Below are 236914 nucleotides of genomic sequence, written 5' to 3' on the forward strand. Positions count from 1 at the left end.
TAGTCTTGCATGTGTTGTTTTTTTCCCCTGTCAGGTACATTTATTTTCTTAGTTCATGGTTCATTTTCTGTGTTTTTATAACAAATCGAATCAATATCAGCTAATCAGTTTGAATGACATTATAGTGCTTTACTATGAAATCATTTCACTTGCACTTATAGTTTATATTAATATCACGTACATTTGCACAAAAGACTTACCTCGTTTCTTTGATTGCAATAAATTATAAGGGTGGTTCTCCAGTCGATATCTTTAATTGCTCCTGGGTTGTATCAATACCAGGCGGTCTTGCTGCTCCATCAGCAGCCACTGGGAACGGGGTTGCCCGGGAAACGGCCGCATGGCAACAGGATCAGAGCCTGGGGGTTGTCTGCTTCTAGCTCTGCTCCCATTTTAAACCTCCTTTCCTCGCTAGATGGTGTGCAAGCCACTGGAGAGTGCACTTCTCCGCACAGTCGGCTGAGAGCATCCAACGAAGCCGGGACAACTCAACGTTCGTGCATATAGCCGGCTGCGTGGAGTGTGGAAATACATTTTTACTCCTCATTTTCGATTCTTTTTTTTAGGTAGACTTGGGAGAAGAGCGACGGCCACGTCCTGTTGTGACGGACATAATGATTGCGCTGTCGGATGCTTGCGTTTCTGGTCAGTGGCTAAATGCGATCCTCCTCAGCCTGAGCTTCTTCCTACCACCGTGCTTGCCTGCGGGACAAACTGTGGACTATTCCTCCGTGGAAAGTGTGGTCAGCAGGCAAGGCGACACGGCTCTACTCAGGTAAAAACAAAACAAAACACAGAAAAAAAACTTCACTTTTGCTCCTCACTCGAGTTTCTCAAATCTTCGATGCAGACTTGAACTTCAAAACGGGGCCTGTAAACATCCCTATGGGGGATCTTGTCACCCCCAAATCGGGATATAATGGTGTGTTGTTTTATTTTTCCCTCCATGTGGATTTTGAAGGGAGGGTGCCGAATGTGCTGCCCGCTAACAAGACGCTTGATCCCGCACCAAGTGCTTGCTAGCTCGCCTCGTTAGCGTTACTGAAGTTTGGACTAAGGTTGACTTTCCCTACAAAGATGCTTACTTAATCTATTAGTTCATATCGCTTCTCACTGCATGGCTTGACCTGTTCGATAACTCGATCGCAGTGTTTTAACACGTTTAATGTAGGTGTCTCCTAAGACTGATCTGTTATTGGGTAGATGGATGACAGTAGAATGCAATGCAATCGTATATTATTGTGCCAATTTAGGTTATGGTAAGATGTGATGTCGCAGTTTTAAATTGGAAGATCATGAATGGTTGGGTGGTCATGACTCGCTCTCTCCCCTCCTTCATCCTGAGTTCACCTCTATCATTCCGAGTTCGCCCCCTCCATCACTTTGGCGAGATTCCATCTGAACACCCTACATTGCTGTCTTATGCTTTTACATTATGCTATGGAGGGCGGCCAGGTGGAGGGAGTGGTTAGCGTGTCGGCCTCGCAGCTTTGGGGTCCTGGGTTCAAATCCAGGTTGGTCCACCTTTGTGGAGTTTAGATGGTCCCCCCCCCCCCCCCCCCTCCCCTGCGTGGGTTTTTGTCTGGGTACTCCGGTTTTCTCCCACATTCCAAAAACATGCATTGTAGGCTGATTGGACACTGTAATTGCCCCTTGGTATGGGTGTGAGTGTGCATAGTTTTCCGTTTCCTTGTGCCACTCTCCCAGAGTAGGCGGGAATTGGCTCCAGCACCCCATGCGACCCCAATGAGGATAAAGCGTTTCAGAAAATGAGATGAGATTATGCTATGGGTGCGGTGGTTCTTAAAGACTATGTATATACCCTTACGAAGATATTTTTATACTCTTAAAGATGTATGTTTTCTCCTCGTAAAATTTTACTTGGGTCTGTTCTAAGACATACTTTCTACATTTGGACATTAACAGGATTCCAGCAGCTGCAAAATTTAATTGATGGGATGAATTGGTTTTGAGAGTCCACTTTACCAAAAATGCATAATATCCAAATTAAGTGGGAATTTTGATCAAGGGATTGCACCACAGTGGGAGGATTAATCTATTTTTTTTATATTTGTTTGGGTGCCTTTCCGTCTTGTGTATGTTCTTCTAGCCTTAGCTTCACTTCTGTATAAGTGGGTCATAACGTTATGTCAGTTTATGAAAATGTGGGTCCCTAGATGACTAGCAGAGACACAATTATTTGCTTATGTATACGTGACAGTAGTTTATTGTTTGTTTCTTTACGTGGCCAACCTGTAACTCACACATGATAAGTCATTGGTTTACTCCACTTCACGCACTGAAAGTGGATACATGGAAATTATTTACACTTGCAGGTGTAGGTTCCTACAAGCTCGTTTAGACGGTACTTGTCATAGTACATTCTAAATTGTTTTATCCACACATTGCACACACACAAATATGCACAATCTCAAGAGAAGCTCAATGATATCTTGTTGTATCAATATCAAACATCTCCTGTGATGGTTCTGAGGATGTGAAGGATGTGGAGGGTAAGCCTGCCCTATTTCAATGAATTCACTCAATGTTGACATGAGATGCTATGTGTGGACCTGAATACATAGCAGGTGAACTATTGAAAGTTTTACCCTTTCACTGAGTATAGAAGAATTTAATTGTTATTGTTGTGAAGTTATCATTAGTGTGTGGCAATGCATGGAATGGAATCAGTAGTCTGTGTAGATGCTTTCTAATTTCATGATTTATTTGGTTTCCTTTCTTCATTTTTGCTTTCTTACTTCAGCAGCCAAACATCATCCCTTCAAAGAGATCTATTCCCTGAGCTGTGTCTTTGGAGAAGCATTCCAACTCCCCAGTGTCAATCTGGGGAGGCAAAAGCCTTGCTTGAATCCTGATAGTGTTTTGCGAATCAGTTCAGGTTGTATGCTACCTACCTTCTGAGTAATTCGCAAATTTAAACCCCTCTACCAAATACTACCTAAGTAATAGAACCCATAAATAATAGGGAATGCGGAAATTATCTTAAATTGGATAGTTAGTTAATTTGCTTCTCTGGTGTTGGTATTTATTGACAGGCGGTTTTAAACATATTCATTAGGGGTGTAATGGTTCATGTGGATGTATTTAAGTATTTGGATTTTGCATGTGGTGGCCTGTTGGTTGAGTGGCTAGTCGGTTGGCCTCACAATACTGAGGTTGAGGGTTTGATTCCAGGTTGGTCCTCACTGTGTGGAGTTTACCTGTTCTTTCTGGGCTTCTGTGGGCTTTGTGTGGGTATTCCACTTCCCAATTTCCCAAAAACATGCATGGAAGGCTGGTTGAACACTCTGAATTTCCCCTAGGTATGAGTGTGAGCTTGAGTGGTTGATTATCTCCTTGTGCCCCCACCTGGTGCCTGTAGTTAGCTGGGATAGCCTCCAGCACCCATGCAACCCTCATTTTTTCTTTCATTGTGTATTTTTGGGCTAGTGCAACTCATACTCAGGTACAATTTATAGTCGAAAAACTATGATAATTGTGTGGGTTTTTTTCTAATCACAGTGTGATTTCCGATTAATAACCTTTGTCACCGTTTGCACAGTTTCTTACTGTTCATATGAATGGAGTCTTTGCTTGCACCTGTTGGAGCAATACAATGCACCATCTAAATTACTTTCCTCCCTGGCCTGCTTCTTGTTCTTTTTTTCACCAATGTAACAATAAAAAGCTGATGTTTCCTTTTACCACTTGTGCTTCTAGCTTTTTATCCCTCACATCTTTTCACTGCTCCAAAGCATTCACTGTAAAAGTGTTTTATTTTTTCTCTTTACTTACGGGAGTTTAGTGTACTTGTCATTATCGCCCAGATAACTCTTTGACTATTATGAAGGTGCATGGAAGCTGATTGCTGGCCGAAGAAAATGTGAGATCTCTTACAAACTGTCAACGCCTGGAGCATGCAATTAGTCACTGCCACTGGATTATGAAGTCAATCCCATGAGGTGCAAGCTCTGTCACATATTCATTTTCCCCAACTTATTCAATTCCAACCAGAAAATTACTGATGCCTTAAATCATGTTGTACCACACCCAATTAAATTGTTTTGGGCTTCTTGAAGATAAGGAATAGTCCACACGAGTATCATCACCTGCTTTTAATCATGTTTAATTATCCAAAAGCTCAGCCTCCAACAAAAGCCCTTGTTGCTCTTAATGGATTGCCACGATTACACAATATTTTAACATGCACAAGTGGAAGCACTCCCGATGAGTCATTACCTTATCATGGAGGGGGTTGTGTGCTCCGATGATTCTAGGAGCTATTTTGTCTAGGCCCTATGGCCCTGGTAGGGTCACTCATGGCAAACTGGTCCGAGGTTAGGGACGAGACAATGGATGACTGAGAAGACATCTTATGACGAGTTACATAAACCAAGTTTTTCCTCGCCCGAATGCGGGTCACTGGGGCCCCACTCTGGAGCCAGGCCTGAAGGTGAGGCACAATGTTGAGTGCCTGCACCCATGGCACAGCCCGAAGAGGCTATGTGGGTTCCCCTTCCCATGGGCTCCTCACCTGTTGGAGGAGCCAAAGATGCCAGATGGCATCCAAATGAGGGGTCCTTGGTGCCCCAATCCCCAGCTGCAGAAACTGGCTCTTGTGACGTGGAATGTCACCTCTCCGGTTGGGAAATACCCTTAGCCAGTGTGTGCGTTGTAGAAGTTCCAGGTTGATGAAGTGAGGCTCACCTTTATGTACAGCTCGGGCCCTGGTGCCACTCCTCTGAAGGGCAGTTGGACACTATTCCACTCTGGTGTCACCTAGCAAGCCATATGTTTCTGGTCCTTCATGTAGTTCATACATTTTCCACATATAGTTCATCACATGTAACACATAAATCACTTTTCATGCCATCAGGCAGTTAATAAAAAATCTAATTTCCTGCATGACTGTAGTGTATTGATTGACAGCTTAAGATTCAAAATTCTATATATCTTCCAATAAAAACCTTGCCATTTATCATTTTGTGTGCATTGTCAGTATTTACCCTGAAGGAGTACATGCAAGCAAATTCTATTTTGAGAGGTATTTATTTAGATGTTTTTTCCCCATTGCAATCAAATTTATAGACAGTCCCTCTATCTTCTTAACATAGAATAATTACCATGTGTGAGTGTGTGAATATGTCTTTGGGTTGAACTGCACTTAGCACTTTTCAGAAAAATACCATAGTTCATGAGCTCATTTTTTTAAATTAGGCTACATCATCATTGTGTGATTAAAGGGTATACTTAAGAAGTGGGGGATTTTTTAAATTAATTAGTGTGTTTGTATCACATACTAATTGAAGCTTTTGGTTTATTTCGTTTAACACAATCTTAATGTGATATTTTTTTCTGCTTTGTATTTAGTATATTGTTACCAGTGTTGCTGAGTGAACAATGTCCCTTTGTTCTGCTGTCCAAATGCGTGTTGCCTTCTTCCAAACCTACATTTATTGGGTGAATATAATTGACCTTAATTCCTAGATTTGTGCAAAAGCTTTTTTAAAAATCAAGCTCTATTCTTAATCTTCTAATGTTGGTGAAACGGCTTCCTGGAGTGTTTTCCTTCGATGGTAGAACAACATTCCTGTGACACATTATATGCCCTATGAGCAGTAACCAAATTACTATATTGCAATATTATTATTTTTTTGTTTTTGTTTTTTTTTTCTTCTGGGAAATCTCTGGGCATCAAAACGTGTTTGAACTGGTTGCCCAAGAAGAACAGCCTGTTTGTATTTGTATCCATTTACTTTCACTAGTTTGTGAATTGGATATGATATAAACATTTAATGCTAACACTTTTTTCTTATGAAATAGCTGCACAATAAATATTGGCAATTTACTGAAATTATTTTAGTAGATAGACCAACACTTGAGTCAAACAAGGTGGGCCAGAATTAATTTTACCCTCTGCTGGTTTTTGCTAAGTGGTCAAACCAATTGAATCTCGTAACTGTTCCACATAGTAATCTTGTTGATTTGACCGCTAAACAAATTTATTGTGGGTATGGATGTGGGGGCTTCTGCCAAAGGTCTTTTATGTATTTTGCCTGTGCTGTACCACTGTCACCTCTTGTCATGTTGCTACGACAGATCTTGGGGGGGTATAATATAGGGGCATTTATCTGGACGGCAGGGTGCTCGGACGTTTGGTCGCCAGTCTTTTGGGAAGAGGCCTAGCCTACATGTTCTTGCCTTTTAACTCCCACACGCTTCACATCTATCTGTAAATATTTATTCTCAGGTCACTTAAATGTTAGGGAGGGTGGCATATATCAAAACACTTTGTTTCCCAATAGGTTATAGACATGTTGCCGTCTAGTTTTTCTACTACTGTCATGTTTATTATAACTCTTTGGCTGCTGCTGACAGCGCTGGATGTGCAATACATTTTGACTGGGATCAACAGAATCATTCATGTCAGGTCTAATTTGTGCATATATAAGCCATACCCTTGATTCAGGCATTATTTTTTTATGTTACAAATATGGCTTCTATCTCATCGTTTGTAGAGTTAATCGGCAACGATTTTGTTTGACGACTATTCCACCATTGAGATACATTACTTACTCCAGAATTTCCCCAATCCACTGCTTTAAATCCCTAAACATAATATACGCTCAGTTTGTTGTTGTTTTCAATGAAAACTGACTCATTATTTTTGAATGAATCTAAATAAAAAAATTGCAGACATCTAGTTTTATTTTCAGATGTCATGATACAGTATATTATAACAATACATAACATTTTTGTCATCTGACGATTTGTCGTCTTATGGCATAAATAATTTGTGGCTGGTCCATTGTCAAAACAATCCTTTGTGTTCATTTGCGCGCAATTTAGAAATGGTGTATTGCTCATGAAATAGTTTGAAAGGATGCAGGCCTTGTTAGGTCTGCAGCAAGATGCATAGTCCTAAATGGATTAAAGTTCCCAAGGTTGTCAGTTCAAATACAGGAACAGCAGCGATCATTTATGTGTCCTTGAGCGAAACATTAAATCAAAATTGTGCCTGATACTATCACTCGTTATAAGGATCGTACACATATCACAGGTTATATACTGTACATTGCTTGAAGTCACCTTCAATTAAGGCGGGAGAATCTAGCAAAGTAATCCACTGTTAGCGCTGAAATCAATCTAGAGTCCTATGGAATATTAAAAGGTTTTTGTCAGAAATGTGTTGTTGTTTATAATCTCAGTAATAAAATGCAATAGTCCTGGTATTACAAAGATATTTGTAGCCGGCACTGCCCACCTTTTTTCTCACCTACTGTGCACTACATGGTGAATAGAAACCCCCTGTGTTGCTGAGATGTTAGCAGGCTTGTGAGTAGTGCTTAATCAGAAGAGTGGAGCTCACACACATCTGCGTGGGTGGTTTGCTTGGAGCTGGACCTCACATGCTATACACAGGCAAGGGAATTTGTGGGGTTGCCCAATTAGTGCTGAAAAAGAAGCGGTGTAAAGTACATCAGAGCAGTGACAAGTGCACCAGAGGAGACATGTCATCAATCATAACGCCAGCTGCCAACTATTACCAACCTATTCCTTCCAAAAGGAGGTAAAAGAGGATATGGATGATGTTTAACTGATCACCTATCACTGCTCCCATTTAATATCTCTGATTGATTTTGTTTTTCAGTGAGTAGGTATTCTACAAAAAAGGATTTTACCAAGTGCAATGTACCTTTTGTTTAATAGAGAAATCATCATTTATTTTAATGAACTTGAAATAATAACACCAGTTGAACAAATATGGTTTAATTAAAGAAGTCAAATGTGTTTTAATGAATTTGATAGATTTTACTTTGGTAGAAGAAAAAAACCAACTAAAACTATTCCCGGAAGATGCCATTTGACAGTAACATCGCGAACACTCCTATTGCAGCTCTATTTAGTGGATGTATAACACAAACCCACACTACTACTATTACCACTACCCACCTTCACCACCACCACCAATATTACTGCTGCGTTTTGTGATCGTCATTCGTTGAAAGTGAGGAAAATCTCATTATACTTGTATAATGACAATAAAAGCATTCAATTGAATTCAATTCAATTCAAAATATCGTGGTTATCTGTACATGGTGGTTATATTCATTCTGATGTAATTTCTAATATACATATTTCATGGAGCATGATAAAAAGGCAACTGTCTCGTCAATGTTTTGCATGGCTCTTCAGAGATACATAATTTTCTGAATCTGGGTCCTTTTCCTGCATGAGTAAGTAGTCCATCTACATATCAAATGCAGGATCTTCTTTTGTCTTTTTTTTAAAATCCAAGAGCCATGATTTAATCTTTTAGTGTGAGTTCTTTGTTTCAATATTGGAGGCATGCTTAACAGCTTGATATGTTCATGTGTAACATAGTTTAAGGTAATATCTCCCTCTGGAGTCATACATTAGTATAATAAGGACCGGTCACAGAAGCTGCTCCCACAATGGGACACAAGCTCTTCCAGCAAGAATTTAGTCCGGTGATTATGTTTTTTCACTGCAGTTATTTCTTAATATGACCTTAATGACACATGCCTGAGCAGTAATGTCAAAACCAGGTATGCATATACTATGAATCTTGATTCACTGTCCAACTACTCAACATCCACCCAATATTAAAAAAGTCATCAGCATTAGCTGAATAGTGTCGTTCGGTTTTTATTCCCCCCTCAATTACAATATATTGTATCACTCACAAATCTTTTTCAACATCATTATCTGCATGGTAATGGCCGTATGGCATTTTTGCTGAATTGGTCACCAGTGAAGGTATAACGTGTTATTGGTTCTGTCCTAATAGGGACATTTTCCATGTCTGAAATGATTGAACACCGATTTCACCATGAGCTGAGCTGGAGTCTAACCATACCAACCCCATCCTATAATCCCTGTTTATGGTAAAAGTAATAGGTGTCAAGAATGTATATAATCCCTTAAAAGTCACTTCCCATTTAATCATTTACTTATAGCTTTTGAGGTATCATCGGGAAAGGCATGAGGCCATCAGCATTTGAAAGATCAGGCTTTCAAGGTTTTTGAAGATCATAATTTTCTTCGATTAGTCGGTTTCGATGGGATAAGGGCCCATCACCACTGTGACCTTCGTAAGGATAGGCGGTATGTTATATGAAGGCACAATTCACTTTTGTTCCTTTCTTTTTCAGTGCTTATATCAGCCGCTAAATATCTGTCTGCTTGCAGTACGTCTTAACTCAACCAATCTGAAATGTGGGCAGACCAATGGCAGTTGATCCAAAGCTATTTAGATATTTCAATTTGAGGAACCCTAATGAGGATAAAGCGGTTCCGAAAATTTGATGAGATTAATTAAATGTTCATCAAGGCCAACCAAAAAAACTGGTAGGGTCCTTACAGGCAACTGAGATCAAAACACTTCCCTTGTGACCTCTTATAACAGTAGACATGGAAGGGAAGGCTGACCTACATGCTGTAAGAGGGACTCGCTCTCTCTATTGTAAATGTGTACTGGTGGGGAATTGAGGCCTTTTCTGTTTGGAGGTGATCCGTTGAAGCCGCAGACTATTTCAGCAAAGCTAAGAAAAAAAGAAAGCTACTGAAAGAGCAAGCTGTTAGAGTGTGGGGCAAGCATTATTCGGCTCACGTCTGTCAACCCACACTGCTTGTGTAATGTGCTTGTGGGTTGGTGACATGGATGTGAGGCTACGGCCAGGTGGAAGGAAGGTGCTTGACTGACAGCCTTAATTCCCACAACACTATGGAGCATCAAAGACCATTAATCGCAGACAAAAATGAACATCCACTATATCCTTTAAAGGCTAAAGGATTCAGCTACTAGCTCGTATGTGTGTGTCCAGTCTACACATTTGTCGGTAAGGCTCCTTTTGCAGCTTGAGGTCTTAGATGGGGCTTTGCTTCAGTGCTGCTATGATGTATGATGTGGTTATAGAGCTCAGCTTCTTGGATCTAGGGTGTCCTATCATCTTGTCAAGGTCAGTGGTTATGAGGCTTTAAAAGAGTGGCTACCTTTTGAATTTGCTAAAACATACCTTAAGGTACATTTTAGCTATCACCTCTCATATTAAATCTCCTTCTAAGTTATGTATTTAACAACATTAATAGTTGACCTGGTCATTGCCATCGAAGAAAAATAATCATAATTGGTGAAGGGGCAGCCCAACGAATGAATGGTTAGCACGTTGGCATCACAGTTTTGAGGTCTTGAGGTTGATCCTAGGTCAGTGCTCCTGTATGAAGTTTGCATGTTCTCCCGAACTTGTGTGGGTTTTCTCTAAGAACATGCATGGTAGGCTGTTTCAACACTCTAAATTGTGTGTAACGTGAATGGTTGTCCAAATATTTGTGACTTGCGATTGGCTTGCCACCAATTCTGGGTGTCCCCCGCCTGATGCCCAAAATCAGCTAGGATAGGCTCCAGCACCCCCCATGACCCTTGTAAGAATAAGCGGTTCAGAAAATGAATGAATTAATAATTTTGGAAGAAAATGCAACATCTCTGTTTCTACCTTTAAGTATTACTGTCTAATCTGTGGCAAGAAGGTAAAACTCACAATTGAATAGCTTCTATTGCTTCTTTTCTAGGACCTATTCTATCTGCCTACATTTGTTTTATGCCCCCCATGGTTAAGCAGACAGAGTGTGCCTTTGTGAGTGCAGTACATCTGATATTGCCTATCACTGGGACAAGAGGAAGCTGATGACATTAGTGAAATGGAATTGGCTACTTGGCTCTGTAAAAGAAAACCAAGTTGATAGAGAAAAAAAACTTCAGATCCGTACTGTAGCATGGTTAAAAATAGATTCCATCAAGCTCCAATCTTGTCTGAGCGTCTCCAGTGTGGCGGCCCGGCGGCTTAGTGGTAAGCGCGTCGGGCGAGTGGTTAGCACGTCAGCCTCACAGCTTTGAGGCTATGGGTTCAAATCCAGCTCAGTCCACCTCTGTGGAGTTTGCATATTCTCCTCAGGCCTGTGTGGGTTTTTTCCGTGTTTACTCCCACATTTGAAAAAACATGCATGGTAGGCTGATTGGACACTCTAAAATTCCTCTAGGAATTGGTGTGTGTGAATGGTCGTCTATATTCTTGTGCTCTGCGATTGGCTGGCCACCAATTCAGGGTGCACCCCAGAATAGGCTCCAGCACCTCCTTCGACTGAGGATGAGGTAAAGCGGTTCAAAAAAATGAACGAATGAAGGAATGTCTCTAATGTTTGAGATAATCTTAGTGGTAAATAAATTTTAAAACTATTCTGTGTAATATTTTCTTTAACGAAACAGCATTTTAATCGTTAAATCTATAGTTTCATGTTTTTGTTTCCCTCAAAATTGTGATTGTACTAATCCCGTGTGGTCTTAATGCACATGATCCATCTCAAAGAGCTCCAGGTATGAAATAGGGCCAAGAAACCCATTCTTTGATATCACATAGAGAGCATGTCAATAGAAAAAAACCCATTATGTTTGCCTTTAGGGCACTTTCCAATTTAACACTGTTCTCTTCTAATGGGGTTATTCAGCAAACCTTACAGCCATCTTCATCTAATTGCATTTTCTTTTTTATTTATAAATTCATAAAGACAAAATAATAGATGTTACCGCCTATATATTCTTGCAAACGAAATCGTCAAAAAAACTGAGAAGCTGAGTTTGCTTCACTTATCAAACATCAATTGGATTTATTCTCTTGAATGTCTATAAGCTTATAAAATTTGCATTTAAGCAGTTAGGAAAAACATGCCTTGGATTTCCCAGTCTCTATTTCTTCATCATAACAGAATAAAAATATTTTATACAAGAATACACGGCGGCACAGTGGAGGAGTGGTGAGCGCATCGGCCTTTCATGTGGGAGGAAACTGAAGTACCTGAACGAAACCCATGCAAGCCCAGGAAAAACATGCAAACTCCACACAGTAAGCAGAAGTCACACCTTTTCAGTCCACAAACTGGCAGTCAATTAATATTTCACAAGGAAATCGGCACTTCTAACCTCGAGATGTACCGCATCAAACGTTTCTTCCCGACATGTTTTTTGAGGGAAATAAGCGTCGCCCCAAACCTTTTTGTGCAGGTTACTATCATCATGAATGTATGATTTGCTGACTACTATTTGATCTCAGTTCAGCTCATCTTGAATTTACAGAATCACAGATTTATTACATGTTTGAATAGAATGAGGTGGGATCCTGAAAATATCCCCTATTCCTTACCCACCTCATCCCAAGTCACTGTTATGAATCAGAAAAAAATGTGTGTAAAACCAATCCCAAACTGAAGATAATCCCTGTCAAATGAACTGGCAATTACCTCATCTAAAGACTTTTTGGTCCCTGCTAGTACACAGGCTCTGCATTTTAAACAGAGCAGTATAAAATGAATGTCTGTATTCATCCAGCCTTCTATCACTTCATTCCATACAAGCAATTATGGGTCATAACATCAAAAAATATCGGGAATGCATCTAAATAATAATAATAGCACTGAATAAGGTTGACATAAAATAGCATTTTGCATTCATTTTAATGGGGCCCATTCTACGTCATAATTATCTCAAAGAGTCACTCTTGCAAACATCTCTTGTTTTCTATTACAGTCGAACTGTACAAATACCAAATGTTCCATCAGAAATGTTTTTATTTAATCCAGACTCGAACTGTCAATATCACAATCTTTTATTTATCATATGATTTGTTGTTTTTTAGTCTAATTTAAGTACATAATGGTAGTTTAACCATGGATAAATAAATATATTATGGAATGTCTTGTTTTTCACTGAACTTTATTGAAGGATTGATAAACAGGATTGTCCCTGAAGCAAATACATGAACATAAATAGGACATGTAAAATATGACGCCACCCGAAGGAGCCTCATTCTCCTCTGTGGGATCTATTTATTCCAATATTTGTAGATGACTAAAGCTAGTTAATTATTTTGGCAATTGCTTACTTCCTGTGTCAGAATGATGAATGTAGTCATACCTATCAGAACAGGCCGGGGTTCCAATGTCCTTTGACAATGAATGATTGTCCATTTGTTCTATGAACAGGTCACATCAACTGGGTGGATAAGCCCTATGGGAAAGCAATACAAATAACGTTTTTGTTTCTGGCATTGCATTGCATAAAAACTATTGCCACACAACCTATCATTTCACCTCAATTTTGTTCACTAACCGTGCACTATAATATCTTGCAACAATAGGTGTAGCCCCCTGCAAAAAAATAAAAAAATATACAACATCTGACACAATTTGCAAGAGTCCTCTGTAACCAATATATAACAATCCTTACTTCAGATTGAAACTCTTATGACAGACAACAAAAAAATCTGGAACACCAACCTAGCCTTGACCTTACACTTCAGTTACCCCACACAACAAAGAATAAAAAAGACTTACTGGTTAGACACTCTAAATGAGGTATGAGTGTTGTTAACCGTGAATGGTTGAATATCTTTCTTTATATTGTGCTTTAGTTGGGAGACATTTTTAAAAACTTCAACATCAATCCCAGTAATTTGCTCAGTTTTACTAACCACTTTTTTATTCGATTGATTGGCTCTAATATAAAACTATGTACTGAGCCAGCATACAGCGGCTCTTATATAACCATCATTACCTTCTAGCCTGAGGTGTTTGAGAAACATGTACTCTATAAAGGTAATTAAGATCATATTGCATTCAACTTGTATTGAACTTTTTGGCCTATCGGACTTGTTTATTAATTTTGCTACAGAGTACGTTTAATTGAAAGCTATACTCTGGGGTTTACATTTTACCTGTAAATTGGCATTCAAAAAGAAAATAATGTGCATTATATTAAGGTGCATGTTATGGATGAAAATAAACCAAGCGTTATCATGTACTGCACTTTATTGTCCCAAAAATATTGTATTGTAAGTAATAGCCCTAGGGAAATGTCAGTAACGAGCCACATATCTTACATTGCCAACCGACTTAATATAGTGTATGTGTAAAATACACACTAGAAAGAGAATACCAAAAAAGGAAAGTGCGAAAGGTTGAAAGCAAGAAGGGTATTTTTTGGACCGTTGCCAATATGGCTGCGGGAAGCAGATGTCTTAGTTGAGCTTTAAAATGTGGTCCCTGCCAAATCCCAAACTGTAAGTATAATATGCAGAGAAAAAAAGCTATCTCAGAAGGGTGGCACGATTTGGGCAAGCAGATTCTTTAAAACACGTTTAGAATTGTCACTGGCAACATTACAATATGTATTGCAATGTTCTTAAGAGTGCACATTTAGTTCAGTTTTGGTTCCAATTTGAAACTTGAACAGCTTTTGTGGGAAATGTACAACCCCAAAAGCATTCTATGCTTCAGATTCCAAACATAGACAGTGTCACCGAGTGTTGCACCAAAATTAAAGTGTCCATTGTCTTTATTTATGTATATTTTTTAAATAAATCAAAACTGGCAGCTCGGCGGGTGAGTGGTTAGCATGCCGGCCTCACAGTTCAAGGGTTGCGAGGTCATTCCTCACTATGTGGACTTTGTATGTTCTCCCTGGGCTTGTGTGGGTCATATTCAGGCACTCCAGTTACTTCCCACATGCCAAAAAACATGCAAGGTAGGCTGGTTGAAATGAATTGAGTAACGTTTAGTATCTGTACAATTAATTTTGTCATAACTACACACAACTGCTGTATATAGTTTCGTATGATTAAATCCAATGGAGTATTCCCTCCGTCCTGAGAATGTTTACTTCCGTACGCAAATGTAAAATTTGTACAGGATGCACTTTTGTACGGTCATTAAATTGTTCTTTTATTTTACTCCAGATGTAATGGCTATTCACCCTCAAGCTTTTCATATGAAATAAGTGGTATATTTTCATATTTGTTTGGTACATTGAGATTCATTCACCTTTTCTCGAATGGTTAAATATATTCATAAATACATTTCTGAATTAAATAAGCATACAATTCATACGTAACACATATTTAATATGCTTAAGTAGTTCTAAGGCACATGTCCAGATATCTGACGAAATGATCTTTTGATCCTTTAGGTGCTACCTGCTGGATGGAATCTCAAAAGGAGCCTGGCTGAACCGCTCAAGCATAATTTTTGCAGGGAATGATCAGTGGTCTGCAGACCCACGTGTGTCCATTGTCTCCAGTGTTGGAGACAAGCATGAATACAGCCTTCAGATACAGAAAGTGGATGTAACAGATGATGGTCAATACACTTGCTCAATTCAAAGTGAACATAACCCACGAACTAAACTTCTCAACCTCATTGTAAAAGGTACGTACACATTTTTTGTCCTTTCTTACAGTTTATATTTTGGTAGTTTGAGGTTCTTCTCTCTGGCCTGATGCCTCAAGTTTATGCATGGGCATATGCCACTGATCTTGTGACAGAGACCACAAAGAAAGCCATTCATTCTTGCAGTAAACAACATTAATTTAAGCATACATTTCAGAAGTGGTTGATAACACCTGTTTAGACCAACAGCTTTCAGGCTCTGAAAGACTAATTCCTCTCCATTGGACTATCAATATCATTAAGACGTTTTGATGTGTTTAAACCGAGGGCCTTTTGAAGTCACCAATTTATTTCAGTCAAGCACAACTCTGTTGGATCTGCCACCATATGTTTTGTTATTTACTTTGACCTAAGTAAGCAGTAGTAAGTAGGAGGTATATTTTCCTCTGATGGTCATGTAGAACAAAGTGAAATTATGTCCTGGTTAAATTGGCTTAAAAAAAATACACTATTATACTGTATCGGAAATCATTTTTGAGACAAGATATCGCCCACTGAAATTTGTTTTTGCAACAGGCTTATGTCCTCCTTATTGGGACACTTTGGTTTAGTAACTCCCCTTGTGTCCCTTGTTGTTTCTGTCCCAGTTCTCAGGCGTTAGTTGGACTGTGTTTAATGTGGCCAACAACCTTTTTTCTATTTTGCTTGTGCAAGGCCAGATTGGCCATTCTTGAGAGACACTGTGATAGAATGTTGGCGGTTGTGAGCAGTAAAATTTCTTTTTAGTACCATATTTTGCTTGTTTGCTTCCTGTATAACATGGATGATCTTATTGGTTGCCTGCTGGTTAAAAGACACACGTGTAACAAATTCTAAACCAGTTTATTATTTCAACTCACCTCCAGAACAATCAAGCACACTGTAAGAAATGCAAAATATATTTTTTTGCTCTTTGTGTCTAAATTGTTCGCCCCCCTGAACTAGAAAGTTTTAAATTTTTTGGTTTCTTTTGGTTTTGTTTTGTGTCACCCCACGTTAGAGCTCCTGTATCACTGACAGAATTAAATTGAGCCCAGTTATGCATTCTCAGAAATGGTCTGCATAGCTTGATTTTATATAACTGGCGTCATGTTCTTCTTTAAAGCACTCGGTCAGAATAAATACTATATCTGCTAATTGCAACCAAGTACAAATTCTACACAATCAACCAAATTCATAACAATTCATTAGCCATTCAAATTCATAATGATGCACATTCTACACAAATTCAGAGCTAATGCAATCATGAGTTATTATTACACTTTCTAAAATACAAATCCCATGCTGTGCATTACATGCAAGAAAGGAGGTTTGAATATGGCTGCTGCCGCATGTCTTCTAATCGTTTAATCTCCGTGTGACATTTATCCTCCTCATACTGTAGGTCTTGTGTCACCTCACTAAATCAAATGACGCGTTCTCTACCCAAAGCTCCATTCTTATTAAACAGAACCCATGAGTATGTTGCAAAATTTCCAAAAAAGATTTTTCTGATTTTGTATTTTACTCTTGGGGTACTGTATTTTTGCTCAAAAAAGGTACTTATCTATTTTTGAACTGTACATTTTATGGACACAAGTGACTCTGAAATACCAAGAATTTTCCTAATCCCTATGAAATTTTATATTTTTAGCAAGAATGTACCCGTTCTGACCTAGTTATCAAGTACTTGGGACCATTTTCTCATATTGTACAGAGCAATGAGAAATTGTTATCATTCCCATCTATATCAGACAACCATCATCCCTCTCTGTTAATTATGATTGTAGATGTGTTAATGCATTAAATATGCGGCCTGTCTAAGAATATCTTGTCACAGTGATTGGGAGAGTTTGAGCTGTTTCAATCTAATAGCCTTTGGCTGTGTTATAATCACAGCCCATGCCTTTGGGCGTAGCTGTTTAAATGTAATCACACATTTCCCAAGCTTATTATGTTTATGTTTAGCCTAATTCAAAATATACAATTTACACAAAACATGCGGACCAAGACAAAGTTGAAATTAATGCATTATTTAATGTAGTTTTCCCAAAATCGTGATGAGACAAGATGATCCTAAATATTGTGGTGCTGTATCGGGTTAATAATTTTACAAATGTCCAAACCTAATCCAGCATGTGATGAAAAGGCTGTGAATATTACTAATATAGATCAGAACAGCTCTACAAAGAACTCATTGCCCACCCGGTAGGATCACTTCTTCTGAACAGTCAGTCAAAAGAGCGTGTACAGAGTTGAAAGGGTGAATATTGTCAATCCATTCACTATGTCAAATAGAAGAAGCATATAATTAAATAACACTACATGAAAAGCTTTGCTAATCATAGCTGGTTCATAACATATAAAAGGTCTTTCAGGCCTATTATTAATTAGCAGATATATTTTAATGAGTTATTTGCTATACATATTAAATACAGCTCTGTCCCTCTTCAGAGTTTAGAGATCAGTGACCAAACACAACTCTTATGTAATGGAATAAAAATTGTCTTGATTATAAGAGAGCCTCACATCTTGTTGTCACTCACTCAGTCACACGTGGGTGCAAGTTCCATTGGGGTCACCAGAAATGTGTCAAGGATTATACTGTACCACCACCTGGTCCAATCTGGCGGGTAGAGTTGTTCTGCTTCACAGTCACAATATTAGTTTAAACAGAATAAACCATCCCTGCTAACTACAGTGAGGACCGATCTTTAATTGAACCCATGACCCCAGAATTGTGAGGTTGATGTGCTAACCACTCGGCCGCCAGGCCGCCCACGCTTCAATTACTATGAATAAAAGATTTTTCTTTTATCCCTTATTTTTATTGTGTGTGCGTGTGTGTGTGTGTGGGTGTGCATGTGTGTGTGTGTGTGAACATTTATCTTAAAGTTGAGAGAACTCTCACTGAGCCTTACCTTAAAATATATCTAATCCCTGGGTGTACCAGATCCTGTCCTTGTGAATGTTTACTTTAAGGATGTGACACCTAATTAACAAATTAGAAATTGGCCTTTTGTGTTGTAGGGTTTGAAAACCTTTAGGAATAGCTGTCTCATTACCGATGTGTATTTTACAACCTACACACAGTGGTAGTTTATTGTTATGTTATAATACGCATACATCACTGCCTTATTAAACAAAGCCTTGCAGCAATATCTAATGAGCTAGGTGGAAACATAAAACTCCAATTCCTCCCCAAATGAGAATTTCAGAGCAGTATATTATTGATTTATAAATTAACTCCACGCAGATTGGAATTTCTGATATTTTTTTAGCAAATCATCACACTCCATCATGCATAGCTTGGATACATACCTAGGACACTTATAGCAGCCCTTTTCATTGTTCGAGGTTAGATTCTTAATATCAACTCATGTCCTTCTCGTGGTTAAACCAAGGTAAATTCGACAGTTCTCTCCTCTGCACTTTAATTGGAGAACTGAATGGAAGTGCGTTTAGTCAGTAATGGGGTGTTGCATTTCGCAGCAATAGGCTGGGCAGATGTCTAGCTCCCACTCCCGAAAAAGTATCCTTGCATAGCAGCTCATTATTTTTGGCCTGCTGTTTCCGACAGGGGATATACAATGCTGCTTGGGTGAGCTTATCCAGCCCACTTTATGCACCTCCCACAGAGCAGGAAGAGGGAAAATTAGAGGAGAATGGGAAAACATGAACAACAAATCATTGTTAATGAATTACCGAGTAAATAGAAAGTAGTGTAATATAAGTCAATCAAAGGGACTTCAATCTAATTGAACTGTGCAAGGCTTTGAAATATCAGCAAATAGCTTATCATCAATATCGTAGGAAAGGATAACATCAGTAGATAACTACACAATTTCCAATTTTATTCTCTGAGACACAGAGGAGATGTGTCAACAGTGGGGTCCTACATCAAGTAAACACTAGATTCTGGCAGGTAATAACCTAGATTAAACACAGCTCCACTACCACCATATATTCACCAGCAATTTCACCTTAGTTTGATGTGGATTTGTTTCTGTACAATGGTGCTTACGCTCTACAGAACTAATGCCAACAAAAGACTATTCCACTGCTGATAATCCTGTGAGGAAAAGACAGAATAATTGCTGTTGTTGTTGCCCACAATCCATGAACCGTGATGGCACCACATATTGATTATTTTAATGATGATTCATTGATATAACTTGTACAAAAGGACATCTCGGGGCTCTGAATGTGTTGTGTTTATTAAAGGAGAACTCTGTGATATATGCTGAGCACCTGCACTGCACATTGGGCAATCTTTTTAGGCTTCAAGGTGTTTATTTTCAATGAATGATCCTTTAACAATAATAATAATACTCGAATCTGTACAACGATTGCATGGGTGCTGGCAGCAAGCAGCGTACACCCTGACCTGGTTGCCAGACAGGGCATTAGGAGACAAACAACTATTAATGCACATTTAGATGGGGAAATTTTGAGAAGCTCAATAAGCATCTTGATCTCAAAATTGTCAAATAGACATGATAACCACATGTTTTACACTTTGATGTGATTCAAGTCATACTGATTAAAAAATGTCTTAAATAATTATGTATAATATTTTAATAAATAGAGATTCTCATTGGTGACTGTTCATCCACACACAGGTAATTGATCTTAACCTTAACCCAATTTATTTTAGGGGGCCTTAATTTCTTTTTATTTCATCTTGTCTCATTAGCAGTTACCTCAGCATGCAATTCCTTTTCATCTCAGTCTTTCTGCATCGTCTTTTTTAAAACCCACTGCTATTATGACTTCCATCACCACATCCATTCACCTTCAAACTCTTAAAGCACCAAGAGTTGAGAATCTTGAAAATTACAATTTGATGCCTACCAAGAACTCACAATAGTGTCGCCTCAAAAGAAAATATTTAACTTGGGTTATTTTGTCTTTTTTATCATTTAAGTGTTTTGTTAAGACTTTTGAGTCTCTGCCTGCATTTAGTTTTTTACAACGCACCAAATTATTTGATGAATTCTATTTTGTTCTTGTAAATGTCTCTTTGACAAACCACTGAGCCCACCAAACACAATGAGTGAGAACTCACAGTTCACACACACTGGAGGCCTGAAAATAATATTAAACATGGTTGCTGGGCTCTTTATTCTCTAACAAAAAGAAGAAGAAAAATAATCAGATGTCTGTTACGTGATGTTTAGAAGAACTCCTTTATACCTTATATTATACAAACATAAATGTCTTTAGAACACAAGCCCCATCTCAAAATTAGTATGCTCTAATGAGATGCCTTTGGGAATGACTTGCAAGTACTGGAAATATCTCAAAGAGAATCTTTCTAAAGCACCAAGAGTTCTTCCTCTCACCCAAAAGTCTGAGATAATGGAATCAGTGGTTTTCCTTTGTTTTGTTTTTTTGTTTTTTTACTTCTTTGTTGACTACCTATTGCATAATGCATTTTTAACACCTCACACAGAAAGGTGTTTTAGAATGACTAATGATAAAATCAATTTTCAAATGTTCCCATTGTGAAAAAGTGTTGACACATTTTGCTATGACAAACCACAGTTAGCATTGTCAAATTTACTCCTGTAAATTGTTGGCTAAATGCTCACAGGAATTTAACACTAATTAAATAGCTAATGTTATCTATTCACCTCCTTCAATTAACCCAGAACAATTAGCACTTTAAACTTTTATCTACACAAATATATTATTGTATAATAATATTCAAGTACTATATATGAATTTCAACATGTATGTTCCCTTTTTTCAGTTCCTCCCAAGATATATGACATTTCATCTGACATCACGGTAAACGAAGGCAGCAATGTGTCACTCATCTGCACAGCCAGTGGGAAACCTGAACCAGCCATTTCCTGGAGACACATAACCCCATTAGGTGAGTTCACATCACCTTACACATCCTCATGCTAATGAATGGGTGGATGTTTGCCTATTTGGATGGATGCACCGACACAAGAAATGAGGAAGCTTGGTTAGGATTAATAGGTGAAAGTCTAAGGTGAGATGGCTGTATTTTGGGTTCAGTGTTGAGACATAGACCAGGGAGGGTGGCTTAGATAGATAATGGGGCTTATATGGTTGCTGGATCCACGTGCAAAGGAAGGATGGGAGTGATAATGAAAATAATTGTCTTGAATGCATAATTGGAAAAGGTATATTCTACAATGACATTTATGTCCTTTTAAATAAGAGGAAGTGTATAATAGAAATATGAGCCCTTTATTAGCCCCATGACATTACAATAATTAGTTATTTCATTTGGTAATTTCCAACAAATTTACAACTATCTTGAAATCTATAACTTCATTTATCTTATTATAAGAGCTGTACTGTTACTCACACTTTGATCTTATTCTTAACACTCAATAACATTTTAAAATGTTTACTTGTGAATAGACACCACCAACTAGCAGCATAATATACATTTTACATTGCATTACATCGATAGTAAGAGTGTTATTGAGTATTTTGTGTGACAAAAGCTGTAGTTATTTTGACATAATGTTATTTGTGATTTTATGTTACAACAAACAGGTGGAAAGAAATAATACATTTGTTTAAATATGATTGATTAGTTTGACAAATTTGTTAAAAAATACAAAAAAAACAACAACACATTGTGTAACTGAAAAGGGAAAAACTTGGATGAAAAAAAAATCCTAAAGAAGCATGAGAGTTTCATGTTCATTTTGAAAGACTCAGCAGCTTAATTGTGGGCTGCCTGTAGTCAAGTTAACGAGAAAAAAAAAAAACAAGAGAAGGGAGGAGAAGTCATTAGAAGTTTTAATGCCCCTCTTCCTCTGAAAAAGGACATATATCGCCAAGGGCTTTGTTTGAAATTGCGACATGACGAGAAATGGCTAGAGACGTGTTGAAATGTGTGTTACACTTTTAAAGTTTGATTGCATCAAATATGGTGAACATTTGTGTGTTTATAAAGAGGCCAAAAAGAGGAAACGCCAATTTTGTTTTAAATAGATGTGGTTTTACATTTTGAGAAGTGCAAAAAGTTTAAGAATCTGAAAACACAACGCTCCGTCTGTGCCATTGTATATTTTTACCATTAAGATAATTTAGTATCACATCCTGTCCTTTAATTTGGTAATAACATTGTGGACTTGTAATTTATAATTTCCCCAGTAGACCTCCGACTCACCTAATCTTCTTAAATATTCATATTAATGGACTGTAGCTGGCGTGCGTATCTGATAGCTGTGAGGATTGCTGCATTTATCTTTTGGCTGTCAAATCCTCTGCGGTGCACTTGGCTGATTGTGTTAGCAGATATTTCGGAATATGATCAAAAGAGCCATCCTTGGAGTCCGAGTGGCAGTCACTCATCCTGCTTTGAAGTATCCACACTTTGAAGTCTGCTTGAGAAGAAAATGATATGCTGGTCGAATGAAAGGGTTCAAGCCTTAATGTAATCACAGGCTGTCTCCAAGTATATCACAAACGAAGCCATTAGCCATTGGATCTTTGAGTTGACTATTGTAGCTGGGTCGATTTGTCCAGAGAATGTGGGACCGCTGAAAGGTTGTAATCGGCTAATGTCGTTTTACTGGAATGCCATAAAATCCTTTGGATCTGCATAGCAGTTTTATTTGGCCAGTTCCTGTAAGAGGCGTAAATGTAAAGGAAATATTCGTCTCAGATACAGCAGTCAACCAAAAAAGTATCAGAATTCTACCACAAATGGAACATGAATGTGGTTTAGCAGAGAAATAATTTGTCATCCCAACAGAAATATAGGTGCATTGGCAAACAAAAAATATAAATAAATAACTTAATTACATTTTTTTGGGAGTGGTGGTGGTGGAATTGATTTATGGTTTCAACATATATATGGTTGGCTGGTTGTACCCTCCGAGTTGTCCTTGGGTATGTATGTGAGCAAGAATATTTATTTGGTTATGCCCTAGGATTGGCTGGTAACCAAGCCTACTTGCAATAGTGGGTTGGGATAGGCTTCAGAATCCCTGTGACCGTTGTATGAAGCAACACGGGAATTGAATGAATAAATGAAATATCTGTCGTTAATTCCTGTAAAGGGAAAAAAGAATGCTGCTATGTGCCTGGAAGAATCCGGGCTCCATCAACTACCCTTGACAATTTGATTGCTTAATTATTGAGCTTCTATGTATTTTTATGCTTTTTTTTTTGCTCAGCTGGCCCTTCCTCTTAAAAAAAGGAGTTTGCAAATATGGAAATCATTTTTTTAAACGTTTCTGATTTTAAAATTGATCCACATTGTTGAAATAAACTGGAATATCATTGGGAAACGCCATTAGCAGAAGTACCTTGGTAAGATTCCCAGAAGCCACTCTTGCATGATAAATCTAGCACTTGACATACCTGCTTACAATTTGCTGAAAGCTAAAAAGAGCTGAATAAACTAGTTGTTGGCTCCACTCAGCATACCTAGCTGACACGTATTTTGGTGTGGTGGTATTACCAAACGAAAGTGCATTGAGATTGTGAATTCAATAAATAATAAATAAATAAAACACTGAGACCTCAAGGTAAAATTGAAACATCTGGCCAACCTCTACCCTAAACCTGGGCAGAAATTACAATTATAGAGCATTGTGGATGTGTGGTGACGTTTTTGTTTCTTCTATTTTTGTGATTATTATACCAGATTTGTCAAATTCAGGAAAACATCACATTCTATCCCCACTTAAAAATACTAGGAAAATAATGTTTGTTTAATGTTTGGGTAGAGCATTGTTGTCTCTAGGTGCTCAGCAACCAATTATTGAATATGACATGGCATTCATCAAACTTTGACCCAAATTCAGCAAAGCTTGGATCCAGCATTTCGTCAACACTGCAAACAGTGCCTCCCTGCTAAGCGCACTGTCCATTCTTGTTGAGCTGATAGACTGTGTTTTTTACAGGTTGTCAGACTAACAGAACATGTAATCAGACATTTTTCATTTCTGTTTTGACACACTCCCACCCGAGATTCTTGGGTAACCAGGTAACTCTACAGCAAAGTTGTATATATCCTTACAGTTAAAATAAATTGTCTTCTGGCCCACACCATGTGTGCTGGGCAGAAGGCACCTCAAGCCAGTGTAGCTGTGTGGGCAGCGCAACTATTTTAAGAGTTAAAATGATTAATGGGTGTTTTTTTGGGGGGAAGGGAAGCTCATCAGTGGTGAAAAGGATTCTTCACCAATGTCTGTACTATCTGTGAGGTGCAGCCCTGCAAGAAGTGCACAGCTCCACTTCACATTGTGAGAAATTGTTTACTGCTTAGGTTAACCACTGAATCCAAGCTTTTCTTTGATATGATTTCTTTAATTTAATTTTCTTTAATAAGGTGAGCGTCTCTTGAAAATCTGCAAGTCAACTCAAAGAGGGTTTGATCCTAGGTCCGTCCTCACTGTGCAGAGTTTGCATCTTCTCCATGGGCTTCTTTGGCTTTTCTTGGGGTACTCTGGTCCCCCCCCCCCCCCCCCCCCACATCCCGTAAACATGTAGGGTAGACTGGTTGAAGACCAGAGCTCCATAATTGTTTACTTCTGTATTTTACCGTGTTGCCCCACCCAGGCCCTTTTTGAAAAGGAACTGCACCATGCAAAGGGACCAAACTATGGACTTTTCTGATTTGACTACGCCCTTAATGTTGCAGCAGGAAAACACAATAAATAGTGCCATTGACTTCCCTACAAGAAACAAAGCACAGATGCATACCCTCTTTTCTAACCCTCCCACTTCTGACACCTATTACAATAAAAGTCATTAGCACACGCAACAAATCAGTAAACAATAGATGAAAAATGGCCTTTGTCAAATCCTAATATAATATGTATAACCTTCTATGGCCCTTAATGCACAGAAGTGACCTCACTCTAGTTTTCCGTTCTTCCAGTCCCTCATGCTAAAAATGACGTATTTCATCTTTCGTCATCTCAAATATATATAAAACAATAACTGCAGCTAAAACTGTGTTTTACAGGAAACCAAACACAACTTGTAATAAACAAAATGTAGTAGTAGTTCATCTCAGTTGGAGGTAAAGCATCATAAACTAGAGAGAAAGTCGTAAATCTATGCTCAATGCAAGATGCTTTAACTGTCTACTGAATATCAGTGCTTGGAATTGACTAATTTTAGGGCTAACCATCCCATTTCTATGGACACATTACAGTATATATAACTACATGCTCATGATTACTAACTTTTACCAGAATGTGAACTGTTTTTTAATGAAAAATTCTCTCAGCCTAATATTGTGCAACTGCTATCTTCTTCACGAATGCTATCTACTGCTACAGTATGTATGGTGATGATAATGTAAAATAAGGGAGAAATACGTATATGAAAAAATATTTTAAGGATTTGGAATGGCTTATGATGTTAACCAAATAAATGATATGCTAATATTATACCTCAAATACTCACTCCAAGCCCATTTGCATTGTCTGTGAATAGTATTTATGTATATTGTTCAGGGCAGATTGTTCCATTTTTGCTGTGCAGATCTCTGTTATTATTCACTGCAACATTGTTGTCCCAAGTAATTGTAGATCAATTTTCTGTTGATTAACTGCAGCATCAAAATTGTTTGCCAACTATAATTGTTTATTTTGTATGGGTATTTTTTCAGTTTTAAATTCTCTCTAGTCTAGTCTCTATTCAGCAATGTTTTAGGGTACTTCAACAAAAACACAAGTATAGTAATATATCTACATATTATCTACCCTATATATATATTATATATAAATGTGTATATATCAATTTATAGGTTCTACAGATCAACAATAACAAACAAAAAAGTGCTTGTATGCAGCGGTGGGCAAACCGGTCGGTCCTCAAGGGCCGCTGTGAGTGTAGGGTTTTGTTCCAACCGATCTAGCACAGCCAGTTTAACCATTGTGGTTTCTGTGGAAACAAGAAGCAGCTGAATGCAATCCACTGATTGCACTTGTAGGGCATCAGATTGGTGAAAATGTATCTTCTTGATGGGTTGGAACGAAAACCCATTCCCATTTGTGGTTTTTGTAGTTTGCCCACCCCTGGCTTATAGTGTTTATTTTAAAAAATGTCACAGGTAAATAAGTCACTGTTAATATTTTAAAACATGTTACCATGACAAGAAAATACTGTATTTGATATAAAAAGGCCAAATAAAATAGAATGTTTGTCAATCTGTTGTAACAAGTTGTCCAATCACAGGCGCCTCTTTTACCTAGACAGTGCAATTGGCCCTATCAGTGAAAACTAATGATGTTAATGACCTTAGAACTAAGTGAGTGGTAACCTGTCAAGGGTGCAGTCTACTTTCACTTCAGCTTTCATCCAGCCTCTGAAGGATCACATATTAAAAGAGGGGTCTTTTTTTTTGCTATACCTGCAATTTAGCTGCACAAACATGTTATGGTTAGGCTGCAGCCCCAGATTTTTGTTACCCCATGATTCTGCTAACATTTTTGTCATGATGTTTTGTGGATCTAACATTATTGACTAATAGCATTACGGGCTCACCCTTTCCCTTGGTGCAAGAGGAAGCAGTAAATGCATTTTCTGACATTGAGTTAATCATGAGTAAATTAGAGGAGATGTCAACATTTAATTTCCAAGCACAACATCAATGCAAGTGCATGAGTGCACTGCTCATCTGTTACTATTTTATGACGAAAGGAAGGTCACCAAGAGTTTATTACAACATTTTATTGAATAGCTTCTGAAGACTTATTCACATAAACCGTGGATAACTGTAAGATGATGGCTATACTTTATATTGAGTTTGCAGTGCATTTGTACTGTCTTTGAAGACATCCAGTAAGCACCTTCACTTTTCTTTCTGCAGCAAGGAAGTATGACAGCGGAGAATATCTTAACATCACTGGGATCACAAGGGACCAGGCTGGAGACTACGAATGCAGTGCTCTAAATGACATCGCCTCTCCTGACACCAAAACAGTGAAAGTCACAGTCAACTGTGAGTATACATCTTTATTTGCTGCATTCTTCACACCAGCCTCCCTGCCTCATAAGACACGCATGGAGGTTTCAATGATCACAGTGTCATGTCCCTGATGATACACTTCCAGAAACTGCAACTTCCAAAAGTTGCCGAAGAAGTGGAATGCTTAACATTTCTTAATATTTAATGTGAGGAGTCCCTTTTTGTCTGTGCATATAGGTGATTAATTCACACTAAGGGACGGTCTGACTGTTCCAAGCGCTATTCCATTATGCAGTTAATGAGTCTTCCAAAAGTGTGAGGAGACAGTAATGAGGAGCCTTGACATTAATGAATGATACTGGGCTTTAGCTGCTGTGGTCACAGAAAAAGCACAACTCAGAATCGTGAGGAGAAATGATACCATTGTCTTTCTTTTTAAAAGTGCTCCTAGTTTTATTCTTTGGGGTTTTCGCATACATAGCCGGTGCACAGTCTTACTTTTGCCCAAATTAATGGAAAAGTTTGCAATTTTAAAACTCCTAGCAAGATCTGAAGATAGCTTCACTTGTCACGATGTACATAACATGCAATTAAAAGATAATGTTAGCCATCTATAATGTTGTGAATGAAATATGAATGGTTGCCTGTCTCTTTTTGTGCTCTTTGACTGACTCGTCATCAGTTTAGCATGTAGTCCCCCTTTCCCAAAGTCAGCTATTTGTTTGTTAATGGCATGAGATGGTGTTGCCCATAAGCCCATATATTTACTGAATAAAACATCACAAATATTCCCAACACTGGCCAGTGGGTGCTCTGTGACAATATACAGTTTTGATTAGCTGATTTGAAAAAAGTTTGCCCATATATGTAGTATTTTTCAGGCTCAGACTCTTTTGACATTAATATTTATGATTCTGACATCATGTTTGAGCAATGGTTAACATGAATCTACCTTTCCTTTTTTCAAAAGTACATGAAAGGTTGGTTGATTTGTTACAAGCAAAGACCTTCCCACTCATATTTCACATTTTTCCAAACCCATTAGATTTTTTTTCATATGATTGTTGCCCTGATTTCTTTGTTTGTTTGTTTGTTTTTTTGGTTACATAATTGCATGAAACCGGAACAGGGGAGAATGAGTTGGACAGTTGATGTGTCAGTCCAGATGGTAAACAATCATCACTGCCTCCTGCTCTTTATTCTCTTCCAACTGTTATTCTGTGAGAAAGCATTTGGACTACTTCCAATCCTTGTAACTCATGGAAGGAAAATGCAAGAGCATGGATATATTTTCAAGCAAATGAATCCCTCGCTGCTTCTTCTAAAACCCAAAATGACATATACAGAGCAAGTAAGATATCATTGACTACAAATGAACTGTTGCAAAATGTTTTTGTTCCTTTTCAAACAATATACATTTATTTATTTATGCATTGAAGGAGGAGATCACAATGTAGTTAATCTCATGGCTAATTAGAGATTAAGCCCAATAATTAAAATACCCAAGTTATGGAAAGTAAATTAAAGCCCCTTTATGAAGCCTTTTTGAAACCTAATAACACTAAGCCTGTCATTTGGTTTTCTATGACATGAAACATTATAATACAAATTGAGATATTTTAAGTGAGTCCATTGTCTAACATCTGTCTAAATTTCTTAAATGTTCACACGGCTTGCCACGTTAATTAAATTTCCAGCTGCCTTTGGTCTTGTCATTATGCACTTGTCTGGTGAATGATTTGAGGCTAAATGATTTTATCTGCTAAGCGTGAAAGGTGGCAGTCATCCAGAGACTCACACTAATCTTCAGATTGCTGAAAAGCCATGGTTAGCTAAAATATTTTTCACCGTGGTTTCTCAACCAACTAAAATGTGATATATGACCCGCTTTTGATATTTACTTCATTTTATCCCAACGCCAACTTATTATTGGCTCATGTTCTTCTTGGCACAAAATGCCTCAATCTAAGCGAAGTCAATGATCATCATGTAAACTTTCTGTGAGATCAAAATGAATTGAATTGATATGAATTGAATGCTTTTATTGTCATGATACATGTTTAATGAGCTTTTTTCGTACTCCTTATCCTCACAAAGGTCACAGGGGTGATAGACCCTGCCTCAGCCAACTGTGGGCATTCGACCGAGTAGACCCTAAAATGGTTGCCAGCCCATTACAGTAAAAGTCCCACAGTCAGTGCAAAAAAATATTAGTAAAGAACAATGGAACATAAAAACAACATAAAATGTAATATATAAACAAAAAGCAAACAATCAAAAATACAAAGTAACAGCTTGTTTAAACAAGCGGGACTCAGACCTATGAGGTAGAATACACAGATCAACGAAGTAATATAATCAACCCTTATAAAGTACCCTAATACCTGTTGGATAAAAACTGTCCTTGAAACAGTTTGTCGTGGATGCAACTGACCCATACCGGCTACCTGATGGCAACAGGCTGAACACTGAATGACAGAGGTGAGAGGAGTCCTATGTCATTATTTCCGCCTTTCGGAGGCTTACTCCTTATTGAATACATCTCTGAAGTTGGAAGTGCAACATGTTGCAAAATAGAATTTGACAATTTGCCCAAGCTTTCACCACATCCACAGTGAAGTAACCAAGTGCATTCTCCTCTTATTTATTTGTTGTGCTTACTTTTGGATTCCTTCCGATGCAGCCACTTAAGGTTACTCCAGCTGTTAAAGTCTCATACCACGCCAAGCCTGTTTGCAGGTGTACACACACAGCCAGAATATGTAATTTTAGCAGCACATTTTTAAAACAATCAGGATTTGGGGGAAATCTAATTGGACACCATTTGGAAGTACCAGTATCTATTAATAGAGGTTTGTAACTCATATATATGAATGGATTTTATTGAATAAAATGAAATGGATTCTGATCTAATTGTAAGTAGAGTCACTCCCCCCAAGATGTTGGGATGTAAATCTTTCTCCCCACATCTCTCCAGAGCTCTCATCATCACTGCTATTTGGATTTCTTGCTGCATTCGGGGCATGATTAAATGAGCGAAATCTTGATCTCTTGCAGACTAAATTGTCTTGTTAGTTCCGCTTCAGAGTATTGACACAGTCACTTTCAGCTCCATCTACATATCCTGTTGCCAGTTGCTGTAAAATAACATTTTGATTTTATTTTATTAAGTTTTTAAGGCTGTCTTTTCATTTTTAATCACACTCAGACTCTGTATTCTGCGTAATCGTTACAAGTAACATCTTACTTATAATGTTAATTTGTCTTCATGTAACATACCCTCCATTAAATAAAAAATAAGAAATACAGTATTTATTATTTTTTACGACGAGAAATATTATTGAATGTATGAATATTGGCGGTGGAGCATTTCACAAACGACAGTGAAAAAGGAGAGGACAGTGAACACGACAAATGGAAGTTAGGAACAGTGTCTCAAAGTGTAAGCTGAAAAGTCATGTACTGATTAGTCAATTTCTTAATTACGGTGAGAACTCATTTTACAATCTGACTATGGAGATAGGGATGTTAATTGATCTTTTAATTAAAAAGGCCTGTCTTCTCTGGGTACTTTTAGCAGTCAATAGTTAGAAAATTAATAAATTATATGAATGGGGGTTTTGCTCAAACCTCAGCAGTTTTCTGGGCATATGTTTTTGGCCAACTCTATTTCAAGACAAGAAAATTATCTAACTATGTGCCCTTGAAAATGTATGGGTTGTTCCATTTACTGGGGAGGGTGGGGTATGGGGGTGGGGGGTTCAAGTACATTGTTATGACCATTCATTTATTTTTTTCATTCATTCATCAACCATACCGAGTAGCCTCGCAAAGGTTGTGGGGGTTGCTGGAGCCAATCCCAGCTGACTTTGGGCGAAAAGCAGTCAATGGAGAAATTGCAGCCACTTTCTACCTGATATTATTTTTGAAAGGATGTAGTACAACTTAGATAAAAATTTAGGTTTTACAGTCCCAAATTAGCAAATTTAGTGACAGTTGTCTGTGATTGTTAATTCAGTTTTGGAGGCTACATTCATCTTAACACATTGGACATCTGCATACAGACTTCTGTCCCTCATTATTGAAACACACCAATTAATCATTAATCGTCCCATGCGGCTTCTTAAGGTGAGTGATTCTATATTAAGGTTTGATGCATTCTGAACACGACCTGGCCATGAATATTACATTGAGGGTCAAAGATTTTACTAATCATTAACATGCAGGAGTTTGTTCACTTTGCAGGGATGCACAGTTGGAGGGAGACCTTGTATTTGTTTTCCTGACAACCTCAGCATAATATTCATGCAAGGGAATTTAGTTTGTAATCGACACGCAACTGGCCATTAGTCATCAGGAATTACCACTGGGCCCATATTTTTCTGCTGCATGTGTGTATCTGGTGTGCTTGCTATTCTTGGGTTAAACAAAACACCCCGATCCCCTCTAGCTTTGCCATGAATTAATGTGATTTACAGCACCACCATAGCATTTGGGCCATTAAATTATCTGACTTATTGGAATTTTAGGGACTACCTTGTATTTTTCCTCAATCACTGCAGGCATTTTCCCATTATGTAATGATGTATGACATCAAGTTGAAGTTGAAATTGTCAGAAATTAAAGATTTTAATAGATGTTATTGTCCTAGTTTGGAAAAAGTAATTGAATTGATGTGTACAGTCAAATTGCACTCTGGACAACCTATAAGACCATAGTGTGCCTTCTTCTTTTCTTTTTTTTATTCACTTTGAATAGTCCAAAATTGGTGAACATTGGTGAACATTTTCTCACATAAACTGTTTTAAAATCGTCTAATAGATAGATTAGATATATTTTGCAGTAAATTGTTATTTAAGGTGCCCTTGATAGAGAAAGGATAATAGGTAATATATATGCTTAGCCCCTCACTGGATCAGTAAATGCTAAATCTGAACAGGGTACCCCACTGGCACATCTATTTTTTAAGATCTTTGATGCAGCCCACCTTGAAATCTCAGACAGGTGTGAAAAAGAAAACGATGATAAGGACACTAATCCAGATAACAAAAGCAAATAGCATGAGAAACACGCAAATAGTTACTTTTTTTGATTAAATAACAAGCCTAAAGTCTGCTCAAATAGACGTGTAATCATAACGAGTAGTATGAAAAAAATAATGAGTTAAGTGTGGGCGGTATAAATTATATATTGTATATTTTTTGTCAAAAGTAGAGATTTTCATTATCCGAGCATATTGCAACATATGTTGTTATGATTCAAAAGTCAATTTGTTTGGAGTGATCAGTTAAGGCTTCTATTTTTGCTGGATGCTTCAACACAACACAAAAGTTCAATGCAGTTTAGCACATTATATGCGGGCAGCTAAAGAAAAAAGTATTCAGTTGATTTTCAGAATAAAATTAAGTCAATATGGAATGTCAATATGGTTCTGTGGCCAGATAATCAATGGTTCTGTACAAAGCTGTCAATGGAGGATTATGAGAACCTACTAAGACATCAATTTTGTCCTACATGTGATGTCTGTACTATGTCTCTCCAGTCGATCAATACTAATTGTATCTTTCATTTGCGATATTTATTCCTTACATCAGTAAAATTGGTGGAGGATGCTTACCATTCTGAATACTGTACAGCAGTGGATTTAATCCTTCAGCCGGCACGCTAGACCAAGCTCATCAAACTGGCCGCTAGATTTCATTTATGCTGAGAGAATCTTTTCTTGCAATTAATTACATTGGGCAATTAGAACTGGATATGCTGGTACTTGTACAATTCATAGCCATACTGCAACTTGAGGGAGTGGAATTAAGTAGGATGAGAATTTGGATCAGGTCTTTACTTTTTAAATAAGTATATGCATACTTAAAGTCTGTCCGCCAATATACATGCATAGCCAGCCTAGAAGGGCAGTCATCCACTACCCTTCAGCATGGCATATAAAACCTCCTAAAGTGATAAATGAAAGGATATGCCATGTGAACCCATCACTTGAGTCACTATCTCAGGTCTTTCAGATTAGACAACCCAGCCTTGGATAAGAGGAGGTAGTAATATAATTGGCACACATGCAAGGACAGGAAATCAGCAGACTCCAGTCATATGAGTGTTCATTAGGTTGCAGGAGAATGTTGGTGGAAGGAAATTCATCATCCCAGAGCACACTGTCACCTCCCTCGGCCTCTCCTACGCAATCAAAGTCCATGTTCACAAAAGCTCACTTGGATCTTTTTCTCATACACATTTCTTGCATCCTACCTCATTGGTCAGCTGTCTCATAGGTTAGCAGTGAGCAAACTCTCTGGCTATAGTCAAAGCTCACTTTCTATAAATCTTTGAATCTACGACTGAGCGGTGACCGGTATATGGTGGAGCAGTCTGACAGAAGTAAGGGAGCTAATTTGGTCCATCGGTCCCTCTGACTACTATCAATCAGTCATTTTGCACTAGTTTCACATAGACAAGTCAGGTGAAGCATCTTGCCCAAGGACACAATGACAATGTGCACGAATGGGAGCTGGATTTAAACCCCATGATGATCTTTTGGGCTGTGTTTATCATCCTCTACAGTCTTTTCCCGTCTGCTTCTGTGCAGCTTGAGTGCCACACTGACAAAGCTTAGGTCAGCATGCTCTCAACGACTGACCGGTAGAAGGTCACCAGGAGGTTGGTGTTTAGTACTCTCAGAAAATGTACCCTCTGCTGGGCCTTCTTGATGAGTGCTGGGGTGTTTGCTCCCCAAGTATTTGCTATGTAATTTTCCAAAAATTGGCAAAGAATGCCTTCTCTTCCTCAGCTCTGTTTCTTTTGGAAATGTTGGAAAATGTGTAGATTGACGTCTGTATTAAAGGCTGTAATATTTCCTTGTTCAAACTACTCAGTTTAGGAACTCAATTTGGCTGCCACTAATATTTTCTTTTTTAGGACAGTAGACGTAATTTTGCTAACATGTGTTTGTTTATTTGTTTTTTCCAGTTTCTCCATCCATCCATGAGATGAAAAGCCATGGAGTTGGTTTGGGACGGACTGCTTTGCTGAGGTGTGAGGCTGCTGCTGTGCCTTCACCAACTTTTGAGTGGTACAAAGGGGAGAAAAGGTGAGCAAAGATTGCTTTAACATTGATGGTCACTTAGTTTTGTTCCATTTGTGATGTATCAAAGTCTGTCTGTCCTCGTGGCTTTAATTTAAAACAATTCAGGGCGTACCCCACATACTTCCCATTGTTAGCTGGGAAAGGCTTCAGCAGCACTGTGACACTAGTGAGGATGGGTGGAACAGAAGATTTTTGAATTTAGGTTATGCTTTTTTTGAATGTTTTTTATGGCAGTATCACAGAACTTTAATGAACATGATATTTCAAATAATATTTTAATGACATTTTTGGGTCCAATATTGTAACAAAATTGCTGCATAATATGTATGTGATTTTCTAGTTTGGATTGGCATCATTTTTTGTCTAATCTGCAATATTTTCATTTTTAATCTTTTTTTTTACACTAAACGGCACAAGTATTCAGTGTTTAATACAATAAGACCATGCATTTAGATTCAGTACAAAATCAAAAAGAATGACTTATTGAAGACCACTTTTGTTTTCTATGTTCTTTTGGTCTGTGTCTTTTACATCCTTAACACCAGTCGAGTGTTATTGCCAGTTTGCCACTACTAGAGAAGTGGTAACAGTCTTTGACAAACTCCTTTTCATTATCTGTCAGTGCTTTGAATGAAGGCCAGGTAGTCTTGTGTGCTTATGTCAAGGTGGCATTTCTTTCAGTTTGAATGAGGAGTGTGGACTTATTTAATGTTGACTCAAAAAAGAGACAAGCACACTTGGCGACTGCATGAGCCTTTTTTAAAACGGCCTTCCTTTCATCAGGATGATACATGTAGTTTCTTAGAGCGTTAAATTGATCACAGCTAGTAGTTTTGAAGATGTAAGTGAGAAGGAAAGACACGAGGCTGTGATGTCCAAACTAACTTATTGGATAAACTAAAGAAGCCTCCTTGAATTAGAGGCAAAATGTCTTCTTCGACAGCCAGAATGCTCCAGTTGCAATCAATGGTATGTCGTGATGAGCTGAATAAACAAAAATGTCTATAGATTTTTCAATACATACGATAAGACAATTCTAATCACTATTATAAGCAATAAATGGATGTTAATTTTACAACACAGCACCACAAAAGCAATTTATTCTTATGTAAATTAACACCCTTGTTGACCTCGGAGTCATTCCACCTTCCACTTCAAGGCTTCTGATGTGACACACCAAGGAATAACCGCGTCTGTTGAAGAGAGTATTGAAGTGCTACTTAGTGTCAAGATGACAAACATTTGTGCTGTCCTTGACACCTTAGTCCTCCCCCTTGATGTCTTGTGTGCGAGTGGGTGAGAAATAAAGGCTTAATGTGTTGGCATTGTGCTCAATGTTCAGGATTATCAAGGGCCAGGGCATCGACATCAAGAACCTCAGTTCCAGATCAGTCCTCACGGTGACCAACATGACAGAGGATCGTTATGGAAACTACACTTGTGTTGCTACTAATAAGCTTGGGACCGCTAATGCCAGTGTGCCTCTCATCCGTAAGTACCGTGATACTAGATTTTTGTTATTTCTTGTGCTGGATCTCGAAGCGTCTGGTGGCTACCCAAGGCGGTTTGTGACCTTGTAAGCATTTCATCTGAAAACAGATTACTTAAAAACACAGTTGTGCCACTATTTTAGTGTGTTACCCAGACACTGTGTTATCATCAGCATTTTCTTATATAATTTCTAGTTCCTTTCAGCACCAAGCTTTCAGTGTATGTTCACCCCACCAGCTTTTATTCTTTTCAAGTCATTACTTTTACTGCTTGTATATCTGCCATCTGTGTTGCTGTGTCTGCTTTGAAAAGCTAAATGTGCATGAGAATTGACAAGTATTTATAGTCATGTTTAAGTTTAGCACAGCTAACATACACAGGGGGGCGGCCCATTGACGTGAGTGTTTAGAGTGTCGGCCTCGCAGCTCTTGGGTCCTGGGTTCAAATCCAGGTCGGTTCTCTTGTATGGAATTTTTCATGTTCACATTGGGCCTGGGTGGGTTTCCTCCGGGAACTCCTGTTTCATCCCACATTCCAAAAACATGCATGGCAGGCTGATTGGACTCTAAATTGCACCTAGGTATGGGTGTTAGTGTCTATGGGTCATCGTCTCTTTGTTCCCTGCAACTGGCCAGCCACCGATTCAGGGTGTTTCTTTTTTCCATTGTCTATTTTTGTGACAAGAGCATACATGAACATATGTTTCAAGGGAATGGCTCACCCAAAAATTAATTAGGTTTGGGTTTAATAGAGTGTGGTTTTTGAGTGTATAATAATGGTAATTTACAAGAAACGTGTTATTGAGCCTCTGTTGAATATGACCTAAAAGGCAGATCCAGTTTTTTTGTCAATCTAATACACCCGCCAAACTGAGAGAAGCAATGCAGTTAAGAATAGAAGAACAATGGTGTGAAGAAAAGATCAGGCAAAAAATATATATATTTAATGTATGAACAGGTGAATTAAATTATTCACCAGATTGCACAACACTCTTAGATAATAAACTAGTCTCTCGCAGGACAGGGACTGGGAATACAAAAATACATTTTTGTAGCATTTGCTGTTGGCAAAGGAGCGCTCCACATCCTTTTTGTGTATGCACATAGAACATCAAAAGATCTCAGATCTTCCAATAGATGATCTAAATGTGACGCCAGCAAACCTTAAGGGGGAAAGAAAAAGTATGCCTCAGCATAGTTTGAGGAAATTGAACCGTTTAGAACTGCCCACAACTTTATTTGAACCACCCTAGTTCCCTTTTACCTTCATGACTTTTTTTACGGTGTCTGTTAGCCTCTCTTGTGCCTTATTGTGTCACTTTGGTCTTATTTCGTATCTCGTATCATCATCTCACTCTTCCACCTTCTTTCAAAAACACAAAAGCGTCTCATTTTGCCCCTTTTTCTCCCATGATCTCTACTAATGAAAGAGAGGACACTTCTGTAAGGATGAATGGCAAGCAATCACTGTACTGCATTCTTACAGGTACACACCACAAATAACAGAAATCAGAGGTGAAAGCGCAGGTGACTTTGGATCGCTAATTTAGAACAAGTCGATAACCATTGATGTGCAAGATGGGAAGGGGAACAAGACTTGCATATTTGACCAAGCATCATAAAGTGCATTGAATATAAAGTGGAACAAGTACATAGCTGTTGTTTTGAGAAGATTGCTAATTCATACTGTCAATATGTAAAAAGAGGGGTCTATTACACTTAACACTTTACCCAATTTTATATATATATATATACATATATAATGTGTATTGTATTTTGTGTGTGTCTTTTTTAAATGACTTCACTTTACTGAAAGTGTTCACAAAAATTTGGGTGGGGTCAAAAGAACAGCATTGTAGTGATTGAGGTATTGAGTTTTTTTCTATTCATTTCTTCACCGCTTCTGTTATTTCATCCTTCCATTGGGTAACCACATTTACTACAGTTCGATTTCCCATTTCAGCTGCTGGATAGAAGTAAAATTTGATGAGAAGAAGCTGGGGGAAGCTGTTCTCTCCAATTTTCTGAGAAGTCCTCCAGCTTAATTGGTCAAGCTCTTATCCCCTCAGCTCACCTCAGCTTAGCCCCCGAGGAGATTTCTCCTCTTCTATACCTTTGACTTCAATTCCTCCTTCTTTTTCTCCTCCCTCACAACTTCACATACCCAAGCCCCCAAGCAGTAATCAGAAGCGACTGATGAGGAAAAAAGTAGTAACTCACTTTCTCTCCATCACGCCCTGTCTCACTCAAACGGTAGAGACACTGCTCTCTACTTGGTTAATGAGCATTGTCTTTGTTTGTCCGACCTATAAATCACTACATGTCATTGAGAGATATCTATTCATCTGACAAGATGTTGTTTACTCAGGCCATGTGATTGTGTCTGAGTCAAGAAGCATAGATATGATAGCTAAAGGTGAAAACTGTTGTAATAGCAAATCATGATGAACCTAAGTGGGAATTGAAAAATACATTTGCTAAGTTGCACTCATCATTGGGTAAAACTAGTGATTGTATTTTTTCACTTAGCGGAAAATGTCCATAACATAAGAATTATTACGTAAATAAGATTAATTATTTGTTTTGCTTAAGTCTTTGACAAAATACATTATTTTAAAACACCCAAATAGTTTGCAAGGCTATTCTCCGGGTACTCTGGTTTCCTCTCACATTCCAAAAGCGTGCATGGTAGGCTGGTTGAACACTCTTAAGTTGCCCCTAGGTATGGTGTGAGCGTAAATGTTTGTCCATCTGCTCGTGCCATGCGATTGGCTTGCCACCAATTCAGAGGGTCCTCCACCTCGTGCCCAAAGTCAGCTAGCATAGGCTCTAGTAACCACCATGACCCTTGTGAGGATAAACGGTTCAGAAAATGGATGAATGAATACATATGTAGGACATGTAAATGTATATTCTAAAAGCAGAGTAAAATGATGTTCCATTTAGTTATTTAAAATGCCTGCATTTAGGTTTTTTTCCAGTGGAAATGTTTGGTACTGTGACAATGTGTTCTTGCTGCAGCCCAGCAGGCTTTATATTTAACACCTACACTACAGCATCTCCTGAAGCAAGGAACGTTTATCCCAGGATGATTGAGCATGGTATATGCCTTGCACGATGATACACACATTGGACAGAATTAAGAATGGTATCGGATAATTTTACAATTCACAGAGAAACGAATATACACTTAAGCACCACATACATATTCAATCATCACAATGGAATTTGTGTATGTGCTTAGAATAAATTAATTATATGAATAAAAAAATGTGTAGTCGCAGTTTAATTGCAAAATTCAGTTTTTTGGATTGGATTTTGGTCCACAAACTATTATACAACATTCCTTTTGTATATCACTGTCTAACAAATATGAAATAGCAAACAATTAAAATGTGGTTTCATACAATTAACAGACCATCAATTATTTAATTGTTATAACACTTTCTAAGTTGAGAGCTGTAATTTCCAGACTATTGAGCGGGACTCAATAGTCTGGAAATAATTGAAATAATTTTGAATACGCCACCCAGTGCTGCAGTCATCCCATCGCCTGACTTCGGTGCCGGCCATGTGGGATCAACAAATAGCATTTACTCAAATAAACCCATAATTAGGTGCATCATTGTTAAGACAGGATTAACTGTGTGTTTGACGTGCGTTTTATATCTTATACAATACTCCACAAACACAAAAATTAAATAAAAACAATATCTGACTGTTTTTTTTTCTGTTTCTTTTCAATAAGAACAATTTTGTTCCTATTTATTGGTCAGATTTCTAACATCTCATATTTTTTAGCCATTTCTTGGCCAACCACTGAAAATAGGCAGGCAGAGAGACAGACAGACCGAAACATTGATAGACGGGCAGGTGGACAAACAGATTTCAGTGAAAAATACATTTTCCACTTGTATCTTAGTTCGATCCCTGAAAAATGTAATTAACCGGGTATTTAAAAGGACAAAATATATTCCTTCATACATTTTGACATATAGTTGGCAAATAATGGAAGAATATTAACAATTATATTTTTGACCATTTCATTTTGTGTCGTTTTTTCTATCAGTTTATAGCTTCTTCAACTGAAGTTATAGTAAAACTATTTTTTGGAGTATTTTTTATATTATTTTATAAATAAACCAATTTTAGAACAGTATTTGATGACATTGTTGATGCAGAAGCAGCAGTGTACATGATGTAAGTTCATCATTATGTGCAAATCCTAGAGTGAGATTTCGCTTGTCGGAAGACATGTACCATAAAGTAATGGAACAATTGAGCGTCTGAGAGGGGGATGGATTCACTGGTGACTTGTGCTCAAATATTAATCAGATAGCCTGTGTCTGTGTGTTTGAAGAAGGAACTAAAAAGAAATTGTCTTCACATATCTGCTCCCAGAGGACTGGTTGGCGTGGAAGCATTCGTTGATGTAAAGATGCTTTTGACCTCCACCTGTTTGCATTGTCAAAAATGCACGTGAATCGGTTTCAGTTTCAAATAGAGATAATAGAAGAGAAAAAAAGAGCACAGTTGACCTGATTGTTGGTGGCTTGTCACAGTATAAGGCAACAAAGTCGGTACATAGCTGTTTAACATGCCAACGGAATACTACAGTTGTGTTGACATGACAAGTTTAATACACTCCGCTGTAATCTGATTCGTTGAAGTCTGAACAGGCAACTTGTTTAAATAGGCCTGCGTATTTGTGAAGTATAGAATTCTAAAGTTTAAAGTGCTGACACGTGCTAACTGCAAAATTGGAAGAAAAAACACAAAATTGTGTTGACCCTGTAGTTATTTATTTGGTATTTTTGTGTGTGTGTTAATTTGTTTGTTCAATAGTCAAACAGCTGCCATTTTTTAGGTAATAACATGTGGCAAAACATATGGAAGATGCTGCTGGAGTGTTACTAACTGCTTTTAATGAGAAGGCCTTTATGTGACTTATTCTATAAACAAATTTCCGTTTATGCTACATACCTTAAGACAAGACAGAAGGATGCTTATTTGAAGTACTTGGAATGTGCTTTATAGTGTTTGAAAAGATAATTTGATAGTTGATTTCAAACAAATTCTGAATTTTCCTATACTTTTGGCTACAGCTTGCAGTCTACAAGCATGTTTCCGAGGGTGCAGTCTGAGGGATAAATAACAAAATGTTTGTTAGGGAAAAGATGGAAATGGGGCTACTTTGAGTAGTGCTGATCTCAGTCCAATAAGATCAGATACCTTGTTGTTTTCACTTATGTTCTTGACACTTAGATAAGCTTCAGCACATACCAACATTGGAAAATGCATTTTACACATTGGATATATATAGTGCATATGTAAATTGTCATTCTTCAAATTCTAAATTGGTGCTCTGAAATGACACTAGGTCATCAAATATATAATAGAATTGTGAATATCAGCAGATATTTCTTGTCATGAGATTACATTAAATGCACATTTATGACAGAGGAGTGAGATTCTGCTTTTGCCTGCCAACCATCATCTTGCCTTAAGGCTAATGAATACCAATGCTGTTTTAGCTGACGTAAGGCAAGCTGTCAACAATTCCAGCTCATTTAGTGAAACAGTCTTTGTTTTATTTCTGCCTATCCTCACAAACAGTTACCAATATAAATGGTTGAATGTTGTAGTTATTGCAGTTGTAAATGACAGCCACTGCATCCAAAGATTCACTATACTCGTAAACATGTTAGCCTTCATCTTGTCAAGGTTTAGGGTTAGGCAGCCGAAATTAGTTTCTTACTCAGGGTGTCTGGGCTATTCATTAGAAAAGGGGTATGAAGCTTGGTCTCCCAGTAGAGGCTCAGAGTAGAACTTCTGTTCCTCTGCATCATGAGGAGCCAGGTGGCTCTTGGATCCCTCCCTGGTGAGGTGTAATGGGCATGCCCTACTGGAACAGTGCTTTGGGGGTAACACTGGGTAGACTGTCTCGAATGCATAAAGTGGCTGCGTAGAGCAAAGTCTGGACTTCCGGCTAAAGCTGCTGCACCTAGAACCAGACCTCAGTAAAGTCAGTTAAGAATATTGATTCCACGATTGAGAACTACTATATCTAGTATCTATAGTGAATTTTCTTCATCTAACACTCTTTGTTGTGGCCTGTCCATCCTTAAGAAATAGTGACAAAAATATGGAAAACACGTAATTGACTGTTTCCTGTGCATCATTAACATTTCCGCTGACTTTCTGGTGTCTCTACATGTGGTACTTAAAAATCTACACATCGAAATAAAATGTTATTTCCCTCAGAGTTCTAAACATACCTAAGATATAGATTATTATTGCTCTCAACTCAATTCATATACTGTTCTTACCAGTCAGACGGAAGAACCACAGGGTGGTATCGTACATCTAATGGTGTTCTTATTTGGCAATGTAGTTGCAGCACGATCAGAATGCACAAACTTGCCCAGTTATTCAATTCAGTGTAAATTGGCAACATGGTAAATGATGATGAAGTGCTGTTTTCACAAGTGAAAATACAATAACTGTTTGCACTGTCTTCATGGGAGTTCATGTTCTGCTTTGGACGAGCAAAAGCACTCAATAACAAACCAATACTCTGTAGTGAATCATCATGGTAATGCAAAGACACACAATATTAGAAGGCAGTTAGGTCAGCATAAGCTATTTTACATGAGACATGAACAGGCTGATTTTAATAGGTCATTAAATAAAAGCTGTTAGGTGTCATCTAATTCTTGATCCTTGGGATATATTAACAAAAGCATGTCACAGTATGTTTAATTTGTAGGGAAGACAGCTATGTATCTTCTTTATGAATGCTCAAAAAGACACATAGCAATTATGAGGCGTGCAATATGATTGACATTTTCACTCATTGTGGAGTTCCCAAGCTCTTTCTGTGATTATACAAGGCACGTGTGTTACTGGAGGTCTTGAGCATGTGGAGGTTACATCTCACCACATAATGCTTTGAAAGATGCTCCTTTTGTCCTTGCATGCTCTTCTTTTTTCCCTTTTTTATTTTACGTCTCCATTCTGTTAATAATTCATGAATGTCCTCTTTCCCTCCCCTTTCCCTCCCCCCTTTCCCCTCCTGTAGCAATTATTGAACCCACCACCACTAGTGCTGTCTCAAGGCCAGGTCAGTATATGTCACTGTGCTGTACACCAAACCAGAAAAGAGGTCCGCTGACTCATACTAACCAAAATCGGCTCCACCATATATTAACTGGCTGGCTGCAATGCCTGCTGGGTGTACAGCTTGGTTGTACGTCCTGAATTTAATTTGCTTTTTATTTTTTCTTCATGTTTTTGCCTTTTTATTTTGGGTTGGCTACGAAAGGCTGGCTCCATAGCCTGGAACCATCTCCACACGGTGTCCCTTCCATCACAACTCTCTCTCTCCGCCTCCTCCTCACTTCCCCACATGAAGTAAATGGTAGCATCATCAAAGTGGCTGTTACATATGCCTCTGGGCCAGATGCTTTTCATAATGCTGATGGCACCCTCTTCTCTCTGGCTTTCCCACGACCAGCAGCACCACTCCCCTCACTTCTTAGCGCTAGTTCAGCGTAGCACACATCAAAGGCAGGATGCTGATGATGGCAAAGGCTCTGGGTTTGTTGTTTGGAAGATGGAATCTCTTCCCTTTGTATTTCTCTTTCATTCATCCCTCTCTTTCTGAGGCTTAATCCTTTAACATCCCTCTGCATCCTTGTTTCTTTCCATTCCACTTCTTTATATAATGACCAACCATGTGGTGTTGTGGCCACCCCTATCTGCTTTTTGGTGTTTTTAGTGGTGGTGTACTGTCTGTCCCTTGTTTTCACTGCCCAAGACACTACTCTCCCATATTGTTGTCCACTATAATCCTTTTTTTCCGCTTCTCTTTCCTCTGTCTCGAATCGATGTAAGGTTCTATAATGTAATCTGTTTGCTGCTTATTTTACTTCATTACCGTCCTAAAGACAATCATTCAGGAAAGATTGAATGACACGGATGATATTAGGCCTGAATTTTTATTGACAACCTGCATCCGCAAACTGGACTGCTTAGAATATCAGACCAACATATCACGAAAGAAGCCCTGTGGAGAAGAAACATTTGACAGGTGCTCCACATGGTCTTCCAAAAATGAGAGAATTAATTCAAAGTGGGCAATGTTTATTTACAGACCACTAAGGCCTTTACATCCATGGGGGGCAATTCTCAATGTCCAAACTGCAATTCATGCAGATGCAAAACTGAAACTACCACAATTTGAAAAGCATACTGACTATAGAGAAAACTCAGATGTTCAAAACAATTTTCAATGAATTTTACCAATGATACTTTTTTTAAACGGTTCCAAGGCTTACCTTAAAAATATCTAGTAATTGTTGTAGTAACGTTGCAATTAAAATGATTCATAGTTTGCATTCAAGAAACATCACAAAAGTCAGAAAACTCAATTTAATTAGATTAGATACAAAACACGTCCAAGGTTATACATCATACTTAATTTTTAGATAATCAGGTGGAAATTCTTTATTTGAAAAAACGGTTCTTATACGTTATCATATAAATAAAATTAATTAACACATAAGGGAATGTTCACTTTTAACTCACTGTACTATGGAACGATTTTCCCATTGTGAACACCTAAAACAACAGTAGATGTAGCTTGGAATCCCTCGACCCGGTGAACATTCAATTTTATGACCAGCTAAACCCAACATAAAGCATACTGCTCAAAGAGAAACAACAAAGGCATAAACTTTTTTTGTTTCCTTGTGGAAAAGGAGAACTTCCCCCTGTGCAACAAGATTTAGAAAATCTCTACAAAAGCCTGTGGTGGGCAGAGAATTGACTTGGCATTGTTATGGTAGCTTTTGGAGCCAAACGTTCTCATTGGCAAGCTTTGCGTTTGGGCTGGGAGTGGGCAGTGTGGAGGCAGTAGCGGAGAACAGGGTGACAGATAAGATGTACACCTTCCTCAGTGATCCCCTCCCACCCGTACTGTGACCAACTATGCCAGATGGTGTTCACGTTCACCCACCAGCGCACTCCACCAAACAGCAAGCCGGGAGCGATTCAGGCATCCACTCATGTCACCGGCCATCACAACTGCACCACAGCAAGCGTGACCGGAGCCTAAGGCAGCTGTGACCCATCCACCCCCGCCAAGCCGCCCGCTCTTCCTACAATGTCAAACTAATTGTGCTATTCCCTGCTACTGCAACATCAAAATCCAGTGCTGGTTATTACTTGATCCATGCTTGTCCACTACTACTTACTGCACTTGTGGCTGTGCTATATGTTTTGGACCAAACCAGTGAAAATGATATCATAGATTCAAACAGTAACTGATGAGTAATGATTTTTTCATTATTTGGCTACATTAAAATTCCTGGTGAGTCATGTAGCCCATTTGCCCAAAATGTAGCATCGTGGGGGTATGGAACATCACTTCTCTATCCCCATGTTCAATATCATTATTCATTCAAGATCAGCACTGTCCATTCTGGCCTGTGCTTTACAGGTGCCAGACCATTCTGTCCCAAGTTGCAATTTTATGATGGAGTCCAGCTCAGTTTTCCATCCGTCTTCCATACCGCCCTTCCTCGAAAGGGTTGCGGGGAGCCTAACCCAGCTGTCTTTAGGCGAAAGGCAGGGTACACCCTAGACTGGTCACCAGTCAGTTTTAGGGCACACAGAGAGACAAACAACCATTCGCACAATCATACCCCCGCCAGCGGGAATGGCGCCCACGCCTGCCCGCACAGAAGTCAGGCGAGTGAATTTCTACACACCGAGGCAGTTTCATCCCAGTTTTAAGTTAAAAATAATGAATTTGAAATGGTTATTCAAAAAACAGTGAGCATTTGTTTAAATTGGTTAGTTTATGTCAATCTTTTTATATTTGTAATGCTTTTTTAATTGTTTTATGATTACATTACGTGGTGAAAGCTCTATGTGGACCACCAAAAGCAGTACAAGTAGTGGGAATGTGATCTGTTTACCCTGAGGAAGCGACAAATCCCTTTTTATGATGGTGTGGTTAGCTGTGTGACCCCATTTTTTACTACACGTTTTATTCCCTTCTCTTAAATATTTCAAATATCATTTTAGTATTAGAACATAAAAGAGAAAATAATGACAGGGATTTTATTTTTCTTCAATCTTGGTCTCATTCAGTTATATCACAAAAGTGTGGCATTTAAAATGGGTTGTGTAGACATCTATATCCACAGCACCTTTGTTGGCAATAATGTTCTTAAGCTTGTTTCATCTTCAGCACATGTTTTCGCCTGCATTCAGCTCAACATAATACACAGTGGCCCAAAGCAGCTGGCTTGCTGCTACCCTGTCATCCCAATAAAATGTAGATGTGTGGTAATAGCATCTAGTCCCAGAGGCTGTAACTTGTCTTTATTTCTGCAAATCACTTGACAGTAGAAAAACTATATTATTAGCACTGTACTAAGACACATTTAAGTCAACTATACATACGGTTCAGGGAACAGTAAATGCACATGTGCGTGAGTCCAATTCTTGAATGTTTCCTACTCAAAAAAATATATAAATACACACATGCTTTATCTAGTCTAGAGGAAAGATGTGATTCAAACCTTTGCCCCTAGAGATAAATGAAGTGATAAGGAAAGCTCCATCGAATGAATGTTGTTACCTGCCAGTCATAGAAATAACAATACTCTGTAGCATCACCTTTGTGTACTCTACTCTGAATGTAGAGGCTCATCTGAACTAGTGTCGTTGGGCTTCAAGGTTGTCAAATGAGCAAAGGTAACATCAGCAAGACACCTGAAAGTAGTCCTATGAGAATTGTTGTTGTCATCTCTTATGTTGTTGAACTATTAATAATTATTATCGTTAGTTGCGAAATGAATACAGCAGGGGTGTCAATATTTCTCTCAATATTTCCCTTGTATTCATCATTTATTAATTTCTATTCCCGATTAATTGGATGTGCCTCATTATTAGCTGGTTGTAGTGTGAGTGGTTCTTTCACTTGACCTCAGGGGGTCCAGCATTATTGTATTGATTACCGCTCAGTGACATTATGATTGTTGCAATTGGCTGGCCACCAATTCAGTCCCTGATGCCCTTAGATGGTTGGGATATGCTTCAGCACCCCTTGGAGCCCTTGTGAAGATAAGTAATATGGAAAATGAACGTATGAGAACAGCCCAAAATTCATGGGAACACTGCAGATACTGTGGGACGACATATCTAATACATAACACCACCCAATTATGCCATTACCATTTACCAGGCGTCTCAGATTTATTTTTAGCCGTAGTGGTTTATAGCCAGTGTTTTTTCTGCTTTCCCTTTTGGTCACTTTCACTTACCTATTTGGAGGTCAGAGTTTGGCAGTGGTTGAAATACACAACATGTCTTTGAGTGGTTACATTTATGTCTTAATTCAAGATCCATATACAAAGTTCAGTGATAAACAAGCATGTTTAATATTCTTTTATGTCCTGCTGCATTCCAGGATCACTCGCTTCATGGAATCCCTCAGGCTTGTCGGGTCTTGTATAAGACAAATGATCTGAGCCAGTATTTAAACCCTCTTTAATCAAAAGTATTGTGTAAATGATGGATGGACTATAAGGTTGAGATTAGTCAAGCCCACCCAAAAAGGAATTTACATATATTCCTACTACTGGATCATTCTAAAGCCCTTTCTACTCACTACAATGTTTTGATAGTACAGGATTGGACAATGATTGCTTTATTTTAGTACATCCCTCCTTCTTAATGTTGTTACATGAATATAGACACTGCCCGATGGTTTATAATTAAAAAAAAACAAAAAAAGAAATACCTGCTGATTGAACAAAAGAAAAATGCGGATTTTCGCCTGTCATATAGATTGAGGTGATAAAGTAGGGCTCTTTAGGAAACTGTGACGGTTGTACTATAGAAGTAAGAAGAACAAAAGTCTGGAAGTATGTCAAGTGGCAATTACAACATGGTCGGCTTGGACAACTGTGTCCTTGGTTTTGTAAGTCACCCCATGGCAGTATGAATTCACTGCACTTATGAAACATTCATCAGGAAGGGCCGTATCCCACTGATAAGGTTCTATTTTCTGAGCAGAATTATCGTATGAGTCCTAGGAGGCTAAAAAATTCAGCATTAAAGAGCTCGCCTGCCTCACTTAACACTGTGTGCCGGCTGTCAAACCCACTGAGCTACCCACACAGATAATCCTTTTTGGAAGTGCATTTTCCAGCAGCCTTATCAGTCTATGGTAGTGAGATCAAGAGCAGTGCAAGCCCTTCTGCAACCTCCCTCCAGTCCTATGGTTTGTTTCGACGTGATGTGCTGACCTTCATTTTTGCGAAGCACTACCGCTTGGTGAAAATCAAGTGCCTGATAACCAGATGCGTGCATGACTTATGGCCTACTTGACATCAGGTTGAATGAATGCTGTAAATACGAAGTTGAAGACTTGTTGTTTGCAAAGATGACTTCAAAGACTTTTGTTATGTCCCTCAGGAATACATCTTTTATTTTAAATGTATCCTCTCCTTTCTAGTTATTCTAGTGCTCATGAGTGTTGCATGATGATCGTCTAAAACATCAAGGCAGGCTAGCGATTCAAGTCGACATCATTGAACATCACTCGCCTTGTCTCAAAACTGCATTGCATTAGCATACAGGAAGATCATGCCAGCATGCATTGCCTTTAAAGTAGCAGTAAGGAACTTTTTTTTTTGCATTACCCTACAGTTGTGAAGTGTGATTCAATTTAAAGGCACTGGGGTGAATACAGAGCTACAAAGGCAACTAAAGCCATGAAGCCGAACTGATGAAATAGTAAAAACTCAGGTCATATCCTGAGTTAAGCTGGTAGATTTCTCTAAAGGGAATGTTATAGTTTTATTATTCATCCAAAAGTTAACATTAGTTTAGGCAAGTGAATTAAATGTTTTCAAAATTATGATTAGTGTGGAAACCATTTAAAATACTCTCATTTTAGGTATATACCAGGGGTGGCCAAGTCCAGTCCTCGAGAGCCCCTATCCAGTCTGTTTCCCATGTCTCCCTCCACCAATATACCTGAATGAAATAATTGGGATCGGTTTGAAGCTTCTAGACAGCTTGTTGACGAGTTGATCATTTGATTCAGGTGTGATTGAGGAGGGAGATATGGAAAACAGACTGGATAGGGGCTCCCGACGACTGGACTTGGCCACCCCTGGTATGTACAAATTTACAATTCTTTATGTCTTCCATATGATATTTACAAATGCTTTTAAACCTGTTGTGTAACTCATGATTACAGCCTGTAGTTTTTATAGACTATAATACTTCACAGTCTACAAATGTGTTTCTTGATTGACAGTTTCACTAATTGGCAAACTTGTTTGCTTAACCTGAGGGGAGAAAATATACTGTAGATTTTAAAAATACACCAGTGGGCGACTAAAACAAATGTTAATGGACCTAATTTAAATAAAGTAGAACCTTTTAATTGGCTCTTGGTCACACATTTATATCCCTGACTAGAAGTTTAAGGCACATCCACCAACTCTTTGTTGTGAACAATTTTCTTGATTTTGATTGCACTTTTTGTTTTTGCATTCTTACATAGAAATGCTGGAAGTTTTGCAAATCAGTAAGGACCATAGAGTAACACAGGACAAAGAAATACATCTTTTTTAAGTCAAATCTTTTTCCAACTTTAATTGGCACTCTGGCTGCAGTACTTGTGGTTATTAATGAAACAATTCAGTCGGAAAAAGGAATTTGGTGCTCCCAACACGCAGACAGAACTCAGTTGTGTGAGAGATGAAGCAGAAAATGGATAGCCATTTCCTTTTATGGCCACAGAAGGCTGCTGTAGAGATTTGGTCTTTGTCTATAATTGAGACACCAGGGTATATTCTTTTTCTGGACAGAGTCTAATGGTTTGTGCATTAAGGAGCATGATTGAAGAAACTGCCACACTTACAGTAAGGGCTGCAGTAAATCACAAAAGATGAGTTTTTTGTCCAATTCTGTTGATAGTTATGGTCTCACGCTGTGCAGTTTACATCACCATTGTTCTTTCTTTCTCCCTCCCCTCTCTCGCTCTTGCATGGTGGGAGCACTCTTGGGCAAAGTTAAATGGGAGTAATTTTACGAAAAGAGAGTCAACACTCAGTGGTAATGAAAGTGAGGTTTTTGCTATCCTCTTCAGCCCCTCTTGACAAGGCAGGTATCACATTTTAACTGTGATCACTAAAATGCCGTGGCAGTCACCTCTGCACTTGCTTAATAACCCAAATTCATGTGCACTTCACTTTTTAATCATGCTCCAAACTATTTTTCGTCACCATCACTCTATTTCCATGCAAAGATTTTAGTCTTTGTTGTCAGTATAAACATAATCAATAAATAATGGTCTTCATTAAAGTGCAGCAGTTTTTTTCAAAATAACATTTTATGACTGCAAACTTAAACTCTGTCTGATGTCTTTTGAAAACATAGAGAGGACACCGTTACTCATCTGATGTAGGAATGCAATATTCATAAACGTATGCAACACGTAGAAACACCACAATGTACGAACCAATTAGTATTATTACTTTGAAATACGTGATTATTTCAAACGCCGGTTTAAGTTGAATATACTGTGCTTTGCATCGGATCCTATTCCAAGAGTGAAGACTTGGCATGTTGGTGTGAATTTTCAAATTTATTCATATTTGACAGCTGCTCTCCAGTAGATTGTTGTTTTTTATGCAAGTGTGCCACTGGTAGAATATTTTTTTCTGTAGCCTACCGGCCATATAATGCTTAAAGCTCTGGAATCCTTCCTACCCATGACATGCCATTTCCCCATGCTGTTGAATCTTGACGGAAACGGATGCATATATATGTCGCCCGTGATAAGTGGTGGGAATCATGCTGTAATTAGCATCTCTCTTCTAATTAAATCTTGAATGACAGGCTAAGGAAGATGCCTTCAATGCACTTTAAGCTCATTTGTTTTCTAAAGTTTACCGTATGAAAAAAACAGTCCTGCCCATTTGGCATATTACCTGTTGGTTTTAGGCAAGTGAGAGAGAGAGAGAGATCACAAAAACTCATTTACTTTGTTCTGGTTTGTCCTTGTTTTGGGAAATGACACTGACTAAAATTACTTTTTTTCCATTATTCGTGTATGAATCACACTGAAATTTGGTAGCTAGTGTATATATACGTATTTTTGCACATCAACCCTTTAACCCTATTTTATTTATTTATATATCTTTATTCATAATAACCAAAGATGAGTGTTCAGCCCTAAGTGCTACCCTTCAACGGTCCTCCTTTTTTTTCGTCCTTTCCTTACGTACCTCTTTTGTCAAACTAGATGTCTTTGGTGTTGCGTTTTGCAGCCTCTCCTACTTTGAACTCTACTCTGAGTAACATTGCTGCCTCACAATATATATATTTTTTTATAAAAGATACACACAAGCACAGAGAGCCTTTTCCATTTCTTAAATGCTCAAATGTACTAGCTTCATTCACTGTCAAGCCTAAGGAAAAAGCTCTCACTCAGACCAACAAGACACGACAGTTTCGAATAATAATCTGCTTCAGAAGTGGGGTATATACACCGACTTTCCCGCAGTGTTCCAAATCTTCTTTTATTGACAAACTGCACCAGAAAAGCTTGATTTTTTTCTCCCCATTTTTTATGGAATTAGAAAAGGGCATGACATTAAGAAATGTCATTCACTTTGGAGAAACCGCTTGGACATTTTGCAGTTAAATAAGGTTAGTTCTTTCAGCTCAATGTCAGTGAGCTCTGGGATAGCTAAGAGATATTTGACCTTATGCTAATACTGAAGGTTCTCCATAGGGATGAGCCTATACACCAATATCTGTAGCTGTATCTATTCAACCATCTAAATTAGTTGTTTGCTTGTCTTTACTCTAAAACAGAATTGCGTGTGGTATGGAAGAATATTGCTTATTTGCAATATTTCAAATAATTCTTTTTTGATAAAACTAAGAACTATTTACAAAGGGTTGTGGTTACGTATTAGGCATAGCCTTCATTTTTTCATGGTCTGTGTTTGATTTTGATTCATTTAATAAAGGGACAATACATAATAATGAACATCTACTTGTTTCTGTTAATGAAGATAAATGTAAATATGACTAATTCCCATCTTTAAACCCTCGTGCAGGTTGAAGATAAAAATCAATAACCCTAACAATGGGATGATTTATACATCCACTAATGACAAAAAGAAATAATCAAGTGGAGGTAGCAGTGAGTTGCTCTCTGTTGAACAAATACAAAAAAATTGACCTGCAATCATGATGCCAGATTGTTCACTTTAACAATCACCAATGATTACAGTATTCATTCTTTTTCATTCCCTGTAATCACTCCATCAGGTTGTCTTCATCCCTCTTCTTCCAGATTTAGTGCTATTATTTTCAAGTTGTGAATTTGGTGAAATTGCATAAGCAGATCTTATATATCGGTGTTTCTTAACCTTGTTGGAGCTACTGAACCCCATCAGATTCATATGCACATTCACCAAACCCTACTTAACTGTAAAATAATATATGATTTTTTTTCCAAATTCAAGGTATATAAATTCCTTGCAGCACTGATTGGCCAAGCAATGACACGCAATAATTCGCAGCCAGGGATAGTCAAGTGGGGCATGTTATCCTGAATAAACATGATGAGTCGATGTGTCTTGACCTCCGCGGCAGAGGCTCCACCGAAGCCCTGAGACCAACTCACCGAACCCATAGGGTTCGATCGAACCCAGGTTAAGAACCACTGTTATATATTCATATTTAGGCAAAGGAGGACAGAAATTGAATGAATCATGCAATGGGCCATTTCCATTTTTTTAATATTGCTCACAAGCAGTGTTGGCATGAACACTATATTAGAATAGGAGATGCCGGAAGCTCTGTGAGAATTTTATATACAGTACGGGTGGGTGTATGTGTGTTTTTGTTAAGTACTGAGAAAACAATTTCGCAAGGTTGGCAGGTCTGGAAACTTGCTAAGCTAATTGTGACGCATTTGATGGCCGGATTTTATGTATGGATGTGCAAATTAGTTGTGGTTGACTTCTCTGACAGTCATTGATACCCTTCTTGCACACACTCTTGCACAAACACTTTTCTGCATCCTGCACAGCTTAGCTTCTCCTCGTCTGAACTGGGTGCTTCTCTTACAACGAAGGAATTAAAATGGAAGTGCTTAAGGGCAAAGCCCCCAAGGCCTAAAATAGAAACTATTAACTCTTTACTATTCCCCTGGCCTTCCCGATGATGAGTTATTCAAGGCTCTTGACAAGCATCCGCCCTCTTTGCATTCACTAATGATGAGGAAACATCAATGAGCATGCTGAGAGGTGCCTTTGGCAAAAGAACGTGGTGCACAGCGGATGGCCTCAGAAGTGATCACGCTGCCTTTTTTGGTCTTATTATTTTCCCATGTCTGCTGTAACGTGTTTCAGATGACTGGCCAAGCCTCTCACAATCTTCTGATAGGACTGCCACCTCTGACGTTAAATTAATTGCAACTGAGGAATCCTAGACCCTATCACTTGAAAGTAGACTGCTGGATTAAGCCATTTTGTTATTGCAAATGCTATCTAGCATGGCAGGATCTTGGTGATGGTGAGTGGCTCCCAGTGGGCACCTCCCCACAGATGTGCATACTAATATGAAGCAACAGAATATGAGGGAAAGTGCCTTTCATCGCTAAAAGACTTTGACAACACAGAGAAATATCAAAGAAATGCTATTTCTTTTCTCTTGGCTTGCTTTTGAATGACATTTTGGCAGATCTCAGTTGCGTGTTTGCTTTGATATGTGACATTTTTTAGTGGATTGATCTAATTTCCTTTTTTTGTTTCTGATATGGGCGGCCTGTCAGCTGAGTGGTTAGTGCGTTGGACTCAGTAAAGGGGTCCTGGATTAGATCCCAGGTTCGTCCTCATGTGTTAGGTTTCCATGTTCTCTCGGGCTTGTGTGGGTTTTCCCCAGGTACTCTGGTTTCCTCCCACATTCCAAATACATGCTGGTTGAACACTCTAAATTTCCCCTAGGTACGAGTGTGAGCGTGAATGATTGTCCGTCCCGTCGTGCCCTGCAATTGCCTGGCCTATGATTCAGGGTGGGATGTACTCCAGCACCACATGCAACTCTTTTGAGGATAAGTGGTTCAGAAATTAAATTAATGAATGTTTCTGATGTAGTCTTTAAAATAAAGGGGGTTAACCCCCTCTTTGTTCAAAATTTTTACATACATAGATATATACTTGTGTCTTAGAATTCTCATTATCCATCATAATGTAGTTTTCAATGTTTTGCTTGCATCTCAATTTTCCATCCTGCTGTGCTTTGAGCATGACTGAGTCGTTCAATGTTACGATGAAAAATGATCCAATTGTTGTTGACGTGTAACAAAAGCTTAAGCAAAATGCAGGCATGAATCATAAAAAATAGTGCTGGTAAAGGTCATTAGCTCTGGGTAATAAAAGTAAATACAATTGTATTTATTTTATAATGGGTAGTGTAGAAAGAAATTCCTTTTATTTATCATCATTAATTATTCATGTGTTAATGGGATCTACATTGAGTTGCTCTTCTCTTCAAGAAGGGCACTTTATTAATAATTTTCTGCGGTATCAAAACTCAATAATTACATTCTGAAATGTTATCGACTCATACAACATTTAAAATATTAAATTATCCCCAGTGGTCAGTTCATTGTTATATTTTTAACGACAGGTTTTACACTGGCATTGTTACCCTTGACATTCTGCTATAATGATTTGTACTGGAATGAAGGCAATAAATTAAATTGACATTTGCCAAATGTGGGTTCTCTCGGAATAACACCTACAATGACAATGGCAATCGACCAGTTTGATTTACTTGTAAAGACAGAATGTATCGCCTCTGTGATCAAATTCGAAATTGGCTTACCCCAGGTATTGGTTAAAGCTTTTTTTTTCACTAAACGTGCACATAGTTTGCCAAAAGGATTAGTTTTCTAAGTGTCATTCAACTAAAGGGTGCTTGTGCATGTGTATATCAGGTAATGTCTGGAATATTTCATTGTGTGATTATCATAAGCCCTTTCTGTTGCGCTAAACATTTATTGTCATTGCACAAAGAGTAAAGCTCAGCACTTTCAGCCATTATACGAAATGCTCTCTGAGCAAATTGAATGAGCTTGTATATCATACTTAACTTTCAAATGTACCTGCATTTTTTTTACTTGCATGGATGAGTCTAATCACCTTGAAACAAGCCAATCTACAAAACACTAACACTTTACTCGAAAGCTGGATAAGCCTGAGGCCAATATCTAATAACATAAATAAATAAATAGATTTACACGATTAAGCCTGGAAATTGGTTAATTGTTTTATATCCTGTATTTCCTATGCATCATTATTTTTATCTATTTTTAAAGCATATATACTTGCCCTGTGATTGGCTGGCCAATTCAGGGTTTCACAGGGTGTTTTGGCACTAGTATTATGTTATTCCTTTTTCTCCTTTTTAAAAATAACTCAGAGTATTAAAAATATAGTACTAAAACCTAATTAACCAATCATTATTAGTACTGAAACCTAATTCATTATTATTAGTATTACCACTGAGTATTAAATCTGCTTTCTGTGTATATAAATGTGCGGATATTATAACTACTGTTTTACAGAACATGGGGCTTGGTGTTGTATTTAAGAATGCTTTGGTTTTACCACAAGGCCTTTTTTTAACAACAAATTTCATAACATGTTTGTAATTTTTCCAGATAGATGATTAAACAGGCTATCACAAAACTCACAGAAGTTATGTAAATGAAGATGAGAATAGTTGTTGTTTCTTTTTAAACTAATTCATTATATTTACGTTCATGTCGGGGTTGTCCAGGTGTGCTCACTAAAAAATCCTCAAACAGGAGCGTTTCCAAAAATTATTTGAAAGCAATGAAATACATTATCTTGTTCCAATTAATGTAATCCCAGCACTTACAAAAAGTAAAAAAAAATGTCTCTAGAGCTTTAATTTGTCAATATTTTTTTCCATATATTCTTTATTCTTAGCTTCTTATGCTTTTATTGACATTTCTGCAGGAGATGCTGGCTCATTCAGCCAGATTTTATACAGTTCTCGGGGTGAATTTGACAGGAATCTATTTTCACACTCCTACCAAATATAGCAGGCATTGTGTATAGTATGCGAGGCTGGTTTGCAACCACTCCTGAATCAATGTTGCTCTCTTTAGGGACTTAAGCTTTTATCTGAACCTCAGGCAAGCAGGCGGGAGGAAACCAATTGGGGAGTACTGACAGTAGTGTGTCCTCTTCCCCTGGTTCTGTGTTTGTTTAATACTTCATGTGTGACATCGTAAAAGCCTGTGGGTCTGGCCTATCTAAAGCAGATAGAAAAATGTACTTCCACATATGTCATGTACCATCATTAAGTTTTTATTCTAACCATTGTCGCCTCATACTGTGAGACCGTAAAACATAATCCACTGCTCATCACTTGGCAATTGATTCTTTTCCGTTTTTGCTCCCACAATTTCTGTTAAACATCAATGATCTGCTTGAGATCGATGAATGGCTCATGGTAGTCAAAGACGAACAAGGACTGCGGATTATTTGGCATGCAGTTGGATCATCTGATCATGTTTAGATGCAACTCAGAGTGAGTACTACACCACATATCAATATGAAGCAAATTCAAGTCCCATTCAAGTAGCCTCAAGTCAGAAAATGATAACCAGGTGGTTGGCAGCGATAAACTTATCCAATATCTAGGAGGACTAAAACACACTTAGTTCTCCAGTTCATGTGTAGCATGTTATCAGCTCCATCACTGGAAATGTTAACAGGGAGCTGCATTATCATAATGCGACAAACATTACAGGAGGATTTTTATTTTTGGAACCTGACCGTAGGTAATGACGAAAAGCTGGAAGACAAGGTTACCTCTTGGCAGGAAATCAGCCTGTATTGATGGAGCAACTCATGGGGAGTGCAATGAGCATAGGTTGTTCATAAGAGGCCAGACTGTCATTGTCATCACAGTGGGTGTACCAGTAACTGACTCAGCAAAATCCTTGTCTGTGCTACAGAAATAAGCCCCTGATAAGAATTAACAACGAGAGCAGGCTGGGAAATTATTAGCGAGAGTGGGCATGGGAGACCCAAATATGAGAGGGGGATTATTTAAGGGGATGGGGGAGAAGGCTGAGGAATTTTGCTGAGAGTTGACACCATTTGTTTGTCCCCCAGTGCATTTTATTAAGCCTCAAACATTAAACCGATTTACAGGGAGCAGTCAAAGTCATTGAGTAATTATACTTTTTGAAACACTGTGATTAAAAACACATCCCCTTTCTGTTTATTCCTTGAATGTTTACCCTCTTGGTGTTGAGGGGGAAATACTTACTTTTTAAAAACAAAGATTTACCCAAGAGACAAGCTTGTAAAATGCATCATTTGCAGGCTCCCAAATTCAAGACAAGAGTTGAGCAAACGGGGTGCAATAAACACAAGAACAGGCCACTTGGGCATTCCGCTCCACTGATAACTGGCTTGCCACAGAAAGATATAGCAAACATCTTGTCTCATCTTAAGACAAAAGAGTGTTAGGAGGACTCGATCAATCCTGACTAGGAGGACTATCTGTAAGGAGAACGCCAGAAGTGTCTTCCCTAACGAGATCTTTTTCTCTGCTCACCATGTCATGCGTGACATATACCATGCTGAGAGTCACTGATTGAGTCAAGCTGAAAGCCAAGGTCTCCCTACAATCAGAGGCTCCCCGCACACTAAGCGAGCTAGCAGGTGACCCTTTTCTGGGCTGGTCCCTCCCTCATTCGTTGCCACTAATGAGTGGGGCCAGTAAAGCTTCAGAACGAAAAAGTAGTCTGCTGGGTGTTCGTAAATGCTCTCAGGAAGATACCCCAATGTGCAAAACGGGTCTGGCTATGAGGTCGTTAAATGTCTCTAAAGGCTATTTTGAAACTGGATGCATTTCATTACTTGCTATTATGCAAATGATTGGTAAGGCTAATGAGCTTGAAGGTGCATGTGAGTTTTCCGAGGAATTGATGTGTATGGCAATCATAGCCAAGGTGATGAGTTCTAAACTTAAAAACTAGTCGTCTTGAACATGAATAGGATTTGAAATGATCAGGCTCGGGGGTTAGCAAGTCCAGTTAACATGGACTTAGACAAGTTTACAACATGACTGATTAACCCACATGCTTTTTGTGGTTGATATTATTGTGTTGACAGGTTTCTTTTCTACACCCATTTGGGAAAAATTTGATTCTGTTACTCCTTTATCAGGATGCATCTCAAAATCTTTGAGTGCACAGCAACTTGCTGGATTTTCCCCACCAACAAAGTGTCTTTTCTGCTGCAACGAGCATTCGATGTGACACTTAAGCGTGGCGGTTTTCACATTTTCCTGGCTTGTTGTGTTTTCCACCGTTGTGGCACAAAAAATCATGAATAAATTCCCGAATCTCGTAAACACGTGAAATCGTACATATTTGTGGATCTTGAAAACTCATGTGTGAGTCACGGTCGAATTTCTCCCCAAGCGTAGGTGTGGGGTCCGAGCTATACCAAATTGTACGCAGCAGCTAGCAGCATTCGGCTTGAACTTTGGAGTAGAGCAGTTTTTCAATCTTCTCTGCTTGTTTTGTGCTCCACTGTTGTGTAAATTTAATAAAAACACTGGTTGGGGGAAAAGTACTTTTATATATCCGTATGTCATCCAGCATAGGGTACTTTATGGCCAGCTCTCGGTTGTACTGATGTATTGACATATTCCAGTGACGGATGGCATGGCTCATTTTCTGATAGAAGGCCAACTGGTATTTGGGGAAACATGCAAAGTGAAACAACAATGCTCGAGCAGGCCATGGACTTGATGGTCAAGGACACAAAGACCCCCCTCCCTACATACACAAGAGGAGGCCAGGAAGTAGGGTCCTTAGGGAGACATGGTTGCTGCTGGGATGGCTGGCTGCTTGTCTGTCCACGTATTGCTCCTAACGACCTGCTTGGAGGATTGGACTGAGTCGAGGGGTGAATCATCACTCAACAATAAAAGGACTGAAATTCAACACACAAATCAGTGCAAGCACACCGGAGAGTCGCCTTGATTGTTATTGTGATTATTGGTGTGAGACATAAAAAGGGCTTAAGGATTTCCATGTGAGCAAACGTGAGATTTTGGAAGATTTAAAGAAGAGTAAGATCCATTTATTGGGATATTTGGGAATGAATTAAAGCTTTAACATGGGCGTCTCTACATGTGAATCCAAATTACAAAATGACTTCTGGAACAAATTAATTTCATTTTTTAGAGGTATAACTTTAGTTCACTCAATTGAGAGATGGCAATGATGATATATGGCATCAATTTGGGAGGTGGATTGTTAAAAATGTTTTTTCAAAATGAAAGATCTTCACTCAAGTGTTTTTTTTTCTCTATATTGGAATACATTTTGCAACACACAGATGGTACTGCACACAAACTCCAGATAGAATGTCACTGTTGCATATTGCAGTATGATTCATTGTTGGTGCCAATAGTGAGTGAGGTTGAGGGCCCTAACATTTGTTGTACATTTGAAATGTGTGTGACAAAACTGCTGTCGGTGGAGATTTGGGAAGTGTAAAGGAAAAGGGATAAGGAAAGGATGCTTTGTATTCCCGGGTGACTGTTTACAGTCAATGGCTCAGGTCCAGAGTGACAACAAGGAAGTCGGTTTTGTTCTTTTCATGACTTTGTCTCATGCTATGTGGGGGCTTTTTATTCCCATTGTGTTTCAAAACATTAATTGAAGAATATCACTTCATGCCCGCTCATTTTTGAGCTCTCTCGTTTGGAGCGCCCTTTGTCTTCCTGCCGCTTGTGCACCTTGTTGGTTTCTTTATGATATATTGTCTTGAAGTCTGACGCTTTGTTGTAGCCCAGCACCGATGCACATGGCAATTAAATTGAAGCTGCAAAGAAACACCGCTTCAATCACTGTCTTCTTTTGCCGCTCTCGTTGATTTTGATTTCCCCCTTTTCCTTCCATCTGCCTTTTTTTTCAACCCACTTTCTCTTGCCTTCATGTTAATAAGCACAGTAATGGTGTTGCAAGGCAGTTTCAGGTTTGGAAGTTAATTAGAATGGCAAGTTAAAGCCCACACAGTGGAAACAATGGAGGATTTGCTTTTTCACAGTGACATAAAGAGATAATAAGCCATAGTCAAGCAATGAGAGCAGGCAGGAACCAAGTTACTCTGACAAGCCTTCTGTCAGTATTAACACTTCCTCAAGCAAGTGGCCTTATTTTTGTTATCCAAATGACAAGGTTAGCAAAGAGTTGATAATAATTGCATGAAAAATGATTGCATAAAACCGATCTAAATAATGTCCCTGTGGCGTAGCTTGAGCACAATGCACAGTTCTCAGACACAAACACCGGGCTGGCAGAGCAGGACAGGAGCTGTTGCCATGGCAACCTTTTTTCCGGGCTCTCTCTCTCTAACCAAAAACTGTGTCATTATCCTGTACTGTCAATTGGAGAAGAGAAAGGAGGAAAGAGGAGAGCTTGGAAGAAAGATGAGACAAAGATAGAACGGGAGGGACAAAAGCAAAAACAAGAGCCAAAGAACTGCACGTCATCAAAATGTGCTCTCATTTGGACACTGCAAACTGATGTCTTCTCTCTTTCTTTCTCTCTCCATCTGTCAGAGGTATCAGGCTTTTCTCCGTAATAGCTAAACAACTTCAGTTTTAGCAAATAATGTGTGGAAATATCAGGTAAAAGCAGGGCTGTCAGGTGATAATAGGACAGGTGACACTTTGTTCTCTCCCTGCCATTTTCCAAAATAAGCTCTTACATCGGCTACTATTCACATTCACCGTTGCTATGTTTATACCACCACAACACAAGCAAAGTGAGAAAGGCAGCATTCTTTCTAAAATGTGACATGTTAACTTGTGCATAGGCTACAAATAGCACGTGTAGTTTTATGCTTGTCACTTGACTTGTGAATATTTTTACAGCATGGGGTCCACATCAGAGGAGTTCTGTATACTGTGAACTAATTACATTGGCGTGTAAATAGAAGCACCACACTGATATGGGTATTGCACCGCATGATTTCTCCTGGTGCAAAACAGCTTGTTTGCACTGCCTTTTGCTGCTTTGTGCATTCATTTCTGTGCTTATGGAGCTGCAAGGTAAAAGAGGATGTAATTGAGAAGTGGCCCATTCTAGTGAAACCCTGCTTTACCTGACACAGCTCTCAAGAGAGGCCTGTCCGTATTACTGTGGCTTTCTGCTGGTCACACAAAAAAATAAAACAAAGCCCTATCAACTCTTATCCAAGAAACTGTATGTTAAGCCCATCATTTTAAGCATTACTATATCAAATCTTCCAGGGGAAAAATCATGTTCATAGATGACATAAGAGTAATCTGTATTTTGCCATTTTTACCCCAGGCCTGTTCTTATCTCAGATAATCTGTTCTCTTTTATGTGAACTAAGGAATGTCAAAAAGAAAAAAAAAACATTACTGCTCCAACTGATCAGGTCAGTGATGCAAGTGTGTAAGAGTAAAAAAGAATAATAATTGGTGTGCATACATATTTTATAAGTTATACTGACTTTTCACCTATGGTGGACAATTCTGCAATATCTGTGATCAGGGCAAGATATCCCCTAATTACTTACAAGAGGATTTTTTTCTTGCAGCACAACCTTGACACTGGTCAAACATTAAATGGGGCAGGTTTCCTAAAACATATTTCCTATTAAATATTTTCTTTGGATTTTTTTTTATCTGGAGACCAAGTTATCCCCATAATACAAATCATTACTGCAATGTTATAAGTAAAGTTTAAATGTGTACAAAACTGTAATGGCATAAGTAAAAAATATAAATTAACTTATTAACAAAGAAGTCTGGGCGGTCATTGTTCTTACCCCTCTTCTCTGCAGCTATATTCACAAAATGTTAGATTCTTGCAAAGCCAAATTTATATCTGAAAACAGTAATCTGTGCTTAAAAGTAAACTATGTTGTGAAACCATGCCTGAACTCAATTGAAATTTAAAAACGCTAGTGGCAGTTACTAATCAGTCATTGTCAGTTATTTTTCTTCTATCATATAAGGCTTAACTTAGAGGCTCTGTGCACATCAGAAAGGGGTTCAAGTACGCTGAGTAAATGTGAATCCATCGTTCTCACCCACCAAAACAGCAGCAAAACCAAAGCTATTCCATTTCCTTTGGTTATATTCTAAGCATGCTCCTAATATGCAAGCAACTTTGTTTGGAACAACTTTGTCACAGTAGTCTGCTGCGGTGGGGGTTTGTTGACTCCACTTACATTAATTTCGGGGTGGTGCAATTTGATATGCATTTGCATATTTGTCGTGTTGCTCTTCACTTGAGAAAGCTCTGATTTAAAAGTGCATGAAGGCTTTTCAATTTCAGGCTCACCTAAATCAACCTCATTACTGCCTCAACGTAATGTTAGTTTATGCCATGTACTCACGGGATATTGCTGTCAACAATTGGGCGTACGGGTAAAAGTGGGCAGTGTGCATGTTCATTACATGAGACAATAATAATGTGGGTTTGATGCAGGCAGAAAATGAGACCATCCCTCCTTGGTGAATCCACATGGCTGTCATTTTATTTACCGTCGAGTATCACCCCTGCATAAAGGACCAGATAGTATTATTTCCCGAATGGCTGTCAGTCTCTGCCTTTGAGAGTTTTACATACAGTATGTCCATGCTATACAAGATATGCTCTCTCCATTCCCTAACCATGTGCAAGCATCACAGTCGTTCATAATAGACGTAATTGATTGCTCAGTCTGTTTCATTGCAGGCATTTGCACGTTTCCAAGTACTAAACATTTGGTTTGTACTGAGCTTTAAGCTGTGTCCCGTCGTCTCACAAAATGAGACGGATTTGTGACTCCGAATCGCACAGGAATGATTATAGACTTACTAACTTCGCCACCACGTTGCCCAAGGACATCGACTATGCCCCGTTGGCCAATAACGCGACAGTCTATCCTTTTTTTTGATGATTTTAGCTTAATTCATGTAGATGTATTTATGGCGTCATTTCATTGCATCCAGTTAAAAAAAATCTCTGTAAATACATTTTTTTTGTAATAACAGAAATCAACTTTGCATGTGTATGGATTTATACAAACTTGTACATAGTGAAATCTTTGCTCTTTGACTGTGTAAGTTGCGTAAAAAAAAGGCGCTCAGTACATTTGTTTCATGCGTCTGTTCCGCTTGAGAACACTGTCAACAGTTGAGAGGCTTATATTGTTAATACCTTAGAAATCTACTTGATCCACAATGATCTGCTGAATTTCAGGCAGCGTAACGATATCGCTTCCACGGACCATGTCAACAATTAAGCTCCCTCATGGTCAAATCATGGACAAGAACATGGTCAATCAAAGTACCTCTGATGTCATCAAATATGACTTATCTTTCTCAACTGACCTCTTTGAACATTTTCCACACAAGCTCACCCTCTCTATTCATTGTGGTGCCTCACAAGCCAGTACTCTCTGAAATGGCTTATGTAGTATGTTCCATCTCAGTCTTCGCCTTAAGTGTGACAAATTTTGAGTTGTGTTCAACCAGTAACACCAATTTTGTAGTAGTTTTCACATTTTGAAGTTGAATATTGCATGAAGAAAAACCTGAATTGACCTTGACAGTTAATGTAGATGAATTGAACACACTAGAACTGATCCTATCTTCTTTTCTGCCCACAGCTCCCAACACTGCGCCCTATGGGAGCACAGGAAGCGCACATGTCCCGCTGGCCTGCCGGTACCTGGTCCTGGCTCTGACCACTTTGATGGCGGCGTACTAGCAACAGAACGGGGAGTAAAGTGACTGTCGAGAGCATTTACAAGTCTTTGGTAACCTCGCCTCTGACTGGATTCCAATCGGGTGCAATGTGTTGCAAGGCAAACAGGGGGAAATAATCTTTATTTTTATGTTTCGTTTGTTTTTTCATTGTGAAGTTCATGTAAATACAGTTGGTTGGGGTTTTTTGTAAGCATTTTTTTATTTCTGATGTTTAAATTAGCCCCGTCCCTTCCCTGGCGTCCTGTCGTATCAAACGCCTAGCTTCTCTCACTTGACATTTGCATTTTTACCTCACTCGTGACTATAAAGAAACAACTGTGCCAATGCTATCAGTAAACCTGATTACCATAACAATGTTCTTCGGAATCTATTGCGGAAAACTGAATGAAGAAGAAAAAAAATACTTTTAATATAATGAAAACAGTAGTCACCTCATTCTAGTTCATTTTTGAATACCAGTTTAACATCTTGAGTCAGGTAGTCAAAGTAGAAAAGTCATCTGTAACATATCTTTTACTTAACAGGCTAGTTTTTGGGAGGGTTGGTAGGGGACTTCAATCAAATGACTGTACAGATGCCTGAAGGAACGATCACCTTGCTTCCCCTCGCATTAACGTATAAATTCTTGTCACCAGTCTCTATTGTTTCAGTCCTGAGCAAAAGCCAAGTTTTTGCTTGCATCGTAAAAAGTTGGCGGTTTGTTGTATGTATTTGAATTCGTTGCCGATTCTGCTTGATCAGAGACTGCCAGGAAGTCGGGAAAATGCCATTTAAAATATAAGAACTAAGACCTCAAAACCCTTTGTGCTGACTCTAATGAAAAAAAAAATCAAGAAGGTTTGCGTGTATGATAGAGAGATCATTCGGTAAAAGAAGACCTTTGAAACACGTAATGATACATAGTGTATATAGAGAGAGGGAGTATATGCCGCCACAGAGTACACATTGCCTTGCAGAGCCAGTCTTTTGAAATGGCAATTTCTACAATGTGTAAAAAAGAAATTGAGGCTAACACATATATTACAAACGTGTTAGAGGACACTGGTGTAGTCGTGAGACACAAATCTCCTCATTATGTGCAGTAATTTAAAAAAAAAAGTCTTTTTCCTCTATTAACTAGTCGAAACTTTGATTACAAATTTGCCAGGTCTCTGTAATGCAGCCTTAATACTAACCATGTCATTACCACGTTTTTCAGATATGAACAGAAACATGTCAGATAATGCTCAATGTACAAGTGATTCTTCAAAAAGGTATGCATCCTCTCACTTTTCAACCCAAATATTCACCATGCTCGCAGCTTGAAACGGCATAGCAACCTAAGCTTGCTTGAATCATCTGTTGAGTAAGTGAACATCTATTTGAAGTCATGCATTCTATTTTTTTGTTCCAGTGATCCTGGTGACATCCAACATGCAGTATATGGTATATATACCAATCATTATCCAGTATTGATTAGGCTACAGTGTAAAAAGATACTTTAATGCCTTAATAGTAACCTACTCACTGAAGGACATTTAGCCGAGCCACTAAATGTTTTTCCACACACTTTGTCATTGATAGATCCATCCAAATAGACAAAGTTATACAATTGGGCACAAATTGTTCATGTTAAAATGGCAGTATTTTCACATGAACATGCAAAAAAGTTCTAGCGAAATAGCCATGGCAGTTAAAAGACTTTAAAGCACAAACACTGTTACTGCTTCGACGTTTGGTTTTGTGGTGATTTCATTATATTGTTAGCTTGTTTACTAAATAAAAAAAATAGAATAAAAATGTAAAATAACAAAAAGAAAAAATCTGCACCATATGATCTCGTTTAAATGTTAAGCTACAATGAGTGAGGAGTATATTTATTCACTTCCTTTATAAACACAGTGTATAAAAGTACATTTAAAACAACTGGTTATGTGATGCTTATTTGATTTTAATAGGCACAATGTGGCATTGATTGAGTTTTCATGACTGACTTATTGAGTAAACGAACAAATGTTTGCAATCGATTGACCTCCTTTTTGAAACAGCGAGGAGAAGCACCAATATCACTGTATTGTAGACCAGACTCAGTGTGTGTATATGTGGAGAAACAAAAAAAAAAACTTTACACTTGTATCTTTAGCGCCAGTGCGCGTAGGCTTAGTTTTCAAACAACTGAGTGTTAGATGTGCCAACAGTGTGCTTGTGATGCATGTCGACATGAAACGTCACATTTTTATGTTTTAGTTATCATCATTTTGGGATCAGATTCGCCGATTGCTCATCCTACAGGTTTTGGTAGCGGGATGGGTGGCAGACAGTCATTTTCTTTGCAGTAACCATCTAAAAGTGTAGTGGTGCCCTGAAATACAAGATGTTGCTGAGGGTTTATTTGTTTTGTTTTAATATGATCTAAAATTTTAGCATCAATTGTGGAGGGTCAGTAGTTTGAGAAAGTGATTGCCTTACGTAGTTGAAAAAATAACTACCAAAAAGCCAAAAGATTACTTGACAACATGTAGGGAGAGCCAATTCTTTCAAAGAAATGATACTACTAAGAATTCTATTCAAGCCATTCCCAATAGAAATATATTTATATAAAACGTGAATTTCATCTTACAGTGATTTAAGAGTGGTAATAACAATCACTTTGATAATGGATTATTTTTATGTCAAGTCCACTGAGCACACAAATTTAAAAAACACGTTAGTGAAGATGTTATTTTATTGGATTATGTTGTTATGTTATGGTTTTATTGAAGGCTATTTTATTAGAAAAATGTGTTACAAACACTTGTTTGATTTCCTGTAGGATTTCCTTTTATTTAATTGGAGAATGATGATTCGAAGATATCAGTGTTTTGTGTTATGGACCATTTACACTCGTATCTCAAGGCGCCACTAATTACATCAAATGTGCTGGATTTCTGAAACAGAAATGGTCTTTAAAAACACCTCCTTTTTATGAATTTAATCTTATTGTTTTTGCACTCAAAACCATGTGTTCATAAATACTCAGTCATAGGGTTTCGTTAATTTGAAGATGCTGAGTCAAGTTTTTACAGTCATATGGTTTAGTTTGTTTGAAGCTGCTGAGTCAAGTTTTCTTTTTTTCATGTTATATCATGCATATTTGTTGCCCCTCCTCTGTGCCCTCGAATACATCGTGCAGATACTCGCTGAGCCCAGATGGCCAGCTGCCACAGCGTGCACGGCATTTCGGATTATCCCGCTTTTGCGCCTGCCGTCATTATTGACTGTGCCGTTGCTCGCTAAATCTGCTGGCATATTTACAAACATAAAACACGGTTCATTTCATCCCAGAATGCATTGACGGGTGGCTCAGATTGTATTTTGTTTGCCCAAACTAGAATCACATGACGCTCAAGTCCCCTTGTGCCCCAGTCGGCTGTTTCGTGATGATCTCCATTCCAAATTAAAATGTTGATTTACAAGCTGAAAGCTCACTGCCTCGCCCTCCTACCGACATCAAAAATCACCTCATTTAAATAAAGTCCTGCATGTCGAGCAACCCGATGCTTGAAGTCTCAAATGACCCATTTCCATGTATCGGGATACAACTGATGCATTCAAATACATACCAATTCTTCAGTCCTGGTAGCCCTCAAGTACTGTACTGAATGTGCCTTCCAAGTATTTTGTCAAACAAAACAATGACAAAAGTAGACACATCATTTAAATCTTGTTTACGTAACCAATATGTTTTAGTATAGTACATTTTAACCAGGCTTTCACTGAGGTGTGCGTTAGAAAGACACCAGAGAATTTTGTCATAAATGATTTATTGTTCTTCAGAATGTGGTTAATCAAATGAAATGGATGGCAGAATGAAATGTGCTTCTTGGATGCAATTAGCAGAAGCGCTCTTGATTAAGGCTCAGGAAGTTTTGTCAAAAGAAGTCGGAAATTCATTAAAGTGCACTGTGCTGATGTATACCTTAAAAATGGTCTACAAGAATCAGAAGATGCATCATTCGACATGGTATTAGGGCCAAAGAAAGAGTAAAATAATGCCATATTATGAGATTAAAGTAGTAATATAATGGGAAAAAAAGATATTAGAGAAGAATAATCAAAACATTACAAAAAAAGTTGTAATATTATGATATTAAAGTCGTTATATTACATATGTAGTGTAGCTAATGTACTAAATTAGCTGCTAGGCACTTTTCTGAACCACCGCCGAAATGAACAAATAAATTGCAAGCCACAGCAAAGTATTAGTAGTTTAAATCAAGTTACATAATATTTCGTCTTTTAATTCGTAATAGTACAGAATGTTACAACTTAAAACATGTGATATGACATGTTTTAATACATTCTACTTTAATCTTGTAATGTTATAATGTACGACTTTTTTGTAATATTACGATTTCAACCTTGCGATAATATGACGTTATTCTTATTGTCCCATTTTTTTCTTTTATTGTATAATCCGAATGAATCATCATGGTATCATCAGTCAACCGTCTATTTTTCCCATCCAGATTTTAATTTCCCATTCCATTGTAACAATTGCTGAGACCTTTCTGCGTACCAATCAATGTTTAGCATTGTGCCTAGCCCCGCCCTCTGCTATACTGTCACGTTATGCTGTGCAGTAAAGTGGGTGGTTGTGATTTATTGATTCTTTAAATGAAAAAAATGAGCAAATTCGAGTATATCATACGAATGCTACTAGTTAAAGGACACTTGTAGTCACTTGCACTGATAAGGGCCAGACTTATTTGCGCACGTAATAAGTAATAAAATTGCACTTTTACTCAATTGGATTTCATTTCAATCATGTTGATGTGACTCCAAATCCCAAGCACTGCATTGCATGATTTCACTGTAAAATATGCAGGCGTCAACTTCTTCATTTTACACTCCTTTTCATGTGCAACCGTCAAAGAGATTTTAAAGGCACCTTTTTTCCATGTTGAAGTTGATTTTCACACTGTACCTGGCACTTCCCTTTAGTGCAGCTGCAAAAATAAACAAAAATAAAATAAAAAAATGGCCGGGGGGGGCAGTCTAGTTCAACAATTAGCAACAGTATGAAAAGTGTAAAAACCGGAAGGTAGCAAGTATCACGTCAAGAAGCGACGAAAGATCACACGCAATTAGACATATCACGACTTACTAAATGAGTGTTAAGGTCACACAAGAAATCTTCAAAAAAGTGTTTTTTAACCTGTAACATTCAAATAAGAAATTCATGCCATTTTTTTCAGAAGTATACCAAGTTATAGAAAAAATATATGTAATTGTTTGTGCAACCTATTTGTGGAACTTGACCTCATCATAATGCAAGTCTAAAATCGTAATATTATAACCTCATTCTTATATAATGAACACATTTTACCTGTTTTCTCAATTTATTTTTCAGTGTGGCCCTAACGCTTCTTTTTTTGCTTTAAAATGAAATCCATATTCAATATATCTAATACAGTGATTTGACGCACCTCTGCACTTCATTTCAATATCTGTTGTCCGGTAGGCAAATTATGGCAGTGTTGGTGTTTGTTTTTATAATTATTATAATTTTATTTTATTGGATGGGGGGCAGATGTGATGTTAACGAAAGCCCCCTCTACACCATTGAAACTTTAATTTGAAGAAGATGATGTTGCATTCTGCCACTTTCCTCTCTGCAGCAGTCACATTGCACCTTCATGAGTGGAATACTGAGTTGTGAGCAGCAAAAGAACACAAACACACTCGCATTCACTTGGTGCACTTGTTTGTCACATAGCACTGGAGTAAGTCCTTCAGTCAAATGAATGGGGAACACAAAATGTACCACAGCCCAGAAAAAAAATTGCAAAGTAGAAGAATATTTTCTATGCCTCTGCAACAACTACCATTCCTGACGTTTATTTTCAAGTGGGGCCTCTTTACTTTGCCAGACGAGGAGAATACGTTGCCATCTGTGAATGCAAGAATAAAGGGAAATGAGTGACAGTCAATGTAATGCTGTTGTGTGCACTATTGGGTTTGTTTTCAATACTCGCAATGGCAACACACGTCACTTCTTTGTAGCAACAACTCACTTTGTTCAAAGCGGGGGTGGAGAACCTGATTCTGAACACGGCCCATGAGAGATTTTCATCCAGCCTGCAGTGCAATCCAAAACACAAATACAACTTCAGATAAACTAGTTATGAAAGACCGTACCAATGTAACACAAAAATACTCTTAAAACTGGCTATTAAAATCGTTGTTACATTGAGGATGGCTTTGAAAAGGCATTGTTGAGAAAAAGGTCCTTCACACCCTCCTGTTTTGATTATTTTTCTCTTTTAAAAAAGTACATTTTGGAGAGTTTAGTTTTAAAAAAAATGTGAACTTTGTTTTCAGAGAGCACCATATGATCACCTCTCCTTTTTGTTGAAAATATTATGGTATAACTAAAGGTATGGTGTAAGGAGAATGCAAATGTTTACTCAAATGTGTTTGATGGTCCTCTAGGTTCCGGTTGTACATTTATAGGTTCTAAATTACTGGAATGATATCCATAAGTGGCAGTGATATAACTATACCTATATAAATATAAATATATATACATATACATATATTTAAATATAAATTTATATTGATATCTGTCCCAATATGAGAAAATCTATGTACTTTAATTGATTTAAAGCTTACATTGTGTACAGTATAGCACGTATGCAAGTCCATTTTCATCATGTTTGATGTAATTTTGTAGCAGTGGTTTGATACTAATAAATGGCAGTCGATGATGGAATTGTAAATGATGGGAGTTTTGCTTTATGCCTGTGCATGTGCACATTTGTGCTCCATTTTAAGTGGATCATTTGTTGTTGTTGTTCTATTATAGCCACAAAAGAGTACATTATGTTTTATTTAATCTCAATGTATGTCTCTTTTGGTAATTGAGTTATCCTAAGCAGATACAAAATAGAAGAATTACTTAGTTGTTAATTTCACATGCGATGGAATTCAGGAAATCTAGACTTTTTGCATAAAAATATTAAAGACAACTTGTATATTGTACCTATTAAAATGGCAGGGAATAGACCAGACTGACATTTTCAATGTGCAACATCCCCGGCAAATCAATTTGGTATTCTATTCTGCGGTTTGATTTTAAAAACTATGCTGTAGAGGTGAGACTAACAAGCACAGAATGAATGTGAAAGAACCGAAGTAAGGGTGTGACATAAATTAAATGCGACTCACGCTGTCCGTTGTTGTTGTCCACCTGTAGCTCTCAAACAATCATGGCATGTAAGTTACGATAGCTGCTGTTTTTAAGGTAGAAAACTAAGAATGCATGGCGTGCTGGGTACAGCACTTGTTTTGGAAAAAAGAAACATTAAAAGTCCATTGACTCTTTGTTTGAACAAGACTTTAAGGTTATAGGGGCAATTAAGGGACCAAAAGAAAGTACCATCAAGTCCTTTACAGGAATTATTACATTGTATATATAGGAAACAAGATGAGAACACCCAAGATTTCACATTGTCACTTTCATATACAACAGTTGGACCTTAAACAACTATTTAATGCAATTTTTTTTAATTCATAATTTTAAATTGTTTAAATGTATGTTCATGTGCATGTGTTTGTTCGCTCTGTCTTTTGCCGAACGTTAGCTTTCTCCTTACATTTATGCACCTGCACGAATATAACATTTTGTTCATGCTTTTCATTCATTTTAATACTTCAATATATCATTTTCTTTCATTTAATGTGTTTTTCCCATCTTTTATACACAATGTTGAACACGTTGAGGATTTTTGCAGGGTTTCTTTAGTAGTTTTATTGAGGTCCATAGAACAAATTAGAGAATTTACATATTGATACTGAAATCCAAGTTACTAAACAAATTCTGGAACCAATTAATTTCGTAAGTAGAGGTACCACAGTGTACTCTATCACAATATCCAATGTGTTTGTAAAGTTCCATTACCAAGAGTGGTTTTATTATCATTTCCTAGTTTTAACAGTAGATTGGTTTTAAGGCGTTGTCATTTGGATGTGCAGGAAAATTGTTCAATCAGCTTCAATACAATCCCCGGGGTAGCGCATGAGGAGATCCAAGTCCACCGGGAGAATAGTTGAATCGAAGCTGCTAATTGCCCACTTACATCTGGCCCCACCCACTGACTCTTTACTTCTTGGCATCCCACTATATTGAGTGTTATGAAGTCAGGGTGAAGACCGTAGCACACGTTAAGTGCTTCAATAATTAAAGCACATGGATTGTCAAGATAACACAGCTGGCTCCTTCCATCCCAACGATTCCAACAGCAGGTTCCACCACTTCACTTAAATGAGTCTTGGTGTCTTTTTTTTCCCCTTTCTTTTAATGGCTATGTCACCGGCAGTTGTGGCAGAGGTACAGAGAAAATGTGGGTGCTTTGGAAGAGATGCAAATGAGGTGAGGAAGACTTTTAATCTTTAACGTCTGACTCGCTCCAAAAAGTGACAGCGCAGGGAAGCAGATAGCAAGGGGTCTTTTTTACTCTCACTAATGAGTCTCTGCTCTTAAGCAGCAATTAAGATCGGCCAATGTTGGACATTCATTTGGCAGATTTAGTATTGTCACTGTTGAATGAAAACAGTCTTTGTCACATTAGGGGGATTTATTTTGAGAAACAATGAATAACAGTTTTAATGAAATCTGTTTCATTTTGGGAAAATCACTTACAAATGTAGCTGCAGAATTTAAAAGCTGTATTTTCAAAGCCAAAGTGTGACTTTGTCTGTTAACCATATATCTGTACCTGGCCAGATTATAAATCTTTCAAATACATTCATAACAGTAAAAATGAATGGGGTTCCTCAAACATCAACTACGTATGTAAAATGGATTGTGTTTGTAAGCATTGGTTTAATGTCAGCATGCTGAAAGAACATTCATCATTTGCTGCTTGTCTACCATATTGTACTATAAGATTCATGTGGCTGTCATCCAAAAAGTCAAGAACCTCTTGACATTTTTAAATGGTGAACTTCAAATGATTATTTTTTTTGTACTTTAGATGTTATAGTCTAGTTCAAGGTGGCCAAGTCCGGTCCTTGAGAGCTCTTATCCAGTCTGTTTTCCATATTTCACTCTTCTAGTACACCTGAATCAAATGATCAACTCATCAGCAAGCTGTCCAGAATCTTGATACTAATCCAGATTATTTGATTCAGGTGTGTTAGAGGAGGGAGACATGGAAAATAGACTGGATCGGGGCTTTTGAGGACCGGATTTGGCCACCCCTGGTCTAGTTTACTATCAGTTATTTGACATGACAATTTTTCAAAATGATTCCTCACCAATGACAATTGAATTGAAAGTTACAATTGCTCCAATATTCTCATCAAATTCAATTATACACATTTTTCTTTCATGAAGCATTTTTTTATTATTATTATTGCAAATATTATGAGTTTTAGATATAGATCAAACCCTAATATTTGTAGAATGAAAACATACTACCATCCCTCATAGTGATTACAGCATGTTATATTTTAAATGAATGAATATACCAAGAATTATGGGCTTTCATTTATCATTCACATGCAGAAAGGTGCCTTGACAAAACACTCAGTTTGCATGCACATCATAAGCGTGCCTGTATTTGGCGCTGATTGCTATGCGACTATACAGGAAGTGTTTTTCCAGTCTAGTGCATTTCCTATCTTTCTAGACACAAAGTAGGCTGTAGCTCGGCAATCCGTATGTATTTGTCAACATTTCAATGGAAACAGAGAAATGAGCAGCAGCTTTAAAATCAGGGTACAGGTTTATGCATTTCTTGTGTTGCACTGTTCATCACTGAGCTACAGCTTCATGTAGTATGTTTTATTTTTTTAAACTTTCTCATTGTTGGAAATGATGAGTTCACATTTCTGCAATATTCAACCATCTTGACACATTCAAGCAATTGGTGAGCATCCTCAAAACATCCATACTAACATTCACAGACTGTAGCAGAAGCAATAATAATCCTCACTTACAAACTTGTCAAAGAGTAAGATGGGCTTTTAAAATACACAAACATATTTTACACACCCTCACAAGCATGACTCATATGTAAACAAAAAACATCTCAATATTTGCCTATCTTTGATTTCTGCCATTATATCCTTTTTGTGTTCAACTAAAGAAACCTCAAATTAATAATAGACAAAATGAGTCACATTGTCAGTATGTCAGAGTATTTTTGACAATTTTGTCTGGAATGTTTCTAACGGCTGTCTCATCTTAATTAACAAGCACCACCAGAAAGATGATGCAATTGTAGCACATCAAAACTCCTGCATGGATTCGAATGCCTTACATAAGGGCAGTGTAACAAATGAGCATGGATTGGCCTCCCCTCTGTAACCCCATCTGTCACTTACTGCCACTTTTGTGGGGAGCAGAAGCTTTTTGTGAACTCCACACAGCCCGAGAACAAACGAGGCCGCTCAACTTGGTGTCAAAGCAGATTATCAAGAGCTACAAACTCAAAGTAATGAAGCAATGTGCAGCCATTTTGCTATCATCAATACCGCTCTCCATGACAAAAAAACAAGACACACATTAAATGCATTTCATTGGCTGAACAGATGAACTCCCACTAGAAAACAAAACTTAGGTTACCAGTGTGTTGAAGTGAAAATGTGTATTTTTTAGCGGAACCTTGACTTTTTTATTGAATTATGAGATGTTGCTGGGTCAATCTTTCCTGTTTTTAATTGAATTTCAGCTTGGAAGGACCTTCAAATTAGGCACCACATCAGTGAAAAACGGAAAAAACGACGGTCAGTTATTGTTAAATCAACATACAAATTAGGATATGAAACTAATCACAAGGGAAAGTCAGCAAGTAGTAAAAAGCCAATGCAAAAATAATTGCGGAACGTGGTATCCCATCACTAAGCCACGCCCATCACAAAATAATTTAGCGTCGGTGACAATACAAATAACAGCTGAGCTTGACTAGTTTGTAAAGCTACTTGTTGTAAAGATACTTTTCGTAAAGCTACTTGTCGTAAAGCAACGATAACATTCCAAGAAATAAGTTGTAAGGAAAGCGAAGTTTTTGAATGATACATTACAAAAAAACTAAATCTAAATGATGCACATGAAAGCACCATTTAAGATGAACATCTGCTCTACTTTTACCGTTAAGCAATATATTGTATTTTAATTCAAACATGGCGCATCCAAAAAAAATGTTCACCTTTTAATTGCTGAACTTGAAGGATAAGTGGTATGATGGCTTTAATCAGATTGGTATTTATTTTTTGCCTTATATTTTGTTTCCCGCCAGCTAGAAAGACACGAATAAACTGTGATAGTCAGTTAGAATATATCTTTGAAAAAATATCGTTTCAAAAAAGGCAATAAAACGGTGGCAGGCTGTTATTTCCCTCACATGTTTGCAGCACTCTTACGTTCAAAGTGTATTTTTTAGTTGGAAAGTAGAACTAATGGAAATGCAATCAGCAGGAGCGAGGTCAGCAGACACATAATAAATAGACGAAAGATACAAATGATGTTTATTCTCGACAGGCCCGTAGCCTCTTAATGCTTTCTTGCACTCTTCTCCACCGTTACTCGTCTTGATAGAAACTAGCATCCGTATTTCACAGTGCATCATTAGCGTGGAGCACGCCGATTTGGCCTCGCAACCCCGTACCTGTCGACGCACTGTCACGCATCTTCATGGACTGTCGGTGGTCTACCACGGCGTCATTAAAATAGTCTTGGCCCGGCATGCATTGTTAAGTCACAGTTCACGCGGGGCTCAAAATGTCTACCGAATATGTGAAATTTCAGGTTAACTCTAGAAGTTACAATTGTATGCAGAAAGATGCCAATGTTTGGTTGAAAATCAATCAGAAATGATAGTATGACTTTAAATCTTTCATTGAAATAGCTGTTTTAATGATTTTTTTTGTTTCAAAAGTATTTATTTGAGAAGAATTGATTCTCAAAGTGTCTGCTTGAATCTTCTGTTTCTGTGAAGAGGGGTTGGCCGGTAATCAGGCATGGATTTAGGCCACCTCATGCCCAAAATGATCTGGAATCTCCCCCAGCTCTTTGCAACCCTAAACAGAATAAGCTGCATAGAAAATGGATAGATATTTGAAAGTCGGCCAGCTACTTTTTGGAGAGGAAAATCCTATCCCAATGCCCGGGCACACTACTTAGAACTCTGTGTGTTGAGGCTTCTCCTAGTTTTTGGGAATAACCCATTCATATATTCATTGTCTTTCCGGTGTATTTTCATGTGAAAGTTATCCAATCACAGCAGACTAGAAGCACAATACAGGTTGGAATCATACAAAACGATAAGTGAAACTAAATAAATATTTTTTGATTCTATAGGAAATCTGGAGGACCTCGAGAAAATGCAAAAAAAACAGCCAAATTATGTACAATGAAGAGGAAAAAAAGTATAGATAAGTGGCAACTAAGTATAAGTTGTATTTTAGGGAGTGCAATTTTTCATCTGATCAGAAACCAAGAACAAACATACTTTAAAGTAAACAGGCTAAATATGCGGATGATGCAACATTTACAGGATTTTGGATAACTGTAGTCTAACTATAGGCAGTTCTATGTGGATTTATATGAATTTAAACAGTTTAGCTGCGGCAATACATTTTCTAATCTAAGTCAAAAGGAATTTTTAGGGGAAACCCACTATATTTTTGTCCAATTGCTTTTGCAACTTCTTCATTCAAAAAAGTGACTCCTACAATGTACACAAAAATAGTTGGTATTTGCATAAAACAAATTCAATGTGATAAGATATGTTTTTTCTGCAAAAAAAAATGAAGTAATGTGCAAGAATTATAAAGAAAAAGAAAAACTCAAATCACTATAAACTAGACAAAGACCAGAATAGAAAAATAGATTGAAAAAATGTATATACATATAATCAATATCCTCTTAACCGGAGACTGGCTAACATTGAGCAATAATAATCCCCTACAATAGCTTTTTGAAACAGTTATCATAAAATCAAGTTGTCATATCAAGTATTCAGTAAAGTGAGACACAAAGTAACTGTTGACACTGATTAAAACAAAACTGCTATAGATTTCTCACATTGGACATTGATGAATAATCTCTCATAAACACTGACATGTCTTTGTTTTGTTTTTCAGCAAGCTTGCACATTTCAATGTGCCGCAGACACGCTGAGTGCAAAGCTGATCGTTCTGCGGCAGAAGCGTACAGCGTGATATCCTGCTGAGAGAACACAAGTTGTCTCGTCATGAATCCTTCCTCACTGTCATAACAGTAACGCCGCACAAACAAACAACGCATTCGTTTGCATACAATCAAATCTGACGGCACGGGTGAGGCTTGTGAAAACTACAAAAGTACACGGTAAGAATTCACCTGCCACTACGTTCCCGTGAGATATGCGTTGAAATGTCTCCTGGAAAATGTTGAATGTCAGGCACCCTGAAGAAGGCAGGGCTCACTGGGAAATGAAACAATGAAGATTATGACAAAGGTGATCATTCCTTTGGCTGCATGAGCAAAAAAAAAGGCTTTGAAGAAAACGGGTCTCTGTCTACAAAGACATACTTTTCCGTCCATTATGAAAGAGAAATCCATTAGGAGAGATTCTGTTCATTTGTAGCCCCAGCTTTCCTTTATACACGACAGGTGGTATAGCTGCGTTAATGGCAGCGCATGATAAAAGCTCAAATCAATCATTGAACAAAGCTTCTGGTTTCTACCGTGTTCTGAAAGCACACCATAACCCACATTGAAGCAAGAGCGTGGTTGGTTATCTTCAGTTAGAATTGAAGCCTTGATCAAGGTAGAGCGGGTAAAGAACAGTTTGAAATCCTAGTCAGTACCAATTAATGTTGTGTTCAGGTTCACGCCATTCTCCATCAATAGTTGGTCAAGACTACAATGCTCTGCTTTTTAGAGACCAAGTCCAAGTCAAGTCTAGTATATATTGGGGACTAAAGTACAGACCAAGACCTTAAATTCAATATTCAAACCGTTAAGTTAACAGTTTAATTGCAATTTTCTCTGTAAAATTGACTCATTTGAATATTTACTGTCAAATACTGACAAACAATGCACACCTTGTAAAAATAGGCAAATCTAAATTGTTTAAAATGAACTGAAAAATTATTATTGCTGCCAGTGCAACTTTTTCACTTCACCATAGTTTGTCACTATCCTTGGAAATCTTGAAATATAAGGATTCAAGTATTTTGCGACCTAAACTGTCCAATCAAAACACCAGTTTTGGTATTGTGGACTTTGATACGCATAAATCTAATCTTTGGATTATTTTGGCAAGTACTTTGAATTGATATCACATTATTTGATATCAGTACTGAAAACTAGTCATCAGTGTTGATAGTGTTGATCTGAAATTGATTCTAAGCCAATCAGAGACAGCACATTAAACAATGTGTAACACAGATGGTGGAAAAATTTAAACTGTTATATTTTGATCTGCTTTCTCTATTTTTATATCCTATGAATCTTTGAGAGTTTATATCCACTGATGTTTAATAGGTTTTGTTGAAAGGTTTCCCAAGATTATTGTCTTCTTATACCTTAAAACACTTTGAATTTAAGATTGCGTTTTCAAATGAAGCTCCCTGAAGTTCCACGCACCTTCACAGCTCTCTCCATTATTTTACAGACTGCCGGAGGTATTTCACAGCTCTAACATTACAGTCTACTTGATGTCGTCGAAAACGTGTTACCCTGACGACCCTCTTGGGCTTGGATAATAATGAGGACGAAGAACTCCAGGCAATTCAGGTGAGTAGGTTTGCTTTCATGCAGAATGCTCACATACTTGGTGGCATTGTGAGCAAGTAAGAATCCCTGTCACAACCCAGAAATCTAGAAAAATGCACGATGACTCTGCCTAATTTGACCAATTGCAGCAACCCATAGCACTCTCTATATAACTATGACCTCATCTTATCCACTCTGATTGTTTATTAATCAGTGGTACATTTCCTCTATCACTTCTACTCTGGACATCATAGCCATTTTCCATTATGAGCCTCATTTAACACCACCACCACAGCCTGAATATGTTTATTATAGAATTAACTTTTATTATATTTCGTTGTAATAAACTATTTTTATATTCCAATTTGAAAATGCGAAACAATGAATTTATAGTGTCTGCTTAGCAGTGTAATTTAACCTGCTATTCAAAATAGGGGGCGGTAGTTTTGTGTCAGACAAACAAACACAAGCTTTCTTAGTGTTAACACTTGCTTTGCCCTGTTAGGATTGTTGTTTATTAACCTTGTTTTGTTACCCTTCTTGTCCTTCTGAATTAATTGTTGCTTTCCCATTCAAACATTCTTTTTGTCGGCTTCCATGTTCCACAGCGAGCGCCACATGTTGCTCAAGCACCCCCCCCCCACCCCCTGCACTTTATAAAATAAGTTATTTCGTCGTTTCTTCGAGATTTTATGTCACACTAACCTGGGGATAATGTCTTCTACCCATCTGTCATTTCCATATACCCAACTTGGCCATTCGCCCTTTAGAGAAACTAGAAGGAGAAGAAAACAAACAAGACAATTAGAGAAGATGAGAGAAATCCAAAATGTCTTTTTCTTGCAGAAGTGAGTGTGTTTATTAGCTTGTTGTGTCCTTATGCTCTACATTTTGAAGATGACATTTTCTGGCAATTGGAAGCAGGTGTTTGTCATTAGTGGATGTGCTAGTACAGGCGTTTCCCATTTTATACTAGCTGATATATATATGAGCAGTTGGTCCTATGGAGAACAGCTTTTATAATTGTGTTGGTGGTACACAAGGTGGTATTGAAAACAAGTCTTTTTTGTGGTTTCCGGTGGCAGAAAGTAATGAAGTACAATTACTATGCAGATTATTTGAAGATGATCTATATTTATTTGGACAGAGAGCCATAAACAAGTTGTATTTTTAAATGTCATTCCTTAAGGGCCATACTGAGAATTTAACTGTAAAAATACATGAAAATGTGTACATGTTTAAGTCATCTCACCACAGTTAAAGTTAAAAAAAAGGGTTGATTTATTTTGACGAAATGTTATGCTGTTTCTAATCAATGAGTGTATGCATGCAGAAGAGTCTAATGAGCCAAGCATGTTCCAGCAAAATAATGAGTCCAAAAACAGGGTTATGATGATGACAAAACAGAGGCAGGGAGATTTTGTGAGCAAGGGAGTGGCATTTCATTAGTAAAGCAGGAGCCCAGAAGTGAACCCCTTCTCCAAAATCACTTGCAGCCCATATTGGAAAATATTACTTGACTTCACGTAAGATATTTTGAGCTAAGGTCTCAGCGTTGAGCTGCTACATTTTATCTTTAAGGAAGTAACCCTCTGTGCCGCATCCATAACAAGTGTTCACCCTTTTTCTTCTTTTCAGGTTTTTGTGTATCCTACCATAGTATCATTTACGTTTAATAAAAAAAAAAAAGAATATTTTCGTGTATCAGGCAGGAGTAATACTCACCACATGCATAGTGGCATGTCCACACCCTTGTTTACACTTTCTCGCAACCATTGAGAGAGAAAGCACACTTTTCAACTTGTCTGGGTATCAAATCCTGGTTTGCAGCCAAAATTGCCTGAAGTAGAGACCTGTTTATTGACTGACGCTAATCCACTCAAACTTGCATTTACTAGCTTTTTTGGAAACCTTTAAAATCCACGTCTTCCACCTACTACATTTCACTGTCGGAGCTGTCCATGGTGCTGAAATTTCAATATGGCTTGAGCCTGTCTGTTTACTGATATGCATTGACAGGGCTCCTTACTGATGGAAACTAAACCCGTTCATGAGGAGCAATGATTACAACCAACAACAAATGGTACTAGACCCATTCTACCCCCTTCTGCTTTTAATGGTAAAGGGTTATGGATAACTCCTGCAAGAAAAAATCAGCCTTATCTCCAAAAGTTGTTTTCATCAATCCTCTTGTCTTCTACAAATTAGACACAGAGAGTTACAGATGAGCCAATCGGAGCCTGATATCTATTCCGGCAACACCCTCCAGCTGTTTTCATGTTGTAATCTATCGTTTTAAGATTGACAGATAATCGTACGTAATTCCTCTAATGGGAAAAGGCTGCCATGCCAGTGGTGTTTTTCATTTGGGAGTTATCCCTTCTAGCCCCAAAATTTTCTATCACCAGCATCAACACATAGAGCGCCTTTGCAAAAAAAAATAACAGCATAGACATGAAAGGTCTATCATTCAGACATAAATCTGCAGGGTGTAAGAAAATATGCAATCAAATCTCTGCATGCATTCTCCCAATGGACCAAATAGGGAGACATTTCGAATGAGCAAGATGGCAGTTGATGACGTATATGTCATCGCTATGTGACGAGCTCTTATGAGTTCTCAGCAAACATGTCACTGGTGAGTGTCTTAAGCCATCTTGTCTCCTTGAACCGCAGATAAATGACTGTCCTCTTAAAAGAGAATATGAAAGATTTATACCAGCCAAATGCCCTCTCAGGGATTCACGCCTTGTTGAAAGCAAAGCTGTGGTGGCATTTAATAAGGAAGCAGATGTCTGTTCTCCCCATGCTTGCCTGAATTTTTACTGGGTACTCCACATTCCTCCGACATTCAAGATAGATAAATAAAAAGCATCCAGACTCTAAACACTATTTCCACATTCTGTCTCGGGACTTTTTAAATCACAAAACTTACAGCTTTGAGCTGGACTTGCTTACCAAATGCAATATATCAATGTGTATCTTGGATAGGTGTTTTAATTACTTGATAATTGATGGCTAATGTGTCATAAGAGTCAGGAGACTTGTTAGTTGTGCAGTAGATTGAGTGGAATAAAATGACTATGCTTGAGCAACTGGGGGTATTATTCAATACGTGTGTATGGCACCCTCGTCACCTTGGCAAATCACACAGAGATTGGGTTTACATGCTAATCTGCGCTGAAAGTGCACGGATCATGCTCAAGTTAATTAATCTAATTACAAAAATCACTATTTTATCTTGAAATACATTGGATATGTGGTTACAAGAGCTCCCCAAAGATGTTGATGTTTGAAATATCAGAGTACAGGATGACAAAATCTGAGTGAAAATGTTACGCCTCTGTGATCAAATTAAAATGGAGTTGTCCTTCATTCTAATACACAAAGGGTTATGAGGGTTTTAAAAAAAGAAAAGAAAAAAAGTAAGTCATTGAGATAGTCTCCAGCACCCCCCGCGAACCTAGTGAGGATAAAGTGGCTCAGAAAATGAAATGAAAAAATGAAGCATTATTTGTTTCAATTGTTAAACTTTTATTGGATTAAGAGAGCCTGGAATAAAGGTGAGTTGAGGTAAAATACTAAGTATAAATGTCAATCAATATTTGATAAAATTTAGTGTACTGACACTGTTTTATAGCATCAGGACCACACAAAACTATTCTGCGTCGTCTTTAAAACATAGACATGAATTGGGAAGACAAACTAGTAGAACGCGGTAGCAAGCCACCATCTTTAACCCATTCAATATGGCGGTGCAATATGGGCATGGTTACGCCCATTCCAGGTGCGTAAATTACGCACACGCGCAATACCTCGTCTTCGCCAACAGCCATTTCCATGCTGGCAGTCAATTGACTAGCACGCCAACGAGGTAAGGCGTTTTTATCACGCGATCGAGAGACTTTTTAAACAATCAATTCAGCCAAAAACGCCAACAATTGTGTTAGTTTAATGCCAGGTTGAACGCACCGTCGACAATTTAAGTTTGGGCTCCTATTCCTCGCCGGCTTTGTGTAGCATGTGACTAGCTATCTTACATAGCATTAGCGTCACGGGGGAGGCACTTCCCATTTTATTTAAAAAGTCCGTTTTCTCCCCGTAATTGAGTCGCGTAGAAATACTAATAATTTAATCAATTTAATCAGAGACATCAACGGACAGTTTGCTGGGTAAAGGTTCACTCAAAAATGACATCCAGATACACGACTTCGTTCCTGATGGTTTGTATGTAATGATAAGCTTTCACTGCAATTGCTAACTAAACACTACTACGTTTCCAATTTGTAATCGTTCTGGTTTCTCAAAATTATCATTTAAATAAAAATTGTTAAACCAACTTTCTCCCAGTTAATGTCAGTCTTTATATATAATCACCTAGTCTCAAAAAGGGAAAATAGCACAGAGCACTCACTAACTTATTTTCATTAATTCATTATCTTCACTGTTGATTACATTTCTTGTAAGATCTCTCTTTCCTCTAATAATTGTTTGGCTAAATCATTTTTTCTTCTCTTTAGCAGATCCAGCTCTTCCTGAAACCTCTTCCTTTTCCAGAACACACACCCGTGAGGTTATAGTTGAGCCGACTTGGCCAGATCAAGGTAAATCCACCTAAACCTTTTTTTTCTGTTGGATCTCCAGTTTCTCTATATATGATAACTTTTGCTTTTTTATTTTTGCATGCATCAGATCCGTGACCTGACTCTGGAGGACCAGATGATTCTCCCAAATGGCCCATTTGATGATGCCCCTCTGAAAACTGGCAGTCTTCTGAGAGGTACATTTATTTCTTTATTGTAGAATATCCAAATATTGTGATGAGGTTGTAATTTATTTCTCCCCCTATTCTATAGGTAAGGTCCAGAGTTCTCTGGCTCATGGTGAAAGTGAGAAGTTGGTCCCCAGCGGATTTTTTTTTTTTTTAATTTAAGCCAACAATAAAGGAGATTTGAGTGTCAATTGATTTTTTTAAAACACTTGGAGAAAAAAAGACCCCAAGACCTAATGGTCTTTTTTTTTCCTTTAGTTTTTATTCTAAGTGTAAAATTTATTTTTTAAGTAATTTTTTTCAATAAAAAAATGACTAAGTGTTTAAATTTTTTTAAAATCTTGCTTAATTTATTTTATAAGTATGGTTTTTATTTTAAAAAAAAATGACTAAGTGTTTTACAGTCATTTTTCCTTGATTGTATATAAGTGGTTATTTTATTTAAAAAATACAATGTCATTTGTCTGTACTAATCAAATGTGATTGTATTTCCTAATTGTGTCTGTTAATAAAATATTTTAAATTAAAATTTTACTTGCATGTTTTTGCTAGGTAAATGAAGAATAAACGCTGTATACATTTCAACAAGTTTTATTTTTCCACAAGAATTGGTGCTTTGAATAGTTCATGTAGATCTTCCAGCAATTAAAAACTGCTTAGTTCAGTCATCTCTTCCCCATGATGGAATTCTGGAAGAAAAAGAATAAGTAAAAAATACATCAACTTCAAGTTAGGCATTTCATTTCAGCAGAAAGAAAATAAAATTGAGATATTAGATATACCTTTACTGGTGCATTGGTCTTTTGTCCACTGCAGAGGTTAACACTCAAAAATGAGCCAGGTCTTTATAACAGGGATCTCCAACTACTGTCCTCAAGGGCCACTATCTAGTCTGTTTTCCATGTTGGCCACCAACACCTAAATCAAATGATCATTTGATTCAGATATGGTGGGAAATATGGAAAACATACTGGACTGGGGCCCTCAAGGACCAGAGTTCGAGACCCTGAGGGGATGTTGCTGTCAAAGATCATGCCGTCCAACGTCCCCAGATACAAGAAGCTCGCCGCTGGTAAACTTGGATGGACCTTAAAGGGAAGCAAGATACAAAATGAGTAGTTTTAGTATAAGACATGAAAATAAAATAGATCATCTGAAACATTTGGGTCTTACCTCATCCACAACTTCTGCCTTCACCGCTGATCTCATCAATTTTGACAGCTTTCACATGCTTAGACACCTCTTCCACCATCTCCGTAGCTTTAAACCTTTACAAAACACCACAGCATGATGATGTAATTTCTTATTCAACCATTTTGATGCACAAATGATCCACATTCATTTCCTGTTATTTCATCCTGGATGAGTTTTTCCAGTAAATCATTTCATATCCATTCATTTCAAAATACATCTATTCCAAAAAGTCACCTTTGCTTCCCCTTTTCTCTTGTACACTGAGGGAAAAGAATGGTTATTTTATCATGTTTAAACTCGAGTCAAAAATGATCCCTGCGCTATTGTTGAATGAATGTCTCACTTGGGTTTTGTCTAAAGCACATTCAAAACTAAAAATGAAAAGGCACAAGTCCTGAGATCTTCCTTTAAGAACCTGAAGGGAAAATAAGCCTAGGGAAAGGTATAAATATATTCTACAAGTGTAGGTTTTATTCCTTACACTTGATGGCACTTGTGTGGGGTTATCCACACAAGTTGTTGCTATTAAAAATCAACACTAACCAAGTTAGTGTTTTCATTCTGAAATTTAAGGCATCATAATTAAAAAACAAGCTAATTTTGCAAAGCCTAGTATACTGAACGCTGACTTTTAATTATTGCACGGATAGAGACAATAGAAAGTATTTAGAAAATGACTCACCTTACTAACAAACTGCTTGTTATGGCGTCGACAAGTTGCTCCTTTTTGGCCGTTTTGTCCACATTCTTGATGTTTCAAGAAAGCTGGTGCACGTTGAGGAACTGAAACACACAATGGAATGATTTCATGTTAAACATAAGAGTTATATAGGCAACGCATTGTAGCCAATTTGTTTGCAAACATTTTTCGGTTCCATCAAAAAGCACTCTCAAAAATGAGAACTAGGGCTTCGAAATCAACCCAATGATAACGTACCGAATACGTTGCATTGTCCTGTAGGAGCTTTATCGGGTCTTTCTTCGGTAAATCGTCACTTCTGGGCAGCTCTGCAGGACACTAAAGAACTAGCTCCTTGCCTATCCGCCATCTTTGAAGGTTGGCGGAGGCGAACTCTGACCTCAGCCACGCCCATTAAAAAAGAGACACAAAATAATAATTTTCACGATAACGTGTATTTAAATCTGCAACCATATCCATTTCTTCTCTTCTGCCATTAAATCAAGAAAACAATATATTTGCCTGTGCAGCTCACTACATATACATGACGGGTGTCAAAGTGGCGGCCCGGGGGCCAAATCTGGCCCGCAGAATCATTTTGTGTGGTCCGGGAAAATAAATCATGAGTGCTGACTTTCTGTTTTAGGATCTAATTGAAATAGAGTATAGAGTATAAATTAGTGTAGATATATATTGAATTTCCTGATTTTACCCCCTGTAAATCAATAATTGTAGTATTTTAATCTTTTTTTTTTCAGTTTATAGTTCAAAAATCATTTTGTAAAATTTCAAAATATATTTTAAAAAAAAGCTAAAATAAACATTGTTTTAGATCTATAAAAACTGAATATTCAGGGCTTTTAATCCAGTTCTTTTAATCAAAATATATAAAAATAAATCTAAATGTTATATCTAAAATTGTCTGGCCCATGTGAAATCAAGTTGCCTACAACTGTTAAAGTGGCCTGCAAACCAACCCTGCAGAACTGATTGTGAAGAACTCCAGGTAGATTTCTGACCCTGGAAAGAAAATAATGGCTGAAATGTGATTGGTTATATGCTTAAATATGAAAACACACACCTGAAAGCAGCACAACCAGTGGAAAAACAATGAAAGGAATCCAACCGACAATTTGAAATTATTGAATAGGTTTTCATGGCCAAAATATAAATAACATCAGTCTGTGATTCATTTATTTTTACACCAGCAGAGATGGCCTTGCAGGTCTTGATGGTCCACCACTGGTGCAAAGTGTACTTCAGTGGAATATGAACAGAGAATATAAAGCTTGAAAAAGGTAGCCTGAGTGTAAATGGCTAAATTTGAGCAAAATAACAGTGTCAAAAGAACAAATAAATGAGGGGTGAAAAGACACCAATCTTTTTATCCCGATTTATATGCCTCTCGGTGATGATGAATCAATGTTAACTTAAAAGCAAAAAAGCCAACCACAAAAAAAAGTAAACAATACATCATACTATATGTATGTGTTCTGTCTGAGTGAAAGGAGTCGCAGTTTTTCTTCAAAATGTCAACAGGACATTTCTCCTGACGTGTACAATAAGTACTCCATGTCTGGACAAAAGGCATTGTCTGCCGGTCATCACAAGGTTGAGATTTAAGGGGTAATAAAATGACCAAAAAATGACTGACTCACAACAAAAAATAATATTATAATTAGAATCAAAATAGAGGTCATATGACTTCCAGAAGCTTTTGGAAACTTCCTTACTCGGGATGATAATAGTGTACTTATGTAGTGTATATACTTACTATGCTTCACTTTGTCACTGTAAAGTCCTTTTCAAGGATCTTTGGTGGATGTTTTGGCCTTCCTGGCGACAAGCAATGCATTACATGCTCCTTAAAAACACCCACACACAAATTTGCACATCATCTATCCTATATTAGTGTGTTCTCGTAGTGAGAAAAACATGTAATGAATTCACCATGGAGGAAAAGAACATTTATATATCACATCACCATTTTATGAAGGAAAAAATAAGCAGAGGGCTGGAGGCTATCAAGTTGAAGCATGGGTCTTTCAAAACAAAGTTTGGCGATAAAGTAATCCTTTGAATAGGGAGAACTTATCTTCCATACCAGGGGTCGGGAATATTTTTAACGAAAAGAGCCATAAACAATTCATATTTTCAAACATTAGAGTGAGAGTCATAACTAAGAATTAAAAAAGTAAAAATACATGAAAATGTGTGCATTTATTATTAATTTCACCACTTTGAAAATAAAAAAAATATGGTCTGAATTCTTTTGAGAACATTTTGAGCTGTTGTTAATCAATGAGAATTGTTAAGTTCATCAATAACTATACTTTAATATAATTATAAAACTATACAGGGGGACATTAGATTCAATTATACATATTTAATTAAATTGACATCTCTTATTATCTACTTGCAAGGGAAAATACATCCTCTTTGTCACAAATAATTCTGGAAAGCGACAATTTCTCCTGCCCATTTAACGCCACAAATCAAAACAGTTACAATTTTTTTGATTAATCCAATGAGAGTATGCATGCAGAAGAGTCTAATGAAGAAAATGCATGATTAAAAAGGCGCTAGAGATCATGTCGGCAGCACAGTTCCAGCGTGACCCTCCCATTGGTGAGTTTGGGACTTAGGTCTCTCACCAGTGACACCCATATTTTACCACACAGGTTAGCGGAGAGCCATATACACCCATCAAAAGAGCCACATATGGCTCCCGAGCCATAGGTTCCCTACCCCTGTTCCATACTATGCTTGTAAGGATGGTGGGGGTTGCTGGAGCCAATCCCACTCACTTCAGACAAAAGGTACTTGTAAGGTGGTCGAAACTTGTACTTGTAAAGTAACCTACGCATTTCAAGATCATCAACAAATCCAAGGAAACATCTTATGAATATGTAATGGGGGGACCATGTGCCATCAACAGTTTTTATGAAGTCATAATTGAAGCTAGATGAAAACTTCCCCCGGTTTGTTGTTGTTGCTTGGCTACTTTTATTGGTTTTATTGGCTTGGCATCATGGCCTGTGTAGTGTGTGGTATTTATGAATTTATGAGCTAATGTGTAAACGAATAGAAAACTCTTTGGTCTCACCTTTGCCTTCTCAAAGTGCTTGAACATAATTAGCACACCTCAGCACTCCCATTTGCTCCCATTTGACTGTGTTTTAACCCTGCCACTGGTTGACCTGAATATGTGCTGGAAAGCTGCTGACTGGAACAATAATTCACAGTTGCCCTTTATGATTGATTGTAGCTCTGTTAAACAAAGGGCAGTCAGCAATGTTTACAGGGCCCATTGAAAACACAAATCACTATGTATTGCTTTGCACTGTTGCAATGATAACATTGTTAAATCTCATTGAAAAGAAAGGTAATAATTATTATTATTATTATTTTTTTGGCTTGAATGCAAATTATCTGCTTTGGTAAATGAAACATTCTAAATCAGATCCCAAGGACATACACGCACACGGGGGTGTTTGCACATGGGCTTGGCCCATGGACATTGGAAGCTGTTTCAAATAGACAGGGGCATACCTCCACTGAGCAGTCAAGTACTTAAACAGAAGATAATGCTAATATGTGCATTCTGCAAAAGTGGCTGCAGCTCTTTTGACCTTGCTTGCTTATCACCGACTAATTTAATATAAATATTGAATGTTATACCCTTTTTTTTTAATTGTCGCAGATTGTTACGATGCATGTGAGCGTTCATCGTTAGTCTTATCCAAAAGAGAATGAATTGAATTGACTCAAGACCAGGAGACTCACTGTTGATTACTTGTCAACTCATTTTCTCTCTACAGAAAATAAATACTGTATGACATCATCTAACTTACTAGATTTTGATTGATTTTTTACATCCACACAATAGCTTCTATGGACCATTACCTCCTTCCCCCAAGATTGTCAATTAAGATTTTGGAAATATGTGCACACTATGTGGTGATAGCTTTAAATCTCATTACACTTGCATAATGACAATAAGAGCATTTGATTCAAATCAATAAGTGGTTCATTGTTATTGACTGTTATTTGGATGATATAGTCCAGGGGTAGGGAACATATGGCTGGGGAGCCATATGTGGCTCTTTTGACGGGTGCATACGGCTCTCTGCTAACCTGTGAGCTAAAATACGGAAACCGCTGGTGACAAGGCTAAGATACTATGTCTAGAGCTGCTTTAATTTTCCTTTTTTTGCATTAGACTTCTGCAATGCATACTCATTGATGAGCAACAGCATAAGAATGTTGTCAAAAGTATTATAAAGTTTTTTCTCACTTTAAAAGTGGTGAAATGACCAAAAAAAGGCACCCATATACATGTATTTTGACTTTTAAATTCAGAGTATGGCTCCCAAGGAACAACATTAGAAAATATGAATTGTTTGATTTCCTGCAATTTATGTTGTATTTGTTGAGTCCAAAAGTTTTTAAAAAAGTATCGCATCATTATATTATAATCCGATACTTTGATTGATAGTATTGTTCACCCTTGAGAAATAAGAGACAATGAATACATCACTTTGGTATGTCGTTAAATCAGGTCCCCCAAAATAATTTACCGCAATCACAACACATTATAAAATGCTTCCCTTTTTTAATCTAAATATTGTGTATGCATATATGGCAGTATAATTATGCATTTGTCATGTTCATGCAAATGCAATTGCATTTTCTACGTAGTCAGTCTGTAAACGAAGATGGCTAGAAACAATGTGAAATAATGAAGGGGGGGCTGTTTAATCTGAAACCTTGCCTGAGATGCACTGGATATGTAACTCATGCTTCTCATTGCTTTTTTAATTAGAGAGGAAACTGCACTGCACACCATCTGATTGCCAGCAATACTTTTTAAGCCTTCCCCTCTCTGTCTATTGTGAGGGCGCACACGGTAAATATGCACTGTTTTGCTTTGTGCTCGCTGATAAAAGTAAACGGGCAAAAGAGAGTGATTGGATAGAGCAAGCAGAACAAAAAGCATTAGACAGAACTGGAAATGTAGCAATGAACAAGGTGCTGTCTATCATTCATTCCTCTCAGGCAGGGAGCCTGGTAATAATGACTTAAGTGACATGCTGTGTACTTAGGGCTCCTACAGTGGACCAGTGCAAACTGGTTTAAACCTAATTCCCAACCTAATTATATCATTATGGTCATGTTTCAAACAGCAACGTGGCATTACAGTCATTGCAGGTGAATAAAAAAAATGAATGCAATTATCATAATAGGGTGTATTTGCATAGATGGAAGGAGTGCTCAGGTGTATAATACCACAAATCCACAGTCTGGACAGGGATAAGTCTATACACACTGCAAGAGTGTGTCCCTGCGGACATGCTGTGGCAATTCCGTGGGTACACAAAAAGAGGTCTAGATTTTGGTTGAACACCATATCTTGCATAAATGATTTTATGTGTGCCTAATTGTGATTATTATCTTAATTTGGAGTTCTAAAATCATCTAGCCGACCATAAAAGAGTTGGAGATTTGTGGTTGTATTTTTTGGGGGGTTATGGACATCAGTATTTCAGATGGAATGCGAGCCAAAATCTACCTTAGAGCTATTTCTGGCTAAAATCCTTCTAATAGCTCTTCTTGCAGTTTTTCAAATCAGTGAGACTTTTTGTCAGAAACAGCATGAGTGGCATGGGCAAACGTGTTGAAATTGTGCCTACTGGTAAATAGCATGGAAAGAAGCTTGCTAAGTGCTGAAAATAAGACAAATGCGCTTACACCGATAAATGGCGCAACATGCCATCCTTCCAAAGTGCAGGCTTTGACCTGTCTGTGAAATTAAGAAAAAAGAAAACTGCCGGAATTCAGGCCATTGCTTTGCATAGACTAAAACTTGTCTATGTTTAGACTGTATATGGAACGGCAGCTTAATGTGTCTGCTATTGTGCAAAAATTAGGTTACTTCAATTTAAAATAGCCGATAAGTGCTCAAAAGCCACCAGTAGCAAACTCCCTTCATTTATTCCTATTATACATTTAAACAACAGAAACACACTACCAAATTGTTATCAAAAGACTATATTGTCCACATAAAATGAAGTTATATTAGGCTTTAGTATACAATATATCAATAAAAATCATTAAGCTAAGTGTCACAAATATATTACAACTAAAAATATATAACAAGGCCTCCATAAGCACAGGAAGAAGAAGAAAATGTACGTTTTGTGTGGGCACAGGTTTTTTTCTGTGTGTGAATCTGACACCCTTATTCTGGTGTCAGTCCTATCTCCAACCAGACAACAGGCAATGTCAAGGTGATGGTGGTGGCTTTTTTAAGAGAGATGTTGTTTAGATACCAAGTCTTATCAAGGCCTAATAATCCCCTTGCCACTGACTTTTTAGCTTTTAAGGGGCATTGTCGAGAGAAAGATACTTAAAAAAAATACAAAATATCTCGTACTTGTTCATTACTACTGATGCTGAACAACCTAGAATGATGCAAAATAGTGAACCATAACCTACTTTTAATAATCAGATGGCTCTCCTCACTGTATTTAGTGCCATTCTTAAGTGCTTCTATTTATCTACCATTTTTTATTTAACATCAGCCATACAGTAATGAACAAGAGTCTTAAATGCTTTAAGATGGTTAAAATATAGTTAAATCAGGCAGAAGTTGATAGCTATAAAGTACTAATATTTCAAATCATTTAAAAAGAAGAAACAGTACCAAAGGAGATGGTTGTTTTTGCCCTCTCTCAAAGTTTTAAATGGTTTAAACAGAGAAACTAAAGAGTAAACTCTGGCGACATTATAGTTCTCTCTTTCAATTTGTCTGCTTAGAACAAGAGTTGTCGTTGATCTTTGTGAGCTCTGAGGAGCTCAAGTGCTTTGATAGCCTTTTGGGGGTTACCACTGTATAAATATACTTGGCTAGACTTTCAAGCATTTTCAAAGAAAGCCGCATAATTTAAGCAGCAGAACTAGTTCTGCATACAGTGGCACATTTTGGAATTTTAACAGTCCACAAAAGACAACAACAGAGGAAATCAACCATTCTGTCTCCTCTCTTCTTGACATGTGGCCTTTGTTTGAGAAAATGCGCCCTTTAGTTCTTCCCATTCCATTACCGTTAAAACATGGACGCCATGAGTCTTCGTCAACCATCCATCAGACGGCAATATACTGTATCTAAGTCCCATTTTAAGACCATGACAAAAGGCTTGTACTCCATAAGTAATTTAGATTATTATTACGGTCCGATTTACAACATTTGACAATGACACATATGAAACTATGCCCGCAGATAAAAAGTTACTGCTTTGCATAAACGGGAGCCATTTTTCTCATCTCATAATCAAACATGATGACTGACCAATGAGCGTATGAAACAGGAATGTCATAGTTTGATGACCAACTACCTTGTGGTTGCTATACCAATGACTATAAGTGGTCAATAACCTTTCAAATGTACTGTATGGCTGTCCAAATTGACATTGTTAGATTCATATTATAGTACACTATAATATATGCAGTTTATTGTGTTTATTAGAAAAACTGTTAAATGGTGAGCACTGTAAAAACTAAATATAGGTAAGCTCACAATGAAACAACTTCTCTAGAAGCCAATACGAGTAAAAAAATATTTCTATAAGATAAATACTACTTTTTATCCATTGAAAGTGTTCCTATAGATACATTTGTCAAATTGCATGAAACATTCCCAATGAGATAGATGTTTAAGTTGTTGCATTTCTAATCAGCCTCTTGATATGTTAATAATAAATGTCTTCAATGTGTAAAATGCAGTTGAGGCAATCTGTTTGGGGTACCTAAGGTAAAATAAATTACTGAGATAATGTCAAGCATTAGCACATAAAGTTTTTTCCAACTGTTATGTAATTTTCTCCTATGAATAATGAATTTTCTCAAGGGGATAAAAAGTAGGAGATGTAAATTGCAGTTTAAAACCTGTATTTGTTTCTCTCAGACTTGTGCCCATTTGTGTCATTCATAAATTTTAAAACAATTTGAAAAGCAGCAAAGACGCATTGCTTTTTTTTTTTTAGATACAAAAAATATTCACTTTCAGGCAATATAGTTTGCTGCAGAGAATACAAACATATAATGTCTCGTTTACTTTCCATTTTTTGGCCACTTGGTGGAAATTGGTGAGGCAAAGTAGTCATTAAAGCAACAAGTGCTGAAGGGTAAAGGGCAAGCACCGCAGGAATTCAAAACGTAACTGGCTCTGCTGACAGGTGAGAGACATCATAAATTTACATCCCTTGCAGAAAAGGACAGTCAGAGAATGAAAAGAAGAAACTGGTGAAACAGTATTGTTCAGTGTGACAGGATAAAAAATCATCCTTTCCCACTGGCCCGGTAATCCTCCGGCGGGTAATTAAAAAGTATGTGTCGCAGTCGAAATGATAAAGGATAGAAATAAATAAATAAGAGGGAAGGAAGGAAGAGACGGTGTGCAAGTCCTGTGGGGATCCATTAAAGAATGTTTTCTTGAATTGAGGTTAGGTGCATTGATCTCTGTCGAAGCTGGCATAGCTGAAAGTTAACGCTCCCTGCCTGCGTCTTTGACTCATTTCATACATTATTCCAATTAAATCACCATAGCCCGACTGTGCGACGCTCTGTTTTTTTTTTCTTTTCTAGGAAAAGAGGGATTGGCACCTGCCACATTGGCTGTGCTATCAAATCTGATAATAAAAGAGAAAATCAGGAGAAAGGGGGTTTGGGGAAGAGGGCTGATGTCTCATTAAGATTTCGTCTTTAGCAACCAGGGTAACAACCAAAACAACACCTGCAAAGATTACTACGCAGATACATAAAATGCAGCAGACTTGCTGTCAATCTGTTTTGCGTAACTCAATCTGCTTCAGGAAGGCTTTCAACCTTTAGTTTGTATTAGTATTCCTCACAGATACCTTTGTTTTTGTTGTATAAAATTCTAATTAATTTCCCCCCTCCAGATTTTTATAATAAAAATGGAATTGCGGATTCCAGAGGTCAATCTATCACTGTCAATACTTGAGAAATATACATCTCATATAAAGAAGAAACCATAAAGTATACTGGCGCGTTGAGGCATTCTTCGTCTTTTAATTAGATTTTCATAGTTTTGTTTAAATAATTTTTATGATTTTCAAATGAGGAATTTAAAACAGAATATGCCTGAAAAAAATTATATTTGACCCCACCACGCATATGGTGGAAAAGCAGTTAAGATAATTGATGAATTAATAAGTATTGTACGTAAATAACTGTCATTTTTTGAGAAAAGTACAATTAAAATACATATAATTAATATATTTTAACGTAAATTACCACGATTTTTCAGTGCCAGCCCGAATAGGCAAGTGGACTAAAAATTAATGTACTGAACAATAACAATAATTATAGATTACTATGATAAGTATCATTCATCTTCTGAAACACTTCTGTGTGAGGGGCTACATCCTGAACTTTTTTTTTTTACTAATAATGCAATATTTCCAGATCGGCTCAAAGATTTTCCATCAAACATCATTAATTGCAATTCAGTAAATTGTGTGTGTGCTCAGAAGATGAACATCTCTTTGAATAATTAATTTGGGAAGATAATTTGAAAACTGACTTTCAAGCCATTGAATGTTAATATACTGCATATAGTTGATCAAACAAATGATATTAAATCTTTTTTTTTCTGGGTTATCATTCCTATAACATTCTTAAAAGCAACAAACAAGAACTGTAAGAAATAATCTTAAGAATTTTTTTTCTTCTTCTTTTTGTTTTCTACCACATTTTACCAAATAAGGATTTTTGGCAGTTGTTCAATCATCAATCGTTTTGTTCCCAGGATCCGTCTGAATCAGGCATAAATGTTTTATTGTACATACACTGACAGATGAATTTGCAGCCGCAGCTATTGGTGTGCAGAATGGGAAAGCAAAGCCTATTACTTTGGTTTCCTTCAGGGAAATTCTTTTGATATTCTGTCCAAGTGAGTCACTGTCTCTGCTTACCATAAACAGCTAAGCCCATGTTTGTGATATTCTATAGCAATGCCATCTGATGTCCCACTTTTCTTTGTCAGAAATACATATTTCCCCAGATGGTGTCTGTAACACACCAACATCAAGATAACTGCTCTCAGTCAAACCTGTCTTTTATTCTTTGATTTTTCTCAGTTTTAACGATATTTTTTGTTAACATAATGTCCTTGACAATAAATATGAATACTGATCATGCAAGTAATCAGTCTAACATTTGAGAATATTCCAAGTCCACCAATTACAGCCCCATTCAGGCTACTACTATACAAGTACAGTTAATGAAGATCGTTATGTATACATTTAAGTGTGTAATAGTCGGATGTAAAGAAAATGTTCCATCAAGAAAAAAAGGTTTCACATCAGAAAGAGCCCTGCAATTTGTTTTACGGACGGAAATTCATCAATGCAGAGAAGCATAATGACCACTTAAAATTTTCAGTCTTGCTAGAACACTCAAAAATGGATACACAAAAGAAGAAAATATTATAATATTTACATAAAGGGTGGCCAGGTCTGGTCCTTCGAGAGCCTCTATCCAGTCTGTTTTCCATGTCTCTTTCCACCAATGCACCTGAAACAAATAATCAGGATCGGTATGAAGCGTCTGGACAGCTTGCTGATGAGTTGATCATTCTATTCAGGTGTGCTAGAGGAGGGAGATATGGAAAACAGACTGGATCAGAGCTCTCGAGGACCGGACTTGGCCACCCCTGATTTATATCGACTGCTGAAATGTCTTGTCTCTTGAATTAGATCATCTTTGAAAAACACACGTAATAATCTAGCAAAAACACATCTTCACTTTGAAGGGTTTAAACAAGGCCAAACCAATAAATAATAGACACGTATTCCGGACAACGAATATTTTCCGCCACAATAAACCATGTGATGTAATGAAATTTAAAAAAAAAAAAACATGTCAATGTCAATCATCCTGATACTGCATGTTGTACCAAAGACAACTCCCTTAAAATACAGAATATATTCCTTTTTATATCATATAGTGACTAACGTGACAATTCATACTGATTTTTGCTTCAAGAACTCTACGAATTTGCGGGGATTCCTATTATATATTGACATTTAAACCAACCATTGAACTTAAAAGCTGGAAACCCAGACTGACAGGACACAACATCCACATCTCACAACTTCTACTGCCTCTGAAAGAAGTTTCCAAACTCCAAAAGTAAACTGCCACACTACAGTAAGCACTTTGGGATTCAAACACCTTCTAACTAGGGCATTGAAATCAAAATATATTCATTGTTTCGTGATAGTGCTTGCTGACATTTACAGCAAAGTCTAAAGCAGCTTGGTGGAACATTTTGACTAACAAGCAGTGCTTTTTGTCCCAGTAGAAGCTCCTATTGATTGTCCGGCTGATGGAAATGTCAATAAAAGAGGTAGTGTAAGAGATGGTAATTGTCTGACTGAAGGGGCGGAGACGGCCATGTTTTTTTTCTTCTTTCGTTTCAATGCAGGGGCATGCACAGAAAAGTATAAATTGAGGGCAGAGGTTAAAAGCCTATCTGTAATAAGAGCACACAATAGAGGTTAACTGCACCATGAAGGCTCAGTAGCATGTGTCCATGTGAGGGCAAGTTGGAGTGAGGCACTCCATCGAGAAGCGCGGTAGGGGAGACAAAATTAAATAAACAATACAATACATTAGAGAGTGGGAGGGGAGTAAACAATAGCTAATGACTGGCTGGAAGACGCTGCATGTAATCTGCGTCTTCTATTTGTGGCCAGCAAGGCTCGAGCCCAATTAATGTGTGAGCAATATCTGAATGGCTCTTTGTGTCATAAATATGCAAATGGGTGTGTGCCTTGTGATGGCGCTTGTTTTCACAGTGCATCTTTTAAATTGGCTTTCGCTGCAACAACCGGCTGCTTCTGTGACACGCTGTTGATAAAATCATTTTGCTTGCATGGATGCTTATCCTCTATTGATTCAAGTGTAATCATATTACAGGCAATCTTGTGAGTCATTTGACCTTCTCCGAATTCATAATAGGAACCAACTGTAATCTAATGTTATGCAATCTAATGTTTGATGTAATCACATCTATTGCTTGCTTAAGACAATACAGGACCGTAAATGATCCCATCTCTCAGTAGAGGCTCGATTCATTATTGAATACACGTAGAAACTCACGTCATATTTATGTCAGCTGTGGTGGAAAATGACAGCAGAGGCGCCACGTGTGCAGTTGCCTACAAGAAACACAATTTCTTATTAGACCATGCTGCAGGAATAAGCATATTTCTACATTTGAGCCTTTTCCCAGTCTGCATTTCCCACCCCCTAAAATTCAGGTGGTAAAGAATAAATGGATTGAATGCTTGCGGGATTTCAGTGGAGGCTCAAATCCATTTTAATCCTGAAGGCAATTAAGGCGATGAGTTTTGGGGTCACCGGTGCTTTGATTGATGGGAAGAAAGTCTGTTTAACAAAATGTTGTGAACTCCAAGTAGCTGGCTACAGCACATGGTGTGTCACTTGAGAGAATGAATGCTTTTGGAATGCAGTTATTGGACACATACTTGTACAACATGCATACTTACTGTGTATGCCTATTAACTATTGGTCCTCACAGGTTTATCTTACATACAGTTCTTTTTTTTTTGGTTAATGGTAGTGTTCCTGGCTGGGCTACTCTGAAGGGCAACTGTCGAGATCTTGGCTTGATGCTTCGGATCGTTGGCCTGCTGTAAAATGAACTGTCACCCCAATCTGTGGTCAAGAGCACTTTGGATCGTGTTTTTTTTTTTTTTTTTACCAAGGATGTCCCCATACATTGCTGCCTTCATATTAAGCGGTATCCTGAGTGGTCTAATGCAGACACCATCATGCTTCATGGTACGGACTGACCTGGTCAAGAGCAGTTCCTAGTTACCTTCAAACATGCTGTCTGATATCCACACCAAACAGTTCAATCTATGTCTCTATATTCCTCTCTATGAGAGTGGGACTGTCAGGTTTTTGGTCACTGCCCTGATTTAATTTGAGTTTGATTTATTAAAGGGACTGCACATATTAATGAACAGATTCATATTCATGTTAATGCACATAAAATATGTAAATATGTATCTATTTCATGTCAACATTTAAATTTCTAATGCAATGACAGAAACAGCTGTAGCCTTAAAGCAGAACAGCCTCACAAGAGCCTCTAAATTTTGTGGTTTAGAGTCTAAATTTTAGACTCTAAAAGGTAGGTGCTTCTTATATATATATATATATATATATATATATATCGTCTGGCCTACCTGACATTAAGTTTACCAAATGTACAGACAAAGTTTCCTTTATAATGTTGAAAACTCTTATTCTGTATCCTAGCAACAAGACTCATTACCCCCTACCGTCCATTAAGCCTGTGGGGAAGAAAAAAAACATGGTTATGGTTACATTTCCCTCTCAATATCACCTAAGAAGGCTTTGAGTAAGTTTGAGGTAAGAACACAACCTGAAATTTAACATATTCTGCTTCTGACTGAGATATTTTACAGATCAAATTCTGCATCTTTAACCTAATATACAATTTAGTTTTCTTGTTTCTTTTTTTTAATGGTTGAGCAATTATGTTTGGTTAAACAAAGAAACATGAATATTTAATGGGGAAAAGGCTTCACTAAGCACCAAATTGATGGATTCTGGGTTTGTTTTTCTCCTCAAAAAAGATAACGAAAATGTAGTGCTCATATAATTGGCTCATCAAATTGCAGACAATATTTTTGGGGTAGGTTAAGAGTTGTTCTTATTTAAAAAATAAAAGCTTATTTTACAGACTTAAGTGGCAGGAATATGCACCGATGACCTGAGTGGGAGGAAAAATATTTCTCTTGCAGTTTAGGCGACATTCTCTGCCCAAAGTTGAAGACAAGAAACTGAATAGACTGAAGCTGCAAATAAAACTGAGAGAAATGAGACTGATGAATAATTTGACACTGTGTGCCAGCAATTTCCGCATGTCGTTCCTAGATGACTGCAGGAAACATGAACATTTCTATGAGATATACAGTAAGCCCTGTTTTAGGGCTGGCTGGCAGTTATGTTTGAGAGGTAAGAGTCATAGCATTCTTTCAGTGATCAATATTGTGGCCTAGTAGTCATAAACAATTTAGTGTACAACTACAAAATTATGGCAATCGTTTAAAAGAGTAGAATGCTACTTCAGTTCTTGCCTTTGCAATCCCAGATCAAATGTTTCGGTGGATTGGTGTAAATGTGTTTGTACTATTTTTGCCTCACATGTCACCATTAACAAAAATGTGACTGTCAAGAGAACACTGAACTCTGACAAGGTTGAAAGAAAATAAAAAGCCCCATTTTCATGTTTGTTCAGCCAAGCTCTGCAAATCGGCCATTTCGTACAGGGTGTTGTTTGTAAACCAGCTCACACCGAAATAACAGCATTTGAAACAGTTTTGTTTAAAACACTGGTATGGAGTTTTAACTTAACTTTGATCCCATTTACAACAGTATTTGTAAATGGGTTATAAAGTACTATAGTTATTTTTATACAGCACAACACAATGCCAAATTGTGATTATACATAAATGTTTGGGATTAGACTCCAAACTATTTGTTACACGTCGCCCTCAGTGGTGTGGATTTACATTCTGTTTTTGTTAATGAATTCATTTTCTGAACCGCTTTATCCTCACTAGGATTGCGGGAGGGGCGGGAGCCTTGCAATATTTCGTCTTCACATATTTTTCACAAGAGGAATGTGGCTAGCATTTTAGAAAGGTTTTCTAGCTGCTCTGGAATAATTTGGAAGTATGAGGTGGAGAGAACAAGGTCTCCCATGAATGGTCCTTCAGGGAGTGCGTCTCATCGCATCATGATGTGCCCTCCCGTTGAGGGTAATCAGTTGATTTGTCCTTGTTGCGTGACCTCTCCAGATGTGGCTAGTGGCTACAGCCCACAGGGAGAAAACAGGTTCAATGGTCCCCTGGGCTGCAACAACAAAGACATGACTGATGGTAATTGCATACCCTGCAAGAAAATGGACCCAAATGAAAGCGTTAGATTGTTGATTTCAGATGGGGGTTTTTTTTGCCTTGGATTATTTCACTTTTGGTTGGTTAATCTAGTAGCCCCGGCCAATGTCTATTAAGAAATCTGTTTAAAAAACTGTACGATGGATCTTGGCCATCAATGTATATATATTTCATAAAATGCAGTGTTTAGTTTTTATTACCCCAGAGCTACCACAAAATCAAATGGTCATAATAATATTCCTCAAGGCAGCTCTTATTATTTAAATTAAAAAAATATATAGGGCCAATAAATCGTGCTATCTCAAATAATGGGTAACGCCCTGCGTTCATCTATGTTACCCATGGGAACTTGTTTGTGTGTGTTTTTTCTTCTTCTGTGGGTCGTGATAGGATGAAGTATAATTGCACATCCACTTCAATAGGTTGCAATGGCGCTGTCATTGTCGGTAGGATGTAGGGCCTTTTTTTACAAACGATATGAATAAAGTATATACAAACCCTCAAGAGGCATTTGGATTTTTTTTGGCATGGAGATAAGAAGGAAGGCAATTTGCGACCAATGCTTCATGTGTCAGCGGCTTTCAATGTGCGTAAGAGCATAGTCTTCAAATGCCCGGTAGTGTCGAGTGAGAGTGCATGGACTTTGGTAGCTTTGAGTGGGTGGATGACGGCTTGGTGCAGTTTTCATAAGAAGTAATGATCGAATGTAATGCTGCAAAAAAACATCTTGAAATAAAATGATCCAGCAATTGAAACTCCCACCACATCACCCCAAGGACAATCAAAAAAGAAATTACCCTGGAAAGAAAGTTGTTTTTGAATATTTCAATGAATGTAATTTTTCTTATTACAGGAAACGTTTTGTTAATGAAGTTATTCTTTAATGTAAATTGAACTTGGATTTGTTCTCGTAATAAGAATAGAATGTAATGGAGAAGTGTACTAAAGACTAGTTTATCGATGAATTATACAACATATAGGCGTGTATGTGTGTTTCTAGGGTGGTGTAAAGATGTGAGGCTATATATTTTTTTCTTTGTAGGGGAACAAACAAATAATTAAAAAGCACAGCACAAAGGTATTTTAGCTGAGTTGAAAGGAGAGTACATCTTATAAAACAAGACAAACATGCATTTGCACTAAATTTTAGGTTAAACATTGTATAATTGAGCTCATGAGCATATTTAGGCATTTGAAACATATACAAAGTTCATAACTAAGATACTCTTGAATATAGTGGTCTTGCAAAAAGATTTTGACAACAAGATAAGCACCTTGAGAAGAGTGAAAACTTGCACATTTGCTTCTCTTCTTATCAAGGCTATGAGAGTATGTCCTTGGCTAGTGTAGCTGCATCCATTGTGTATGACTTACAAACTCGATTACCTTTCTTGACCTCAAGCATCTTGTTCAAAACAGAGATTCTGCTTTTATAGGCCCTTACAAACATCCCCTTCATTGGAATGTTCTTAAAGAGAATTCCTAATTTGGGAATTGTAGTTTTCATGCATGAATAACTAGTTTAGTACCGTTTTCTTCGGAGTATAATTGGCCAGGGGGTGCGACTTGTATACAGACACGTGTAAAATTATGAATATATATATATATATATATATATATATATATATATATATATATATATATATATATATATATATATATATATATATATATATATATATATATATATATATATATATATATATATATATATATATATATATATATATATATATATATATATATATATATATATATATATATATATATATATATATATATATATATATATATATATATATATATATATATATATATATATATATATATATATATATATATATATATATATATATATATATATATATATATATATATATATATATATATATATATATATATATATATGGATGTCTGTGTGTTTGGCGGGCATCAGTTCTGTAAGAATATTATTTAACTATGTGCCATAAAACATTATTTTGCCCTGAGTCAATCCCACCTGTGGAAAATATGACCCCATTCAGTTTGAGGGACTGCACCCTGGAGGATGTGTGCACTCGACTCTTCCCATTAGAGCGAATCAAAACGGGTCACTGCTCTAAATGATGTATCTGGGTTGCAAAAAGTCCACTGTGGCAGCGCAAACACCCAATCACAGTTAACTAACCCTGTGGCAGCTGACCCAGCGTGACTTAAGTAAAACAGGAGCAATGTGCTGAACAGAGGCAAAGGAAGACAACAAGGAATTCTGCACACAAGGCATGGATCAGAACATTGGGATGAAAATAGTTTCTGTGTCAGACATTATCTTCTCGTTGTTAGAGAACAAAGTAGAATTATTCCTGGGGCTCAGGCTTCAGTAACCCTCCGTGAAAACATGGAAAGAAGAAGACTGCAATTATGTAGTAGTTTAAAAAATATATATAGTTGGATGACCATTAACTGCCAAAAAGAGCGCCAGAAATCAAATATATATCAAATCAAATATATCATTGTCAATGATAGGCACTTACAGTGGTTAAGTACATAAATCGAACCAAACTACCAAAGCATCACATATGTACTGTGATGTGTTTTAGTTTAGAAGTGAGAATTTTGGATACCGCAATGGTAGGGACATTTTCAACAAGGAATTTGTTTTTCTCATGTCGAAAATGTTGTTGTCAGAGCCTGTGAGCATTAGAAAATGTAAGATGAAAAAATTGTCAACACTTAAAGCTGTTCCTCTGGCTGTTTTATCCTAAAACAACACACTTGGCCCATAATGTAGACAATTATGTATAGTTTACAGTTTAGACCAGGGGAGGGCAAACTCTTGGATTAATAATGAACTATTGTCTTCCCTGATCATAAAAGGCAATGTTGTTAGCAGTTAATGTTGTCTTGTTGTAACTTAATTTATTTATGGGTTTGTGGATGTTACTCGCTGGCTGTAAAACGCTGAAGACACGTGGCCTGAGGGTTTTTGTCTTGAAGCAATAGTGCAGAAGATATAATGATCCTCAAAGGATGTTTTCCAACCAGCCTACTCACCGCCTCCAGGTTGTGACTGCCAAAGAGAGAAGCTGGCGCTTGTCCTGTGATTTCCAATTCTCCTTTACTTTTGACAAGAACTTTACCCACCCAGCCACCCACGCAAACGCACCCCCCAACACACACACACAGACACGTGTACAAGAGCCTCCAAAGGTTAGAATGTGTGATTCTAACCTTGCTTTGCAGCCCAGCGTCTGACCTTTTGATGTACTTGTGAAACTGACTTGACTTTACTGACTACAAGGAGAACAGCATATCTCAAGTTCAAGATAACAACAGAAGATCGGTGTGTTTATTTTTTGTAATGCCTGGACAACACCTTTATCAGGTGTGCCTCTGCGGAAAGAAAATTCTCAACAACACAAAAGAAGAAAGCCTCATGCCGCCTGTTAAAGCCATCATCCCATGTGCCTGTGTTCGAGTTTATCACTGTTCCTGTGCAGGGGTATAACTGATATCCTAAAATGGTTACATTTGCAAGCAGTATCATAATTTTTTTAACTTCTACATTTTTTCTCCATTATCGGGGCTCTAAAAAAATTGCAACTAAACACAACTGTCTTTCAAATGGTCATGCATACAAATATTGTCTGCTTTAATGTTATTATCTTTTCAGTTTATGTATGCATCCATGACCCTTGTGAGGATAAGCGGATTGGAAAAAAACCTGAATATTACTGAATATTATTTGACTAACATTCTTCTCCTTCCCCACTTTACTGCCTCAAGCATTACAGACTGAAACAGATTCCCTGCATCGCAGTAAACTATATAGACAATAAATCCTTTAACAGTCTAAAGTATCACATTCAATACATGAATTTTGAGCAATGTGATCCTTTCTTCCTTATAAAACATTGATGTTCCATATAAATATGACACATGAATTTACATCTGAAATCTCCTAGGCACTTAGTTCCGAGGGACCATTAAAGGCTGATAGTTTAAAGAATTTTAATTTGCTGTGAATTATTTAGTGAATAGGGCTTTAAGGGGTTAACCAGCAATTGAAAATTTAGTGAAGTTTTTGAAAATATGCTTGGGTCTTTGCGTGATGTGACTGCCAGGATATTTCACTTCAGAGGTTCCTCTGTACTAGAAAGCACAGATTTTATCTCCACATGAGGTATTTGATATCTCATTTATTGGGTTAGTTGGAGTTGAGGAGTTCCGGGCTGGTTGCAGTATGACGAGTTCCTTAAGGCATCATTACATAAAAGACATCAAACTCCGTTTGCCGCACGGATCAGATTTAAAACATTCTAAATGCTCGGTTGGTTTTTGTCTTTAACATTCCATGCAGTTGTCAATGCAAATGGAACAAGCCATTATTGTGAGCATCCTCTTTCACACCTAAGCAAATCTAAACTGGAATTCCACCCTCTTAGCCCAGTGAGTTGGCCAGCGGCTGAGTGGACTCAATCAGTTTGACTTTCACTGTGGAGCACACGGAGCCCAGGGCAGACAACAAGGTCTTTGGGCTTGGCACACACTGATCTGGAAATTTAGTGTCTGACTGCTGGCCAGCTCTTAAATATTTGGTTTTAATTACTGCCACAACCTTTACTCTGGCAGGTCACTGTTGAAACATAATCCCCAAGAGGCTGCCTAGCCGGGGCATCACACCATTATTCAGCCATTGAGGGGGTGGCAGCCGTTTCCTTGCTCAGGCACTTTCATCCAGAAAATGGGATCTAGCCACAGCCATATATTTATAGGCTGCTGGTGAAAAAGAGCAATTTGAAACAGCGAGATGGGAGACCCTTAATTATACAGCAGACTGTAAAAGTTAGAGTGAGGCGAGGCTTATCTATCCGGCGGGAACGTCTGATTTTTTTAAACTTCTTATTTGATTACTGGCTCTGTTCACCTGTCTGTCTCAGCAACTCGCATCTGCACTAAGACGGTGCACATCTTGAGATGATTTTATAAATGTCCCTCCCGTTGACCATGTTAGGATTTGGATTTGCAGATCAGTCGCCTCGGGCTAATATCTGCCAGTCAGTGTGCCTTCTCAGCAGGTTCCTTTACAATGACTATATGGGACATTTCTCAGCGTCCCTTTTGCATCAATTATCCATTAGTGAAGTAAAAATGCACTTTCCATTAGGGATTCATTCTGTTTTTCCGAGCTCAAGAGAATCTTTGTTATTTTTCTAGCGGCTGCTGCATCCCACGGTACAAAGAAATCTTTTTGGGCGACAGCTAGGGAATTTTGCCTTAAGCAAATATTTTCAGAAATTGCCAATGGGATATAACAAACTTTTGGCAAAGACTATGTTTATATATTATGAACATGCTTCTCTATTTAATTCTATACTGATTTTACTTACTTTGTTACTTGTATGGTGATGGATTCAGTGTGTTGATAAGAATAAACCAATGAAGATCGTCATGATGCAACGGGCAAGGCGATCCACTGTTGGCAGCTGCAGATCATTTGCCTCCTTTCTCTAGCAGAATCCTGACTTGTTTAGCATTTTTCCATGACCTTTTTCCAGTAATAAAAAGATGAGTTGGTTCCTGAAACCCACAAAAGAGGCAAATAAAAAAAAATGAACAAAACAGTCATTAAGGTCTAAACAACCAATAAGATGTAGGGCAGAAAATGGCTTTCGGCACTTCCATTATTCCAGGCAGCTCATAAGAAATCTCAAAGTCAACCTTTTTGCCCTGTAAGGAGATGCTATTACTTCCCTCAGATAGTGACCAGGATATGAAAGGACAGAAGTTCAAAATAATGGGTTCAATATGGACTTTTCAATCATTTGATTTGGTTGGTTCAACATCACAGATACCTGTAGACATTGCATCAATTGTGGAAAAAAAGCTTTTTAGAAAGAAACATGAAATCTTCTATTTCATTTTTTATCTTCCACTGTATTCTACTCTCAACACACGGATGCTCAGAAATTGCAATAATACCTAAGAAGGTGTGTTTGCTAAGGGGGCACATCATTTAAAGCTGTGATCCTAGCGTTTTCTGATTAAAAATGTCAGGGAGGCCCTGGAGGTGACAGATTGCGGTATTGCTGTCATCCTGGGTATTTTTGGTACGTGGGACAGGTGCAGCATGCCGGGGAGACTTGGAAGGAGTGAAGAGGAGGGAAAGAATAGGGGGAAGGGAACATGGACAGCCAGCATTGAGGGAACAGGGAGCAAAATCTGTTCATCAGTGGCCTGTGGCTATAAGCTTCATCCTCCACCGCATGGGCCTGGCTCCAAAACTCCAAAGGGCTTGATACACTCAGCGTGATTGTGAAGGGCCATTTGCAAATGTTTTTCGGAGAGGATGAAAGACAATGCCAATTAGCTTAAAAGAGACAGTCAGTTTTCATCCAGCGATGCTGTATTATTCAGGGTGACCAGGTCAATGACGTACACTCAAGGAAGCCCTCACTGCTTTCAGGACAAATCCAGACATGGCGACAAAGTTAAAAAGCTCTCACCACTCATTCATATATATACATATAAAATCCCCCTACAAAGTCAAACTGCTGATAATAGTAAATTCCTGACAGTTGGGATTTGAAGGGAAAAACTCTCTCTAAACTTTGAGTTCAACTGTTACTATGCCTGACCTCAGCATATTGTGTGAGAACTAAATTCAGTAAGCATCAAAGGATTAATTCTAAATGAGTGTGTGGGCATGTTTTCTTTGTTGCTTATTTAGCAACAATTATTTTAAAAAAGACCATCTGCATGAGAAATGATACTGAATGGAATATGAAAAGAATGTACGATACAGTAGTGCCTTGAAATAAACGTTGGAGTCTTCTACAAAAGCAAAAGCTGTTCTTTCCATGAAGCAAAATAGCACATACAATATTGAATTTCTTCTACTATAAAACATATGCGGATTACATAATTCAATACAAATAACAAAGGTTATACTGGTCATTGATCTGTTTTATTTATCCCACTTAAACTCTTGGCGGTCTTTGGCTTCTTGCAGCAGCGAATGATATTACAGTGTAGCAAGCCCTGGTAGTAGAACTTGTAGGATTTATAATAACATCCTAAATCTTCTCTGGACTAATCTTCACTGCACTAATATTACAACGTATTTTTGGATATTAATGAGTAGTAGTCCTACAACTGACTGCTCGAATGTATTTAATCTGTTGATAAAGTATTCCAACAAAGATGCAAATCAGCAATAGAATGTAATATACAGCATCATTATAAATATTGCCCTTGTAATGATTTTCTGTTGGAAATAATATTGAACAGCGTTTGCCCCTTGGAGGCTCCATTGTACTTGTGACATATTGCTGTTTTAAAAATAATAGGCATTGAATGGCAGTGACCTTCACGGTACCATACCTATGCTCTTTGCTATCTATAAGTGCTTTCCCCTTGGCAGACAATCCATTGAAGCCTTACAGATAGATGCAATAAAATGCTGGCCTGATGCCATTCCTCATCGCCTCCAGTCATGAAAGAATCTTTGGCCATACTGGCCTGAACATTTCCGCCACATATGGACAGTGATGGCATGGCAAATGACAAACACTGCCGTTGGTGGCTATGTGCCGCTTGGAATCTTGGGGAAATCCATTTCTGAGATGTTGGAGCGGGATGGGATAAGCTTTTCTCATGGATAATCCAAGATTATTTCCATGGGGATTGCTTGAAATAGTGCAATCAAGTGCCCCAGATTGAAAAGTGTCAAAGTGTCCTGATGGAGACTGTGCTTCCTTTCCAAAGGGATGCTCTTATAACTAAGCCATATGCCACGTAATAAACTGTGTTCATTGCACTGCCTGAAAAGGCACATGTATACTTGGGCTAGGAGTCATGGTGTAACCTCACTTATAATATGATCTCACTATTTTACCTGTAGAAGGAAAAACATGTTTTGATAGTATAATAGGATTACCTGTTTCTCTATACAGGGTTCTAACCATATTAAAATAGAATTACACAAATATTAGAGTTATGGTTTCATGTAGACTAAAAGTTTTTGGTGTTTGGATATGTTTTTAAACAGACAGTGCTGACTACAAACAGGGAGGATTAAAACAGCATTGGTAAATGTCTTGGAAAAGAAATACCAGATGTGCTTTTTAATATCTGGGTCGATTTGTTCTAGGAACAAAAGGTTCTAACAACCCTAAGAGGATAAATGGTTCAAAATGAATGAATTAATAAATAAATTAACATATGGTTAAAAAGTATGAAACAGCTCTTTTTTGCATCAAATAGAATGGGGAGCATTGAATTTTGTACAGTAGTAGTCTATAAAAAGTTGTAGAAGAAAGAAAATAACCCTGCAATGGAATGAACTGTTTTATGGTTGGCAAAGAAAAAAAAATGTTAAGAGGTATTGCAGATGATTGATATGAAATTATTGATCAGTATAAGATTGACAACAGTGTCTTCCAAATGTTTAAATTGTCTGTCATCCAGAGCGATCAACCTCTGACAAGCCACTCTAGATCCAAGGCATCACTGCAGGCTCATTAGGCAGCGTTGATGTGACAAACTCATCAAAGTCGATACATAATAAAGAGAAAACACATGCAGGCAATGCACAATGACATTCAGGCAATCCTGATTTACTTTTTAAAGCAAAACCAAGGATGTTTGAGCTTTATATCCGCATTGAAATTTCAGTGAGTGTCTTTTACAAAGTGTGTCATGCTAGCCTCGGAGGACAGTTGCAACAGCTGTGAATGTTTGAATGTGTCAGCCAAGGCCTGAGCCAAATTGACAGCCATGTCACACATATATATGCATGTGCACACACACACACTCAACATCCAGACAATCAAGTCTAACTTGCATGTAATGAGGAAAGAAATGTGGAACCTAATAGTATGATCACTAATACACCCATTCACTCACACTGAACAATATTCTGCTACTTAATATGAGGGTACTCAGCATACCTTTTTAATTGCTGGGTTTATTAGGTGTAATTACTTTTTCACAGTCATCATTATGAAAGAATAAAAGAGTAATAGTGGGACAGATAGAGATATGAATGAGGATAATGACATTTAAATTTGGATTCTATTAAGTATGAAGAGAGGAAGGTTGCTCCTGTTGAGAAAAAAACGATCATATAATATATATATGATCAAAAAGGGGAATCAAGTAATATATCATATTTAAGGATGAATTACTTTTATTATTATTAGGTTTACGATCAATGTTATATTGTTGCCCTAAATATGTGCTTCAGTAGCTATAAAATACTTTTTATCTCCATGTCACAGTGCTCAGATGTGTTTATATGAAAGAATACTGGCAGAAAATCATTAAATTCAAAGGTTAAAAAATGTGATTGTGAATTTTAAATAAAAGGGAGTGCATTAAAGTTTCGAAAATGTAGACTGTAATCTAGAATAGCACGTTTCTATGAAGCTTTGCATATTGTTGGCTAGTTGAAAAGCACTGCAGGTTATTCACTCACTAGATTATAGAGGTTGTAACCAACTATCCATAATGAGTAATCACTTCAAACTCAAGTGATTGAAACGAAGAAGGAGACCGCTTCAACCCAAAAAGTCTTGATGAAGCATTTCAACTTGCACCATCAAAGCTACAGAGCTTACACTGCGTCCACCCTCTCGCTCGGTCTGGTCTAGTTTCATATTCTCTTTTCTTTCTGTCAGGATGCGCTAATCAACAAACAAAAGTGTTAAAAGGAAAACGCCTCAAAGAGCCAGACTATTAAAAACGGAATTTATAGAACTAGAAATTGGCACATTTGCAGGCAAATCTATAATGAGCATGTCAATCCAGCAGTAAATCAAAAGTGACCTTATAATGACATTTTGACATGTTGAGGAATTTAAGAACATCATTTAAGAATGATGAACGGTGTGTTTTTTTAAATTAAATTTTAGATCAACATATATTAAATTCATTATGGCCAATTCAACCATTTCATCATTTTTTATGTTTTTTGAATATATATACTATATTTAACCAATGTAAATAGTATTCGATGATTGTTGAAAAATGAGGACAAACTTTGGCCACCAATTCGGGGTGCTGGAAATCAGCCAGGATAGGCTCCTGCACCCCCCACGACCCTTGTGAGGATAAGCGGTTTAGAAAATGAATGAATAAATGACTTTTCTTATTCAATATGATGAGCCATTGCCCTTTCTAGTACCTTTTAAAGATACAAAAACATAAACTTCCTTGATTCTTAGTTATGGTTTTGCAAATCCTTTTTCTGGGCATCATTGGTTTATATTTTAAAACAAAATGTGTATATAAAATGCTGGGAACATGCACACACACTACAGGGATGGTCTAAAAAGAGTACCCATTGTTTTGAAGGTAAATATACTTTTGGACCCCTCTTACCTCTAATTATCATTCCTGTGATTTATTTAAAAGAAAAAAAACATTTTGGAATATTAAAAAGGAAGAGGCCATGTTTTACTGGAGGTTATACAATAGCAGGTTATTTATTGGCTGTGACCTCATATGCATGTTATTGCCTTGGGGTAGCCAAGCAACCATCTGTGACTCCAATTAGTTATTCAGCTATTATTGACTTGATGCATGTGAGTGAAACCGCCAACATTTTTGCACATAACAACCGGGTGCATTATCACAAGCAGTAAAAATGTGTTATCACGATTGCTTGTGTGTGTGTGCTGTCTGTCCAGACATGGAAAATATACAAAATACAGGCAAGTATTCACTATTGAAATGCTGTATTTTCCAAATTAAAGGCTATTTTAAAGGAATGCTGGAGAATTGTACTGAATCATAAAGCATGAAGGTACCCATATTATTTGCAACTTGTTCAGAGAGCAATATTGAACAAGTGGTTTTACGATTTAACGAAAAATGTGCCAAAATGATAAGAAACCTGTAAAAATGTGAAATACGCTGATTGCCATTGAGACCAAGAGATGTCCAAACCCTTCAAACTGGGAAGACAGAGAGTGAATGATTACAAACCCAGCCCCCCCTCCTCAAATGGATTAATACTGCAGTAGAGTCTGTGTAAAAATGTTGAGCATTTGGCCAAACGTCGAAGCACAAGATTTACTGGTCATTGATGGTCCTGAAACTTTTGGGGTTGGCTGCACTGATGGGAATGCTGCTTTGTAGTCAAGTGATGCCGAGTGACATAGCGGGTAGCGCTAAAATGACTACCACTTCAGTGTTTATTGACCCGACGCCAGTGACTCCACACAGTGACAACACAAACTGGCTGTCTTAGAGAGGTTTAGTGATGTAACACTAAAGCGATTTTCTCAACACTTGCTATGTTTACACTTAATTTAACAAAACTCTTGCCAACTTGGCATCTTTTTTTATCCACTAAAACTGTAAATTGCAAATTTAGCATTCTTTTTGCTAGGAATTGAGTTACAAACAGGTAACGATCAAATTTTGCCGTGTATAAGATTTATATTAAGAAATTGTTGCCTCAATTAGAGAAGGAAAAAATATATGTTATACATATTTGGGGAAATGAAACAAAAAGACATATTTTTGGGTTGTTCTTTTCATTTTTTAAGCACATCAAATACACCTAATGCAGAAATTCCTGCTGAGACGAAGATAGAGAAATGTCACATTAACGAGGGGGTACAGGAAAATATAAGATGGCTTTATATAACGAGCTTCAACTTGCTCTAGAATTGAAGTTAACAATCGACTCATCACACAGTCTTTTAGAGAAGAAAAGAACGAGATAGCGGAACAAAAAGCTTACACACTAATCAAATTTCGGTGATGCTGCCAATTTGGAAATTGGAATTGTCATGCTCTTTTACATCTTTTCTTCCACAGATTCCCCCACCCAAATCGGCAGTACAAAACGTGCAATTAAAGTAGGAACAAAATGCCACAATTGAGTGTTTGCTTCAGACTGCTTCCATCAAAACATGGCCTAATCAACTAAAGTCTCACAACAATATTGTGCTACAATGGTAAAATCTACTGTATAATAACAATAATCGATATAAAAAGAACATATTCCGCAATAACTTATTTTGTCACTGTGATTGAAGATTTATGCAAATTTCCTAAATATATTGCTTGGCAGACAATTGCTTAGTGTCCTTGGGTCGTGGGTTCGATCCCAGGTCGGTCCCCACAGTTTGCATGATCTCACAGACTTGTGTGGGTTTTCTCCGGGTACTCCGGCTTCTTCCCACATCCCAAAAACATGCAGGGGAGGTTGATTGAACACTATAAATTGCCCCTGGGTGTGGGCGTGGCCATGAATGGTTGTCCATCTCCTCGTGCCCTACGATTGGCTGCCCACCGATTCAGGGTGTCCGCCCACCCTGGTGTCCTTAGTTAACTCCAGCAAACCCACAACCTTTCTGAGGATAAGCGGTTCAGAAAATGAATAAACGAATATTTTTTGTCATTGTCTACCCATGAATGCAGTGTCTGTGTGAATTGGATATAAATGCAGATAGTTTGTGATGGACAAGTGATTGTAACCATGTGAATGGGCATGAGGATAATTATGGGATGGAAGAAAATAATAAATAAGGCGTAATAGTGTTTTTCCCCATGATTAGGCATCTGCATTCACGTCCAGGGAGTGGAACAAAAGCTGTAACAGTGTCAACATGACAAAAACGTCATTTGGGAATCAGCAAAGGATATTATTGTGTCAGTCTGCTACAGTCTGAGGAAGTGGTAGAGCTTTTCATATTCATTGTTAGCTACACCACAGTGTCATTTTCTCTCTCTCCCTATTTTTTGTACATGCTTATCACGATAACAAGTGATAAACGCCTCTTATCTTAACCATTCAAACAGTCTTTTCAACAGAGGTTATTAGAGAGTTAAATCACAATCCATGTTGCCCATTGACGGGCTCCATGCACCCCCCCATTTCACCAATTATGATCCAAACCTTATTTCTATAAAAGCAGACAAGCACTGAGGGAGTTAATATATCAACAGTGTCCTCTAGCGGTGACTTTGAAAAAAAAGTTCTGTTTGTTAGTTGACACAGTCCAACTGTGTCACATTTGTGTTGCCTTGCCAGGATGCTTTGACATCTGCCAAACACAAGTGTGCCCAGCTGTCTGGATAGGTGGTGGCAAATTGGAATATATTCGTCGTTACAGATGCTCCAGGAGAGAATTTCCAACAATCAACATGCACCACATGGTTAGGTCATGTTCATTTGTCCGTCAAGGAAACAAGATATCTCCTCAGCTTTGCAAAATTTGTAGGTCTACTCGATGTACTACATAGCTGGGTTTAGTTTTGGGGACAGTCCTCACTGTGTGGAGTTTGCATGTCCTTCCTGGGCTTGCCTGGGTTTTCTCCGGGTACTCCGGTTTCTTCCCACATCCCAAAAAAATGCTGAATCGGCTGGTTGAACACTCTAAATTGCCTCTAGATATGCGTACGAGCGTGATTGGTTGTCCGTCTCTTTGGTCACCGATTAAGGGTGTCCCCTGCCGGCCGTCGATAGTTAGCTGGGATAGGTTCCAGCACCCCACGCAACTCTTGTAAGGATAAATTGTTCAAAAAAATGAAAGAAAATGAGTCATCACCACCCTGCCTGGCTTCCCTGTTAACAAGCCTGCTCGCCTGCACTCTGACATAAATAGCGTCCATTGTAACATTTTGGAATGATTAGAAGTGGCCAAATTATCATAATACATCTATTTATGAGTGCAAAAATGATGCTTCCCTCTTTTAGGCTGCTAAAATGAAGGGTCAATGTGTTACGATTAATGTCCATGTTGATTTATGGTTCAAATTCTTCCAAATGACCTTGCATCTTCATTAAGCTCTGCAACAAAGTTTAAAGAAAGCTGAGCAGACAAGAGTGTGATCTCACTTTAATTTTTGCTCTAATGTATACAGTATACAGATAGCTAGATTGGTGGATAGATTCACTGCATTCATTTGAATAAAAGGATTGATCACGATATTGCAACTGCTGCAACTGTCTGACCTGTTGGAGTGAATAGATTTTCACTCAAGAATTAGTTGTTATTTGCATGAAAAGTTTGTGCATTATTTACTAAAAATCAACACTATATTTAAAATGACACCGGATGAAAGGCAACGTACACCCTGGACTGGTCACAAAGCTAATTGAATATACTGCAATTTAATAAATAGCTGTTCTTTATTTAGAAATCCATGTCGTTGGGATTTTTGTGGTTTTTTTTTTGTTTAGTTATTTTTTTTAATATATGAACTGCAAGCATAAAATGTTCTTGCAGACAGCAAAATATGTGAACTTGCTGACAGAGATGTTTTGGCTGCTTGTATTTAATGAGCACGTGGTGGAACATTCCTTACACTAAAGTAGCCATATCATTTATATAGCAAGCTAACTATGTAATAATATATTATGTATTGTAAATTTTACACCATAACGTACATTTGACTATAAGACAAGCCCACCACATTTTTTTAAGAAAACAGCTTTACTTCACATATAAACTTCACTGGACTTTATGATGAAGGTATTCACAGTATTATGGGATATTTATATAAGACATGCAGCTAATATACAATATCAAGAAGTATATATTACATGTTAAACAGTTATATACCTATTTAAATACTGCAATGTATTTGTTGGGTTGTGCAATTTAACTGAAAATGATCTTAAAAGTATTAATATTTGAATAGAATGTATGTATCAATACTATATGACAAAATCCTAACAAAGCTTGAATGAATGCGCCAATTGTTACCAAAAAAACATTTATCCGAAAACAAAACAAACATTATTTTAACGTAAAAACTATATACAAATATGTATGACTTACACTTACACTAAACAACCGAAGTTAAATATTTTGTTAATGTTCAGAATATAAAAAATGTTGGTGAAAATAAAATAAATAAATAAAAACATCAGCTCTACCACATTTTCATTATGACTAAGAAATGTTATAAGGTCACAAAAGGAACTTCCCCAAAACCATTCATTTTGGCATATGCTGCACTTTTAATAAATACAACCAGTGCAATATTCTTGCTCTTATCCAACAGCAACGGTATCTTTTCTATCAGCTGCCTCAGAGATAAAGCCAGCTGCTGGACCCTCCCTCCGCCCGACTCCTCATTTGCTCATATTACCCATACTCGCTCTATCTGCCTCTCTTTCAGCCCATCTCTCATTCTGACAGGCGTGACATGGAAGCAGTAAGCATCACTTCTCTGCACTGACTGTGCTTCCAGGTGGCTTTTCACTGCACCTCTGCTTCAGGAGATAGAGGCGTTTGTATTACTTTCCTCAATCCAACATACTCAGCACTAGATGTTCTCATTATACGTGTTATTACTTGGGTAACACACTTCATACCATATATATTCTATATATTTATTTTTGGACATCTTTATAATATAATGCCACGTGTGGGCTTTATTTATGCTGCGTAAGAGGGTTTTGTTTTAGCATTGTGGCTATTTACTATTTGTGAAAGCGATATGCCGACGGGACCAATCCATTTTGCCGTTTCCTCAGCCATTACTGTCGGGCAATTAGTGGCTCAGCCATGAAACGCCAACATGTCGCTACTACACCGGTGATGGAGGAAAGGCCAAAAGGGTCATTTTGTAATTAAGACTCCTTCCGTCTGCCTTTATTTTCTCTGCATAATCGGCTCCATCAGGGCTGAAATAATTGATTCTCCATTTATGCTAATGGTATGGATCTAGAGCATGGAGGGGCAAACACTCAGCTGAGTTTTCTTCCAGGCGTGACATTTAAAATAGGATGAAGAAAAGTGTTGCTTTCAGATAGTGGAATGTTTTTTGATCTGGGGTGAGAGGTGGGCATGAGACAGGAAGTTGCTTGGACTTGCATAGACTTGACCAGGCATTCAACATCAATGTGACCTTTCACATTTCATTTACTCATATTATTAGATCATACACATCTTTTGATTTAAAAAAAAAACTAGCAGTTATTATAAGAAAATATAGATCTGAGAAAAATACCATTTCAGTTTCATGCAATCAAACGATTTCTACCACAATGTGTTATCACTAATGATAGGCAGAATATGTGGTTGAGAATAGTAAAACATTGGGATGCCGAATGAAAAATGTAAAACTCAGATATGTCAATCTTGTGTTAAATATTCCTGTAGATATATAACAACGTCAATATTTTAGGAAGAATGTGAAAAGAAAAGACCTGAACGAATAATATATCCATATATTTCTAGCCTATTTAGTCCTGTCACCTCCCAGGGACTCATAATTTTAAATCAACAATTATATTCCATAGTTATTCTATATTTTTTCAAATTTAATGAATAAATCAAAATTCAGGTGAATACACATCATTTTAATTATTTTATTAAATGTATTTAAATGGGGTCTGGATAGGAATTAAACTTCTTAAAGTACTGTGTAAATAACATTGAGTTGTGTTTTTTACAAGAAAGAAAGGTGGGCACCAACCACTAGAAACTACAGTGCTGAATTTACTTCCTATCTTTTTCCTCTCGACTCCCATTTATCTTCTCAAGGCAAATATTAAAACTCCTGCCAGGAAATATCTTTTGATATGAAACTCATTTTTGCTTCTTTCTAGTTTGTGGTGATGTAGCAGTTTACTTTTGCCTAGTAAGCAGGGATTCACTGCCCACTCAGTGGCCATGTGAGGGTTAAGGGAATTTTCTATTAAAGGTTGTCTGTCTCCCAATCTGTCTAGTTATGGACAAGTCTAGGAGGTAATCAGTTTTTACTGTTTCGGCGAGGCTATGACTCCCCATAAGGCTAAAAGTTATATAGCAAAGGAATAGATGGATGATGCGAGATAGCATTTGTATGGTGCAAAAGGTAAAAATTGCTCAATCATACTCACTGGTATACTGTGTCCTTGGAAATCGGGTCACGGGGGCAGCTGTGCAAACACAGTAGTGAAAAGGCTGGGGAGAGGAAGCAAAAACACATTTCAGGCACAAATTAGGAAGAAAAAAAAAAACAGGACAGTGCTACCTTGTAGTATGAGTGCAAAACCCAGTAAATGTTCAAAGTATGTACTGCCATTTAACCGATGTTTTGCTCTGACTTTTGAGTGCAAACGCCAGCTTCTGAACACACACTGTGTGGTGTCAGTGAGTTCAAGTTGGCCCAGTTCACTACTAGCAGCAGTTTGGAAGATCAAAAAAAAGAGAAATCTCCAGCTGTTTAATGATGCTTTCAGGTTTACTTTCAAATTAGCCATAGCCACATCAACCTATTTACGCATATTGTCTTACTCCAAGCTGTGTAGGCTAAAAGGTCCACTAACAATTAGGCATATCAGGTGAGGTGCATCTCTGTAAGGAAAGAGTTATTTGTGGTCTAATGACATCAATACCCTATATCAAGTATGCAGATTTATTAGGAAACTTCCTTCCCTTCAGCAAAATGGGTCAGAAGAATAAAAAAATAGTGAGATATCTTGCAGACGGGTGCAATACTTCTAAAATTGCTAAGCTTCTTAAGCGTGATCATCGAACAATCAAGCGTTTCATTCAAAAAAGTCAAAACGGTCAAAAAGTGTGTGGAAAATCAAGGCACAAAATAACTGCCCGTGAACTGAGAAAAGTCAAGCATGTATCTGCCAAAATGCCACTTTTACCATATTTCAGAGCTGCAACAGTTCCCAATCGCCCAAGGTGTGTAATACTCAGAGACATGGCCAAAGTAAGAAAGGCTTAAAAAAAAAACGACCACCACTAAACATGGCGCACAAGCTGAAACAAGAATGTGCCAAGAATTATCTCAAGACTGATTTTTCTAAGGTTTTATGGACTGGTGAAATGATCCTCGATTTTTATTGAGTAAAAGGATTTTTACTAAAACAACATTTTTTGGGTCGCAGCTGCAGCAAAAGTTTTATAGCCATAAAATAGTTATTGAGGGTTGGATTGATTCAGACAGAGGACTACTGAAGGCCTAGGTTCGAATTGCAATCGACACAGTAAAATCACAATACAATATTTATAACAAACCATTGTTTTCATGAGCCATTAAGCACAATATTGCTCCAGGCAATGTCTACTTACAACCAAACAGTGGCTCTCACTTTCCAATCACTTAATAGGTGCATTGTTGTACTGCTATGTTTTGTTTTGTTTGTCTATTGCCTGGACAATAATGAAGCAAGCACTAGGTCCATAACAGTTAACATATCAGTAGTTTATTGGGTTGGGCCATGTCTCTCAACATGCTTCACCAGGCACACCGATAAGTAGAGGAGTATAGTGGTGATGTGTGGATTATGTTTTTGAGTGCTTTTAATCTTATTGAATAGAGTGAAGCCCTCCTTCAAATCCTGCATTACAGACTATCTGACAAGATGCCCACTGCTTGTAAGGGTGGAATCTACACGTTGGGAAAATATAGCAAGGGATTTTGAAGCTCTGGGTGGGCTTATCTAAACGTTTTACCACTTTCGTCTTTTGCTTCCAGGCAAACCAACCAAGCTAAAATACAACCCCATCAAGCTTCCAGTTTACAAAACAGCTGCTGTCCTCTCCACATCGTTCTCCCTAGAGAAAGACCAAGTACAAAGGCGACATGGTAAGTAAGATGTTGGCAGCAATGGGGTCTGTCTCATTCCCCCTGCCACTCACACAACGCATACATCAATCAAGGTCTGCCAGCCTCTTCGTCTCTTTAGAGACAATTGGCTGCTCAACCAAAAGGCCATGACATGAATCTAAATAGTAACTGATTCATTAAAAGAAGTAAGGGTCATACTAATTAAAATGCGCCTGGAGAGACATCAATTTATTTTTAGGACTCTAATTGGCAAAAATGCAATGGGAAAATAAAGACAAGAAAATACACATCGCCCATTCGAAGGGAAATTGTTAGTCTCGTAGAATTTTCCATGCGAGCAAACTGATTTGATGGATTTGATGGCCCAATTTAATGCTCCGTTATGCAAATTGATCTCAATTGATCGGCTTATTGGTTTAAAGGTTGTGCTGACCACGTGCATTTTTCAAAAAGCAAAAATTCCATGCAAAAATTGCCAAAGGGAGACAAAATATTAAAAGAAGCGACTTAAGATGGCACCATTCATCCATGAAAGAGATAAGTGACAGCATGTTAATGACATTTTTGGTGACCTCCTCACCAAACCGTCACATTTAAAAGTCACCTGTCTTTTCCCAGAGACTCGAGGAAGTCGGAATTAAAAGCAGCATTTACATAATGACTTTAGGGCAAAAGCAGTTCAACACTTGCCGCTATGATTTTTTAACCAAGAGAACAATGGATGGATATTCGTTGTCATTTTGATCTTGATTTGCATATTTTCGTTGCAGGAGGTACAAATTAAATTACAGCCAAGGTTTGTTATGGAGTGTAAGATATTCAGTTTTGCTTTGTGAGCCGGCGAAGTACCGTGCTGCACATTGAAGTTTCTAAATGAACTAAGCTCAATGCAGAAAAGTCAAAGTATGGGCAAATTAATTCCATCTAACTAATTGCATTGATTGGCCATTCCTGGCACAACCTAATCCAGGATTATGATGATGCATTAACAGCTGTGACCGGGTGTTTACAAGGCATTTATTAGCCGCTGTCAACATAACGAGACAAATTCCACCTATCACATTAATCACCCCATTGCCATGGCAGTGTCACCGCCAGGAGCCAGACCCTGGTGACAAATAGAGCAGGCTGCAAGGAAGCTGCTTTCCATTTACCTGCATTAGCCACTGCTAAATTGTATTCCAAATAGTTTCTCGGGAAAAGTTATCAGTGAAGAGGAGAGATAAATCAAGTTAGGAATTAATTTGAGGTAAGCAAAGAAGATCCATTGAGTGCCATAAAAAGCAGGCCGTGTAAAAACACATTAAATTGAATCCAGGTTGCAAATTAGTTTTCTGTACATTGTTGTGTGTCCATCGCTTTCCTATTTCTGGATGCCACTATTTTTCTAAATAACCCGTTTTGAGAATGCACAATATTAAAACACTGTGTGGATAACATAAACTAACAGAAAGAATAGGTGATGTTGGAAGAGAATAATGGTTTAGCGCTGTCCTGCAGCATTCCTCATCATGTTGGATTTATGATTATTTTCCTCAAAGCTTTGATAATAAACCTGTTCACTAAATTAATGATGACTTTAATGCTTGTTGTGTTTTCCCCTGTAGGTTTGAATTTGTTCTTTGGTTGTTACTTTCATACTTTTTCCTGTTTTTTGTATTAAGATTTATATTTACACAGCTAGTTTGCGATTAAAGATATCGTTAGTTCACCCCCATCCCTTTGTTGCCTGCTTCCCTTCACTATGGTTCATCCTTTCACTCACAAACCCAACATAAAATTCCAAATGCTAACTTACAGTTAAACATTTGAAGAAAAAACCCTAAAATCAGACAGTAGCAAAAACGATAAAAGAATAAGCACACTGGAGAAAATTACAGTGGCCTTGACAAATGGGCATCTTGTTAATTACTAACAGTATTTTCCTCTTAGTGTTTTTTTCAAACCTTTCTGGTCTATTGAAAATTAAACATAACTTCTCTTTGTCAACCAAATATTCCACATTCTAAATGACTTTGGAATAAATCAGCTGACAGTGAAAAATGTGACCCATAGTTTAGTTTGTTTGTTTAAACTGCATAACAACCAAAGTCTGTGATCATTTTGCCTTAATCTGCCTTACATGTACAGTGGCCAAATGCTGGGTTTAACATGGGACTTTCCACTGATGCTTGTACTTTGCAGACTGTTTTCTTTGTACACAGCACACTTTAGCTCTGGTTTCCCCAAATGAATGTGCCTTTGAGATAAGGACTGGATGAGAGAAGCAGCGATATGGCACAATGCAACAGCACATCTGCCATAGCCAGCTGTTTCACGGTGCACTCGTCTGCATTATAGAACTCTGATGGGGTTGAATAGCACCTTGCAGTTTACCTCACAACAAAGTACTAATGTCAGAGTGTCCTCTAAAAATGTGCACGATTTTTCGAATAACCCCATCTAAATATACCCTGTTCTGTGGTTTTTACAGTCTAAATTTGCAAAGAAGATTGAATCTTGACAACTGAAAGAATTGCATTTGCAGTGACATCATCATTATGTGTCAGTCTGTTTGTCGTCATGGCAACAGGAAGACAATAATTGAACAAGTCAATCAGAAGTCTAAAAATAGTAAAAGAAACAACAAAGTGAATTTCATACAAGCATTTTTTAATTCAGCTGGGGATGCTGTAAATCTAGGACTATGGATAAAAATCCAGGTGGCTTGTAAATACCCACCCATGACTGTTTTACTTCTTTCCCTCATACAAACAGTTTGCAAACCCTTTTATTAGAGCCAGTAGATTTTTTTTTTGTTTTCTGTATAATAGTGATAAAATGAAGTGGTCTCTTTCTTTTTGTTAGATCTCCAAACCATAAAAATTTGATAAATCTGGCTTGAGGCAGACTGCAAAGATTCAAATTGTCTCCGTTCCAATTTCAAGACATTTCCAATAACTCTTTTTTTGATTGATTTTTCTCTCCACAGTGGTCAAAAAAAGAGGACGAACATTCTGTTGAAGAATCCGAAATAGGTTAAAAGAAATATGCAGGGATCAAACTCGAGTGATGGTTTTGGACTCATTCCTATGGCTGTAAATGGCCAATTAGATTAGGGTCTCTTATTATCATGTTATTTTACAATTCACTCCAAAGGGCTTTGATTGACTCATTACAATATATTATAGTATGTTTAGAACATTATTCAAATTACAGTTCACCTCAAGCAATCCATAATTTTTAACACTTTTGACCTATACATTGCTGAAACATTTCAGAATTTTGATTGAAAACTATTCATTCCTTTCAACAAATTGGCCTATTTTAAAAAAGATGCTGATGTTGATCTATGTTTTGGATTTATTTGATGGATTGTTACTTATTCAATGAATGTATCTCTCCAGATCGATGGATCGTTACACCTGTACTTATTGCCTGTTTGACCAGATTGATGTTGATATGAGCTATGGCACCAATTTCTTCTGTGTATAGTAATTGTATGAAGGATGAAGGTTCATGAGTCACTTCTTCAGAGAAAATGAAGCCCGTGTCATAAAATGTGCCACCCTAACCTCAGATAATATCTTTGTGAGTTCCCTCTTGTCCTAGTAAACCTTGTAAGGGCCTCATAAATCTAGTGCATGCCTCTCTAACAAATTCATGATGATTAAAACAATGCATGATTAAAAAGTCTTATTCAATTCATCTTGACTGCACTCTCTTGTCCAAGGCAGATAGGACATCTGTACGATGTCAAAAACTACCAGAGGAAAAGATAACAGACCAAATAATGAAATAAGGACAAAGGACATACTATAAGTGACCAGTTGCGGGTGTACTGCCTATCATGTCTGTCACATGAGGCATTTTTTAGGCATTTTTACGTGAAAACACTCATTTAAATAATGTTTTTTACAGGTTTCTTTCTTTGTAGGTGCACAGGTTAACTTGGTTGGGGCTTTCAGGTAAATCCGATCCTGATTTTACTGTACTTCCTTGACCTCCCGCATCTGATTATTTCAGGAATGGACAAACATCATTTAAAAACAATTTTTTGTCAAGGCCAAAATAAATCAATAGGTTAGTGGTTTATGCAACCCTGGGATTATTAAATGGCCCTGGACTTTTTGACCTGGACTAGCCTACAAGCACATCATTATTTCCATTAGATTGCACTTACCTGGGGCACAAGTATAAACAGTTGAGTCTAGACTTCCCTGATTTTTGTGCTTCCTCAGCAGATGATAGGAAACATATTAAGACTGTGCTGTCTGGACTATTTCTAAGTGTTGTCTCATTCCGCCACTCCGAGGAAAATAAAAACCTGACCACGTGCCTGCAAAAAAAAGATATGAGGAGAGGAAAATGCTCAATGAAAGGGTTTTAAGATTTAAAATATGAAGTAAAGACTGAACACTGCAACAGGGAATCAAACCAAGAAGCCAAATTTCCAATTCCAATTGAGGCTCACCTCAAAATGTGTGTTGGCAGCATGAGTACAATTTAAATTCAAACGTCAGAGGCAAAATATGTAGGCAAAATGTAAGATTATATGTTTGTTGAGTGTCAAAAATTAAATGTGTGCAAATTAAAGGCAAATGTTGTTATGCGTGCTAAAATATAGATATTTTATCTTGTTTTTTTTTTTAATTCTCATTCCAGTGATGATTGTGCCAATTTATGTTGAGTATTTTTATTACAAACAACATATATATGATAAACAATGGCATTTTTTAGCAACAATGAATGCACATGCTCCTTTTTGCTTTTCCATTTAATTTTTTTCTGCCTTATAAAAAATCAATTTTCTCTTAAGTGTGAATTTCCACAGAAATGCACAGCAGAGTCTAGGATAATAAGCATTTGCATGCAGTATGAGCTGGAACAGGCTGAGTGCTGCCCACTAGTAGCTAACTCATAACCTACAATCAACACAAACACCAGTAAATCCATGTGCTCTGCATGCATGCCCTCTATTGGCAAATTCCTACCTTACAGAATTTTGTGCTTGGCAACTGTACTGTGACAAATCTCTCCATCAGTGGGTTAATTTCAAACCAAATCCTCTGAATCAATCCAACCCTCAAAAACTATTTTATGGCTATAAATCCTTTCCTACAGCTACAGCTGCGACACATATATTTTAAAAAAGCATCAATAATAACCTCATACCATTGATATATTATTTAGGAATATAGCCATGTTTTACTCACCAAATATATATATTTTTGTACACAAAATCCAATTTTCTTACCTCCTTTTCTACAGCCATCGAAGCAAATGCTGAAAATCGAGCCTTTCCTGTCGTATTTATGGCAGGTTGTTGCAGGTTTTCTACCTTTGGAGTTGTCCGATCTTTTCTATTAATAAGGTAATTTGGAAAATGTACCTGGTTAAAGTATAACGTTGAACTTTATCTGCGTGGTGGATAGTTTAAAAGCTAAATATATGAAAACCACGAGGAGATTGACAGGAACCGCAGTATGGAGGTGTCCGACGATCATTGAAGGCATCACTTGGGTGGGCGGCGCTCTTTGCTCCACATTGAGCACATTTAGCTAGCAAGAGCAACTTAACCATTCGGCGTTGAAACACCAATCGGCATGTCAGGAAAGAGTTTCCGAGTAAGCGATGGTGACTGGATATGTCCTGATAAAAAGTAAGTTATTTTAACAATATCGATCACCCTAAAATGCGAAAAATCACAGGATCGTGTTTTAGCAGCTGCAGATCAACTTAGTTTTGATCATAAGGCCCTCCATCGTTAGCCGCCAAGTAGCTAGTGCTCTTCACCACTGCTTGTTATTGTTATTATTATTTTTACACAAGAGGTTGAGAAAAGGAGAAAAGGCAACTCTGATCATCGCTGCGATTTTAACGGATTTAATACTTGGTGGGATTTTTGTGTTTGTTGATTGACTTGCGGTGTAGGTGAGGCTGCTAACGGCAGCTGCCTCGGGTGAACGATCGTGGCTCGTGCTTCTTTTTTTGGCTTAACGTGAGAGTCAACTGTGCTCTTAAAAATCGGGACGTTGTTTAGACGCGTTGTTCTTGTCTCAAGTAGCTGACAGCTGTGCTTCTTATTGCCGGGATCTTGCACAATGTGTCATGGTGCTGCGCCAATTCTATGCTATGCAAGCATACTCTGTCTGTGTCCATTTTTTTAGTACTAATAATAATCGTTTGTCTGATGAATGCTTTTCAGGTGCGGAAATGTGAACTTTGCAAGAAGAACAAGTTGCAATAGATGTGGAGTAGGTGAGTCTGCACATTGAAATTCATGTTCCAACGTGGGTTGATGATCAATGCCCATATAGTATTTCACAATATTTTGATCTCATTAACATTAACGTAGGGATTTAGTAAATGAGGTGATCATTATTTGATCACAAAAGTAGACTTTTTTTCCTGTCTCCTGCATCATCTCTTATAATTTAGAATGGTAGATCACGCAGTTATGAGATATATTGACCTTCTTGTTCATTGTACTTTTTGACAGAGAAAACCACGGAGGCCAAGATGATGAAAGCAGGAGGAACGGAGATTGGAAAAACTCTGGCTGAGAAGAGTAGAGGACTTTTCAGCGCAAATGATTGGCAGTGTAAAACGTATGCCCCCATTGTTGCAGTGCATGCCTAAAATAGCTACATTTATTGTATCTTCATGTTTATTTTCCTCACTCTTTAGATGTGGGAATGTTAACTGGGCAAGGCGATCAGAGTGTAACATGTGTAACACTCCCAAATATGCCAAGCTTGAAGAGAGAACAGGTAATAGAAATTGTGAAATGTGCAAAATTCCAGTGTTCAATTACTTGATACCTTTTCTTATGTGTTTCTCTACATTTTCAGGTTATGGTGGTGGTTTTAATGAAAGGGAAAATGTAGAATACATTGAGCGAGAGGAATCTGACGGTGAATACGATGAGGTGCGCATTCCATAGTGCTTTCTTTGGTCAATGCGTATGGATATCGTTACTGTTCATGTCATGTAGCCGTTTTTGGGTTGACAAAAATAGTCCAATTGCAAAGGACTCCATAGAAACTCATTTCAGTTGCCTATTGTGCACAAGAGAATATTTGTAAATAATGAACACACCCATAAGCAATAAATTACACACAAAAAAACACATTGAACACAGCACATATTTAGTTAGTCCTTCAGATCCCTTCCCAAACTGCTATTGTTCTCTGTCACATCACAATAACATTCCCTCGCAGACAGTTTTGATCACCCATTGTGAAAAATAAGTTTTTTTCCCATGCCTAACCCCACACTATGACCTTTTTTAGATTTTGATGTTGCATGTTAGAGTCACACAATAAATAATGCATATTTCTTTGACATCTTATGTCACAGTTTGGAAGGAAAAAGAAAAAGTATCGTGGGAAGAGCAAGACGTCTTCCTCTAAAGGAAGCGAAAAGAAAGAAGCAACGAAAAAAGCTCAGCCTCCGCCGCCGCCTCCACCGCAACAGCAGAAGGAGAAGGAGGAAGAAGAGGAGGAAGAGGAGGACGATGATGATGGGGACCTGTCCAAATACAAACTGGATGTAAGCATATCAGATATTTGATCTCACTGATATTTTAGCAATTACTTTTTAATATCTGTAAATGCTATTTACCACAGGGTGTTGGGTTTTGATGGTGTTTAGTGGCACACAATTTTGGGAGGTTTGTGAAATCACCATACATTTGGTCTTCAGGATGATGACGAGGACGATGAAGACGGGGACCTGTCAAAGTATGACCTGGATGCTAGTGATGATGAGAAGGAGCAAGCCAAGAAAAAGGGAAGCCGCTCAGGCTCGTCCCGTTCCCGCTCGTCCTCGCGCTCGTCCAGCTCCAGTTCTCGGTCGAGGTCCAGGTAAACGGGTGCAGGTCAAGGGTAACGCCGGGCAAAATGTCAGTATCAGCTCTCAACTTTCCTTCCAATTAACCAAATTGACTGTACATACCTTTTTCATGTTGTTCATTTTTGTGTTCTTGTATTTGTCATGCTTTTCCTCTCTGCCAATGAACTGTAAAGACGACAATTCTTATGGGTCAAGATAGATTTTTAATATTCTGCTCGCAAGCTGTCATTCACCAACTAAAACAACAGATGGTGCTATAATCAAATTTAGACTTGGCTAGTTTAAAGTTGGACGCTTCAACTTCTAAGGCAATAATTATGAGGTCGAGCAAAAACAAGATAAGCCAAAATTAATGTATATTATGGTCCTGATTTACCTTCCATTTATGTGGTCCATGATGCCTGATCTGTTTCATTAGCAATGCATGGCCCACGAGTCGTTTTTTTAAAAACAATATTGGAGAGTTTTTGTGTTCTTGTCTTTCAGATCTGGTTCTAGGAGCTCTTCTAGTTCCCGATCCGGGTCTCGCTCGAGGTCCCGCTCCAGGTGAATGAGGTGACATGCACTCTCTCCCAGCAGAGAGTGCTTGTATGGGCTCCCCAATCAGTGTTTTTGCTAAGACGTGTTATTTTAGTCTCCATTGGGATGTCATAGCAATGCAAAAGGCCGCTTTTGATTAAGGGTCTGAAATTATCCATAGTGTCAGTCATGAATTGTAATTTGGCCCCTATAGAAATATTCCTGTTAGTCCACTCCATATGGTCTTAATTTGTCTCTAAGCGGCACCAACATAGTAGTATTCACTTAACGACATTGGACCTAAACAATACATTTAAGTAGATAAGAACTAGTAAGATGTAGCTTGTACACTGAGGATTCATCCTGTTGCTGACCTTTCCGCACCTTTCTGACCTCGATACTTGATTTATCCCTCCAAAAGATCGAGCTCCAGGTCTGGAAAAGGATCCACAACCCAGAAAAGGTCCGTCTCACCGCCCTCCTCACCCGAGGGGGGAGAGAAGCGCAGTCGCTCCAGGTCGTCATCTGAAGGGAGAAAACGGAGACGCTCCAGATCCCATTCGTCCGAAAGGTTTGGGTTTAAAGTGGAATACCACAGTGGCACTCACCTCGTTCACGTGCTGGTTTTCATGATCTCTATGACTTGATAGAGTTACAAGTATGCCGAGTATTGGGGATTCCTTTCATTGCTAACGTAGCTTCCCTTCCCATCATCTTGTGTGCTTTCAGGGGCAGCAACCAGTCCTCGAGATCTTCTCATTCTGACTCCAGTTCAAAAAAGAAAACAAATTAATGCCTCAGTGAAATTAACCTCAGTGCATGTTACCATGAGAGGAACAACTACATCCATACAATATGCGGTTCGACAACCACCTCACAAATACATTACTGTAGCAACTCTATTCAATACATTAAGTCCAAATTCTCGACCAATAAATACATGGCCTTTCCGTATAAATAGTCCCTATTTTGGGATAACATTGGTTGGCAGTGTTTCTGTTGGTCTTTGGAGAATCTTAGAACTTTCTCCGTTTTAAATGTTTGGGCAGAAAATACGTGTACAATTTGAATACTGGCTGTTTTGTTTTTTAAGGTAAGTATCACATAGCTTCTGTTATCATGAATAGCAAAGAGTGAGTCTTAGATGTTTCATTTGTAGAACATTTGTACATGTTTACTGGAAGTAGAAATGGAATCAATTAACAACTACCCCAAGACTTTTCTAGTACATCGTGACAATTCTTGCTTTCTAACTAGGAAACAAGTGTATATGTGTCAATAAAGTCATGTCGATCTAACGCATTGTCAATTTTCTCTAAATTAAGCATACACGTAAAGAAAATGTTGACGTTTAATTTTTCTAAAAGCTGAATAAATATACGTATTTTCCATTTTATTTAGGGTGCTTACATACGTTGCCATTGACGCCCATCGACGTCCAATCCTTGTTGACTTGGGGGTTTGCCAATACCATTAACATATCCCCCTAATCACTTTTATTTAATGTAATAACTAGAAGCAATAAACACGTCACTATTTGTCAATGACAAGACTTAAACGGCGCACGAACACTCAAGTCCCGCCTCCGTCCGGTGCGTAAAAGACGGACTTGGGGACGCAATTCCGCACCCCCCTCTGAAGAGATGCTGCGCTCACCTCCGGCTCTTTTGATCAGTCCCCGCTTCTCATCTCGTCCAAAGGGATGACTTCGGACAACTGCAACTTTCTGGTGGGCTCGCAATCCATAATGTTTACATCCAACGTTTCCAAGTCGACCGGGGAAGAAAACATCACCGGGGTCGATTCCGTTTGCAGTTACGTGTCGGTGGTCTTCCCCATCACCATGATGGCCACGGGCATGGTGGGCAACTCTCTGGCTCTCATCCTGGTCTACGTCTCCTATCGAAAGAAGGAAAACCGAAGGAAGAAGTCTTTCTTGCTTTGCATCGGATCTCTGGCGCTCACTGACCTGTTCGGACAGCTCCTGACGAGTCCCATCGTCATCTCGGTGTACCGCTCCGACCTGAGCTGGGAGCGCATCGACTCATCCGGCAACCTGTGCGCCTTTTTCGGCGTGTGCATGACCACCTTCGGCCTGTGCGCGCTCTTCATGGCCAGTGCCATGGCCATCGAGAGAGCCACGGCCATCACCAACCCGCACTGGTACTCCAACCACATGAAAACCAGCGTAACCAAGCAGACCCTGATGGTTATCTGGTGCTTGGTTTTGCTTTTTGCCCTCTTGCCTGTAGCTGGGGTGGGCAAGTACACGCGCCAGTGGCCCGGGACGTGGTGCTTCATCAGCACCGGGGACAGAGAAGTGCCAGGGAACATTTTTTTCTCCTTTACTTTTGCCTTGTTGGGGATTTTTTCATTGCTCGTTACTGTGTCCTGCAACGTGGTCACCATACGGGGTTTGATTATACGTTGTAAAACCAAGTCTGGGACGTCACAGGCCTCCAAACATTGGGAAAGACTCACCACGGAGACGGTCGTGCAACTCTTGGGGATTATGTGTGTCCTGCTTGTGTGCTGGTCTCCTCTGCTGGTATGTTTTCATTACTATGATATATAGTACTTGGTACTTTCTTTGTAGAGTAGGGGGTCATGTGATGATGTGTCATTGCCTAAAAAGACAGTCACACACACACACACACAAACACAAATAAAAGCATATTATTCATATTCAATCTGCCAAATTATTTGTTAGATATAAGTAACTTATTTGTTTTTAATGGGCCCCGATGAATTGGAGTGTGTGTAAGAAACATCAAATGAGCCATTCTTTTGTTCCATTTATTTTGTGAATCACTTAATCCTCACAAGGATTGCCGGGGGTGCTGGAGACCATCCCAGCCGACTTTGGCCCAGAGGCGGGGGACACCCTGAAACAGTGGCCAGCCAATGTAATGGCATAAGGTGGCGAACAACCATTCAAATGCAAGGCAATTTAGAATGTACTAAATTCAAATAGTTGTTCCGATGTATATTTTACTTTTTTTAAACTTATTTAGTGGCCTCACATGGCTTAACTATTTTGGTGCCATTGACGGCAATAAAAAATAATTTTCTTTCAATTACTGACTACCACAACAAACTGGCCAGGCAATGAATGAGTCAAGCTAATGATAATTTTTGTATAGAATAGTTACCAACTGTCCCTGAAAGGGTTACCCAACTAAAGTCATTGTAAAATGAGCACACAGCTTTTAATAATGGAGGTGAAATTCAGCCTTCTACAACAGATGGAACTCATTATCCAAAGGTATCGCTCAGAGGAAGGGTAGAAAATAATCGCAAGGGCACAAACCGTGAACACAGTGAAGACGGTCATTACCACTTAGAGGAAAAAATGGAGCAACGCTGACATTACACCAAGAACTGGAAGTGCCTCTAAAGCAAAGAAGACAAGAAAATTGGCCAGAGAGCCCAACAACAACATTGAAAGAGCTATAGGAATATCTGGCAAGTACTTTTCCTCTCTGTATGACCTATTAAGAAAAAACAATGAGGCATGGGGTGGAAAAACATACACATATTTGACATCTCTATGAAATAGATGTGGAAAAATTTGTTATGGTCTCATGGAAAAAAGGTTGAACCTTGGGGCCATAATTTTTAACTATACTGTTATGCTTGCTATGAACATAAGACTTCTCAAAATCAAAATAAAGCAATATTCAGTCATCTTGAACTGGCTCTTAGTCAAGGTGGAAATTATTGTGACCACATCCAAATTATACAATCCTTGTTATAAAAAAAAAAACCCTTGTGGATGCAGACAACTGATAACCTAACACGCCAGGTTAAATGTTCTTTATATCTACTTGCTATAAATACATTACACAAATCAATCTGGGAAAGATCCAAATGAGATCATTTTTATGGATAAACCTTATATATATAGCTGCTTATGGGTGGTAATGGGTTATTTCATATAAGCTTTTAGGGTTGTTCTTTTTTTCCAAAAATTACAACTTTGTGTTACAATTGAATACAAAGGTGCTCTGCGATTGGCTGGCCACCAAGTCAGGGTCCCTGCATTTAGCTGGGATAGGCTCCAACACCCTCTGTGACCTTTGTGAGGATAAAAAGCTCAGATAAAAGAATTAATGGACTACAAAACATCAAAACATCAACGGAACGTCGACTGGGAGCTGCACACATCTAGCCCCTTTAAATTGTCCTCCTATGCCCCCCAGGTAGTAACACTAGAAATTCAGCAGACACTTTCAGAACTTTCCACCATTATCATTAAATTGGATGCATACCCATGTGACTGTTTATTTACTCACAAAGCAATGTAATACAAAGTACTGCAACATTCTATTCCCATACCGTAATCCACAAATAATTTGACAGCCATTTAGATAAGGACACATACACAGTTTGCAGTAGGGTGAATGATTCATCTTCTCTCAGAAGGACACTGACAAGAACAGATGTCACAATGTTCTGTTTGATCCCACTCGTCCTTCAAAAAGAAGCCTAAAAACCAATTACTGTCCTCCACACTGTCCTTGTATATTTCCAAACGGTTAAAACTAAGTTTGGTTTCTAAGTGTAGCCTTTGAGAGTGTCTTCTCATTGATAGACCTTGAACAAATGGATGCTTCCCCACCACCCTCACATTTGCAGTTGAAACACAGCCCCTGTGATCCATTAAGGGTGAATTCACTTAGGGGGAGTTCTGTTTCAAGGGTCTGCTCCATATGTTATGAGGGCATGCATTGTCCGTTCAAAATTCATTGATGGTGAGGAAAGTGGGGTGTTTGTTCTGTGGCATTGTTGTCTTGGCAGAAGCATCAGTCGCATCAATACATGCTGCAAAATCGATTGTGTACTATTATAGTACTTTTTTTATGATAATCTTTTTGGCAAAGGGGAAACTGTGCTAATTTAGGCAGCTGTTTAGCCTAACTTAATTTCAAATCTTAAGGAATTAAAAAAAAATGAAGATAACGTACTTGTTGTATATGTAAGTTTCAGAGCATATTCTTTCGATCAAAAGGAATGGAAGGTTTGGTAGCATGTTCTGGGTCGACATATAACGGCCTAAATGTTTCAGTAGACTTCTAAATTGTTATGTTAGAGCAGTGAAGATTAACGAGGCTGTCCTCGAAGAAACAATGCAATCTCAAACCACTCCATGGCCTCTTTGGAGTTTCACAAATGAGATTAATGTTGTACTTAATCTTCCTTTTATCAACCCATGAAACTTTAGCCCTGCTTTTTCATGCCTGCTGTGGGTGGGTTTGAGCAAAATTTCAGTCTGGTTGTCTTGGTAACAATTTTTCTTTTTAAGGATTGTGTCATTTGGTTTTCTACAGGTTTAGATTTTAATGGCATCATTCTAGTCTGAAACTGATTATGGAGGTTTTTCATCAGTTAACGGGCCAAAATTTCCACCTAATCTGTCATTTGGGGGAAGTAGGAGAGATCAAATTGGTCCTTAACGACAGAAAGCAGGATGAAAACACAATTGCAAACCGGATTTTTGTTTATAAATGCGACAAGACAATCTCTTGATTGGTCGTTTCTGTAATTGTTCTGCAATTTGACGCAAATGCAGAAAGTAAGTACTGAATTTGTAGCGAATATAGTTCCGGATTTATTCTTTATGAATGAGAGAGCAGTTGAGTTACACATGTTTTTTTTTGTCTACATAGAAACAGATACGGTGATACTTAATATGTAATTTAATACTTTAGTCTGAGTGGTTAACATTGGAATTAAGATTTTCTAATAGAGTGATTTTAGCGTGAATATTTCACCAGTGGGAGATATTTTGTATAGTTGAAAGGACTGAAAGAGATGACTGTCTCTCTCTTCAGGTGCTGATGGTGAAGATGATCTCAACGCAGGTGTCCTCTCATGAATGTAATTCCTCAGAAGAGAGTTCCCAGCCCTACTCAGTGCGAGACGTCCAATTGGACTGCAACTTTTTCCTGACCGCCATCCGCTTGGCCTCACTCAATCAAATCCTGGACCCGTGGGTTTACCTGCTCAGCAGAGAGATCCTCCTCCGCAAGTTTTGCCTGGTGGCCAACGCTGTGTCCAATTGCTCTATAGAGGAGCAAAAGGAGACCCAAATTGCTTTGGATGCATTGAATAAGCAGAACCAAGGGATCCTCCAGAAATCCCAAAGTAACAAAGCAGATCTTTGATTCCAGAAGGATTTGGCGGTTTTGATGACTCATTAGTTGGAGCGAAACAAAATTGAAGAGATGCATGTGGAATGTTTCTTTTTAAAAAGTTATGTCATTCCATGTCATCTTCAAGTTTTTCTTGTATTATACCATCTCCAAGAAGCGTGACTCTAAACTGAAGTGATGCAACGTTTTTCATCATCAGTTTTTTTACACTTTGATGATCTTGCGAATCGTCTATTATGGGATGAACCGACAGTCAGTCAGATGTAAACAGGAATGTTTTTCTAATTTAATGAAAACCTTTTGGAGAAAAGATATAGTGTAAGATTATTTATTCATGCTGAATATACTGAAAATATGTTCATGGCCAAGCGCATATATAAAGCTACCTATTTAATATTACTGAATGTAAATATTCAAGAAGGCAGTAACAACTAATGCAAAACATCCAAAACAAGAGCTACAGTGTCACAAATGGGTGACTTTAAGTTTAAAAACAATAGGTGAAGTGCAATTAAGGGTTGAGGTTATGAATGTTATTGGTTATGAGAGCTTATCAAAGTGTACAGTATTTGTAAATGTGCCAAACAGATGCTCAACATGAGAAACAGGCAACAATTGATACATCATGAAATGTACAGTCACCCTAATATTTCATATTGTGGTTCAAAATATATTTTGGGGGGAAAAAACTGCCTGTTTTGGAATTCCAGTCAGAAATTGTAAACAAGAACGGTGTCTTTCTTTGCACATCAGCCAACAAGACCAGCTAACCAACATCATAGTGCAATCTGTGTGAATTTCCCATTTGCATGCACAACAAAATTGGGAATATTTAATATAGTTTTATACAGATACCAGATTAAGACGGATGAAGCAATGCATGATGGACATTAGTCCTCGGCTACAATCTTGCATATTTACATATGTATGTTCATTATCATGAATATAAATATGTTCATTAATATGTGCTTTTCCTTATTAAATAAATCAAACTCAAACCCATAGTCATGAATATTCCTGTACTTTAAAGTGTTGCTTTCAATTGTAAACTTATGTTCAGATATGATAAACATGCCACAACATGTTTAAAATCCACATTTAACATTGTGCATTCTAAATTATTTGACTCAATCAGTTTCCATGTGAATCTGAGTCATGTTTTCTCATTTATTTCATCTCTGTTGTGCCTGAAAAAACATAAAATATTCATTTTCAGTTTGGTTTTCGTCCAAAATACACAACAAGTGTATTAATTTAACTCTCCAGAACCACTCACAAATGCAGAATTTATTTATTTTTTCCTACAGAGCTTTTGGACCAAATGAATTTATATTTTTCCTCTTCTGAATGTACTTACAAACATGATTATGCTGGTTCTTGGGAATGAAAGGAAATGAATTGACTTTTGTTTGTTAGATGAAAATAAATGATTATATACTTGGATAATGAGAAGTCAATAGCTAATAATTAATTGGACGGCAATGTAATGCTTACTGGAATGCTGATTTTGGTGAAGGTGATGTGAAGCTGACCCGAGTAAAAAAGAAGGTATTTTTACTCCAAAAATATGGCTTTAATGAGTTTGACATCTTGGGGGTTTGCGAAATTTTGAAGGTAATGATGTTGGGCCTTAGTAGGTCACAAATGTTCTCACACAAACTTCATTTTAAGCTTTAATCTGCAGATGTGTTCTTCTGTTTAAACACCACTTTTTGAAGAAAATCCAAATTTCACAATTTTGATTTAATGATGGTAAGTCTGACTTCTTGAAAACTGCATAGACTTGACTAAAAAACACACATTCACTTTGCAGCTTGGATGTTTTTTCTTTGAGCTGAAAGAGTGCCATCACTTTTATATTCTTGTATATTCATGCCATTTTAAGTGGACAAAAAAAAGGCATGGAAATGGAGAACAAAGCATTCACGACTTTACTGACCCCTGAGAAGTGATTCTCAGACGAGGGCTACTCACACTCACACTGCAACACTGCAATGACTACATTTTATAAAAATGTTCGGTACTTTTGTGTTCAGAATGCGAGTATTATAGGAATGCTACCATTTTGCAACCTGTCTTTGAAGTGTATACTTATAGTTCATTTGCACTTGAAATGTGGCTTACTCAATGTGGTGCTGTAATCTTGTGAGTCTATTAAAGACAAGAAAAACATCATTTAGATAGACATTTATTCTTGTTTATTCTCATATTGACAGATTTACTTGTATAATAGAATGTGCACATATGCCTTTCACAGTCATTAGTAATATTCCAATAATATTAAAACATTTAACATTATTTAATACAAATCAAATAGTACAACTCAATGTGGAGGATTCCATATTAACGCACATGCTGGAGGGGCATATTTTTATTCTAGCTTTTTTAGTAAATATTATTTAAGTACACAAGAGGAGGCATATCTTGGCATGATCCTTCCTGTGTGGAGTTTGTATGTTCCCTCCATGTATAGATAGGTTTGTTTATTACTTATTATTTTGTTCCTCAATTGGTCAAGCCAACCGGTTATTCTACATGTTCATTGACTGTCTGTCTACTTTTGTGATTGTTGTTTTGGTATGTTAGCCAAATGGTGGTCTGAAATCGACATTGCCTTTAAGGGACTTAAGAAAAATGTTTGGATTGAAATGGGTGAATAAAATCTAAAATCTTAAAGTATTTAAAATTGCAAACGAAATATTATCTGCTGTTCTATCACATTTTGACACTGAAAAATAATATTTGTATGAGTAATCATGTTTTTACTAAGGCTTACATATTGAATCTAATCTAAAATAATGTATTAATAGAAGCCAGTGCTTCCAATATGGGACTCTAAATAGGATTTCTACACTTAAAGACAGAAACTATCAGTGGCTTTAATGAGATCCTTTTTATAGTTCAACTGCCTCACAATGTTTGTTCCCACGGCAGCTCAGAAGATCGATGTTGTTAAATCAATGATCTTTTCACATGATACTGCTGCCCTGCCTCAATGGCTCCTGCTATGAATGATCTTACGATAGGGAAAAAAAATACAAAAAAATACTATGTCGATTGGAATTGGAGCTGACAAAGCCTTTTGGCACTTAAATGCTTTTTTTGGTGCCCCTATTGACCATAATTTCTGAACGACAAGGACCTTGAATGACTCCAGTGCTGACAATGGTGTTCATTAGTTGGGGTGGTGAGTTTTCCTCGAGGCTAACTACAGTAGGCACCAAGAAAAAAAAGGTTTCTGGTGTCTAGAGCGACTGCAAACTTGGAGAAGGCTTGATAATAAAATAATCCTGAAATAAAATTGCACACTCATCTCTGATGTGATCAAGGTGTTCCGTCACTGATCCACAGTGAGTGGCACTTAAGCAATTACGTATGAGCCTTGAGTCTGAGAAGTCATCTCACAAGGGGGAATGAGACTGATCGCTAATGTGTAGAATGTAGATACATGCCATTTAAATGGGACCAAATTTATGGTTTCTGCTCCATTTTCTTGTAACAGGATACAAAACCTCTCATTATGAATGAAAGGAAGCTCTAACTGTGTTGTACTGATCGGAAATAGCACTTGGCTTTTGGGGGAAGGAAATGATTGCGGTGTCATAATTAGACAAAACTAGTTTTGCTTTTGGGAAACACTGAAATGCAAATTGAACATTTAAATGATTCAAAGGTGGCTTGTTTTATGTTAGAAGATTCTCATCTAAGAAAAATGACTGAAGGAATAGTGATCCTTGTATGTGGAATCCAACCCTAGACCCACAGAATCAAGTGTTCTATGATTATATCCACAACCAATTTACAAAATGGAAGAATATTCTCTTTTTTTTCCCACAAGGAAGCTAATTTTAATCTTAATACCTTCCTGGGGTCTCATAAAAACACATTTTGTTTGGCATTGGAGAGAAAGCCAAACATGAAATTTTCAAGTAAACCCAACAATGACAAAAACCTGCATAAAAATTAAGTGCGGGTTATGAAAATAAAAGTTTGTCCATTTTTTCCTTTTTAATATACAGCAACTTATTACACATGTAATTTTATGTTGCAACATTGTATAGACATAAATATTTTTTTCCATATCAATTTGTATATAAATGATATATCTATATGTATTTTAAATGCTTATTTAATCAGAAGATGAATGTAATATTTTATAGTTCAAAATTAGCAAGGTCTATAAGATGATTTTTTTGTCAATTAAATTAGTAAAAGTGATAAACTCATTTGTTTTTGTACAAATTAGTTGACCTAATTCACTTAACAAAGTACATTTAAATTTGGTGTTCGCCAAAAGAGGCAAAAAGTAGAAATCCTCATAAAACACAGCAAAAGTGCTTTACATTAACAATATTGCTAAACCTCATGAAATATTTTTATGTTTTCAGACAGTACTGCATGAAGTGCTTTTATTTCTGAGTCAAATGGGTGTCTGGACAATAAATTTAGGTGGGCCTATTAAAAGCATCATTTATCACATTATTTATTCCTTTACACCCAATAATCTGCTCATGTATATGTATCTATTCTATCCTATATCCTTTTGTGCTCTATTAATTTTAAACTATTCAAACAATGAATAATGAGTTTTCCAGTGAGGAGTTTGTGAGGCAAAGTGAGAGGTTATTACTATATATATAAATACTTTTGAAGAGGACACGTGAGAGGTAATGAAAAGTGCTTGAGACGATCTCGTAATTTATTTATTAACTTCATCGTGTGTGTGTGTGGTGAATAATAAAAAATACACACAAATGCTTTCTACTTCACTTCAAAGTATATTCTGATACTTTCCCCAAGTTCAATTATGTAATTGCTCCCTCAAGAGCCACTCCGAAGAGCAGAATCATGACTTTAAAAGGATTTACTAATCAATATAATGCTGCTTGACCTTGGTTATGCTTTGAAAGCAAACGGGAGCGTTGAAAGGGTCGCAACGGGGGCACTTTATAAAAATAAAGTCCGTTAAGGAACGTTGAGGATTTTAAGGTTTTCATCCCAAGAGACGTATTAGATTGAATGCACTTTCCATCAAGCAATACATAACTCCCAAATTACAAATCTACTTGAACATAAAACCCTTGCAAGATAAGTCAGTATATTTCTTATTTTTATTTTTATAAGATACTAATGTAATGGGCTAGGATGGGGAAGTGTAATAGTGTACATATTGGTTACTTTGAAGGTCAAAACTTGTATTTGGTCATTAGCAGGCAAAGCACAACATGTGATTTATTTTCCAACATAACTTGGGTATGCAGAGCAATTGGTAACCATGTGCATGACCAAAGAGTGTTACACAGCCCTTTCAGACCAATCTTTACCAAAATTTAAGTCAATATCTGAGTTTTAGATGATAAAAATATATAAACAGTGATTCTGTTTGTTTAAATATGCCTTCATTCCAAAGGTTTCTCCACTCACATTAAAAACGTGAGCCCAAAACTATTTAAAATTCTGTTTATCTCCTCCATTCACACCATTACACAATCTTACCCAATCAAATCATGTATGGATACACAATGAGAAGATGTGCCTAGAGAAAAAGAAGTATTTTCTCAGTCAAGAGTGCCCCAAAGAAAACATTGTGCAAATAAATCCATTTACATTCAACATGTACATAGTGGCAGTGATGTGCTGTTGTTTCACACTATTGGATTATATTGTCATTGAATATCACTCAGTGTAATAAAATGAGGTCGAAATGGGGGGATATGTAAAGTCAGTTTTCTCAACAAAAGTGCATAATCATAATGTTTCACTTGATTGATGCTTTTATTTGGACACAGGGAGAATTGTAACAGGTCTTTAAAAGATCTCAATCAGACTTTAACCTTTTGCCTGTCATTGGTGCCCAATTTGGTCCAAACACAAACTAATGAAGCCATAAATCCGGTTTAGAGTTCTTGCAAACATGGCTGTGTACAACCTTTCCTTTGTGTGTCTTTAACTTTAACTTGATTGAAATGATTGAAATATTTTTAGCATGTTTAGTTTTACAAGAGCATCACTTACCTATTCCTTGTCAGCTTTTCCAAGATGTTTTTTTTTGCTTCTTTTGTTTTTTAATCACAGTTCAGGCATCAGACCAAATGATGTACTAAAATAATAGCTAATTAAAATTGAGCATTAACATCAACATGTAAAACAGCAACAACACAAAGTGTCAAATGGCTTTTTCTCAAGGAGTACATTCTCATGTGTAATGATTGCAACATGATTGCAACAAGATTGGACATCGTTTGACTTAACAACCTCCTGTAATTGCCTGACCAAAAAAACAATCCCAAACAGCTAGGAACAACAAATAACAAATTTAAAGTCCATTCTGCAACAAACAGTTTGCTGTGGCTTGGTGTATATGTTAATTAGTAAAAACAAAATGACAAAAAAAAAAACAGTCCAAATAAGACAAATGTTCTCTGGCTAGTGCTGCAACAGCTAAAGAATAAATAAGCCTGCATTTCAGTCACCTTTATTGTACCTCTATTTTGTCCAGACCTTGGAAAGCTTAGTCATGGCTTTACTTTTTCTTTTGATATGCCCCCTTTGTGTTTAAAATTCATGGACTTTTGGCAACATTTTCATTCTTCTATGCCATTTTTTTGACTTAGTATGCTAGAAAACATTTTTCTCCTTTAATTGACAGCTTACCTTTCACGCTGTCTACCTCATATGCAGCATTGTTTTCGATCATATTTTCTCACAATACAAAATCACATATTTATATGAAGACGGGAGTGAAGAAAAAAAAAGTAACTTGCACACTGTTGTTTTAAAAGGCAGAATATCTTGTCACTAATCTTTCGGCATGATTGCTTTGAATGGATTTTCTTGTAAATGAAACAGTGGGCAAGGCTTTTAAACAATGTTCCCATGGCAACAGTATTGATGCTGACAAATCTTGTGTTCTAGGGCTTGTTAAAATTATGTTAAAACTGCTTGAGAGTTTGTTTTAGAGGTCAAGAAATACATTAAACAGATTTTTGTTACTTTTCATTTATTCATTTTCAAAACTGCTTATTCTAACAAGGGTCACAAGGGGTACTGGGGCCTATTTTGGTTCTAAAAACTTTTGGCAAGTGTTTTTGTTACTTCTCAAACTGTAGTGCATTACTTTTTTAATCTCAGTCATCACAGCTTTGTTTGTAGTGCATAATACATCGACCGTTTTTCCATAATTGAGTTTCCTTCCAGTTGTAATGAGTTTTCCAATATTGCTAATAGGTCCTCACTAGCAGAATAAAGTCCCTATCCTTGGTGTTTTGGCATAAGATGTGTAGTTGAAATTTTTGAAAGACTCCAAATGAAGCTCATCAGAGCTTATTAGAATCTTCAACAATGACAATATTAAAATTGATTGTTTTTCCCTAGCTAAAAATATTAAGTTCATTCGGATGGTAAAATGGGTTTTGATTAAGCAAATTTGGACTTTAGTGTTTAAGTTTGCTAGCCAAGAAACTAACACGATGAGTTGGATGAGCATTATACCATTTTTTTAATATAATGTAAACATTGCTATTTATATTGTTTATCTAGTAAAGAAATGGAAACTTATTTTGGTTTTGTGTTGCTGCTGATCTTTTTACTTTGGTGAGGACAAGCTATGACATTGAGGGCTTTAGGAGAGATGTAAATCATCACGTCTGTTGCCAACTCCCATGTGAGTCTTTAACCTTGTTTCGATTCTGTTCGTGAATAGCTTTACACAAAGTCTCCAAAAAAAATCTCGTTCTGCATGATTTGGCATTTTTCGCATTGCATAAATGAATTTAACAACTAATAAATTTGATGTCTATCCTATTTCTTCACATGGCCAATGCTATCATCTGAATTAGTTAGTGTGTCATGCATTTATGACAAATAAATGCATCCCTTTTACTGGAAACCGTGCACTCTGAAAAGAGGAGTTACAACCTTCGATTAAACATCTCCACATTTATTCTCGACCGAGAAACTGATGTAAAAACGGACAAACAAATCATCCAAGTTCTTGGCTGTGTTTAATGCCTGACAGGACAAGCCAAAATGTGCAACCATTTTTAAACAGATTAATGTTTGGAAGCTGCATAAATCATTAATTCGTTATGTTAATCATTTGTGCACACTGCCAAATCAACTTCCTTTGTTTGGCACTTTTATGCCAACATGTACTTTGACCAAAAGCTTATTTTGTGTTTTCTAAACATGATTATTACGATATACAACAGGCTTAAGAAGAGCGGAAATGAGTCAACTTGGTATAAAAAAGGGAAAAATGATGTTAAATCACACATAATTTCTCCCTGTGCCAGCTCACTAAACAAACTGGATCTTTCCTTTTTCATAAAACACATCATTGAGCTTCCGAGAAAAACAAAATGTAATATTAATGACCTCTCAAGAATGAAAAATGCCCAGATTGATGACTTACTTGTTTGTTTAGTGAACACTTGACTGACTGCTAAAGTTAATCAATCATATTTAAAAGACCACATAAGAACATGACGTGCACAAATCACTACTACACAGAATGAGACCCAATACAAGGGGGTGTACTCAATATTCACGTCAACAAAGTACCACACAGTCTTTGTTCATTGGCATTTTCTAGCCCATTGTGCCTTTTCCTTAGTATACTGGCCGATTCAGCCATGCTGTTTTTTTTTTGTTTGTTCTACCTTGTCTTGTGTTTTCTGGCATGCTCCCTTTGTCCAATAAACATTATTGTGAATATGATGTACTGCTTTTGAATCTGTGTTGGGGTCCAACTACAATGGCTTACCGTTTAATAATGATATAGAGCTGAGTTCTCATAAGTGCCACCTTCAAAAAGTTACAATCTATTCAAGATAAGTATCGAGCACTAAAGCCAAAGCTAAGTGTTGTCTTTTTGTGGATGTGGAGGAGGAGCTATCGAATGAAAAATTCAATGTAATGTGCTATTTTGTTGCCTGTTTTATAGCCCAATCTGGATTGAAAGGCCAAAAAGCACATCATCTTGGCAGGTTCATCCTGATTCCAAACAGGTTGAATGCTCCATTGTGGCAATTTCCTGGACAATTAGTATGAATGGCGTGAGCTGGATGTTTTTTAGTCGAAGGATGAGAAAGCATTTTTTTCTGTAAGGATGATTAAAAACAAGATGGCATGATGCCATCTTAGCTTGGACAATATCCCCATCTGCTCTTTAAATTTGTCTGGATGTGCCATAACTTTCTTTGAAAAGATCGTGAGAAGAATAAAAATGAAATTACAGATTTCTAATTTGCAACTTTCTTTCGAATTGAAATGTAAGACCAGTTCTTAGAATTATAACTACCCTTTTTTTAATTTCATTACACTAACCATCTGACAGGCTGGCTCATCATGAATTAGTTGCCACTCAAGTTTAGATTTTTTTTTTTTTTACTCCAATCCACAAGCAACCACCTACTTCACACTTTGTGTTTGGAAGCTGTCAAACACAGAAAAATAAATATAATTCTATCATAGTGCAGCAATGGTGTGTACTGACAGTTAAAGTAGCCTCCGGGTAGTTCCTTCACAGGAGAGACATTTAAGTGAATTATGATTGTGTCAATCTTTTTATTTTTCTTATTTCATGGCGCTTAGCCAAAGATGAGTTGACAAAAGCGGGGGGTTAGTGGAGAACATCTTAGGATGGCACTGTATTCTATCTATTTGTTTCCTTGTATATAGACTTATACTTGGAATCTAATGTGTTTTCTTCTATCTGTAATTTCTTTGAAAATGAGTCTCACCCGCTGTTACATAACCAAGCCCAAATGTAAAAATGGTTGACAATAATAAAGCTTTTTATCCCCCCTGCAAAATCTTCACGCAACAATGTCCCTTGCATGAAATACTTCTTTTTTCTCATAACAGAAAACTTAAACGACGATCAATTCCGTCAAGAAAAATGCAATATTTTCCCGAGAACACGTGCACAGTGGCAAAGAATATTGTGAAGGAACAGTGCTTCGAAATTCAATTGTAAAAACCTTATCTGATATTTGTGATGGAAAACAGGAAGTGACATACCGCAGAAAACAGCTCTACAGCTCAGTCTTGTTGAGTCGACACCGATTGAATATATTAGTTGAGATCTAAACAAAAAAAATGTTATTTGCAATTTACCTTGGGAGTAGAAGAGAATACATTTTAATGCTAACAGTTATGATAATGGTTATTGTAAGGATTGTGGTGCATTATGTATAGTTGAGTCATCATTGATGACCACTTTTTTGCCAGATGTTTTTGTTCTTTGTCCTCACCTGTGCCCATTCAAACAAAAACTACAAACTATAAAAGCAGAAGTGCTTATCTATCACTAAACCACAGTGATATAATATTCCTACTACTATAAATACATCATGGATGTTTGTTTTTCAAAAACAACTAACTATAAAAGCAGAAGTGCTTATCTATCACTAAACCACAGTGATATAATATCACTAGTACTACTATAAATACATCATGGATGTTTGTTTTTAAATGAACAACAGGTAAAAATATTTAAGTATTGAAATGTGACTAATCTTTTTACTTGAAACTCTTGCCATTCACTCACAATTTGTGTAAATGAGCCAAAAACATATGTCAAACGTCTAACACTCAGTCCCGGAAGAATTTTGATTTGTCTGAACAGATGGCTCAATAAAGTCGTTAAACAAGTTTACAGCCTCGTCTGTGTGTGTTTATAAATCCTGGCCCTTTTCCTTGAATCAGGAAAAAAAAAAGATAGGCTGCATGCCTGGAAGTATCCGATTGACAAGTTGCATCTAATAGACACACAGAGCAAGAAGTCATGAATCGCAATCAGCCGGGTTCAACTGCAGCTTCAGTCACTTTGGCTAATTTTGCTGAACTACCGTTTCTACGGTAACCGTCCAGGAGCATTTTCTGCTCCAAATAACAGAATCCAGTCTGTAATTTACCTTGTTTTCCCCCCCCAGAAGAACTCTAAATGCAAAATTGTTTGCATACAAGGATATTTTTTTATTTATGGAGCTAGGTTACAATCAAACACGTTTCTATTTAATGCAGTAAAATCAGAATCATCGTTATAATTGCTCACCCATAGCCGTCTTAATTGGAGTGTAAATTGACAGTGTTTGCACTTTGTTGGACTTGAACCTTGCATAGCAACGCCATTTGCCTTGACGACACTCAGTGACCTTGAGCAAAACCAAATGATGCCTGCCAAAAAAAAAAAAAACAACAGCAGCACAAGGCAGTTTTTAAATTGGGATTTAATGGACAAGTGGTCAAAATAAATCCATAAAGCTCCGTACTTGTGCACTCCACTTGCAAAAAAATAAAAATGCTCTAGCACATTAAAGTTGACCGCGGTGTTGACGTGAGACCTGGCTTTTCCATTATGAGGCGTTATTGAGTCACCGGATTCCATAAATCATAAACCAATTAGAATAAGACGCGAGCAGGCCACTGTTACAGCAATTTCATCAAATCTCATTGTGTCACTGTAGCCTCACCCCAAAATCAATACCAGGCGGATGTAGACAGTATATACAAAGGGGGAGAGTGAATAAATAATCAGCTTTATAATTATACATTTTACACTGCATTTATTTGGTCATTTTAGCATTTTTTTTTTGCTGTAGTTGACAAAAGCGGAAGTTTTTTTTCCTTCTACCAAGTCAAAATAATGTATTTCCCTGTCTCATTACACAGTCACGGGTCTTGAGCCTTCTTAGCATCAGCGTCTCTATTTAGCTTACAGTGCCTGAATAAAAGGTCTCATGCTCCTGACCCGAGCCTGAACTGAATTCCAATCAGCCAATTCTACAATAAATGGACGCTAATTGCTTGAGTTTGCTCGTGCCTTCTGGAGCTGATGGGGAAAAAAGGAATGCATGATTTGATTTGCGGATCCTATGGATTGGAGCCTCTCAAATTGCTGGCGTTGTGGCTGTGCTCAAAGACCCTCTCAGAATGTCTAGTGGGACAAGAACATGTGCAGAAATACGGGTGTTTGGATTAAATGCAGGGCGTGAAAAGGGGCGAGAACGATACGTAAACAGCAAGTGAAGATGGCTGGAGAGAAAGCTTGGCAAAGAACCATATGTCAATCTCCCAAAGATCCTCATCAATTTTTTAATTAAAATTAAAGTTTAATCAGTTGGTGAGTAGCTAAATCATAGACATTCACAGCCATTGTCCAAATAGTAGTGCATTTCAGAATATTTGGATACATACATTAATTTTTTAGCTAAAAAAATAAGACAGTGATGTGACATTTACAACATATATTTATTTTTCCGAGTGAACTTTTGAATCCTGACAATTTTTTCCCTGCTGCCATTCTCAAAGTAGCTTATGCACTTTTTTTATATCCAACATATCCCTTCCAATTATTTTGTAAGTAAGCTTTAGAAAGCAATTAGCTCCATTCAAATGACCTTTTTGTGGTCCCTCCACTTTTGAAAGGTGCCCAAGACTACATTATCATGCAGACAATATCACTTTTAAATAGAATTATTCAAGATTAAGCACAATTAACATCGTCCTTTGCTGTTTTCTTGAATGTATTTCCAGGAATACTTAAAATTTTATAATCTGTCAAACATAATAATCTTAATTTCAAGAGGGAAAGCCTTTAAAATGTTCTCTTTCACAATTATTTCCAAATAAATGTATGGATTTTACTTCCTGAAAACTACTGACACAAATATAATATACATTTTCAATATATTTAACTTTTGGAAATTCAACTGCATGTAGTAGCTGTCCAATTTGGTATTTAAATGAACCTGTTGCCTATGTGTGTGTATTTTAGCTTCAGTTGGCACTAACTACACTTTAGCAGTCAAGCTGTGCAGAATCATAATCAGGGTGACTGTGTAAGCACTGTAAATGTTGTGGTGATTAGTTCTTTTCCCCCAGACGTTACCTGTCTGCAGGACAGATGGGCCTGCTGCCCTGCCGAGAAGTTCATGCACTTGTTTAAACAAATTAGCCTGGAGGAACTTGAATATTTAACCACTGGCTCCGTAGTCATGTTTATAAAGCCATCGATATGCATGTCCCCGAGACAAGTAACAGACGGTTACAGTAAGCTACAAAAGAAAAACAGATACCGTATCTCATCCCCTGATTTACCACATACATTTCCATTTAAGTAGCATGTGTGTATATTGAGTTGATTGACCCATATAGGGTTCATTTTAATTTAAACTTGGGTGGCTTTTAAACCAGAATTTTATCATCAATCATTGAGGACTTGTTGAATTGGCATCCCAAGGATTTCCAAAGATTTGTTCATTTTCCGCCATGTGACTTTCTTATAGTCAGAATTTGACTGTCTGTCTCTTAAAGTGACGGTTTTCACCTCCCTGCTAAATATGTTTGAGTGTCTTTGGTGAAAAGTAATCTGAGCAGCAGCTTCCAAAGAGGCTAAATCAGAGCGGTTGTACTGCTTCGCTACAAATTGTATCAGAGAAACCGTTATTATAGACCCATTTCGGAACTGTACTGTCTTCCGAGTTGCTTTAAGGTGCAATGCCGTCAAGGACCTCTGGGCCTCCTTCACGGGTGGAAATTGGCTCCATGAAGACAAATATCAAAGACCATGATTTTCAGATTGATTCCAGAAGAAGAGGAAGACACTTGATTTGAATTGTTTTGTCTTCGGGCCAAATACACAGTTTGGACAGCTGCTTGTTCTCGCACAGTTGATTATTCCACTCACAGTGATGCAAGGTCATGTTTTGATTTCAATCTAGTCATATTTATGCAGCTTGCTTTCATTAATGTCACGGGTGAGGTGGAGCAGAAGCCAGTTGACTTCAAGTGAAAGGCCAGGTGGAACATAAGCCAATCATCTGTCAGCCGTAAAACAGACCCACAAAAAATCACACAAAGAGGGAGGTAGGGTAAACAAAAATTTCATTCAAGAGTAGCATTACTTTAAAATAATGTTACCCATTGACAAGTAAAAGTAGTCATTCACAAACAAAATCACTATTACAAATAATATAGTAATCAGTGTAAAGAATATTCAAGTACTCAGTAACTGCTTATGTCATCTAAATTGTTCTTACATATTATATTTCATATAGGAATCCAACAGACACTTCATTTTGCAAGCAAATCTAAAATTTGACATATTGGCTTAAGATGTCTGTGGCAGCAAGTTTGTCTAATTTTATTGATCTTGTGTTACATTTGCTGACGCAGATGTCGTATAGAACTTGCAATATACTTTCTCTCTCGCGACTTATAAATCCACATTTCCTCATCTACAAGTAGATGACTGGCTAAGAGCAGCAATGGAAAAATGGCAGAAGATAAATGTAGTATCTTCCTGTGCTCACTGCAGGATAACTGTTGTAATTATACAGATTTAAAGCCAAGTTCATCACTTGATTAAGGAATTGGTCAGCCTTGAAGCTACATTTAGTTGGTGTGTGTGGGTGTTATTTTAGCCAATTACACTGCTTAATCTTCTAATCGGCACCACTCATGACTTAGCCCTTTGAAAAAGGGTTTTGTAGATAATGGAACCCCAGTCATTATCTTTGATAAAATATTCCCAACTTATTATTATGTTGAAGTCATGTAGCCAATAGAGGTTTCATCAGATCAGAATATTTTTCATGAATACATACTTCCAAGGGACTGAAATGTTGTTTGAAGGCATTTTTTATGTGTACCAATCCCTTATATAACAATTTGAATGTGATAATATAAACAAAACAAAGGATTGATCCCAGGTTTTATATACAACATAACACCCAGAAGACATTGCAGCATGCTAAGATTGTCAAATGACTATCTAAATTCCCGGGTGCTATCCTTGGTGCTGAAAAAAGTAACAATGTATATTGACATGCCTGAACAAGTGCACATGGGGTGTAAATTGCTATGAAGAATCGTGGGTAAATTTACCACACAGTTGTGACGTGAACACTTGGGATTGTACTGGTTAATTAGACTTCTTATACTAAACTTATATACTCAGTATCATTCTCTAGCTCAGCAAAGATTGACTGGTGACAAGACCAAAGTGAATGCTGCTTTCTTTCCAGCCTGCTATTAATATGGGTATTTTATAATATGGTCAAGAAATGCTGGTTCCATAATCATAAAAATGATAATTTCAAACTCAAAAATTTGGAGTGTTGTCCAATTGGAGAAGTCGACAACACAATGTTGAATCATTAATGCAGTAACTGCCATCCACAGAATCACAAGCTGGGATAACACCCCCTCCGGCTTAGTATGTTAAGACAACCATCTCTTCCATGATAACTTCCCATGTCACTTTATTTTTTTGCCTAAATTGACACATCATGATCAATTGTTTCTGGGAGCCACTGTAAGCATATGGTGTATTGATGATCTGAAATAAAATGCATGGATGGACCTACAATAATGAGGAACAAGATGCAATTTTCTGCTTGGCTCACTCCCATGTTATAATGTGTCACCTCAAGAAATTCTAACCAAGTGTTAGATCAGACACGGAAATGTATCGACCGTCACTGGATAACATGCAAGTTATAAAAGACACTAGATGGAAGCAGTGCACTTGTATTTAGGATGTTATAAAAAACACAGTTTAAGTGAAGAGTTTCTTCCCTTTATGAGAAAAGGCTGACTATGTTGGGCCTGTTTATGGACTGTTTTCCCAAGCTCAGTAATTGATTCGCTTTATTTACTGTAAAGACCCAATAGCACACCTCGGAAAAGCATTGTAGCAGTGTAACATCAAACTATTGCTAGATAATGTTGTTGTAGACTACAAATATTTGAGATCACTAACAGCTACAAATCCAGCAACCAAGTTCTTGAAACTGAAAATGCATTTATTTTAATAGATTTATTGCAGATAGATTTTTTACAGGTCTCAAGAAAAAAAAAATCAGCCAGAAAGGCACAGCTAATCCAAACTGCCATCCTTATAAATACAAGGAAACTGTGCCTCAGCCATGAAATTGGGCTTCCTGTGAGTTAAAGGAGTGACTTTACATTTAATCCTGCTGCTGGTCAAGAATTTATGTGATTGCTTTGGCCCAAAATACGACATGCTTGGTTTATTTGACTCCTACAAAGCATCTAAAACCCAAAGTTCGTCTGGAAGCGGAATGACAAACATTCCAAGAACAAGAATTAAGCCGGGTGAGGCAGCATTGAATTAGTTTTATTGTTCCTCCACCAGTGGAACAAGTTATCTGGTTAATTAGGACTAAAACCACAATTGTTTACTTCAGAATATTTATACCTGCTCCCAATGGTGTGAAGTTATGACTTTTGCTTTTCATTTGTCATTGGTTTTATTTATATTTATTGTTTTATTCGTTTTTAACTGTCCAGATGATTTAATGTGACTATGTATCATTTTGTTTGTTTCTAATTCTATTCTTCCATTAATAAAGATAAATGAAGCTGTCCCAGAAAGAGCAAAGTCGTGAGATGATTTCAATGGATGAATGCTAATGTTGGGAATCATGATTATTTCCTCTACAGCAATTTATTAAGCTTACATAAAGATTTTTTTTGCAGATTGTCTTTCAGTTCTCATCGTGTCTTTATACCTTTCTTTGAGATGATCATTCATCGTCTGTTTCTTTGAAATGCAGTAGTTTAATTTAATCATCAAGGCCTTCAAAATGGTTTTATTGGCAATTTCCAATGTTTGTGCAATGTGTCTATAAATGTGCTTTTCACTGACAAAAGAAAAATGGGATGTTTTTAAAGGCTGTTCAATAAAATTTGACTCATATGCTGTATTGAATTTCATTGTGCTAGCAGTTATAGTTTTCTGATCGTGTTTATGTTTGCTTAAATCAAAACACAATTTATAAGCACCTTGCAACATATTGGTGAATAAATATAGTGTATATATAACTTACAAATTCCTCATTGACCTTGGTCACCCCAATTACTTATGCAGGGAAATTGATGTTTTTTTCCGCAATCAATACAAAGTTTATTATGTTCTATTTCTTTTCCAGGCTTGTGTTGGAAAGCTTTCACTTCTGGAGTTATGGCTCTTGCGCATGCATAATTATTAAAGCTATTGGAGTCAAGCAGGTCAGACAGATATACTGTACAAACAGGTATATGCATATTCCGAGCATGCACATACTCAGGAGAAATTATTCCAGTCATCAACTTTGTTGATAATGTGATTTCCTTCTCAAATGTGAGCATTTATTTTAAAGACCGACTATCTCCTTAAGGGACACTTTACTATAAAATCCACAAATTGGACTTTACTGAGAAACACCCCAAAGCCCATTTCTTTGTAAAATAAACAAAGAAACAAAATAAATCAGTTTTAATCTTATCTGGCTGTTGACCAGAAAGCCAAAGTCATTTATGGAAGTGATCGAGTGGATGGTAAGTGTTATTTTTCATCCTTTTAGTTTCATTGCTATGGCGGCCAGCATTTTAGTAGGTTTTTTGTCTTTCTTTCAAAAACAAAATCATTGTTTATTGAAACAGTAATTACATGTTGTTTAGGAAATTGTACCAAAACACAAACACTACCGAAATAACCCACCCCCCCCCTCCCATCCAACCAAGAGGTCAGCACAGTGTATTGAGCACTTAAATACAAGTGGACCAGCTGCTAAGAAGCCTATTCTGTTGTTTTGATCAAAACATTTCCCGAAGACAGCTTTAACCAAGTGACAAATGATGTGTAACCAATTAATATTTGTTAACAATGACTCAGAAACAGAATCAACAATGGTTTGAAAGGATTCCCTCATTTAATTGTGTGTAAAAAAACCTTGTGATAGTGGAACTTTACAGCCCTCCAGCCAGAAATTATTCACATTTTCTAGAAGCCCTGTATAGTTGTCTACCTTGATGTCTAATTTAATCATGGACACAAAAAGCTGCCTATGACATGCAATGGCAACATAATTTGGACATTAGGAATAATAAAAATGCCCCTCTATATTACTACTGTTTTTTTTCCGTGGGAGCAAATGACATGTTGTTATCTGGTAGTATAGTGTGTCTTGAGTAGCTGTGTATCGAGATGGGTACACAAATGACGATAAAGCAGGTAATATGAATTCCTTGTGTACCAACTGTCATTTTACAAAGACAATAAAATCCACATTACATACACATCATGCTGTTGCCCCTCGATTTTTCCCCCAAAGACAAATAGTGCCATCTGAACAAGAGGCAATGAGTTAGGAAACCTCTGATATTCACCAAGACAACCAATAGAGTAAAGAGTTTTACAGCAGTTACCATGGAGACCGACTCACTGGATGCTTCAAAAGGGTTCATTTAATTTCATATATATATATGCCTATATGAATCTTCAGGGTTTTTTGTTGACCTACTATGTCATCTTATGCTCTCAGTAAATTATACCATAAAGGTAAGAATTTCCACAGAGAATGTTAGTGCTGACACCAAACTAATTATGCAAATCTGTACCCCAAATGGACAGTTTCCAGGTGTTTTGAATATGTGGGAGGTTTTTTTTAATTAATTACAGCACTTATCACACACTTTAAACATCCCTGCCGTGTTTAGAGCAGTTGGCCAGTAAGCTTGCTTCCAAAGCTGGTGCTTATAAAGATTTGGGCTCCACATTTTGGTGTATTTTTTTCCAAATTGGTGTCAGCACATGTATACAGTTGTCTAACTAACACACACACACACACACACAAAACACCATCAAGATGACGACTCACTTATATTGAGTAATTTAGGTTGCACGGGCGACATCAATTTAGCCTTGCAGGCACAGTGATAACTTGATGCATGTTTTCGGTAAAGTAGCTCATATTAGGGCCACAGCAGCTGATCATCAGTCTCTTTAACCGTTAATTACAATATCGGTAAGGGCACCACCTGTTGCAGTATCGGTGCTAATGTGCATCTTTATAGTTATGTGAGCAAATTTTACTGTTAAGTAGTATTTTTTTAATGTATGACCTATGAACATAGCTCATTTAGGTTCTGAATATTCTCTAATGTATCGGCTTCTTTGTAGTTGAGCCCCCTAAAAGCATTGGATTTTTCCTTTATTTTAGATTTTTCTTTTTCTTTCTCTATGTTGGGCTTTCGAATAAAAATAAGACACCAATGTCATGATATTGTATGCATTATGTATTAGGACAAAAAAATCCCAATTTGTACAATTCATTCCTTGTTCATATAACATCAAATCAAAAATAATTCATGTCATTCTTGCACATACACAGTTTGAAAATAGATGTACATATAGATTTTGTTTTGGACATGTTTTATAAAATTTTAAAAAAAGATTTTGCAATGATGTGCTTAACAATAGAGACGGAGATGTGTGCTACTCTTGTTGTAATGATAGCATTAGACTTGTGGTCAATATTACATTCAGAGCGGAATAAGAAAAAGTAATTAAAGAAATGCAATTCAATGATACATACGTCTGCAGAAGCAGAATAAGGTGTTCAACACACTATTGAATCTTTCTGGCGTAAGATTGTATCATTCAGCTCTTCTGAAGAAGCATCCCACAACACACACAAAACCAAGTAAACTCGGATAAATAATATTGCTTTTATAACACATTGTTTTGACCTGAATAGGCGTAATTGTATACTATGGGTTTTTGTTCTAACATGTTGATAATAATATATGGGTAACATTGGATTTAGGAAGCAACAATGAATTGTGATTATTTCTCCATGTTTTCAGCGTAATAACAGGGTATAACAAAAGCCTAGTTCAATAAGCATTTTAGCACCCACCTTTAAGTGCTCTTCCACAGGTTAGCAGTATCTTCAGTTCTTCGTTGGATTCTATAAAACATAATACAGGAGGATTAAAGTCAAGACTCATTAATAAAACAGGCAGACATTTTAATAAGATAATGGTAATAGGATGATGTTCCAGGATGGATTTGTCACAAACACGCACAAAAAAGTTTGAATCGTTATATTGCTTCTTTCTGGCTTTTCTTGATGAGCTAAGGAGGGGGGCACTGTGTTTTTTGGAATGAAATGTAGATTAATAGTCAACCAGCACAGTGTCAGCCACTCACTGAAACAGCAGACACTCCACAGTTAGATTATGTATGGCATTCGCCACAAATTGAAAGCTGCAAGTCATAAACCAACAGCCAAGTTTGTGACTTGGGGGCTGAGGGAATCAAAGCAAGCACAGAACTTGAGAAGAGGTTTCTGGGAAGACTCTTGTGGAGGAGCCATCTGCTGGCCATGGAAAGACTTTGATGTCTTTCTGCAGCAAAAATTAAGATGAAAGCTGAAATACACAAAACTGCAAATGCAAGAGTGTAATGCACACAGTTGATAATGGGCCGTAATATTATGGGCTGCATTGATAGACTACAGCCCCCAACATAGTAACACAATCACATTCTTTTTAATCTAATTTATTCTCACCATGTTTGCAGATTTCTTACAAGCCTGAATAAAAATATATGGACCCATAACCCAATCATTACTGTGTACTTCAATACACAGTAATCGAGATGATTTGTGGGGATAAAAAAATAAAATAACTTACAGCAATTTATAGCAAATAAATATAAAGAACCTTATTTACTACGGGTCATATACTCTCTATTTGGCGTGTATAACTATGCTGTACAATTGTCATGTCCACTCTTTAGTGTATGATAAAAATTCAAGACATCTAGACATATTCACATTTTTGAATGGACCATAAAAATTCTCCCGAACACATGATTAGCCAAATGTGACATAACTATAAAATAATACACCATAAGCAATTTTTATCATCTTTTCTAAAGTGCTGTACTAGCTGTCAGAAGAGAAATTGTAGTAAAACAGTAAATCAATGTAAGGGTTGGTAAGGCAAGGTAAACCTAGAGATTGGTGGATGTATGAATGTGCAATTTAGACTTACAAAAGCAGCAGCAAGTGCTTGATCCAGGTCTGCAATGATATCCACCTCATCCTCCAACCCCACAGAAAGACGAATCAGAGTGTCACTAATACCCAGAACCTTCCTTTCCTCCTCAGGCACAGAAGCATGTGTCATAATTGCCCTGCATTGAAAAAAAAGATAAGTCACTTAAGCATATAATATTTAAAATTGAATTTTTCAGGATTGGTAGACAACTGTGGTGAATTACATGTTAAGTCAGTAGATACATCAAGTACAACAATTACATGTCAATAATAGTTTTAATTAACAAAATAGGTATCTGAAAACACCCTGAAACCGAATTTAATTAATCTCTGCTTCCCTCTCGTGGCGATTTGCCTGTCGTTACAACTGTGTATGTTTTAGTGGCCTAAGCTTTGAACAGAATTTGCCAAAAAATGATGTGCCTAATACTTACGGATGCTCAGCTAAACTTTCATAACCACCGAGACTTTCAGCCACAGCAAACAACTGCATTTAAAAAGACCACAAAACACAAACATGTACAAAATCAGTATTGTAAAGTGAACATTATCTTTGAAATATCATAGCAGATAAATATACGTGTTTTTTGAAACACTGGATTGCCAAGGAGGAAAGAATATTACAACTTACTTTGAGATTTTCGAGAAAGGTGTTGGCATGCTCAAGTTTCCCTTTAATGTAGAAGGTGATCATTCCAGGACATCCAGTGCATTGTTTTTTCACAACCTCATATTGTGGGTGAGAGGGTAGACCTGTAGCAAAAGATGATGGGCAGTCAATTAAGTGTACAACGGGTTAATTTTCCACACATGTATGTATGGCCAATTTTGTATTTTTGATTTTGTTGCATCTGCAGGAATCATCACCTTTCATTTCTCCCAATTTGACCAGGAAAATGCAAATGAACACTTAAAAATTTGCGAAAAATCACAAAAAAAAATTGCATTGGACTGGGCATTGCAGTTTTTTACTCGACCTGGGTAGATAACACGCTCCACTCTAGAATCTGCTTCTAAAAACTTGGCCGCTGCCAAGGCGTTCTTAAAGTGGCATTCCATGCGTAGATGCAATGTCTTCAGTCCACGGTTGACCATGTAGCAGTCAAAAGGTGATGGTACACAACCGAGAGCTGTAATGAAAAGACAAGCAGAGACAAACTTTTACAAAACCAATTGACAAAGCCTGTTGTGTGTTGCACAATATTTTTTTCCTCATCATTTCACTGCCTTTGTTATTGTTGTCTGACAGATGTTTCCTATTGTGTTCTCACCACACAGCCACACTCAAAATGGCTACAGAGCATCAAATACTAAAGTAAATGAATACCATGTTTTTATTTTGTAAAGCACTATCCTGGCTTTACTTTTGGAAATTTTGAACCCTGACTTTTGCGGTGGAAAAAAAAAATAGGACAGTTTTCACAAATGTTTCACTAGATCATGTTATGTGTGTGTTGATGTTTGCTAGATATTTCGGGATCGTAAACTTCAAAGAAAAGTCATAAAATGCCCACACGACATGTACCCTCTCCAAATAAAAACAGTTTTAGTTATTGGGGATGTCACTTTTGAAAATGTTATTGTCACTCACCATTCTGTAGAAACTTAAGTCGGTCATACAGCTTTTCATTGTTGACTGACATCAGCCCCATAACGACATCACTATGACCTGCCAATTATAATATAGAAATGAATTTAAAAACAAACAATAGGTGGATTAGTTTAAATAATATTCAAGACCTTTGGCAAATATGTGACAATAATGGATGCATGAAGGGTGAATAACATTTTTGCTATTATATAATACTAAAGACATTTTAAACGCCCTGTTTGGTCAAAGGTTTACAACAGTAGTGTTTCTGTAAAACAGTAGGTCTTGAAGTTTACAATTTAACAATTAACAAATCGAATTCACCTTATTTCTAAGTTAGGACCTTCATTTGAATGGCAGACACCAGCACCAAATCTTCCATTCATTTCAAAAATGACCAATGCCATTTATTAGAGTAAATAGTAAGTAGTAGTAGACAAACATCACTTACCATTCATATATTTGGTGGCTGAGTACATGCAAATATCAGCTCCCAATGCCAAAGGACGCTGATGACACAAAGCAACAAATAAATCATCTACTCTTTTGCAAATTGACTCCAAACATGAACTTAGTCAACTGCATGTGTGCGTCATACCTGAAAGTAGGCAGACATGAATGTATTGTCCACCACAACCACAATGTCCTTATTGTAATCGTGCACCATGTCGGAACAGGCCCTAATGTCCACAACCTTCATGGTAGGGTTAGTCGGTGTCTCAATCCAAACCATCTGCACAGGCAATAATGACAACATGATTATGTGGTTGATGCATTCTGCAAAACCAGTTCATAATTATTAATATGATGTTACGAATAGCGAAAGTGTAACCGATGACAAAACCGCAAATATTTTCTTTGTGACTTTGAGTCGGGTAACATTCTTGTGTTCAACAAAATGACAGCTTGTTAAATTATGTAGTTGTATAAACAAACTAAAACTTTTAGAGAGAGATAGCTTGATGTGAGAAGTGCTGAAATAGTACTTACTTTAGTCTTGGGCCTTAGAGCTGCTTGGACTAACTCTAGTTTGGTACAATCAACCAGGGTGATCTTTAGCCCAAATTCAGCCGCCACTTTATTGAAGTAGCGGTTTGTACCTTGCAAATTCATAAAAGGTAAGCAACCTCATAAAAAAATGAAGAAGAGTATTCTGTGAGCGAGTATTCACCTCCATACACATCATCCATGCAGACAATTTCATCACCGGCTTTAAACATGTGCGTGATGGTCAATGTGGCAGACAGCCCCGAAGCCACAGCAAGACCTGAAACAAAATAAAATAATGCAAATCAAATCTTAAAAAGTTACTTGAATACAGTCCACATGTTGCACAAATTGTAACACTTACTGTACTTTGCACCATCCAGCGCTGCTACGGCCTTCTCAAGGCATTCTCTAGTGGGGTTCCCGCTTCGGCTGTATTCATAGCCCTGCATAGAAATAAATAGATACATAAACCATTTAAAATACAGTTTTAAAGCAGGTTCAAATAAAGCATTAGAACTCGTTTTTTTTAGCGGATAAGGTAGTTTCTTCCGTTCCAATCTGCTCAATAGTTTTTAAACAAACAATCCCTTTAAATTCACTATTAACACCATTGATATTACTACATAACTTGCTGTATTAGATCGTGGCAGTGGATTTTCTCTTAAGTAGAACCATGCTGCACTATTACCACTAATCAAAAACACGCAACATTTTTCATAGTACAAAAACATCTTTGTTGACAATGAAAAACAAACATCTTGCAATGTTTGAGGCACATATTTTTTTCTTTTATTTAATGATGTCCTCATCAAATAACTGCATGTCTGGGAACACTTTAAACTGCCCAAAGGAGCGACAGGGATCATAGACAGCTGTATGTCTATTTGTGTTCTGCAATTGGCTGCCCACAGTCAGAAGGTATTTAGCACCCCCTGCAAGAAGATGAGTGGTACAGATAATGAATTGATGTTTTTTTTTGGTCCATTGATCTTGATAGAAATGTAGATATTTTGACACTTTAATTTTCATTCATTCATTTTCTGAACCGCTTTATCCTCACTAGGGTGTCCAATCAGTCTACCGTACAGGCTGTTGGAATGTGGAAGGACACCGAAATACCCAGAGAAAACGCACGCACGCCCGGGAAGAAGATGCAAACTCCACACAGGTGGACCGACCTGGATTCGAACCCAGGACCCCTAAGCTGTGGGGACAATGCGCTAACCATTTAACCACTCACAGTTGGGTAACTTATTTGAAAAAAAAATTCCTTTAAGTGAAAACAGAAGAACATTACACATGTGGATGCAAGTCTGAGCAGTTAATGTTTGCTGGAAAGGGAGCATGGACTGCCTTGATGCAAAAAGTAAACATTCCTGTGAACGTACCATATGTCAAAAGCAGAGAAAGTTTAGTTATATTCATGCAAAAAGACCCAACAGCCAAAAGAGTTTAGCCATGATGTCACAGGCTGTATAATAGTCATTCTGACTATGTCTATAGGATGTAAACCTCTTGTAAACAGGGGCACGCTTGTGGGGTCAAGCATACCAGAATAAACATAAAAATGTCAAAGGTCAGTAAACCAGTCAAAGTGAGATCAAATGCGGAACTTCAAAGTTTCGGTTCCAGTCGAAAATGTTTCCATCAACTCATTTGGTGGCCAAAACGACACACAAAGTAAGGGAGATGGGAGAGAATACAACTGTACACATTGCATTACTCTGTATGTTACGCATGTGAGAAAGAACCCAGAATTTAGTCTTCTGTTATTCATTTCATTAATTCCCACAAGATAAGATGGTACAATTAGAAAAATAGGAACATTGCAATATGGTATTTACAACAATTAGTAGTAACCTCGTTGTAATTCACAAAATATGGGTAAGTTGGTGCTCACAGCGTGCTTTCCGGGCTTGGTCTGTTTGAACGTGGTCGAAAGTGATATCATCGGGACCACAGCCATGGATTTCCATTGCTCCGGTTCCTGGCCGACATGGATAGCGTCGGTTGCGAACGACTTGAATGGCGTGGCGAAGTCAGAAAACATGTCACTCCGATCCCCTTCAACGGGCTTCTCCATTGATCCGCGTTGAACTACTAAAGACTAGAATTATGTCAACTGGAAATGACAGCACAATCGCAGAAGGAAGATCCCCCTTATATTCCCAGATTCGCCCGTAAATATCAGCCAATCAGCGTCTAGTATTTTCGAACTTGAAGCGTCGATTGGTGTAAAGCACCTGACCTCCCACACTGTCGCACTGACAACCGGAACTTATGATGATGTAACTTCTCCCGTCTTTTGAATCATACATTATAAGTTTTACGGATTTATATGCGATTTATGAGTATAGTGTGTTTATTTTTTTTAATTATTTAAATGACTTAAACATTATCTTTAAAAAATGTAACATGTGACAGAGCTCTGACTGACCTGCCATGGAATCCAGAAATTTGATAGTTTCTGTAAAAATGAGAAGCAGGACCAATACAAATTCCAAAATATGTTTTCTTTATTTGTAGAGGAATCAACATTTGCTGGATTTTTTTTTTGTATCCAGTTTGGTTCTGCACTTTCATCAGTACCCCGTGGAGGGCAGGAGTGCTTCGTCAACAGAGCGTGTATACATTGAATAAACCACATTATATATAACTATAAACTATATTATAACATATATTTCTACAGATTTTCAAACCACTTCATTTTGTCATAATTGTCTGAGAAACTGAGTAACCGATACTAGACTTGCCTTTAGTCCACAAATGAAAAATAATGTATAAACAAACAAAATAGAATTAATACATCTTACATATAAAACATTGAATGTAATTAAACAAAATACACTTTCAATACAGTATTAGTCAGTCGAATAGTGTTTTTTTGGCACTTTGTTTTGGTGCGTGCCATGGCTCGTAATCTCACTGTGATAACTCTCGCGGTAACTCAAGGCGGAAAACACCAAGCGAAAACACCGAGAGACGCTCATGTTGTGCTGACAGCAGCGATGGGAGGATAACCAGCTTCTTTTTTTGTTTTCCCTCTCCGGATCAACCACCAAAAAGGAGTTTTTGGCGTTTCCTCAAGCAAAGCCCCTATTATAAATAGTCTTTCATGCTATCTTCTTCAAATTGGTTGATTGAAGACTTCCAGCTGGCTAACCGCATCAGTTGGCCCGGAGGGTCTTCGTCACCCTCTACTCTCATCACGTCTGTCTCCTCTTAAAAAAATGACCGGAGAGAAGATCCGATCCCTGCGCAAGGACCATCGAGCCGGACAGGACGACGATCTCCTAGAACCTGACGAAGAGGCAGCAACAGGGACCTTCAGCTCCTCCAAGACAAACAACAAGAGTAGGGCGAGTCGCATCTTTAGCAATCACAAGTTGGTCAAGTCTGTGTCCACGCAGCATCAACACCAGAAACTGAACCAACATGCCAGTGTCAACAACACGACATCTTCAGCCGATGTCGTTGACGACAACAACAAAAACCCCATCATCCGAAGTGGACAAGACTTTCCCGTCCACGAATGTGTGTTTCAAGGGGATGTGCGTCATCTTTCATCGCTCATTCGGACCCAAAACATATCCCAGAAAGACATTCATGGTAAGTGTTTGCTTAGTGACACAATCCACATAATTACTATTTAAATATCCTAGAAAAAATGAATTCAAGCTGTTTTAGTATGGCGTGATCATTTTCTATTACCATAATATTTAAATATAAACCATTGTTAGTTCATAAATATACAAGAAAGAAAACTTTAAAAAAAACATGTAAGTTACTTTGTGAATAAACATAGACAAGATTATATTAAAAACAAACTTACCCACTATGCCCTCTTTCAATCTATACATTTTTTAACACCATGTCATTAGAATCTTCCAATTGTTACATTAAAATGTAGTAACTACTATGTAGTAAAGTATGTAGTATAGTATATAGTATGCAGTATAGTATGTAGTATAGTATATAGTATGTAGTATAGTATATAGTATGTAGTATATATTATGTAGTATAGTATATAGTTTGTAGTATTGTATATAGTATGTAGTATACTATATATTATTTAGTATAGTATATATAGTATGTAGTATACTAAAAAAAAAACAGACAAGCATGGGGTCAACATGCAAACACCACACAAGAAGTCCAAAGCCCGTTATGCCTATTCTTGTATTCTGCAAATTTGAAAATAATCCCTTTATTCGTGTTTGAGTTATTTCAAACATAATCATACAGACAGACATGCACCTTACGTTGGTTTCACCTAAAGGCGGAGATAACTAGAACTAGATTCTGTAGAAAATTATCAGTATTATGGGAATCTCATCAAGTTCATGCTCATGTTTTTGGTTTGAAATAGCCCTGCAGACTTGTGGAAATTCCACATGACAGCACCAATTGGCAGAGAAAAGTCTACTCAAATAAAAACAGGATTTCCGACCAAACACGCCCTTGTCTGTACTGGAATGTGACATGTCCTCTAGTCACAGATCACTGTATAAGCAGCGGTCAGCTGTATTTATTTTTTTCTATTCGTGTGCCAGCGGGTCAAGCTCAGATTCCACTGAAATTGAGCTGAAACCTCACACTTCCTTCACATTATGCAGTGTCTTCATATTTCCTTAAACATTACATCTTAGTTTTGTCAGTTTAAGTCAAGGAAATAGAGAAATATTACATTTAGGGTAAGAACTTCCTCAGAATTTCTTTTAAATCTGGATTCTTTATGTTACAGAGACAATTTGGATAATCATACTTGCAGTGATGTGATTTAGGGAAACTTCAAATTGTATTCCAACCTGCCTTTGGCTTATTCAAAGACCACTACGCTCGCTGATAGACCCCTTAAAACTGAAGATTATTCTCATGCTGAAAAAATGTGGCGAAACATTGCCATTGTAGGGTGCTTTTCACCTCTCAACCAAAGTCTGGTGCAATAGGATCCAGTTGCATACAAACCCTAAAGGGGACAAGCCCTATAGAAATATTGATCGATGACTGTTACACAACATGTTATAGTTCTGAGATTACATACAGTATTTGTGTAATGAGTAATAGGAATGGGGCAATTGTTCAAGAAGTTAAACAAAATAATTCCAACTCATTGTGAATGTGACATTGCTTTTTTAATCATAGTGGAACCATTCTCAAAATGTTGCCACAAGTGGAAGCATAAAGTCTCTCACCCTAACATGTTTAGCTCTATTTATAAAATGAGTGATTAAGAGGTGTTTACAATTTTTAAACACGTAAAGTGCCTTAGGTAATGCCTGTGCTCATCGGTTTGCACATCTTTCCTTTTTATCATCATATTACTGGAATGACAAGTTCTTCTACTTTTATTTTCCACCCACACTCGGGTGCCTGCCCAAGAGAAACTACTTACTGTGAATGTGTTCGCCTGTTAATCCGAAATGAAAAGCTTTGGAGAGTGCTGCTTGGTTTTGCCCCAGGGATTCACAAATGCTTATTTTCAAGAAGGCATTTTGAAGGATGAACCCTTTACACTTTGGTGTTTAGTTTGTGAGGGTTCTTTTATTTTCCAAAACTCCCCACGTAGAAAATTCCTTTTCTTTGTTCACTTTTTGGCACCATGCACAGGCCAGGCCACTCACGACTGATTCTCATCATTCCAACTCCCAAAAGCTCCCCAAATTCACACGATGTAGGCTCCTTCTTACATTTGACTTCTCACATTTACAATTGGAACAAAACTCCGTTACTCTGTTACAAAAGTATGTGTGTGCTTTACATGTATACTTTTATTATATATTCTGCATTTTCAAAACTCAATACATTTTGCCTTCTCTCTTTTCCAGGAAACACACCATTGCATTTGGCTGTCATGATGGGACACAAAGGTGAGGTGCTATGTTTAGTGTTCAGGTCGTCTTTTGAGATGTTCACACACAAAACAAGCATTTTTTTTCCACAGCAGGTGACATAAATCTAAAATTTAGTGCATGTTTATGTTAAGAACACTCAATGGCAGAATATGATAAATTTTCATATACATAATTAATATGTTATGGTCTTTGAAGATTCTAGTTTAAAATTGATAGGATTTCTGATTTCAGTTGACTTGATGATGCTGGACTGAAAGTAGCAGTGTAAAATATTAATTCACTGGCCTTTTGATTGTGCAAGTAGGCTGTGGAACATGCTGTTGGAAAACACATCCTCCCTTTTTTACAGCAGTGAAAACCAAATCAAGCATGTTGACTTCACATTTGTTCTTCCAATGGAGCACAGTTTGCAATTGATTCCACTTTTCCACCACAGCTCGAGCAGAATTCAAGCAGCCGAGTAGAATTGCACGCTGTGGAATTGATTGGACTAATGAGATTGTCACTCCATTGCCTGAGCTGCTGGCATGCACTCCCGGGATGCACACATTAGACAGGGGGCCTACAGCATGACATCATATTGGGGTGTGGCTGTCTTGTTGATGCTGCAAAGGTTTTGTTTGTTTGGTCAGCTGTCCGAGTATCTTTAATAACTAAAAACCCATGGATTAATATTTTAAAACCAATGACCAAGAGCACTCAGTAAGTGCTTAGGTCCTTCCTAAGATGATGGGTACATTCTGTGATCCTAAAAGCCAAAAGAAAGAAAATAAATAAAAGAGCAGCTAATAGATACGCCATTTTTCTTTTTTATTTTAATTGTATTTGTAATAATTTAAAATTTTGTTTTCAAGTTACGATATTTAAGATAATTTTAATATATATCACTAACTGCGGCAACAGGCTGTCATGATTTAGTTAATTTAATCTTTCAGCATGTTTTTGCCACAGACGGAATATGTAATAATCTGTGCCAGTGGACCATCATCATGTTGGACATTTAATTTTTTTCAATTATACATAGCTTGTAGCAACATACCAAATGTGATACAAATGTGGGTTTCTAATGTACCAGCTGCATAAATCCACCCAGTTAGTTAAAACAATGTGACTTGGTTCTCATCTCATTTTCGGAACCACTTTATCCTCATTAGGGTCACGGGGGGTGCTGGAGCCTATCCCAGCTGTTTCCAGGCCAGAGGCGGGGCACAAGGAGACTGACAACCATGGTGACTTTGTTCTGTGTCCGCTAATTTTTGGGAATAAGCTCTGTCAGTAAAAACTAGCAGTTTGTCAACTTAGGGCGATAAAAAGTGTCTCCTAGGGTTTATATAAAATGTGTCTACCGAATGTTTTCATTACACAATCATCGGATAGCATATGTAGGTGAAAAGCTCCCAGGAATATGAGACTTACATCAGAGTGCACGTGTGTTTTCTGAGCAGTAAACGCCTGTCATCAGCTGCTTCATCCGAGAGCTCGAATGCAGATGTCTACCACAGCACAGGGCACAGATGTTTGATATTTGACTTGCTGCATAAAACCCCCGTGGCAGCTGCAGTCTGATTTTCTGGCAGCACTGCAGTGCTTTCTAATTCCATTAAATAGAGACCACCCGAATTGATCGATAGGCGGAGTAAGTCTTTTGAAGCCTTTGACTGTAGCTTAAATTTGATTTCAAATAGATTTACTGGAGAATGATTGAGTAACACACATTTTTTAAGGCATTATACTGGGATAACAATGAGGGGATTCTTAAATGTTATTCTTTGAGTCTTGTTTGTACTGATTCAACAAATTCGTTTTTTAAATGTTCTAACAAAAAAAACAACACAACACTCCTTACTTATGTGGTAGTAACCCCCCCATCACCAATATAAAAAATGCATGAACACTCAGTCTTTTTACTAATCTATAAAACATAGACAGTTGTTGAGGTACTTATCACAGTATTATCCTGCTCTCAATGGTGTCATCAGTGGGATTGACAAGTCTGCTGTTAGACAATGGTGCGTAACAGTAGTTTACTGATGCAGGAGCACTTAATGCACAGCCACATATGTGGCGTCTTTATCTGTCTCAGTCTTCAATTCATAAAGTGGCAAAGTAAATCAAGACCGTTGTGTGTTTACCTGATGATTGCACTTTGTTCTTTTGTGTTCCAAACACCACTAACATTTTAATGGGTTGTCATAATAATACAATTGTCAGCCGTATAACAGGCTTGCTTTATTTTGCAGCTGTTTTTTTCTTTCATAAGCCACTCACTGACTGGTAGCAAAAATTCAGTATTGTAGTTCTTAGTAATGCTGGCACAAACATTGAGTGGTACGATGCTTTGTCAACCTACTCCGTTTCTATAATGCATATGTTCTTACCTTACCAATGCAGAAGGATTGCCTGAATGTTCGCTTTGTAGCAAGAAGTTGTCAAATAACAAAAAGAGTCATGTGGAAAGACATTTCCAGATAATGCATGATACATTTGCAGCCGAGTACCTAGTTGGGAAAGAGAAAAAAAAGTGATTGGATTACTTCTGGAGAAATTAAGAAGCACAAAAAAGATTCAATAATTGGATTGCATCTCCAAACTCCAGTACTGATGACTGTTGTTTTGTTGAAAATTGGATTTCTTTATTGCATTTCTTTAATTTCATCAAAGCAATGCATACTTGAGTACTGACTGATTCTTTTCCTCCTGCAGAATGTGCCCATCTGTTGCTGGCCCATAATGCATCAGTAAAAGTGAAGAATGCTCAGGGATGGAGTCCCCTTGCAGAGGCTATTAGTTATGGAAACAGACAGATGAGTAAGTATCAGACTGCATAAAAAATAACTTTTAAAAAGAGTCAGTCCGGGTATCTTCCAACACACGTGACCTTGAAGGATAAATGCTATAGAGAACAGAATTGAGACAGCATTCTACTTCAAAAGCTGGATCAAGGAAAAAAATGTTTGTCTAGGCCAACCATACTTTGTAAACTCTACGTCATGCTGACCTGCTAGTAGCAGGCTGCATTCAAACTGTAATCTCAGGCTATTCTTATTCTAAGACGTTTTATCAAAGCTCTTGTTGTGTGGAGTTATTTTTAACCAGTGTTTGTGACCTACATTTTGATCGTTCTCACTAATGTTTCATCTGACTTTTTATTGTTTCCATTCAGCGTGAAATTCAATTACGTCTCGTAAACAAGTATTGTCTTGAGTGTTAGTTCCGGATGCATGTCATATTATGTCCTTATTTGCTTTCTTTCAAAGTTGTTTTGCTTTCAGTTTGAGTACGTTCAAGACAGACAGGCGTTGCTGTTTAAGTCTTGAGGAAGTGCTTCTACTCGAGAGTGACAGGCTACAATTAGCAATGATGGTTGTTGACACTTGATAGATTTATCCTCGATCTGGAATGGTTTTATCCAATTATAATATGCCCTTACAAAATGGACGTTGCATAAAAAAAAAATCTCTGATGCTCCAAATTTCCTGCAAACGCTTGTTATCATCAGCGTCCTTCATGCTGAGGCTTTATAATTATTTACTTTTGTATTTTACCCTTTTGTCAGGCAATTGACTGATGTTTTCTGACTGTTATGAATTTTCTTAACTTACGAGGACATTTTGGAGCCATCCTTCTTTTTTTCTTGAATTAATTGAAAAAGGAATGTTCTCCATTGCTCCCACTATTGTTTATCTAGGAATTCCCGCCTAATGGGACTTATGCTTCTATTTATTAAATTGTTTTTGTTTTCCCAACTAATTTTAGTAACTGCACTGCTGAGAAAGCTGAAGCAACAGTCCAGAGAAAGTGTAGAAGACAAAAGGCCAAAGTTGTTGAATGCACTGAAAGAGGTATGTATTACTTAATTATTCAATTGTACTCATGTTCCTTCCCTCTCCTACAGAGCCTTACCTTTACTTGTAGCAATTAGTTAAATTAACTACCATGTGGTCTATGTGCTATGGAATCAATATTTGGGAAGTTGAAGCAGTTTAACGGACAGATCTATTATTGTTGTCTCTGTTAGTATAACTTGTTTTTCATTATGCATGCAGTTTGGTCTTCATAAGGATCCCAAATAGAATTAGATTATATCGAAATAACTTATTATAATTGTTTTTTGTTGTTGTTTTTTTTAGCTTGGTGACTTTTACTTGGAGCTTCACTGGGACTTCCAAAGTTGGGGTGAGTCTAGAAACTAGACTCAAGATGACCTTTAGCAGTTAGGATTTGTTTCCCTTGTTGTAACCCTTACAGCATAGAAATATAGGTCGCAGCAACAAAGGACAAAGTGGTTGTAAGAATGAAAAATAATGCATCAAAATTCAGATGTTTTGTGCCTAGGGTGCCAAACAGTCAACATTTTTACAACTCTGGGTTACTTAATGTTGGTATATTTGCTATTTGAGCATTAAATGGTTATTTTCTTTTACCTTTTAAATGTATTCTCCCCACCTACAACTTGTTGTATTGTTTTAAACATCTGTTCATCTTTCATATTGCAGTGCCTCTGCTCTCCAGAATTCTACCTTCTGATGCTTGTAAGATCTACAAACAAGGACTCAACATTAGGCAAGTCATGTCAGCCAATGTAAACAATTGCAGTAGAAGAAATACCAATAGAAAATCCATTCTTTACAATGTGCAAAAAATAATATTTACATAGCACTTTTTAGTGTCTGAATTTGTGATTCGTTTGGGTATGGCATGCAAGCCTGGTTGTATTCCGTAGAGATGTTCCTGTGAGTTTTGAAACGAGGGTGAAAACATACCCTAAAGATGATGAAAACATGATTATTAAACACATTTTTAATTTGAGTTTTCAGTTCGTATGTTTTGTAAAACGACCAGATATAGTTTTTCTTGTTTGATTCACTATTTTTCGTTATGTGTTTGTAGACTGGACACCACTTTGATAGACTTCACAGATATGAAGTGTCAGCGAGGGGACCTTAGTTTCATCTTCAATGGCAATGCCGTGCCTTCGGAGTCTTTTGTGGTGCTGGACAATGAGCAGAAAGTATACCAGCGGATACACCATGAGGTTAGTAAGGTCACTTGAAATCTAACTAAAAGCTTCCAATGTTCATAAGAACCAAAATATAGCCTTTGCAAGAAATTCATATGATTTAAAAGTGCACAACATAAAGACCCAAGACTTTACAATGGGTTGAGTGAGGGTCATTACAAGAAACATTACCCACATGCTTTTGTTGACTCTTGTGGTTGACACCCACAGGAGTCTGAGATGGAGACAGAGGAGGAAGTGGACATTCTCATGAGCAGTGATGTGTACTCGGCAACACTATCCACCAAGTCCATCACCTTCTCCAGAGCACAGACCGGATGGCTCTTCAGAGAAGACAAGACGGTCGGTCCGAGCTGTTAACGTCTTTGATGGAAATTTTGAGATTATATGAGGGATTTTTCAAAATGTCACTGTGGGCATCTCATTTTTTTTAGGAGAACAAAACAGATCTTCCTTCCCGTTGATTAGATCATTTTTCCATCTCCAGGAGCGTGTTGGAAATTTCCTGGCAGACTTTTTCTCTGTGAACGGTCTGGTGCTGGAGTCCAAGAAAAGGCGAGAGCATTTGAGCGAGGAGGACATCTTAAGGAACAAAGCCATCATGGAGAGTCTGAGCAAAGGAGGGAACCTCATTGAGCAAAACTTTGAGGTGAGTCATGTCTTCAGGAGGAAATCACCACTTTTAACAAAACTTTTTACAATTTATAATGTGTTTTTTAATGTATGATTTTTCGAGACATTTTTTCCTAAGCATGATATTTATCAAAATGCTAATACTGGTTGCAAAGATTGTTTCACTTTGAGATGTAAGCACCAAGAAGAAAACCAAATGATGGGTTCAGGCAAAAAAGCAGCTTTTTGACACTTGGTATCTGTGATACTCTATTCTTTTGGAAATTTGGTGGGAAATCTCTTCACATTAGAGTCCAATCATTAAACTATGGTCAGTAATTTGGCAGAACTTCACTCATTAATGTAATTGGCCAACCTGTATTTCACCATTGTGAACATTTACTGGAGGTGATAACACCAAAATTAACACTGATCCGCAACCCTATAAACAGGACAGTATTTATTGTATTTCATACTTGTAGTATGAACAGGTTTTTCCTGCCAGAGTAATAGAAGCCTATCAAGAGTGATATTTTTGTCCGTAGGAAAGGTGTGTCACCCATCATTGTGGCCCAACCGGTCCAGCCTTAAAAAGCCAGGCATACATTTCAAACAAAACAACCTTCATACTTGCAGCTTTTGTTCTAGGTTTTGAATTTATGCTCCACAGTCCCATCTGGTGGTGCATGTTAAAATATTTATGTTACCTGTTCCCTGATTTGCCATTTGTTTACAAACATACAATAAAGCTAAGTTCTTGTTTTCATTCTCCATTCAGTTGTTATCTGACAAATAATATGATTGTTCTTCCCTGTGTCCACCTGCATGTTGTTCAGCCCATGAGGAGACAATCTCTAACTCCTCCGTCAGCCAACAGCATATCCTGGGAAGAGTACATCACTGCTGACAATGGAAAGTAAGTGTCTTTCCAGACAGGCAACCACTTTAATGCTTTTAGGAAAAAATAGAAATTTCATTAGTCATACAGTTTTTGGCTACACCTGCAAATTTGGAAGAGTACCGGTAAATATTAAAGGAAGGGCACCAAGCACATAATGGACTTCAGTTCGACTCACTTACTGAGAGGTTTTTGCTTCCAGTGAAACTACTAACCCCATAAAAATTGTGTTGTTTTTCTTCTTGGCTTAGAGCTCCTCATCTCGGCAGAGAGCTGGTCTGTAAAGAAAGCAAGAAAAACTTCAAGGCCACTATAGCCATGAGTCAAGACTTTCCCCTGAGCATCGACTCGTAAGTGATCACCCCCCCCCCCCCCCCACACACACACACACACACATTCCTCAAAATAATATCACAGCGACGTTGACGTGTCGATTCCTGTATTTTTCTGACTTTACGACACTATTATTTTCAACCATACTGTGCTTTCTAGTCCATTGCAGATTATTTCTAGATGTTTATCAGATAATAAGGTGCATGTTTTTTGTTGTAAGTATCGCGTAATACAATAGGCACACATCCAGTTTATATAAGTACAGCTTACGTGTGGAGAAATGAAGTTATCTTGTGAACTTTTATGGGTGTGGCTTGGGCTTGATATCGGGTTGATTTGCGAATCTGAAAATGAAAATCATGCCTTGTGTTTATATAACCAATAAATGGTATTTTTACCTGAGAAAGGATCCATCAGGTGACTGATCACGTGCACTTTGTCGCAAGTGGTTTGGTTGCAACATCTGACACAAGTTTTGTCTTGCCTTCAGGTTGTTGAATGTTCTAGAGGTAATAGCACCCTTCAAGCACTTTAATAAACTCAGAGAGTTTGTGCAAATGAAGCTCCCTCCTGGATTTCCTGTCAAACTCGGTGAGAAAAACACTTTTTTAAAACAAAAAAACAACATATACAGTACCATGTGAATAATACTTTTCCCTCAGCAAAATAACATTGAATCCTTTTTTTCGTAGTTGAAATGAATGGAAATGAGAATCTGTCCCAAATCCAAAAAACTTGTATTATAATGTGTTGCCACTAAGAAAACAGTACTGTCTAGTATTCTTCTTCAGAAAACCTATAGTAATAACCTAATTAAATTCAATATAGTTTGGTATTTTGCATTTATGTAACAGATAATTAGCTGCTCCTGGTGTGAGTTCATTGGTTAGCAGTGATCAGTTTAAAACAATCATTTTGAATGTTCTTTTCTTTCAGACATCCCAGTCTTTCCCACTATCACAGCCACCGTGACTTTCCATGAATTTCGCCACGACAGCTTCGATGAAAGCATTTTTACTATTCCCGGCGAGTACAAAGAGGACCCCACCCGCTTTCCGGACCTTTAACGTACACTTTAACGAAGTGAATGTTTACGAGGTAACCTTACACTACAAAAACATAAAATGCCCGCTTAGCTCAAATTGGGACAACGTCAGCAAAAAAAATATAGCAGCTTTGGTAATGATGATGAGGACAGTATTGAAAGCCATCTTTCCGCCAGGTAAAACAGATGAAACCCTTTCCAATGCAAAATAATTGTTACAATGTTTTTTAAAAATTATTCGGTATTTAATATTCTCTTCTTTTTGGAATTTGGAAGAAAAGTTTTCTCCTAGTGTGGGAACAAAAAGCACAATTTGCTGCAGATCCAAGCAGGATCATGCAATGCATCTAATCGCTTTGGTACTACCCCACTGTGGCCGTGTATTGGAAATACACTTAACACAATTCTGTTTATTTTATTTTATTTTTTTCTAATACCATTCCCAATTTCCATCTATGACAAAAACATAAGCCATACTGGACTGCTTGTACAGAAACAAGTGTTGCATCTATAAGTTTGTAAGAATCTTTTTGTTAAGCTTGTGAAACACTGAATTTCTTTTTAAAGGCGATACAATGGTTTCATGATCCAGAGTTGTACATAAGTGAATACATCTCTTAGATTTCTTACAGTTGGCCGTTTTGTATGTATTTAACAGTTCCACAGACGCGCTCAGATTCGTGAGAATGTACGTGTTGGCAGGATTTCCTCCCAAAATTTGACATCATTTCATTGTATTTGTAAAAGATGTGAATTATTGCCCAAAGAATTGTACATTTGAACGTGGTATGTAAAAACCAAGGGCTTCTTTAATGTGAGCTTAATGTTTTCCATTCACAAGTGGCATTGTCCTAAAGCATAAATATTTTTGTGTTAGGATATGATGAGAAAACAATCAGTGTATTTTTTTGGTGGAAAGAGGTGGACAAAGCACAAAAAATATAAAGAAACCAGAGGAAGAATTGTCACAACTGACATAACATTTTGCGAAATTGATTATATGCTGTACAGCAAATTGCTTTTTAGTTTTATCGTGAAACATATTTCATTTTTTTAAAGGGCTAGGATATTTGAAATAATGTCAATTTTTGGGAAAGCTTTGTAGGCCTACTGTTCGCAGGATTTCTTGATTAGTAATCTGTTTTGATAGAATTCACAAAATCTTTCTGCACTTGTAACATTTGCTGCAGCTTTTTGCTTCCAGTTCCTAAATGCTCACTTCTTATTCTGAGGCAATAGTAAATGCAGGTTTCTATGGTACCACAAAGTCACTGTATTTGTTATAATTATAACATTCAAAACTGGGATTGTATAATCAGTGTGTGTCTTGTGGAATGAAGACACAACAAGACTTTCTTCTGCACAATTTATACATGTGTGCGCTCTCTCAATCACTGTTCCTTCTGGTTATGTGTATAACAATGTCTCAAATCAAGAATTGTGTATTTCATTCCCATTTTATTTGACATGACAATCCAACATTATATTGGATTCTAACATGGTGGAAGTTGCTATTTTTGTATATAAATGCTTTTAAAGAAAGTTTCTTTTTAATTCTACTCTTTTGGAAAATAATAATTGAAACAACTACATTACACTATTTGGTGAAGGTTTTGCTCCAATTTTATTTTCTTTGGAAAACATCCCACTTCAATGTACTCACAAAGGTCTGAAAATGTAAACATGACCATATGTCAAGGCAAATATTTAATCATGAGGGGAGGGGGTAAAAGCATAGAAATGTGAAAACAACTCGCTCTGATGTTTCCGATGAGTATTTTGTTGAAAACTAATGTCTGGCAGGGAGATATGACACAAAAAGTACATTAGAATATATTATTTTTTTAATCATGACTAGTGTTACACATTTTATAGTCCATTCTGCTCACTATTCTATTTATAACAGTCAACCATGGATTCATGGTATCCACGATGGCTTCAGTTTGTCTCACTTTCGCTGGTGAATTCATTCTCGCCATTGTTATGCTGGTAACTATTCCGCAAATCATAGCATGAGCGGCAGGGAAAGTTCTTTCTAGCTAGAAAATAACATCCTTTTAATTGCCACAAACCAGGCGTGTTTAGTGACTAAAGGTTTTGCACGCAAAGTGGGTTTTCTACAAGGCATTGACATTTCGCATGCAACGTGGGTGCTTCCAATTACCGCATATCTCATTCAAAATGTTGTGGTGATCTCGCATGAAAATGCAGATGATTCCTCAAGGGCTTGGGCTCTACACGACCATTCCATTCGTGTCCTGTGGGCGATGCACGCAGACAGACATGGCTGAGCTGTGCCGGATGCTGAGTAACTAAGTCCTGGAATCTACCACTCTGTACTTTAATTAATCAGGCAGTTATACGTTGCCTTTATTTCAAATGTCTTGTATGTAGTGATCTTAGTCACTCATTTCTATGTCTTGCTGATAGTGATTGTCTCCGTTGATTCTGGACTTTTTGGTACTGTACTTCTGGCCATGTTCAATCTTATTCAAACATCGGGGTGATGAAGCAGAGTCCGAGTCGCTCTTTCTCTCCTCCTCTTCCTCATCCACCTCCTCGTCCTCCCCCACTTCTTTTTCGCTGTCATAATCTTGCTCCTCTTCGTCGTAATCCCGTGTCACCTGAGTACACAATGTGTTAATAACCACACGGTTCTGTTAGATGCTGTAATTAACACGAAGTCAGTCGACGTGACAAACCTTCACCTCGCCTTTGTCGGTGTCTGACTTGTGGTCGCGGTCTCGATCCTTGTCCTTGCTCTTTTTGCTGGATGAGCGTTCTCTCTGGTCTCTGCTTTGGTCCCTCCGCTCCCTCCTCTCACGGTCACGCTCTTTTTCACGATCCTTGTCCCTTTTCTTCTCCTTCTTGTGCCTTTGCACACAACAATGATATGGTTGGAACAATCTAAGGGAACATTAGAACATTTACACATGCTTTTTCTTTTCTGCTCACTGTTTGGGCGACCGAGTCAAGTGCTTCTTAGGGGACCCGGATACACTGCAGCTTCGCCTGTGCCTCCTGAAACAAAATACAGTATTACAAATCAACAAAAAACAGGACATCAATGCAGTAGCAGTTGTTTACTGATAAACAGAACTCTATTGATACAGACCAATTTGATTTCAAAGTTATTTTGGGGGGAGACGAACACTGATATTCAATATTAATGACATGTCTTAAATTGAGAAAAGTGCTCATGTCTTGAAGTTTGAGAAATCTTACTGTACTAGGAATCTAACATATTAAATCAATAACCCATTTTCCATATCAAGCTTTAATAGAATATTGATTAAACTGAGCTTTGCGGTATATTTCCTCGCACTGATTGAGTTCCCTTGATGCATTGCTGCTCTTACCGGGTGACACTGCTAGATTTCCTCACACTGCTGTAACTCTTGGGTGGTGTCTTTGACCTTTTCTTGGACTTTTCCTCTTTCCTTTCCCTGTATGTACATAAGTCAATGTAATGATTCAACGCGATTAATACACTCAGCCCAGAATGTTCACACAAATTAGGAAAGGTTTTAGCAAGCATAGTGAACCTTGCATGGGTTGGTACTGGACTACATACCAAAAATAAATGGGCGTTAATTTTTGGGAGGACTGCAAGTCATTGAAGGGTCTTAAATTATCAGTTGTTTACTTAGGGTTTAGTGACCAGCCAAGGTTATAACCCTTCCCCAAAGTCATCTGAAAAACCCACTTGGATGTAATTCTAATGAAGTGTGATAGAAAAGGGTGGAAGGACAATTTTTAGAGCTGTATGAAGTTGTTATGGTAACCTTGATCTGCTGCGTCGACTTTTGTCACGAGAGTGGGATCTCCTCCTTCGCGGGCTCTTGGACTTCCTCCTGTTCCTCGAATAGGATCTTCTCCGAGATCTGCTCTGGGATCGCCTGCCAGAAATCATTGATCAGTGTTCAGATTATAATTATGAACAGATGCGCTGTTTTCAATGTGTTAAGGACAAATTGGCATGCACAGATTGACCAAATACACTGGAAATAATAGAAGATGAAGCCGTAGCGACTACCATGTCAACAAAACTGCTTGTTTCTACTTTTAGTGTTAGCACTATTACCTCTAAAATTAGTAAGGAAAAAAAGAAAAATGTTGTCACCTATGCTTTGAACGAGATCTGGACCGCTTGCGTCGTGACCGGGACCGAGAACGTTTGCGTTTGTCATCTTTCTTACCTAAACAAAAAGTCAATAAAGGAAAAAATTCGGACTGTTAAAGATAATTGCATTTTTTTTGCTCCATCAACCTGTAAGTCTGAGAATCTGGGAACTCACTTCCTGGTTCGATGGCAGCAGAAATGATGGATTGAGCCTCTCTGACTCGCTTCATGGCTTCTTCAATTTCTTTGTTGGCGCTGTCATTCTTCAAGCCAGGGTTTAGGTTCAACCCAGCTGCAAGTGGATTCACCCTGCAAAAAAAAAACCCAACCCAAAACAATTAGTTTTAAGTCAAATAAATATACAAGGATTATTTGACAATGTAGCTTCCTACTTTGGATCCATTGACTGCATGAGCTTCAGGAAATCTGCAGAAAGAGCCTGAAAGACATAACATTGCACTAAATCATTTTTTTTGTATGTTTACTTGTATGCAAGGTGTTTTCTTTTTACCTGGGGGCCCACGTTCGGCCCTGCTATTCCCATGGCAGCCATTTGCTCCAAGTTGGAAGCTCCAAACCCACTAAATGTCCCTCCCATCTGCAACATGACCCATATTTCATCATTTCATACATATAGGCCACAGCTGTCTCGATGTATTTGCGGAAACTCACCAAAGCCAGAGGATTGGGTGTTGGAAGAAGGCCTGCACCCGGCATCATTCCCGCCAAGGCGTTGGCTGGCGCCAGCAATGACATGGCTTTAGATTCGTCAGGGATGACTCCTGGAAAAGTAAGAGAGTTCTTAAGCACAAGCAAATCAGTAAACAAGCACAACTGACAAGACTTGCAGACAAGCCACCACAGTTCAAAATCACAGGTTGTCTTGTCTGCAAATCTTCAATTCATGACTTGTTCTTTTGTCAGTATGATTGTATAATTAGCTGCTAGGAGTTGGATAGTCACAATACACACTGGGTTCAACACTACCAAGTTTTTTTCACCTGCACTTGTTTTTTAAGTCATGAACCAAACGTAAGCAAGCACAGCCAGTTGTCCCGTGGGATGTGCTCTCAACTTTCATTAGGTGTTTTTATGAACAAGCGACTCGCGCCGGCTGCTTCGCTATAAAGCACACAGAAACATTGAGATACAGAAAACAAAGTTTGTGATTTGGATGTGGACAAGGGAACAGTTCAACAGCACTTACCAATACACACACAAGAAAAGGCTCATTCATATTACCTTTTCTGGGCTTTTTCAAATTTTCACTGTGCCGAATAACTTGTTATTCCAGCAAAGACTTGATTTGTCAGACAAGTAAGAAAAATGAGCGCATGATGGCTCTCGTTGTGTTTGAATGTCATCAAATCCAAACATAATGTCTGATAGAGTGCAGGAGATGGACACAAACCTTCTGCAAATGGCACCACGATCAAGGCCCGGTCCACGAAGACGGTGTTGGTCAAGTGCTGGGAGACTCCCACTGAATCAGACTCGAGGAACTTTACAAAACAGACACGTGAAGTCACAGGCAAGGGAGAGTCACTGAAAGAAAACACATGCATGTTGTGCAAAGCATACATACAGGGACAACCCAACCTTATTAAATGAAGACAGTCATCTCTAAGAGAAACTGTCTAAAGTGGTTTATACTAAATGTGTCCTTAAGACCTTTTGCAGGAGGTGTGTTGTTGTTGTTGTTGTTGTTGTTTTTAGGGGGGTCAACAAAGACTAAATAATCATTTTCTGTATAATTGTATTGTGTATTTTTAGCAGGACATTGAGTTCATACTGTGATGAAACACTTACAGATGAGATCCATTTTTAAAAATAAAATAAACTTATCATCAATGGCCATACATTACATCCACACAAAGATCTAACAAAATTAGAAAAAAAACATCATCATTGGGGAATAATTAACATAAGTAAAAACATTCCTGACAAGTTGATGGCAAAAATTCTGGACATCCAGATTTTAAATCGGGATGATGTTCTGATGAGCAACTCATCCGCGGATCCAGGTATTGATTAGCCTTATCTGTCACCGAGGCCCACTCCATTCATCTCAGGAGGAACCAACGAGACACAGACATTGCATGCAAAGACACTCACTCTGACGGAAAGAGGTGAAGCTCTTCTATGTTTCCCAGAAACCCGAACAGAGTCCTCATTTGTTCCGAGGTTGTGCTCGGAGAGACGTTTGTCACCTGAACGACGTGCGTGCAGGTATTCATCTTGAAGACCCGTAAATGAAGCACTAAAGGTAAATCGCGTTTAAACAAGGACTAGACACATACAAAAAATGGAAATAGTATTGGTAATTGGATAGATCGCTGTCATTTATTAGGACTGAGATGACGATGATGCGCAGAGGATGGATGCAGAAAATGTAAACATGAAGGAAGCATGCCACATTCAGGTGCACTGAATAAAATCGGAATTTAGCTTTTAAGAAGTTCCCTCCGAATTATATTTATCGACACAATGTTATTCTAGCTAAGGAATTACATCCTTGTAACTACAAAAATCATAAAACTCTTACGTGTTCTGTTGTTGTGGGGATATTGTAACAGTTCATTCAGCGAAGTTTTTTTTCCAATTAATATAAATGCAACAATACGCTAAATGGGCGTGTCAAAATTAGGACACTCCTGCTAGCTTACCGCTGTTGTGAATGACACCATTACAATTGTTTTAGCCACTGCCTGGCGTCGTTAAAATGAACTATTCGAGAAAAAGGTATACACATTTACCTCACAATCCTCCTTTGTTGCATGTGTTATTTATACTTTTGTTGTTGTTTATGGTAAGACGCTGAGGTTATGACCAGGTTACCATTGAAAAAGAACTAGATCTCGATCTCAACGTGAAGTTTTCACCTTGCTATTAAAATGTGTTCATCGATCAGCTGATTAATGCTGCTTTTTGGAGCTAGTTTGTAAACAGCTCAACACTAGTAATATTCTTGCATCGTACTTTTTATTTGACTAGTGTAGTTGTACGAAAAACAGGAATGCTTGCTTAATTGATCCAATGTAATGTTTTTATAGGAAATAATTGACAACAAACTATCAAGATGCACTTGGAGAGAGTATCAACATTTCAAGATGTAGGTAAACATGCATCCACACTCAATTCCTTGCTTCTGTAGTCCACATATTCAGCTAATTTATCTATGATCTACTATTTTATCACTTAATGTCCCATATTCTCAGGCACCAACTTCCTATTTTATGTCTTAATTGGCGGATTTGATAAAACGGAACATAAGAGACTGATTTATAGTTTGCTATCAGGTCAGACCAATCTCCTTAAAAGCCTCTTAATTGTTTTAAAAGCCTCTTAACACAGACTGATGCAGGACGGACCAAAGCTTCCAAAAATAAATGAATCCTAAAAACCATTAAAAATAAATGAATCTTAAAAACCATCATAAATACCAAAATAATTTTGATTTAAAAATGGGTTTAAAATTTGATGTCTCAATATTTGCAGCTATTTTTTTCTAAGTTTTAGCCATTTTCAACCCCTCTCTGATCTCCAACCTGGATTTTAAGTGACTGTCAATGTTTATATGACTTTGTAGATTTGATATATTCTGATAGTAGTGTTGTCTTGATACTAAAACTAAAAGTTGCTCTTTTCTTTTTTTAGGAACTGAATAGAATTTCCCCTGAACCAGAGTAAGAAAAAAAAAAACAAACCTGGTAACAGTTTTACCTCAATTTTCATTTTATATGAACATACAGACATGCGCATCGCCAGACTATCATGCATAATCATGGCCAGGGTCAGTACATTTAGATCCCTTCAGTTTATGCTAGTTCTGGCCGCTGCCCTGGCTGTGGTGGCATTCTACTACTTTGGCTCAGAGAATCATAACTTCTCAAGCACCACCAGGAGGATCAAACATTCTCAGGCAAGCCACAATGCCAACAGAAACAATGCAGATCTGACTGTAGATACCAAGTTCTCTCAGCTCGATGGATCCGAGGAGGAGGAAGCGGTGGATAATTATGCTTTTCAATCCATAAAGAGTGGCGACGAGACTCGGGACCAACACTACAACATCCTCATGATGTTCACAAAAGTTGACAAAAACCGTAGCCTTCAGGACAAATTTAGGGTGGCCATGTTATCTATGGTCAAGTATGCACAGTTCCTGGAAGGAGAGGTGTTGGTGCTTCATTTTGTGAGCGATTTGGCCAGTAAAGAATTGGGAGAAAAGATGCTTCAGGAATTCCTCACAAATGCATCGTTCAAGTATGAGGTAGGAATAATTATTTCGGTGTGTTTTTCTTTTTTTTTTTGCCTTACATTGTATGTAAGAGTTCTACCTTGAGCTCTGAGTTTAGTTCATTCTGAGGGCATGCTCATTATTCAAATAACTACAATCATCTTCTTGATTGATTTGAATGTGGTTGTTCATCATTGATTTTTAAAGGTAATCCAGTGTTTAATATTTTTTTTTAGCTATTAGAGCAGCTATATTTGTGTTAGGTTTTAAATATTTTTTGATTTTAAGTTCTTAGGAGTTGTTCTAGGCTTTCCACAAGGGGGCAGTGTTGGCTAAATAACCTGCATTGATGCAAGCCTTTGCCACTTGAAATGACCAAAGCAAGAATACTGGCTGCTCCATGCAGTATTAAGCCATATTTTCCTTTTTTTTTTAGAATGTGCATGTGGATTTCCGTATTAATTTAGTTAGTTTATTGTAGATTTGGTCCAATACCATTTTTTTACACATGGGAAATTTGGTGGTGCACCTTGAGCCAATTTTTACCAGCTAAACCCACTTTACACAAAGCAGGTGACTTAAATTAGTGACCATCCCCTATCCTTTTCAGGGGTCATCAAACTATTCTACAAAGGGCCACAGTGACTGCTGAATTTTATCATAACCAAATTAAATCTGAAATTAGCTGTGTTCTGTTCCCACACAGGTGGTGTTCCATGACGTGGAAGCCTTCACTCACAAGCTTTTCCCAATTGTGGAGGCCTTGCAAAAGCACTTCAGCGCTGGCTCCCTGGCTTATTACAGTGATGCTATCTTCTTTCTGTCGGTAGCCATGCATCACATCTTGCCAAAAAGTAAGCAGAGTACTTAATCCATATCACCTGTGTTTAATGGAAAAATGTTATATAAAGTTAGGTGGCCTGGTGAGGAATGTTTAATGCATCTGCCTTAAAGGTCTGGGGTCGAGGGTTCCATCCCAGGTAGGTTCTGGGATAGCTAGTATCCAGCACCCCCCACGGCCCTTGTGAGCATAAGTGGTTCAGAATATAAATGAATATAAAGATCGTTGTTGGGGCTTTTTATGGCTCAGGCATGTCATTACTATTTGGCATTCTTAGTTTTCAGGCTTTTTGTGTAAAACAAAAGTGCTCATAAAAAGGTATCCATCATGGCTTAGTTGTTTGTTGTCACAGTGGACACAAAACACATGGACTGATAACTGAGACAAAGGAAAATTGATGTTCACACAGAGATCAGTGTATTGTTGCACCTTTATTGATGGCATTCTGAATGCCTTAAGAAATATGCATGTCACTATACATCAGTCAGAGCTTCAGTCTTTGGAAAACATTGATTTTTTTTTCCAACGGTGGGGAAACTGATTTTGGAATCAGCTGTGCGGATTTCAGAAAATTAAGAAATGCCACCGATTTACAAATCCTTAAAGAATCCTAAAATATGTCAGGTAAAGAGATCTCTAAAGGATCTGTTTAGCTGCCGTGAGTTTAATGTAAACATTGAAAAATTGCCAAAACAAAAACCTTTTTATTGTTCCATAAATTCACTCTGAAGAGATCAACAGGCACTAGCTTGTTAAGGCTTAATTCTTTATATTCAGTGTTACTTAAACATCTGATCACGAGGCACTCTTAAAAGTGTTTCTTCGGTCTTTGAATCAATTACAATTGACCAAGAAGTGCAGGTCATGTGAGTTGGTCCCCCCATTGACTTTCAGTTACATTGTAAAGTTTATGAAACTAACAGAATTAGATATATTACATTAGGTAAAAACATGACTTATCAGCAGGGCATTGATCATTTCGCATCAGACAAATGACAAATGACACATGGCATGCTGCACATATTCTTATTTTCCAAGTGTGGAAAATTACAGTAGAACAAAAAATCTTAATCATTGTGAAGATAAAATATGTGGTAACATAGTCTAGTGTTGCCAGCAGTTAGAATTATTGGAATGATCACCATTCAATCAGTACAGGAGAATTATTACACTCAATTAATTCACTTAAATGCTGAATATAAAACCCATGCTAAGTTGTTAGACCTTTAATCGTTAAATTAACTTCAATTCAGCCTCTTCATCTTCATTATTGATGCCTCGTGTAATTTTTATGTCAGCTTGTTGAACAACTTTCATCCAACAATTTAAGTTCAGACTTATAAAATAAAAATAATTTTGAAGACCTTGGGTTGGACTGTGAGTACAAAAATTGTTCAAATGCCAGTTTCTTTGATTTTTGAAAGAGAATAACAGCAAGCTAAATGACAAAATATTTCTAATCTTTTGACGCCCAAAATCTTAAATAGGTGTTTGACCTTTTTGGAAAATAAAATGGCAACTTTGTAGAGGGGTATGTAAAAACAAAATAAAACTCAGAATTAACGAATCACAGGCAAACTTAAGTACATTAGGAGTCGGCACACAACTGATTTAATGGTACTTAACCTCAAATAAAGTTTTGCTATTGGCCAGGGAAGCCCTTTGAGATTAAGGGCTACATAATTAAATCAGACTGTGATTATTTGTGACTCGACTTTGTTTTTTTTTTAATTCTTAGCAAAGTCAATGTGGTAAAGCTGACTGATACTCGGAATTAGAGATGTCCCCCATTTTTATTTTTTACATATCCACTGCAATCCTTTTTTGTCTACACTAATACGCATAAACAAGAATTGGTTTTGGTCTCCATGCATGCTGAAACTATCTTTCCATGGATTGATTTCATTATTTAGAAAATGACAATAATAGTGGTACTAACAAAAATGCAAATTGAATTGTCATGTAAAGAGAAACATTCGATCCCTGAACAAATCCTTTGAATTACAATTTTCACATTGTGTATGATAAATATCCTAGATGAAAAGTCAGAAAACAATATGTGATGTCGTCCTTCTGAAAAACTGCCTTTTTTCTCTGTATTGGCAAGAACACGAAACAATGAGCCTCAATAAATAGCCTTTAAGTGCTCACATCAGGGGGGATATTAAGGCCTAAAGAGATTGACCCACATTCTTTCTAGAAAAAAAAGCATGCTTAGATAACAGTGAGCCTTTTGTTTTGTTGCTGAGTTTAGGTGTTGCTACATAGTGCTATCTCCTGTGACCAGAGCCTTTAGTGCTCTCTCAGCTTCTATAATGAAATTATTTGTCCAGCAAACCCATCAGGGTTCGTGCAGCAAGTAGTATAACATGTGAAAACCAATGGATTGCCATGTCTCTCCATTTAAACTCTTTCATTTTTTTTAATACATCCCATTATGTTCTGATAATTAGTAGTCGCCTCCACCTGGCAGCACATACGAGTTTTCATTCATCTCATGTTTTATTCTAAATATTTCATTATTAAAAAAGCGAAATGTAATTTACAACCCATTTTGGGTTTTACACAGTTGATAAGCATATGTAACTTTATTGTTTTATATAGATAGGCACAGAACTTACGTCAATTGAATCTTCAATAAAATTTCTGTTTAAAAAAAACCCTTATAGATTTGCAACTTGATTTTCAGAGCAAACGAATACTTGACTATGAAAAATATGCTTTCATATTGTCTTGTTTTTTTGGAGTTTTCACCATAGATTTTTTAACTTTTGTTTTATCTTACCTACTTTCTTGCCTAATGAATATATTGGTATGGATTAATATATTTTTATAGGATACCTTGTGTGTCACTTCCATATGAAGCTGCAAGAACCCTGTTAGTTGTTTCAAATCTACTGTCACATGTTTTGCCCATTTTACACAAACCGCCCACTTTAATTGTCATCATCCGGATAGATACAGTCTGAATGGGAAACTGCTAATGAATATTTCCCATCATTACCATGCAGACAAAAAAAAATAGAGGTTGTTGAAACAATGACTTGATGCCATTTTAATATCCTGGATATACTTTTATTCACCAACAATCTACCATGTCCATTATCCAGGATTTCAATTACTTTGAGGATTTTATACACCCACCTGATCTTTTTATTCATTTGTGAATGATGATGGTATTTCCTCTTAGAGGTGCACAGTTAAGTTTTGATGACAGCTTTATGTAACAGCTTAACTCTTACGCATATGCTCCTATTTCCCGAATGTATTGCTTGTGTGTTTACACAGCTGCTCAACAGTCGTAGACAGTGTGCCTATTTTTTCCTTGTTTCAGATTTGACACGCATTGTGCAACTTGACCTTGACCTGAAGTACCGGACCAACATCAGGGACCTTTTTCAAGAATTTGACCACTTCCCACCAGGAGCAGTACTTGGCATTGCCAGAGAGATGCAGCCTGTATACAGGTATTACATGTTCCATGACACGCTACTTGTTAGATAGAGATGACATTTGTTAAGGCAAGAACTTATACCACACAGTTTTATTATTAGTTATCCAGTTAGTATTTTTTCAAGCATATAAGCTTTGCATCTATAGCTCAATTGTATTGCAGAGCGCAGAGTGCATTTTTCTCAAATGTTTTAGGCACCTATTTTATTCCCAGTTAGGAGGAAGTATCACAAATCTGACTTTAGCATATTGTTTGCATCCCAAACAAACATTTGGCCTCAAAGCCATTGAGCCAGAATTAGACTCATTCACCGTTGTATTGGACCATATCGGTAAATTGTTACTTTATTTTATGTGAAGCACCTTTTTTTTATTTACTGCCATACAAATACATTTTGATTAGATTTAATAGAATCAAACAAACAACAAAATACTCATTGTAGCCAATCTCTAAAAAACATGAACATTTTTTTTGGGTCAATTTGCGGGAAGCCTTTAAAATGGAAACTTCATAAGAAATAAGGTAAAAATCATTTTCATTTATTTTCTGACATAAAAAAATAAATAAAACCCCTCATCCATTTTTTTTAATTATATGCGTTGTACTGGTATTCAAGTAATCGTAGACTTGTGTTTCTAATGATATTGACATTTGCTAAATAGGTGTTTTTTTTAAATCTACTTATTTATCTGTTATTCATGTTTGCTCACACAGATAGTCTGCTCTTTTTTCCCCTGAGAGATTAGTGAGAAGTTGGCACAGAGATACTTCTAATCAGCAAAGGCTTTGTTGCCATGTGTGATTCATGTATTACATGTCTCGTTGTTCCCTTTTGTAGGAAATTAACCATTTTCTAGAGCCTATTAACTGGCAGTCCCCAGCCACAAATCGATTTAATTTTTCCCATGATGGCTGACTGTTGATGTTTAACAGATTGTTTTTTTGCAATTTTTGTGTAAACAAATGAAGAAATTTGAGGCAGACCATGTGATTTAGGTTCTAAACAACAATTGTTACCAACTGTATGTGCTTGTTTGTACAGCAAGATATTCTAAATTCCGAGCTCTTTTTCCCTCTTTTTCTTGCGTGCTTCCTATTTACAAATTCAGCTCAACCATCTCATTACACGTTTGTGTGGGAATGTGTTGGTATCTAGGAAGTGTGTTACGCTTATGTGAAGTGAGGTCAGGTGGGAAGATTTTGTTGCAGCTGCTTACTGGAACAAATGCTTAGCCTGCTTGTTTCCTGCAAATTATGCTCATCATTGGTAAAGAAACAATGGACTCTTTGACTTTGGTCTCAATGTGCTTAAAGGAGTACTTAATAGGGGCAAATGTGTGGAGGCGATAACGCTTAACATCTATAAATTGTGATGTTTTTGGCTCAGGTGTGTATCTGTGTCAGACCGCTGAATCATCTACCATCCTGTTATGATTAGACCCAATACATTTTACCAAAAAAAACAAAAACAAAAAAAACAGCACTCACGAAAAGCAAGTTCTACGTCAGGACCTCTGTAGTCCATATTTGATAACAGTGTCGTAAGGAAAATCCTCCTACAAGTAACGTTTTAGAAGGAAATTAAAGCATTGACAACAGTACGTCGTTCACGTCACTAAGGATATTACTTTTCTGTTTGCCTTCCTCCCGCATGAGTAGTGTCGTACAAAATGCATTACATAACCTCATTTCATAACGCATTTACCATAGACAAAAATTCTCGGAAAATCATTTATTTGGTTTTAAGCCTCCATTCGGAGCAGTAGCTGAGTAGTTAGCACAGCTCTGGAAATGGGGGTTCAATGTCGGGCAAGATTATCGAACAATTGGAAGGCCAAAAGTATTGACAACATTGGGCAATTAAACGGGCAAACTAAGCAGCACAATCTATGTAGCATGTACATGAATGATAAATAAAGAATGCATAATGCATTTTACTCGACATACACCTGGATATATGGCTTGAAATAGGGGAATGAGTCACTTTGACTTTATTTATTTTTTTCTAATATGAGATTTAGTCCTAACCAAAATCCACTTTACCTTGTGCAAATCACCCACTTGATCAGTACCAAATTAAGCCAAAACCATTATTGCCCACACATGCTTAACAGATGGTGCAAAGTACTCTCCAGGGTGCTCTTAAAGGTAGAAGTGATTTTTGAATGAGAAAAACTCGCTCTATTTTGCAACGTCATGCGATACCAAGCGAATAGTGCTTGATTAGAGACAATTTCATCTTCAGATTTTACAACAACTCTAGGGAGCAGGCAGCTGGTGCTCTATCTGCAATTAAGCACATTCACCAGAACTCAACCCCAGTTAACTGTTGAATGTATGGTTAGCAGGAAGTGCCTATCAAACCAATGGAATTTCTAACAGGCATTTAGGGAAGCATGGGGGGAAATTTCTCCAGATTACATCAACAAATTAACAGGGAGGTCAAAGGTCTACAATACTACTTTTTTTTATACATTTAGCAAAGCATTTGATGAAAAAAGTGACTTTTTGAGTTTTGGGGAAAAACAATACTTTCTGAATAACCCAAAAGTGTGTAGTGTACACTGATTTAAGTCATTGCTTAGAACACAGCAAATAGGTGTATTGATTCTGTACTGTCGCGTGCATCCTGTCTTTGGAAGAACTTTTCCTGTTTTGAACACTATGCTCCCACTCGTATTGGGAAGTAATGGGCATAAATGTTCCAGACAATGCTGCATCTCTCCATTCAGATTACCTCTGAAAAGTCCAACATTAGAATAGAAAAGATCTGTCTGTTTTCTAATATTTAAGTTATTTCACCCAAAACAATCCATCAGAGAATGCCCACGCAATTTTGGTTCTGACATCACAAAAAGAAGTCAATTTATTTGGCCTCAATTAAAAAAGAACAACACAAACCTTTTTTTTCTTTTCGGCAAAACAATGTGGTTATCAACTATTTGTTAGTTAACACCATTCAAACAGATACAGTATATTTAGTAATACAAACAACCTACTGTGAATGTTTTCCCGAGTACGTACACAGCGTGCAAAACTACTCTGCAGGGACTCCGACAGGACGAGCTACAGCGTTGGATGTAGGTCATTAATATCATCAATGCATGACACACTAAATGTCTCCCTCACTTGATTTTCTCAATTTGTGAGCGTCTCTTGGATAACAGGCAGTATTATTCATCCTTCAACACAGTTTCACACGCTTCATGCTAGAGCAAGAGGGCAGGCATACATCCAGAGAAGTGGCTAGTAAAACTGAATCTAAAAAAAATATACAGTTGCACACGCGCACGAGCATTTTGGCTTTACTGGTGTATTTTAGTAGATTTGCTTATCTAGTGTAAGTGTTTGTACATATTTTTTGCTCTTGCTCTCAAAACCAAGTTGTTAATTTCTCACAGGATATTGAGGTATATTTATTACATCTCTTTAGAGTCTTCAGGGAGTGTTTTACTGGATTTATTAGATTAACTGAGCTACAGCCTGTAGTCCCTTCTTTGGTAAATAAACCAAGAAAGCACAAAACACAGTATTAATCCCAGTTGGCTTCCAACCCGCGAACCAATGTCTGTTACTGGAAGTGAAATAGAAGCAAGGTGGGCTTTTTTAGAGTGCCACTGTGTGCCACTTGAAGTTATTTATTTATCGTGTAAAAATGTGAGATACTTGGACTTCATAGTCAGTCTTGTGAGTCACCCCCCCCCCCCCCAATCATGTACTCATTTTTGTCATATATGCATGTATGTCTGACCCATTTATACCACTCATCGATCTTTATCAACTCGACCCTATGACAACTTCCTTCACATTGAACAAAACCTGCCTTTGGTATAATCATCTTTTGAGATGGCACAAAAGCATGCAGGTGGTTTTTGGCACTGAAAGCTGCTGAGCCAGCATTGGCCTTGCTTCCTGTTTTTGCCCACTAGGCTTTTAGCTCTGCAAATATGTATGAGAGCAGTGTTGCTACTTAGTTCTTTCATTCAACTTGTCACATGGGCAAAACAAACAAGTGGTTATTTGTATTCAGTAAATAAAGGTAATTCTAAGAAACCTGCAAGGTGTCCTACTCAAGCAAAAGCTGGTTCCGTCCTGCCATCAGTTCAGTCTGGTTAGGTTAATTTAGTATTACTTCACACTGAGCTAACTTAATTGTCATATAGACTAGAGCAAGTCTGTTTTCCAGGTCTCCCTCCACCAACACACTGGAATCAAAAATTCTGGATCACTGAGTAGCTTCTGGGCAGCTTATTGATGAGTTGATCATTTGATTCTGGTGTGGTAGAGGAGGGAGTTATGGAAAACAGACTGGATAGAGGCGCTCGAGGACCAGACATGGCCACCCCTGCACTAGAGCTACATCAGATGTCATTCTTCTTTCATGGGTAGTCTTCTTGCACAATCAACATTGTCCATTTGTCAATTGACATCTCTTCACACACAGACACACATTCTGGCAATACCGCAAGGAAAACCCTCAAACCAGAGTGGGTGACCCACCGCCCGATGGTCTTCCCGGCTTCAATAGCGGTGTGATGTTGTTAGACCTTGCCGCAATGAGGGCCTCAGCTCTCTATAACCAACTTCTGGATACAAGAAATGTGACTAAACTAGCTGATAAGTACAGCGTCAAGGGCCACCTTGGTGACCAGGACTTTTTCACCATGATCAGCATGGAGCACCCGGAACTTTTTTACTCATTGGCCTGTGGTTGGAATCGACAATTGTGCACCTGGTGGAGGGACCACGGCTACAGAGATGTCTTTCAGTTGTATTATCATTGTGATGGACCCATTTATATATACCATGGGAACTGTAACAGCCCTATCCCAGAGGATTGACTGGGCCTGAAAATGCAATGTTGCTTAAAATAGTGTAAAACTTCCTCCCATATAGCTCACAAAAATTCCATTGTCTATGCTATAGCACCCTCTGCCCCTTGCTGGTCAAGAGGTTACCAAGATTGTTGCTTTTTCTCAAATAGGAACCACTGTAGGCTGTGTATAACTGTTTCAAATTTAATTCTTTAATGTGAGTAATTTACTGTTAGCTGGTACATTTCTTTTTGCTTTATACCAGTAGTACACTAAGAAATAACTCTTTATTGAACTTGTTCTTTTCACTAAAACCATGGTTTGACCCAGTTTTGAGCTGACCATGCTCAAATAAATGTCTGCACTCAATATTCATCACGTAACTGTTGAAGGTGATTGATGGTGGAGCTTTTGAATTATGATAGTCATACTACCAAACACTTGAAAATTGAAGATAATTAAATATAATATGAATATCTATATTGTTTAACTTTTTTTTGTCTATCTTAATTGAGTACTTGATTGCACTTTAATAATAAAGCCTATGATGACACGCAACTTGTTCTCCTGTCTTTGCAAAATGAAGAATCCTTTATCCTTTTTAGGGTAGAATGGTGGAAATAGCCCCCCATGTGCTTGTTATTTTGTGATATTTAAAGTACATGAATAATAAGTAGACACAAAGAGGGAACAGTCGAATTTGACTTGCATTTTCTTTGCATACTTCATTTACTCTTGATGTATCTCAGCAATGCCAGTGTTTTACAAAGAAATATGGCATCTTTAATCAACTTACTTATGTAACGATCTGACCCAAAAACCCACTGACCCACTTTTCAGACAGAACTTGGATTCATATGTCAATTGATGATATTGATTATTGCTGCAAGTGTTTGAGATAAGCGCTGTGATGTATGAGGGGTTAGCACATCTGGCTCACAGTTTGTACATCCACCAGATTTTATCAAAATATTAACGGGACTGTGTTACTACAGCCTTCACATTAACTCAATCGTTTATGTTCTCCCTGTTTACCTTATTCCATGCTATTGACATCTGAAGACATCCAATCTATTTTTAATGGGTGGGCTGGCATCAATCAGTACTTAGAACTAACTACATCTTTAATAATAATTGATTTATTGAGATGTTAACCCACATATACAATATTAAATCATTCTTTAACAGATGAATGTACTGTTAATGTTTGTGTGGATTGGCTTTTGCCATTGGTTTCTCTAATGCAGTCTGATTTTGAAGTTCGATGTATTTTTTTTCGTGCAATCACCTTTCCTTAAGATAGCCATTATGTTTCTGTCAGTGTCTGCCATGTTATTTTTGTGCAAAGGACAAGTAATTGTGGCGCTTAATGTCAGACGCATTCACTGAGATGGAACAAAATAATAAAAGCTATATGTGGCGGAACCTTTGTTTCTTATTATAAAAAAAACGTGCCACCTGTCACAAGCAAGAAATGGCCTACTTTTTCATTCGCTTATGAAACAACGTTGGATCTTCAATGAGGTGACATTTAAAATGAACTATAAACTTGAGTTCTTCAGGAACAATGACAGGAAATCTCATTTGCCATTATTTATATCTGATTATTCTCATGACGGCAGTAGTGCAGATTTGCCATTATGTCAAAATTGTCTGATTGGACTTCGAAGTACTATTTTTTTATTTATTTTTTTATTAAATGTTGCATTTTGTGTCGTTATCTTCAATGACAAACTTTTTCTTTAATATGCAATAGGGAGCTCTAGTTCGGGTTCAAGACTCATAAGCTTTACCAAGTGATCGTAACATATTAGTAAAATGTAATATGATCCCATTGTTCACACACATTTAATTGTACCAAGTACTTTATATTGACTCATTCAGTGAAACCTCTAAAATTGAACACAATATAAGTTTCATTTCAATTGGTTTGAATTCGGTCAGTCTCTAAATTTGTGTTTGTATTTGTGGTAAATGAACTTGAATAAGTTGAACATGTGTTTGCTATATAACATTAGGACTGCAATATCACAGGAAGCGTAATAAAGGATAGAATAGATCACCTTGATATGAATTTGGAATCCACTGAGAACCTTTTGCACACAATGCAGACAGACTAGACCAGACAAGCATGAGCAGACAGTCTCAAGGGCTGCAAAAAGACATATTACATCCTTTTATTGATCAAATATGAACTCATAATGCTTGCTTGGCAAATTCAAACTGTGAACACTAGGGAAACTGGCCCACATAATCTGCGACTCCGTCTTGCTGGAATGAAATATCCGAGTTGCCCTATTTCCAAATTTCACGGAGAAACTTTACATTTATTATTCAGTTATAGCTTTACCATGTTCCTGGCTATATTTGAGCATTTTTGACACAGACTTCCCAACCGGGTTCCGAGAAAGATTTGTTTTTACACCATTAATCAAGATAAGGCCTTGTACATTGCAAAAAAAAAAGTATAAATTAGTAAAGAACTATGTTTTTGTTTCAATCAATCTCAATATCTAATCGAAGTGAAAGAACCGCCAAACTTGTGATTCAGTGGTTTGTTTTCTGACCAACTGAGATTTTTTTTGTTAATTTCTAACATTTTGTTCACTTCCTTCATAAATTGATTTCCCCACATTTCAAAAACACGCTTAGTTGGTTAATTGACGATTAGAAATGATGTGTGTCTGTCTGTGTGTTAAAGTTCAGTGTAACAGTTTTTCTTCTGTCTTTGCCATTTGATTACTTTGCTACAATTTCACGCTATTTTTAGTCGAAATGACAAATTAGAAAGTCACTTTTCCGGATTTGTTTTTAAATTAATCTGACAGAATATTATCAAACTGTCTCTTTTGACAATAATGTACTATTTGTACTGTGTTTCCATGTACCATACATTAGTGGTGTTGAGAAGAAATGAGAACTAAAGCCCTAAGATGGCCATTCCAATTATATATTCTCATTATTTTTGCTGTAGTGTGAGGTCAGAAAATAGCAGCGGCAGCAAAAGTAGGTCAGTGGGTTACAGCACATGCAACAGGCCTGCTGCACAATATCTTCAGCTGTGATTAAGAGCCACCCGGGCTGTGTTAATGCATCTCTTAGGTAGGGTTAAACACTTTAAACGGGATGTGCTGATGTCACTCCATACGTAGAGGATCATTTGCGAGGGATTCATGAGGTCACAGTGATTAGACATCCTGCAAATCTGGGTTGGCCATGAATTGAAATGGGAATATTCACACTGGTCAGGGACATGATGCAAATTAAAGACAACCAATCAAACTAAACTCTGGTTTCCCCTTTAATGATTATGAATTGACCTAAATTGACCACATCCGTCCCATCCTGCAGCATGGGTCAGTATTTAAGAAACTGCAGTTCTATACACAAGCCATGAGAAATTAAACTTTACCAGAAGAATTTGTCTCCTATTAAGGTCATCAGAAATACACCAGTATATTACTCTTCAGTGAAAAGCCAAAAGTAATAACATTGAATTTTATTGAGCAAAAAAAAAAAAAATCACTTTTGGCATGGGACACAGAACACACAATACATAACTTCAAACCCCTCCGCAAGTATGCAGTGACAACTAAAAAAGGTCCTCATAAATCCTCACCTAAACCCACAACCCTAAAATAATCCCTATTTTGACAGGTACTTTCATCACCCCAAAATACATGGTTTAGTTTAACTAGTCGCTCTAAGGTCACGTTTACACAACAGTGACATTAAATCGAAAGCCCAAAAGTTAGCTTGAAGGAAATGAAGGGTTTGGGTGAGTCTCTACTATAAAATATTAGTGTGACAACATCTTATTGTACATACGTGTTAGCAAAAGGCTTGCAAAGTTGTCTCATTTAGATCAGTTTAGATATGGAATGTTTTATTTTCCTCCTAAACGTGTGGCTCAAATGAACTGAAAACAGTAAAATAACCAGAATTCATATTAGTTATTTTGTGATTAAGCCTTGATTAAAAAATAATAATAATAAATAAAGACAGTCCATCACATATTGCCATGGGAATAACTACTCTACCCAGGCTGTTTCTATTATTGGCAATGAGGAAAAATACCTCCTCTATGAGCATGTGTGCTCATTCCTTGGCCCAGATGGCTAGTGTCCACATTTGTGTCTCTGTTGGAGTGATGCTGATGAAGCATTTGCATTTAGACAAATGTTAAATAACCATGGGCTATCGTGCACATGTTCTCAAACTGATTAGACTAAATAGCAAAAGCTTTTTTTTTAATTTAGAGTATGCTTGTTAATCTTAGCCCAGGGTTGTGTGATCATTTAGAGACATAAAAGACAGACAGATGACAGAGCCAAATTCCACCAACATTTATTTTGTAAACTATTTTAGATTTTAAATGGCTTAAAACTGTTCTCTTGCTGGTAGAACCCTGTTTAATTATTTTTATGCAACTGTGTCCACGATGCAGAAGTTTTTACCTTGTGCTTGGAAAATGGTTGCACAATAGAACAGGTCACCGCTTTATTTGTTGAGGACAAGTACTCCTTTTACAAAGCAAAATGTTGCAGTGTAATACATAATGTAGAAGAAAGAGACAGTTGAGTAAGAAAATGAATTTCCCCTAAACTATTTTTTCATATTATTCTTATTTAACCTATCTCTTTCTGTTGAATCAATTACACAAGTCATTTAATAAGGCAAATGCTGTAATAACATGTATGTTTTTGTGCTATTATTTTTTTTTATCTACTGCGTTCAATCTTTTTTTTTTTTTTGTACCTCCATTTTCACCCTAAATTGGTTGCGGATGCTGTAGAGTTGGGCTTCCGCACCCAGTGGGGGGGTCTCTGTTATTTGACCTTGCCAGTACACGTGAGGAATTTGGGACACGCGCTGCTCACATTTAAAGGTGAACACTGGAGGTCCCTGTATGTCCCTTGAAAAGCTTTGAGTATCTACGTAAATGTCTTTAATATGAATATGTTCTGACATGTACAAAGCTTAGCATTAGTACTTAAAGTCAGGTTATTCCTGCTGCATAAATGTTATATTTTTCCAATGATTTTCTATTCAAGGATGTGTCACACTAGTATTCATTGTAATAGTTTGACGTCACATATGCATCAGAAGACCCACCAAGAGTTCTGGTCTTAGGAGGTTAAACACCTTTTAACAATTACATTTTTGTTTAGTTTATTTCGTACTTAAAAATGCAGCTAATAATATGGACTAAATATGGGTATAAAGGTAAAATACAACAAAAACGTATATCCTCAGGAGTAAGAATCAATAGTCCAGCATTCATATAATGACACAAATACACATTCGGTTAAGGTTGACAAAAAATTGCTTTTTGAGTATAAATAAAAGACACATATTCCAACTTAGCTGTTGTACAGTCTAGCAGCAACAGAAACGAGACATTTCTGAAATCATTTCATGCCAGAAAGGAGAACCTTTCATGCATTTGCTTCTTTGAGCCAAAGTTCATTGAAGTGGGTGCCTCATGTTGTTCAGGATACCTTTACAACTAAGACCACCCCCATGTTGTCCACTCACTACCATCCTTAGTAGGAATACTATTAGTTAGATATAGCAAATGGGCTATTTTTGGAGTATCGAACCGTAATCGGATTTTGTAAAAAAAAACGGATCCGTCCAGTAGTACTGTGTGTTTTCAGTACTATTGAGCTTTTTTGACTATTAACTACTTGTCAAGCAGGTTGGATTGGTAGTGGGAAAAACAAATTTGATTGGGATCAAATGGAGAGACAAAAAAAAATCAGCTTCAGGACATCCCTAATGGAAAATGCCGAATGTTACCAAATTGGAGAAAAACATACATCTATGCATTTGTTATCAACAATCTGCAGTTGCTTCAAGTGTTATAGTTGTCATTAATTCATCTGGTTTGGCGGAGGGTAAAAAACTCAAATTAATGTGGAAAACAATACAATGTCATTGGTGTTGTATTATAATGGCCCAGAAATCTGCAGAAAGACTGTCTATGGTGTGAGTTTTGTATTATTCCCTTTTGTGCCTGTATACTTTTTTTCCCATCTTGTTTGGCTCTTGCTTTATAAATTGCCCATATTTTGCTTTGTCAGTTCACCGTCCTTCCTTCCTCACCCTGACATACATTTCAAAATTGATGACCTACATTCACTTTCTCCTAGTCCTCCATCACTGACGTATTCTAACACTTTTTAGCATGACCTGCTTCTTTTTGTCTAGTCAATGTACTGTTATCACCATTTTATTAGAAAAATGTGTGCGGGCTCATGCTTTCTAGTAAAGGAAGAATGATGAAAACATTTCTAAAGGGCTCTGAAGGCGTTGAACGTTTTTCTTGCCTTTGTATACATTCATTCATTTTGTGAACCACTTAACCTCACAAAGGTTGTGGGGGGGGGGGGGTGCTGGAGCTTCTCCTAGCCAACTGTGTGTCCATAATTCACACGCACTTTCATACGTATGGGCAATTTAGTGTTCAACCAGTCTACTCTGCATATTTATGGGATGTGGGAAGAACATGCGGACTCCACACAGTGAGGACCCATGTGGGATCTAACTCATGACCACAGAGTTGTGTGACCAACACGCTAACCACTCGGCCACCGGTCGGCATCTTTGTACATCTAAGCGGTTCATTGTTTGTCAGACAGTTACCTTCCAGCATATCTTTTTGTGCCTCCCAACATTGTATTGTCATGTACAGCTTATTTACTCAAGTGTATTAAAGCCCGGGTGTGCACATACTTATTTTGTCTTACCCAATGTTTTTGTTTATTTTTTATCTTGGTTTTTATTGTTTTTAAGTGTTGGCAAATGGCAAAGAAAACAACAACCACTGAAAATTGTCTCCTCCCCTATACCAGATGTCGGTCGTACAAAAAGTATGTGCTGTGAATGTGGATGACGCAAAAGCAAATTCAGACTAACAGATGATACAAATTATCATAACAATCATTTGCACTTTTTCTTTAGGTCGTGTTCTATTTGGCCAGATTTTTTTTAATTTGCAATGTCAAATAACGTATTTTGTGGACTATGAAACAGTCAAAATTATTAGTTTGAATTTTACACCGGAAAAATCATTTGTTTCCGAATGCAAAATTCAATTGTTTTACAATGATTCCAAAATATTTCGGACTTCATTGAGAGATTGTACTTTATAGGTCTATCTATTCCTTTCTAATTGTTCAAATGTTTCATTTCTTAAAGGACAGGAGAAAAAAGGTCTTAAAAATGGGTCAGTATATTTTCAAGCAATTTGGTTTACACCAAAACATGTGTCCCAGCACGTGACATACGGGATTGCTTTGAAAAGTGTAGATGGAGTGAAAAGAACACGTCAGAGCTGTTCTTTCTGGTCAAAGGCTATTTATTTCAATTACGCCTTATTTTTCTTTTCCTATTTTTTGATGAGAACTAAGGGGAGAGCAGATGGAGTTGAGAATGTTTTTGTATGATGATGTCAGGGCTCAGTGGAAATATCGGAAAAGCCGATAGCTATATCTTCTTATTCTTCATTATAGTTTTTATGAGTTCAGCTTGACCTCATTGTCAAGCGAGAGCAGAACACTGACCTGTTATTTCATTAAAATGGCATCTTAGATCCATGACAGTGAGGGAATGAGAGAGAAGTATTTTGGCTTTCTGTCTGCTCTCGAGCTTCCTCTGCCACTTAGTTTTGGCACCCTAAGTCATATTTTTCATTTTCACCGGTGAAAGGACCCACTAACTGGTGAAAGTCTTCTCGTTTTCAAGCTACTGAAGATTTTGCATAGCAAAACCTTTCTATTTTTACTGCACATGCACAGTAGTTTCTTTATCAAAGTTACGCGCGTTCAGAAACACACCGTTCTTAAAAAGGCTTTAGTCATGCTCTACAAAATCCACAACAAAGCCTCATTAAGAAAGAGTTACATAACATGTCCTAACTCGAGTCCAAATGTTATAATGAGGTTGGTTTTTGTATGCCTGTGAACCATTTATTGGGATGCTTTTGAAAGTTAAAAGATAAATACTCCATTTTCCAAATGAAAAATCCATATTTTTTAAAACAGTTTATCCTGGTGGGCGATTTATGGGCGAAATTATTAAGATTATGAAGAAATTATTAGGGCGGCCCAGCGGCTGAGTGGTTAGCGTGTTGGCCTCACTTAAATTGTCTTTCAATATCACATTTCTGTTCTTGGTGTTGGCTTTTACAAAATAGATTACCCCCAAAAATAAGCCTTATATGCCAGTGCAACTTATAAGTGTATTCACCATTGGAAAAAGGGGTGATATTTCCATTAACTTAATAAGCTTGAACCAAGTTGTAATCAGCAATGTGCATGTAAATTATGAAACATTTAAAACCTATACATACAATACAGTGCCTTATTTGACAAGATTAAGCATAAAATACTACTCAACAGACTGTAACATTGGGCAGGGCTCATTGACACAGTGCTTAAGTGGTTTAAATCTTATTTACAAGATAAGGATTTATTTGTGTCCGTCGTAAGCCACAAATCTGAACGGAAAAAAAGCACATGAGGTGTTCCTCAAGGGTCTCCAAGTTGCACACCTTTTATTCACCATTATACTAGTTTCTTGTATGTTCCAAGAGCTAGACTCAAGCCAAAGGATACAACATCAAAAATGGTGATCCTTAAACCGTGGAACACATTACTGGAAGGACTAAGGTTTGTGAAAATGGTTAGTTCCTTTAAATCAGGGCTAAAAACATTGTTGTTTACTCAAGCTGTAGATCCCTAATGGCCAAACATGTTTTAAAATAAAAATAGTTACCACAAGAAAATAGTAATTCAATTTCTCTTTCATTAGTTTTGTTGTTCTGTAGTGTTCCAGAGTGGAGATGTGTGCAAACAATGGCTTTATGCCTCTCTTGCCTGGGTTAGAGAAATAAGATTAGGACAAATGTAGCCTCTGTGCTTAAAAATAACCCAGTACACCACGAAAAACAATGAGAGCAAAAAGGCAACGCAGTGACAGGAAGAGTATTCTGGGGATCTCTTGACAAAGAAGAATGACTGGAGGTGTTTTGTTGTTTTTTTTGTACCCTTATGAATCATATTTGCTGGGCCTTGGAGTGCAGCCAAGTTAAAATTAGGAAGGAGTGGCACATTGTAGAAGCTTATTATCTTTTTAAATGGACTGTGCTGAATAGATCATTGCTATTCGGAGCACCTTCCAATTACTTTACCCTTGTTTGTCTGCTTTTCTCGCATTTTCAAAGTAATTTGGATATTTGAACTGAAATTATTATTTGATCTTGACTGATTTGATGAAGAACATTTAACATTCAGTGTCGAGATATGGTAGAAACTTCCCTTTTTCATAAATTCAAATGCCTAAGAAAAAGGAATTCCCCATATCCTCAGGAACATTCCGAAATTAAAATGCTCTCATTATAATTCTTCTGCCAAATATCTGGAAATTGAAAATAAAATTGATTGACATGTTCCTAACATAGCTCTATTGATCATCAGATAGGGATTGGGATGCTTTCTGGTTTCAAAATATATTCATAAAACCTTTGCTGCTGAAACTTTACATCAAGGGTATCAAGCTGGTGGGTGGAAGAGGCATTTGACTCATTGCTTAGGAAGTGATATTTTGGTTTCATCTTGTAAATTATTCATTAAGTGCACAGTACTAACTGCAATGCAACTATCAGTACCCTATCATTTCATCATTTTTATTTTGTTGTATGTTTGGTTCAGTTTTCTTAATCTCACAGAGTCCCTTAATTCATTTCTAACATGGGATGCATTTACAGTACTTCCTGATATCTGTGTGGATATCTGAGCATCTATCTCCAGTTTTTTAAAATGTTGGTACCTGAATGTGGTTAATTCTACTACTGTTTCTTAAGGATGGATGTAGAGAAGTAATTTTATTCTAAAAATAAGGTGCTTTCACCTATCCTTCTTTCAAACTAATCTCCATACCGGACTGAACAGCTCATGTTGTATAAATAGTCTTGATGCGACAGCAGCCAATAATGCGAACTGTTTTAAACAGCAGGGCACCTGCTGATGGGATCTACTTTTCCGTGAAAGGTCTGGCATCCAGAACATGAGTCAACTTAAGGATCATCCCCACATCACAAGTCAGTATTTTCTTTTTTTACTATTGGCATAAATACCATTTGCATCCATTTTTTAAATTTTATATCCCAGGAGACTACAATTTAAACACAGCAGAAATGCAGTATTGAGAATGATGAGGTACACAGAAAGGCATTCATGTTTGAAAAGCAGAAGAATGCATTGGGGGAGGACCAGAGGTCAGAGGAATGCTCTGCGAATGCATAAACATTCAGTGGGAACTGGTTCGCATAGTCTGTCCACAATTGGGGCCAATGCACAATGATTGCAAGCTTTTAGCACTGGGGTTGAGGTGCCGGTAACCTGTATGGGCATCATACCATATTTAGGGTTTATATTTGACATTTATGTTTATATATAAGAGTTGGTAAATAATTTATTGCAAATTTGGCAACTGGCAAGTTAATTCTTCATCGTCCTTTCATCATACAATCACTGGTGGCCACGTTATGAAATGACATTTGTGCAAGAGCAAAACACCTACTAATTTGCCAATATAATATCTATCCAAAAAAAAATTTCCTCACATCTTCATAAGCTTTTAAAAATTCCCAGCACTTATATGATATGGTCAAGTGCATTAGGCCTGGCGTTCATTTGAACTTGTTCATACAGTTCATTTCAAATTCTTAAGCTCTCTGTGGCTCTTGAGCTTGAAAGGCGACACTAAGATGTTCTATCAGTCAAGACCAGGCAACCTGAATATTATAACTGCAGGAAGAACTTGAGATGGAATGAACTCAAGAAAGTTTTTTGTGTTGGGGTCTTACATAAGGCTGGTGTGTTAAGAGTCTTACAAAACCAATACGGTGACTGCATCTTCGAACTTTCGATTTGATTCTCGCAGTGAGTCGTTCAACATGGCAAGTTTAGGAGAAATTTCACAGTTCTTGCTTGGAACAAAATACCTTCAGATGTGGAGCAAACCTCCATTCATTAGCACAGTTCAGAGTAAACAAATCCTTCTTATGACATAACTTTTAGAACAGGGTGTTCAAACACTGCCTGGACTCTGAATCTGCTCTTCACCTTTCTGTCCTGCATTGAACCTGATCTTTTTATATGAACTAGGCTTTGTTTCTATTACAATACTCTAAATGATATTGCTTGGTAATAAAAACATGTGTGACTGGTTTGGTCCAAAGCATGTTCAATTTGGATTTATGTAATTCTAATTTCAACCCAAATGATGTGCTTGTTTCAATTCAGACGTTCATTTGAGTCCGAATGACCAGATTAGGAATGTTTTTCCTTCTGATTCATTCAAAGGCTCAAGTAGTACATTGTGCTCTGAGGCCTTTCAAGTGAAAATAAGTTAGTCGCTTAGATCAGTGAAGACTAAAAGCCATACTTTGACGTAACATTATAAATACCAACGATTATTGAACTCCAAGCGTCAATAGCAGGTGAATTATGTGGTTCTGGTGGCAACACCTTGAGAATAATAAGTAACCGAGAGAAAAATGAAGGCCCTATTTTAACCTTTTGAAACATGACAACACTAACATTCTGAAAAAAATCCTCTGGCTTTTATTTGATTGCTTACGGTCACCAGTCATTTGAATTTGCTTAATATTAATTGAGATATTTAAGATATAGATGCAAACTCCATACAAGAAGACCAGAGCCTCGGATTGAATCCTTGCATTCAGAACTGTGAGGCGGACTGCTAGATACTCTTTCACTGCGTCACCATATAATGTATTGTGAATAATACTGAAATTCATTGACGGAAATTCTTCTTCCGTTAAAACTCATGACTAAACCGGATAAGAAAACGTGACAACGTAGTGTCACCATTTGGTTCTATTTATTTGCTATTCACTGTTGACTTTGTTGAAAAAGCTTTGACAACAATGCAAACTCATATCTGAAGGTTGGAAGGCTTTTCACTCTGACAAAGTGATGTTTCTTCATTCGCCAGTCTCTTTCAGATTGACTTGATTCTGGGGAAAGAAAATAGTCCGACAGGGCAGTGTGACTTGCAGCTCACGTGTGACGCTCCATTGCCAAGTTGGGAGGAGGTGGGGATGGGGGATGTTTGACCACGACTCGTGAGGATGGATGATTTCAGAAGTTGGCGATGGGTGGAGCGGGATTTTATCAATGGGTGACTGAATGTTTGGATTGAATTCGTAAATCTGAGTGCACATTTGTTAGCAGTCACTTTTGCAAAATAAAATGTTAAAATATTTCTACTTTTCTCTGTATTGGGTCTACTATACCAAAATAAAATAAAAAAGGCATAATGATGATTCATAGAACCTCACAAGTGGTGAACCTATTTAGACATTGCGGGGCCCTGTGATATCATTGTGAATGTTAAATCTTTGGTATGCATTGGCTTAATAATTCATAATAATGTATTTTTGTTTAGCATTCTATATTGCTCCTCCAAAGCTAAATGTTATCAAATGCTGCACCATAGCTTTATTGCACAGTGCAATACACATAAATCCAAGTTTTCTGCGTTAGACTATCTTTTCATCAACAATAACATCCAAGAAAATGTATTTTGTATTTTGGTTGGATTAAAATGAGAGTGTTAACATTAAAGCACTGAATAGTAAGTATAAGGTGTCCCTTTTCAGGTTAAAATAGCTCATTAAGTTTCATCATATAGACGAGGGTTCATTTATTGCCGCCCTGATAAAAAGCAGTGTTTATGAAAGGCATTAGGTGTGTGTGTGCTGACAGACATTTGACATGACATTCATCTAAATGATGGAAAAATGACGGCTGAAATGAGCCGCCATGAGGCACGTGTGCCAGCAAGGCTCAGGTGTCTGTGATCATGATGATCACATGTGCGGGGGCTGTACTTTCACTTTTTGTTCCTGCAGAGCAGTGTTGATGCTGAGGTTTGCCTGCTGCAAACTTGTGCACACTGAATTAGCAACAGAATTAAATGGTGTGGCAAAAGCAGTATAGCGGTGCTTTTTTTTTTTTTTAACATATCCAAATCCTGGAAAATGGGGCGTTCAGATTTTAATTCCCTAAATGCATCGCCTGATCCTAAATTAACCTGTCTAACGATGCCTTTGTTATGACTAAGACCGAAAGGGCTTACCTCCAGTGCTCTCTAGAAAATCAAGTTAACATGTGGTTATGGGAACTACAATTGCTAATAGGATTTTCATTCTTTCTGTCACTGTTTTATGCAGCTGTGTTCTCTCCTAGGCTTGTCTTCAATAGGGTTAAGGTTGTGTTGGTGGTCTATAGACTGAACTTGTCACCAGACATTTGCAGAGCACACACATGTAGACCAACAATTCATTATGAGATTCAAACTTCTGTGCAATTTACAATGTTCAGTTAGCCTGGATTAATTAAATATGAGTTTGTCTCACTATCTGTCATTATCAGTAACTGTCACATTATTTAGCTAAACAAAAGCGTCAACATTAGAAGGAGTTCTTAGAAAGACAGTCAATACAGATGATGCCAGTCATGTTTGAAATTCATACATTCTCTTGTGTACAGTGAACTGCTCAACAGATGTTTCCTCTCTGTATTGTTCTCATGCAAAAAAAACATATGCCCATCCCACCAAACAAAAAAGGAAAATTATATATTACAGTAAATAACTGTTTAGAGGTTGGCCTGGACTGAAAACATATCCTTCAACGACTGTAGCATTTGTAGTCATCTATTATTTAGGTGTATTTGGAGGGTGTTTTTGCTCAAACCAAGATCTTTTGTGCAAAGGACATGTCGCCCTATTCTGAGTTTACTACTGAATCTCTTTCAGAAATCTCCCATGTGTGCAGTACAAAGCGCAGCAAAAGGTCTCGTGACGTTTATTATAAGGATTCATATATACCTATCTCTGCGAGTATTTATAGTATTCAAGATTCCCCCCCCCCCCCCCCCCTGCTCCTCTTAGAAGAAAGTCTAATTATAAGCCATGTGTTTGAGTAATGACTCTGGGAAATGGGGCCTTGAAAATGAAGGCATTCTACTTCTTGGTTTAAATAGAAATCTCACACTTTTTTTATCCTTCCTTCTTCATTCAAATGAGCTACTGCTCAAAATAACTGGAAAATGAGGAAAATAGAAAAAGAAAGGAAAAACATTATTGAATTCAACTAAGTGAGTACCACCAAAATAGAGTGATACTACATATGACACACATGTCAGTTATAAGAAAGTTCCAAAAGAAGCCAAAGCTTCCATATTCACCATTCGTTTAAGTGTGAATGAATTACTCTTGTATAGGTTGTATTTTTTTAATGTTGACAACCATGTATCTGTGCAAGGATAGACAGGGTGTCCAGGGAAGTGTTTTTTCCCTTTTAATTTATTACACGTGTGAAGACTCAGTAGGAGGTGAACAAATCAATAACACGTGTGACAAAATCAAGCACACGGTTTGTTCAGCACAAGAATGTTTATTTCTTTGAACACACACAATTTGAACTAGATGAACTCAATTTTGAACTACTTTTTTACTATAAAATGTCTGCGTACGCTTATTCGTGAAGAAAACAGCTATAAGTTCAAATTGAATTAAGGCAAGCCACTGCAATATTGAACTGGGCTTCTTTTTTTTTTAACAAAACATTACTATGCAATGAGTTTGGAATTCCCTCTATTGTCTTTGTTGCGCAGTATGTGATGTATTTGTGTTGGGATGAGGAATTTGTAATAGTATTCAATGTGCGTTTGCGCCTGTTATATAACTGTCTAACTTAGCAGAGCATGGCCGGCAGCCATAGTGTTACGACTCTACATCACAGTGACACTGAGCAGCACATTGTGCTCATCCAAAGGACTGTTGTGACTGGTTGCTTAATTCTGAGCATCCTTGTCTTCCAAATATAGAGTATTTGCCTGTGTTTCAAAATCTTTTCTGCAGTTTCCCTACTTTTATGTTTAAACCTAAATCATTCAAAAACAGAAATACACTTGAAATGCTGTTATTATTTACAGAAAAACAATTATACAATTCGATGTATACTATATTAAGGCAGCATGGTCAGCGAATGGTTAGCATGTCCGACTCGTGGGTTTAATTCCCTATGTGTGTGGATCCCGGCATCTCCCATGTATGGGTGTACTGGATAGTTTTGGTTTTATGTACTCAGTTTGGTTAGATTCAGCTTCGTTTTTGCATTTTCTTTCTTTCTTTCTTTCACTCTGTTTTTTCTGCTTCTACTTTTTTGGAGAGGGAAGTGGACATGTTTCTTGGCAACCAATAAATAGTAACAGCTTGACAAGCAAGAAAGGGGGACTCAGTGCACTGTTAAAAAGTTTCATTCCATTGTAAAGTGTTTTTCTAAGGCCGAGGTGACCAAACTACTTTTTTTTTGCTCTGCAGTAAATTATCAAAATACTTTTCATTGGGTAAGGCCCACAGAAGAAACTTAAATTGAATGTGAACTGTACTTCTTCACTTGGAAGGCTGCCATTGAGTAATGTTGTTTCACTATAACATTCGATCCCTGACAACCCTTCCAGTCAAAATGGACTGGGCATCGTTCCCCCTCTATATCAGCCAATGAGTTAATATTTGAAAATAAATTAATTTAAAAAACCAAACCTCCCGATTCCGATACCTTGTTTGAAAAAAGAAAAGTTTTTAAGTTGACCATTGCAACATTTGATATTTTGAAGCCTCTCTAGGAGGGAAAAGACACCCCTGGGATTTCATGGCATTTTAGACAGAAAACAGTTTAACCGCTAATAATTGAGGAAGTGTGTGTATATGTCACATGTTTATTGCCAAATCTGAAACTGAACTGCTTGACAGAAAAGCTTACTAAATCACGTATTAAGTAATAAAATTCATAGTAACCAACTAAAAATGTTCGCTTCCATCAATTTATGCAGTTTACTTTCTTGCATAATTTGTCTGCTACTTATTGGTCAACAAGACAGACACTGACGCCACTGGCAGAACATTTTCATATGGGACATGTTATGACTAGATTAGATAACTTTATTCATCCTGTATTCAGGAAATTTCATTGTCACAGTAGCAAGAGGGTGAGAATACAGACACAGAAAAAGACATTTTAGACATAAATAAATAGTAGTAATAAATGATAGCTATAGTCATTACAAACAACTGTAAAATGTATATATTAAACCCAAATAATACATACAAAAATTGCCCAATGTGAGAGATGTGAGATGTGAACAAAAAATAACAAAGATTTAATCATTGTAGTATTTTGTAAATGGCATGATATAGACAGTTTGGATACATTGAGGGAAAAATGTCAACAGTACTGTATCTTCTTTAAATCAAGAAACTGTCGCAAAATGTCAAACTGTGATCAGGAGGATGTCATCACAATGTTCAAATGAGACACAAGTCAGCAGCATTTATCCTAAAGGCACATCAGAAGAAATTGCACAAGTGCTGAACAAATGAATCAGAATGACAGTAAATTAGTCAGAGATTTCTGTTGAACTTAGCATTGATTTACAATAAAAAGCAGGTACCTCCCAGTTGTTTGCACACAATAAAGGTAGCCAAACATGAAGCATTTAATGAATAAAATAGCAAAAGTTCAGGGTGTCCCTCGCATCTGGCCTGGAGACAGCTGGGATAGGCTCCGGCACCCCCCTGCAACCCTCATCAGGATAAAGCGATTCAGAAACTGAGATGAGATGTTAAGTACAGTGGTTCTTAACTTGGAGCTACAGAATTCCACCAATTTCATATGCGCATTCACCGAACACTACTTTAATGTACTATAAAATATGATTTTTTTTTCAAATTCAGATATATAAATTCCTCGCAGCACTGATTGGCCAAGCAATGTCATGTGATCATCTCCAGCCAGTGATGGTCAAGGGGGGCATGTTATCTTGAATAGATGAGTCAATGTGTCTTGAACTCCTCGGAAGAGGCTCCACCGAACCCAGGTTAAGAACCACTGGTTTAGTATGACAGGTTAACTGCAGAAAGTAACAGCAATAATTAAACAACTTCCTTCTGCTGCTCCGCCTAAAAACTCATCTGATATTCACAGATAGCAGGTTCCACGCCGGAGATTCTGTCTACCAACGCTCACCCAGGCGACTGTGGAAACAAAAACATAATAGCAGAAAAGGCAGGACGAGAAACAGGAACCTAACACACACACACACACAAAGTTCTACCGGACAACAGAAAGCAACATAGATTAAGTATGTTGCATATCTTATAAAATTAACTGCACCCAAGCCTTACTATTTACTGTCTGGTGTGAATTTCTATCCATCTCAGCCTTTAAAATTTAAAGCAGTACAAATACAGTACATACTCGATGTCTAAATGGAAACTGATTATAGTTGTAGTTGTACTTTTCTTGTAGCAGCATAAGAATGGTTTTAAATTGCACTGTGGATCAATGACATTACATAAAGACAGTTAGTGTGTCCCTGCAAATATGTGAGTTGCATTGTGTAATTAAACAAAAAATTGGACTATTCTTGATGCCTAACGGTGTCTGTTACCATTGTGTGACCACCTGTGTGCGTTGCTGTGCAGAAAGCATGCAGCTCCTGTTCCTTGCAACACACACACACACCACTAAGGCTCATTTGGCAAAGAGAAAACTCACAAATGTTTCATTGCACTCAACAGAAAGTCCTGGAAGCCAACAGGGGAAAAAACAATACGTTTTTTTCTCTAGTGGTGCACTTTGCCAACAGTCACTTTTGACAAATATAATATATTTGTGAAGCAGATATCAGTTCTTTGTTGTTGACAAAAAATGCATGATATTTATTAAGGGGTGTGTAGCAAGACAAACACACATATTGCATTTGTTTCAATATGAAACGGCAAATAAATATGAATATGAATATTAAATATTAAATAGGAAATGTGGCATAACAATCATAAGTGTACACATCTACAGCTATGAGTGCACTTTTTTTTCTTTATTTTTTAAATCATGTGTTTTCTGTGGGGTTTTTTGGACCTTCTATTTTTTTTTATCAAAATGACCTATTTTCACATTCCATCAATTTAAAAGTCTTAAGTGTTTAAAAAAAAAGTTTGACTGCACTGTGAATCTTTTAAAAAGTCCAGGCCAGTAAGTGTTGGGTTTAAAGTGCTTTTAAAAAAAATTCTGCAGCAGGTTATTAACGGAACTGAGCTGTGGTCTGCTAAGTCGCAGCCGTTGTCCTTACTTTTGACCGCCGGCCCTCAGCTTAAACCTGGGGCTAATAATACCCTGTAGACTGCACACACACACACACACACACACACACATGCAACACTTCGCTGCACAGCAAGGAGCTACACGCACGGAATAATCTATTTGAACTGTGGAGTGATTATTTGCAGCTACTAATGATTGAAGTGAATAACACACGATCTCATGCAGACAAAATAGGTCTAGTGTTAAGTTCGCATCAGACTGGAATGTGTTTCATCTGCGTATACAAATGGTGAAGAAGAGACATTCTCTTCTTAGGGATTCCTTGTTTCCTGGACTACAAATGTTTGAAATCTGTCAATGATGACTTGAAATGTATTAGTAAACCACCTCAAGACGCTGCGTCAGTTCTTGGGCCAGCATGGTCAGATGAGCAAACATCCTGTCTCCTCAATAGCGCTTTGTGTGTGATCAAAAAGAACCACCTCAATTGAAACAAAGGCATAGGTTCACGACCAGGACGTTGGCGTCAAAGGCTGCTCTGATTTAAACACCTTTTGGAGGGCTTCTTCCGGAGCCTGCTAGGACACAAACCAGTCGCGAGGTCTTCTGGTTCTTTTCCTCCTCTGTACTGGCGGCAGCTCGAAATAGACCAGACGGCCAAGCCAAGTCAGAGCAGATTGCGCTTGGCGTCGACTCTACTAAAACATCCTCAGTTGTCTTACTAATCAGCAGACACAGAAACCGAGAAGATTGTTGTGCAAGATACAATAGCAGATGAACCTCGGTGAGGAACTGCTAGTTAGTGTCCAGGTTGCTAACTATCGAAGCTGTTTCATTGATGTACTTCTGTAAAAAGCGTGCATCAAATATAGGGAATCTTATGGTTGTTTGTATGGTTGCGGCCTGGGGTCTGCTGGAAAACACTTCAGCTTTGTCTGCAGCCCATTGTAAGCTTGGGAGGCTCCAGCACCCCCACAACCCTCGTGAGGATAAGCAGCTAGGAAAATGAATGGATATTGGATTTGGTGTTGTAACTCAAAGGCTGTGACTTGGGTTAGAGTTTAGGTTTTCTATATAACGTCAACTATGCAAATGATAATGACTAAACCATGACTTAAGTGGTTTGACTGGTTATACTGGTGTATACTCAGTCTATTGGTGCTCCACACTTAACTTGTATGTGAACAATACATGTTCAGTGCAACCTAGTATTAAATCTAAGGTTTTTTTTAATGGGGTGTTTTTCAGCTGCTGGCAAGCCTGGTGAAAGGGTCAAATGAGTAATGACGATTGGGCCTTGTTATTAATAACACGTTTTCAAGGTCGGAACAGAACTGCATTCATCGGAAAAATGACATTGTTTCAATGAACATTCAGTTCAAATGGGTTTCTTTCACGTCACTGTGAAAAACAAATATTTGAACCTGTATGCCAACAGGATATTTTTCCCATTTCACTTATTCAAGTCACAAAGTTCATCATTACTTAACATATTCGAAGGACCAAATTTTGTGAATTATAGTTCTTAAGTGCCAAGCAAACCTGAAAGCACACCAACGCACACCTACACTAAGTTATTTTTCTCTCATCTTCATTATGTGGAAATATTTTTCAATTAGTAGTTCATTCAATGGCACACTCAATGGAGACCGCATGTGCCCACAGAGGTTCTTTAATTATTTTTTTTTGTCCTCACGTGCCAGCATTTCACATGCTAGAGTGGATATTTTGTAAATCGTTTTGTGCCACAAGTTTCCTTGGGGGTTTTAAAAAATGCAGGCTATATTTTGTGATCTTATGTTACAATGATTTTGATACTTGTGAAAGTGGAATTTTAAATAATAGTTTGTAGTGAAAAAAAATCTCACAGTTCTGAGAACTAGTTTAGGGGGGGTGCATCAGTGACCCTAATAAAAATGGATAAAAATGTAGGCTAATATCTGATAACATACCCTTTTAAAGGGTTTAACTCTGCAGGTTTTGGGGTGATAAACATGCTCAGGCTGTTCACTTCTTGCATTGTAGTCGTAAGTACATTAAAGGCCATTTGTTATCGAATAGCAAGCATATGAGGCGCCTAGGATGAATAAATAGAGGCAGGCTGGCAAAGGAGAAGAAAGGAGGCCAATGGCAGGTCATGCAGCTTCCAAACACATTCTACAAACCTCTGTCCTGCTTCCTGTTTACAGCAAGACTCTATTGTCCACTATACGTATGTATATGAGGCCTTCAAGTGGAACAATTGGCTCAGTGTTAAGGAACCTGATAACACACGTCTATTTCCTGTTTGGGAATCATCTGTTCCATCTCCCTGTGACGATTTGGCTGTCAGAAGGACACCTATCCATGGCACTTTCACAATAATAGACCTTTCATTACTTCCTCGTCCTTGCCAGTGCGCATACCGCTGATAGTGGAAAGTGTAGAAAAACACAGCATTTGAGTATTTTCACTTTAATCTCGTGATAAACTTTTCCATTCATACGAAACTTCCCTTTTGATGTTGTGGGACTATTTTCGTTGAGGTTAAATTGCACGCATGATGCAAAATTGCAACAACAATTAAATATCTGATAAAGATATGAGTGCCAGGAGAAGGAGAAATGTTTAAAATAGAATATATTTGTTGTCCTACATTGAAACGTGTACAAATGTGTCAGTGGTAATGATAGAGGTTAACAAGTGCTTGTTACCTCATGAAAATAAACACTCGAGTGTGTTAGTTTGTTTTAGCCTGGCCCCTGTTTACCCATTACACATCCTGAATGTGTTTTTGTGCTTTTTTCACATTGGCCTCTTTATTTGTCTACCCAGTTATGCATCTATTTTTAATCAACTGTTTCTTAGCCAAACACAACAATGATACATGCACACACAAAGACCCCAAGATAAAACAATCTGTCATTGAGTCAGTTCAGGCCCAGGAGGTTTCCCTTATTCTTCTAATGAGCCAAAGGAAGAGATGAACAAACAAGCAGGAATCTTTTTTTTCTGATGAGGAATAGCACCCCTCAAAAGTTAAAAATCATCTCGCTCCTTCTTCACATACAATCCAAGTGTCAAAAAAGGCCAAAAAGCATGATTGAGCACTCTATAGGTTTAATATGAGATGGTGAATACTAGCATTACCCTTCCTTACGGATTTTGCGGGTAGATATCTCAATGTATAGTCCAAATTTTGTGTGTATGCAATTTCTAGTAGAATTTGGTAGCTGCGATTTATAGTCCAGATTTTGTGAATGCAATTTCTAGTAGAATTTTGTGGCTGCAGCCTATAGCCAGAGAACAACAATTTCTAGATGCACAAAACTTTGTTTCTGTAAATCTCTCCCAGTGTTTTCAAATTATCACTGATATTATTAATATTCTTAAAATAAAAAGCTATTATTCCCATCACAGAACCTTTTTACAAAATCAGGTTAAATTGCAGCCATCACACCTCTATCATAAACTGGGGCTCCTAGTAAAGACGGTGATGGGTTCGATAGATTTTTAACCACAGTTATGAAACCTAAGAACATTGATGAACCAGCTCCCCAATGGCTTAGCAATCAAGCAAAACGTCTGGCTGTTGAGTTGGATGTAGTAACAAATGAGAGACAAAACAAACCCACAAAGTCTTTTTCAAGCACAAGCTGATGGTAAGACGGTCCACAGATAGAGTCATGTATCTATTTATAAACCGGCGCTTGTACATTGGACAGACTCAGCTTTGTGTTCTCCATTGAGCCGAGCTCTGGCTTTACTAGCACAAATGCCGTAAAGCTGCATTTCCCATCTAGTCGCTGCGATAAGAGATTTTCTCCTATTCTGGTTGACAGGAAGCCTTTGGACAACCACAAAGAGCCTCACTGATGACACATGCTAAACAAACATCACATTCCTGCTCACATTCTTTCATGTTGACATTTGTGCATATGCATACATATAGCAAAGCCTCCTAAACTACTTTGGCTTTGAGGCCATTGATGTTACACTCCATTGGTGTGTATAGGGAGGGTCTCTTCGATACAAGATAATTGCTCACTGTTGTGTAAAAGTACTTTTACAAACGTTTCAACCTACTCCGATCTGTTCCTATAATAATTGCTTTGTTTTGGGTCACATGGAAGCTGCAGGCACGGTACACCGTGTACCTGTCAATCCCAGGCGTGACACAGACAGGCAGATAAGCATTGATTTATTCCAAGTATAAGTATGCACAAAATTGAAATTTTGTACTTAAACCTGCCTTATAAATCAACCTAGCAGTTGAGCATTTTTTCAGTGAGGATTTAAGTCAGTCTCATAGTGTTTTGAAAAGTTTTCAGGACATGATTAAAAAGAGCCAAATGCGAACAAAATACAAACATGAAACCATAGTGCATGCAGTCATCCATTTTCTTGCTCTTTTGCCTTTTTAAGATGGCAGTTTTTGGGAGTGAGACAAAAAAATTCACACAATTTCATGGTAATGCAACCTGTTGCACCTGAACGAGTTGAAAAAAGCGATTGATAATGAACTGGTTCCATATTTTGGGCGATCATGAACTGTAAGAAATATGTTTCGGCTTAATGAACATTTTTGTGAATGAGTTCATCCCTTGCCAATGAGTAGATTATGGACACCATTTCATCTACATTCACGGATTTCAGGTTTTGTGGGCTGAAAAGGACGAAACCCACACACAATGTTGACATTTTCAGGTACAACACTTATCAAAGGTGTGAAGTGGTTTCTAGAAACTGACCAAGCAGAAACAAAATTCTAAATGTGAATGTAGTTGAAAAGAAACTCTAAAGGTTGCAGTTTTTTTATAGCCAACCCAATTAACACACTATGCAATTGCTCTAAAATAGAAAACAATTGACTCATTCATTGTATTTTTTTTGGCCTACATTTGCTCCATGCAGTTTCTATCTTTAGAACTTGTTGTAATTGCTTTGGCATTTCTGTATAATCAAATCAAAGTCATGCCATCCCAAGCTTGCTCTTCCAAAATATCTGTACACACTTGGTATTAGTGTGCCAAGAATGTGTGAATGTTTTCATTCATTAAAGTTTTTTTTATTTTTTATTCATTTATTTTTGTGTGGGCCATGGCTACACCAAAATTGTTCCTGGAACAATGTGAGCTGATGTGCATCTATCTATCCCTTGGATGATTCTTTTTGTGCACATAATTACTGATGGTAAAGTGGTTCACTCCCTTGACTTTTACACAGGAATTATGTTTTCCCATTAATTGATGGAGTGTATATGAGTGTGGTTGTTTTGTTGTCTGTATGTGCTAGTTGTATGAGAAGAATCCAGTTCAGTATGTAGTCTGCCTTTGGTCCTACATCGGTTCTAGTAAAATCGAATACCTCCTCTAGACCCTGAACAGCATAAGAGATTGTAGTCTGTTGTGTCTGATCCCGTCTTTATATATTTTGCTCAATTTTATCAAAATGGAATGACAGCCTTAATCGCATTACCCCTGTTCTCCCGGGATTAAATATGAGGACGATTGGGGGAGGGTCACTTTGGTGTAATTGGTTTCATGTTATAGCCTCTAATATTTCTCTTGAGGTGAAGTTTGTAACCCAGCAGGGTTGTTTCTTCATTACAACTAATATTTTATAATGAAGGTGTTTTAAAAAATATCTTTGTTGCTTGTGCCATGCATTGACATTGTCTGTTTGTTTTCCATGTCCACGTGTGTGTGTTTGTGTGTTTTACTGAACTCAAGTAGAGCTTTATGTCTCTAAACCTGGTAATGACAGATGATCTCATCAAAGCAGAAGTGTACATATTCTCAATGTTCACACCCAGTATTCAACACATGCTACCACTCACACACATGGGCACATAGTACAATCCCATTTAATCTAATGTGTCCTGACGGGGAGCTTTCTGGTCATGTTAAGTCAGTGTATTTTGCTTATTGGAGCAAACAATGGTATCTGTCAATTTCATTTTCATAAACCAAAAGGATTATAGAGCCTCTTGTTGATCTTTTGCGTTCAGGCCAGTGCACCGCAATTCCTCTGTGTTCCCACGTCCAATAGACATCACCTTGTACAAGATGTAACTGCTAAATCTGTTCATCACATGAATACGCATTTTTATCAGTCTTACTTGAACTTGTGGAAATTCACATGTGCTGGGCGGAATTTCACTGGGGCTGTGTGAAAAAAAAATGTTTGAATTGTCACATCATTATTTGTGTGTTTGTGCATGTGGGTGAGTGGGATGTTTGGACTGATGCCAGCCAGAACCAGTTATTACTGACAATGAGGAAAAGTATAATAATAAATTAATAAAATAGGAAGATCTAGATCTGACCAATGTAAATAATTCACGTTCCTTTTCTATGGCACTTTCAATCCCTCTGTATCACTGTTGCAACCTCCTGACATGACAAGATCATTGACCACTTCCCTCTGAACACATCCTGGATGAAGCCTTTCGATAGTGCGCTGCTTATTTTTCGGAAAAGTGCAGACTTGCTGCAAAAATTTATGGTTCAAATGTAAATTCCAACTGGTTTGAAGTTTGTTTTTATTCTCCTACTTTGAGAGAAGTGAGTTACAAAAAAGAATGAAACACTCAACCGTTTGACAAGATAAGACAAAAATTTGATTATGTATCAAGATTATACAAGAATGCTTTGTATGTTGGTTCATTCTAAAATATGGCCGGAAAAATGTGATGTATAGCCACTTCTTAATGCAACAGTTGAAGGCCAAAGCCCATCATGAGCACATCTTATCAGAGCTTGCTGTACCTGAAAGGCTACATTGTTGTGTTATGTTCGACCCATGAGTGCACCTGGGAGGTTATTAGAGTCACACACCTGGCAATGGTATGAAATGTTATTGGAAGAAAAAAAACAGGACTGGAAATTGATGGTTGTTCAGGACATTGTACCATTTTGAACTCCTTTACATTTAGTTTTATATATTATTTGGTCCCTTCTGATTGCAAGTGTGTATGCATATCTCCAGGTGGAGGAAAGAGGGGGCAGGTTGCAGCATGAGACCGGAGAATAAAATGAAGGAAACGGGAAGGAAATGACGAAGGCTTTCCTCTGAAACCTCACAACTACCACTCTCCCTTTGTCATCCTGTGTGGAAACTTGGAGTCACACAAACACGCATGTGCATACAAGGTATGTTGTTGTTGTTGTGACTAGGATGAAAAGTGGTGGACCCAGACAAAACAGCATCACACACAATGTGTGTGTGTGTGTGTGTGTGTGTGGGGGGGGGGGTGATTTAACTGTAAAAACAAACATTGGCTATTTCATTTTTGTTAGTTAAACCAGAACATTTGAACACTTAACCTTTACAAAATTAATTCAAATAATAAGCACTGCAGGGTTAGGGTTTACAAACAAACTACTTCAACCTAAACAACGGGCATTGAACAATATAAAAAGCAATTTCCATTGTTTGTTTCCACCTGTGCAAGTTCAACATTGAAGTAATTATAATTCACCCGAAAGGAAGGGAGACAAAAACAAGTGAGGAATGTCAAAGGAGGGTCAAGGGCCACCATAAGAATGTCACTGGCATGTTTGTTATCGCATATTTGCACACAAGCTGCCATAAGTGTGGGGACGCATACTGACCCTTGGTAGGGTGAGGAAGGTTAGGATTCTTGTTGGTTGGACAATTTATTTCCCTTGAGGAATAATGAAAATGTGATTTCTATTTCCACCTATTCAGTTCAGGCATCGTGAAGCTTATGTTTACATTCTTGATTGCCAAAAACTACTACTACTACTGCAATTACTACTACAATTACTACTACTGCTGCAATTACTACTACAATTACTACTACTGCTGCAATTACTACTACAATTACTACTACTACTGTAATTACTACTACAATTACTACTACTACTGCAATAACTACTACTACTACTACTACTGCAATTACTACTACTACTACAATTACTACTACTACTACTAGTACTACTGCAGTTACTACTACTACTACTGCAATTACTACTACTGCAGCGGTAGTTGTAATTGGTACTTTACATGCTATTTTAAGATAGGCCATTCAATGAAAGTGCGCCTTACAGTGTGGAAAGTACGGTATACTTGGAAATGTGCCATACCAACCAGTGAGGCCAAGTTTGATGTGACCATACATGGTGATGATGATTTCACTCAACTCACAAACAAAATGACGTGACATAAAGTTGGGATGTGCCCTTTGTGATCAAAAACCCAAGTGTAGCACATGGCCCCACATTGTATGAGTACAAGCTGGCTCCACTCCAGGTGAGGGAGGCGGGCATAGCAACAGGCACAATCGCTTAGCATTTCCTGGACGGTGTTTGGCTCCCGAGAGCCGACAACACACTAATTCCATGGCGATGGCAACCAATTGCAGGGAGATTAGCATCGGGTGGTGAGATCGCTCCGTTGTCGATTGGCGCTCACGCCCTTCGTCTTAAGAAGCTTTCAGAGGCTTCTCAGAGATGAACGGCCATCTGGCTAAAGCCATTGGAGCCGCTCACACATGCTTTCAACGCTGAAGAAGTCAGTTGGGAGTTTGAAAAGGAACATAGGCTTTAATCTTTGGCATTACCTTCTACTCTCTTGAATGTGCCAAAACAGCTGGGTGAAAACAATTGCTTCAAGTTTACAAGATGTTTTTGCTTAAAGATTTTATCTTAAAATTAATTAGTGTTGAAATATACCTAAATTAAAGTGCAATTTTGGTTGGAACAAAAGCCAGATATGAACCATCCATTGAAATAATAACAGATATATGGATTGTTTATTATTATATTCAAATAGATTGTATTAATATGAGAAACATTTTACTAACAAAGGCAGAACATTACATGTATTGTTATAAATCATAAACAACTTTGGAATACATCCCTTACTTTTATAAGTACTACTTTAACCAGTATAACTACGAAAAAAAAATCAAAAAAATAAATGTATTATTATTTTTAGGAAATTCCATTTAAGCTATTTGATTATTTAAATATAACATTGGGAAATTTTGTACCTGGGTTGGCTAGAGCCAAATGGTGTGACTGAAAATATCCACTTAGCAGAAAGGCTCACAGTGATAGTGAATTGACAGCACTGTGTGTGGGATGGTACCCATCCGACAGTGACAGCACACTCATTGCATGGAAAAACATAATTGATTACCTTTGCCAATCTAATCGCTGGCACTCTCCAAGTGTGTCACTAAATGTGTCAGTGAGCTCAGACAGTTCCACTTTATTGATAATAAGCAAATGAGGATTAGTATCTTCTTCAGAAGGCATTGGACAAAGTGCATTGATGGTGTTTTACCTAGATAGTCTTTATGGAATCATCCTATCACCATTTAAGTAAAGATTAGCCACATTTTAGAGCAGTGTGGAACTTCTAAATGTCTCACACCTAAGGATAACACAGCATTTTCACAACTGATGTTTTTTGTAAATGAGATAGAAAACAAATCATTGTTATAATATGCTCGATCTGACTGAAACCCCACTGAGCACACAACCGCAAAGCATTGGCCAATGAGTATTTTGTTGTTGTCATTTAGTCCTTTGCAGACTTTAAAATGTAAAAAAGAAAGATGCTCATATTATACAAGATTATCTGTGCAACCATTTTAAGAAACTTTCTAATCCACTGTAGAAGTGTTGCCCCTGTCTTATTATTGCTGCACAGAAAAAAAAACTGTGACAGTCTGTCCTATGGGACAACATTGGCAAGCTTCTCATTGGACATTGTTTGTGGTTCCTGAATCTATTTGAAATGGGAAAATTACACATGAGGATTTCAACAGGACAAAAGTAGGCCACTCTTGCTGGTAACAAAGCTAATGCACAAACAGTCTACTTTCCCTCCATGCTGTCATTATAAATCAGCAAGCTGAAAATGTATACAAATAGCTATGCCATTAGACTGCTCAAAAGTTCTCCCTCATCTGCATCGCCCTAAGAAAGTGTCCGAGAGGTCACTCTGAGATTTTTCTCTTCTCTGTGCAAGGTTATTATTCCATTTCCTCCCTGTGAGCGGAAAGACCAAAATAACCCTGCTGAAATCTATGGCTCTCTGGGGGCAAATCTTTTGTGTTGCAGCAAGTGGAAAACAAGTGCACCACTCTCTGAATGGGACACTCTGAGATATGAAATTTCACAGCCGTATGGGGGTGAGTCTATGAACAAAAAGAAAACGTATTTGTCCTTGCACTCCATTAGGAGAGCCAATGATGACTGTGACACTTAGCAAGATGTTTCAAAGACACCATGTCCGGTCCTACCTAATGGTAAAGAAGTGCACTGTAACATTTGATCCACATCATTACACTATATTAGATGCAAGATGCATGGGATCATTACTTGGATCATTTTAGGTTTAGTATGTTTTTTTTTATTTTTCGGACCGTGGAACAAATGAGAAATTTAGTTTCAAAGTTCTGCTATACTTGGAAAAATCCTAGGAACAAAACACGTCCTGGAGTCAATTTGTTTCTTAAGTAGAGGTACAACTGTATATCCAACAAATAAGCTTTTCTGGGGACTACATGGAGCATTTTTCCAGCATCCTGCCATTGCTTTGACAACGAAACAATTCGTTTGAAGCAGCACAGTACAGTGAAACAAAATTTGCACAAACTTGCACCGACAGTGTCAGACCAAATCAAAAAGCCTACCCCTAGAATTGGTTTTGAAATCAAATTGGCAAGTAATTACTAGCTGTTGATGACATTGCCACTTGAGAACATCTAAAGAATGTTCCCAGGGTTTTATGTCATAATGTATCAACTATAGGCCTTATCCTATGCCTAATCTGGTCAGTGTAACCAGTCCGGGACACAGTCGGAGCTTCTTAGAACTCAACCATTCATACACTGTGAAGAGCGGAAGAACACTGTGTGGACTGTAAAGAGAAATGTATGCCTGACTGGAAGAGGAAGTGGAACACACTTTGCACCTGTTCCCATAGTGTGTCAATAACATTTTTGAACAATTGTACGTGGAAGTTTGTGGAAGCCCCTTTTCCTTTTAACACGAATGTGTCCCATTCAACAAATCAAGATCGGCAATGGCATGTATGAATGAGTTTGTCATTTTTTAAAATCCTGACTTCAACCATTTCAAAAGACTATGGAACAAATTCGTACTGACATTTTTTACCAATGTCATGCTGATCTTGAAAGAATGAGTTTATATTACATATAAGCGATTAGTCCAAAAAAAATGTCCTCTAAAAATGTAAATCCCTAAAAATATGAGGGGTTGCTGAGGAAAATCTACAGACTAATAGCACTCTAATTTATTGCATTCAAAGCATGTGCTGATAACTGTATTGTCTCCTCCCTGCAGTTACCAAAATGTGTAATGGACTCAAAACCTTGGTAATGAGGCTATTGTTATCTCAACAATTATTCCGAAGCAGATCCCAACTGAATCACTTCTCTAATTAAAGCTATAGTAAAGTATAATGACTGCTTTGGTAATCCACCAAGTATTGGTTAGGTTACAACTTTATTTCATCCCGTATTCGGGAAATTTCCTGGTCGCAGTAGCAAGACAGACATAAGACACACAAGACACTGCAGACCTAGGTAAAAAAAAAAAAGAATATAAAGAATATCTAAAGAACAGTATTCTCTCCAGGTGTCATTTTTTCAGCAATTCTTCGAGGTATATTCTGTACGATATTTTGCATCCACAATAAAAGTTCTAACAAACAATCTGTAGGATTCCTACCAGGGTGTATACCAAAGAGAAGCATAGCTGTCTCTATAATGAAATGTATCGTGTTAAGCTGTCTGCTGTCAGTGCTCTATATAAGAAGGAAATTCCTCTTCTAATTCTACCCTGTGACTCATTCAAATCACCTCCAGTGCCTTTAATTAACGTCTGCTGTTTAATTACATGCTGCGTCTTCATGAATAGCTGTGTCAAGCTCAGCACCCTCCAGGAGGTCTTCAGGGCAGCCACTATCCAACGTCTAATTATGTTCTCAGTTTGTGCATGATCTTGTCACGTCAACCTCTGGCACATTCCCTGCCTATTTTTTAGATTGCTCTCACTTGAACGCCTGTTACTATCTATATACAGCGTGACCCAAAAACAGACATTAAGTAAATGACACCCCTGTAAAACCGCCACTTGGAGCAGGTAAATTATCTGCCATCTTTGTAACCATGGTGAACTCAGGATGAAATTCACAGTATTCAAGGCATGTCAAAGGATTTTTTTTATTGTTAATATAATTACCTCTTTTAAAGGTTCCCTTGATATTGAACAATGTTTCATACGTAGCTTAGGATTCCGATCAGTACTACATGGCCACTCCAAAACATTGACTTTCTTATCTTGCAGCCACTTTTTAACCTTTTTTTGCAGTATACTTAGGGTCATTGTCCATTTCTGTCCAAGACAGAAGTTGCCAGGGTACAGACAGCAAGAAAAAAATAAATCCCACCAAAATTTAACATGATGACTTCAACGATTAGTCGACATCAAGTTACTTATCACATTTTAGTCGACACATTTTTTCAACCCTCGTTCATCTGTTAACAAACAATACAGATAATTACATGCCCATGTCCAACCTTATAAATCTAAATTGAAGGGCTCGTCATGTTCTGTCAGATGAGTGTTATTGTAGAAACGCTATTGAGAGCCGTAACACAACACAGCAACAGTCAGTGATTCATATTTGATTAACCCTCTTTCGTGCTGCCATGCTACATAGTGGGTTGAGCAAACACCTACATGATGTTTGACAAGCAAACATCAATGATCGCTTCTTATCAGTTAGGTAGCGTATGATTGTCACCTTTGGATGTTTAAAAAGCACTTGTCAATGTAAATCTCGATCCCAGCTTTAAACAGATATATTGTGGCAAAGCAAAGTCTGGGTGACTGTGTGAAAATGACTAATTCTGTCAGAGGCGTGACAGACGCTGCAATGAGAATGTAGGTCAGGGAGAAGGGAACTTACCTAGAAATGTACCGAGCTGCTTTAACGGCAGGAGATGAAAAGTGGCTTGTTTATTTTGATTGTGTGGGGTCACTGCCACAGGTCACTCACATGACAATGTGACCCCATCTTCAAAGATGCAACCATAGTCACATTGCACTGGAAAGGAAAAATATGTTCAGCAATGTCAAGCTTTTTGTGATAAGTATTCCAAAAATCAGAAGAAAAGGTATTTTGAGGCCATGCTAGGTAGCAAATTTTTATTCCTTGGTTTGTTTGTACGCTAAAACAGTGGCTAAAAAACTAAAAGTTTTAGGCAGTGGGATTGATTTAGCAGAGTGGTTCGCACATTGGCCTCACAGTTCTGAGATCGAGGGCTCGATACCAGATTTGGACCTTTTTGTGTGGACGTTGTATTATATCCCCAGGCTTACATGGGTTTTCTCCGGGTGCTCCGGTTTCCTCCAACATCCCAAAAACACCCAGAATAGGCTGGTTGAACACTCTAAATTGCCCCAAGGTATGAGTGTGAGCGTGAATGGTTGCCCATTTCCTTGTGTCCTGCAATTGGCTGGCCACCGATTCGAGGTTTGCCCTCACCTGGTCCCCATAGTTTGCTGGGATAGGCTCCAGCACCCCCTGCAACCCTTGTGAAGCTTTTCTGTTGTGTCATTGTACTGTTTCATCGCTGCATCTCTGTTCTGGGAGCTGTGCCACATGTATCAATACATCAATAGAGAGGGTGTTATGGTGGTTATATCATGGAGTCTAAGTTATAAAGGGCAACTGTTATAGTTAAATTTGTATTGATTCCTCTACTTGGAAAGCACATTTGAAAAAAAAATCCCATTTTTTTTTAATCCCAGGTCATGCTTTTATTACTTTTGCCATTTCTGATTTGTAGTCAAGTTTGACGCAAGAGAAATAGCTATTATTTGATATGTGCAATGTGGACAATAATGAACTGTGTGATGTCACATAATGCAATAATAAATGAACAAAGCATCCTATGAAATCAGTATTTCTGTGGCCTTGTTATTAATGGCCATGTGATGTTGAAATTGTCTGTGACCTGGCTCGTGTCTGCCCTGAGGCGCAAATAAATGTGACCTCAGTGGTCTTACTCAAATGTCTTGTCAGCAGCAGGCTACTCCCACTAAGGAAAACACATGTATCTATTCATTCATTTTCAACACCACTTATCCAGGTCAGGGTCACGTGGTGCTGGAGCCTATGCCAGCTGATTTAGGCGAAAGACGGACTACACCCCAGACTGGTTGGTGGCCAGTCAGTTTTAGGACGCACAGAGACAACAACCATTTGCACTCAATCAAACTACCCTGTCGGGGGACTTGTTCCAATCCCAAAGTCAGCTATTGCACCCCAAAGCAAATCATTTGCCTCCAGAATATTTTTTTTTCTTGATTAATTGGATCCCAACAAAATGTTTATGCATTTTTGACATAAACATTTCAAACAAAAGACAAAACTCATGAATTGACACATTGCCTTGACTTTTTTTTATTATCATCATCAATGGGTTCACAAATAACCCACATTTTTATATTATTTAGAAAATGTACATTTTTAGACTTCAAAACATCTCACCTTACATCTACATATTTTTTTCTTTTGCATAGCAAAAATATCACATTTATGTTTTGGACAACATAAAACAACATTCTGCACATGGTAGTCTCCATATGATACTTCAGTAAAGTCCACAACAGTGCAAAATAAAGAACAGAAGGGGTTGACATTTTTTTAGAAGGTTGGAATTAACTAAAAAGAGGTGTTCGGAATCTTTAAAAAATAAAATAGGGTTAGAAGCATGGAACAAATGCACTTGACATGACACAAATATGGCCCATCACTGAGAAAAACTAATCAGCGACCAGTATTTTTGGATTCTAGAGGGTTTTCAACAGCTGATGTTATTTTCTCCACTGAAAAAAAAGTTGCGTAAACAAGTCTTGAGGCAAATCCTCTTAATAAAAGAGACGGGAATTAGTCCTGCGTGCGCTTCCTTTGGCGCTCCAATCTTTGGCAGGTTAAATGCAGGCATCTCTTTATTTTTCATTTTTTCTGTGAATACAGTCCGAAAATAGCATTATCTCACAAACCGTGCAGATTTTTTTCGAACTGAAACTTATTATTTTAGAGGCACAATTAAAAAAAAAAATCTTCATGCTGTCAACAAGTGGGTAATGTCTAGGAGAAGACATGTTGGCTCAACAAATGAAAATGTCTTTAATGTGACGCTATTCACTGTACTTTGATGTGCTCGCAGCCGTTGGTGGGCACTTGGAGCTCATGACTGCTTTCTATGGACGATTCGCTCCCCGTGCTCTCCCCGGATAGTAGTCTTGTCACTTTGAGGTCAGCTTTCAGAGTCTGCAAGTCATTACCTATGCTCATCTCGCCCAAATCGTTAATAATCTGGGTGAGCTCCTGTTTGCCATTGACCACGCATTGTTCCGTGTCCAGAACGTCCTCGCATTCAAAGTGCATGGCCCGTTCCTCCTGCTCCTCCCCGAGCAAGTCTTCAGTGATGGAGCCCAGCTTTGGCGCGCTCCGGCTGCGCTCCACTGGCGGCTTGTAGTTGCACTGGCCATTCAGCAACTTCCTTATGGGTGCCAAAGGGATGCTTTGCTCCCCGATGAGCTGCTGCTGCTGGTGCCGAGCATCGTCCCTTCGCTTCAGGCGCTTGAACTCAGCCAAAGCTGTGGCCGAGGTCTGATAGAGCAACAGGGCCATGGCTTTTGCCTTCTCTGGCTTGGACACCAGCACCGCATGGCAGCGCAGCATGACCGCCTTGTGCTTCATCTCGTGCCGGTAAATCCAGGCGAAGACCTTGGGCAGCCTGGGGTCCGCCACGCAGTAGGTTATCCGGTGCAGCAGGTACAGGTGTCCCGGCCTCCTGGCCTTGTCGTCCACGTGCACCATACGGATCCCCTGCGAGCTGATGGTGAGCCGCATCTTGGTGCCGTTCTTGCCCATGTCGCTCTTGCCCCAAATCTTGCTCACCGCCACATCGGTGCAGCCTTCCCCTTTGGACTGGATGGTGGTGGCGTTGCCCAGGTAGAGCACGGTGTAAGTGGGGTCATCGCTGGTGATCTTGATCTTTTTCCTCTTGGACTTGAACATGTTTCCCACCCGGTTGAGTGCACTCTCAGGGCAAGATTTGGCGAAGGAGGTAAGCGTCGAGTAGTTGAGACTCACCGCATAGCCCTTCGGCTTGGACTGCTTGTCTTCCTCGATCAGGTCGAACTTATTTTTCTTCCAAGGCAGCATTTCGAGACCTTGGCTGAGAGAGAAGGGCAAAATGAACTTTTTTTTATTGGAGCACTACTCAAGTCTACTAGATGTCTAAATGCTTTCTAATCCTAGTCAAGTCATGTGTGAACTACTCTACAAGACATCGTACTTCATGTGTCCATCCTCTATAGTGGTCCATCGCAGTAGGCTTTGCATGGAGTTCTCAACTGGAGAGGAGCTGACCAGGATTCAGGGTATATATAGTGGCACAAACCATTTCGAAATTCGAGGGGGGACCGCACCAACTGAGAGTGTGACGTATGAGTGAAACGCCCAACAGTCTCACAAAAGGAATCGTGCATTACTCATTGTGTATTTATGACGCCACCTTCTGGACACTACAATGCTGCATTTCAACTCAAGTTTTCTGGCACAGTAGGTTTATACATTCAATGAAATGCCAATCTGCTTAAACACGTATAATGCTAAATGTGAGTGTTTTTAATGCTGATTTTTAATTTGTCATATGGATGATTAGTCTATACTCTCATTTGTATATTAATGACAATAAAAGCAATCGATTCAATATACAATATTACTTTAGTGCATTTTTTCATCTTAAATTTACTTTTATTTGCAAATTGAATTTTTATTTGCAAATCATGTAGTATACCATCTGTATTCTGTCATTGTAGGTGACGTGGAACAAATTATAATCGTGTCGTTTCTTTTCCTGACATATTTGATCGTTGGACACACATTTGGAACGTTCCATAACCATGTAACGAGGGTTTCCTATAAAATTTAATTATCCATCTGTCATCTTTTAATATGCACTTCACGGGGAAGCTTTAAATCTCATTATACCTGTTAAATGACAATAAAAGCATTCAATTCAATACACAACGTCGATTAGGTAACAATTATCCCTTTGGCAAAATAGTACATTCCATTTCCGTTTTCTTTTCACAACAACCCAGGGCACATGTAACAAGCTGGTGACTTCTTGCATATTTTCTACATTTTTAATCAGATCAATACATTTTTTTTGGTGCTGAAGTAACTCTGTAATAGGCGCTATGGGGAAGAAGAATACTGGAGGAGGACCAAGTCTCGGAAGAGCTCTGATAAAGGAAAGACTTCACAAAAGTCGAGGCAACAAGAAGGCAGACACATGGGTATGTACGCCCCATCATTTACACTCGTGTTTAATCAGTGGTGTTTAAGCAATTCAACTATTTCCAAAGCATTATATAACAATATTATTACACTTGAAATTTCAGTGTATGGCTGCGAAAGATCTCCAATTCTTTTCAGTTCATCCCATTGTTTTTGTCAGTAAAGAGTCCATATAACAATTGCTGATTGACGTTTGTTATCTTGTATTAAATACGTTTTAGATCACCGATATGGTTTCCAAACGACTCTTAATTGTTTATGATGTTATTTGCAGTCTATAATGGTTTAAAAAGTGCAAGCATAAATGTGCACAAATGCAAAAGGATCATTCTGAATGTCTAAAACAATAAATTAAGGATAGAAATGACTTTCATGCACTAGTTGTGTTTGCTGATATGTATTTTATTTTATTTTTTAGCTTCACACGAGTGAGCTGAATGATGGTTATGACTGGGGAAGGTTGAACCTGCAGTCAGTGACTGAACAGAGTTCCATGGATGACTTTTTGGCAACTGCAGAATTAGCAGGAACAGAGTTTGTAGCTGGTAAGTGTAATGCAATAGAACAAACAAACAAATAAGCTTTCATTATGTTGATGGGCAATATTCTAAATCCAAGATAACGTTCCATTGTGTTTATTTCAGAAAAACTCAACATCAAGTTTGTACCAGCAGACGCTAGAGCAGGTTTATTGACAGCTGAGGAAAAAAAGAGGCTGAAGAACCTTCAAGAAGACAACAAGCACTTCCTCAGAATTCCTCGACGGTAACTTCAACCCACCTGCAAAAAAAATAAAATTAACATTTACCAATTTTATTAATTCTATTTTTTATTTTTTAAAGTCCCAAATGGGATGAAAGCACCAGTCCAGAAGCTCTAAAGCTGGCAGAAAAGGACAGCTTCTTGGAATGGAGGAGAATTCTTGCACAGTGAGTATTGTTCTGATTAAAATGTACATACTTTTAAAATTTTGGCACTAACCAATGTATTATGAATGTAAATGTAATTGCCCGCAAAGGTTGGAAGAGGAACAAAAGTTAATCCTGACTCCATTTGAGAAGAATCTGGAGTTCTGGAGACAGCTGTGGAGAGTCATTGAGAGAAGGTTACATTTTTTTAAAATCAATAAATAAAAATAAATTGAAGTGAAAGGGCTTAAAAAATTAAAAATCCTCATTTGTGTTCCAACAGTGATGTTGTTGTGCAGATCGTGGATGCTAGAAATCCATCATTGTTCAGATGTCCTGACCTGGTGAGAATTTACAATAATTTCTTCACTAAAGAATGCATTTGACTAAAACTGGACAGCCTAAATTACCTCAAATTTAACAAAAAATCCATATATATACTGCACCAGACTCTGAGGCACATGCTTTCAAGTCTTAATATTATATATTTACGGAGAGATATGTAACACAAACATTTAGTTGATCAAGAATAGAACTCATGGCCAAATTAATATCAACATGCATAGTTTATGTGTGTGTGTATATATATATATATATGTATATTATATTATTTGTCAATAATTTCATTGCTCTATTTGTGTGCTGAAAGGAGCTGTATGTAAAAGAGGTGTCAGAGAACAAGGTGAACATGCTGCTCGTGAACAAAGCAGATTTGCTGACAAGGGAACAACGGCAAGCCTGGGCTTCTCACTTTGAGAAAGAAGGCCTAAGAGCAGTTTTTTGGTCTGCCTTGGCTGAAAGCGAGAGGTTGGATGCAGAAGAAAAGGTAAGCGGGGATGTAAGAAAGGAACACAATAAAGTATTGTATCATGCTGGCATGTACTGAGAGGTGGCTGTCCAACTATGAAGGGCACTGAGCTGGCAGGAACTGGAGAGAGTGACCAAGAAGATGGAATACAGCCCGACAATGAAAATTGGAGATTGACGGAGGGTCACAGCAACCTTGAAGAGGCAGATAACAGAGTAAAGTACACAGTCGAGGAGGAGGAGGAGGATGACGAAGACGATGAGGACGATGATGACGAGGACGATGAGGACGATGATGACGAGGATGAGTGGCTAACAGCCCCTGAAGATGAGGGACAGGAAGAGGAGGATATTGTTAGCAAATCCAATGAGGCCCCGTTCCGTAATTCCACTCGCCTTTTGCACAAGGATGAGTTGTTGGAGGTGTTCAAGATGGTTCACAATGGGCCCAGATGTAAAGACGGAGAACTGACAGTCGGACTGGTGGGTCAACCCTTTTTTCCATGGATTGTCTTGAGGATTGTAATGGGGTCAGAGTGAACTAGAGCAAAACAGCACATGTAGCTGAAATGAGTCATTTTTCCCAATTTTTATTTCAACAGGTTGGTTATCCTAACGTGGGGAAGAGTTCGACTATTAATACAATTTTAAGAAACAAAAAAGTGTCCGTTTCTGCAACTCCTGGGCACACGAAGCACTTTCAGGTACAAGCCTCAACTAAGCCTTCAATAATGACCATGCAAAACAATTTAAAATGGTATTATTGTGAGTGTTGTGTCATGTTTCACAGACTTTGTACGTAGAGCCAGGACTGTGCCTGTGTGACTGTCCTGGTCTAGTTATGCCATCCTTTGTCTCCACCAAAGCTGATATGATCTGCAGTGGGATCTTACCAATTGACCAGATGAGAGACCACGTACCAGCTGCCTCCCTCATATCCTTAACGCTACCACACTCTTTTACCTATACAGTCACTCTAATTTCACATAGCCTCCTTCTGAAAGCAAGGTTATTAACTTAACAGTGGTGCTAAGTATGCCAAACAATCCCTCGGCATGTGCTGGAAGGAACGTATGGTATTAACATTATCAGGCCACGAGAGGACGAAGACCCCGACAGACACCCCACCTCAGAGGAGATGCTCATGGCTTACGGATGTAAGTACAAGATTCACTGCAGCGGGTTATTTGGCATTGGTCAAACTTGGATGGCCTTATTTTGAACCTGTCTTGTGACTTCTCATATATTTTTTTTCCTTTTAGACATGAGAGGCTTTATGACATCTCACGGACAGCCTGATCAGCCCAGATCTGCTCGCTATATCTTGAAGGATTATGTTAATGTGAGTCAAGATTAAAGATACGAAGGAAGCCAATTTTTAATTGCTACAAATGTTCCTATTGTTACCTATTTTACAGGGAAAACTTTTGTACTGCCACCCCCCTCCTTCCATAAAAGCTGAGGACTTTCAACCACAGCACAACAAATTCCAAAGAAACGAGTTGGAAAACGGTGACCTCACTTCAACACGTACCAAGGGAAAGGTCAAGAGGATCGAAAATACTGTAGACAAAAACTTCTTTCATGCGGTAAATCACATTAGCCACATTATTTTATTTAGCCAGTTTAATAGATTTACTTTGAGTTAATATAATGGGTTCTGTGTGGCTACTTTAGGAGAATGTGCGAGCCCTTTCCAAAGGAGTCCAAGGTGTCATGGGCTACAAACCTGGAAGTGGAATCGTGGCTCCTGGAATAACTGCACCAGAGATGGTGGGAAAACCCTGGAAGAAACACGGCAATAGAAACAAGAAAGAGAAAATGCGTCGGCTTTACAAGCATCTCGATGCTTGATATTTAAAATTAATCTCAAGGAGAATCATAGTATTACTACGATGAGTTGGTGATGATGTCTTTGAATGCCAACTAATGGCTTAGTTGTCAATTTGTGGAAAACATTCCATCTACTGAACCATTGATTACAAATCAGATCACTGTGATCATGACAAATCATAAAGTTTAACACTTTATTGCGACCCTTGTAAGGATAAGCAGTACGGAAAATGAATGACTAAACAATTAACAAGAGGCAACCCTCTCCATTCAACCAGCGAATCAACTCATGAAGACAGAAGAGCTTTACAGCTAGGAATTATATGTAATGGAATGAAGAAAAATATGAAATTGTCATCATGTTTTGAGTTCATATACAGTAATTGAGTTTTAGATCTTCATGACTCACATTATAATAAACTGGCATACATTATATGTTGAAGGCCATCCACACAGGAGTAATAAATTATGCAAAAAAAGGACAGTCAACCTTTGTGAAATAAGCAGACTCGGGTAAATTGTAAAATTCATGGCTACATGGGAACAAGTTTAAATTTTTAGTCACTCGATTGTCATGCCAATTATCATGGTCACCAAGACTAATTTATAATAAATATAATTTATGCATATTATTAGATGCATCATTCATCTAAAATACAAAACATGATTTATATCTAAAACATTTCTATTTACATCCTACCACAATGGGGTTGGGAAACTTTGACAGAGATAGAAACATTTAATATTTTTAAGTGTTATTTCTTGAGAATAACATACTCATAATTTATAAGTCAAAACACATGAAAGTGCTTTTTGTTGTTGCACCCATCAAAACAGCCACATATGGCTCACAAGCCATAGGTTCCCTACACCTGACCTATCAAATACCTGTTTAAGCCCCACCCCTAAATAAATATTCTTGCCATGATTGTATTGGTCAGTTTTTTACCTGTGCTAGGCCCTTTAATGCCAAGAGCTCAGTAGAGTAGGCTTCAACATGGCCACAATGACCCGGGAGAAAGATTGGGACAACAAAAACCAGGATTCCTTTCCCTTGCCTCTCCTAAAGTTTTGCATCACTTCTGCTTCTTCTTGTTTTACAATTGGTGACCCAGGATTCAATTGTTCTTCCTTTAGGCTAGTGTCCTTATCTTCTCTACTTCTTCTGCTCTCAAGTTTTCTGTAAGTAACTTTTGCTCTTATTGAAATTTAACAGCATTGGTTTTGCTATTAGTATTAAATATATGTACATGTGTCAAGATGGATCCATTTATTTAAATCTATTAAATTACTAAATTATTTGCCAGGTGCTGATTAAATAGCATGATTATCAAACAGGTGACTATATTAAATATACTTGCATGCTAAAACATGTATCTTAAATATTTCAGCTGTCCTTAAAGTTTGGTGTCAATTACTGCAGATAAAAAAAGGGGGAAAATCCTTTAAAATTTACATTAATTGGATGAATGTCCATTTTCTTTTGTAAATTACTGCAATCTACTATGTTCTCTGCCTTTTTTGATGTTACATAGGGTGATGTTACATATTTTGCAGGCTTTAAAAAAATGAATGTGCCAATCAGAATGCAGTGTTTAAAAAGGAAAAAATATATACTATAGTATATATTTTATAAGTGCCCAACATGGCCACCATTGTCAGTACAGACAACTTCACACCAATATAATAATTCCAAACTCCAAAAATCCAATTGGGCACTGCTCCATATTGTTAGGAAGTATTCTCTTAATCAGGTTGATGTCTTTGTGGGTGATATTGACATTCAGCATTTGAAAACATAACAAAAAACTTTTTGTTTTGTATTGCAAACAATTCTGTTATACACTTGTGTTTGCATGCTGGTTTAAATGCATGAATTTAGACCACAATACTTATTGGTGACAAATATTTGTATAATTTTAATTGACCCAAAACAGGAAATGTTTAGTTTGGTGCTCCTTGTAACTTTATTTTTCTTTCATTAATCTTTCAAGTCTCCTGTATAAAAGGTTCAATCATCGTGGAGGACATCCAGGACACATTGTGTCTTCCCTCTACTGTTTCCTTGGTAACGTGTGTGGGTTAACAGGCGCTGTTTTGTCCAGACAGTTACACATTCAAGTAAGTGTAGACAATCAATGTATAGTTGAATGCCAATGACTCATTTTAGGTAATAAATGTTGTTTTTCTTTAGGTTTTAATGGGTCTTCTCTCTGCTGTTCTGGATTTGGTAAATGTTATAGCCTGCTTTATTCCATTGTGCTTTTTCAAGAATTGGCAAACAGGTAAATTTAACACAAGGGTCTGCAGTCAAAAGGGCCCAAAAATGTCATTCTATTTAATAGTAAGGAGGCCCTAATATGTTTTAATTAGAGAGAAGACTAAGAACAATCAGGAGGTGCAGGAGATCTCATCTTCTTACTGTTTGTTTACTGACTGCACTTTCGGGAGGTTTCTTGAAGTCAAGCATCCTCCACAGCCTAACAACAGACAAGCTCACTCTGAGGAGGAGACTGCTTTCTGTTACCCTGCAAGTAAGTATGAGCACTATGGCTAATATGACTTTTTATAGCAAAATAATTGTTTTTATATTCAATGAGTAAATTAATGACCTAGTTAGATATTTATTTGAAGATGCATTTATTTCATTCTGTCCCATTTGACACAATAGAAATCAAAGAAGGATTTTATATAGTATAATGAAATATATAAGGTATTTAATGAATAAATAAGTGATTGGTAAATGATGTGCTGTATTGTTGCTCCATTTTTTATTTTCTTTTAAACATGTGGATGCTGTACTAGGATAACACTGAAATCCTGGGTTACATCATTGGACTGCTGTCTTTTGTCATCAACTTGACCTCAAAGTTCCCCACACTTGGCAGAGTTGTAAGAGATTCTCAAACCCTGTTTTCACACAACAAGTATATTTAGCTAAACTAGCTTTTCTTGTCTCCTCCGATACAGCTCAAAGGGAAGGAACTGTCTCGAGTTCACATTTTCTCTGGACTTCTATGCTCACTATCTGGTGCCCTTTATGCTGCCGCCTTAATTCAGCTCGACACTGGAGTCAGCTTCCTCCTCAGTGTTATGCCTTGGTTGCTGTGTGCAATCTGCGGTGCATCTCTGGATTTTTTCGTATCCATTTAATCCTGAAACGATAACAATACAAATCAACATTAAATGAAGCATGCAGGAATATATAATATGTTTATATCACCACCCTGTTATAGTTTTCTGACCTTTGATGTGTGTGTCAGATTGTAATCCTCTACTGGTGTCACATGGAAACCAGACAAAAGCCTATGAGCTTTTCTCCAGAAATGGAAAGCCTCCTAGGTGACTCATCCAAAGACAAAGTTGCCGTACAACACGATGGAAAACAGGTATGTCATTTCTTACATTGAATTTAGATGCGATGATGTTGAAACTTTTTTTGTAATTAAAAAGAAATCTACATTGACATTAATGCTAGTGTTACTTTTTAGTATGATGTCCATCATGCTTTCCCCCTTTTTTTCAAAGGGGAAAAAATTCAATTTGGAGATGGGTCATTATATGGACGTCAGTAAAGATGCCACAATGGAAGTAAGCAATTTTGTACTGTGCATGGAAAACATTTTCTAGAGATAAAAATTCAAAAATGTAAAATTCATAGCTGCTCATAAGAAATCTCAGTGTCTCAGACAGATGTATGTCACCCATTGTTGACAGAGGGACCCCAGAGAGGCGACAATGTCTGGGAAAGCAGTGGACAACAAGGTTCTGAACAGGACAGTTCCAATGGTACGAGTTGATGGTTGTGATGCATCATGTGACTCTTCAATTGTCAGTTCTGATCTAGAGGTGGGTAGGACTAATTTAAGTACAGGCATTATTTCCTTGGGTAATCAACACTAACATTTCACAGAATGGGCAGTGCATTTAATTAAATAATATTGTAGCCTGAAGTGACTGAGTACCACTCAGCGATTGCCACTAGATGGAGCTTGACTCTAAAGGTTTCCATGAATACCAGTTTTTTTTTTTTGTTCATGATATCTGTTGATGATATGTACACTATTATTATAACGTTTTGGGTGTATCCAGAGTTCACAACCTCCTGAATGCCATTCAATGCTCCCATTCGTCTCATAATTCTACTGAAGAATGCAGAAATTTGGGCACCCTCACATACTCAAATACTGCAAACTTTGAGTTGGCATTTAAATATAGTTACAGAGTCCATCCAAGCCCTTTTAACAAGATGTTCTTGGACTTATTCTGCATGGTAGTGCAAGCTTTGCAATGTTTTAAGTAACATTCGTACTTTCACATGGCCATTGGGGAAGTGATGAACATAGTCATTAGAGGCCTCTCTTCAAGACAACAGTCAGCAAGTTTGATTAGATGCCAGAGTTCAAATCCAAACTTCACAAACCTGGAGAGGATTGTTTTTATATAGTCAATGATATATGATATGATTTAACCACAAAAATTCACATTTCATATCATTGACGGACAGTGTGTCTGTCATTCATGCATTTCCTGGACCACTTATTCTCACAAGGGTCGTGGGGGGTGCTGGAGCCTATCCCAGCTGACTTTGGACACCCTAAAATAGTGGCCAGCCCATCTCAGGAAAGTGTCATAATTTGTTAAAAGAAGAAGTGTTCAAATTTACAGGTCAGCAGGAAAATTAAATAGAAATGAATAGATCCTTCTTTTGCACAAATGACAGCCGCTAAACATTTTCAAAATTACTCACCCATACAAAGCATGTGTTTTTTTAAATGCCTTGAGTAGTTGAGCAATGCAAAATGACAGTGGCTACAGAAAATATGTTGTGTTTGGAAGCTGCTCTGTTGGTCACTTTGAATGGAGTTGGCATGCTTTGCCTCTGTTTATCTAAGATCTTTCTTGTTCTGCCTCTCTCTCTCTCTCTCTCCCTCTCCTTAAAACTGGAGCTAGAATTCTCCCTGTTTCCTCACTATAGTTGTTAAGGTGAAATCTGAAAGCCCACAAACCACAAGGTTGAACAACCATTTTCGTTGAGGTCATATGGGAGTGTCTTTGAGACTCCAGTGAGGCCACTCATGAATATAAAATAATACCCAGTCGCAATATTGAATTTAGCTTGGCAAGTAGGCTATGAGCAGTGAGCTTAACAACAAAAACATTTAAATTTAGTGCTGACGGTATTCAAATATAGAAACAAGGGTGCACAAATATTTGGGCATAGCTTTTTTTGTTTAAATAATCATTACAAACTTGCTGTAATACTTAAAATGTTCTTTTCCAAACTCAAATATGATTCTGTAATATATTTCACTGAAATTGCAGATCCATGATACCAAACCATTTCATAGTATGACCTAGATTTAATTAAATTAAATTATTTAATCAACTCTCAATTGATTTCATTTCTCTTATGTCACTATGTACATAAAAATTCAAGTGTGTTTATGATTGCTTTAAACAACAACTCAGCCTGTCATATAAAGTCAATGACTTAACCCAGAACTGAACTCTGCTCCCCGACAGCTCTCAATTGTGTTTTGTTATTATTTGTGTCAACCGGTGTTGTGATGTGGTTCTCTGGTCGAATTAACAACTACTATTTAGGAAAAAAAAAAAAGCTTATTTATCAGAGAGTCCCTGTACATGAGCTGGATGTTGGCCTAAGTGAAAGGCATTCAAATCAATGTTTGTGTGGATGACTGTGTTCCATTTTGTAACTAATCAACTACTATCTCTGACTCACCTCTGTCAGTAGATTAGGTGGAGAGAATGGCCTACTATTGTGCAGAGTACGGTTTGTCAGTCATGATGAAACAGGGTTGGATTAAGGCCGGGAAATGTTTTCTGCACTGCCCAATTGTTCTCTCGTGAAGGTTAGTTGATTGAAGAGCGAAGCTGGGCAGGGCACGTCTGCATAGGATGATTATATCCTCTTTCTATAGAGGACCTCCAATCGGTGATATTTCAAACCCTCCCAAGGCTAAGGACTCATTAGTGTTATGTTTCAAAACAGTTCCTGTACTTTTTATAGTATTTTATAGCATCTTTAAGCACCAAGCTGATGACTAGAAAAGTCATTGTAAATACATGTGCTTGTATTTTTTTTTTTTTTTTTAATAATGATGCTGTTATGTCTATTTTTCTGGGGGGGAAACATTTTTTTATAGTGTTTTAAGATCGGCATTTAATTAACTATGACTAAATTTCATCTTCTTATAAGATTAGATTGTGTTACATTGTATCTTCTGATAAAAAAATGCTCTAAAGATATCACCTCCCCCAAGGTCAAAGGTGTCAAATTATCTTAATGATTAGGAGTTTTTGTTGTGACCGGGAGGGATGAAAATATATGTACCAACAATACTGCTTCCTAACAAGCAAATGAACAAAACCAAGTAACGTGACCTTGGCGGAGTGTTTGTTGAATTTCTGTGCGATTGTGCTTATTCTCCATGATTTTGTGCGGAACTTTCCTTGTTTTTAGTGGGATTTTGAAGCAGGAAATGTGCAGTGGACTGAAGCAAAATCAAAACCCAAGGATGGAAAGGCTTTCCCCTTGCAAGAGTGGCCAAGCAACCCCAAACCATTCGATAAGGGCACCTATGCCACATGCGTACTCCCTCAGAATGGTTTGTCCTGTAACGAGGCTGTTAGCCAATTCAAATAATAAAAAAAATGTCACTACTATGCAACTAATTTGATGACACTATAATTTGGTGTTTTCATTTGCGAAGGAGTTGAAAAAAAGATGCATTAAAAGCATACCTGTCAACTGGTACGTTCTCGCCGTAATTGGTACAACTGAAAGCCCATTTTTATATTGGTACGCTGTACACATGAAAATGGTACGCTAAACGGTGATTTTGAGAAAAAAAAATAAATTAAGGCACTTTCTAGCCATTTTTCACCATCCGCCATTGTTTCTTCCCGGAAACGCATGTCTGCCAAGTGATATATCATATATCACTTGAAACGAAAATGAAACGAAATGTTTATCATGATCTTTTTTTTTTAGCCAATCAGAGGCGCCGGTACATATAATATGTACCGGCGCCTCTGATTGGCTAAAAAAAAAAGATCATGATAAACATTTCGTTTCATTTTGGAACTTTGAAAGCAATAAACACATAAACATACATTTTCTACTTGTTGTTCGTGATTTTTTACAAAAAAGTAAAGTGGTAAGATTTTCCATGTATTTATACATATATGTAAGGGCGAAAACAAAATTTGGTAAGATCACAAATGGTTCGAGGTTGACAGGTATGTAAAAGGATAACCCTACTCACAGAGATCTTTTTAAAGGTTCTAAAATCCCCTTGCTGCATTTAGAGGTTATTTGGTCACATCCTGCATTTGGCAATGCACTGTTGGCTCCTTTATTCCCAACCATCAGATTAGTGTACCCTGAGACATCATCATTGTGCGATGGGAACATATCCTGTTTCCCTTGGGGCAAAAATTATCTCCAACTAATGATATATGTTTGTATACAGTATGTGTGCCAGTGATATGGTCATAAATCAAAGATGTCAGATTGATTTTGAAGGCGCCCCATGTAAATTTATACTTAAAAACTTGATTGTAACACATTTAGTCATGGCCCATGACTAAATCACTGATAGGACAAATGACTTATACATTTTCTGACATAAGATAACACTTAAAAACTTGATTGGAACACATTTTTATTGACAATATGCTCCACTTTTGACTTTAGGGGACAGTTAGCCAGAATAAAAAAACCTGGTTTTCAACACAAGTCATGCGATATGGGCTGCTTAAGGTGTACTTGTAAATGATTCTGCATATCTGAAAATAACGGTTTTTGTTGTTGTTTAATTTGGTGGTGTTATTAAAAGATAAGTACAGACTAATTCCTTAATTTTGTTTTTTCTATTTGGTGTTTTTAATTGTATCGCAATATTTTTTTAATATGTCAGTAACTAGTTGTAGAACCACTGAACTAAAGAAATAGACTATCAAGGTCAAGTATTTTATGCATTTGTCCCTTGAGTGACGCAGACTGATGTCATCATATATGCTGAGTTGGCATATCTTGACCCTTTCACATACCTGTCAACTGGTACGTTCTCGCCGTAATTGGTACAACTGAAAGCCCATTTTTATATTGGTACGCTGTACACATGAAAATGGTACGCTAAACGGTGATTTTGAGAAAAAAAAATAAATTAAGGCACTTTCTAGCCATTTTTCACCATCCGCCATTGTTTCTTCCCGGAAACGCATGTCTGCCAAGTGATATATGTACCGGCGCCTCTGATTGGCTAAAAAAAAAAGATCATGATAAACATTTCGTTTTGTAACACTTTCACCATGTGATTTCCGTTTCCTGTTCCCTTGTTTATGTTTACTTTCATGTTCGTGATTTTTTACAAAAAAGTAAAGTGGTAAGATTTTCCATGTATTTATACATATATGTAAGGGCGAAAACAAAATTTGGTAAGATCACAAATGGTTCGAGGTTGACAGGTATGCTTTCAAGACTGGGTGTCAAAAGAAAACAGGCTGTGTCCCCCTCACAAAAAAAACATGGAATCCTGTTGGCAGAAAGGCTGGATTAGGACATCAAGCAACAGTTTGCAAAGGCTCTTGTTGTTTTTCTTGTCCTGTACGTCAGTGATCACCTCACTTGCAGAGGACATGGTCAACGCCATTTTGTCTGTGCCCGCAGGACTTGAATTTTGCTTATTCTGCAAATTTGCAATTGCTTTACGCAAAAAAAGAGAAGCACCAAATACTTGGAAATGAACAAGCACAGGAATACAATGAGTAATAAAGCAACTACTGGTATAACATGCTTTTGTATAGAATCTAATCAATTTAATTGCTTGGAAAATTTAAGTGAGTTAATTGAATTGAATGGTTTTATTGTCATACAAGTGCAATGAAGCTTAAAACAAAAACATATATTGACAGAAAAACTAACTGTGTAATACTCAATGCATACATTAAATAGGGAATTTCCTCAAGTTAAAAATCTGGATGTGCTATTTTTGTGTTGAATTATGGACTAAAACAATAGACAGTTGGGAATGAAACAATGTGTTTTAAAGTGTGTCTAACTTTAACTGTCTCTTTCACTTCCATCTGGTTACATTACCGAAGTAATGAGGAATTTTTGGAAGGTTTGGGAATTTTTATCAACAAAATGATTGATTTTCATGGCGGTTGGAATTCTTGGAATTTGGTAAATAAGCGGGCAAGCGCAGACTTGTCCCTTGATGATGGTACATTTCCAGTTCAATAACACTGTTCAGGCTGCCTTCATTCACCCCTCCCAGTCGAAAAAGATTGGACGTTTTGCACCGTCTGTGGCAGCCAACAACTTGAAAAATCCCTAATGAAGATTAAGAATAAATTACAATCCATGCATGAGAGTTTTAGGTATGGTTTTATTGGAATGGTGAATATTTTAATTCCATTATTCTAAATGTGGAATAGGCTTAAAAAGGTATGCACCAACAATTGTTATGATAAAACTTAACATATTAACGGCCTGGTGGACAATTGGTTACCGTGTCGGCCTCAGTTCTTGGGTCGAGGGTTCAATCCTAGGTGGGTCCTCACTGTGTGGAGTTTGCATGTTCTACCTGGGCTTGTGTGGGTTTTCTCTTGGTAACCCACTTTCCTCACACATCCCTAAAACATGCAGGGTATGCTGGTTGAATATTTTAAATTGCCCTTAGGGTATATGTGTGAGTGTGTATGGTTGTCCATCTCCTCCTGTCCCCTGATTGACTGGCCATCAATTCAGGGTCTCCCCCTGCCTGGTGTCTATAATTGCCTGGGATAGGCTCCAGCACCCCCTGCAACTCTTGTGAGGATAAACAGTTTGTAAAATGAATAAAACGCAAAGTGGGCGGCCTGGCGACCGAGTGGTTGGCACGTCGGCCTCACAGTTCTGGGGTCGAGGGTTTGATTCCAGGTGGGTCTTTACTGTGAGGAGTTTGCATGTTCGCCCCGGCTTTGCGCGGG

At 37.6% G+C, this 236914-nt stretch overlaps 10 protein-coding genes and 3 long non-coding RNA genes across 28 annotated transcripts; 8 read left to right on the forward strand and 5 right to left on the reverse strand.

Annotated features, from left to right (window-relative positions):
• The first annotated feature begins 399 nt into the window (after positions 1-399).
• negr1 (neuronal growth regulator 1) lies at positions 400-70403 on the forward strand. Of its 4 annotated transcripts, XM_077716458.1 has the most exons (9): positions 400-493; positions 567-775; positions 15038-15276; positions 21011-21136; positions 27083-27214; positions 34157-34277; positions 35617-35765; positions 42846-42887; positions 43089-43939. In XM_077716458.1, exons 2-9 carry the CDS (start codon positions 615-617, stop codon positions 43319-43321), a joined length of 1203 nt encoding a protein of 400 aa, XP_077572584.1. In that variant the 5' UTR covers positions 400-493; positions 567-614; the 3' UTR covers positions 43322-43939. The 4 variants fall into 4 exon arrangements, with proteins under 4 accessions (XP_077572584.1, XP_077572586.1, XP_077572583.1 ...); XM_077716460.1 differs by lacking the exon at positions 43089-43939 and adding an exon at positions 63571-70403 and having other exon boundaries at positions 406-775; XM_077716457.1 differs by having other exon boundaries at positions 406-775; positions 43089-43936.
• Positions 70404-79466: 9063 nt separating this feature from the next.
• LOC144196369 (uncharacterized) lies at positions 79467-83427 on the forward strand. Its single transcript, XR_013326250.1, has 4 exons — positions 79467-82272; positions 82919-83002; positions 83091-83178; positions 83255-83427. It is a non-coding gene; the product is annotated as an uncharacterized LOC144196369 (long non-coding RNA).
• Positions 83428-83744: 317 nt separating this feature from the next.
• On the reverse strand, positions 83745-86222 carry LOC144196963 (uncharacterized). The gene is made up of 5 exons (XR_013326437.1): positions 85301-86222; positions 85046-85146; positions 84343-84437; positions 83952-84257; positions 83745-83858 (listed from the first exon to the last, which is right to left on the reverse strand). It is a non-coding gene; the product is annotated as an uncharacterized LOC144196963 (long non-coding RNA).
• Positions 86223-99700: 13478 nt separating this feature from the next.
• Positions 99701-124088, reverse strand: LOC144196905 (uncharacterized). Its single transcript, XR_013326413.1, has 5 exons — positions 123842-124088; positions 122768-122923; positions 116918-116981; positions 105456-105645; positions 99701-100042 (listed from the first exon to the last, which is right to left on the reverse strand). It is a non-coding gene; the product is annotated as an uncharacterized LOC144196905 (long non-coding RNA).
• zranb2 (zinc finger, RAN-binding domain containing 2) lies at positions 124081-127895 on the forward strand. 2 transcript variants are annotated; one of them, XM_077717414.1, is made up of 10 exons: positions 124081-124246; positions 124793-124845; positions 125087-125195; positions 125275-125357; positions 125439-125515; positions 125947-126138; positions 126292-126452; positions 126928-126987; positions 127382-127531; positions 127690-127895. In XM_077717414.1, exons 1-10 carry the CDS (start codon positions 124191-124193, stop codon positions 127751-127753), a joined length of 1005 nt encoding a protein of 334 aa, XP_077573540.1. In that variant the 5' UTR covers positions 124081-124190; the 3' UTR covers positions 127754-127895. The 2 variants fall into 2 exon arrangements, with proteins under 2 accessions (XP_077573540.1, XP_077573539.1); XM_077717413.1 differs by having other exon boundaries at positions 127382-127841.
• Positions 127896-128560: 665 nt separating this feature from the next.
• ptger3 (prostaglandin E receptor 3 (subtype EP3)) lies at positions 128561-134185 on the forward strand. Its single transcript, XM_077717412.1, has 2 exons — positions 128561-129508; positions 132795-134185. The coding sequence occupies exons 1-2, from the start codon at positions 128663-128665 to the stop codon at positions 133125-133127; spliced, it is 1179 nt and encodes a 392-aa protein (XP_077573538.1). The 5' UTR covers positions 128561-128662; the 3' UTR covers positions 133128-134185.
• Positions 134186-142483: 8298 nt separating this feature from the next.
• Positions 142484-158757, reverse strand: LOC144196707 (cystathionine gamma-lyase-like). 5 transcript variants are annotated; one of them, XM_077717114.1, is made up of 15 exons: positions 158455-158757; positions 156916-156997; positions 156736-156831; positions 156555-156664; positions 156163-156297; positions 156016-156073; positions 155565-155642; positions 154951-155103; positions 154605-154726; positions 154408-154460; positions 153956-154110; positions 153246-153329; positions 152828-152878; positions 144175-144296; positions 142484-143203 (listed from the first exon to the last, which is right to left on the reverse strand). In XM_077717114.1, the coding sequence occupies exons 1-15, from the start codon at positions 158635-158637 to the stop codon at positions 143153-143155; spliced, it is 1533 nt and encodes a 510-aa protein (XP_077573240.1). In that variant the 5' UTR covers positions 158638-158757; the 3' UTR covers positions 142484-143152. The 5 variants fall into 5 exon arrangements, with proteins under 5 accessions (XP_077573240.1, XP_077573237.1, XP_077573238.1 ...); XM_077717111.1 differs by lacking the exons at positions 144175-144296; positions 153246-153329 and having other exon boundaries at positions 143185-143203; positions 153969-154110; positions 158455-158749; XM_077717112.1 differs by lacking the exons at positions 142484-143203; positions 153246-153329 and having other exon boundaries at positions 144224-144296; positions 153969-154110; positions 158455-158749.
• A 755-nt stretch (positions 158758-159512) lies between these two features.
• Positions 159513-171859, forward strand: ankrd13c (ankyrin repeat domain 13C). The gene is made up of 13 exons (XM_077717069.1): positions 159513-160163; positions 162383-162424; positions 165113-165217; positions 166166-166251; positions 166540-166585; positions 166906-166972; positions 167300-167444; positions 167640-167771; positions 167917-168078; positions 168878-168957; positions 169191-169289; positions 169763-169863; positions 170209-171859. Exons 1-13 carry the CDS (start codon positions 159785-159787, stop codon positions 170337-170339), a joined length of 1575 nt encoding a protein of 524 aa, XP_077573195.1. The 5' UTR covers positions 159513-159784; the 3' UTR covers positions 170340-171859.
• Positions 170802-176848, reverse strand: srsf11 (serine and arginine rich splicing factor 11). Of its 4 annotated transcripts, none has more exons than XM_077717072.1 (12): positions 176556-176572; positions 175442-175985; positions 175113-175222; positions 174952-175038; positions 174833-174879; positions 174616-174749; positions 174441-174516; positions 174103-174216; positions 173677-173763; positions 173273-173338; positions 173020-173191; positions 170802-172941 (listed from the first exon to the last, which is right to left on the reverse strand). In XM_077717072.1, the coding sequence occupies exons 3-12, from the start codon at positions 175194-175196 to the stop codon at positions 172717-172719; spliced, it is 1092 nt and encodes a 363-aa protein (XP_077573198.1). In that variant the 5' UTR covers positions 175197-175222; positions 175442-175985; positions 176556-176572; the 3' UTR covers positions 170802-172716. The 4 variants fall into 4 exon arrangements, with proteins under 4 accessions (XP_077573198.1, XP_077573199.1, XP_077573197.1 ...); XM_077717073.1 differs by lacking the exon at positions 176556-176572 and having other exon boundaries at positions 175442-175562; positions 175852-175987; XM_077717071.1 differs by having other exon boundaries at positions 170803-172941; positions 173026-173191; positions 175852-175985; positions 176556-176848.
• Positions 176849-177083: 235 nt separating this feature from the next.
• On the forward strand, positions 177084-188343 carry xxylt1 (xyloside xylosyltransferase 1). 2 transcript variants are annotated; one of them, XM_077716241.1, is made up of 6 exons: positions 177084-177182; positions 177494-177556; positions 178098-178713; positions 179387-179534; positions 182856-182988; positions 187420-188343. In XM_077716241.1, the coding sequence occupies exons 3-6, from the start codon at positions 178195-178197 to the stop codon at positions 187814-187816; spliced, it is 1197 nt and encodes a 398-aa protein (XP_077572367.1). In that variant the 5' UTR covers positions 177084-177182; positions 177494-177556; positions 178098-178194; the 3' UTR covers positions 187817-188343. The 2 variants fall into 2 exon arrangements, with proteins under 2 accessions (XP_077572367.1, XP_077572366.1); XM_077716240.1 differs by having other exon boundaries at positions 177494-177552.
• A 24641-nt stretch (positions 188344-212984) lies between these two features.
• Positions 212985-227394, forward strand: lsg1 (large 60S subunit nuclear export GTPase 1). Of its 2 annotated transcripts, none has more exons than XM_077716234.1 (15): positions 212985-213127; positions 223260-223363; positions 223783-223909; positions 224009-224129; positions 224207-224293; positions 224383-224469; positions 224556-224616; positions 224922-225098; positions 225182-225562; positions 225682-225783; positions 225870-226013; positions 226113-226236; positions 226342-226421; positions 226498-226668; positions 226757-227394. In XM_077716234.1, the coding sequence occupies exons 1-15, from the start codon at positions 213115-213117 to the stop codon at positions 226931-226933; spliced, it is 1956 nt and encodes a 651-aa protein (XP_077572360.1). In that variant the 5' UTR covers positions 212985-213114; the 3' UTR covers positions 226934-227394. The 2 variants fall into 2 exon arrangements, with proteins under 2 accessions (XP_077572360.1, XP_077572361.1); XM_077716235.1 differs by lacking the exon at positions 212985-213127 and adding an exon at positions 222958-223183.
• On the reverse strand, positions 220425-222433 carry fam43a (family with sequence similarity 43 member A). Its single transcript, XM_077716242.1, has 2 exons — positions 222355-222433; positions 220425-222234 (listed from the first exon to the last, which is right to left on the reverse strand). Exons 1-2 carry the CDS (start codon positions 222399-222401, stop codon positions 221193-221195), a joined length of 1089 nt encoding a protein of 362 aa, XP_077572368.1. The 5' UTR covers positions 222402-222433; the 3' UTR covers positions 220425-221192.
• Positions 227395-227829: 435 nt separating the features above from the next.
• Positions 227830-233611, forward strand: tmem44 (transmembrane protein 44). 3 transcript variants are annotated; one of them, XM_077716238.1, is made up of 10 exons: positions 227830-228094; positions 228907-229033; positions 229107-229197; positions 229286-229446; positions 229718-229804; positions 229883-230053; positions 230176-230301; positions 230441-230503; positions 230630-230701; positions 233400-233611. In XM_077716238.1, exons 1-10 carry the CDS (start codon positions 227910-227912, stop codon positions 233580-233582), a joined length of 1266 nt encoding a protein of 421 aa, XP_077572364.1. In that variant the 5' UTR covers positions 227830-227909; the 3' UTR covers positions 233583-233611. The 3 variants fall into 3 exon arrangements, with proteins under 3 accessions (XP_077572364.1, XP_077572365.1, XP_077572362.1); XM_077716239.1 differs by lacking the exon at positions 233400-233611 and adding an exon at positions 232671-232973 and having other exon boundaries at positions 227831-228094; positions 230630-230761; XM_077716236.1 differs by having other exon boundaries at positions 227835-228094; positions 230630-230761.
• Positions 233612-236914: the final 3303 nt, after the last annotated feature.

This window comes from Stigmatopora nigra, chromosome 5, assembly GCF_051989575.1.
Source record: "Stigmatopora nigra isolate UIUO_SnigA chromosome 5, RoL_Snig_1.1, whole genome shotgun sequence".
NCBI classification, from domain to species: Eukaryota; Metazoa; Chordata; class Actinopteri; order Syngnathiformes; family Syngnathidae; genus Stigmatopora; species Stigmatopora nigra.

Bases quoted from the DNA above. Each gene is read 5' to 3' on its own strand.
- xxylt1 (XM_077716241.1), top strand. From the start codon at position 178,195: ATGCGCATCGCCAGACTATCATGCATAATCATGGCCAGGGTCAGTACA. The intron at 179,535-182,855 runs GTAAGCAGAGTA...TCCTTGTTTCAG, and splicing joins GCATCACATCTTGCCAAAAA to ATTTGACACGCATTGTGCAA. The intron at 182,989-187,419 runs GTATTACATGTT...CTTCACACACAG, and splicing joins GAGATGCAGCCTGTATACAG to ACACACATTCTGGCAATACC.
- zranb2 (XM_077717413.1), top strand. From the start codon at position 124,191: ATGTCAGGAAAGAGTTTCCGAGTAAGCGATGGTGACTGGATATGTCCT. The intron at 125,196-125,274 runs GTATGCCCCCAT...CTCACTCTTTAG, and splicing joins AATGATTGGCAGTGTAAAAC to ATGTGGGAATGTTAACTGGG. The intron at 126,453-126,927 runs GTAAACGGGTGC...CTTGTCTTTCAG, and splicing joins AGTTCTCGGTCGAGGTCCAG to ATCTGGTTCTAGGAGCTCTT.
- srsf11 (XM_077717070.1), bottom strand. From the start codon at position 176,677: ATGAATACCTGCACGCACGTCGTTCAGGTGACAAACGTCTCTCCGAGC. The intron at 174,880-174,951 runs GTAAAAAGAAAA...TATGTCTTTCAG, and splicing joins GGCCGAACGTGGGCCCCCAG to GCTCTTTCTGCAGATTTCCT. The intron at 173,339-173,676 runs GTAAGAGCAGCA...ATTTTGTTTCAG, and splicing joins AAATCTAGCAGTGTCACCCG to GAGGCACAGGCGAAGCTGCA.
- ptger3 (XM_077717412.1), top strand. From the start codon at position 128,663: ATGACTTCGGACAACTGCAACTTTCTGGTGGGCTCGCAATCCATAATG. The intron at 129,509-132,794 runs GTATGTTTTCAT...CTCTCTCTTCAG, and splicing joins TGTGCTGGTCTCCTCTGCTG to GTGCTGATGGTGAAGATGAT.
- fam43a (XM_077716242.1), bottom strand. From the start codon at position 222,401: ATGCAAAGCCTACTGCGATGGACCACTATAGAGGATGGACACATGAA. The intron at 222,235-222,354 runs GTACGATGTCTT...CTTCTCTCTCAG, and splicing joins ATAGAGGATGGACACATGAA to CCAAGGTCTCGAAATGCTGC.
- tmem44 (XM_077716236.1), top strand. From the start codon at position 227,910: ATGGCCACAATGACCCGGGAGAAAGATTGGGACAACAAAAACCAGGAT. The intron at 229,198-229,285 runs GTAAATTTAACA...TGTTTTAATTAG, and splicing joins TTTCAAGAATTGGCAAACAG to AGAGAAGACTAAGAACAATC. The intron at 230,504-230,629 runs GTAAGCAATTTT...CATTGTTGACAG, and splicing joins GTAAAGATGCCACAATGGAA to AGGGACCCCAGAGAGGCGAC.
- negr1 (XM_077716458.1), top strand. From the start codon at position 615: ATGATTGCGCTGTCGGATGCTTGCGTTTCTGGTCAGTGGCTAAATGCG. The intron at 34,278-35,616 runs GTGAGCAAAGAT...CTCAATGTTCAG, and splicing joins TGGTACAAAGGGGAGAAAAG to GATTATCAAGGGCCAGGGCA. The intron at 35,766-42,845 runs GTAAGTACCGTG...CCCCTCCTGTAG, and splicing joins TGCCAGTGTGCCTCTCATCC to CAATTATTGAACCCACCACC.
- lsg1 (XM_077716234.1), top strand. The intron at 224,130-224,206 runs GTAACTTCAACC...TATTTTTTAAAG, and splicing joins TTCCTCAGAATTCCTCGACG to TCCCAAATGGGATGAAAGCA. The intron at 226,237-226,341 runs GTAAGTACAAGA...TTTTCCTTTTAG, and splicing joins GATGCTCATGGCTTACGGAT to ACATGAGAGGCTTTATGACA.
- LOC144196707 (XM_077717114.1), bottom strand. From the start codon at position 158,637: ATGGAGAAGCCCGTTGAAGGGGATCGGAGTGACATGTTTTCTGACTTC. The intron at 154,727-154,950 runs GTCGAGTAAAAA...CTTTTGCTACAG, and splicing joins GGAGCGTGTTATCTACCCAG to GTCTACCCTCTCACCCACAA. The intron at 152,879-153,245 runs GTTCTGTGCTTG...TATGTTTTATAG, and splicing joins TCCCAGAAACCTCTTCTCAA to AATCCAACGAAGAACTGAAG.
- ankrd13c (XM_077717069.1), top strand. From the start codon at position 159,785: ATGACCGGAGAGAAGATCCGATCCCTGCGCAAGGACCATCGAGCCGGA. The intron at 167,445-167,639 runs GTTAGTAAGGTC...TGACACCCACAG, and splicing joins ACCAGCGGATACACCATGAG to GAGTCTGAGATGGAGACAGA. The intron at 168,079-168,877 runs GTGAGTCATGTC...CATGTTGTTCAG, and splicing joins TCATTGAGCAAAACTTTGAG to CCCATGAGGAGACAATCTCT.